Raw genomic sequence first — 286,325 nt, forward strand, 5'->3', positions numbered from 1 at the left:
TCTAAGATTTCATCTCACTCCAGTCAGAACGGCAGCTATTAAGAATACAAACAACAATAAGTGTTGGTAAAGATGGGGGGAAAGGCATACTATATACTGCTGGTGGGACTGCAAATTGGTGCAGCCAATATGGAAAGTACTATGGAGGTTCCTTGGAAAATGGGAATGGAACCACCATTTGACCCAGCTATTCCACTCCTTGGTCTATATCCAAAGGACTTAAAAACAGCATACTACAGGGACACAGCCACATCAATGTTTATAGCAGCACAATTCACAATATCTAAACTGTGGATCCAACCTAGATGCCCTTCAGTTGATGAATGGATAATGAAAATGTGGCATATATACAAAATAGAATACTATTCAGCATTAAAAGAGAATAAAATTATGGCATTTGCAGGTAAATGGATGGCACTGGAGAAGATAATGCTAAGTGAAGTTAGCCAATCCCCAAAAAAGTAAATACCAAATGTTTTCTCTGATATAAGAATGTGGATTCATAATGGGGTTGGGGGGTGGAGCATAGGTGGATTAGACGAACTCTAGATAGAGCAAAGGGGAGGGAGGAAGAGGGAGGGGTCATGGGGGTAGGAAACATGGTAGAATGAGATAGATATCATTACCCTAAGTACACGTATGAAGGCACAAATGGGGTGAGTATACTTTGTGTACAACCAGAGATATGAAAAATTGTGCTCTATATGTTTAATATGAATTGTGATGCATTCTCCTGTCATGTAAAACAAATTATTATTTAAAAATAACTAGAAAAAAAGAAGAAAATTTAAAACTCTATTCATGTAAAACTCTCATTACCTTTAACACATTGTCAATTTAATAAGAAAATAGCTGCTATCTTTTCTTAAGCAGTACAAGGCCATTTGATGACACAAAATACTGAACACATTGATGGAGCAAAGTACCCATGAGTCAATCCCTGTTTTGATCATTGGCCTCCAGTGAGGTTTATAGTCACAGCAATGCTTGAGGACATTGCCTGAACTTCAATAATGAACTTCCCTTTTCTCTCTGTCCCTTCAGTAGGCCACGTTGGGCAGTGGAGGCCTGTGGTGGAAGCCACGGGGATGTGAATGTAAAAGTTCCCCCTGGGACTAGATCCCTCTGGCTTACCTCTGAGGGGTGAGAAGAAAAAAGGAGGTAGTTTGCTTTTTACAGACTCAACACTCCTTAAAGCTCTTACCTTACCTGATGAAGAGTCAGGCTGATGACTGTCTCTGAGCTCACCTTCAATTTGCCCCGAAATAAATAGGAAAATAATGCCTCTTTTTTGCTCCTAAATAACTCAAGCTAAAGAAATAAATGATAAAGATACTCTAGAAAAGCACAGGTTTGGGAGGTAAAGAAATAGGAAGAGATAGATAAGGCTTTAAATGTGTGCGGAGTCTTTTCTCACCCATCCATTTTGGCTCTTCATCCCATAGTAACCAGAAACACATAATGTACTTCTGCTTATTAAGCCATTTTAGACCTTTGGTATTAATCCCTCTCTCAAGGCCTCGGGGCTCTCTTGGGTGACCAAAATAATCTGAGAAGAAAATTCACTTAAGGAACTGATTTATGACTGAGAGAAGTTTAAACAACACTGAAGGAATCAGCCTCAGAAATTAACCAGTCCAAATTAAGGAAAGAGAGAGGGAGTTCTGCAGGGGCAACTTCAGATATAGGTCCACTGGTCCACTCTGTGGAGATCTACTTTTCAAGCCACAAAGGGATACTGAGTCTGACCAAGGGGATTTTTATATATGTGAGGACAAAAGATAAAGTCCAATATATTATCTCACTTCAAACAGATTTGGAGGAGGTACAGATGGGGAAAATATAAGATAGCAAAAGGAAAAATAAATTACTTCTTGCCCCTTAAATGAAGCCACAAGACATCAGAGTCAAGTGATGTTACAGGGCTGTAAGACACTGTTCTGGAGTTAAAGGCCGTATGAACAGAGAAACATCTCTTTCTACATTTGTGCAATTATCCTCCATTCCATCTTGCCTAAGAAATGGAAAACTGTATTTAAAAAAATCACTGTCCCTGAAAATGTTTATTCCATCGTCATGATATTTCCAGAGGCCCCACAACTACCCCCACTAGACTAGCATCAAAGGTTGCACTAAAGCTCCTGAGTCTGAGGAGCACAAAATAACACCAGCAAGAGAAGAAAGGTAAAGGGGTAACAAAAGGTCAGGCATAAAGACTCCAAGTCTGGTTTGGCTGGGGAAATAGCTTAGTGATAGCATGCTTGCCTAGCAGTCCCAGCACTGAGGGGAAAAATTCAAGGCTGGAAAGGGGAGAAAAAAAAAAAAAAAGGAGAGAATTGGGAAAGGGAGGAAAAGAAGAAGGAAAAGGGACAAGATAATTTTTTAAAGCTATGAATTCCTTTCTCCAATTAAAAGTCACTATCTCAGTGTAAAATGGCACATATTATCCTTGACCACAGGCTCAATCCTAGCATACAGGCCACATTATAGCCAAGCTCCTCCACTGTTTTCAAAAGTCACAAACCAGTGTCAGTGTCACTTCTGTATAGTAACTTCTTTCATAACCACACAGCTATCACAAAGTCATCTAGGACTACAACTTGAAACAGAAACACAATACTACATAGCCCTACAATCCAAGTCCATACCCTGATCTCAGGGTTTCCGCAGTCCCTGACCCTGCTTTCCTTGTTAATTCTACAAGAAGATATTATAGAGACAGCACCAACCCTGAAGGGCTATTGAAAAGAAGCCACATGATTGGGAACTTGAAGATAGTTTAAGAACTGTCTAGTATGCCTCTACAATGAAGGCAACTTATTACATATCACCTTCAAAGCCAGCCTCACAGGAATTATTCATTTATTGTTCCTTTTTAAATGATTTTTAACTTTTGGGCTATACATTTTCAGCTACCCAAATTTTCTATGAGAGAAAATGAGGGGCTGGTGGCTCAGCAGTAGAGTACTTGCATAGCATATGTGAAGCCTTAGTCAGTCCCCAGTACTAAAAAAAATTAAAAAAAAAAAAAAGTTTCTTTATCAGCTAGGCATTTTATCACATGGCTATAATCCTAGCAGGTAGGTATGCTGAGGCAGGTGGATCATAAGTTCAAGGCCAGCCTCAGCAATTTAGTGAGACCAAAAATAAAATAATATAAAAAGGGCTGAGAGTGTGGCTCAAGTAGTAAAGCACTCCAAGTACAATCCCCAGTATCAAAAAAAAATAAAAAATAAAAGGAGAAAATTAATATTGAGGAGATAAGCAGCAGCAAACAGGTATCTAAACAAGGTCACAGTTAAGAAATAAATATTTTCACCTGTGAGTACCAAAGAAAAACTTCATTGTTCCATCAAACTACCTGCTACTTAAACAATAAAAATAAATTACAAGCAGAATCAATGAATCCTTTGGCTAAGGGCTTCTCTTATACAAGAACACCTGAGTCACTGCTCCCAGTGAACAGACACTTCATAGACCTGCCAGGAAGTTACTCAGCCACCACTACTAGGAGAGCCTGCAACACAAGCCAAATTCCTTGAGAGTTAAGGACATTGATTTTATCACCTATGTACTGGCAAGGATTTAGAAACTCAGGGATAGATGAAATCCAAGCATAAACATTTTATTTTTTGTCAGCATTATCATCTAAATCAAATGTTAGCCTAGACATAACCTACAAGGATATGTGTATTCCAGAAAATATGACAAATACCCAATGTGAGTTCCATCACAAAATACGTATTTGTTCTTGGTAAAAGTAAATTATAAAATCTGAGAGTAAAGAATAACAAAATTATAAATTAAATAACAACTGACTAAACAATAGCAAAAAAGTAAAAATAATAAAGTAGATATAAATTGAGTGATATCTATGTTAATAGAGCAAGAAAAAAGTTACAGAATCCAATACAGAATTCATGAAAAAAAAAGATAACAGAACAAAGATATTCTTTCAGAAATGTTTCAGAATGGACACAAAAACTATCTGATGAAAAAGTTGTACGAATCTCACAGATTCAAGACAACTATCTTGCAACTTCAATCTTTACTTAGTTGGTACAAGTTATAGGATTTTATTAATACAGGGAATAGCAATGAAATGACCATTTTACGACTGCTCCAGATGCACTGTTCTTCACTCTACGTAAAGATATTGGAAAGACTAACAGGCATATATTTGTTTACTACTATCAGTCTGGTGTAAATTTACTTGGATATGATTTCTTGGGAATTTAAGTGATTTTAAAAATAAAAACATATTTTGGAATGGAGAGGTCTATTTGACTTTATTTAAGATGCCAATACATTGTCAATCAATACCTGATTAGTTAGAGGTAGAAAGACATTTTAATTGTCTTCAGGAACACAAAGTTTCTTTGTGTTTGCTTGAACAAGTATACTTTGCAATCTGCCATAGTGGAATCAAACTGGACTTCTTGATTCCCCACTGCAAATTAGTTAACCATTCATTCAATCTATACATTCACCACTATATTCTGCTTCAGGACGGTTATTTTGTTTTACATTTTATATAAAATAAAAATATGATTGCAATTTGTTGCTATATGTATACATATACATATATATTGCAGAAATGCACCTTAACCAGCAAAATTCTGCTAAACAATCATAGAAAATTTCAATAGAATGTGTTTTTCAATATGATAGCTTTTTAATGGCAATGAAAATAACAACTTATGGATTTAAATGTCTATGTTTAACCTGATAGGAAAAATATAACAAACATAAATTCTGAACAGGGAAAATGAGGTGCATGCTGGTGCTTCTTAGTGCTTTAATACTTCATGTTTAAAAAGTAAACATAGTACCAATCATCATTTTGATTCCAGTCAATAAAAACTTAAAACTACATTAATCAATTTTGAAGTCTGAAACCAAAATGATCCCTTAACAGTATTGCCAAATGGCAAGTCTACTCTAAAAAGTTATTCACAATGAAAAATTTTGACCCAACTAAAGTGACTCTCTGTTACCACAGTACTAGAATCTACCTTTTTGTTGGGTTTCAATTTGTTATAACAACAAAAGACACGATGACATAAAAACAGAAGTAATACAAGGCTTAATAAAATTTAATATTGGGGATTATGCATTTTTAACCTCTGGATTAAAATCCCTTTTGTAACACAAATTCTACTGCATGATTTACCATGGCCTAAAAACTTTTTAGTAACAAAATTATATTCCAAAAATAGCATCACTCCTAGATTTTACATTCCCTGTAGGCATCACAATCACTTTAAGCCTTTTATTATCTTAGAAAAGTAAAACTTTTCCCTGAAAAACTGTAAATAGCGATCATATGTTCATCAGTTGTCCTGAACTACTTTCATCAAGAGAAAGTGACTACATTTTGTCACTTCTTTATTCTAGAGTAAAAAGGATGACAGTGGTTTCTGAAAATGAAGTTGAGGAACATGAATTAAATTAGTGATGAAAAACTTTTTAACAACTGCTGGAATTTTATGTTGTTTTAGTTGTAAAACATCTATTATTTAAGTGAAACAGTTGACAGGGTAAAACACCGCTAAACTTCGAAAAACTTTTGTTCCATAGGATTTTGATCCTTTCTAAAACAATGGCATACAAACTGAGTTATAAACAATTCAGCCTCTATAAATGACAACAAACACAATATATCTATAGGAGGTTTAAAAGATTTGTTTTTAAATATTTGTTTTTAAATATTCAAGTGTAATGCTATTGTAAAAGATTAAAACACATGTGTAAATTTTCATTTGTTCCTAACCTGCCATTAGTATGTAGGTTTACTGGGCTGCCAAACAGCCCTACTGGTCATGGAGAGAGATGGTGTTACTAGTTGAAAAAAGAGCATGGATACCACGACATTTACCCCAATGGTATAAAACCCATCTTTGCATCCCTGAAGTAAGAATGGCCACTTTTCTCCAATTACATTGCTCTATACTAAAGCAGCATTGTATATGGAGAATTCCTTCAAATCTATAATATTCTACTACTACAAATACCAATTCAAAACTTAAAAATAATCACAGACCAAATCCACGTACCCGTGATCCTTTGTAAATCCTAAAATGAGAAATATTCTTAGTTTAAACCAAGAATTATATTGGAATGAACTAAAGACTCTTTTAAGTAATTTTAAGTGTACTCTTGTTATTACATTTCTATATAGATAATTCAATATCATTTGTGGACATAATTTAATCAATAATATATCACAATGTCAATCACTACAGTGATCCAGAATCAGATTCTGGCTACAGAGGAAGCTTAATTATTAAGCAACACCTTCCTAAAAAGCTTCTGTATTTCTGATTGGTAAGAAAAACAAAACAAAACAAAAAAGCATCTCTCATTGAAATAACACTGAAGTTCGAGCTGGGCCCCCTTCTTTGTATTCAACATAATTAACTCTTCAGGATATAATGATGAAATATAGTCACATTAATAAATTATAGCCATCTTCATGAAAACTCTATCGGCAACTCCGGTTTTACAACTGTATATCTTGGATCCAATCTGGGGACAAAACCTTGAAAGTGTTTAGATGCACCAGTACCAAAAACATCCAGGGCTTTTCGATTCATGACAGCAAATCTGTAAAAAAGAAGAAACAATGAAGAAGTATTTAAGGAAGTTTATAAAATAAAACTATTTCCTTTATTTGACTTAGTTTTCATGGAATGGGAAAACAGAAAGGACTAACCAAGATTCACAGTCTAATATTTAAAGAGATAATCCTCCAATCTGAAACCATTCATATTACGTTATTTCAAACACTTCTCGACTTCTTTCCACTTTAAGTATGTCAAATAGAAAATTAGGTTCATTTTTCTGATGAATGAAATCAGAGGAAATTAAGAAAACAATGAATGAGCTAACATTTACCAATGAGACAAAAGTGTTAGATATAATTTCTCTCATAATTGAGAACATAATGTCCTATAAAAATACATCCAAAAATGAAAATATTAAATGACTAAAAAGCAAACAGCATCAGGCCTTCCAATTTCTAACAGATATAAAAGAATAAAATATACCTTCGTGTTATACATCACCTAACTTAAGAAATGCTTTTAAAAGACACATTTAACTAATGCACAGGATGGACTTTTTGTGTCTCAGTGTCTTTTCACAAGTTTTTCCTGCCTGAAGGAGATAGCAAAATGAAGTTAATTTTGAATCACTGGCCAGCATCAATATTTCAAGAGCCATTAAATGTGACTTTTACTTCTTTTCCAAAGTAAAGTAAGTTCCCTTCCAAAATAATTACTGGGTAAAATCTATTAATTTTCTAAAAACTAAGCACCAAAAAAAAAAATGTGATGAAACAATAATAGTATGAAAGATACATAATGTCATGGCTGAGAAGAGTTCTGAAGCCAGAATGTCTAGCTTATCCCCCAGCTCTTTTGCTTAATAGCTGTGTCACTCTATCTAACATTTCTGATTCTCAGTTTTCACAAATATAAAACTAGGGAGATGATAGCACTTATATCATTAAATTATTTTAAGGAATAAGTTTATATATGTGTTATATGTGTGTATCTTGAAACTATATCTGGGACATGGTATGTACTATATTAGCATTTGTTATATTAATCTTAATGATAGTAAAATTAATAGCAGCTATGATTTAGTGAGTGCCTAGTAAGTGCTAAGCACTACTATGAATATCTTAATTTTCCCACAACCATACAATGCATAGGGTATGCTTTGGATATGGTTTGCCCCCTAAAGGTTAGTGTGCTAGAAACTTAGTCTAAGTGTGGTGATGTTGAGGCAGTAGTAGAACCTTTAAGAGGTGTGGCCTAGTGAAGTATAATTAAGAGATGGGAACTCCACTCTCATGAATGGTTTAATGCTAGCCTTACTGAATGGGTTGGGTCCTGTAGGAGTGAATTAGTTTCCCCAAGAATAAGTTGTTATAAAGTAAGGCCAAATTACATGCTTGTCATGTCACCAGTTCCTTTCTGCTTCTCCACCACATTGTGATATAGCCTGATGACCCTTACCAAAATGCCAGCACCATGCTATTTGTACCTGTCAGCTACTAAAATCATGAGCCAAACAAACCTCTTTTCTACATATGTAATCCAGCACCAGGTATTGTTATAGTTACATAAAACAGATGAAGACAGTATGTGTAATTGCTTCATTACAAAGAGAAAGAACATTAGGTTGGTGAGGGCAAATAAATTTCCCACAGAAAAATGTTTAAAGGTACCAAAGCTGGAGTCACACTCAGGTCTCCAGGATTCCAAAGCTCATACTCTTCCTATTAGGTCCAGCTTTCTCCCAAAGAATCAAATTTAGATTAGGGAAAGAACAAGAACAAGAACTAGAAGGAGGAAGAGGAAAAGAAGGAGAAAAAAGGAAAGTAAACTTAAAATATCGGGCAATAGAAGATGGTTACTGAAACCAATTAATTATGTAGAGATGAACCCTTTTAATGAATCTGTTTAATATTTTTAATCAAAAAGAAGACATCATTATAGATTGGAAAAGGTAGGCTAAAGTATTTATGGAGCTACTAATTATCAGTCAGCAAAGCAACAGGATATTAATCCAGAACTTTTAAAATATCTAGAATATTATAAGAATAGAATAATGATCATTCAATATTTCTTATTAATTTGGTCATATTTGATTTATATATAAATACAAACTTCGCCAATGAAAGAATATTCCTTGAAGGAGACAAGAGATTGATAATCTTTTTATAGATTTTTTTTCTCCTTACCTGCCCTTGGTGAGCCTTAAAAGGAACTTCCAGTAAGATGGTCGCAAGGTCTGAACTTCCATGACAGCCTAAGATTATTCAATTTGAGATTTTTTTTAAAGTAAATACAAACATCTGAAGTCTTGAGCAATACTTTTTATCTCTTTATTGCTTGTTGTATTTTTTAAATGATAGTGATAAAAATAATAATAACATATTTAAGTCAATATCTTTGAAGAATATTTATTAATATGCCTTCAAATAGAAATGCTGCTTTGGAAATAATAATTGAGTAATTTATTATTATCAGGAAGCATTTACTGAGTACCCATTAGATAGCTATCTAGCTGACACTTCACTGATTTTAATGAGTTTATTAATATAGCAGCATTCCTATAATAAAGAGCAAATAAAATCTCTCCCTAAAATTTTGCAACAGCCCTTTAAACCATTAACATCCATAATAATAATAACAGACTTAAAAAGATGAAATAGTGCTTCTGCTAAACTAGTTCTTTCCCCCTCCCCATTCTCTGAGTAATGCTGGGGAAGTGCAATAATTCACATTTTACCCGTGGTATTTTTTTTCTTCAGGAAGGATAATTAAATTGGGGGCATTCTAACCTTGGTTCTGGAATAAGGATTTACCTATAGATTGCACACTATTTAAACCAAAAAATTTTTCTGTTCATAAAACGGTGTCTGGCCCATTAAGTTAACGTTTAATGATTTGAAACATACAAGCTATCTTGCTGAAAAAACAAAAAGTATAAAATGTAATGTTATGTTCTCAGGCTTTTATTTTTCCCCCTCTGGCTTAATGTAAATTAGAAACAGAAATTTCTATTTCTCATTTCAAAAGCTATACTTACTGCCTGGAAACAAATTGCTGTAGAGATGGAATAGATAATAGTATCTGCATGAGGAAAATAGGGAACCTTCCCTGCTTCAATGCCTTTGAAATACATTGTCTGCAAAATAAGCATAATGCAAGAGTTATATTAAAAAAGCATTAACAATATAGTTGAATGATATACGCCCTCTACCTACAGCTGTTTTCTATTTATCTGAATCCTAACTCTTTCAGAGCTCAAATCATGGTATATCTTCTGTGACAACAATAAGTGTCAGCCCTTCCCTTTCTTTCATTCCTCACTCTAAACTCTAGCTTCAAGCAGCAATAATTTTCTGCGAAATTCAATAGCACTTTATTGCTACTACTTTTATGTCACTTATTCTTCAATGCTTTTTATAAATAAGTCCTCCCTTCTTCATTAGATCTGTTCCTTCCTTCCTTTGTTCAGGCAGTAAACATTAATGGTGTCAAATGTATGCTGAACAAAATGCTAGGAACAAGGGATTTAGAAACGGACAAAACATAATGCATAAAATATCATTAATGCACTATGATGAGAGCTAGAAAAGAGTTATATATTACATATTATTTGGCTCCTCAAAGTAGGGAGCAACCACTCCTTCTGGGATAGAGGACCAAGAAGACTTATTAGAAAGACAAAATTTAAGTAATGTTCCCCTAACCATTTGCAGTGAATTTATAATTGCTATGGATTAATGGAATTTATGATATAATAAAATGACTTAATAGAAAAAATAAATTTTAGAACTACAGAATTGAACCATACTTGCACTCTGAGATTCAAAGACAACATTACTCTGTCAAATAGTTGTAAAAGTTCCCCAGTGTTGCCAAGCATGATGGTACATGCCTGTAATCCTAGACACTCAGGAGCTGAGGCAGGAGGATCACAAGTTGGAGGCTAGCCTGAGCAACTTAGCAAGATCTGATATCAAAAATAAAAACATAAAAATAAGGCTGTAGATACAGCTCGGTGGTAGCTCTCCCTTGAGTTCAATCCCCAGGACTGAAGGGAAAAAAAATGGCAGCGGCGGGGAGGGAGCTCTTCCAATGCCTACTCTGAATTACTATATTACTTTACTTACCTTGACATGCTTGTCACGGAGAGGTAATAAATGGTTGACAAACTAGCACTAGTCAGCATACAACACTTTTAATTGTATCATTTTAAAGATGCATGGGATCAACAATTAGATAAAAGAAAAAATGGCATGAATGTATATCTATGAAAGAGAGAGAGAGAAGGAGGGAGGAAGGGAGGGAGGGAGGGAGAGATCGAGAGAGCGAGAGAGCAAGAGAGAGAGAGACTCTGAGAGAGAGAACACTACCAGCAAATACACATGTCTAGAACAAGGGAAAATTCATAGAAAGGGCTTTCTAGTATATAAAAAAAGTTAAAGTAAAATAAGTGATGAAAATAATAAAGCAGCCCAATTTTTGTATTGGGCTGGCTTGAGTAAATATATGTAACGTATTAATAGGGGTTGGGATATATAAAAAGCATAGGATATGTTCAAAGTTACAATGTACTTAAGAAACAAGATAAGCAGTCATAATGCTGGCCATCATTTTGAAAGCTTTTAATATAAAATTTATTTCAATCATAGAAAAAAAATTGCCTATTACACCATTTTAACTAATTTCACAAAGAGCATAATAAACATAAATTTCTCATTTTCTTTTAAAAATTCCTCATCAGTACACTTTACATGACAGTTTGTTTTTCCAAGATAAGATATGCCTGATGACATAAGATACAAAGTGATACCATTGCTTGGCTTAAAAACTAGTCACTTAGGAAGCAGCTGTAAAACACCTATTACAAGCTGGATCTCAACACTGGCTTCCTCCTGTATCCAAGAATATAATTTGCTATCCAGGAGTTAGTTAATATTTCTTCCTTTTCTTCTCTTATTATAGAGAAGAAATAACAATTCTTATCATCTCTATTACCAAACAAACCATATCTGTGTACTTCTTTCTATCTCTACACCTTCTATTCTGAAATGAGCCAACATCTTCTGCAAAAGACTTTGTTCTCCAAGCCTTTACTCCAAAACTCTAGGCATGAAATGAAACAAACAGGGGTTTCAAGTCTGAATTTGAAGATGATACTCCTGGTTCTATCATTTGCCTCCCTTTAAAATACTCTCCATATAATATCCAGAGTGGTTATCTTAAAAATGTGAATTAAATCATGTCATTTCATGCTTAGACATGAACTGAGAAAACAACCAAATTCTTTACCCCAGGTTTTAAAATACTAGCTTCTGCCTGTCTCTCTAATTTCGTTATGTATACTTTCTCTCTTATTCTTCCCCTGTTGTTCTTCTTCTCCTTCTCTCCTTTCTTTCCTTTCTCTCTCCCTCTCCCCTATCCTGTGCATATCTGTGCCCCTCCACTTGCTCCTCATGAATGCACCCATACATGCACACTAACACACTTGGGAAAAGCAAATATGTATTTTTTTAATGTCATTAGGAGCACAGATTTTCAGTGTGAGATAAAACTTTATAAACATCTAACAAGTAAAATAAAATCTATAATCTTAAGTTTTACATGGAAATAGCAATAAACTCCAAACATATTTTCTCTCTCTCTAAAAAGAAAGAAGGAAGAAAAGATTCTCTAGGTGTGTTTACTGGAAAAAATCAAGAAACAATGATCAACCTGGGCAAAAAACACTAGTTTAAGCCTCTAAATATCTTTTCCCAATAAAAGAAATTAGGAACCATTGGGGGAAAAAGCTGATTCAATGTCTAAGACAGAAAATGTCTCAGATGAGCCTAAAATATCTTGTTAAAAAGATATTTTAAAAATCAAGAAAGGGATAAAAAATAATGGCATATGTCAAAACAAACAGGAGTCAACTTAAGGAGGCTCTTAAGGCCAAAGATTGGGACAACTTGAGCATAATGAATGTACTGGGTTAAAACAAATCAGATACACTAAATCCATGTTTTTATAATTATATTTAAAAATAAATACAACTCACTTAGGCAGAATGCTAAGGTACTAACTCATTCTGAACACTGATAAAGAAAAGTAAGCAAGCATTTTATCTTCATTTCCTGAACAAAATATTTCAGAGTAGCCAAATACTTAAAATGGGAAAGTATTTTTTTTTAATTTTTAGAAACATTCTTGCTAATGAATACAGTAGAAGTAACAACAGGTTATCACAATTTTGCAAAACTTAATGAAATAATGAACTCCAGTAATGATCATGTATGGCTGGTAAAACTATGAGGTGAAAGGCTATTGGAAATCTTACATAGGTTTTGTGTATAACTGATCCCATTAGTCAATTTAGTATCAACAGAAAGACAACCATACATTTTTGTAACTTTTAATGTGATACAATGAATGGGAAGTTTATCCACAAAGAACATGTAAAGTACTTCTGCCACTTACCCTCACTTCTAAAACTTAAACTTGAATTTGCTTAAGCCTCTAGATCTACTTAACACTTTATAGGAAATATTTGAGATAAACATAATAAATAACATCAGTGAGAATTCAATCAGTAAAATCCAAAATGTGGGAAATTCCATGAACTAATGATCTAGATCTTCAATAAATCAATGGCAAGAGATTAAACAAAATGGAAAAAGGAGGAAGAAAAAAATAACTATCATAAATTAAGAGACTGCATTTTGATTCAACTAAAGATATCGCATAAAAATACTTATAAGATAATCAGTGAAGAAGAAACTAATTAGATATATGATAATATTAAGATTTTTGAAATGTAAGATTATAGTATTGTGGTTCTACTTGCATGATAATGTTGATTCATTTTTAAGAAATCTATCCTGAGTTTTTTATAGGACAAAATGATACAATGTCTGGGATTTGTTTTAAGTTAATTCAGTACCTGAGAGTTGAGGAGTATAGATGAAAGGAGATTAGCCAAATGCTGATAATTGTTGATTTTGCATGATGGATACACAAAGGTTAATTATTACACTATTCTTTCTACATTTGTGTATATTTGAAAATACCACATGGAGAAAATGACTGTAAATACTTTTAAAGAATTAGAATTTGCTTTGGTAGTGAAGTTATATATTTGTGCTTAAAGCAGTCAGAAGTTTTTTTTAAAAAAAAGCTTTATACCCTTTGGAACTGTTCATGCATAAAATTTTTTGCTTACCTCTACCAGTTTGGAAGCTAAATACATGGAAATTGTTGTGCTTTTATAAAACATCATTGATATACCCGCCAAAAATCCTGAAAAAACAAATATGAAAAAACTGATAAGATTACAAAGTATTTCTTTGCTATTAAGTCATCAGAAATGTTAATTCATTTAAATAGTTCAGAATTCACTCACTCCAGCATTGCTTCTAGGTACAACACAATTAAGGACAATAATATACTTGATGACATTAACATGGAGTGAGTTCTTATCACATATTCTAGATTAAAGAAATTAAATTTCAGAATTAGGAACAAACAGTTCTGATTTATGTGTGACAACTACTGTTTAAAACAGTAGTCATTTTAGCAAATGCAACATTTTTAAAATAACTTTTTAAAGGTTATTGGTATCTCTGATCTTAAGTGGGAGTATTTATTCATCTATTTTCCTAGCAGCTCAAATTATTTTTGTGCCAGGGTCACACTTTTTCTATAGGGATGGGACGTGAAAATACTAATGGTAGGATTATTACTAATAAATATCTGAAAAATAATCTCACTTAAGAACTACATATATTTCAGTTTAGAAAATAATATCTATTTTTCATTTCTATAAAATGATTAAAGTTCCTTTCAAATATTATTAAAATATGTCATTTTCCATAGGCAAAAATAAAATTTAAAAAATCTACTTAAACTGCCATTAATCATTTATATAAGATTTTAAGTCTTTATGTTCTTTTCTGATACATTCTTTAAATTTCTAGCCTGTCATAGGCAGATCCAAGTCATTATATTGCAAGCAATATAGAACAATAGATGGCCAGAGTGGCGGATATGTTTAGCTCACAGACAAAATATTTGGGTGAGTGTCTTGGTAGGGATTCTATTACAACAGATAAAAGAAGATACATAAAAATTAGATGAATTTGGAAGCTATTTCCCATTTATTCTTATCACTGATTGATAACATTGTAATCATTCTCTTTTAATTATTGCTTTACCAGCTATAATAGCATGTAGTTCATCATCCAGGTTTCTGATCCAACGCAGAAAGCAACTAGTACCCTGTATTGAGGGGGGAAAAATATAATGACTTCAGTTATTTCTAAAAATAAAATTGCATGATTGCATGAAAACAACAACAATTAATGTGTTTCACTAGATGATTCATTAGATGACCCTGAAGACAAACTGGTGGTCTTATGTAAATTAAACTGACTACAAAGATTGGAAATATTATGAAAAACAATCTGTTATAAAGTCATAGTTCTAGATAGACTCTAATAAGAAATTACATATCATTTTTATTGAATTAATAAATGGTATGGCATCAAGTTAAAACACTTCTGCTTAGCAAAGGAAAAAAGAGTGGGAAGACAAGAGCTACAGAATGGGAAAAAAATCTTTGCTGGTCACTCTTCCCACAAGGGATTAATAACTGCAATATATAAAGAACTCAAAAATCTTAACACAGACACACAGACATACATTTACACACACAAAAATAAACTAATTAATAAATGGACAAATGAACTAAACAGTTCTCAAAATAAGAAATTCAATGCCCAACAAATATATGAAAAAATGGCCAATATTCTAGCAATCAGGGAAATGCAAATCAAAACTACATCAAGAATTCACCTCACTCCAATTTGAGTGGCTATAATCAAAAATACAAGTAATTATAAATGCTAGAAAGAATGTGGGAGAAAAAGAACTCTTGTATACCGCTGATGTGATTACAAATTAATACAACCACTGCAGAAATCAGTATGGAGGTTGCTCAAAAGACTAAGTATAGAATTACCATATGACCCAGCTATACCACTCATTGGGATTTTTTTTTAAAGAATTAGTCAGCATACTATAGTAATTTACAGCAACACATTTATAATAGCTAAGTAAGAAAGTAGTCCTGGTCTGTCAACAGATGGATGGATAAAGGGTCAGTTCACCAAAAAACAGCATTAAAAAGTTTATTATTTTATAATAGTTACAATATTATAGAGATTCTATTGGCATGAAAAACTTGTTTTTAAAACTCACATATGGCTTTAGAATACAATAAGTGAGTATATTCCATGAGATCTTTTGGTTCAGTTTTATTTTCTTTAGTTTAATGACTTTACTTTGTATTTACAAATAAGCAAATAAATAGTATAAGAAATGAAAATCAAAAAGCAAAATAAAACACAATGCACATTAAAATAGACTAGATGGGGGAGAATAATCAACCTAGCACTAAAAATGTTGTAAATAATACATGTGTAAACATTTATGAGTTTTTGTTAAGAATAAATACAAATACTATAACATGAGAAATTAAAAAGAATGTGAATATAAACATCTAATTTACCAGTAATTTATCCTTAACTCTTACATGCTCAAAGACATTAGTAATGCTTCCTAGTCAAACCATATTGAATATTCTTTAGTATTAGTTAAGATTTCATAACAAGTGATTATTTAGAGTTCATCTATGGTTGGTTACTCTTTTCCATTACAAAATACTTTTTTCCCACCTACCTTTTATGAGCAAACTTTTCCTTAAAATGATACATAACCATTTTATTTATAATAAATTAACTCAATTTCAATTTTCCCAGCATTAATTTTTTTCAAAGAAAAAATATATACATACATATATGTATAAATGAGTACTTAAATCATCTTTAACATACTTTATAATTTAGAATATATTCAGGTTTTGAATTTAAATTTTCGATATCTAATAAAATAGGTCAGTAATATGATTAATATATTAGTAATTCCCATTAACCAAAAGGCGATTCATTACTTAAAGCTGAAAGTACTATGTCAAGAATTATCTTTGTACATGGGTTTAGGTGTGGGTTTATATACCTTTGTGTACATTTATAGGAATATACAGAAAGAGGTAGAAGAATGTTAACTCTTGTAATTTGTGACAATAATAAGAAGAGTGAGTAGATACAGAGTGAAAATAAGATTGTTTATATGTTATAATAGAAAATCTTTAAGGATTCAATCAAGTATTGATATCTGCTAGAAGGGTCTGAAATATGTATAAATTAATAAAAGTAGTAAATGTAATTAAAAACCACAGACCAGCTATATAATCATTTTTGACACTGGAAATATAAAGAAATTCACATTGTCAATGCATTCAAAAAGAAAAAGGAGTCTTTGGTAACTGTAATATTATATGTAAATGAGAGTGTGTTCCCATATTGAAGCATGTTAAATATCATTCTAAAAGAAGATATTTCTAAATATACTGTTTATTTGGTGTCAATATATTTATGAATATGCTGATAATAAGTATTAAATAAAATGATAGTTGAATTAAAGCCATATTTCATTCTTAAAATAACCACGTTGTTTATTATCACATTTTTCTTTTCTCTTCTTAAAAATCTTACCTTGTATATACTAACAAAAGAACCAAGAAAAGCTCCAAGCTGGAAGTTTTCTTTATTGTAGAAGAGAGAAAGTAGCCGGGATGGCTTTGTAAACAGATGCCTAAATGCAGAGGGGATTCGCAGGCAACACTGGATCAAGTATCCCACGCTAAACATTCTGATGAAACCCTATAGAAAATTGGGAAGAAAACTAATTTACAACCAACTTTTGAAGTTTGATAAAATATTATTTTTACCATCTCAGAAGCAAAGTCAAACTCAAAAATTTAATATCACAGAAAATTTAAAAACAAAGCCTTAAACTCTCAAATAATAATTTTAAAACAAGTGTCTTAAAAATAAGAGTGAAATCTTGGAGTGAGTATATTTTATTTGATTTAAAAAGATTTTAAAAGTCTCATAAGCACTGGCCAAACTTGACTATGCACCAAAATTCCATTTCTTGACATTTTTCTGACAATAATCAGGATTTTAAATTTCTAAACCACAAATGAGTTTAAGAAACAAAAGCATTGGAATTAAAAAGAAATGTCTCACAAAACCAAATGCTTCTGGGAATTTTAACAGAAAATTGTTCTTAATCATTAGTACTAGTAAAGGATTCTCTTGATAAAAAATTTTTATTATTTCTTTAGACCTTTGGTACAAAATGTTTTCAATGATCAGATTAAAAGAATATCCTAGGGAATATATAATTGTATCTGTGTATTTTATTCCTGTTCTCATGTGCATCAGACTAAAATATCGCTAGGGAATGGATGGTCATTTTGAGATATCCTAAACTAAAGCCAGGCATAGTGGCACAAATTTGTCATCCCAGTCTGAAGCAGAAGGATTGCAAGTTGTAGGCTGGCCTTAGAAATTTGGGGAGACCCTGTCTCAAAATTAAAAAAAAAATTAAAAGGGCTGGGGATGTAGCTTAGTGGTAGATCATTCCTGGGTTCAATCCCCAGTACCCTTCCTCTCAAAAAGATATACTAAACTAAACTTGATAATACATTGTAGTATGGTCTTCCATCCTCTTCGCTTCTCACCCCAACTGGCAAGAGAACATATCTGAATTCCTAGCCTTGCTTCCATGCTAATTCCAAAAATCAGATTTGTATTTTCCAGATTGTAACTTTCTTTTCTAGAAAACATTGAATTAGTATGAAGAAGTAAAGGTTAATTTACTTGAGCCTACCTAATACCTGTTTCAAACATGGAAAGTAAATTAGTAGATCAATTACTGTGAATTATCATGCATTTCCTTAATTGAAAGGCCTAGTATTTGTTTAATGCATAAATGTTCATGCCTTTATTTTGTCATTGATAATCTTATAATGTTAACCTAGGGATTCAGGGATCACAATCACATGACAATCTTCTTATGCTATTTTCAAAAATTAAAATTAAAAAAAAATGAATTTTTTGAAAATCCACTCATCCACCCTTTTGTATATTCAGAAAATATTTGCTGAACATCTACTATATGCCAAGCATTACACTAGATGCTGAGGATACAGTGGCAAAAAAGATATAAACTTCTGACTTTCATGGAGTTTCTCATGCTTGCTACAAAAAGAGAAAATATGTAAGGAAACAAATGAGCATAAAATAACTATAGATTAGAATAAATGTTAGAAGGAAGTAACCAGGGCACAAGAGCAGTCTATTTTATATTAAGTAGTAAAGGAAGGCTACTGAGAATGAGACTCATTTAAGAGTCATTTAAGACCCCAAAGAGAAGAAGTAGTATGAGAAAAACATTTCAGACAGCCAAGCACAGAGGCATTAAAGAGTTTGTAAGTACCAAAAGTGTGAACCAACAAAGAAGAGGGTAAGAAGAGTATGGTGAATTGAGTAAAATATAGTTAATATGAATATTAATTAATTAATATTAATATTTACTCAGGGATATGATTTAATATGTTGTTTTACTATCTTTGTGGAACAATGAGGTTCACTCTCAAAAACTTTTACTGTATTCATGGTGTAAATGCCTCATCCACAAGTCTCCATATACTTCTATCAAATATTATAATATTGGTACACATTTGAAAGAATCACTGCTTGGTAATTGTCACTTATTTTCTCAAAAAAAAAATTTAATATCAACTTTCCCAACTCCAAATTTCTCAAAATACCTCTCTCTGATTTAATCAGAATGCTTCTCTCAGTTCCTCTCCTGAATTCTCCCCTTGAACTACGGTCATGCTTAGTTGGAAAGAATAACCTCCAGGATATGATAGCAGGTTCTGAGACTGCCAGTAATGCTATCTCATTTTTTTTCTTCACTTTATAAGTGTGGCAAGGAAATCTAATTTGTAAAGAGTGTATCAAAAACCACAGTGCACTGAAAATATATTCTACTGCTTTTACTCTTGGTCATATATTTTGGGATTCTGAAGGTAAGTATGGGCTCAGGTCAACAGCATTGTCAAGGATGGGCCAGAGGGCATTCATTCACATTCATAAGCACTGATGTGAGGCAGACAGTTTTTCTGCAGGAACCATAAGGAAGCTATCTTTTGGGGTGTTATGCAATTCAGCTCTTATCATCAGCAAATGGGTATTGAACCTTGCAATAAAGGACATCAACTTTTAAAAACATCAGAATTATTAAGAGCACCATGCAAAACTAAGGAACTTGCTGCAGGTGGTGTTCCCTGTGCCAAGCTAACTGCAATGGTAAGTAACTTTCTTCCAAGAGGTGGTAGTGATGGGAAAATGGAGGTGGCAAGTAGGGAGTAGTTTTAAACTATTACACAAGTATAGTAGGCAGTAGGGAATTAATTACACCAGTGGACATAGCTAACTTTCTTAATGTAGAGCAACTGAGGACATAATCCAATTAGCTTGATGCCTTTTAAAAATGTAATAGATTTATAAGTTCAAAACCAAATACCACTGTATCAGATAGTACACAGTGTACACAAACTGATCCAGATAGCAAATTATACAGTTCAAGGACCTGTTCTAGGATATACTTCTAATGAGTATATATTACCAAGTACACATTTTAATAATTTTTCTTTTTTCTTGTTATTTTTACATCATCATCTCTTTTACCTCATAAGTTTTAGATGAGTTAATTTTTTTTTTTTTTTTTTTTTTGCAGTGCTAGGGATCAAATTCAGGGACTCCCATATGCAAGTGCTCTACCACTGAGCTACAGCTCTAGCTCAAGATAAGCTAATTTTAAAATTGTTTAATTAAGGTAAGTAAATATTAAAATATTAAGTATCATTACCTATTCTCATATGTTTTTCTTACTTTCTAGTCAAATGCAAAGAATGTTAGTAATTATTAATGTCAGATTTTCCATTTACTTGGAAATTATTTCCTGAGTTATTTTTACATATATTACCCAATAAGAAAGTAGATATATTAATACACTTACTTTAATGCAATATGAGATACAATTATCTTCATAGTGTTTGCAACATCTATGCCTTGGTCCATGCTTGCATCTGAAATTAAATCAAGAAAAATAAAACTAAACTAATCATAATTAAAATATGTGTGTACACATGTGTATATTTGTAGATCTGCTTAAAATTTTCTAAGGAAAAAAAAGAAAAAAATATCTCCACTTTTTCTAAATGTATGCAAATTTTGTTCTTTTAGGACATACAGAAGGAAGGATAACAATATTTTGGTTTTTTGGTTGTTGTTTACCATTTGACACATGTATAAAATATGTGATTGCAGTCAAAATACTTAATGTGGAATACAAAAGTATTAGTATTTTTGACACATTATGAAAAATATGTAGAGATTATCTCTATACACTGCCAAATCTTTGGAAGCTTTAAATGGCTTAATGCATAGTATAACGGTCATAAATCATCCATGAAGCCAGTACTTGAGCAAAAATCATAATGAGAATGTGCTCAGTTTACAGAAATTTATACTTAATTATATTTGAGAGAAAACATATGGAAAAGAAATATGATACAGTATTAAAATCAAAATGTAGTTTCTTAAAAATATAGAAAAAAATAATGTGGGAATTCAAAAGTAGGTTATTTGTGATTTAACAAATAAATTACTTATCCCTCTAGTGCTTAATATAAACATTTTTGCTGAGAGAACTGTTCAGAACATACTTATTTTAATTATTTGATGTATTACTGTAGGATTATTTATTCACCTTTGGTGTAAAGAAGTAAGTAGACTAACATGGGTCAGCTATTTCCTTTTTCTCTAAAAGAGTCATGTTCCAAAAGAAGTAGTTTTTATCACTTCTTTCAGACTAGTTCATTATTTCCATGATTGAAACATATAAACACTTTCCCATTTATAATAAAAACTTACAGAATAAAGTTCTGGCTCTGCACCTTTCTAATCCCATTTAATAAATTGATTAGTGAGGTCTTTTCAGAAATCCAATTCTAGACTGCAGCTGGATTATATATTCAGCCTTTTCTAGTCAAGGGTGACAGCAATAGTTCATACTGACCTAAGCCCTTATGTTATTAGAATGATATGACCTATCTGGTCATGTGAAGTGTTGAGTGATTAAAGCTAAAGGTGTAAAAAGAAGTGAATTATAGAAGGACTGCCTCATGCAAACCATCACTCTTCATACTTCTAAGAGTTCTCTTCAAAGATATTTCAGTCTTTTCTACTAGAGCTGAACAGAAATGATTAACCTCTCTTTGCTAGTGAAGTTAAATCCTGATTTCTACTAAACTGTCATCCTTAACCACTTTTTTAAAAGGATTAAAGTCTGGACTGCTCCTCTCTTTTATTATTTGTTTTGCTTCTGTATTATTCTGTGTCTGATTTCACCCCAGAGGACCAATGAATCTACTATGACAAGTTCTGCCATGAGCTGATCAGTTCTGATACCCAAGGCATCATTCACTCATGAAACTCATCTTCCATTAAGGAGAATTCTCTCTTCCTTTTCTCCACTAACTTAATCAAACTCTAACTATGTTTTCTTTGGAAAATTTTAAATTTGTTTTAATTGGTTATACACAACAGTAGAATGCATTTATGTACTTTGATATATCATACATAATGGGGTTTAACTTGCTTTTAAATAAGTTCACTATAACGATTATTCCTGTCATCTACAATTTTCTTTACTCTTATCTTTTATGTATATGCTAAAATAAAGGCAAAATATTTAAATTCAGTAAAAATTTAACATCCACTCTGTGCTCCTATATTACATCAAGCAATTTCATATATTATTTTACTTAATGCTCACAACAATCTTTAATAGAGATTATTAACCCCAGTTAATAGATAAGGACTTTGAAATGCATAATAGTTAAATAAATCACTTGTCAAAAGTCACTAAGCTGGAAAAGGCAAAATGAGAGTCAAAGGTCAGTTTTCTGATTTCTTAAAGGGTTTCATCTTCCTATAATTGATCTCTTAACTTTCAATATTGCCTACTCATTTTTCCCTCTCTAAAACATCATTACCATGGATTGCTTTTATTGACTAATATTCCAATTTTAAATCATTAAATTATTTTATTAAATGTCTATACTGGAAATATAAATGAACATATAAAATATAAAGATGTTTTTTCTTTTGTATAACAGAAAAATAAAGATTCCTTATTTCAGTCTGAGAGCCCTTGTAAATTTTTGTTCTACAAAATATTCTTAATTCTTACTCCTTATTATTTCTGTATCTCTTGAATCTCTCTCAGGAACTTTTCTTTCTCTGTTCTATAGTTGGCATATTCAATTAGCATGTTTTAATCTGTTTCCTGAAGTTCCCCATCACAGCCTCCTGCTACTTAAAAATAGAATAGTATTTAATTCCACGCAAATCTATTTTAAAGGCCTATGATGGTCTACCCTATGAGAGAGAATGAATAACATTCACTTGCCATAATGAGCCTTTTGTAAAATTCTAAACAGTTTCTGGTGAAAAAAGAAAGTAACATTGTTACCTGAAGAGAAAACAAAAATAATTTGGCATGGTACAGATATTATATAGTGTGCTAAAATATCAAGATAAAGAACTCACATTAAATTCACAAGTTTCTTAACTAGAGAAATCATATTCATTCTTCTTGGTTTTTCCTCATGTTTCTCTCTCTTTTGTTCCACTTTTGCATATGCTGCCTCTGGTGAATAAGAATGTGTGGGAATTTCTTCCTTGCCTACAATAAACCTAAAGAAAAGAAAACAATGTGAGGCACTTTTCACTATTTTAAAAAAAAAAAAAATCGATAAGAAAAAAAATATTTTGTTTATCCATAAACACATTTTGGAGACTATCTTATTTAAAATAGTATTTTCACAATTAATATAATCTAGTTATCCTTAAAAGAAAAAAAGACTTTCAAATTTTAAATACTGAGAAATACTCAGAATTTTGAAGTCAGATTTAACATGCAGGTATTTTAAAATCAAATTAAGTAAAACATAGCACAACACTTCTATGAAGCAATCTTTAATTAGGACACCTTTGTTTTAAGTTATTACATGCCTTAAAGATTTTCAAAAGAAGCAGATAGTTTTATGTCTACTAGTCAAACAAAAAAATTATATTTTTCTCTAAATTCTACTAATATTTACAAGTGAACTAGGTTCTCTTTTAGAGTAAAACTAAATTTATACCTAATGTCACTTTGAGTTATAAACAGCTGCAGTGTAGTAGAAGGTCATTTATACACCTAGGAAAATAGAGGGAACTAAAGAATGAGAACAAGAGATCGTTAAGATTCCACATACCCTCATATTATTCCATTAGAAAAATCTTAAAACCTGATATTATTCCAACTTACTTATTTTTCTTCAGAAAAATATCAAACATCCAGAAAATGACACCATTCCTATTTCAACAAAACTGGACAATATTTTTCCAAAGACAATGCGGATGTTACTACCATTAGATAATATTTAAGAAGTATCCTCTCTCAGAGCTTATAAGCTCTAGGGACAGAGACTATATCTGATTCATTCACCAGTGTATTCCCAGGGCTTAATACAATTCCTGGGACAAAGTAAAAGCCTACTAAACTTAGAATGAATGACTGTTATCTGACTTTCACATGTTGAGTGCTTAAAAAAAGTGAGTGCTAAACTAAACTTAAAGCTGAATTTTCTAAATCTTTTCAAGCTATGTCTAATTGAGAAGTATTAAATAAAGTATGCTGTGAATATTTATTTTGTAAGTAAAGGATGGTTTTTCTCAGATGAAACCATGTGTTTTCGTGATAGAGTAATTACTTTAAGCCTGTTTGTGACTGTAACCATTTAAATTTGAGAATGGTGAGCATTCCCCAATATATCAGGCACTATATATATTTTCTTCATCAAACATTAATATTGCTAGGAAGTCATATTAAATTTGGCTACAGCAAGCATTTTTCTCAACTTTTTTGTAATTAATATTAAATATTGTGTTTTTAACATACTATAAATTTATAGCATATGTCTACAATAAAAATCAGTACAGCTAAAAATGCAAAGAGGTAGAATTAGAAAACCACATCAGAAAATACTATTTGTAAGACTATATATATTAGCCCACATCTTTTTTTTTTTTTTAATAATGAAACTTAACATTAAAAAGTATATTTGGCTTTTGGTACTATTCTGAGTATCAACTTTGTATCTCTGAGAACAATCAATTTGTAATGTGGAAAACTGGAAATAAAATCAAATCTGTTTAATGGAAGGAGATATACAATATAAATACAATAACAACACATAATAATTTTATCTATCTATCTATCTATCTATCTATCTATCTATGTATCTACTGGTACAGGGTATTGAACTTGGGGGCACTTAACCACACTGAAACACATCCGCAGCCCTTTTAATTTTTTATTTTGATACAGGGTCTCACTAAGTTGCTTAGGGTCTCACTAAAGTTGCTGAGGTGGCCTGGAACTTATGATCCTCTTGCCTCAGCCTCTATAGTTACTAGGATTACAGATGTGTCCCACCACATCCAGCTATTTTTATAATTTTTTTTTAACAATAAGAGTACTAGCAAGAATTAACTTTTTTTTTCCAGAATATTTTCCTATATTACAGAAAAAAATTAAATACAAATGGTTCAAATTAGCCCTTTATTACAAGTTGATTTGAAGAAGAGACACAAAAATATCTGATACATTTTGAATTTTTGCAAAGGAAAACAAGTTTTCTCTTTAGAGAAACCACCCTTTTGTTATCAGCTCTCAGTTAAAACAGAATGCTTTATAATCAATATAAGAACAACAGCAAATTAAAACAGTTATTTTGTAATAAGATTTTATATTTTAATTAGGAAATAAGGTTAAACATTTTTATTGTGTATTATAACTTACAAAGGTTTTGCTACCATAGCACTTCCCCCAACTAAAAATATTATTATTATTATTTTATTTATTTATTTTTTTAGCACTAAGGATTTAACTCAGGGCTTCATGTATGCTAGGCATGCGTCAAAAATATTCTTAAACACACTGTGGACTCAATTTTCTTCCTCATAAACCAATTTCTTTGAAATTCATATGATTTTCTGTTAATGATACCTTCTTTCAGGCATGTGGGTTTTAAATATTTTACTGAAATTAAGGAGTGGAGGAGAAGACAAAGAAACAAAATATCAGTTACAGGGTCTTCATTTTCTTACATTGCAAGCTATGTCTTTTGCTTTCTAGTGTACCCATATCCCAGTCCTTATTATTTCGTCTTTGTATCTTCTGTTTCTCTCTTTTTCAATATCCCAAATACTAGGGCAAGACTAATCTTTCTGAAGAACTGTTAACTACCCTGCTGAAAAATCTTTAGTGGCTCCCTACTGTCCCCTTAGCAAATCCAGATTTGTTGGGTTTTTTTTCCTTCTATGTCTTCCATAATCTGACTCAACTTTATCCACTAGAAAATATCTTTATATACTCAAATACAAATTTTTCTTACCAATTATGTTAATTTTCTCACTCTTGCCTCAGATTTCATGTTTATAATGTTCATCTTTTTGCTAATGTTATTCCCTTCCACTCTGATGTTCTTCCTCTTTGCTGTCAGTCATCTAAAGCTATCCTTTAACTACAGTTTAAGGCATGTATCATCTATCAGATTAATAGCAACAATAATATCTGACAGTTTTTGAGTACATCTTATTTGCCAGGCACTGTGCAAACACTCACTTGATCCTCAGCATAACTTCATGAAACAATACTACAAAAACTTCTCCTAGTACTAAAGCCTATCCTAAAGTTTCCTTTGAATATTTGTAGTAAATACCATGCTACTAATCTTCACTAAGTATCTACTACATGTATTTTGGAGAATGAAACAGGGAACATTTGTAAACAGGAAGAACATTGAGTGTGGTAGAGTCAGTACATTGATTTACTTATAAGATGTTAAATTAGTCAAACATTCTGACCCTGGTTTCTTCATCATGTCACATGAGCAAATACCAATTTCAGAAATGGATGCAAAATTTAAATAAATAAACTATGTGACAACTCACATTTATTGTGTGTGTGTTAGTGTGTGTACACACATACACATGTGCCAACTACTATGATAAGAGATGGACTATGAAGTAAAAGAAAAGACTCTAGCAATACTTAAAATCTAATAACTATTTGACAACACATAAGTCCTACTTATAATCCAGTACCATACAATTAAGTAACTTTTTTTGGTAATTGTTCATTGTTCATGTGGAGCTTTGTTTGTTAAAGCTCCTTGAAGAGAGTTTTTGTCTTTCTACCCTACAGTATAAATAAAACAATGGGTCCAAAAAGTAGGAGTCAATTAACTGATTTTTAGGGGGTGGGGGAATCTGATAAATTACTCTTTTAATGAACTACTCACAAAGGCGTGGATATACTATCATGACTTCTAAAACTGACATGACCTTAAAAATTTAGTCAATAAATATTTATGGCAGTTACATATAATATTTATCTTTTTTAAAAAGTTAACTTATATATTTGCTTTCAATATAAAGATAAATAAAATATTACTTACCTAAGTGCAGAAAATGTAAATCCTTTCAAACCATCTTTGCACCTGAAACAAAAATTTACAATCATAAAATAGCATGTTTTGGTATACAGAGTGGTATATTAAATAGCGATTAAATTTTTTTCTGTAAAGAATTATAGTATCATCTTAAAAATCATCTTAAAAACATTTAAAATATTTTTTAAACAGTGCAGCTTCATGTTTTAAAAGGTAAAATGCAGGGTTAATGACCTGAGCATTACAAATGGTCAAAAAAGCAATAAGCAATAAAGCAAATCATTTTACACAAAATGATTAATATGATGATACTTTTGTATGTCATATTAACATAACTTGCAACTCAATTCTCAGATCTGGTGGCTGAAGAAAGGCTAAAGTCATCTTCTAAGAGCTCCACCTGGTCTTAAAATAGGGATGGGAGCGGAGCATTCTTCATTCTACCTAGTCTCTGGGAGACTAATTTGCCATGAAGAAAAAGGCCACATACACTTGCATGGTGTTACATATAGGTCAATTTGAGGTCCTGACTTTTCTTATTAATTTGATGAATGTGAAACAACAGTGTTGGCATGCCCAGAAAGCATGGGGAGTGGGTGTAGGTGGAGGCAGGCAGAAAGGGAAAATTCCAAATAATATTTATTGAGTGTTTATTATTGCCAGGCACTGTTTTGGGCCCTTGATATGTGTTGTCTCATTTAAACACATCACAATTCTGTGAAAAGGTTTTCTTCTATTCCATATCTGCATGGGGTTCAAAATAATGCATTAACTTCCTAGAGAACAAAAAATTAATAGCAGAATTTATGGTGGAGGAAAAAGTTGATCTGACTTAAAACATGTTTTTCTCCTATCCATCCTATTAAAAAATTGTCTTTAATTGGGGAAGATACAAACTACATGGTAATTAAGGGAAAAAAGAGAGAGACACTCAGGTTTTCAAAAACTATTTAAACAATATCATAAAGCAGACACCTAATACTCTAAGACCCTTTATCTAAGGTGATTATACCTACAACTAAACCATGATATAATCACCTTAAAGGGCCACTGGGAATTTATAGTCAAAATTCCTTGAAAAAATCCATAGATTGGTGATAAAATAAAATTCTAATGAATATTAATATTAGACAGATATTTTGGATAAAAAGAACAACCTCAAATCAGGCAACTTTTTCTATGTGTCTTTTGAATGAAAAAGGCCACCAAAGAAATGCCCAACATAAAGGAAATCTATCTTCATTAAAATATATATATTATTATTGAAGATGATAAAGAATCTCAGAAAAAAATTTAATCAATGTGCACAGAGATGTTTAAAAACACTTTAGGATGCATTTCAATTAATGACATGATCTACTTTATGGTCAGGCTAATGATGAGAAATGTAACCAATGAATTTCAGTAACATACTACAGAATTATCCACCCTATACAGAATGGAAGAAAAGACAAAATAATTCATATGTTAAGCTAAAAATGTGCATGGGGAAATTATAGCATTAAAATTCTTAAACTTATCTATTTCCATCTGAAGAAAGTGTTTCACAGTAATTTAAAACCCATAATCTAGTGAAGTGGCGTGGTAAGGGAGTAGGCTAGAAGCCTATTGACTGCAAAAAAGAAAGCAGTAGATTGATTAAAAGATTATGTACATCTGGGAACAAATTTTGGCTTTGGTATGTTATTGTTGAAAGATAGCCATTTATCTTTGTGCAATGCTGAATAGATAAAAGATTCTGACAACTTGGTCTAGTCAGCATTGCATATTTGTGACCCTCAACAATAAATTTAATTGCAGACCAAAACATCAAAAAGTAGCTTTCAAGTATAAAAGGAGCATATACAAGTGAATTTGCAATTTCATTATGATGGAAGTTTGGTTCTTTCAGTAGAACCCTGTGGGAAGCACTTCATATTGATAAAGTCTTAACATGGATTCAAAAGGGGCTATTCTTCTTTCCATTCATGTGTATAAGGTTTGTTAATGTAATTGAGGGTCAGATGTCTATGTCAAAAGAACAAAAAAGTAATTATTCCCATAAAAAGAATCTTTAGATAGTAATATGGCTCAACACTATGACGTCAGGAATACCGTCTGAGCTTTAACCTAACTATGCAACACTATTGCAATCTGTATTATATGTAGAAAATGTGATATAAACATAAAGATTTAAACAAAGCATACCCTATTAGAAGGTTCCCTGTTTTTCTATGAACTTGGTTATTATAATGTAAATCAAATCACCTTCTCCACTTAAGTATTAATGCTCACTTATTTAACAAATATTAACTAAATGCCTACTGTGTTCAAGCACTGGTTTCTGTTCTATGTAACAGTGAACAAGACAGCATCACTGCTTTCATACAACTGACATAGTTGACATAGATATACAACAAAAAAAAGTAAGTCATATCATGAAAATGGCTATGAAAACAAACAAACAAACAACCCTGTAGGATGAGAGGGGAAATATTGATGGAGTCTGGCTTTCTTATTTTGCATTGTATAGACAAGAAGAATCTCTCTAAGAAAGTAAAATGTGATAATCTGATCAGAAACCTTAAGGAATTAAGGGAAGGCATTTCAGTTTGAAGCAATAGCAAGTACGTTTGTATCATGATGAGAAGTGGTATAAAATGAGGTTACAGTAACAGAAGTAGAGGGAAGAAGTGGTCTACAATGCATGTAGGCCCCTTTAGACATGGGAAGGCCTTTGGAAGCTTCTCAGGACAGAAGATGACAAGTTCTGCTTTAAATTTTAAGAAAATCATGTTGGCTGCTGAATGGAGAATATAGGAAGGCAAGATAAGAAGCAAGGAAAAAGTAATTATGGTTAGAGGTAGGTTGGAGATATGATAAGAATCCAAATGTATTTCAAAAATAAGAGCTGGCATAAATTCTAAATATTTTGAATGTGAGGTAAAAGAGAAAGATAATTTAGAAATTATTAACATGTCTTTGGTCTGAGTGAACAGAAGATTAAAATGATCATTGACTGAAGTTAGGAATAATGAATTCAAGAAGAAAATAAAAGTGTTAAATTTGAGATGTGTCTTAGTTACTTAAATGAGAATGTAAAGGAAGAAAACAGCTGGTTATACTCATCTGATTCAGTTATGCATAGTTCTTAAATCAATGAAACTAGATATAGTCATATAGGAAATCAATATAGATAAAGATTCAAAAAATGAATATATTATATTCCTCTATAACCTATGAAAACCTCTTCTCTAGAAGAAAAACAAAAATCCATTTCTCCTAATTAAATCACCCTTGACTATAAAGTCTCATTTTTATTTTCAAGTGTGCATGAAGATAATGCACTTTACTCATATACACAGACTTTTCTATTTAGTCTATGCAAATAACATAAAATAACTACTATAATTAAATCCATATTTACTGAATCTCTATTTCTACAAGGTTCTGTGCTAAGGAAAAATTTAACATAAAACAGAGCCAGGAAAGACAAGAAGGGTTTGCAGCATTACATCAAACAATCAATACACAGCTAATTATAGAAGTTCAAGTTGGAATTACATACCATGCACAGGAAAGGATAAAGAAACTTAATGTTATCATTATCAGAACACTTCTCTTGTAAAATTACAAATTGGAAGTGTAAATGACAATAAAAGAAAAAGTTCTGCCCATAGATTTTTTTCTTCCATGGTTAATTTCTTTGAAATTACTTCCATGAGCTTTCATCTTTATTACAACATTGTACCAGCAGATGTCGCTAGAAAACTATTTTTGGAAAACTGTAGTTCTGATGTGATTTTTATCTCCACACTTTTTTTTGCAAGTTTTCCTCTAAAAAATAGTTTATAAGGATTCAAAAATGTTATTAATCTTAATTAAATTATGTTTCTTCAAGTAAATATTATGATATTAGACTTAATGATGGCTGATGTTCTTGTTCCTGTAATCTATTATTCCACAGAGATGGCTAAGAATAACCTACTTATTTGGCACCAATATAAAATTTGATTATACAAATGTGCTGCTTCACTGTATATCTATAATTAGCAGAAAATATAAAAACAAACTATTTAAATTCCTAAAATTCTTTTGTCTACTCAGTTTTCATCCATTTGGTAAAACTAGTGGGTGTGAAAAATATACTCTATCAATCTCCTTTAAAATATTATTTCAGACACAGTGCATAGTGTAGTGGAGGAATCTTGGTGTTTACAAGGATATAGACACTAGTCATAATTTTTCTACCAACGTTGAAAAAAAATCAATTAATTCTAGAGTTCAACTTCTTGGTCTATTAAAAAGGGTCTGAAATATATGACCATCCTAATTGGTCCACTGAATGACTTCTTATTCTGAAATTTTATCATATTATTTGATAGGTTCATTAATAAAATCATAAGGGAAAAAATAGAATAAATTATTCTAAATTGTTTGTGATGTTTAAAAACAAAGATCTTGTCAACACCAAGAATAAAACAACAAAACCTTTTTGTTTTAAGATTACTGGTTGCTATTGGGATTGTTATACTTGCTTATCATTTCATAATATTTTGATGAAACTGTTTCCTACAAATGTTCTCTTTCTTGAGATTAAAAGGTCAACTACTGAAATAAATACACAGTACTATAGGAAGACCTATAAGAAACACTATTAAGAATCAATTCATTTTTATAGTCTCATTAGTGATAAAATATTACATTGCTGCTACATTTGGCATCCATGCTTAACAATTGATATTATGAATGGTAAAATATAAAATATTGCTCATCAGGTGTACATGGAATGTTAGAGAAAGTACTCTAAGCGGACACATAACCAATCTGTGGTTAGTGGGCTGTCCTACCTAGGATAGGTTAAGAAGCATGAGGAAAAAATAACTTTTTACTCTCTGTAGTGCTATATCATTTTGAATTTATATAGCACAAATTTATGTATTATTGTATAAATTGTTTAAAATCAATTCTTGAACATTTAAGAAAAGACTAAACAACATAAAAGTTATTCGTCTTTATTTCACTGAAACAAAGGCAAAGAATATAAAAAACTAGTCAAGTTTATTAACATTGTAGTAAGAGGTTTGCTAGGAAGACAAATAAATATGTTAACAAAAATAAATGTGGTTTTTTTTTCTGGAATTTTCTGAAATTGTGATCCCAAAGAACATGGATAATTAAATGACTGCAATGATTAAAATATATATATGAAGTACCAATTGGAACATTTCTATTTCTTTTGTCTTTTACTGACTGAATTGGTTGAAAGATAACTCATTGGTTAATATTATACAGTCTCCCTCTATTCACTCAACAATCATTTATAAAGTACCTAATACACAGAAGACACCCCAGGCCAGTCGGCCACTGTGCCACATTCCCAGCCCTATTTCATATTTTATTTAGAGACAGGGTCTCACTGAGTTGCTCAGCATCTTACCGTTGCTGAGGCTGGCTTTAAACTTTCGATTCTCCTGTCTCATGCTCCTGAGCAGCTGGGATTATAGCACCCTTTTAATTTTTTGTTTTCAGACAGAGTCTCACTAAATGGCTGAGGACCTCACTAAACTGCTGAGGCTGGCTTTGAACTTGCAATCCTCCTGCCTCAGCTTCCTGAATCTCCAGGATTAAAGGCACATGCCAATCAATTCAGTCAGTAAAAAGACAAAAGAAATAGATATGTCCCAATTGATACTTCAAAAATACTTTTTAATCATTGCAATCATTTAATTATCCATGTTTGTTGGGATCACAATTTCAGAAAATTCCAGGAAAAAAAAAACACATTTATCTTAGTCCAGCATTTTATATCATTTATCTCTTTAAATTATTTGATTTGAGAAAACTACTATATGCAAAACACAAAGATTGGCCCCCCCTCAAAAAAGTTTTAAATTGTTGTATACACTGGTAATTCTTAAAATATCTATTTTATTCTGATTGCATCAGTCATTACATCACTCAGTATAAAAAATAAGTTACAAGCCAGACTTAGTGGTGCACACCTGTAATCCCAATGGCTCGTGAGGCTAAAGCAGGAGGACTGCAAATTCAAGGCCAGCCTCAGCAATTTAGTAAGGCCTTGTCTCTAAATAAAAAATATAAAGGCCTGAGTATACAGCTCAGTGGTTAAGCATCCATGAGTTCAATACCAGGTATCAAAAAACAGTTACATTATTTTATGTGAATAAAATTATTTTAAAAAATGCTCAAAGTTCAAGTGTTCAATTTATCCTGGAGTTATGAAAAAATGACATGTGAATAGTTTCAGAAAATAACCGAATCTTCAAAATTTTTATTTATTTAATTACCATGTCATTGACGCTAAAAACATAAGTGTTTTTGGAGTGCATATAACTGAAAGTTTAATTTAAAAGAAATCAGAATGCCTATTTAAATGCCTTAAATTTTTGACACAGAATTATTTTACAGAAAACTCATGCAATTTTATGTATGTTGTTTTTAAGTTAAATTATTATTAGTTTTTTAAAACCCATATAAAAATTAAAACAGTACCTGTAATTACTTTCCCTAACCAATTTTCATGGGTAAAAACTTATCTTAATAGTGACTTATTATTTATCATTTGAGTTGGGTTCAATAATTACAGATTTTTTTCTTATATTTGTTTATCTAAGAATATCAAGATTGACACAGAACTAATTATTTATTTTTAAAATCTTCAATGTATTAATCATATGTGCATACTCCAGTAGATTAAAGCAATTATTGCAACTGTATGTGGTTAAAATACATTACATTGCCTATATATGCACTGCAGGTATTTCCCCTTATGTCTGCTACTACTTGAATAATAAAATAGATTGAGAAAGTTTGGTTTCAGTCTGCATATGGGCACTTAAGATGAGAATAAAAGAAGAACTAATGTTGTATTCCCATTTTAAGAAACTTTGCATACAAAAATCTCAATGTGAAACAACAAAAATAAATTTGGCAAAGATTATTTTGGTTGCTTCATGAACACTTATTATCTTCAAATATTTTCAACAGAATTATAACAAATAGTAAATGTGTCTAGTGCATTAAAATACTACTTTTGATTTTGATAAATATTTTATAGCACATTCATTTCATACCGAATGGAACACTGATCCTCAAAAAACCAGAGAAAGTTCTGAACCAGGCAGCAGTTATGGGTAATCAGTGATTGTAAGTCCCTAGATGATTATTGTGCACTTTTTTTCTGGTGCGTCCTCAAGATAAATTGGAAACAGTTGGACTCAAACTTACAGTAACAACTCCAATAGAATCATATTTCTCCTTAAACTTGCAAAAGCTGTAACTGTTTTTGCTTTAAAATCCAAACTAGGAAGGTCATGCTCCAAGCTGCCTTCAATTGCTAGGGAACCAAGAATCACCTTAAGAAAGAAATGTTAATTAGGATAAATTTCCCTCTCAGAATGAAAGAAATGTTAATTAGGATAAATTTCCTTCTCAGAATGAAGTGCTAACAGCAATACTAGTCAAACTATAAAACACTTATAAACAGAGTAGATTGTGGTTTCATTGGACCTAAACTGAAAGGCCTGCTTTCCTATCCCCAGCAAATGGCCTGTGTTTAGACTCCACAAACTCTAGGCAACAACCATGAAAGATCAAAATGGTGTTTTCATGTAAATCCAAGGAAAAACTCAGTAAGTGTCCTAATAATCATGGCACTTCTAGGAATAAAAACTATTTACATTAAACAAAATTATAACCATGATACTGAATCTATTTTTTAGAGACCACAAAACTGGCAAGTATTTCTTTTTCCTTTTTTCTTTTCCCTTTTCTCCTTTCATAATGGTTGTGAAAAAAAATGAAAATAAATGTTTTCAATTAAATGAAATCTTTGAATCGACATTAATTTGCTTTCAAATGCATATTGTTATCTATCTCACTAAAATAATATGATAATTTGTTTTCATATTGAACAAAATGAGCAGATATATTTGAGACATTAGGCTACACATTTTCCCAAATTTATGCTTATTTAATACTAAAGTTCAAATCCAAAATAAGTAAAATATGTATCTCTGATTAGTGCAGTGAAAATATTTTGCAAGCTTTGGAGATTACTATTTTCTGACCAACAGAGTATCAATGATCCTAAAAATATTCATCAAACATTCCAGCTCTCTTCTTCTCAAAGACTGAGAACTTGAATTTGTGGTATGAATGCAAATAATAGAACTAGGGAGAATTAACACATGGAATCTTGCTGGCCAAGAAAATGGTGTTAGAAAAAAACGGAATATTGCTACTAAAATAACCTGAGAGAATTTATGTTACAGATTAAGAAACCAAGGCCCAGATAGGTAAGTGATAGCTTCAAACAGTTTGACCCACATATATCCTCACACAACAGTAAATCCATCCCAATCAACAATCTGGGTCTGGTGAAATCTCATCTGTGAAGAAGAAATAACAGACAAGTAACTGGTATTATGCAGACTTTAGAAAAGACAAAAGTTATGGATAATTTTAAAAGAACCAATGTCTATTTCCTTACTTCCACATATTCTTTTATCTAGACATGATTTGCCTGAGAGAGTATTTTGGTCGAGACTCCACACTGCCTTTTCTTATGCACCTCACCTTTACAATAGGTATACTTCATATCAGAAAGATATGAAGTCCATCAATCAGTGTTTCAACAAAATCTCCATGATTCTGATGCCTGGTAAAGCATTAGAACCACTAGGCTAGGCTATGTTGCAGCAACAAAATCACATTGGTCTTTAACAAAAAGTCTGTTTCTTGCTTGTGGCGTATGTCAAACAAGGGCTGGCTATGGTGCAACTACATGTAATCTTTTTATGGAGAAATATCTATCTAAAACTACAATGAATTGTCATAGCAGAAGGGGAGAAAGAGAATATAGGAAACCAGATTCTGACTCAAAACTTTTGCTCACAAGTAAACATAAGTCACTTCTACTCTTAACTTCAGGCACAATGTCTCCAGGGAGCAGGAGTAAAAGCTCTTGAAAAATAACATAGTCCAACATCCAGACAAACACATAATTGTTGAAAAGCAATTGTATTTGTTTATAACAATTAAAAAATTCAAAGCCCTATTCCCCTGTTTTGCCTAAAATACTACCATATTTTTTTCACAGTAATATTAATCTCTCACTTTAAGTATGATACTGGAGATCTTTCTAGTACTGACTTCAGAAGTAGGCTTCTCTACAATTCATTAACATTTGCTATACACATGAATTAATATATACACACATACATATTTTTTTTAATATTTTTTTAAGTCATTTTTTTCACTGCCATGACTGAAAGACCCAATCATAACAACTGTAGAGGAGGAAAGGGTTATTTAGGAGCTCAGGGTTTCAGAGGTCTTAGCACATAAGTAGCTGGCTCCATTCCTCAGGATTCAAGGTGAGACAGAAAATCATGGTGGAAGAGTATGGCAGAGAAAAACAGCTTACATGATGATCAGAAAGGAGAGAGAGAGAGAGAGAGAGAGAGAGAGAGAGAGAGAGAGAGAGACTGACTGACTCCAATCCCCAGATACAAAAATATACTCTACAGCCATAGTCCCAATAAACTACTTCCTCCTGCCACACCCCACCTGTCTTCAGTCACCACCCAGTTAATTCCATCAGGGATTAATCCATGGATTAGGTTAAGGTTATAACCTGATTGCCTCTCCTCCAAACCTTTTTGCATCGTCTCACATGTGAGCTTCATTTAAACCATAACAATATATATTTTAAAATTCATTTCTTTTGAATTCCTAAAGCATTTATAAATTTCACATTGTTTGGTTATGCATCTCAATTGCCTAGAAGAGTACATAGGACATTAGTCACTGAGTAAATACATGTTGAAAGAAAAATTTTTATCTGTATATTAATTAAATCACTAAACAAAACATATATACATACACACACACACACGCCCCTGCATTTTAGAGTAATTAAATTACTGAGTGCCATATTTTTTCAATTCATTTAACAGTAATTCTAGATCTTTGTTTTTGTTTTGATTTTCAGTTTCTAAGGAAATTTATTTAAAACAAGCTACCTCAACACTCATTACAACTCCCAGGGATCATCCTTAATATAAAGTTCCATTACTTTCTTTATACTAATAATTTGGTATGAATTCACACTTGGACATAAACAGGCATATCTTAAAGAGGTCTCCAATCTTTTCTTAATTGCATACTATTTTTAATACCCCAAATGTAATATGAAACTATCAAGTACAAAAGGCAGGAATGGGGATGTTGCTGATAGCTGCATTCATCACTTTACTAGAAACAGTAACCCAGCAAAAAGATGAGACCATAAAGTTGTTTGTTGGGACATTATTTGCATTCCTTCATTTATCCACTCATTCATACAGTTATATATTTCACAAATATTTACTAACAGTTGCCAAGAGGGATAACAATTGTCCATGTCATACAAGACTTTATAATTCATAGAGGTACTCACATAAGTAAATAATGATGCTATATTATAGGAAGTGCTTTCATATAAAGTGCACAGTGCTCTAGGAGCACAAAGAAGGGAAGAGTCAACCTGGCTTTGGTGTTATGAAGATTGTCTAGAAAAAGAGATTCTTGAGGAGTTATGTAAAGGAAGTAGAGGAAGAACACAGTGGGGAGACTATATATGACTTGGAAGAAAAGACAACATTGGGCAGCCTGAGAACTGAAGAAGTTAAATATGACTAAGCACAGAGATAAGGAAGCTGAATGGAGAAAAAAATTAAGTTTGAATTGTACTTCTAAGGAAAAAGGCCGCACTCCTCAGGGGAATGACAGACCTGTATTTAACAAAGATAGTCCAAGTACAATTTTCATGACTATCCTACTGAATTTCATATTACTGTTCATTTTTTAAACTATCATCTCATTTAGTAATGTCTGTTTAAACTTTCTAAATGACAATCTACAAACTGAATTCTGTTGAAAGCAACAAATATAAAAGCCACCTAAAAACTTACATTGTTCTTTAACACAAAAGATGAAATCACCACACATCAAAAATAAGATTATCAAAAAGGTATTACTTAAAAAATACTAAAAATAATAACTCTCAAAATTATAACTAAATAAATAATCAAAATAAAATATAAAATTTAATAAAACTATAAAATGCTGGTAATTAATACTAGTTGTGACAAATCAAAAACTGTCAGTACCTAAACATAATAAAAGTCTGTTTTTTATTTAGCACTATATAATCAGGCATTCATCTAAGTTATCCATGATACAGAGAGTAACCTCGTTTTGGTCAACTATAATGTAATTCTAGATACTTCTCTGTGTGTATGTGAATAATATTCACACCATTTACTTACTGCAGGAATAGGGAAGGATGATGAAAACCAAGACTACCAATATCATGTGAAGTAGCTATACAGTTTTGTGTAATTAAAAGTATATTCAGAGAACTCTGAAGTAAATGTTATTCATCTATATAAACATTCATTTGTTAACAAGTAATTATTAAGTACTGAGTAGAGTTAAAAAGGGAAGGCTATAGATTCAGACAAGCAAGTTGTTTAAATTCTATACCTACTTTTCCATCTGTAAAATGCAAAAAATAGAATGTATTTCATATGGTTATCATATCAAATGTTCAACAAACGTTACTTAATATTATTTCTAGTTACTGCTGCTGCTGTCACCACAGAAGGCACAAATACAAAGAGGAAGAACGTATGGCAGTTGTTATCTTAAGCACTAGCGCTATAAGGAAAAATATCAATCTATACCATGCTGCAGTAAGAACTACTGAAATACTCAACAGAATAGATGAGAAAGAAAGAAAGAAAGAAAGAAAGAGAGAGAGAGAGAGAGAGGGAGGGAGGGAGGGAGGGAGGAAGAAAGGAGAGAGAGAGAAAGAAAAGAAAGAAAGAAAGAAAGAAAGAAAGAAAGAAAGAAAGAAAGAAAGAAAGAAAGAAAGAAAGAAAAACAGACATCTAGGTTGGTTCCACAGTCTAGCTATTGTGAAAATGACAAAATCATGGAATTTGCAGGGAAATGGATGGCATTAGAGCAGATTATGCTAAGTGAAGCTAGCCAATCCTTAAAAAACAAATGCCAAATGTCTTCTTTGATATAAGGAGAACAACTAAGAACAGAGCAGGGAGGAAGAGCATGAAAAGAAGATTAACATTAAACAGAGATGAGAGGTGGGAGGGAAAGGGAGAGAGAAGGGAAATTGTATGGAAGGAGACCCTCATTGTTATACAAAATTACATATAAAAGGAAGTGAGGGAAAAGGGAAAAAAACAAGGGGGAGAAATGAATTACAGTAGATGTGGTAGAGAGAGAAGATGCGAGGGGAGGGGAGGGGGGATAGTAGAGGACAGGAAAGGCAGCAGAATACAACAGACACTAGTATGGCAATAGGTAAAACAGTGGATGTGTAACCGATGTTATTCTGCAATCTGTATACGGGGTAAAAATGGGAGTTCATAACCCACTTGAATCAAATGTATGAAATATGATATGTCAAGAACTATGTAATGTTTTGAACAACTAATAAAAAAAAGAATATTAGAAAGGATTTATAGTAAGGGGAAGATACAGAGAACAGTTGCCTGAAGCCCTAGGCCTTTCTATGATGGTCTCATAAAATGCTTAAATTTTCTGACCCTTCATCATCACAACTCTCCTTCTGAGGATGTTTTTGGGAAAGATGGGCAAAGAGATTACAGGAATACCCAAAGAAGATTTGGAGAAAAGGAAAAGTTCTGTTTTTATTTAAGTATTATTAAAGGTGAAACTCTACAATAGGCAAAAAATCCGAATAAAAATGGTTATAATTCATAATGCTATTTGGGAAAACTTTAATACACACACACAAAATGCAAATAGGTTTATACACCATCTTATCTTGGGGAAAAAAACATCTGTACTTGACCTGTCTAAATGATGAATGGAGAATAAAAGGTCATCCAAAACTATAAGGCTCCTATGCTTTAAAGACATCCATTAGTGTTGCAAATAGGAAGTTGGGTAAACAAAGGCAAAGTAATCTGGAAGGTATTTCCTTGCTATCAATCATGTGCCACTGATAATTTAGAAATGTATTAGAAAGAAGAGACAGCTTGAATAATGTTTGATTGACTTTATCAAAGCCAAGAACTGCAATGATTTAGAATAGCCATGAATTTTAACAGAAATGACTGGTTCATCTGCAAATAGACCAGTAGGTAACTGTGACCTAATTGTAATACTCAGATACTTATTCTTTCCTTCTAATGAACAATCTTCTCCCATTTTAGACTCCATCATAGATTATTGTTAGAATCTAATATAAATCTGATTTTAATTCTGGTTCTTTCACTAAATAATTTTAAGAACTTCAAAATAAATTTATGTTTCTGACTCTTAGTTTACCATATAAAATGAAGAGATTGAATTGAATGGTCCTTAAGATTACTCCCAACTTAGCAACTACTCAAACTTAATATGGTCCCAATGATTTTAGGGACCAAATTAAAATATTATCATTGAATCAATTCTAAATATATATTAGATACACTGGAATATTCAATTTTAGGGAACACTGAAAATATCTCTTTATATATTATTCTAAGTAGAAAAAAATGTTGCATAACTATCTTTCTACCCATACAGGCCTTTTAATCCAAGTAAAGAAGATAAATAATCAAATATTCAAAATTATAATTTACTTTAAAGATATCAAAATCAGTCTACAATGTTTCTGTATGTGGAAATGATCTGGATTCTGTAGAATTAAGTATACCAAATAACAAGAGTATATTGTATACAATACTACTGCATACAGTACTATCTGTTTGATCCCAAGTTGAATTTCTGCAATATGCTCTTGCTTTGCCAGCTGCAAAAGGTAAAATATACACAAGCAATACATTCTATGGGAAAATATTATCTTGGAATTCTTACTGAACATACTAAGAAAATATCTTGGATCACATAATGGGACTACATCAAGAAATACTTTTAAATATTTTAAAGCAGCAAACAAGTGCTAGGGATATAGGTCAGTAGTAGAGCATGTGCTCAGCATGCACAAAGCCCTAGGTTCAATCCCTTGCACCACACACACATTCAAAAAAAGAAAAAGAAGGAAAGAAAGAAAGGAAGGAAGGAAGGAAGGAAGGAAGGAAGGAAGAAAAAAGGACCTAACAAATATGGTTATATATTTGTATGTGCTTCAATGTATGTGTACACATGTGTATATATTTACACACATATGCCTTTAGGATTAAAACTTTTTAAAGATGAAGTAAAGTTCGAGTATGGCACATTCTAAGTAATACTAATTATGTCTTAATTCCCTCCCCGAATACCATCCTAGTATCTATTCCTTATAATATTATATGTTCCTTTGCATATGTAAATGTAAAATGCTGAGTCAAAAGCAATACTATTATTTCAAAATATAGAAAATAATCTTTTCAGTGCTACATCATTAGGGATCCTTGGAGAGCTTGGGAGTAGGAGAAAGAGGGAGAAAAACTTTAAAATCCAAACTAGCTTGGCTTTCCTACTCTGAGACTTGGTGAAAAAAATATACTTTGTCTTCCAACAAATTTGCATGTGTGGGCTATATTTTACATTTTCAGTATCCTGCCAGACAAAAACTTAATATTCAGACTGATGTGGCTTTTATATTTTTTTTGCAACAGCATATCAAACTCAACATTCTTAAAGTTAGTCAAGTGCCCTGGCTTAGAACACAGCCAAGTGACAGGCAGGCTTTGGCTTCAAGAACCCTGTAATGGTTGCTAGCGCTTAAATATAGGAATTCACTTTTGACTTCTTGCCATGCCTTGTTCTGCTTCTCAGTTTCATAGAAAAAAAGGATGGGAGCACAAGGATCAGAGACAAGATTCCATGACAATAAAAAAAAAGAGTCAAGTGAAAATACAAAAGACAACCATACAGCAGAAAATGATTCTTGTATTTTTTTAATAAAAAGTGTAATAGTAACACTTACTGTGGGCATATTTTTTTAATAGAAAAATTATAGGGGCCTGAACATAGAGACAAGAAATGTTCATTGACTTAAATAAAACAAAAATAAAGAAGAAAAGCTTAAATGTTATTCACTCTAGAAATACAACAGATACATACTACAGCTCCTTAGGGAGCAAAAAGACTTCTCTAGAAGCTAGTTCATTTACAAATCATTAAGTATGTGCACATGGAATTGAAAATATAGTACTTATTTTTCAATAGTTTGTTAACTCCTTATTCTAAATTGAGTCGGTACAGAAATTTTTCCACAAGACTTTTAAAGAACAAGAAGATTATATAGCATATTTTGGCCTTTCTAAGAAAAATTAAGTCAGAAAATCAGAATGTAGAAAAATTCTGGTGAAACCTGAGAAAGACACGTCCATGCATGGAGCATTAGGGAGTTCATAAGCAAAAAAGCATAGACAGGGAAGAAAGCTTTGAGGAAAGTGGGCAGAAATTGTCAAAAGCAACATTTATGAGGATATTTTAAATAAATTTAGAGTTAGTTCTGAAAGTCACAGCACAATTAACAGACTTAAAATTATCACTTTAGCTATGCCTACCAAGAAAAGCAGCAGCTAGCAGAATAGCAAGAGTTGGGCCTAAGAAAATACAGAAAAGAAAAGCAGACATTGAGAAAGGTTTCATTTTTAGTGTTCAGCAGCTTTCAGATATGAAAGTTCTGACATTTTCAACTTGGGGAGGAGAGGCTTCCTGAACTACCCCATCGATTCACTCTAAAAACAAAGAGACCATGAAGAGAAAGGAGTGGGAAAAGGAAAATACTAGGAACGAAATTGGTCAAATTCTGTTATGTGCATATACAAATATATTACAAAGAATCCTACTATTATGTATGATTATAATTCACCAATAAAAAAATAAAATGTTTGGTCTGAAAATCTGTTTCTCAAAACTAAACAAAATGCATTTCACAAATTTCATATCTGGAATCCATATTTAAAAGCACTTAAATTTAATTAATTTTGCTAGAACACAAGGGACAAATTCTAACTATATAATTAGCACAGAACTCAAATGTTCAAAGTAAACAGTGTTTACCAAACAATGATGGGGAAGGAGGCAGATAAGCAATAATAAAGGACTCAAACTAAGAAATTACTCATATGCATAGTATTCAATAGCCTTCTTCATAAAATAGGGTATATGGTCTCCCTTAAAAGATCATGGTGAACATAAAACAAAATGAAGAAATACATAAATTATCTATCAAGAGCAACACTAGAAACATGACAGATATTCAATACGTGTGAAATATGCATCTTCCTTTCTCTTGGGTCTTTTTCACAACACTTGTAGTATTCTCCTTCCTCTCCTTTTGGCATTTGGGACTCTTCTGAATCTATTATCTCAGTTTTTAAAAGTTAGGTTCAAGTTTCAAATGATGATTATGATTTTGTGAGGCAGCCCCTAATTTAATGGTAGATGAATTTAAATTTTTCAGATTTACAATGTTATAAAAGTTATATATATTCAGTAGAAACCATAATTGAAATTGCCAATTTTGATCTTTCCCTGGACTAGTGACAGGCATTATGATATTCTCTTGATGTTGAGCAGTGGAAGTGAACAGCTATGAGATTATGAGACACAATAATCAACACTTACTGCATTGATAAGCTGTGATGCTCCACAGGTTCGGTGTAGTAAATGCATTTCTGACTTCAGATATTTTCAACACAACAAAGGGTTTATCCAAACATAACTCCATTATAAGTTGAAGAACATCTGAATAAAATGTTTGGTCAGTTTTTCTTTATAACCACATATTCACAAAGACTAAAGATTGATACAACCAAGAATGTCATGGATGAAGGAAAGAAAAGACTGAAAATTATAACAAGAATACACAGCAAGGAATAAAGAACACTAGGTAAGTATGATACTCTGAAGTCAAATACTGTCAGGAAGAAGACTGAAAAGGTCTCTGAATAAAACCATGGGTACCTCCTAATAACAATATCTGTATTTATTTTATTTAATTCTTCTAACATCCATTTTACAGATACAAAGATGGAGGCTTAGCAAGTAACTATTTGTCTGGGACTGTTCAAATAATAATAAGAGGAATCAGAATTAGAACCTAAGACTGCTGATCCTAAATACTATGTCCTTTCTACTATGCCATTCCAGCTCTAGTAAAGACAGAACCCAGACTACAGAAGAACAAAACCTTTGGATGGAATAAATGGAGTCATTGTGATAAAATTAGTAAGCTCTAGATTTCTAACAATAAAAGAACAAAGAAAGGTTGATAATAGTTGTATCAAGTAGAAAGGTCCAACTTCAAAATTGAGAAAATCTAGGCATAAGGAGAACCATAATGGCTAAGTTCTTTTACAGCAAAAGTAGTTTGATTCATGCTCTGGGACAAAGTAAGAATCTTCTGAAAGCTCTGAATTCCAATAGAATTCTGTTAAAAACTCTAAAATTCAACATCATAATAATCAAAAGTAAAATGGTAATTCCAGAATCAACCAGAACATCAATCAAAAACATTGCACTGCTGGGAGTGTATTCAGAGAGTATCTATATCTTCTAGAGCAATGCTATTCTACAAGTTATTATGTAATTTCAAATTTTCTAATATTTTTCAAAGAAAAAAAGAGGTAAAATTAATTTTAATAATGTATTTCACTTAACCCATTATAGGCAAGACATTGCCATGTCAACGAATAAACAATGGAAAAGAATTTTTAATGGCATATTTACATTCTTTTTGTATAAGGCTTTGAAATCCAGTATGCTTTCCACAGATAGCACTCTGAATGTGGGCTAGCCACATTTCAAACACTCAAGAGCCACAAGATAGTGGCTACCACTGGCAACCATTCTAGCCAATGTAGTTACAAAAGTAACTACAACCTACAGATGTCAAGTGTCTTTCTAAAAATTCAAGTTACTGTGGTTGGAATAGAATGTGTGAAAAATCTTCCTACTCTTCATTTATATTGAAAAATCTCATAAAATTTCATAAAAGTAAATGTGACCACAGTGTGGCTCTAGAGAGCTGGTTATTGCTCAAACTGAACAGCTCCTAGATTTAATAAGACTATGATTACAAATATTTTTGATGGTATATATAATTTTTCAACAGGACTTTTCATCTAAGGACTGTAGTCAAGAGGGAGCAATCACAATGGCCCTCCTAAAAAGTAAACTGATAACTAACCTGATACAGTACACTTCATGAGAACTATTTTATAATGAGAGTTTACATGAGAGAAATGAAACAAGGATTTTTATAGATGTTCCTTAGGTATATATTATTGAAACCTAAGGTGAATTGAGTTTTTTCTTTTTAAGAACTTGTAGTAGAAAGGAAACCAAAAATCTTTAACTTAAGAATAATGATGGCTGATACCTTACTAGAAAATGTTACTTCATATTTTATTTTAAATTTATGACATTGCAAAGCTTATAAAAATGAATTCTCATAGTGAAGAGGAAAAGTTTTGCTAAGTCATGTAATTCAAAACTATACATGAAACTGCTTACATTTTCATGACCAAAGTAAAAAAAAGCAATAATTCACGGAAATGACATGTCATCATCAATATTCTTATTTCCCTTCAGGATAGTGTGCTCTTACATATAGGAGAGCTAAGTAAAGCCTTATTCACTTTCAGGAGAGAAAGAAAATATGGCAAATCATATGGTGGGTATGAATAGGAAGAATTTCTAAATTAGAAGCATTAAAGAAACACTCTTTTTCTATATATTGTAGGACAATATTTTATAGATAGTCTACTGAATGCTACTGATTTGGTTGTCAAAATTTTAAAAGTATGCATAATTTTTAAAACATATAATCCTTCCTTAAAACATATAATCCTTCCTTAAAACTAGCCATTTTTAAAAGCAAATTTTGGAAACTATAATGCTATCTGTATAAAAAAATTAAGTATAAATTATGATTTTTAACATGAAAATCTAAATCTAATTTAAGTATAAATTATGATTTTTAACATGAAAAGAGTTTATGAATACAAAGAACTTAAACTATTTGAAGAGAAATAAACATACCATCTTAACCAGAACTGTCTTTTCATTCTTAATGCTATCTGAATCTTTGACTTCATAGAGAAAAACTGAAACTGCTAGAATCTAACTTGAATACAGAAAATAAATCATTTCTGACTGAAATCCATTCTCAAAAGCACTCATCAAGTTTCTATGAACAACAAAACAAATGAAACAAAGAACATTAACAACATTAGTAAAATGTACTTACCAATTGTATAGTAAAACAAAAATATACAATAGCAAGGAGGAGATAGAATAGAATTTTTGTTTTAAATCCATGATGATACATTCAATATCCTTGACTCTTAAGGTCAGAATTTGGTTCTAACACCTTCTTAAAATAAAGGTTAATAAAAGGTTGCCTCATTCTGGCTCAAAATTCTGAGTCATTCATAAGAAACTTAAGTTATCTAAAATATGATAGTTCATAGACAAAGAATGCACAATGAATAAGACGTAAATATTCATATTCAGACCATCTTTAGAAAAGGGAAGTTACTTCATCCTCCCTGAAAGAAAGTAAGATTTAACTTAGCTATGTACTCCGGAGCATAGTGTCAAAGGGAAATAAGAATAGTGATTATGACATTTAGTTTCAAATCTGTTGCTAAAATGTATATCATGCATAAAATTCTCAAATGACAATTTTTATATATCACCAAAACAATCATAAAATCTATATCATTAATAAAGAAATAAGTCTAACTATTTAAAGCTTACTGTTATTTTTCGGTAAAAAAAAATACTGGACTGTTTTTTTCTCTAAAACTCTTTTTTTTTCTCCTTTTTTATAAAATACTATCCCACAATCACATGAAATCAAATACAAAATGATTTTCATTTTTTAAAAGGAGGGTACACTAAAATGTTTGTCTTATATAAAAAAGGAAAAATTTCCTCTCCATGTTTGTTCAGGATTTTCAGTTCAACAATAATCTTTTTCTATATACATAAATAAATGAAACAAATAGATGAGAATTTTTCATCCATTCCCTTCCAATGCAGAAACTACAAGTACAACTTAACAATACTGCTTTTAATTAACTTATCAATAACATAACACATATTTTATGTGAATTATAATTAAACTTACTACTTTATGGCATAGTTTTACTCTAAAACCCTGAAGCCAATATAGCTACAGCAAATATGACTTATTCCTTCTCCAATTTGATTTCTGTAACCTCACTATAAGCCATAGGTGACAAGAAATACCATTTGAATGTTTTTCAATTCTTATCTTCATGTCAGTTATTTAAATTCTCAGTTCAAAATGTGCAAATATAAATCAGTTTTAAAGACCTGTGTGAAAAGATATGCATACCAATGATGGTATTCCATAGCTTTCTATATACTTACATATATTCTCTCTTTTCATTTTAGGAAGAAAAATCCAATCACTAGTTAGCATGCTGCTACCCAAAATAAAAGACATATTCTCAAATAGTATGGCCATGACTAGGTTCCAGTCGTAAGATGTGAGCAAAAACATTGTATAAAGCTTTGTTTAGGAAAAAAAAAAAAGAAACAGATGTACACAGTAGGAGCCCCCCCCCTTTATTTTACCTTTTTATTTATTTATTTTTGCCATTCTGGAGAGGAATAAATTTTTCTCATTTAAGCCACTGTTTTCTGGGTTTTTTTCAATTTTAAGCACTGAATTCAATCCTAAATAATCCATATGGATTGAGAAAATAAGAAATCAAATGGAAGGAAAGAAAAGTTTTATTTTTTATTGGTCTTATTCTTGAAGTCACATGAAGTAGTATAAGTAGCACTTGATTAAGAGCATGGTCTATGGAGCTAAACAGTAAGTTCAGAGCCTGGTGCTTCCATTTATCCAGCTGTGTGACCTTGGGGGAAGTTAGAGAAGTTTCTCTGTATCTCAGTTTACTCAACTATCAAAATGGAGTGGTAATAATGGCAGCTAAATCATAGGGTTGTTTTGAAAGTTAATTAACTTAAGTAAAATACTCACTTTTATTTTTGTGGTATAATATGACATATGTATTAGTTATCATGATTACTACTTATAACCTCTAATAATAATTAAGAGCATTCATTATATATTTCAATACTGAATGGATTTGAGGGAACTGCTCAATACAAGGAGATTATTCACGTATATACAGGCTCCAACACTGGAATATGATGCAGCTAAATACATCTGCTTGCTAAGAAGTAATTTACTCCACTTGGAAAGTTCAGAACAATATCAAGAAATCATTATTCCATAAGGAAATAATTCCTATTTAGTTTTGTCACTTAATATATTAAATAAATCATTATTTTAAAGAGAAAGCAATTTTATACTATTTCAGTAATTATAAAATGATCATAGGATCACTGAATCGAAGGATATAAAACTGAAAAAAGTTTCTCTAAGCAGCATCAGATATTTAAGTAAATGTAATTTGAAGATAATCAATCTGTCACAAAAATAGAATTATGTAGTCCTTAGCTAGCAAATGTTTTTATTTGACTTGAAAATTTTACACTGATTCCTCAGGTTTTGATTGTTTCTCTTATCCACACTGATACTCTTCACCTCATTCTGTTGATGCTGAGATTATTAAAACCCATTTGAGTATGTATCTTCCATTCTAAATACAAAAGCAAATGAACACCAAAAGGCATGTGGTCATGTTATTGTTTCAATTGATTTTTTTATTGCTAAAGAAACAAACAGCACTTAGTGAGTACCTATTGCCTGCTTGACCTTGATCTACATTCTCAACCTCACCAGAGAAATTTTCTTTCCTCTCTTTGAAACTAATGAAACTAGCTGTCCCACAAAAGACACATATGCATCACACTCATCTCAAATGAAACTGTATATCACATTGTTCTGTGCTTCCTATTTCCAGCTTCATAGCTATTTACAATTCTTTAGTAAAGACCCTGATCATGTGAGACTCATGCCCTTCAGTCACACCACCTTCTGCTTCCTCCGTTTCCCCTTATTCATGAGAGGGTTTGTAACTTAATCCACAGACTTTCTCCGAATCTCAAAGCCCTCCATTATTCTGGGTGACTTCACTACCTATATGTGGGATTCAGGTAGTCCTCTGGCCTTCTCCTTTCCCATGAGTAACTCCACTTCACTTCAGCTGTCTACTTTTACAGTTACTACCATAATATTGTCATCTTTTCTGAACTTCAAGAATTTATTTAAGCAGTTCATCTTTCAAATAACATTCTCTATTACTTCTAATTTTCTTGGTGAATTACAACCAACATGAAGATTCCTTGGCCATAAAGAGCTTACCAATACATTAGCTGTGCATTTCTTCCCATTAATCAATGTTTTCTAATTCAAGATCCTTCTTATCCAGCTTCAAATCCATGACCGTAAAAAATACTCTATTACTCTAAAACTCCCTTCTATTCAGTCCTTGCATCATCTATCTGGTGTAATTTGAATGCTGGATGAAATTGATTATCTCTGTGTGCCTATAATCATTTAGCAGTCATACACTGCTAGGGAAAAGCACACACAATATGATCATCATGTTTGACTGAACCTGGACCCATCCCCAGCAATGCTATCATTTTACTCTGAACTGCATAAAACATATATTTCAAGCCCTATGAATTGTGTTTAGGCCTTTGATACTGTATTCCTAGTTTTAGCAAAGACTCTCCTACTTTTATTGAGAAACATAGAAACTAACAAATAAGACCTTCTCATGGAAATTGCGGGGATCCATATCTGCTAGCTTCCACTTGACACCATTTTCTTTTTTTTTTTATTGGTTATTCAAAACATTACAAAACTCTTGACATATCATATTTCATACGTTCGATTCAAGTGGGTTATGAACTCCCATTTTTACCCCAAATACAGATTGCAGAATCACATCGATTACACATCCACATTTTTACATAATGCCATATTAGTAACTGTTGTATTCTGCTACCTTTCCTATCCTCTACTATCCCCTGTCCCCTCCCCTCCCATCTTCTCTCTCTACCCCATCTGTTGTAATTTAATTCTTTCCCTTGTTTTCTTTTTCCCTTCCCCCTCACAACGTCTTATATGTAATTTTGTATAACATTGAGGGTCTCCTTCCATTTCTTTTTTCTCTTCCTAATATATTAGGTAGTAAAGTTCTGAGTTTGGGGAAAACTGCTTACAAGGAGAATATATTAAGAGACAAAATTAGTTTAAAATCAATCCTTGAAGAATTCTAAAATTTGATGATGACTAAAGGAGAATGAAGCATCAATGAAACTTCAAAATTTCACTGAAAACAATTCATATATATTCTGCTGCGTGCCCAAACGTGTACACACACACACACACACACACACACACACACACACACAGTTTTAAACAAAAATATAATTCTAGTGTTTTCTAACAATATTAAACATCAGGCTTTGATTGATGAAATTTTGCAATGTTATTATTACTGGGGTCCAAAAAAGCCTTTCCCCTGTGGAAATAAAATAATCTACTTGACAGACTTTTACTAGCCAAGGGTGAGGGAAGAAGGGTGGAGAAGGTGAAATTATTACCCTTTGCAGACACAAAACTTTCTGGTTGGAACAAAGATAGCTCTGACTCATCAAGAGTATATGTATATTTAAGACCCTTAACTATAAACAGTAGGTTTCAGTTCTGGGTGGTCTGTGTTATGTCCAATAATACATAAATTGGCTGATCCTCAAAATAAATATTTCCTTTTTATTACTCTCAGTCATGAAATATATTCAAACTTTGTTCAAAAACAGAAGGTCCTCAATAAAACTTTTAGCTATCTCTATTTTCAAAAGATAATCCAGAATACTATTACTCATTAAATACATGTAAAGAGATTTTAAACAACTTTCTCAATATCTCAAGGTATGTTCTAAGTAAAATGGGAAGATGCCTAGTAACAAATAAATTGTCTCAATGTACATGATGATCACTGATATGACCTAAGAGATAAAATGAAATACAAGATAACCTGAACTCCATTTTTTATTTCAAAGATTATTTGTCATAAAAATTACCTAAAAACTATTTTAAACTTCAAATATCTTTCATTATCTTTATTATATCAAAATGGCAGACAATTAGGTTATGTATCTTTAAGAGAATATTTGAATATATACCCCAATTATTTACCAGAAGTCTTCCCATCCTTATTAAAATTATCTAAAGTAGTATTCAAGGAAAGGAATCAATGTGGAGGGCAGAAGGCAGAATAAAAATAAGAGAGAGAGAAAGCATTGAGGAGTAATACACTCTAACTTATATGCAATGTGGCAAAATGGCTCACTGAAACATACAAAAGATTGTGTTTTTTTTTTTTTTCAAGATAAAGAAGCCCAATAGTCCTCATAAATGATAGGAACTTGGTCTGACTTCAGGAAATTCTTCCATACCTGCTTAATGAGTTCGTCAGAAAATATTCCGAAGTCATAACAAAGACATATCATCATAGTATAACAATTCCAAAATCATTATGTCCAGATGTTAAAGATTAAAGACTAAAACTCTTGGCTTCTGACTAGATTTCTCACCATTGGTTTATAAAATGAGCATTAAATATCATTTGTTGTAGCTCTAAATTTCTTCTGTCCAAAAGAGCTGACCTAAGTGTGAAACACTCTATATGGAAAGTTAGTGAACAGCATAAGGAAATGTTTTAGCTGAAACTGGCTGTTTTCCATAGAGTACATATGGACTCAGATGCTCCCTTAACTCTTATACAATTCAATTCTCAGAACTTCAGTCAAGAGTATCAACAACACTTTTTTTCTATAAAAATAATATAATCTCTTTTATTTATTATCTAAATGATAGAAAAATTTAACTTAAATATTTTAAGTAATGCAATAGTTTTTCTAATAATTTAATAATTATAACAACATAGGCATTTTATGATAAATAAAATGTGTGGAGAGAAGCTATTCACTTTAATATTTAAGAAGATAAAATTTAACTTGAGTTTCCGTCTATACATTATAACTCAATAAAATTAATTAAGTGTAAATAAATAGAAATACAGAAAAAAACTATATAATTTTTTTCAAAATAAAAGACAAAGAGGGAAAAGAACCTGTCCTGTTTTTAAATTATTCTAGTTAAAATATAAAAATATAGTATTTAATTTTCTTCTCTATTGTAAGGCATTATTTATTACCAGAAGTTAAGACCATAAAATACAGAAAACCTTTCATGTACATGTAGTAAACTTTACAACTTTAAAGTTATAATTTAAACCCTAGTGATTGCTTAACAAAGCAAATGTATTATCAACCCTTGGATTTGCCCGTTTTGAATGAACATATGTTGAGTTATAAATTTGTTAAAATATGGCACTTTTCAATTCTATGTCACTCATACTTCTTTCTGTGTCTATTATACAAAATCCTTATATTTAATATATCATTAAAAAAACTTGATAATTACAAATTTGTCATATTTTTCCAAATAGAGCAAAATTCTGCTTTATATACTGTGAATTTTATATGCTAACTAAGGGTAGGTTTAATTACTCTGGAGCCCTAAATTCTGATTAAAAGACTGTCTGTTATGGTTTCGATGTGAGATGTCCCCAAAAGACTCATGTGTGAGACAATTTCAGAGAAGAAATGACTGGGTTGCTAGAGCCTTAATCCAATTAGTGAAATGATCACCTGATGGGATTAATTGGGTGATAACTGAAGGCGGTGGGGTGCGGCTAAAGGAGGTGGGGAATTGGGTGAATGGCATTGGGGTATACATTTGTATCTGGCAAGTAGAGAGATCTCTCTCTGCTTCCTGATGATCATGTGAGCTGCTTCCCCCTACCATACTCTTCCACCATGTTGTTCTGCCTCACCTTGAGCCCCAAGGAATGAAGCCTTCTGTTTATGGATACAGACCTCTGAAACCATGAGCCACCAAATAAACCTTTCCTCTTCTACAGTTGTTCTGGTAGGGTCCTTTCATCACAGAAGTGAAAAAGCTGACTAAAACACCATGTTACTCATACATAGTATGAAATCCAATACTCATATAGCATTAAATTCAAGAAAAATATTTAGGACTCTTCCAAAATAAATAAAAGTATTTCAAAGACTAAAATTTACTTTTAAAATCTTTATGTTGCCACAGATGTTTCAACAATGTATTACTAAATCTATAAATGTTGTCATTACTACAGAATCAATAAGGTATACAAAGTCTTTCACATAAATTAGAATAAATTTTCGATTGTGGGATATTTTTTAACCTCTACTGTAATTTCAGCTAGATACTGCCTATGCAACAATATTCAGAGAATTGTAAGCAAAGAAGTAAGACCTTTTCAAATATAAAACAACAGGAAAAATAGAATTCTATATAGAAAATAGGCTTCATTAACAAGAATTACCAGATAAGCATCAAACAGCCTTTTGTCTAGTTTATTTTCTTTAAGTTTTCTACCCTAAAACCTATCTATGAAGAGAAACATTACATATAAGAAATATTATACATAAATATTAAAGGTATAGTTTATATATGTAAATCTGAATATAATAATTATATTGCTGACGAAGAAATTCAATTTAATCTTCTATTTTTGGAAAGTCTATATTATAGAAGTTGGTAATGACCAATTATTCACATAAACTAACTAGCATGTCAGAATCAATAAACCATTTTGAAAGGAAATTAAATTGGTACCAACTTTTTTGGAGGATAATCTCACAATATCTAATAAAATAAAACATGGCTAGTTCATATGATTCAAAGAATCTATATATTTGGGTAATTTTTTAGCCTGCAGAAATACTGGAACATTGACGGATATTTTTTTAAAAAAATTCATTGCTGTATAGCTTATAATAGTGAAAAACTATAAACAGTACAACTGTCTGTTGAAAGGGTTTTAAAAATTATTCATAGACTTTTTGTAATCCCCAAAACAATGAAGTAGAAGTATATATACTGGTATATAAAGAAAATCCCGTCATACATTATTAAATAGAAAAACACTACAGAAAAATGTATAACATGTGATCTTATTTTTAAAATCAAACAAACTTTGGGCTAGGGATGTAGCTCAGTGTTAAAGCACTTGCCTCGCATGTGTGAGGCACTGGGTTCCATCCTCCGTACCACATAAAAATAAGTAAAGATACTATATGTTCATCTACAACTAAAAAAAATTTTAAAAATCAAACAAACTTAGATATTTAGGTATATTTAGAAAGAATTCTGGAAGGATGCATGCAAACTGTTAGGATAGTTTCAACTGAAAAGAGAAGAATGAAGAGGGAATTCAAGAGGTCATATAACTTTTTAAGAGATCTTAGTAATTTTTTATACAATTAACAAATTTCTTAAAAAAGAAACAGGAAACTTACTTCTATAATTCTTTTTTTTTCACAGACTGATTAATGATAAACTTTGAATCAGAAAGAATTCAATCAGTTCATCTACTAAATAATTCAATAACATGCTCATGATTTTTACATTACATATATGGAAACGTGTGTGTGTGTGTGTGTGTGTGTGAGTGTGTGTGTGTGTGTGTGTGTGTGTGTGTGTAAATGTTAAAGTAAGTTGATATTGAGAATAAATTAAAGGGGGAGGCCTAATAAGCTTTGAGCATCTGAAGCAATTAGAAATAGCTGTTTCTGTTTCAACTGAGAAAAGGACAATAGGGAAATTGATTCACTTTTTGTCACAGAGATTAAAGATGTTTGAAGAAAATGACTTGACTCTACTTGTTATTAACTATTTAAATGTGCTGCCAACAGAGGTAGTGGAATTAAATGCTTTTAGATTCTTTAAAATTACAGATTTTAAGGAAAATTAGATAATTGATTTATTAATATGACTTGCAGCTGAGCATGCAATCCCAGGACCAGGAGCACTGGCATCATCTGTGAATTTGCTATTTGTAGCAGTTTATTAATAAGTGGGTACTTGAGAATTAATAAAGAGAAATATCTCCTATGATAACAAAAGTCTTTGTTTAGCATTGTTATCAGTGCTATTTTATTTCAGTGCTTTTCTAAAGCAGAAAATTAAAAATTAACACCTTTTTTAAAAAAAAATTAGGCGAGACCGGAGCAGGAAGCCGCGACATCCGCCCAGCCAGACCGGAGCAGGAAGCCGCGACAGCCGCCCAGCCAGACCGGAGCAGGAAGCCGCGACAGCCGCCCAGCCAGACCGGAGCAGGAAGCCGCGACAGCCGCCCAGCCAGACCGGAGCAGGAAGCCGCGACAGCCGCCCCGCCAGACCGGAGCAGGAAGCCGCGACAGCCGCCCCGCCAGACCGGAGCAGGAAGCCGCGACAGCCGCCCAGCCAGACCGGAGCAGGAAGTCCGGTCCCGCCCAGAGCGCTAGTCTCCAGGAAGCCCATCAACCCTTAAAACCCATCAAAGTGGGTGTGGCTACCAGCACAGTTGCGGCTGATCCAGGTACCCGGTTTCCAACTCCCCCACCCTTAGCTGCGATAACTCAAAATATTTCCCACAAGCTTTTGGGGATTGTAGCTATCAACACAAAACAACAACTCTAGAGGCACCTGGTTTCTACCTCAGAGACTAGAGTAGGGAAGATACAGGTGGAAGCTCATTTCCCTTCACACTGGCTATACCCACCACCCTGAATACAGAGGCTCAAACTAGGAATAGACAACGCCACCTACTGGAAGCAAGGAAAACAGTGTTCTGAGAGACTTTTTTTTTTTCCTCTCTTTCTCTTTTCTTCTCTCTCTTCCACAACTTCAGCATATGTGAAACCAAGAACTGAGCATGAACAACTGAATTACCAAAGTAATATAATATAGAGGAATTGCATATACACCACCTCCCCCCATTTTTTTTCTGTATTTCTATCTTACTTCCCTTTCCCTTCTCTTATTTCTCTTTTCTTCCTTGTTATTTCTTTTCTTTTCTTTTTTTTTTTAATTCATATTCTCTCTATACCACTTTCAATCTCCTAACTTTTGCTATCTATACATAGGGTAACTATCTAAATAGGAGGTTGAGTCTATACATTCTTCCATAAACTACCAGTCGAGTGGTTAGAGTTCTCCAAAGGTGCTAAGTTAGTTTAACCTCATTCCCTCACTCCTTTCTCTTTAAGTATAACATCCTTCGTCTGAAATTAAGTTTTCTATATGCCACCAGATATGGTACGCCTTTTATGAAACTAAGGAATATATTCTTAAGTAATAATTAAATCCAACATCTATAGTCTTCGAATCTAACTATAAATGTATTAATAATGAAAACTTGTCCTTAGATAATGTACTGTTGATATTGGGATCTGTTAACATTGTCTTTCTCCGAAAAAGAGGGATATTGGAGCTATTCAAGAACAATACAAATATATAAGGGGAAAAACATTAACTCAACAGTTTCACAAAGCTAGAAAGAATCATGAGCAGTATGAAAAGACAAGGAAAGAAAGGACCACAAACAATACAGGTCAATTCAACATTAGATGAGGTAATATCTGCAGCTGATGGAATGTCAGACAAAGAGTTCAGGATATACATGCTTCAGATGATCTGGAGTCTCAAGGAAGACATTATTAATCAAATTCAGACAATGAAAAATCACTTGGACAATGAATTACATAAACAAATCCAAGAAGCAAAAGATCAACTCTATAGGGAGATAGAGGATATAAAAAACAAACAAACAGAAATCCTGGAAATGCAGGAAACAATAAACCAAATTAAAAACTCAAATGAGAGTATTACCAGCAGAGTAGAACACTTGGAAGATAGAACTTCAGACAACGAAGACAAAGTTTTTCAACTTGAAAAGAACATAGACAGCTCAGCGAGAATGTTAAGAAATCATGAGCAGAACATCCAAGAATTATGGGATAACATCAAGAAACCAAACCTAAGAGTTATTGGGATACAAGAGGGTACAGAGGTCCAAACCAAGGGAATGAATAATCTATTCAATGAAATAATACTAGAAAACTTCCCAGACTTAAAGAATGAAAAAGAAATCCAAATACTAGAAGCCTACAGGACACCGAATATACAAAATCATAAGAGATCCACACCAAGACATATAATAATGAAGATGCCCAACATACAGAATAAGGAGAGAATCTTAAAAGCCACAAGAGAGAGGAAGCAGTTTACATTTAAGGGTAAACCAATCAGGATAACTGCTGATCTTTCAACACAGACTCTGAAAGCTAGAAGATCCTGGAACAACATATTTCAAACGCTGAAAGAAAAAGGGTTCCAACCAAGAATCATGTATCCAGCGAAATTAAGCTTCAGGATTGAAGATGAAATAAAAATCTTCCACGATAAGCAAAAGTTAAAAGAATTTGCAGCTAGAAAACCAGCTCTTCAAAACATCCTTGGCAAAACATTACAGGAAGAGGAAATGAAAAATAACAATGAAAACCAACAACGGGAGGTAGTACAATAAAGGAAAAACTAAGCATAGAGGAAAAACTAATCATGTTAAGTATCATACATAACCAAATATGGCTGGAAATACAAACCATATCTCAATAGTAACCCTAAATGTTAATGGCTTAAATGCACCAATCAAAAGACATAGGCTAGTAGAATGGATTAAAAAAAAAGATCCAACAATATGCTGCCTACAGGAGACTCATCTGATAGGAAAAGACATACACAGACTGAAGGTGAAAGGTTGGGAAAAATCATATCACTCATACGGACCCCGGAAGCAAGCAGGGGTGTCCATACTTGTATCAAATAAAATAGACTTCAAGCCAAAGTTAATCAAAAGGGATAAACAAGGACAATACATACTGCTCAAGGGAACCATACACCAACAAGACTTGACGATCATTAATATATATGCCCCAAACAATGGTGCAGCTACGTTCATCAAACAAACTCTTCTCAAGTTCAAGAGTCTAATAGACCACAACACAATAATCATGGGAGATTTTAATACACCTCTCTCACCAATGGACAGATCTTCCAAACAAAAATTGAATAAAGAAACCATAGAGCTCAATAATACAATAAATAACTTAGACTTAATTGATATATACAGAATATACCACCCAACATCAAGCGGATACACTTTCTTCTCAGCAGCACATGGATCCTTCTCAAAAATAGACCATATATTATGTCACAGGGCAAAGCTTAGCAATTACAAAGGAGTTGAGATACTACCATGCATTTTATCTGATCATAATGGAATGAAATTGGAAATCAATAATAAAATGAGAAAGGAAAAACCCTACATCACATGGAGATTAAACAATATGCTACTGAATGAACAAAGGGTTACAGAAGACATCAAAGAGGAAATTAAAAAATTCTTAGAGGTAAACGAAAACTCAGAAACAACATATCGAAATCTTTGGGACACTATGAAAGCAGTACTAAGAGTAAAATTCATTTCATGGAGTTCATTCCTTAAAAGAAGGAAAAGCCAACAAATAAATGACCTCATACTACACCTCAAAGCCTTAGAAAAAGAAGAACAAATCAGCAGCAAATACAGTAGAAGGCAAGAAATAATTAAAATTAGAGCAGAAATCAATGAAATCGAAACAAAAGAAACAATCGAAAAAATTGACAAAACTAAAAGTTGGTTCTTTGAAAAATTAAATAAGATTGATAGACCACTAGCCACACTAACAAAGAGAAGAAGAGAGAGAACCCAAATTACTAGCTTACGGGATGAAAAAGGCAACATCACAACAGACAATTCAGAAATACAGACGATAATTAGAAATTATTTTGAAACCCTATACTCTAATAAAATAGAAGATAGTGAAGGCATAGATAAATTCCTTGAGACATATGAACTACCCAGATTGAATCAGGAAGATATAAACAACCTAAACAGATCAATATCAAGGGAGGAAATAGAAGAAGCCATCAAAAGACTACCAACCAAGAAAAGCCCAGGACCGGATGGATATACAGCAGAGTTTTACAAAACATTTAAAGAGAAACTAATACCAATACTCCATAATCTATTTCAGGAGATAGAAAAAGAGGGAGAACTCCCAAATTCATTCTATGAGGCCAATATCACCCTGATTCCCAAACCAGAGAAGGACACCTCAAAGAAAGAAAACTACAGACCAATATCCCTAATGAATTTAGATGCAAAAATCCTCAATAAAATTCTGGCAAATCGTATACAAAAACATATCAAAAAGATTGTGCACCATGATCAAATAGGATTCATCCCTGGGATGCAAGGCTGGTTCAATATACGGGAATCAATAAACGTTATTCACCACATCAATAGACTTAAAGATAAGAACCATATGATCATCTCAGTGGACGCAGAAAAAGCATTCGACAAAGTACAGCATCCCTTTATGTTCAAAACATTAGAAAAACTAGGGATAACAGGAACTTACCTCAAAATTATAAAAGCTATATATGCTAAGCCTCAGGCTAGCATCATTCTAAATGGAAAAAAACTGAAGGCATTCCCTCTAAAATCTGGAAAAAGACAGGGATGCCCTCTCTCACCACTTCTATTCAATATAGTTCTCGAAACACTGGCCAGAGCAATTAGACAGACAAAAGAAATTAAAGGCATTAAAATAGGAAAAGAAGAACTTAAATTATCACTGTTTGCGGATGATATGATCCTATACCTAGAAGACACAAAAGGGTCTACAAAGAAACTACTAGAGCTAATAAATGAATTCAGCAAAGTGGCTGGATATAAAATCAACACGCATAAATCAAAGGCATTCCTGTATATCAGTGACAAATCTTCTCAACTGGAAATGAGGACATCTACCCCATTCACAATATCCTCAAAAAAAATAAAATACTTGGGAATCAACCTAACAAAAGAGGTGAAAGATTTATACAATGAAAACTACAGAACCCTAAAGAGAGCAATAGAAGAAGATCTCAGAAGATGGAAAAATATACCCTGTTCATGGATAGGCAGAACTAACATCATCAAAATGGCAATATTACCAAAAGTTCTCTATAGGTTCAATGCAATGCCAATCAAAATCCCAACGGCATTTCTTGTAGAAATAGATAAAGCAATCATGAAATTCATATGGAAAAATAAAAGACCCAGAATAGCAAAAGCAATTCTAAGCAGGAAGTGTGAATCAGGAGGTGTAGCGATACCAGATTTCAAACTGTACTACAAAGCAATAGTAACAAAAACAGCATGGTACTGGTACCAAAACAGGCGGGTGGACCAATGGTATAGAATAGAGGACACAGAAACCAATCCACAAAATTACAACTATCTTATATTCGATAAAGGGGCTAAAAGCATGCAATGGAGGAAGGATAGCATCTTCAACAAATGGTGCTGGGAAAACTGGAAATCCATATGCAATAAAATGAAACTGAATCCCCTCCTCTCGCCATGCACAAAAGTTAACTCAAAATGGATCAAGGACCTTGATATCAAATCAGAGACTATGCGTCTGATAGATGAAAAGGTTGGCTCCGATCTACATATTGTGGGGTCGGGCTCCAAATTCCTTAATAGGACACCCATAGCACAAGAGTTAAAAACAAGAATCAACAAATGGGACCTACTTAAACTAAAAAGTTTTTTCTCAGCAAGAGAAACAATAAGAGAGGTAAATAGGGAGCCTACATCATGGGAACTAATTTTTACTCCTCACACTTCAGATAGAGCCCTAATATCCAGAGTATACAAAGAACTCAAAAAATTAAACAATAAGAAAACAAATAACCCAATCAACAAATGGGCCAAAGACCTGAACAGACACTTCTCAGAGGAGGACATACAATCAATCAACAAGTACATGAAAAAATGCTCACCATCTCTAGCAGTCAGAGAAATGCAAATCAAAACCACCCTAAGATACCATCTCACTCCAGTAAGATTGGCAGCCATTATGAAGTCGAACAATAACAAGTGCTGGAGAGGATGTGGGGAAAAGGGTACTCTTATACATTGCTGGTGGGACTGCAAAATGGTGAGGCCAATATGGAAAGCAGTATGGAGATTCCTGGGAAAGCTGGGAATGGAACCACCATTTGACCCAGCTATTGCCCTTCTCGGACTATTCCCTGAAGACCTCAAAAGAGCGTACTACAGGGATACTGCCACATCGATGTTCATAGCAGCACAATTCACTATAGCTAGACTGTGGAACCAACCCTGATGCCCCTCAATAGATGAATGGATAAAAAAAATGTGGCATTTATACACAATGGAGTACTACGCAGCACTAAGAAATGACAAAATCATGGAATTTGCAGGGAAATGGATGGCACTAGAGCAGATTATGCTAAGTGAAGCTAGCCAATCCCTAAAAAACAAATGCCAAATGTCTTCTTTGATATAATGAGAGCAACCAAGAACAGAGCAGGGAGGAAGAGCAGGAGGAAAAGATTAACATTAAGCAGAGTCATGAAGTGGGAGGGAAAGGGAGAGAAAAGGGAAATTGCTTGGAAATGGAAGGAGACCCTCATTGTTATACAGAATTACATATAAGAGTTTGTGAGGGGAATGGGAAAAAAATAAGAAGAGAAATGAATTACAGTAGATGGGGTAGAGAGAGAAGATGGGAGGGGAGGGGAGGGGGGATAGTAGAGGATAGGAAAGGTAGCAGAATACAACAGTTACTATTATGGTATTATGTAAAAATGTGGATGTGTAACCGATGTGATTCTGAAATCTTTGTAATGTTTTGAATTAAAAAAAAAAAAAATTAGGCCTACATTCTTTTAAGAAGGTGAAAGCTAAATCCAACTCACATTCATTCACACAGTTCTTCCTAGTCATTTAAATAGAATAGAAAACTATGAGGTAAAAGATAATCCAAAAGAAATAGACAGTAAATTCAGCAAAAAGTGATCAAAAACTTATCTTTAGTGATTATACAACTCTAAGAATTCCAATAACTTTACAAACTAAGCTTGCTATAATAAATTTTCCTTCATGTTTTATATCAGGAGAATTTGTGATGGTTTTCAAAAGTCAGGAAAAGAGTCTTGTCTTTCATTTAAAAACTTTCTGCAAGTATCTTAAAATGGCACTCGCAAGGACATATACCTGCAAAATTATAATTTGATATGAATTCAAAAAGCATTTTTTAACATTCAAGGAAGAAACAGAAGTTATGATAGCAATTGTGCTTCCAATATTAGAGCTTGAGGCTTTGGTGGCAGATTAAAGAAATCAAATCTGATAAGCTTAATTGCTTTCTGTCATCTGAATTTTAATATCATTCTTATTCTGAATGTACCTATGGAGCTCAAAACCACTAAGGGCTGAATATTCAACTTAGTGATCAGATCATTTCAGAAAGCATTCCAGAGCAGCCAAGATTCAGAGATTCTCAGCTGCTATGAGGCCTGAGAATCCAAACCTGTATTCTCCTCCTCCATTTATTTTTCATTTTAGAATAACAGGAACATGATAAATAGCCAGTATTTAGTCACCATCAAGGCTTGACCAGTACAAAAGTTTTGTGATTGACAAGGGAATATAAAAAAGTGAGGAGACCAACTTCTTCCTTCCTCTATGGAAGACTCCTAACAGAGAAGACTGAAATTTTAGAACTTAAAAGCTTCTCCCATTTCTACTACTCACCTTGCAGGTAAATACCTCCCTGGTTCAGTGACTCAATCATACATTGGAAACAAGAATTTTTCCTTAAAATTGATAATGATGGACAAAATACTGTTTTACTGTGGGATTCATCTGGGCTTTGATAGAGATGGTATAGGCCTAGACACTATATCAGGTTGAAAAATAAACCTCCAAATATGAATGTTTCATTTGCAGTTTGAAAGATAGGCACTGGAGTAAACTCAAATATTTCCAATTTTTGGCTGTAATACTTTTGGAAAATGTCTAGAGATTAGATGATGAAAGAGGAAAAGTACAATAAAATACAAATAATATTAGTATAATTTTCCTCTATACCTTTTTCTATTCGATTCAAAATTATCCATGGCAAGTAGGTTGAGACAGTGATTTTAAAATATCCTCTCCCCAAAATAAACAGAACATATAGTAAAATAAAATATTGAAACTTCAAAATAAAATTAATATGGATTTATAATCAAATAGAATCTATGAAATCTATGTTCAAAATAAAATCAAGTTATGAACTAGTAATATATATTTCAAAAAAACTGCAAGTTTAACTTTCATTCAAATTGAAAGGGAATGTATTATTAGCATGGAACTTCATAGGTACATTCTTGTATTGACAATTTGTATCTGACCATCTTTGACTTTTGAGTTTGAACAAAAATGCCCTAGACTTATATTTGAGAATATATTTGCAGCTTTATTCAGCTATAAATCACATATTAAACAACTCACTACTTAAACTGATTCAGCCAGTGGTTTTTAGAATATTCACACACTTGTAAATACAATAACCACAATTACTTCTGGATATTTTCATCCCTCCTAAAACAATAAACATTCCCAATAGTACTCATTCCTCATTTTCCCCAACAACCTTAGCCCTACACAATCTTCAATATAATTTCTATCTCAATAAATTTGCCTGTTTGGGACATGAAATATAAATAGAATCATCTATCATCTTTACATCTCATATTTAAATAATAAAATGACTAATGCATTTTGAGTACTTACTATGCAATAGGCATTTAATACTCACGCAACCTTCATTTAAAAGAAGAGCCATGAAGCACAGGGAGGCTAAGTAATTTACCCAAGATCTAAAATAAGTAAAATGAAGAAAGGATTTGAACCAAGATAGTTGAACCCCATATCCTTAAACATCTCTGCTATACTATACTCTGTCCTTTGATTATCTCTAAGAAAACTTGATCAGTTGAAAATAATAGAAAAAAAAAGTTAGGCTTGAAAAGGACATAGTGTATTATAGCATTCCTCATAAATGGTAAACAAGCAGTTAAATTTAACTGTTTCAAATTTGAGCTTCTGTAGCAGAAAAAAACTAGTCAAGAACATTCTGTAACTAGTAATGTTTTTCCATAAACATGAAGAAGATATCTTAGCACATGAAAGAAGATTCCAGAACTTGAAATTGTATGATGTTTGAAGTCATTCATTTAATCATATCTGTATTATCTTAATTATCAATAGTTTCTTAGTGAATACTGAAGATTGGGATAAGAATCCATACCAGTACTGTCATGAAGAACTATTGGAGTTTAAAGGAAATATTAGATTTAATTCAAAGACATTTATAATTTCGGTCTTCATTTGAAAAGATCCCTATTAAAGACACCTTTAAGAAAAAGGAAACTTACATGGAGACAGCAAGCAACCTACACCTTTAGATAACAAACAGGTCTTCAGGTCACATTTTTCAATAGATACCTGAAACACTAATGTATTCATTAGAAAGCTACAAAGTCCTTCCCAATTTTATAATTTACCAACCTGCTGATAATTAGTATATCTGGAAAAATAGTAAATTATAAGTACACTAAAGACCCAAAGAAGAGCTATTCTAGCTAAAAAGCAAACGTCTCCTCTGATACCTCTGCTTCAAATAATTGTTTACTCTAACCCATCCTCCCCACCTTTGCTCCATCCCCTACAGGCAGGAAATGAGACAGTCTGTTACATGGAAGAGGATCAAATGCTTGGCAGCTATTTGGCTATGAAAAGATGATGAAAAGGTGCTTGCACATACTTTTAAAGGGTCACCTGCAGCTTTATTTAGTTTTGATATAATAATGGTACAATATTATGCCTAAAAAATTAGATTATGAATGGGAAAAGATATCCTTTTTGGTTATATTCCTCACACATTTTAATCTTTCTAGATTTCTAAATTGACTTTTTGATGGGTAAACCAATATCTAGTTAAAAGTAAGGCTGACAAGAGAGAAGAGGATGGCAAAATCTTGCTGTTCTGCATTTCAGGCCAATACATTGCTCTCTGAACTGTCCTATTCCTGCCACGTCTCAAACAGCATGAATGTACCCTATACCTTCAATACCTCTTCTCCAGTCCCTTACTGTGCTGCCCCCAAATTCCTCTAGTCAAAATGGTATCAGGGTGGGGAGGAGATACACAAGAAGAAAGAAAAATATATAAATAGCCATGAAAGGGACAGTCCTGGTTTAAACCATAAACCCAAATCCTAGGTTCCAGAATTTGCAAGATTAGTCCTTTTTTTTAATCCATTCTCTTCCTAAAAGCTCTAATCCTATTCATCTATCCATTTATTTCCCATTCCCCATGCTCTGAACTCTTGTGTCTAACAAGATTTCTGTACAGTAACTCAGAAATAGATAATTCCCAATCATTGTGCTTTAGCTCTAGCATACTGGACATCAATGTATTTTCCCAAATAAATATTATCATAAATATTGTTTTTCTAGAAACAATACCACTTCACCATACTCCAAGTATGTTTTATAAATTCATTAATAGGTTAAATAACTTTTAAATATAGGTTTAGAAACATATATACTGTTAAAAGCCTTTATTTTCATTTGGGAATATATACTCTTAAGTTCTTACAGCCACATGAATTATTTCATGGGTGAGAACTTTAGAAAAGCCTTGATATTATTGAAAATAACAAATGAAATTCACATTCAGAAAATGGCCTAAACATATCATTTTGCTTCTATAAAAATGATGCTGCAGCAAGTCTTTGAAAATTAATTGATCACTTTTCACATGATATGTACGATTAAATCCTTACTTTAGACAGTTACAAGTTCAGCTCATACTACCCCATAAAGTTACATTCATTATAAAATTATGGAGTTTTTTCTTTATCTGGACACAGTTATCTTAAAACCTGACAGGCAAAACATAAAAATAGATTCACCATAATTTTCTTAGTCTTGGAACACACTCACCAAATGAGCAGACTAATTTTATGCAAAAAAAGTTCAAATTACACTTAAGTGACTTGGTAATAAGCTTTGTATTATCAGAGGAAATGATTTAAAACATTTATGGTCCTAAGTTTTCTCACCTCTTTCGTTTATTCTAAGAAAAGCAACAATCCTAACAATCTCTATATTTCTTTTTTCACAGGACAAATTTTAGTTTTTAGAAAACTTATAGGTTTATTGCCAAAAATAAAAGTGCATCTTTTCATCTGCTTTTATCTTCTGAGAAATACTGGTTTCACGTTTCCAAGTCTATTTTTATAAGTTATTTGCCTTTTAATAAAGACCAAATATTTAGGAAGCCAAAATATTATATTTTTCCACTTACTACCTCTTTTATCCATTAGTTCTGTTTCTCTTAAGTCACAGGCCTGAGGCTGCCAGGTTCAGCTTCCTCCTAATCATTTATCATTATGTCTTTCAGACAAGTCTAACAATCTACCCACATATGTTAATATTTTGGATCACATTTTTGACTTCTCTATTCTCTTTCCCCTTCTCCAACTGGTAAATCTATCCTGCTTATGGAACCTTTTACCCCCTTAAACTTTCTTATACTCTAGTCTTCTTATTCAAAGAGAGAGGAAAGAGAAGGGAGAGAGGAGAGATTGAGAGAAGAAAACAAAAGTAAAACCCTCAGTCTTCTAATAACTTCTCTCTCGTGCTCCTTCAGTTTACTAAACTCTTTCTGCTTCCTCATCACAGATTTATTTCTTAATTCACTATCCCAATTCAACTACAGAAATTTCTCTCATAGGTTACCTTTGACCATTAGGTTGCTAAAGTAAAAAAAAAAAAAAAAAATTTCTTAACCCTTACTATACTAGGCTTAATTATAGCATTGACACTACAGATTATGCCTTCATTCCTGATATTTTCTATTTTTTATTAAATTTTTCTCCTATTTTAAAACAACAGCTATCACTGGATTTGACAAAGGGAACAAAGGGAAGGGTGGGATATAGGAACAGGAGAGATAATAGAATGAATCAAACATAACTTCCCTTGTTCATAAATGAATACATGACTAGTGAAACTCTGCATAATGCACAACTGCAAGAATGGGATCCTAATTAGAATAAGTTATACTGCATGTATGTATAATATGTTAAAGTACACTCTACTGTCATGTATATCTAAAAAGAACAAATTTCAAAAAGTCATTCTCTTTTTCTTTTTTATTGGTACATTATTATATACATAATGGTGGAATGTTGTTACAATATTAGTACATGCATGCAATATAATATAAATTATATTAAGTAATATAATTTACTTAATATCCCTCACCAGTGCTTCCCCACTCCCTCCTTTCCTTTCACCTTCTGGTCTTCTTCCTCTATTCTACTGATCCTCCTTTGCTTTTCATGTGATCATACCTTGCCTTTCTTTTCCTTTTTCTTCTCTAGATTTCACATATGAGAGGAAACACATGACCCTTGACCTTTTGACTGTCTTATTTTGCTTATTTCAGTCCCTAGTTCCATCTATTTTCCTAAAAATGACATAATTTCGTTTTTCTTTATGGCTGAATAAAACTCCGATTGTATATATACCACATTTTCTTCATCCATCTACTAATAGACAATTAGGCTGGTTTTATATAGTTTGTCTAGTGTAAATTATGCTGCTATAAACATGGGTATGCATGTAGTATGAAGACTTTAATTCTTCAGGATAAATACCAAAGAGTGGCATACCTCGGTCATGGAATCATGCCTAGTCTTTTGAGGAACCTCCATACTGATTTCCAGAGTGGTTGTATTAATTTACACTCCTACCAACACTGTAAAAGTGTTTCTTTTTCTCCACATCCCCTCCAGCATTTATTATTTTTTGTATTCTTTTCTTTCCTCTTTTTTTAAAATTTTGTTTTAATTAGTTATACTTGACAGTAGAATGCATTTATGTACTTTGATATACATAGATGGAATATAATTTCTCATTTTTCTGAGTGTACATGTTCTAGAATTATATTGGTCATGCAGTCACACATATACATAAAGTAATAATGTCTGTTTCATTCTACTGTCTTTTCTATCCCCACATTCCTTCCCTTCCCCTCCTTTCGCTTCTCTCTGCCTAATCTAAGGTAATGCTATTCTTCTCTAGTGTCCCCCAACTTATTGTAAATTAGCATCTGCATATTAGAGAAAACATCTGGCCTTTGGTGTTTTAGGATTGGCTTATTTCGCTTATCATGACATTCCCCAACTCCATCCATTTACTGGCAAATACCCTAATTTCATTCTTCTTTAAAACTGAATAATATTCCATTGAAAAAAAAAAAAAAAATATATATATATATATATATATATATATATATATATATATATATCACATGTTCTTTATCTATTCATCTATTGAAGAAAACCTAGTTTGTTTCCATAGTTTAGTTATTGTGAATTGAGCTGCTATAAACATTGACATGGCTGCATTACTGTAGTATACTGATTTTAATTCCTTTGAGTATAAACCAAGGAGTGAGATAGCTGGGTCAAATGGTGGTTCCAGTCCAAGTTTTCTGAGGACTCTCCATACTGCTTTCAATAGTGGTTGCACCTATTTACAGTCACATCAGCAATGTATGTGTGTACCTTTTTCCCTACATCCTCATCAACATTTATTGTTGCCTGTATTCTTGATGATTGCCATTCTGACTGGAGTGTCATGAAATCTTAATGTAGTTTTGATTTACATTTCTCTAATTGCTAGATATGTCGAATACTTTTCATATATTTGTTGGTCAACTGTATTTCTTCTTCTGTGAAGTGTCTGTTCAGTTCCTTAGCCCATTTATTGATTGGGTTATTTGGGGGTTTTGGTATTAAATTTTTTTAGTTCTTTATATATCCTAGAGATTAATGCTTTATCAGAGGTACATGTGGTAGATTTTCTCCCAATCTGTAGGTTCTCTCCTCATATTATTGTTTGCTGAGAAGAAGCTTTTTAATTTGAATCCATCTTTTTAAGGAAGTCAGATGCTAGGCCAACATAGTGAAAATTTGGGCCTACTTTTTCTTCTCTGAGGTGCAGGGTCTCTGTTCTAGTGCCTAAGTTGATTTGATCGACTTTGAGTTGATTTTTGTGCAGGAGAGAAATAGATGTTTAATTTCATTTTACTACATATGGGTTTCCAGTTTTGCCATCACCATTTGTCGAATAGGCTATCTTTCCTTCAGTGAATGTTTTTGGCACCTTTGTCTAGTCTGACATAACCATATTCATGTGGTTTTGGCTCTGTGTCCTCAAGTCTATTTTGGTGCCAAAATCATGCCATTTTTGTTTCTATAGCTCTGTAGTATAGTTTAAGGTCTGGTATTATGATACCTCCTGCTTCACTCTTCTTGCTAAGGATTGCTTTATTCTGAATCTCTCATTTTTCCAAATAAAGTTTATGATTGCTTTTTCTATTTCTATTAAGAATGTTATTGTGATTTTAATAGGGATTACATTAAATCTGTGGAATGCTTTTGGTAGTATGGTCATTTTGACAATATTAATTCTGCATATCTAGGAGAACATGGGAGAACATTTCATCTTCTGAGATTTTCTTCAATTATTTTCTTTAGTACTCTGTAGTTTTCATTGTAGAGGTCTTTCACCTCTTTTGTTAGATTGATTCCCAGTTTTTTTAAAAAAAACTATTGTGAATGGAATACTTTTCCTGATTTCTTTTTCAGTGGATTCACCACTGATGTATAGAAATGTATTTAATGTATGGGTATTGATCTTACATCCTGCTATTTTGCTGAATTCACTTATTAGTTCTATAGTTTTCTGGTGGAATTTTTTGGATCTTCTAGATATAGAATCATGTCATCAGCAAATAGTGATAGTTTTTAGTTCATTTTTATCTATTTGTATCCCTTTAATTTTTTCTTTTGTGTAATTGCTCTGGTTAGAGTTTCAAGGATGATGTTGAATAGAAGTGGTGAATGAGGACATCCTTGTCTTGTTCCAGTTTTTAGCAGGAATGCTTTCAATTTTTCTCCATTTAGAATGATGCTGGCCTTGGGTTTAACATATATACCATTTACAATGTTGAGATATGTTCCTATTATCCAAGGTTTCCTAGTGTTTTGAACTTGTAGGTGTGATGTATTTTGTCAAATGCTTTTTCTGCATATACTGAGATCATAATATGATTCTTGTTTCTAAGTCTAGTAATATGATGAATTACATTAATTGATTTCCATATGTTGAATCAACCCTGCATTCCTGGGATGAACCCCACTTGATTGTGGTGCACTCTTTTTTATATTTTTATGCAATTTGACAGAATTTTATTGAAAACTTTTGCATCTATGCTCATCAGAGATATTGGTCTGAAGTTTTCTTTCCTTGATATGTCTTTGTCTGGTTTTGGTATCAGGGAATATTAGCCTAATAGAATGAGTTTGGTAGGGTTCCTTCCTTTTCTGTTTCATGGACTACATTTGAGGAGTATTGGTGATAATTCTTCTTTGAAAGTCTTGTAGAACTCAGCTGAGAATCCATGTGGTCCTGGGCTTTACTTGGTTGGTAGGCTTTTGATGAAATTTTCTATTTCATTACTTGAAATTGATCTGTTTAAATCATATATGACATCCTATTCAGTTTGAGTAGGTTATATGTCTCTAGAAATTTGTCGATGTCTTCAATATTTTCTATTTTATTGGAATAGAAATTTTCACAATAGTTTCTAATTATCTTCTGTATTTCAGACATGTCCATTATAATAATTCTTCTTCATCTTGGATTTTAGTAATTTGAGTTTTCTCGCTTTTTTTCTTCATTAGCATGGCTGGAGTTTATCTATATTATTTATTTTTTCAAAGAACACACTTTTTCTTTTGTCAATTTTTTCAATTGTTTCTTTTGTTTCTATTTCATTGATTTCAACTCTGGTTTTAATTATTTTCTGGCTTCTACTGTTTTTAGTGTTGATTTGTTCTTCTTTTTCTAGGGCTTTGAGATGTAGTGTTAAGGTATTTGTTTGTTCAGTTTTTATTCTTTTAATGAATGTACTGAATGCAATAAACTTTTCTCTTAGTACTGCCCTCATAGCCTCCTAGAGATTTTGATATGTTGTATCAGTGTTCTCATTTACCGCTAAGATTTTTTTAATTTCATTCTTGATTTATTCTACTATCCATCCTTACATATCCATTCAATAGTTTATAATTTAGTCTCCATTTGTTATAGTAGCTTGTATTTTTTATTTTATCATTGCTTTATAATTTCATTCCTTTGTAGTTTGATAGAATGCAGGGCATTATCTCTGTCTTTTTGTATTTACTAAGAGTTGGCATAAAATATTGTCCATTTTAGAGAGGGAGCCATGTGCTGCTGAGAAGAAAATATATTCGCTCATTGGTGGATGAAATATTTGGGTTATGTCTGTTAAGTCTGAATTATTGATTGTATTATTTAGTTCTATAGTTTCCTTATTTTTTGTTTGGAATATCTACCCAGTAGTGAGAGAGTTGTGTTAAAGTCACCCAGTATTATTGAGTTGTGGTCTATTTAACTCTTGAAATTGAGAAGGGCTTATTTGATGTGCATAGATGCTCCATTGTTTGGGGCATAAATATTTATAATTGTTATGTCCTGCTTATATACTTCCCTTATGAAGTATGAAATGTCCTTATCTGTATCTTCAGATTAACTTTGATTTGAAGTTCACTATATCTGAAAAATGAAACCCCTGCTAGTTTACGCAATCCATATGAGTGATAAGTTTTTTCCAATTTTTTCACCTTCAGCCTGTGGATGTCTTTGCCCATGAGGTGAGTCTCTTGAAGACCGCATATTGTTGGGTCTTGCTTTTTAATCCAATTTGCCATTCTATATCTTTGGATTCATGTTTAGGCCGTTAATATTCAAGCTTATTATTGAGATATGATTTGTATTCCCTGACATTTTGATTTATTTCTGGTTTTTAATTTGACTTAAGTTCCTTCTTTGGTTGACTATTCCTTTAGTGTTTTCACTTTTTATTTTCACTTCATCCTCATGGAATATTTTGTTGACAAAGTTCTGTAGTGTAGGCTTTCTAGTTGTGAATTCTGTTAATTTTTGTTTATCATGGAAGGTTTTAACTTCATCTTTAAATCTGAAACTTAACTTTGCTGGACATACAATTCTTGAATGGCATCCATTTTCTTTCAGAGCTTGAAATATATTATTCCAGAACCTCCTAACTTTGAGGGTCTGGGTTGAGAATTCAGCCAAGATCCAAAATGCTTTCCCCCATAGGTAATATGATTTTTTTCTCTCATGGCCTTTAAGATTTTATCTTTATTCTCTGTGTTAGTCATTCTCATTATAATGTTTTGTGGTGTGAGTCTGGTGTAATTTTGTACATTTGGGGTCCTGTAAGCCTCTTGTATTTGATTTTTCATTCCATTCTTTAGGTTTTGGAAATTTTCTGCTATTATATCATTGAAAAGAATGTGCATTCCTTTGGTTTGTATCTCTGCTCCTTTTCTTATTCTAATAACTCTTAAATTTGGACTTTTCATGTTATTCCATAATTCTTGGATGTTCTATTTATGGTTTTTTATCATTTTCTCTGCCTGGTCATTTCTACCTTCAAGAATATATACTTTGTCTTCATTGTAGTCTGTTGCTGATGCTTTCTATTGAATTTACAATTTGGCTTAGTGATTCCTTCATTTCGAGGACTTCTGCTTATTTTTATTTTCAAAATCTCTAACTCTTTATTGAAGTGATCTTTTACTTTCTATATCTTTTCTTTAATTTCACTCCTTATACTATCCTTTATTTCACAGATCAATTGAATTATGTACATTCTGAACTCCTTGGACATTTTTCTACTGTGTTGCTTCTGTTGTTGGTTTGTTTGGGGTGCTTTAATCCCTCATTTTTTCATGTTGTTCATGTGTTTTCTCATCTAGAAGTGTGGATCTAAGGCAGCACAAATCCTACCCTGTAGACCTATAGTATCCCTGAATGTTTTCAGTGCCTTGCCTATAACAGTGAGACCAATAAGAATAGCACCGGGTGTACAATATATAGAGACTTAATCCTAATAGCTCCCATTGAGACATCTACTGCTTTCTTACATTGAACCAAAAATGATGAGTTCAATAATTATCTATAGCATAAACAAAAAATTTGTTAAAACGGTTTACAATTTCAAATGGTGGATGAGAGAATAGAACTACCATAGCATAGGATGTTCACAAGGGAAGAAGAGAGAACCTAGAAGCAAAAATTCACAGGAAGAGTGAAAGAGGGGCCAACAGAGATTGGCTCTTGGTCGGGGAAAAGTTGGAAAGAAAAATCTTAAGAAAACAGACAAGAGTGAGCAAGAATACAAAGAAAAAAAATTTAAACATAAGAATACAATAAAAATGCAAAACACCATTCATATATCATTGTCCTCCACACATTGATGCATAAAAAACATCCTGTTATAAATATGGTAGAGATATTAGCAAATTGAAAAAAAAGATAAATCTCACTGGAGAGTCGACCTGTCTTCATCATTGTTCAAAGTTTCTCAGCCCTGTTTCTGATGTCTCTCGGGATCACCAGACCCAGATCAGCCCTTGAAGACCCATTCACCATCCCACCAAACTGGGTTCAGATACCTCAGGCTCAGCCATGCTGCAGTCCCAAGATCTTAATGTGCTCCTACTTGCAGAGAGACCACCAGGGATACACTCATGCAAAGGAGCAAACCCAAGATGCAGCAGCAAGACAAGGGTCACCAGCACTCCGAGCAGAAAGACCCCAAGCACCTATAAACATGCAGGCACTCCCACACTGGACCTGCATGTCCCAGCCAGAGTCCCCATATAGAGGCTCTTCTGGTGGTAAACCTGCTGGCACCCAGGCTCTGGCTGGTGTCCTAAAATGGATGCAGCCACATGCAATCTGGAGTCTCCCCCACAGCAGTCCTCTACACAGTGGTAGCAGTGGAAGTGGTGGTGATTGTTGGCAGCAGGAAGCAGGTCAGCAGCAGCGGTGGCAGTAGTGTTGCAGGCGGCAGCTGACTGGACAAGAGACCTCCATTCATCAGCGGAAGTGAACTCAGAGGTAGCCACAGAGGTAGCCCTGGCCCTGCTCAGAGAAAAGACCTCTGAGCATGGCAGGGGCATCTGTGTCAGTGGTGTCATTATTTGTATTCTTGATGACTGCCATTCTTAATCATGGGAGATAAAATCTCAGTGTAGTTTTGATTTGCATTTTCCTAATTGCTAATGATGTTAAATATTTTTTCATATATTTGTTGGCCATTTGTATCTCTTCTTTTGTGAAATATCTGTTTAATTCACATGTCCACTTATTAATTGGGTTATTTGTGAGTTTGGGTATAAAGTTTTTTGAGTTCTTTATGTATTCTAGATATTAATCCTCTGACAAAAGCGTAGCTAGCAAATATTTTCTCCCACCCTGTAGGTACTCTCTTCATATTCTTAATCATTTCCTTTGCTGTGCAGAAGCTTTTTTAAAAATATTTTTTTAGTTGTTGATAGACAACTGAGAATTGAACCCAGTGCCTCACATGGGCTAGGCAATCACTCTACTGCTAAGCAACAACTCTAGCCCTGTGCATAAGCTTTTTAATTTGATGCAATCCCATTTATTAACTCTTGGTATGATTACATGAGCTTTAGGGGTCACATTGACAAAGTTATTGCCTATGCCTGTATGCTGGAGTATTGACAGTATGTCTTCTTCTAAGAGTTGCATAGTTTCTGATCTAATTCTTAAATCTTTGATCCATTTTTATTTGATTTTTTATGCAGAGTGAGAGATAAGAGCCCAGTCTTATTCTTCTACACTTAGATAACCAGTTTTCCCAGCACCATTTGTTTAAGGCTATCTTTTCTCCAATATGTATTTTTGGCACTTTTGTCAAGGATCAGATGACTGTAGAAATGTGAGTTTGTCTCTGTGTCATCTATTCTGTACCACTGGTCTATATTTCTGTTTTTATGCCACTACCATGCCACTTTTGTTACTATAGCTGTCTGGTATAATTTGAAATCAGGTATTGGGATACCTCCAGCATTTACTTTTTGACTTGGAATTGCTTTTGCTGTTCTGGTTCTTTGATTTTTCCAAATGAATTATAGGACTGAAAAATAATTATCATTGTTCTTTACTTTTGCTAAGGTACCAATCACTGTGCTAGGTATTCATATGTATTAGCTATTTATTTTCACACTACTGGCTATTATTCTGTGAGCGCTTAAGTCAAAACAGCTTTGTAAAAAACAACAAAAAAAATAGAATGAAAAATATCCAAATATATCATATATATTAAGTATTATTTTAGGAAATATATATTTTCACACAAAATAACATATATCTTATTTTGGGCCACATCTAAAAACATTTTAAAGACATTATATCTTATTTAATCCTTACAATTCAAATCAACCCATGAGGTAGGTAGGCATAGGGGTGTGTGGGTGACTGTGTAATGGTACTAGGGATTAAACCCACAGGGGCACATTGCCACTGAGCTACATACCCAGCCCATTTTTTAAAAACAGCATCTCACTAAATTGCTGATACTGGCCTTGAACTTGTGAATACTCTGCCTCAGCCCCCAGAGTTCCCACAATTATAGGCATACACCATCATGCCCAGCTATACAGTTCATAATAAGGAAACGGAGGTTTAGAAAAATCATGTAATTTGTTCAAAGCCAAGTGGCTATATGACAGCCAAGAATAGCCTCTTATCTTTATAAGATAGTTATATTGCCTTTTGCTACTACTCTGCCTCTCTTTCACTGATTATTTTCCCATAGCCTAGATTTCAAAGAGTCTCCAGTCCATCTTTAAACCTATTTAATCTTTTAATCTCCAAATTCTCACTATGGAAACTACCTACCTATAACATGGCTCAAACTATTTTTTATGTGCCGGTAACTCCTAAATTTCTTTTTTTTTTTAGTCCAATCCCTTTTTAATTTTGGAATATTACAAGCATATTTTATAAAACATAATGAATTGTGGGCTATTATTTCATTGAATTATATTAATCATTAGATGATCAAGGAAGGGTTGACAGATTTAACAAATAAAAATACCAGATGCCCAGTTAATTTTGATTTTCAGACAAAAACCAAAATTACCTGGAACATACTTAAGTGAAAAGAATCATCAGAAATTTGAATTTAACTAGCTATACCTTACTGTATCTAGCAATCTTACCACAAGACCAGTTTCACGCTGGGTACACCTGTAATCCAACCACTCAGCAGGCTGACTTAAGAGGACAGCTTGAGCCTTGGAGTTTGGGGCCAGCCTGGGCAACATAGGGAGAACCCATCCCAAACACACAAAAGAACTATTTCACCCAAAATGTTGCCAATCTATGTGGCACATCAATACTTATAAAACAACCTGGCTTGCCCTTTGAAGAACAACTACTGTTAGACAGTTGTAACCATCTGGATATCAGCAAAGTACATGTTAAGAAAAACTAAGGCAGAGCAAAGGTTGACTATGTTGTGATTGCTCTCCAGAGTGCCACAATTTGCCACTCATTGTTCTTTATTCTGTTTTTGCAATAATATACCTTAATAGATTTGTTCAAAACATTACATAGCTCTTGACATATCATATTTCATACTTTAGATTCAAGTGGGTTATGAACACCCATTTTTGCCCCGTATACAGATTGCAGAATCACATCGGTTACACATCCACATTTGTACATAATGCCATATTAGTAACTGTTGTATTCTGCTACCTTTCCTATCCTCTACTATCCCCCTTCCCATGTGAATGGTATGATTTTTCCCAACCTTTCACCTTCAGCCTGTGTATGTCTTTTCCTATCATATGAGTCTCCTGAAGGCAGCATATTGTTTGGATTTTTTTAATCCAGGTTACTAGCCTATGTCTCTTGATTGGTGAATTTAAGCCATTAACGTTTAAGGTTACTATTGATATATGGTTTGTACTTCCAGTCATGCTTATTTATTTATTTATTTTAATTTGGCTAGTTTTTCCTTTTTGGTTATTTTTTTCTTCCCTTTACTGTAACTCCTAAATTTCCATGTCTGACTAAAATGTATTTCTTTAGCAGCAAACAACCAAATGATAGCTAAATTTCTCTATCTAAATGTATTAAAAGCATCACAATCTCACTAGTTGCAAATCCTGTACTCATTTCCATACATATTCTCTCTATTCTAATTTGATCACAAAAAAATTCTAGCATCTTTCATCTTCCTCATATCTTAAATACACTCTTCACAATATTACCACCATGACCTTCACTTGGGTTTGCATGTGATTTGTCCCCAAAGGTTCTTGTATTGGAAGCTTGGGCTCCAGTGTGACAAAGTGAGAGATAGTAAAACTTTTAGATAGTGGGATGCATTGGGGGGACTGCCTTCAAAAGGAATAAAACCAGTTAGTTTGTGGGAAACCCAGTTAGTTTTCATGAGAAGGTTGTTATAAAAGAGAAAAGACCCCTTTCCTGCTTTCTCCATTCCTGTTTCACCATATGATCTTTCCCTTTTAAATGTAGCTCCAGTGTGATACCATCAGTCATATCACGAACCCACACAAGGGGCCCTCACTAGAGACCAAATCAATGAGGCTAGCCAATCTTAGACTTTCACCTCCAAAACTGTGAGCTAAATAAACCCCTTTTCCTAATATATTACTCATCTTCAGATATTATGTTATAGCAACTGAAAACTGACTCAAAGAGAAGTAATCACACTTTCTCTAAAATATGATCTTCCTATGTCCTATCATGTGCTCCCTTCCAAATGCCCAAATCACTCTCAGCATATCAATTTTTTTTTTTTTGCAAATGATTTTTTAAATGAAATCTAATTATTTAGGGAAAATTCTCCCAAGAGTTCAAAGTTTTAAGCTCCAAATGTCATAAATATTTTAATGTTTTTAAAGAGGATTTTGGATATTTTAAAGCAATACTTTAAATAAAACTTACCTGATACTTAAATGATTTTCATTTAATTTAAATAAATGAGTAAAAGACCAAGATCTAAAGTTCTTTAGTTGTTGTTACAGTTTGTTCAAAGACACTAAGGTAAGCTTATACAAAGATATTCTATGACAATCACAAATGTCTTGAAATCAAAAAGCGCAGGTTTTCCAACCAATAAATAATAACTACAAAAACTAAACCTATACCTTAAGGCTAATGAAATAGTTTATTATTTGTGCTTTCACAAAGAGCTGATTAGAAACCATCAGGTAACAGAAAAACACTATTTCTAAATATGTTTAAAAATGACAATAAACTGTCATTTGCACTGGTTTCTGACTAAAAATGCTGTACCTTTCCATGTTAACATCAGATTATTTAAGATATGTCCATTGTGAAACAGTCCATTATGTATATAGATTAATGGCTATGACATGACTGAGCTTTTCAATCTATATTTTGAAACAAACTGTTGAAACTGTTGCCTTTGCAAAGGCTTTTGGGAAGAATGTCTAACTAGTAGTCATGAGGCTAGGATCAAAATTATTATATACTCTATGATACTATCTAGTTTAAACTAACAAAAAAATCATGCTGAATTACTTCCTTCCTCTAAAATATAGGTATTTTTCATACCTATAGTTGAAAACAAAACCAACAATGCTTAAAAGCACTGCTTTTCTTCTTTCTTTTGTCTTTCAGTGAACAGGATTAAGTATAATATTTTCTCTGTGCTTTTTGTTGATTCTTTGTTTTCTCACATAAAAGAGAAAAATGTTAGTGGTCAAAAGAAAATTTCTTTTTTCCCTCCTAATTAATCCTAATTCAAGAAATATAATGAATCCTTTGACACAAAAAATAGGCTATTTTACTCGTAAATACATATTTGAAAGTTTAAAAAACTGCTTCAAGTAGTACATGAGACAAGATTTTCTACCAAATTTTTATGATCCTACTTGGCCTGCATTGATCGTGATAGACAATACCCTAATGTACAGTCATGACAAAAGAATGCTTAATGATAAGATAACTTAACAAGGAGGCAGCAACACCCAAGAGAATGTTCACTGGGATGGTACAAAGAGCCTTCTTTCAAAGGGTCTTCAAAATATGTACATCCTGAGTTATACCCTAATTCCTAAAAGACTACAGCAAGTACTTTATGGCTATACTGCTTCAAGCCAGCTGGCTAAAAAGTGTAACAGAACTAGAGCTCTCTCTCACACACTACCTTTCCCCAGCTCAAGCCTGTGAGGTGATCTCAGAATTCCTTTTGCACAATCTTTTTTTTTTCTCATGTATGGATTAAAAGCTATTAAAAGCTATTCAAGAGTAAAAGATTTCATTTCACATTTGGTTAACCATAGTTTTCAACACCAAAAACATCGTGTTGCTTTTTAAATAAACTTGCAATATAACCACCATAGCCAAGGAACATACTCAGAAAATACTCAAGGAACTATTTCTTCCAGTTCTTTCTTTAAAAAAAAAAAAAATAAAACTGGTACATTTCTTCTGTTTTGAAAGGGGTCTCATTTCAATTTTTCCCATTTATATATATTTGGATAAAACCATAAATTGGCTCTTCAAACACACAATTTTTCTCTTATACTATTGCCAAAAAAGGTTACAATAAAAGGAGTCTTGAGGTCAATATCATGATATTTAAGTATTCAATTTTATGCAATTCAATTGAAAATAATTATTAACAATTGAATAAATGTGTCCACAAATATCTGTACTTTTAATTAAGAATAAAATATTCCAATGCATTTGGACTAGCTAAATGCTATTGTATAATGTTTGTTCATTCCAAACACAAGTTAGAGTTCAGAAAAACATATAACATTGTTTTGTTTGGTTATAGTACTTTGTAAATGGTTTTATTTTACCATTCATCAAACCTCTTTTGTTGAGTTATTCAAACTAACTTTTGCCAAGAACACTAAGAATTTGGTGATAGTGCTTCTTTTAGAAGAAAAACAACCCCTTTCCTCAGAAATTGAAAGTGTTTATCTTGGCACTTAAACCTTGCATTGAGCCTTCTGGAAAGTATTTTAAATTGTTGTTTTTAACCCAGACTTTATGACTGAAACAGGAAAAGGTTCTGTAGCTCTGCACCAAAACACATATTTATAGGATTGATTTTCTTTCTACACCAAAAATACGAGGTTGATGGCAGCAGCTTTCAAAATGTAATTTCCTAGAACCATGCTACAAATTGGTCATTTATCAGTGAATTCAACACATGATTTGTTTTCAAACCTCAAAACCATCTTATAACAAACAAATGCCAAATATTAAAGCATATATGTTGTCTTTCAGTGTCACTGTTTCATTTAAATGCCTGTTCTGGTACGTATTTTGACAAAAAGAAAATTTATTTGATGTTGTTCTTTCCTCCTGTGCATGTCAACAAGAGTCAAATTTCTAACTTTGCAATTCTTATAATTTCATTTTTCCCAGCAGGTATGCTATATCTTCAGACTATACAAATAAACATATAAAAATAAACTATGTAAACTTTCTATAACATTTCCCTATTAATACATGTGAATACAATCATAAATTGTTTGTAAACTGATGGAATAAAACAGTCATTGTTCCTAAACCTCCCAACCTACTCATAAGTTAAAAATATAAGAAAGGGACCATAGTCTGCATATGGTATAATAGTCCAGTGTAACAGTATAGCATATATAAAGATACAGTAAAAATAATAAACAGATTAGAACTTTTCCAGCTAGAGGTGGGAGAGCACCTGCCTAGCCTCCACAAGGCCCTACATTCACCGCAGCACTAAGGGGAAAAACATTCAGAGACAACCAGATAGCTCCAATAATTTTTTCAGTTACTAGTAACTGATATAAAATACTATGTATCCCATTACCAATCCTTTGCAAGTCAAATCCTCCCAACTTTGAATGTTTATACCTTTTCCTCTAACACACTGGCTGTCTCTTTACCAAAATAAAAACAACATCATCATCATTTTGTATTTACATAAAACATTTTCAAAATCAAAGTAATTTTGAATTATGTCATTGGGATTCATCAAATATATTAAGATGTTCTGGTAAGAAACCAGTGGTTGAAAAATGTTGGCAGGTTCAATATTTCATTATTTTTAAAGAAAAGATAAATATATCTACCAAATATATGATTAAAACCCATAACTGCCTTTGTCAATTAAGTATAAATTATAAACTTAAAAGCCTGGGGATTTTTGCTGTGGTTGAACACTGCATAGATCCAAGAAAATCAAAAAAGATTTATTTAAATAAGGGAGAGATAAATGGGAATTAACTGGTATCACTGAAGATGAAGGTTGTGATTAAGGAGTAGACTCACTCTAATCAAAAATTATATTTCATATTGCTATGGTTATACAAAGATGACAGATAGTCTTCTTATTAGCATTCATAACTTGAAACACTCTGACACTCCTCCCACAGTCCTAAGATTTCTAGTCCTCAGAGTTCCAATTAAAGTACAACTTTAAACTTAGAGACAAATTTAACATTTATAGAGTATGATTAATGTGTTAAGGTACCTTCGCAGAAGGCTTAGCTAGAACCCTACTGCCACTTTTTTCCCATTTAAATTTAAAATATTGATTGCTAGAACCCTACTGTCACTTTTTTCTCATTTAAATATAAAATATTGACTGTTTTTATAAGGAAAGTGAAGAATATCTAAAAGCAACAAAAATTCATTTATTGGGATTTAAGTACTAATTAATTGACATATTCTATTTTCTAAGATTAGCCTACATGGAGAATGGGAGGAAAAACAAAATCTTTCTTCCCCCGCTTGTCTTTTATCTAGTCAAAACGAAGTAGGTATTTGTCCATTACCAGCCCTGGGAAAAAAGGTCACTTGTGGGGGTCAATTTTTTAGGGACTATTTTGAGTTTCATGGTTGACAAAAACATTACAAAGGCATACTATTTTTGGTATTAAAATAAATAGATATAACACAACATACCTGAAAAAGAACATGTACATAGCTGCTGTTATGCAGAACAAAAGGACCTACAATAAGGAGAAAATAGATTAGTTGCAAAAAAACACTGACATCATCATTTGTGTGACTTAGAAAAAGAAAATATCCATTATTAAAATTTGTGCCTGAAACAATAAAATGATATATAAAACTAGTCATGCATGTGTTATACTCTCAATCTTTCAAATAAAATATATTAAGGCAATAATAAACTAATTATATAGATAATTATAAATATACACATTATGTACAATTGTCTCTCCATACCCTTAAGGGATTAGTTCTAAGCACAGCCCACCCATCACTAACTTTACCCCCACAAGGACCAAAATTTATGAATGCTTAAGTCCCTTATATGTATTGGCATATAATCTACACATATCATGTGCATACTTTAAATCATCTCTACATTACATATCACAATTAATACAACAATAGAAGTTAGGCTTTACTGTTTAAACCATAAGGAAAGAAAAATGTCTATTCATCTTTGGTACAGATGCAGGTTTTTTTCTAAGTATTTTCAATCAGTGGTTGCTTGAATCCACAGATACAAAACTCAACAATAGAAAAGGTAGACTGTGTATGTATGTGCATATGTATGTATGTATGTATGGTTCACACACAAATATAAACACACACACACACACACACACACACACACACACACACACATTATATTAACTGCACAGAAGTGTTAACAGGGTTCCAAAAATGAATGGGCATTTTTTTAACTTGTCTATTAAAATACTTGAAGAAGCAATTAACTTCAAAACTAGGATAATGGCTTTTATATATTCAAGTCAATGTATGTCAAAAAGTCTATTAACTTCTATATCAAGACAATCAAAAGTAAAATAAAGTTCAGCAGACAGCTAATTCTTATTAATAAGAAAACTTCGTTAAAATACAATCATCCTTGTAGTGTGCTGTTTTTAAGTCCTTTAGGTATAGACCAAGGAGTGGGATAGCTGGGTCAAATGGTGGCTCCATTCCCAGTTTTCCAAGGATTCTCCATACTGCTCTTCAGATTGGCTGTACCAATTTGGAGTACCACCAGCAATGTAAGAGTGTGCCTTTTCCCCCACATCCTTGCCAACACTTACTATTGTTTGTATTCTTAATATCTGCCATTCAGATTGGAGTGTGATGAAATCTTAGTTTTGATTTGCATTTCCCTAATTGCTAGAGATGTTGAACATTTTTCCATATATTTGCTGACTGATTGTAGATCTTCTAGGAAGTGTCTGTTCATTACTTGGCCCATTTATTAATTGGGTTATTTGGTTTTTTGGTGTTAAAATTTTTGAGTTCTTTATATATCCTAGAGATTAATGCTCTATCTGATGTGCATGTGGTAAAAATTTGTTCCCAATTAGTAGGCTCTCTGTTCACCTCTCTGATTCTTTCTTTTGCTGAAAAGAAGCTTTTTAGCTTGAATCCATCCCATTTATTGATTCTTGATATTAATTCTTATACTATAGAAGTCTTATTAAGCAAGTTTGGACCTAATCTGACACGATGGAGATTTGGGTCTACTTTTTTTTTTTTTCCCTAATAGACGCAGTGTCTCTGGTTTAATTCCTAGATCCTTGTCCACTTTGAGTTGAGTTTTGTGCATGATGAGAGATAGGTATTTGATTTCATTTTGTTGCATATGGATTTCCAGTTTTCCCAGCACCATTTGTTAAAGAGGCTATATTTTTCCCATTGTACATTTTTGGCACCTTTGTCAAATATAAAATAACTGTAATTATGTGGGTTAGTCTCTGTGTCCTCTATTCTGTACCATTGGTCTATAAGTTTTGTTGCGAACATCATGCTCTTTTTGTTACTATTGCTCTGTAGTATAGTTTAAGGTCTGGTATAGTGATGCCACCTGCTTCACTCTTCTTGCTAAGGATTGTTTTAGCTATTCTGGGTCTCTTATTTTTCCAGATGAATTTCATGACTGACTGCTTTTTCTATTTCTATGAGGAATGTCATTGGGATTTTGGTTGGAATTGCATTAAATCTGTATAGTGGTTTTGGTATTATGATCATTTTGACAATTTAATTCTGCCTATCCAAGAACAAAGTAGATCTTTCCATCTTCTAAGGTCTTCTGTAATTTCTTTCTTTAGTATTCTGCAGTTTTCATTGTAGAAGACTTTAACCTCTTTCATTAAGTTGATTCTCAAGTATTTTATTTATTTATTTATTTTGATGCTATTGTAAATGGCATAGTTTTCTTTGTTTCCCTTTCAGAGGATTTGTCACTGATATACAGAAATGCCTTTGATTTATGGGTGTTGATTTTGCATCCTACTACTTTGCTGAATTATTTTACTAGTTCTAGAAGTTTTCTGGTGAATTTTTTTGGTCTTCTAGGTATAAAATCATATCATTGGCAAACAGTGCTAATTTGAGTTCTTCTTTACCTATCCATATCCCTTTAATTTCTTTAGACTGTCTAGTTGCTCTGGCCAGTGTTTTAAGACAGTCACATCAATGTTTATAGCAGCACAATTCACAATAGCTAAACTGTGGAACCAATTAGATGTCCTTCAGTAGACAAATGGATAAAGAAAATGTAGTATATATACACAATGGAATATTGTTCAGCAATAAAAATGAATAAAATCATGGCATTTGCAAGAAAATGGATGGAGCTGGAGAATATACTGCTAAGTAAAATGAGCCAATCCCAAAAAAATCAAATGCCAAATGATTTAAGGATACTGATTCATAATATGCTGTATGTGAATTCTAGATTGGTCAAAGGGGAAAAGGAGAGGGAGAGGAAGAGAGGGTGTATAGGGGTAGGAAGATGGTAAAATGCATTGGTCATCATTACCCTAAGTACATATATGAAGACAGGAAGAATGTGACTCTACTTTGTGTATAATATATGGGATATATATAATATATATTATAAATTATATATAAAATCATCCCTTATAAAATACATATTACCTATTAAAAAATTCCATTCCTCTAAAAGCAAGTATATGAACAACAACAAACCTGGACTGAAGAAGCATTCCTCAGAATTGTCATACTACAACACACTAAAGTGATATATGGGAGGAATCCAGAACCCTAGTCTTACACCAACAAAATAGATCTCTACAAAACTGTCTTTAAGTCACAAAAGAATCATGAAGCTGTAAAATGCATTCTTACTTAAACAGTGTTAATTAATAGAAGGATTATCAATAGCTTCACATCATAGGCAAATAATAAATGAACAATAAAATGCTGACCACAATGACAGCAAAAATGAAAATGGTATCAAACAGTGTTTTGCTATTTCCAACACAAATAATCTCTATTCAACTTGAAGAAAGTGTAACAGTTTAGTTGTTGCAAATCAAGCTTGTCATGTTGCTATTTGCAACACAAATAATCTCTACTCAACTTGAAGAAAGTGTAAGAATTTAGCTATTACAAATCAAGCTTGTCAATTTGGCCATCTTAGCTTAAGATAAGCATTATAAATAGAACCTGCATGACTCAGAGATAATACACCCAGGCAAAAGAACATTGGTATTAATTAATACTTAAAAAAAGTATTTATATACCAATTATATACTATATATAAACTTTCTCTGATAAATGCAGATGCTCACTCTTCTATCTTCCCTTCTCCCTAAACTTTTTCTATCTCTTCCCATTATTTTAAAAACAACCTATTCATGATACCTAAAGATTATTATACTCTTTTAGAAACCACAGGCATATGAATTATTTTTGTTATTCATTAATCAATTATAATGTCACATCAAGTGAGTCTGTTTACTGGTTATGATTTACTGGCCTAAACCCAGATTATGAAACTCAATTTTTATTTCCTTTCATTCTATCCACTTTGGGTAATGCCAAACTACCCAGATGGTCAATGGTTTGTACTTTCCCTGCATCAGTCAATGTTGCCCTGAAATAACCCATTCAAAAGCTTCCCAATAATCTTCCCCAAATTATCTTCTCTAAAGAATATATTCAAAGTCTTCTTCCCTTGAATTGTCACTATGCTCTGTGCTTACATTAAACTGATAATTACCTTTACAAATGATATATTTGAAACTGGGTGAAAATGTGCAAGAACACAAACTCTGGTAATAGATTTGAATACTTTCTGTGTGACTCTGTATGTTTTCCATGATTTCTCAAAGCTTTAGATCCTTCTCTATAATTTGAGAATAATATCTCACTTTGTTATTGGAAATAATCAATGAGATGACACTTGTAAAAGTATCATCTATACAGTAAATTATTTTTGTTTTGTTACTGAACTGATCTAAAGTCCTCGCCCAAAGATATAATTCTTGAAGTAAATTATTTTCATATAGGCAGCCCTCTTGAAAATTATCAAATCTCTAATAATTGGAGTTCTTTTATATACATAGAAGAAAATCAAGACATAAAAAATTGTAGAAGCAAGGAATTAAATCTAAGATACATTAAAGTATAATTGATCAATTCATTCCATAAAATATTTATTGAATACCTACTATGTGCTAGGCAGTTATCAAAAACTTGCAACAGTATATAATACGAATTAAGTCCTTCCTCTTATGAAACTTATCTTCTATTCATACATGATAGGTTAGGAAGGGAAAAAAAGCAGTATGTTAGTATTGGAGGAAAATAAGATAAGATTAAAAAATAGAAGAATAAGAGAGTAAATAATGCTATTTTATACAAAGTAGCAAGGAAGCCAAGATGTGTTAATTGCTCACATCATGGGAATCAGGAAGCAAAGAGGGTGGGGGCAGTGGCTGCACTGTGTTCCACCTGTTAAAGTTTCCACCATCTCTCAATGGCATCACAGACTGACAACTAAGCCTTTTAATGCATGGGATTTTCAGGGACATTCTAGATTCAACCTATAGCACTAAGTAAGGTTTTTAAATTATTTTAATTCTGCTAGTATATTAATCATTGTGTCTCAACAAAGTATTTTTCCAAAATAAATGTAAAGCTGCAGTTAGAAATAAAAAAATATTTTGTTTTTCAAATTATAGAATTTTAGACCTAAAAGGAACCTTAAAATAAACCAGAACATCTCTTTTCAAATCAAAAAACTTAGATTCTAAGAAGGTAAGTGATATGTCCATGTCTAGCAGGCTACCCTCACCTTGAATTTTTTCATTAAATAAATATTTTAAAAGCAGTTACTGTGTATCTGTTAGATACAGAAAATATTTAAATATAATTCTAAAACATATATTCTAAATGGTTAAAACATATATACTAGTAATTTTAAGTCCATTTAAATACTTCCTAACAAAGACTCTTCTGTTTTTCTTTAACATAATAAGTTAAATGGTTTTTGTCCCTGATCCCAGTGCCTTTTACTATTCTTCCTGAACATATTCAAAAACAATGATGACCTTTGCTTCACCACTCATCAAACCCATATACCCCTTATATTCAGTGAGGTTCTATTCCTTCTACTACTGAAATAAATACTGAAACTTTCTCTTTTCTGGGAAAGAAGTGATAAATTTTTTCTTGCCACATATGTATTTCATTCATATTGTAGTCCTATATCCAGCCATTTGGCCAACAAAAATTGATCTGGTGTCATGTTTCTAATTCTTTATAACTCAGCACCTTAAAAGAGAGGTACAGAGGTTAGATCCAGATTATCAAGGGCTTTAATGATCTTGAAGTGAAACAGAATAGACAAGGAACCGCAAGTTTTCACACTCCTTTACTTTTTTATTCAATATCTGCTGTATTCCCTAGCATAATAGGAAAAACTAAATTACCTAATACTTGATTCCTATGCCCTTAGGAATTCTGTTTGGTGGGAAAGCAGGCATATTAACAAATCATTGCAATCCAGTATCTAGAACAAAAGCATCTGATTATATTGCTATTTTGATCATTCAGTGTATTTAATCAATGGTTTGGGAGTTTTCCATATGCTTTATGTATCTACCAAAACTTTCTTAAGTCCCAGAAGGCAGAGACTTTACTTAACTGCATACAGGGGTCAATTCTTAATATATTATATAAGGCTTTTAACAATGATGTTGGTTTCCACTTACAGCAGCATTTTTCAAGAAACTGAATAGTACTCCTATTCATAAACCTTTTTAAAAGCTGGACTTTTTTGACATTTAAAATTTTGTTGGTACATAAGAATTATGAATATCAGTGGAATTCATTATGACACATTTATACAACCACGTTGCATGATTTGGTCAATTTAATTCCTCAGTATCTTCCTTCCCGTTCCTTGTTCCCTTTTCTCTGATCCATTCCTCTGACCTACTGGTCTCCCTATTATTTTTGTGAGATTCCTTTTCTTTTTTTCTCTCTAGTTTCCACATATGAGAGATAGCACATGACCCTTAACTTTCTGAGTCAGTATAATTTTGCTTAACATGATGTTCTCCAGTTCCATTTTCTTGCAAATGACATAATTTCATTCTCTTTTCCATTAAATAAAATTATATTGTTTATCTACCACATTTTCTTTAACCATTCATTCATCTATTGCCAGATATCTAGGCTGATTTGATAACTTGACTACTATGAATTAGAAACTATATGCATGCATCTCTATAATATACTGACTTTAAGTCTTCTTGGTACGGACTGGGGGTGGTACAGCAGGGTTATATGGTGGTTCTACTTCCAGACTTTTGATATTCATATCCTATAGTGATTGTACTAATTTACTATCCCACCAACAGTATATAAGGGTTCCTTTGAGTTTCTTTACCCCTCTGCATCCACATCAGCATTATTATTTGTAATCTTACTGATTGTCATTCTAACTGGAGTAAGCTGAAATCTCAGTGTAATTCTGATTTGCATTTCCCTGTTTGCTACTGATGTTGAACATGTTTTCATGTATTTGTTGGACATGTGTACTTCTTCTTTTGAAAAATGTCTGCTTAGTTCATTTGTGCGTTTATGGATTAGATTATTTGTGTGTGTGTGTGTGTGTGTGTGTGTGTGTGTGTGTGTGTTAAGATTTTTGAGTTCTTTATTTATTCTGGGTATTAATCCCCTGTTGGAAGAGTAGCTGGAAAAGATTTACTCCCATTCTGTGAGTTTTCCGTTTGTGCTCTTGTTTCCTTTGCCATCCCATCTACTGATTCTTGGTATTATTTCCTGAGCTTTAGGAGTCCTGTTGAGCAAAGTATTGCCTGCACTTATATGTAGAAGTGTTGACCCTATCAGCTATAGTTACAAAACAAAACAAAACCAGGATGTCTATCCTTCAAAATTTCTGGTCTAATTCCTAGGTGTTTAATCTATTTGAGTAGATTTCTGTGCAGGGTGAGAGACAGGGATCTAGTTTATTCTTTTATATATAGATAGTTTTCCCAGTAACATTTGTTAAAAAGTTTGTCTTTTCTCCAGCATATGTTTTTGGTGCCTTCGTCAAGGACTGTATCTATGTGGGTTTGTCTCCATGTCTTCTATTCTATTCTACTACTTATGTGTCTGCTTTGATGCTGGTACCATGCTATTCTTGTGACTACAGCTATGTAATGTAATTTGAAATCAGGATTGTGAGGCTTCTAGTGTTGTGCTTTTTACTCAGAATTGTAAAAACCTAAACTTTTAATCTGCTAAGCATTTCCAACTTTTCTGAAAATAAAATTTGCATGGTCTTTTAGGAAGCAGCTCCTATTGGATGAATAAGTATTACAACTGTTAGTATGGGTTTAAAGTCAAATATACATATAATTATTATAATATTGATTTGCTTCAGATAATTCATAATTTTTAACAGCACTATTGTTAAAAATCTTTCTATACTTCAAATCACATATAACATAGGATCCATCTTTTTAGTCAATTCCTTTGTAAACTTGATAAACTATCTTCCATTCTTTAAGCCTTAACATTTTCATCTGTAAAAACATGTTAATCTCTAGGATCTTTATGAGCCAATGTTTTCAGTGTTCAACAAATGTATTTCAAAGCAAAATTCACTAATATATAATAAGGTAAATCTTAGAATTTGTTTATATCAAGCAAATTAAATTACTTGGATTGAATTATGTATGGGAAAATACAGTAAGAAAAGAAACTTTGGCCTCATCTCACCTTATACTGCTCACATTCTTGATTTATATCTTCAAGGTCAGCAAAGACAGTCTGGCAAATTATTAGCCTTGAAATTTCCCAGTTGTAGAAACATGGTGTCTGGAAAGCACTGCTTATATAATACCATGTCTTTTTGTGGTAAATAGGTAAGTTTATACTTCATCTGCTGTGAAAATTAAATAATGTAGTGTGTAACTAGAAATTTTCGATGTTTAGTAACTAATACAACCTGGAAATTACAGACCCTGTTACAACAAAACGCTAATTCTGCTGACTTTTTTTAAATAAATAGTTTAAAACAACTCACTAATTGAAGAATTATAGATAAAGATTTACATATGGAAAAATCTAACCTTGTTAAAATATTTTTTAAAAATTTCATAGTCAAGTAAAAAATCAAGATGAATATAGTCATTAAACTTTAAAATTAAAGTATACTCTCAGAGCTGAAAGTGTAAAAAACAATTATACATTTTTATCAAACATACACAACCTTTTGTTCACATCTCTTTTATAATCATGTAAAGGAAATACAGTTTGCTGGACATAGAATTTAGCTAACAATTCATATATAAAAGTATGATATTCAGGTGCTCCTCCCCCATAACAATTCCTCTATTTCATGGTAATTAATTGGTCATTATAAACCATTAAAATGCAAAACAAAAAAAGAAAAGAAAGAAATGCGAAAAGATTGAGGAGCCAAAAGGAATCATGAAAGAGAGATGGATAAAAATAAAAAAATAAAAGGGACCAGAGAACAAAGAGAAAAAGAAAATAGAGGAATAAAATAATGATAATAAACTACTATTTATTAACAGTACCGGACACTGGATATTTTTAAAATATTATCTCCAATCTTCAAAGTGGCTCTTTAAGTTATGGGTTAACTACTCCCCTTTTAGAGATGAGAAATTTGGACTCAAACGATAATTTACTCACCTAAAATTATTTAACATTTATGTAGCTGAATTAAAACTCAAAGCTAGTAGTGTCTGACTTCAAATTGAGGCTTTCAATTATATCACCCTGCCTCTGGTAAATATTTTATTCATATTAATGTTGGTTTAGTGCCTATCGTGCTTTCAAATAGAAATAATTCCCACAATGCCTCCAATATTTTTTGTAAGTAGGATAATAACAAAAATCCTCAGACATCAATATAAGTGTTATTAAAATGATAGTATACCAAAATAATTAATTGCCAATTTGTTGAATGATCACTCTCTCTCACATGTCACATTAAGTGCTTGACACACTGTTTTATGTAATCTTCAAAACAGTCCTATAATGCAGGGATTATTATCCCCACCTTGGAGATGAGGTTTAGAAGGATATACACAGCTATATGATAGACCCAGATTTTGAAACCACATGAAATCCCAAAGCCTAGAATCTGAAGCCTAGTCATGAATTCTCTCAAAGCCTTTTATATTCCATTAAATACTTAAAGCTTTTACAAATTTCATTCAACTTAATTATGGAACACCTACTATTTTCATGCACAGCCAATAAAACAGTAAGTTAAAATATGGTCTCTGTGTCAAGGAGTTCATTATTTACATAATGAATCAGATTTAAGAAAAGTGAAGGTGACAAGAAAATTCCATAATCTTCAAAACTTCTATAAAATATTTACTCTAGTGAAGGAAAGCAATCTAATATCTAATTTTTAAATTTCTGAAATAAGTAATACAAATATTACAAATTAAAGCTAAAAACTTCACTTGTTTACTTATGGAGTAAGATGAGAGGATAAATTGCAAGTGCCAGCTTTCCAATGTGTTCATGTAACTATATAAGAGACCATTCTTTAGTCTAAGCTGCCAAACATGCTACTTTTTTCAGTTTAGAGGGAAAAAAATTCACACGTCATTCAGCATATGGAGGAGGTAGAAGAGAAAGTTGGTATATGAACTCAGAGCTAGGTTGCAGCTGAAAAAATATTGTGTTTTCAGCAGGGCAAAGTAGACAGGTCACTCAAGTGAATCCTCCATGTTATAAACAGACAATGTAGTAATTTTGTTATTTTCATTCAAAGGATGGTATTCCAATCAACCTGAGATAGGAATAAGATACAGGCTAAGGGTGATTTGTTTCCTTCAGAGACTTTAAAATAAATAAATACATAAGACCTTGCAGATTACTTTAAAAGGTCACAGCAAGGTCATATACAAATAGTATATAACAGTATGGCAATTTTAATTTTTACCATTTCATTAAGGTAAGAAAGACTATTAGTGTCAAGATCATTGTTGCAGTCAGCAACATAGCACTCACCCACCATTTGATCAAACTATACTGTTTTATGTACAAAATTCCAACAGCTGCCCTACAGCTGAATTCCAAATTTTTAGGTGTCCATTGAGATCCCATTCAATCTCAATACATGATCCAAGAAAAGTCAGCAACTAACAATAAAGAGAAGGATATATAATCTCTTTAATGTTGCTTCAAAACACAGCATATGGTTATATTACTCATGTAATTTAAGTATAACGGAATGTAGCTTAGTTCTCCCAAATTGTGTGTCCTATGCCTACACTCAAGCCATCCACCAGTTCCTTAGGCATATTATACTCATTCCAGAATTCATGTAAGAAAATCTTTCCTTGATTAGGCATGGTATTGCTCATATCTGGTGTGGTTCTCAGCATTTATATCCATTTGCACATTTTTCTCTACATACTCAGTTCTCATTGATTGCCACTTCTTTAGTCAGGAAAGTCATGAACTAATGTTTTTCTCTAATGAACATTAAAAGAAGTATAAAAGCTCAATTAAATAAGTCAAAGTACACATTTATATTTTAAGTCAGATGAACCATAGAAATGCTTTTCAATTCAATTTATTGTGGAACCTAGACTTTTCAATAATTTCTCCCCTAAATTTGTCTATACATAAGATTTTTCCTTCAAGATTCCCATGCTTATTTAAGCAAGGAAACAACAGAACAAGGTTCTAAGCTGTGTTCTACAAGCTTAACAAACCTTCATTTTCTTTGACTTTTATTCCCTCTCTGATAAACAGCTTCTAGGTTAATCATTAGAAGATAATGATGTTGAATGGGGTTTTTCAAATGTATACTGAAGTATTTTAACAGTTTATAGAAAACAGTGATAAAATAAATCACTATGACATTTTCAAAAATTCAAAGTCAACTTTGTTCATATTTGAAAGTGTAAGGTAATAAGAAGAAAAAGAAGAAACTTAAATGCTTATCTTATTTCAACAGTAAAAATCAATTAAGAAAAAACAGAAAAATAAAAATAAAGTCCAACTATAAAACCAAGTTTATCTTACATCAGCCACCAGCTCTTAGTTATGGCTTCCAAAATGATTAATGATTAGGAAGAGGACTGGAGATGTGGCTTCATGGTAGAACACTTGCCTGGCATGCATGAGGCACCAGGTTCAATCAAAGCACCACAAAAAAAAAAAAAAAAAAAAGATAAGGAATATATTTATAAGCCAGAGTAACCTCTAACAGAAATTTTTCTTCCACTTTGTATTGTAGTTACATGTGGTCAAGACCTTTCATAAAATTTATGTACAGTCAGTTTCAAGAATAAATCTGACCTATATGACCTAAATGGCAACAAGGCAGTAAGTCCATCTCTGCCTAAAATAAAAAAAAATAATTTAAGATGCTAATATCTGTAAATGTTTGTACAAACTTATCACCACTAAAAACACATTACTTTAATTGTGACAATGTGAATATTTAGTATGTATGTACAAATAAACAGGAGTACCTGCACAATTCACCTTTAGAATCTTCTTAACAAAGCAAAGTGTTCCCTGAATCCTCTAAATGACTAAACATTCTCTAGATCTCCTAAAAAACTTAAAATAACATACCATCAAATCTAAGTAGCAGCTTTTCCAGAATTCCCCCATCTAAGAGAACTAAAAAGTTTTAGAATGAGAAATGTGATCCTCAGATAGTATTTTAGTCCTTTAATTATGTTCAGTCTAATAATCATCAACTCCAATAAAAATTATAAAAGGAAAAAATATGATTTTTTTTCTTCTAATTTTTTTTCTTCTCTACAAGAAAAAAAGACATGGAGTGGTGGGTGGGAAGGCAGCCCAGTGGTTGAACACTTAACTAGCATGCACAAGGTCCTGGGTTCAATCGCCAGCACTAGAAAGAGAGAGAGAGAGAGACAGAGAGAAGGGAAGAAGGAGGAGAAGGGGAATATCTTTGTATTGAACAGATTAGTTTCTGAACATACAAATAATTCTTCATTGCCAAGCACAGTGATGGAGGCCTGTAATCTCAGCAAATCCAGAGGCTAAGGCAAGAGGATCACAAGTTTAAGACCAGCCACAGCAACTTAAGGAGGTCCTGGGCAACTTAATGAGACCTTAGAAAAATAAAAAATTAAAAGGGCTAGGGAAGTTTCAAAGGGACCCTGGGTCTATTCCAAGTAAAAGAAAGGAGGAGGGGGAGGAAGAGAAAAAATGGAAAAGGGAAGGAAAGGGAAAGGAAGGGAGGGGAGAGGAAAGAGAAAAGGAAAGTGAAAGAGAGGAAAGACAGACAGTCATAGGAAGGGAGGCTGGGACTGTAGTTCAGTGATAGAGTTAGCATGCATGAGGCCCTGACATGGGGATGGGGTGGGGGAAGCATGAGAGGAATTAGACAAAGGTTTTTAATACTTTTCTCTTAATAACATTTGTAATGGTTCCATTTTATTTTTTGGTAGCAATTAGTATAGCTGCAGAGTTTTAGTTTGCTTCTTCTGAATTCTTTTATGAATATAACCATATTTATTTTTATTTTAAAATAGCATTAACATTAATGCATACTTGCTCTTGGTTATACTCCAAAAAAGTGTTTTGAAAATTCAGGCTATTAGACACAAGACATATTTGACATAAATTTCATGGTTAAGATCAAACATACATACTCATTTTAGCCTCTCATAATAATTATAGTTTTGTTATTTCTCTTATGTAGTTTTTTTAAGTGTTTACTTTTAAGGTATCTTATAGCATAGAAAGCTAAATTCTTCTCAAAACAAGAATTTACAAGTCTTAGCTTATAGAAGATTATCTGTGAAATATTTCTAAAATACCACATCTAAACATCATTATGTCCATGCACAAAGTTAGAATGAGATGAATAAACACTATCTCAGCAAAGCAGAACAACTCTGTATCATGCTGGAAAGATGATTAGAAGTAGAACAGAGAAATGTTCTCAAAATTGAGTCCTCACAACATCCAAAGCATTTAGAAATTGATATGATGGGCCCTTCCCAGTCTTCAAAATTTAATTGGTTATAATAAACCAGACTAATTGGGGGTGGAAACTGCAAAGTTCTGAAGAGTACTTCTAAATGTACTCTTGAGCATATTAAATATAGGGCATGGCAAAAATGAGGTATGGGTGCATGGTTAGCCAAACTTTCTCATGGAAACTCTGTCTTTAACAACAAATAGTGTGATTAATATTTTTAATAGAAAGTGCCCCTAAGGAAAGCAGGTGGTTCCTTGTACACACTGCCTCAGTGTCTAAACTACCCTAAGCATATATTTCCTTCATATTAATCAAGTTAGAAGCCAAAGTATAAATAGACATGAGGAAGCATGATTTCACTTAAAAAAAAGTTTAAAATGACCAGAATTTAATGAAAAGTAAACATTATAATATTGCTAATTACTCAACTTTAAAAAATTTCATTAGAACATAGACTTTTTCATGCATTGCTATATACCTGAGCAAAACTAAATCCTCCAATTTGATATACCAGATAATTAGTAGTAAGTAGCATCAATAACAAAGAGAAGTTTTCTCATTATCTATAATACAATGACACTTGAATTCTATTTCAGTTTGTTATGCCACTGAACTTATTTATGTCAACTAAGTTTCAACACAAAACAAGTGCCTATCTCATCTAAGTATCATATGTTTAAAACTGATAATCAGACTGATTTTGTTCTTTCCAAAAAAGTGTCTGTGAAAGTCCTACCCACATACCTACAATGTGACTATATTTAGAGATAGGATACTTAGGATCATTTAGGTTAAATGAATTAAATGAGGTCTTAAGGGTTTGGTCCTAATCCAACAACACTGGTGTCTTTATAAGAGGAAGAAACACCAAAGAGCTCTTGGACACTCTCTGGCTCTCTTTCCACATGCACAGAGGACAGCCCAAGTGAGGAAACAGCAATAAATCCTGCTATCTAAACCATTCAGTCTATAGCATTTTGTTATGCCAGTCCTAGTTGACTAATACAGATAACTTATCTTTACCCAAATGACTGTAAACCATTTTTAGTATAATTTCCAGTACTCAAAATGTTCCCATCAATATTTAATCTACCTCAGAGTTACTAGCACTTACCACCTATGTATAAATGCATACAAATATCTCTAATGTCTTGAAATTTTATTTAAATAATTTTGAATAGATATTACAGAATAATTACATTGTCTTGCCTTAATAAAGTATGTATGTAGATTTTTTTACAGTACATTTTCTAGACTTCTGAGTAGATAAGGGGAAATCTTGAGAAGCAGGGTCACTATGAATGACTGGGAGAGAAACTGAGAAACAGGCATTATCATCATAATAAAATAGTATTAAATCAACTATTTGTCAGTGTATTCATTTTGCAGATCATCTAGGTTATAAAGTAGATGTTGAAGAAACAGAGTACAAGGGTGCTAAGCCTAATAAGGCCAAGAGTCATTAGAGAGGATAGGACCAGTCATTAGAGAGGTGGTAAAATGGAATACATTACAGAACATAAGATCAATGAAATTCATGGTATTATAGGCATGGCGAGAATTTATTGAAAATAAGTGTTTCCTACTTCACATCTATGTCTAAGGCTGATATTATCTGACATAATAACTTCAGGCCTGGACCAGTTTTAAAGATTAAACAGATTACCATTTAAGTCACTTACTCTGTCAAATACCTTAAGCAAAGTTTTTCAACATCAGCACTAGTGACTTTTGAGGGTGAATAATTTCATACCACTTGGGGAAGGGGCATGTTCAGAACTATACCAGTTAACAACACTCCTTGGCTCTACCCACTAGATAACAACCCCTGCCACATATCCCCCAAAGATGAAAACCAAAACGTCTCCAAAAATTGCCAAGTATCTCTTGGAAGTGGTTGGAACCTAGAAGAATTAGACTTGGAACATACATACAATCTTAAGCACTGAAAAAGCCCTGAGAGCTATCTAATCTAACCCTTTTTCTGCTCAATGAATTCCTTTTCCAATGACCATAAGTAGATCTATGTCTAGATTTTGCTTAATCATTATTTGGAACAGAAAATTCTCAACTTTACCAAGTAACAAAAACCATTTTTAGATAGTTTTATTTGAAATCCATTTTTTATAATTTATCTGAAATTTGTCTTTCTATAAATTATATTCATTAATTCATGATTTTTATCCAAAATTAATCATTCTTCCATAAAACCTGCCCTTCAAATATAAAATAATAACCTCTATATCTTGATCCCTTAGAAGGTCAGAACTTCAAGAGACACATAAACTCAATTAGTGTTCTATAGACCCAGTTGTCAAGCCATACCTGGGGGCATACAGAAGTTGAACTATCTCCCAGCCCCAGCCAGATCCAGATCTCAATCATATACACATTAATAGCAACACACATGAACATTTTTTTGTATTTTTAGTTGTAGATGAACACAATATCTTTGTTTATTTATTTGTTTATTTATTTTTATGTGGTGCTGAGGATAGAACCCAGTACCTCACACATGCCAGGAAAGTGCTCAACCACTGAACTGAAACCCCAGTCCTGAACACTTCCTAAAATTTAAACTTATATCCTCAAAAATATACTCTATAATTATAACTTTTCAAATTATTTTTTCATCTAAATAGGTAGTTAGTGTAATGTCTGATAAAGGTTAATACATTTAATATTTTTAAAACAGCTACTCTTGGTAGACTAAATGATATGCCTCTTTCACTATACTGAAACCATTCTTATTTTGCTGTTTTGTTACAATGACAGCTTACTTAGATGTAAGTAAATCCTTAATTTTTATGTAATGTTATTTTTTGCATAACTGATTCTCTAAATTTAGGATTACTATGTTCTAGAATATATTTTTAAAGTATCATTTTTAAAGAAATATTTAAACATTTAAGATATATTTTAGAAATGTCTTTAAGGCAAAAAAATATTTGTAAAATGCCATAAATCATAAATTTTAACAGGATAATTAACCTAACATATCCAAAATTCAGCTAGCCAACAAATCCAATTACCTAAAATACTGGTTTTAAAGTCTTGTTTTGATTTAAAAAAAAAAAAAAAAGTTTTCAAGTCTTGTTAAAAAAAATTAGACCTGCAAAAACTAAGTAAAACTAAAAAATGAACACAGAAATGTTTTACTTTGTCTCCCATCTTATGCTACATTGTAGTTCTTGGTAGGCTCTGCAAAACTCTGGGAATATATTAAGAATATTTTGGAAAAAAAATCTTGGTACATAGTCAAAAAAGAGAGTAGAATAAACCCATGTGTCCTCCTCAATATATTCCTGTCTCCAAAAAAAAAAAAAAAAAATGAAATGAGAAAGAGAAATCCCACAACCATCATTTCTAGTAGAATTACCTCAGGACTATTCTCAAAGTAGGTCTGTTTTTGGTTTACGTATTAATTCGGCAATGGAGTAAACATTCTTCCAAAATATAATTATTAATTCAGCATTGAAGGGAAAAAGAACAAAAGACATGCTACGAAAGGCATAAAAAATAATAATGAAGTTAGAGTTGAGAAGGAGAAGCAAAAAAATTAGTAAAGATGATATATCATTTGCAAAATTAGACAGAACAATTTCTCCCATCCTTGTAGGCACACTCCCTTGTCATTTTACATGACTGCTCCACCCACAGAGATAAAGATTGGTTTTCCTCCTTTCATAGGTTAGCCATATGATTTGCTTTGATCAAAATAATGTGAAAATGTATAGCTTCCAACCCCAGGGCTCCCTTCTTTCTCTTGGAATCTTGAGATTATCATGCTAAGAAACCTGGCCCAGTCAATATAAGCATAACAGTGACAACAGAAACCAACAATGAGTTTAACATGTGATACAACTTAAGACCATGCAGCCCCAAGCAAAGCCTGAGAACTATGACTATAGCTGTATGAGTGATCCCAAGAGAGGTAAGAAGAACAACTAGATTAAGCCCTGATCAAATTGCTGATCTGTAGAATCACAAACTAACTTGTGGTTATTCTAAAGACACTAAACTTGAAGGTAGCTTATTATATAGCAATACATACTAATAAGAAAGTGAAATTAAAAATAAATGGTCATCTAGAGACCATTTAATATAGAAAAAAGAGCCCTGCTCAGCTTGATATGTCCTAAATGTATAAATAGTATATTTCACATTAATAATAATTAATAATAAAACATTCAAGTTGTTTAATACATCTGAAGAAAAACATGTGACATCTTTTAGAAACTTTAATATAAAATTATTGAAAATATTTTAATGACTCCAAAACTTATAACGAACTTGGATATTAGCATTACTGAATAACAATGAATTCTATTGGTATTATATCTACAATACAATAAAAATTATAATGGGTAATAAAATTTCCCAATACCATTCTTCATTATTATTTCCTCAGTATTGAACAGAAGGTTAGTTAAGGATATATAAACATAAACACACTTTTTAATGATCTTAATAAAGTTGCATATTTTGGCTGCTGACATATCTTTATCCTATACTTTATTAAAAAGTTTGGCTAGGGCTGGGGATGTGGCTCAAGCGGTAGCGCGCTCGCCTGGCATGCATGCGGCCCGGGTTCGATCCTCAGCACCACATACAAACAAAGATGTTGTGTCTGCCAAATACTAAAAAATAAATATTAAAAAGGTTCTCTCTCTGTCTCCCTCTCTCTCACTCTCTCTTTAAAAAAAAAAAAAAAGTTTGGCTAAAAAATATAACTAATCTCTTGTTATAACAGCTTCAGTCTTTCCTTCCCTTAACATTCCATAGTGATATGGCACAGGGGAGAAAAGTTTTAAATATCATTTAATTATTCTAACACTGTAATTACTAGTATATACTTTTTTTTTCTTTTGCCTCAAAACCTAGTGCTGTAGCCAAAAGAAAACACAGAAAAAGTGTGACAGATTCTGATCTACATGGGTAAAGAGTTTTCATTAAAGAAAATTTGTATTCTTTGTATGCTATAAATATTGTATAGCATATAAAGAAGTAACTTCCTAATACAGGAATGTCTTCTGTTCATAAGAATTTAGCACACCTAACAAGAATCCTACCATTCACTTCTCCTGTCCACTAAGAAAACTATACTGCACTGCTATAATAGTAAAGGACTGAGTACACAATTTAAAAACGGCTGTTTTTCATGGGCATGTGACCTAGAAAGATACATGGTGGTCCCAAAGGTCCTCAGTAATACTATATGACATTGATGATTCACCCCAAATCTAGTACAGGGATCCATCTCTTTGTGTTCTTCGAATATTTTGGAATAAAGAAATTAAGACCCAAAACAACATTAAAGTCAGTTGGTATGGTTTGGATCTTAAATGTCTCACCAAGACCATGTGTTAAAGGCTTGGTTGCAAGCCTATGATGCTATTGGGAGGCAGTGGAAATTTCAGGAACTGGGGCCAAGTGGAAAAAAGCTAGATCACTGGGGACATGCCCTTGAAGTGGTTTCTGGGATCTAGTCCCTCTTCTTACACACACACTCTCCGCTTTGCTTCCTGGACACCATAAAGCAACCAGTTTACTCCACTACATAATTCTGCCTTGGGCCCAAAAACAATGGGGCCAAAAAAACATGAACTGATACCCCTTAAACTATGAACCAAAATAAATCCTCTCTGATTTTAAGTTGTTTATCTCAGGTATTCTGTTATGACAATGAAAAGCTATTACAAAACTATTACTACTATAATACAACAAAATCTCCAGCTCCCAAAAAAAGCACTCATTCTTAATCAAATAGTCTCATTTTAAATATTTAAACTTTTCTTTTCCTACATACATCACCTGTGGAATATTAAGGGATGGAAAGACCAAAGTATGGTTCACTTAAATAGACTTTCTACTATTAAATTGAATAGTTATATGATTTTTTCAGACAATGTTTAGAAGAGGACAATAAATCTGCCAAATTATATATCTTTTATATTTATTTATCTATTAGAGCATCATAATTATAAATACTGATGGGTTTATTTTAACAAAATCATACATGCAAGAAATTTGACTTCAAACCCCAGTGGACCCTTTTCATCTCCTCATCCCTCTCCTATTCTCCCTCTTCTGTTCTATTAAACTTTCTTTCTTCTACATATACATAAAAGTGAATTTCCCTTTGGCATATTTTATATATGAGTATAACATGATTTGTTAAATTCATTCCATTTATCTTCCCCTTTGCCTTCTTGCATCCCTCTCATTCTATTACTTCTACTCCATCGATCTTCCCTATATCCTCATGATATCTGACTCCCACCCCCACTGCCTTCTTTCTTTTGTTTTGTTTTGTTTTTTTCTCCTCTACAAATCATGCATCTTTCTTAGGTCATTTAAAAGTGTGTACTAGGTTTTAAATACCCACAATGGACCTCCTATTAAACACTCATTGAATATTCATTCTATTCATTTATTCATTCTACAAAAATTAAATGACTACCTATTAATATGCTGGGGATGCAGCAGAAAACAAACCAGATATAATACCCACTTAATTTGAAAGCTTGAAAGTTGCTTTTTCAGAGGATCTCTGAGTATAAGTACATGTTGCCCTAATTGTGTTTCATCATTTACTTATTAAGGGGTTTTCTTAAATATCTTTGTTAAGACATAATTCACATACAATAAAATTCACCAATTTAAAATGTAAAGTTAAATAGTTTTAACATATTTATAATCTAAGTTCACTGCAATTACCAGAGATGAATGGTTTCACCATTCCTTTTTTTTTTCTTTTCTTTTTCTTTTTGGTATCAGGGATTAGACCTAGGGGCTCTCAACCACTGAGCCACATTCCCAACCCCCTTTGTTTTCTATTTTGAGACAGGGTCTCACTGTGTTGCTTAGGACCTAATTAAGTTACTGAGGCTGGCCTTGAACCTGTAATCCTCCTGCCTCAGACTCCGAGTTGCTGGGATTATGGATGTGTACCATCATGCCTGGCTCACCATTTACTCTTGAGGCAAAGTTATTAAATGTCACAGAAATCTTTCTTTGGTACTGACTTTTTATAACACTCTACATACCTCAGGTTACATCACTTTTCATCCAACTCTACTTTGCCATAAGAGAACTATATAACTGCAACAACAAAAGTTACATTTGTTACTGGTAGAGGAGCAAGCACCAGTTTGGTTATTTGCAGGCAAGCAGACAAAGCTCAATTCTTAGCATGCAACATACCATATTACAAATGCTTCCTGATATTAAGCCTTCAAAGATAGTATAAATTTTTGAATTACCAAAAATTAATACATAAATTTTTGAATTACCAAAAATTTATACTACAAAATTTAAATATCATATATTCTCGAATTCTCATCAATGAATACTGAATCCTGAGAAGCCAGATTCTTATGTGAAGAATTATTGGTGAACATGGGAGCCAAACAGATAAGTTAAAAGTTGAGTATTATATGGTGATGTCTCACAAGCAAAACCTACCATTTCTATTAAAACAGAATATTCTCTCTCTCTCTCTCTCTCTCTCTCTGTCTCTCTCTCGGTGTGTGTGCGTGTTATGTTGTGTTGTGTTGTTTGGGATACAATCATGTATTTATGGCAACCTCTTTACCAATAAGCTACACTCCAACCCCTAGAGTATTTATATTCACGGTTATATCAGTTCTGTATTAGCATTGCTAATCTTTGATCTGCAACTCCTTGCTCTCCCCCTTTCTTTTATGACCAATTTCCTCTGTAATTTACAAAGTTCTCCCTTAGAAGTACTAATATATTCAACTATATGTCAATCACTCTTTATTCTGATCTTGGAACAATTCTGACCCTTTAGAATAACTACATATCTCTCCTTTAATCCATTTTGTGCTTTTTTTACCAAAAGGGTAAGATATATTCACTTATTACCACTTACTGGCAAGAAAAAATGTAGAATAGCTAATCTTGGTAGAAAACTGAAAGAGGCTATACAAATTTGATTCAGAAACCAAAGATGAACTATACTACCTGGTAACATTCACTACCAGTTAATGTTTTCTATGTCTTATCCTTTATAAATGTACACACAGATGAATAATATCTCTTCTATGTGTTACCCTTTATAAATGTACACACAGATGAATAATATCTCTTCTAAGAGTAAATGGTGAGCCAGGCATGGTGGTACACATCTGTAATTTTACAAATTACGTAGAGTAGCTATTACTCTACCTTTTTGTGTTTGAAATATACTTTGAAAGTTTATAGACATGCTCAAGATCTCATAGCTATGAAGTCAATGAACCTTTTCTTAAACAATAAACAATCCTTCTAAACTGTCTTCAGAGAATTTCAATGCTCTTTTATTCCTAGCAATCTTTAAAAACAAGGGCTAAATATAAAGGAGTGGTTTAAAAACAGATGTTTAGCTGTTCTCTCTCTTTCTGCCTTCCTTCTACCAATCAAACTAATCTCTAAACAGAATAGAAAAAGAAAGACTTAACATACTAACTCAAGAGATTCAATGGGTTTAAATCACCAATTTCTACAATGGTCCATGTGGCCTCCTTAATTACATAGTATCTTCTAAAGTCCTGTTTTCTCTTCATGGTTCTAGCCAATATACATTTCACCCTATGGTTCTCACTAAGTCCATAATAACAGGATACCTAGAAATAAAGGCTAAGGATATAGGACTTTACAATAGCCATAACAGCTCTGCTTTTATTTTATGAACTAGGAATGCACAAAAAGCATACAGTTACAAACCTGCATATACCCCATAAAGAGAGCACATCCTCTAGTTAGGCTTCATTTAGAAACTGAACTAACTATGGAAATGTAGGTAAGGACTTTTCATCACCTCCAACTCAGTATTACAATGCTCACTTTTACACTGATTCATGTCTTTGGAGAAATAATTTTTGTGATATTATTAATACACTAAAAGAAGGATTAAAACTCTTCTTCCCCAGACACAGATTCATTAAAAAAGGGCTGGCTTAAAGACTGTAGGAGATACCTGGAAGGTAGGGCCTTCTGGATTCTGACTCAGACTTTAAAACTGGGGCTTTCAGGGTCGTGACTTGATATTTTCATTAATATGAAATAGGAATTTGGGTAGATTCTGTTAAGTGTTCTTATCACAATACTATCAATCAATAAGAAGCAGGAGGAAACTTGGTGGTAATGGATAGGATTCTAGCATGGATTATGACAATGGTTTCATGGGTATATATTTATCTCCAAACTTATCAGATTATATATATTGAATATGTACAGCTCTTTTAATATCAATCATACCTCAATACAGAAGTTAAGAAAAAAAATTTTTTAAGTATACAGTTATGTGATGGTAATAAAGAGGATATCTATACAAAACAACAAAATCCAAAATTTTAAAAAATTTCATTTTCCAGGAGATAGAATATTTTTCTGGGAAGTACTAACTAAGGCTCTAAAGTTCAAGTCCTCATTGTATATGACTTTGAGCAAAACAGGTAGACCTTCTGAGCCTGGTTTTAAATTTATAAAATGGAACTAAGAATGCATACCTATAGAACTGTCCTGAGGACTTAATGAAATAGTAAGCATATGTAATGAATTTAGCACATTACTTGGCACAATAAGGTTTAATAAATGGTAGCAATTATTATCCCAGCTTGGAAATTTTATGTTTTCAATAAAGTAAACAATAATACAAATTCACAAATTGTTAAACTGCAAACATGTGTACTGAATCCCATGAGGGATTCATGAGGTAAGAAGGTCACAGCAGAATTTCCAAAGGTAATACAAAATTTCAACAACTCAAGGCAAAACTTTTAAGTAAAGTTTATCCATGGTGATGCTTTCAGAATGCTTCCCAAGAGACCAAAGTCTAAAACAAATAACCCAAGACTCCAAACTGAAAGATAGCTGAGCTACATGTTCCAAAAATTTCTCTCCCTCCTTCTCCTTTGACTAGATATAACACATGTCTTCCTACTCATACCAGACTGAGGAGAGCAAATTTGGTTAATTTTACCTTTAAGGAGGTAATTCTAACCAATGCAGATTCTACCATACACATTAAAATAAAAGTAAATATTCCAATAAAGAATCCAGGCATGGAGATATTTTAAGTTTAAACAACAATCTTATACAATTACAAGTGTATATACAAGACTAAGTAAGGAGACTGAAAATAAATGCCCACAATAAAAGTTCCTACTGTAAGAGTTTAAAAACTATTAGTATTCTATCAAAATACCTTTAAATATTAAAGTTGTATAGACTAAACTTTTTATTTTGGTTAACTGCACTATGTGTATGTAATAAGTATTCTTAAAATAACACTAAATGTTAATATTCTTAACAGATGTTTCCGATTAGCTTCTTAACAACACTGCCACAGGCTATATTAAGGAGACTTTACAGAAATTTGCCTTCACTATGAGATTCCTTTTAACACCGTTTCATTAATAAATCTTCATCTCAGAACAATTATGTAAGTAATTTGCTCTATGTGACTTGAAGGGAAAATTTAAAATTTAAAAATTTCTGAATGAATTATATGTACTATTATTTGCCTTTCCACATCCCAAGGTAATGTGAGATTAATTATAATAAATTTTTGTAAAACTCAAATTCTATCAACTATACACAGACATGTATTACTAGCATTACAGAACACTAAATCATAGCATTTTACAAATTACTTATTATTCTCAGATGCAGTTTCTGAAGTCTTGCCAACAATCTGGAACAGAATATAGTCTTTTCAAACCAGATGCACATCATTTCCTCGCTTTATGAAATGTTACTACAAAATTGGGTTTCAATAAAAATATTAAAAAATGAATCACATTTTAAATAACAAGAACAGTAGTTCAAAACCACTAGTACAGATAAGCAGACAAACCTAGTGACATAGGGAAAACAAAGAAAATGTATTATAATTATTAAGAAAGTGAAACCCAATGTTCATCCTAGCTGCCAAAGAGGTGATCTCCGTGACCTTGGGGAGGGCTGACAATTACCAATGCCCCTACTATTGCTCCCAGTTCCCCCAATTCCCCATCTTTTGGCCAGCAGCTTATTGGGAAACAGAGGGCAGCTGAAGTATGTGGTACTGACTCAAGATGAGGGGATATAGAACAAGAACCAATTCCAACTTAAACTACTACATTCATCCATCCTTTATTTTAGGTTAGAAAAATATTAGGAGATTGTATTACTCACCTGGTATTTCTAGGGTTTACAGCACTAACTTCACAAATGTTCAGTAATATATCAATATTTTTTAAAATCCGGCTATAATATAGCTTGCTATCTCAAACTTTCAAAAAATATAAAAGTTTCGCATAAACTATGATGTTTAATTATATACCTATAGAAATGGCAATGCCTCCATCCCTACTCCATCCTCTTATCCCCCTTAACTATTTGTTTTGACGCTAGAATATCTATGTTACCCATGAATATCTAGATTATTATTACACAAGCATCTGCTAAGTAGGATTCTTAGTGCTCACTTTTCCCAATCTGTGACAAACTAATGCTAGACATGTCTCTAATATACCATTTTCATCACATTACTCTTACTCAAATATCTACTTTCTCCTTACTGAAAATCTATAGTTACTACTCAATCAATCTGATACCTATCCATTGTCATGTTATTTTATTCCATACAACAGCCTCATACTTCAAATATATTCCTCCCACTTATTTCAACTATCTTCACACCTCCATTATGTTCTATCTATTATAACTTCTCATTTCTTCCTGTAAAGCTAAACATTACTATTGCTTTTAGTAGTGTCTGACATTTGCTAAAGGCAAAAACTAAGCACAACTGACTTTAGAGAACATTTCATCTTAATAAAGTACAGCTTTTTGAAATACAGTAGAAGTTCACAGAATCAATAGTTCAGCCCACTTAGAATACAGCTCAGTGGTTGCTCACAAAACTAAACGTACTCTTACCATAAGAACCCACAAATTTGGAGTCTATTCAAAGTTGTTGAAAATTTTTTTCACACAAAAACTTGCACACAAATGTTTATTAGAAGCTCTATTAATTAACTGCCAGAACTTGATATGAACTAATATGTTTATTTAGCTCTAAATAGATATGAGATATAAAAGTAAAAAAAAACTATGAAAAGAAAGGAAACTGAAATGCACATTACTAAGTAAGTCTTAAAAGATTATATACTGTATTAGTAAAAGGCAAAACTACATAGAGAATAAAATGACTAGAGGATGTCAGGTGTTATGGGGGGAAAGTTAGATCATTAAAATGGAGCCCAACCTTGAAGGGAATACTGGAACCCAAGCTCTTTCTGCTTTCTCTCACTTTGCTTCCCAAATGCCAAGAGGTGAATAGACCTCCTTCATTCACCATGTGTCCCTGACACCATGATGTACTGTGCCACCACAGGTCCAAAGCAAGCAGGTCAAGTGACCATGGATTACAATTTCTGAGGCCTTGAAGTTCCTTTTAAGTTGATTCTCTTGGGTATTTTCTGTTACAACAGAAAATTAACACATTAAGTTCTTGCCAGAATTCATTTCCTTCTGATCCTACATCTAAGGGCCCCATATTTTTGCTTCCTGTCATCTGGTTACTGTTCCTTGTTCTTAGAGATCACTCTTAGGTGCTTGCCATGTGGTCCTCTCCACAGTAAGGCAGTTTGCTCCTTCAAGCATCTCTCTGACACATAATCATCTTTAAAAGCTCACCTTGTTAGACAGTCTCATACCCAATAATCTCTCTTTTGACTAATTCAAAGTCAGCTGATTAGTAACCTAATCATAGAAGTGATATCCCATCATATTCACTGGTACTGTCAAACTCATGCTTATGAAAGGAAGGGATTATAGAGGCCCCACATGCACATGTGCACACACAAATATATAAATAAACCTAGTGTATACTTACACACACTTACCTGATGGTATTTCAGTCAAATGTTAGCATAGGCAATGTAGTCCCATAGACTGCTATATTTATTAACATTGCAGACATCCTAGTTTATCTATGATGTTTGTACAACAGTGAAATTTCCTCTGAATATATCCCTGTAATTAGCTACATGTGACTGTGTACATGTGTATGTGTTGAATAGGATTGTATAAATTTGAGAAAGTTACATCCCTAATCCTCACTCTCCTCACTTATATATTTGAAATATTAATATGTGGCTACTAGGATTGTTTTGATGAGTGATTACATAAAGAATACTACGTAATGGGCTAGGGATGTGGCTCAAGGGGTAAACACACTCGCTTGGCATGTGTGGGGCGCTGGGTTCGATCCTCAGCACCACATAAAATAAAAAATAAAGATGTTGTGTCCACCGAAAACTGAAAACTAAATATTAAAAAATTCTCCCCCTCTCTCTTAAAAAAAAGATTATTATGTAATGATTTATATATACATAAATATTAACTATTTAGTCTTTTTATGAAGTTACAAAATAGTGACTATGTATGGTTCTATGTACAGGAATTATAAGCAAACTACCTACTGTGGTTCTAAAGATAATTTCCATTTCCTTCTGATAAGTTTGTTTTAATTCCTAAAGAGCACAGACCCCTTACTCAGCTTTTCCCAAGTAGAATGGCCCTGCTAGGGTTCCTTCTCTATACCAACCTATTGATTGTTATCTGTCGATTTTCTTTGTTAGTCACATACCTCATCACATCTGGGAATCTGGGTTTGTATTTGAACTCTCATTTTCTTTGTTTGCAATTACAGAGTCCATATTGATCTACAAAGACTTCAAGTGTATTTCTGTATTCCTCTTTATTCCAGATTTTCTTTCTTGCTCGCTCTCTTTTTTATACCAGAGATTGAACAGTGGCTCTCAATCACTGAGCTACATTCCCAGCCCTTTTATATTTTTATTTAGAAACTGAGGCTTGCTAAATTTCTTAGAGCCTCACTAAATTGCTGAGGTTGGCTTTGAATTTGCCATCCTCCTGCCTCAGCCTCCCAGTGGCTAGGATTACAGGCATTTGCCACCATGCTGGTGAAAATTTTCATTATGATAGAAGTATTCAGAGCAAGAAGGAGGTTTTCTCTGCTTTTAGTGAATTTTCAAAATTCCCTATCTACTATTTCAACTTCTAATCATTTTTAAGTATTAGTTTCTCATCTATAAAATGGAGAAAGTATCTATCTTATAAGACTATTGTCATGGTTGAAATTAATAAACATAAAACTTCAAAAGTACAAATAAAACAAAATGGATCACATAAGTTTTTAAGGCAGGACAAATAAGATGATATATGCTATTGTATCTGTATGATACTATAATAATAGATATATGTCATTACATATTTGTTGAAACCCATAGAATGTACAACATGAAGAGTGAACCCTAACATGAACTATGGACTTTGGGTAATGATATGTTAATGTAAGTTCATCAATTGTAATAAATATACCACTTTGTGGGAGATATTGATAAAGAAGAAGGTTTCACATACATGGGGGCAGGGAATATATGAGTAAACTCTGTACTTACTGATAAATTTTGCCACTAACCTAAAACTGCTAAATGAAAACAACAATGAAATATGTAAAAAATCACTTGCATTAACATTATAACAAATATATTTGCTCTGGAGTCAGCTGGCAACATATGATTTTGGGGAAAAAAATCTGCAAAGGTCCTTAATGTTTAAGCATGTCTTACAAGTAAGGCACTCATATTTTGTTCCATACAACCTTTCAAAGATATTTGTATCTAATGATATATTTATTAAAATTCTTATATTTATTAACATGAGCAACCTTGGAAAATATCCGAGGCAAAAAGGCAGGCATGCTTATTACCCATTAGAAAAGATTTTTTGAGTTTTCCAGCCTCAAACTTCTTACAATGTAACACAATGTAATATGGTTGCATATGTCACTTAGCCGCCTTCTATTTTTTTTTTTTTTATGAAAACTGGGGCTCAGGAAACTATCACAATATATTCTATCTAATTATACTGCTTTCAGTAATAAAATCGTTTGTCTCTAACAGCATCCATGAAACTACAGCACGCTTATTTGTTATCCTCAAAGTAGGGCAAAATCTCAAACTTTTTATAGTACTTGACAATGATTTCAATTTACCAAAAGAGTGTAATCATCTGGCATTTCATTATTTTGAAACCAGTTTCCCATAAAATAAAAATAACAGAGTTGATTTAATATGTTATCAATATTAAACTAGATTTAAAAATCCACATAAATAATTTAGTAAATTGTTTGATAAAAATCATCAATCAGCCGGGCACAGTGGTGCATGCCTTTAATCCTAGAGGCTTGGGAGGCTAAGGCAGGAGGATCATGAATTCAAAACCAGCCTCAGCAAAAGCAAGGTGTTAAGCCACTCAGTGAAGCCCTGTCTCTAAATAAAAATACAAAAAATAGGGTTGGGGAAGGGATTCCGTGGTAGAGTGCCTCTGAGTTCAATCCCTGGTACTCCCCCTAATCAATCATTATTAATTATAAAAAACATTACAAATACACTCATATACAACAAAAGTATATTCCATACATACAACACATACTTTGCCACTTACATCTCAACAGTTACTGAGGTTAATAGGTAATGATAGAAATCTTTTACATAATTTTCTTTAAAATAAAACCAAAAGTATATGCATATATGTATTTGTGTGTGTGTTTCAATCTCCTACTATGTCTAATAAAATGTAATCATATACAGATTTCATTACAGAATGATACAAATGAAATGTCTCTGTAAACTGTCATTCAATTCCTTCCTTGAAGGCTTAGTAGAGATTAGTATTGATATACTTCATCAAGACAACTAAAATTTTTCAATCTACTTATTACACATGATTTTTTTCAAGTATCAGGTTTTTGAGAACATGAAGAGAAAAATACACATGAATAAAATTTACTTTTCACATTTCCCAAAGCAAAAGTTTTCATCTTGTATGACTAACATTAGCTGTCATCATGTAATAAAATTAATTCCTCCAACTCAGGAGCATCTTCACAGTGACCTTAATGATTACTACATTACATTCACTGGCTGCATCAGAAATAACATAGATCACAAAATAATAGAAGCCATGAGTAACCTTATGCTCATGAAACTGAAACTCCATCAACTAAGATTCTAGTTAAAGCCTCAGTAAAATGTCAAAATACATTATATGGACTTATTTTCTTTTTCAAAGCAATTTATTTATTTTCCATGCCAAAAAAATAAAAAATATATATGTAGAAAGCCAATGAGAAGAGTAGCATATAAAACAGTCAGTCATTTTTGTGGAAATTAAGTGGTACTTAAATTACAACACATAAGATCTTATATGTTATAAATTCCTTCTCTAAAATAGGATGATGTACTAGAAACCTGATCTTCCAAAATTCAAATCTTAAATTTATAACTCCTAGCAATGTATTCTTGAAAAAGTTCTCCATACCTCTTCTTGCTCACAGGCAAAGAGAAATAAATGTACTTCACTTAGAAAAAAATTTTTTAAAGATTTTTTCAAAATAATTTCTTCAAATACAAACTTTCTTCACTTTGTAAAAACTGTGTGTGTGTGTGTGTGTGTGTGTGTGTGTGTACTTTTTTAAGCACTAAAAAGAAATGAGCTAATAAAAAGCAGGATAAGACATGGACGACCACATACTTAAGAATGTTATTTCATGACTTAAATGAATATTACTATGTGAAAGAAGCCAGTCTGAAAAGTCTACATACTGGATGACTGTATCTATAAGATATCCTGGAAAAGGCCAAACTATGTACATATTAAAACAATCTGTAGGCTGAGGTTGTGGTTCAGAGATAGAGGGCTCACCTAGCATGTGTGAGGCACTGGGTTAGATCCTCAGCATCACATAAAGTAAAATAAAGACATTGTGTCCACTTATAACTAAAAAAAATAAATATTTTTTAAAAAATCAGTGGTTCTCAGGAGTGTTTGTGTAAAGAGAGGTATGAATAGATAGAGCACAGACTTTTAGGGCAGTGAAATACTCTGTACAATACTATAATGGTAGATGTGTGTCCTTACACATTTGTCAAAACCCATAGAGAGCACAATACCAAGAACGTACCATAACATGGCCTAAGGACTTTGGTTGCCAATGATATATCAATGTGGGTTCTTTGACTGAAACAAATTTATCATTCTGGTGTGGGATGTTGGTCCTATAGAAGAAGTTGAGCATGCATGAGAGCAGAGGGTATAATGGGAACTTTCTATATTTTCTATTCAATTTTTCTATGAACATAAAATTTCTCTAAAAAATGAAAGTCTTTTAATTAAAAAAAAAAAAGACAAAAATAAAGACATTGTAAAATAACCTAAAAACTATTCAGAGAATTCATTATATACCTTTGGTCATCCGGATTCTAAGATCATAAAAATATTCAGATAATTCAAAAATCTAATTATGTTACTTTCCTATTAAATTTTTAATGTATTTAGACCAAGTCCAAAGCCCTGTGAATGCCCATGTTAAATACAAATATTTAGATGGATAAGCTATGTCCTATTAGAAATAAAAATTAAATATCTCATATTTAAAAACATCACTTCCTTAAGATAATAATTACTGAGCCAAAATTACTAATGATTACAAATTTTAATGAGTAATTTTGAAAGCCTATTAATGAAATTTAGAGCAGGAAACAAATTACATTGAGGATTAAAGTAAAATTCCATTATAAGCAAAAGGGCTTGGAAAAAAAGATTCAAAGGTTAATAATGCAAATTTTTCTCATAGCTTTACAAATCCAAGTTCTTTTATTCTCTTCTCATTTACTCAGACCTACTCTAGTTTCTTCAAATGCCTCAACCAGAAATCTGAAAGCATCTACCTCATACCCTATGAGCTCAGTAATTTTTAAATGCTACTACTGTATGCTCAATTGAGTAAATTATTGTTCATCCAAGTTCATAGTCAATAGTTCCAAAGTGGATGCTTGTACATGAAACAGAACTCTGAGTAAAGGTCACAGCTTTCTATGTTTATAGCTTCCCCACACAATTAATCTTGCAGCTGCACTTGATTAGTTTTTGACATGAATACACTGTCTCAAAGAGGTCAATGGAAGGAGGTTTCCATCCTTTTAACACTCCCTTTAACCTACCCTATTCAGAAACATTAAACCACTTGTAATAGCACTGCACAAGGACTTCCCAGTGTCTAGACTCTAGGAAATTTCTCTGTCTTCAGCGCTCCATTATTTAGACTGCAAAAGGTATTTTGAACATGTTCTCTTCTTTATGAATAGCTCTTTGAACAAACAATTAAAATGTTCATTATCAAGTAATAGCCCAAATTTCCAATGATGATGTTATGTTATTTCAGGAAAAACAGAGCTAAAAGAATAAAGATAATGACTAAAACCCTAGGATTTCAGGTTAAATACTTTTCCCTCAACATACAAACTAACAATTTGTCTTTACTAAAGTTGAAACTACAATAAAAGGTCATTTATTCCAACAATTATATTATGCTATTACAGCAAATATACTGATGAAAATTTAAAAAGGGATAAATGAACTTGAAGTACTTAAAGTACTGAATTATGAATTATTTTTTTAAAAATGTAATTTCCACAATTGTTCACAACTGTTTCTAAATATAGAAAACAAGAACAATTCAGTTCAACCTCACATTTTTTTTTTTTTTTTTTACACCATGACTGTGTGTGAACTGATAATGGTTTTACCTAAAGAAATATGGTGGCAAAAAAGTATCACATTACATAGTAATAGTTAACACGGTGGGGTGTTAAACATGTTTATTTACATAAAGGCAATAATATATAGAGAAAACATACATCATGTAAGATGTATTTCTCTGAAAAATGTATAGTTTGTAAAATGGCATAAGTGCACATTCATAAGTAAGACATGAATAATGGCAGAGAAAAGCTTATGTTTATGATTTAAAAACACTAGCTTAAATACCCTTCTACAGTTAAAAACAAACTGTTAACAAAGTCAATGTTGACATTTTCATGCCAAAGTCTCCATTTTTGTTTTCAAATATGGCATCAATTAAGTGATCCTAATTAATTGACAATATCCTTGTCAGGTGTCCTTAGCTCAATATCTATAAAAATTGCCATATGTCTTCCATTCCATTGGTGTAGGCTTTCAGTGGAAATTTAATCTGTTACGGGAGAACTTGACAGATTTTAACAATTGTTAACTAACATTCTTAGTTAATAGTTTAATATGGTGACACAGTTATAAGAACATCTATAAACCTCCTTATATCAGAGAAAACATTCAGCTAATTTCACTTAGCATCATCTATTCTGATATAAGGAGCTTGATTCATACTTGAGTAGGGAGGGGTCCATGGAAGGAACAGAGGAACTCTAGATAGGGCAGAGGGATGGGAGGGAATGAAAGGGTTAAAGGGTTAGAAACGATGGTGGAATGTGATAGACATTATTATCCAAAGTACATGTATGAAGACACAAATTGGTGTGAATATACTTTGTATCCAACCAGAGATGAGAAAAAAAAATGTGCTCTATATGTGCAATAAGAATTGTAATGCATTCTGCTGTCATATATAAATTTTAAAAATTAATAAAAAAGAAAAACCAACTCAATTCTGATTAATGTACTGGAAATAGATCCTCAGCCTTTCCGATAATATATCCCAAGAACAGGGGAGCACAAATAAAATAGTCTCTTTATGATGTGCTTCCCTGAATATATTAGTTTTAGGAATTAATTCCCTATTTTCCTTACGAATTCTGTTGTTTTATTTGAGAAGTATTCTAAAGAATTTTTTTGATATATCAACAACAAAAACAATAAAATAAGTCAACGTTTAAAAAGAACATCTAATACTGTTATTAACTTCAAAATTTGACTGTTGAAATGTAGGGTTGTGGGTAAAAAGAAATTATAACCATAAAATATTTTTAGAAGATATTGCTACTGTTCAAAAATTCTTAATACAGAAGGCCAAGCAATGAGTTTGTCTTCCACCCTTAAATATTAAGTGAGATATTCTTAATTTATTATGAAATAACCAAAATATTTAGCCCACCAAAAGCTTTCGGGCTAGAACAGGATTAATATATCACCAATTGAGTCTTGCATACTTCCTTTGTTCAAGTGTTATAAATTCTACCTAAAAAGATAATATATCTGTGTAATAAACAGTCACTTAGTCAAAGGTAGAATGTATATATTTAATATATTTTATAGGATACATTATATACTTAATAAAAGGGGAACTTTCTAAAAAAAGAATGCATCTTCACTATCTCCCTAAAGAGGAAATCAAAGTCTTCATTTTCAATTTTCTTCCCAAGTTGTGAACCTTTTGTCAAGGAAAATGGGTGACAACTAAAAAAAGACAAAAGGTTAGAAGATAAAATATATTCAAAGATGAGACTTTTTTGTAATAATCAGCATGAGTAACAATGGATGCAAATTTTAATGCCTGGCTAGGATTTACTTCTATTTCCCTTCCTAATTATGTCTTTAATTGAAGGGAGTTTCCTATTTTCTCAGTATTGAACACTCATGTCATATTTTTAAATGTTCTCATGAATAGTCCTATAGGAAGTTGTGTTTAGAAATGATTAGTAGCAAGAAATTAATGCCAATGTTAATTTCTTTTATTTTGAATACCTGCCCTTACTTACCCAAAGTGTTTGGAGAAAAAAAGCTAATGTTATTTGTTCTGGCATAAAAACAAAAAGCAGAATATCCAAAACTACATATATCAATCTACAAGAAATTATTGATAAGTAATTTAAGGCTGGAAAATAAAGTATCTTATATATCCTAGAGCAATTCATTATAATGCATAAATTTTTCATCAGTATTTATTTACTTCTTAGTGTCATTCCTTATAAATGACATGCCAAATGGAGTTTATTGTAAGGTATTTAAACATTTCCAAATTTTATTCACAATCATTAAATCTTACAATCTAATATACTCCTACATATCCTCTAATAACTCAAGATTAACTCAAGTTCTCAAAAGTGCTGTTCTTTTTCTATTACAAATTCCTCCATAGGACTAGAGAAAGCATGAAGTTTAGAATTAAAAAAGAATTAAATTTATCACTCCATTCTCAAAGGTTAGTATATTATTGTATAAATTAAGAGCTAAATTGTATTAGAATTTCTTACATAATTTTTGGTCTTTAAACTAGAACTGAGAGCCTAAGAGAATAGAGTAGTAAATTTTTGTATGTCCTATGAATTTTAATCAGTATTTTGTGCATTTAATGTTTTTTGTTAACATAACAACATCACAGCTCCTTTAACAATCAATTTTTCTATTACAAGGACATTTCTAAGAAAATCTTTTAAATCAATAGTCAAAAATTACGATCTGAAACTGGATGCTTTAAAACCTATTGTTCACACTCAAAATGAGAAATGGAGGGGTGCTGGATTTCTGAGACAGAGAAGGCTACGCTAAATAATAGTAATATAATTCATTTACAAATACCAATACTGATTCTTGATACCATAGAAGACAATTCAGTAATTATCATGATGACAGAAACCACGTCTTTTAATTAAGTGTGCACAAAATTTCACACAGAATAATACACACTTTGGTGCATTACCAAAATATAAGAACTTGAAAGACCAGAAAAAAGTTGAAATATATTCTGATTGTTAAATATTTAAATAATTTCAACATCTAAATCCATCCTTGGTATACTGATTTTATTTTGCTCTGACAAAGTAACTTTAAGGCTCAGTGTGCCAAAATGTATGCTCAAAATTTGTAGGTTCTAGCATAAACTTGATAAATGTTCAAAACATAAGAGGTGTCTATACTAAGCTTCCAAATCAGAGCAAAATATTTTTAAGATGCTTTTTTTCTTATATTCCCATGCTATTTTGTACATACTTCATTATAGCACTAAATAGATTTAAAATATAAGCCTCATGAAAGCAAGAAAATCCCTACTGCCTAACAAAATAAAAAAAGAGACATCACTGACATTAAACATTTATTCAATACATTTACAAAATTAAGAACACACTGAAATTATTCATCATTTCTAAGCATCATCTTTTTTTTTTCTTAAAGAGAGAGAGAGGGAGGGAGGGAGGGAGAGAGAGAGAGAGAGAGAGAGAGAGAGAGAGAGAGAGAGAGAATTTTTAATATTTATTTTTTAGTTTTCGGCGGACACAACATCTTTGTTTGTATGTGGTGTGGAGGTTCGAACCCGGGCCGCATGCATGCCAGGCGAGCGCGCCACCGCTTGAGCCACATCCCCAGCCCTCGTCTTTTTATTTTAATATTTTTTTTTTTAGTTTTTGGTGGACACAACATCATTGTTTGTATGTGGTGCTGAGGATTGAACCTGGGCCGCACGCATGCCAGGCGAACACACTACCGCTTGAGCCACATCCCCAGCCCCCTAAGCATCGTCTTGAACCATCATTTGTATTACATTTTTTTCCTCCCATTGGCACAATGCCTTCACAGGATGAATGTTCAATCATCAGGTGTTGTATTCATTGGGCAAAAAAGGAAAATAGGGAAAGAAAAGGTGGAGGAAAGAAGGGAGGAAACAGGGGGCTGAAGAAGAAAGGAATGAAGGGAAAGAATGAAAAGAAGGAAAAAACAAACAACAGAAACAAACTCAAATTTAAAAAGGACCCACATTATCTTGTTGTTATTGTTGTTTTTTTATTTATTTATTTTTGTTTTTCATTAGAATACTCCTATGGTTTTCAAGGGATTCCAATGTTCTGCTCAACTATGTCAACCTGCACTTCAAAAAAAATTAGATCTAAAAAGAGGGATCCTAAAATAAATGTATAATAAATTAAAAGTGGATTTTGAGGTGGATTTAATTTATGCTTCATTAATTGTTTTCACAATGTTTATTCACAATGTCCACTCTATGTTTATTCACAATGTCCATTCTCATCTCCAATAACATATAAATAAAAAGTTTAATAACTTTTCATTCCAATTAGCATCGAATTTATATGATACTCCTGATGAATAAAGTTTAAGAAATACCTCAAATAATACGAAATCAGAATTCAAACTTAGGTCTAGGCCAGCCTGATAGCTCAAATGACACTTTTTTGCCAACATATACATAAAAACACAAAGGCCATAAATAAACCATTAAAAAACTACCAATGTTAACAATACTGGAAAGTAAAACCATAAAAATATCTATATCCATATAAACAGCAGAAACTGAGCAAACTGTACTTTAGTAACTCCTAAGATAGGTTCTATATAATAACTGTATCCTAAAGCTTAAGGAAAAAAGTATATTTTGTTTTATGGGACAAAACAAAGTAATTTGTACTTTTCCTGTTATAGTACCTAATAAAATATCTAATAAGTATATATTAGTCTGTATGAGAATCTGATATATTTTCCCATTATGCTGAATTATAACTTCTTACATTAAACAATACAGACTCATACAGCTATTGCACATTCTGCTCATATAAGGAAACTTTTAAAAACAGTAAAATTTTGTTTGAAGATAAAAATAGCCTAATCATAAACAATACATTATTTCTTTTCCTTGGCCAATGTAAATAAGCTTTGTTAATTTTTTTTTAATTCAGAAAACTCTTAACTACATTTCATCAATATCCCTTCAATACTCCAAATTTCTCATGAAGAAACACAAGTAGTTAACCTTTGCTAATATACATTTTAAAATATGTATGTATTAATAAAAGAATTTAAATTCCTTCTTGGGCAAAATTTTTTTAAATCTTACTATTTTAAAATATTTACAGGACATACCTATTAAATCCTTCCAATAGGAGGATTATGTATCAAAGTCTAAAAGTTCATAATTCATTGAAAAGTTCACTCATTCGGGGCTTTGTTTTATCAAAAGTCAGGAAATACTGAATAAGTGGCTAGATTGTGCACAATTATATTTGTAGTCTACTTCCTGACAACTGAAAATATCTTCCTGTAAAACAGAACCTCAATTTCCCATCAAATTCCTTAAAAAATAATGGTCCCAAATATGCACAAAAGCAAATTAAAACATTGTACCAGCCAGGCATATAAGCATGATGCCTTCACAAATCACAATTTGTGGGACAGAGACTTGCATATACTAAAAAGCAAACTTACAGATTCTTATGACTAATGTTTTTTAAATTTTTATTTCTTCAGCAATTTTGCCAAATTGTTATCTACTTAGAAAAGAAAGACGTATATAGAAGATTATGAATGTCATTTTAATAACTTTCAGCTTTAAGGGTATCAAAAAGTATAATATAAATGTACCTGTAATATTTAATAAAATATGTAAGCTAAGAATTCAGATATTTCATGATTAACAAAGGTTGATAAAAGTTATAGATTACCTTTTAGAGCAAAATGCCAAAATATTTTTTAAAAGCTGCCACATATATTATTTTAACATGATTTTATTCTCCTACTAAAATTATGAAGAGAAATATATAAATTTATTTAACAATAATTCTAACTGAATGATATCATTCCATACAAACTGATAAGTACCATAAAAGAACCACCCAAATAGTGAAAGTCACTGTAATACTATTCAGCAAATGCCACATTTTTAAAAATGTCTCCAAATTTTACTCATTGATACTAATACTATGAAACACCAACTTGAAGAGAGAAGCACAATTTAAGCAATTGTAAGGGTGACAATAACAAACATGTTTACTTGTGAGCAAGTAAGGAAATGATTAAAATTTATCATTTGCAGCAATCAATGATTTCAGAAAATTTTGAAGGACTGACAGAGTATATGAAAGGCAAAATGAATAAGAAATCTTGCTTAATATAGTACAGTATGAATACCAAATTTAACCAGTGTACTTTGTGTATTTTATAATTACACTTCCACTGTACATAACTACATATATATGTATTAACATGTTTGTGTGTTATGTATATATATTTACACACACACACACACACACAAACACACACACACACACACACACACATATATTCGAAAGATGAAACAGAAGGATCACTTGAACCCAGGAGTTCAAAGCCAGCCTAGGCAACATAGCAAAACCCTATCTCAAGAATGAATGGATAGATGAATGAATGAATATTTAAAATTAAGGAAGCAGAGTTATAAAATGTAGAAGAAACTAAACTATAAAAATAAACAGAGGCAAAGACCTGACATACTCTTACAGGAAAGAATTTCAGAAGTGTTTGTCCACTAAAGGAGTTGAGAAATTATTGTTGTTGTTAATTTGCAGAACAGGATAAAGTTAGCTAGACTAAGAAAATACAGATTTAAACATCACGGATAGTACTTTGTATGTTCAACCCACAGCTGCCAGTGGTCTTGGGGCAGTATTTTGTTCATTTTAAAAATACGTGCAAGAAATAGCAGCTTTCCCAGTACCTCACTCAACAAAGATCTACCTTTACCTTTTATTTCTTTTTAATATGAACAAGAAAAACGTCCTTTTGTTTAAAGTCACAGTTCCCTTTTCATTAAATGAAATGTTAGTAAAAAAAAAAAAAAAAAAAAAACCTCTTAAAATGCTTAAATATTGGACAGAAGCAACTGCTTTTAGATATGTTTAGCTGATTAAAAAAATATTTTAGGGAGATTTTAAAGGAACACCATGACTATCATATTTTTTATACTATTTCATTAACATTCCCTGACAGTAATTAAAAAGGCAAAAGTAACAAGATTATATCTTACAACAAATATGTTTTATCATCTTACACAGTAATGCTTCAACACACACAAATTAAATAGTAATTTATTGGGTATCTACTGTGTCTGGGCTTGATCTTAGGCCCATTAAAAAGTTAAAACTAGTATCATATATTATAATTTTTTACAGTAGTGAACACTTAAGACTTACATTTGAAGAAACTAAAGAAAGCTAAGAGAAAACTGAGTGCCTAATTCTCGATTTTTGATTTAAAAAGAGACTACTGATACTCTTAATACATAGCCATCAAACTAAAAGCCTAATATTTATCCCCTGGGTAGTTAGTAGCAACCAATTAAAGCTTATTTCCTCCCGAAAAGGAATTTCTATCTTTATTACCAAACTAAAAGAGTGATATCTGGAATTTCATTAATATTTAGTTTTATGGAAAACTAAATGGGAAAATAAAATGGGAGAAACTAAAAAACTTGTGAAGATTAAAAAAGAAAATGAACAAAAATTAACAGAGGCTGAACTATTTAATAATCTACACCTTAATCTCAAGGAAAGCTCTAAACAATTATTTAATAATCTGTACCTTAATCTTAAGGAAAACTGTAAAGAAAATTATTCATGTAATTTACACAAATCTCCTAAATATTTATTAAATCAAATGTTACACCACTGTTCTAGATTAGAATCTACTAGATGCAAACTCCTCATGACCAAGTACCATGTTACTGCCACTATTATATAACACTCAATCATAACTTAATAATGTTATTTAATGAAAAATCAATGAATAAACAATGATAACCTGACAGACCAAGTGTTTCTTAAAAATAGCTTTCATGACTCATATACATTATCAAATTCTTATATGTAAATTGATTTTATAAAGGAATTCAATCTAAATTTTACAAAAGTGAATCTAAAAACAACAAAAACTCAAAATACTATATATCAAATTACATAGAAAAATGTATACTTCTCAATTGTAAGTAATATGATAACTGATATCTTCAAGGAACACCCATTACAAAAAAAGTGCCTGTAAAACATACATGGTTTTCTGAAAACTCTTCTATTCACTCCTATTTAACTGATTAGCAAAGATTTCAACTACAGGTTAAAAAATAAACATACATAAGGGAAGTTTGCTTAAAGAAATGATAAATTTATAATGTCTGAATAAAATATATAGACATGTATTTTTATTTTTATTTCCATTGACATATAGGCCCAAAACAAGAGATATGCTCTTCTGAATTGCAGTGGTTTAAAAATATATACCACAAATTTTTTATCCTCCTTCATTTCAAAGTTAGAACCTAATTTTTCCCCTTAAATATTAGTTCATCAAAGATTGGTGCTTTACATGTTGTTCCCTCTTACAACACTCAGTCTAGGAAGATAGCTGACATATCCTAATGACATTCAATTAAATCTATAGAGAGGACAACAAACTAAGGAAATGAGGCCTTCTACAACCAACTAGCAAGGAGTTAAGACTCTCTCTATAAGTAGCTATTTGAGTGAGTCATTCTGGAAGCATATCTTCCAACTCTGATCAAACCTTCAGATGTCATAGCATTAACCAACATCTTGACTACAATCTAAATGACTAATACAATGACCAAGTAGAGTTTATACAGTTGATTCAATGTTATGAAAGCTAATAACATAGTCCATTATATCAAGAGCTCTTAGGAGAAAAAAAAATCACATAAACATCTCTAGATTCAGAAAAGGAATTTGATAAAACCTATTGATAATTCTTGTTTTAAAAAAACATAATTATTAACAGAAACTTGCTTAATCTCTCTCCTCTCTCTCTCCCCCACACTCTCAAACACACACACACACACACACACACACACACACACACACCCCTCCCATACCCCAAAAGTCATAATCTTATTCAATGGTAAAATATTAAGGTCTTCCTGCTAACATGGGCAATAAAGCAACAAGTTAAATTTCAATTTAACTTTGTGTTATAATTCTTAGCCATATCAATTGAACAACAGAAAATGCAGGGAAACAATATTTTTTAAAGGAGGTAAAATTATCACTATTCACTGATGATCTATATCTAGAAACACAACAAGAATTTAAAAAAACTGGTATCTAGGGCTAGGATTGTAACTCAGTGGTGGAGTACTTGCCTAGCATGTGTGAAGCACTGGGTTCAATACTCAACACCACATAAAAATAAATAAATAAAATAAAGGTATTGTGTCCATCTACAGCTTAAAATAAAAGGTGGGGAAAACTGATATATAATAAAAAGAGAAATTAATAAGGGAAGAGGTTGTGAAGTCTACAGATAAATCAGTAGCCTTATTTGAATTTTTAAAAACTCAGTAAATATAATGGAAGAATTGATGATCCCTTTATGATAGCAAAAAATAATAAAACACTAGGGTAAACTTAAAAGATATGCCCAACACAAAAATTAAAAAAACAACAAAACATTCCTGAAAGACAATATAGTTCTGAGCTAATGCAAAAACATATCTGTTCTTAGATATCTTAAGATGTCAATCCTTCCCAAGTTAACTTTTAAGTTTAAATTGAAGTAAATTAAAAGGCTATAATGGCCGGGTGTGGTGGCACATGCCTGTAATCTCAGTGGCTCAAAAGGCTGAGGCAGAAGGATCACAATTTCGATGCCAGCCTCAGCAACAAATGAGGTCCTAAGCAACTTAGTGACAGCCTGTCTCAAAATAAAATTTTAAAAAGTTAACAAGGGGCTAGGGATGAGACTCAGTGGTTAAGTACCTTTGGGTTCAATCTCTAGTAACCTCACCCCAAAAAAAACTATAATTATGATATTTTCATGAAATTAGACAATTTGACAAGTTGATCATGAATTTCAAATAAGTCAAAATTGTTAACAAAACAATTTTATGAGGGCAGCTCTATCAAATATTAAAACATATAGATATCTATGTTAAATTAAATTTGATCTGAAGCAGATCTCCAACTTTGAGATTCTATGTAATTAACTGAAACCTAACTTAGGAATATACTTTTTCTAAAAGACATCCAAGTCTCAGCAAGTCTCAGCCAATCACAATAAGCCTAGCTTCAGTCAATAAAAGGCTATCAAGTGATCAGAAATTATTCAAAAAAGGCAAACACCTAGCTGTAACTAATCAAGCTATTCCTGTACTTTACTTCCATGTTTAGTCTATAAATACTCACTACATGAATTACAGAGAGAGCTCTCTTTTGGTTCTGGGTAATGCCCAATTGATGAATCATTCCTTGCTCAAATAAACTGTGTTAAATTTATTTTGTCTAAAGATTATTTTTAAGAGCTGCTGTAATTATAGCTTTTGGCAGGCAGACCAATGAAGAAAAAATTTTTAAAAAATCATGAAATAGACCAACTGAATGTGAAAATTTACAGTAATAATAATGATAATAATTAATAACAATGGCAGCATCTTGAAATCAGTGGGTAAATATGAACATTTCAATAAGTGGTTTAATAATAACTAATAATGAATTCATTCTTCAAAAATTACATCAATATAAATTCTAAATGTGCCAGAGGCTTAAATGAAAACAGGAGAAGACTAGTCCTTACTTGACTCCCAATCCAAACTACACACTAACACCCATAAAAATCTTTCTAAAAATAAAACCTAATCTGAATCTAATCAGGCCTCTAGAAATTTAAAGAAAAAGCAGGACATAGAAAGACATATTAAATAATACCACAAGGGTACAATTTGGCAAAATATACCTGTGGGAAACACTATAATACAAACAATCTGATTTCTTCATCAAAAAACAAACTGCTAAGAATAAACCATCAAATTTTAAAGATTTATTACCCAAATACAATGTCTGAATCCTCATCTGAATATATAAATTCTTAGTCAAACAAATTATGAAACAAATGCATAAAACATTTAAAAATATTTAAATTTTGACTGAATATTTGAATATTAAAGAATTATTTATATTTTAGGTATGATAATTATTTTATTGTCAAATTTTTGAAAAGCTTTTTTACCAATGAAATTATATAGTATCTGAGATTTGTTTGAAAATAAACTGGCAGGATAGAACAGATTTTTAAACAATGCTCAAGAACTAAAATTGTTGAATTTAAGTAACAGAAATATGGAAGTTCATTACACTGTTCTTTTTTATTTGGTATATGGTTTAAATTTTCAATAACAAAAAAATTAATCTGTGGTTGACAATAAACAAGCTTAAAACCATACATTCTCAAAATAAATTAGTTTTCTGAATTCATATTAACATAACCAGTCAAAATATGTTTCCAGTAATGTTACATGGTATTTTCACAGAAGCATTAAAGGGTATATAAGAAAATGCAATGCTATTTAACCGAATATAATAGAGTACACTAGTTATCAAAAAGCCCTCTCCACAGTAACTTATAGCAGAAAAGCATACAGATCTCTTTAGTTAATATACATTGTGGTATGAAAAGTAAAATGGAAAACATGTAAAAGCACTTCCATAAAGTGAAGTGATTATCAACACAGGAAGTTTCTATCTTTTCTAATTGAACATAATAATTTAAGATAGAAATAACACCCTACTACATTTTGATCTCATTTCAATGGTAGATGTACTGCATACATATTGTGAAACACTCATACTGTTAAAAAAAAATCTATTGTTCTATAACTCCCAAATCTATTAATGATAAGCATTAGTGAACTAAAAATCACACTTTGAACTATCTTACATTTTGGCATTTTGCAACAGAGATCTTAATTACGCCAAATAAGCAGTAAAATTATTGCTAAAAATAGCTTAAAACTGCAGAACTTTAAGACTTAAATCCAATCATGTTTGCATACGCAAATTAGGTCAGTTTTTTTTTAAGAGTTTCTTCTTCTGTCTTTTTTTTTTTTCTTCATGCCCCTTTTTGTGGCTAGAATGGTCCTTGCAAGGAGTAGGTCAGTTTTTAAACTGATGTAATATTCAACCAAATGCCCTTAATACTGAACGAATTTCATCCCTTACACTATTTGGTTTTACTGAATATAATATGATGATAGATATATATCTATACTCACTGTGGAAACTGATAATTTTTTTTAAGGAAAAGGTCCATATAATATAGAAGCAAGGACAGAAAGAAAATATTTGATATAACAAAACCTATTTTATTGGCAAATAACATACTGTCAGCCTGTTTTCAAATGAACTGATATGTCACCTATTTATACAGAACAAGAGAAGTAAAATTATTGAAGATTAGTAAAATTTTAGAGAGCCAGGATAATTTTTATTTAAAAACATTTGTTGTCTGGCCAAGAAAAAAAAAGTTTGTTTTTTAAATACTTATTACTGAGAGAGTAAAGAGCTCTTTTAACAGGCCATACTGTGATTTTAGATGGTATGTAAAAATTCAAAAAAGTATCATAAATCAGTGAAGTTTAGTATAATTAATCAAATTAAATTAAAATAATGGAGTTACATTAACATGTAAATGCATATTATCAACAACACAAATACATATTATCAGCAAACTCCTAATATACGAAATGAAGAAATGACTTCTATATAAGTTTTTCAATTTAAGTATGTATGAATAAAAAAATAAGATGAAATATCTATCACAAATATAATAAATAATTTGGATGTACAACCTATACCAAAAAAAAAAATCAAGGACATGTATCTGCTGCTACTTTTCTCAGATCATTCTCTAAAGATCTGTTCTGATTGTGGCATGCCTGTTACCTTCAGTAAACTCCTTAATGTTATCCTTCTTAAAGTTCATTCTAAATTGTTTACCTAGTTCTTCAACATTGTTGTTGCTGCTGCTTTAAGGTAAACCTGCCTTACAGTGATTTCAAAAAAAAAAAAAAAAAAGCCTACAAAGAGTTACCTTAAAAAAATTCTGAAAGATTTTCAAGTATTTTGGAAGTTTCAAACTTTCTAATTAGAAAACCATCATCAAAAAAGAAAAAACTAGAATCAATTTCATCAAATAAATTTCTGTGTATAGCAAGATCTTTGGGGTTTTTTTTCTCTTAATGTGGTAAAGAATGTTGATTTTTTTAATATATGCCATCCTTGATAACTAGAACAAATTCTACTTGATCATGAAAAAAAAGTAAAAGAAAAATATGTTAAAAAAAAAAAGTTTGCTTGGTTCTTATTAAAATTTCTCCCTCCTCACTATTACCACCACTTCTTCTTTTTTTTTTTTTTTTAGTAAAAAGATTGTCATTATTTTATTTTTTTTATTGGTTGTTCTAAACATCACCAAGCTCTTGACATATCATATTTCATACATTAGATTCAAGTGGGTTATGAACTCCCATTTTTACCCCGTATACAGATTGCAGAATCACATCGGTTACACATCCACATTTTTACATGATGCCATATTAGTGACTGTTGTATTCTGCTACCTTTCGTATACTCTATTATCCTCCCTCCCCTCCCCTCCCATCTTCTCTCTCTACCCCATCTACTACAATTCATTTCTCTCCTTGTTTTTTCCCCATTCCCCTCACAACCTCTTATATGTAATTTTGTATAACAATAAGGTTCTCCTTCTATTTCCATGCAATTTCCCTTTTCTCTCCCTTTCCCTCCCACCTCATGTCTCTGTTTAATGTTAGTCTTCTCCTCCTGCTCTTCCTCCCTGCTCTGTTCTTAGTTGCTCTCATTATATCAAAGAAGACATTTGCCATTTGTTCTTTAGGGATTGGCTAGCTTCACTTAGCATAATCTGCTCTAATGCCATCCATTTTCCTGCAAATTCCATGATTTTGTCATTTTTTAGTGCTGCATAATACTCCATTGTGTATAAATGCCACATTTTTTAATCCATTCATCTATTGAAGGGCATCTGGGTTGGTTCCACAGTCTAGCTATTGTGAATTGTGCTGCTATGAACATCGATGTGGCAGTATCCCGTAGTGCGCTCTTTTAAGGTCTTCAGGGAATACTCCGAGAAGGGCAATAGCTGGGTCAAATGGTGGTTCCATTCCCAGCTTTCCCAGGAATCTCCATACTGCTTTCCAAATTGGCCGCACCAATTTGCAGTCCCACCAGCAATGTATAAGAGTACACTTTTCCCCACATCCTAGCCAGCACTTGTTGTTGTTTGACTTCATAATGGCTGCCAATCTTACTGGAGTGAGATGGTATCTTAGGGTGGTTTTGATTTGCATTTCTCTGACTACCACTTCTACTTCTCTTTTCTTATTTTCATATGGTACTAGTATGCTATTTTCCATGGTAATAACTATAATATTCCTCACATATAACAGCTAAAGATAAACTAGAAGTAGGTGGACAGTACTTCACAAAGATGGTGATTATGTTTTTCAGAGACTAATGAAAGCTTTGAAATCTATAGCATATTTGTAAGCAAGAAAGAAAAAAATTGAGAAGCAAATCAACTTTGGTCCTATTTAATTAGATTATAAAATAAAGAGTTTGATGTTTTTGCACGACATTTCTCTTGAAAATCAGTAGATTCAAGACAGTAGCAGTGTCCTGTTCTGCACCTAATTTTTTAAAATGCTGATTTTGTTTCTGCTGCTCTTTCTTTAGCCTTTATAAATGATTTTTTAAAATCTATTTTACATGGAACCATCCTAGGGACTCCATGATATGTGAATTAAAATGCCTCCACCCTCTGGCTATCTAAAATGGTATATCTTCCCATAATTCCAAGTCTAAGAAAAAGACTTTAGTCATAATAATTCTAAATAGTATAACATATGTATGTGTAGCCTTTTGTGACTTACTGTGCAAACTCATCATAAAATTATTAGAGTCATTCAAAAAAATCTATTAAACAGCAGTTTCAGAATACATACTTCTTAGACCTAAAAATGTTTCTCAAACAAATGTTACAAGAGAGATGCTACCCATAACAAGATGTTGTGTCTGCCATCCTCATCACTGTACCACTCTTAATATATTTCTGATGATTACAAAATATCTGAAATTGCCTAGAATTTCTAGAATAGAAGTGTAAAGAAGGTCATGAGTACAAGCTGGAATATTAGAGGAAAGAGTGGACACCTATGATTTATTGGTTATGCCTTTTAAAAGCATAACCCAAGTCTAGGGCAAAGGCAGTGATCTAGACAGTTGTTTAGTTCCCAAGCCCTAAAGTAAGGGATGAATAAGTTCCATTTGTGCTCAACTCAGGAATGAGTCTGGTACTTTACAGATAGATTTAATTATCTTTTCTCTACCACCTTCCTCTCCACAATTTTTCCCATACTCTTTTTGTCTCCCAGACCCTTTTCTAGATTTTTTACCCATAAAACTGGCATTTTGAATCCTCATGCTATCCACAAATTTCCTGCAACTATATCTGCCTTAAGTGATGGGGGGAGAAAGAAAGTAAAAAGTAACAGATCATCTCCTCACATTCTTTCAACTACACAGATTCCCTTTTCCAGTTTCTCTGGTCAAAGTAAAAGACTACTTTTCAGATTTTTCGTTTTCTGCATTGCCACCACCACCACCACTGCAAGAGGACAACCCCATGATTAGTGTCCCACCAGAAGAATAAAACAAAGAAACAAAAATACAAAACAGAACAGTGATTCTCCATACAATCTCCTTCATATAGGGGCCCTTCTTTCTAGTCCTCTGACCATAAACAGAGAAAGAAAGAATTTCTCTTGGAGATTTTTCTCCTTGAATTCAATTTTGGAGACCAAGAACAAGGTATGACCTGGAATCCAAGCTAGGAGATAAAATAAGTAGGGAAGAGTGGTATGCCAGTACCAGTTGCCCCCACCCCCAGTATTCATCTCCCTCCTAATTCTCCAACTATAATTACTCAGATAGTAGTTATCTATCTAAAAATCACCAGGATTTTTGGTTGTAATCCAAAGAAGAGGAAGATGAACTATGCTTCCTCCATCTTCACAGGGTAAGAATCACAAAAATTCCATTTACAGTCAATTGTTTTTTGGCAAGGATACCAAGGCAATCCATGGGGCAATGAATAGGTTTTCAACAAATGCTGCTGGTACAACTGGATGTCTATGCACAAATAACAACAACAAAAGCATAATAATGAACTTGCACTTTTACTTCCCATCATATTCAAAACTAAATTCAAAATGGATCACAAACTAAATGAAAAACCAAATATTATAAAACTTTTAGAAAAAATATAGGAGAAAGTTTTTGTGATCTTGGATTAGATAAAATTTTGGATATGGTACCAAAAATATAGTCTATTTTTAGAAAATAAAGAATGGACCTTTCACCAAGATTTTAATTTTTTTTCTCTTTAAAAAGCACTATTTAGAAAATGGATATGCTACAAACTGAAGAAAATATTTTTGAATCTTTTATATAATAAAACACTGCATCTTGAGTTAAAAATAAAAACAAACAATTAATTCCAACAACTCAGGATAATGAATCCAATGAAAAAAAGTGAGTAAAACATCTTAAGAGGCATTTCATAAAATATATGTGAATGAAAAATAAGCACTATGAAAATAGACCAAACATCATTAGTCATTGGGAAGATGAAAATTATAAACCACAATGAAATCCCACTACAAATTTCTAGAATATTTATAATCAAAAAGATTGATCATACCAAATATTGGTAAGAATACTGACAGACTTGACTCCTCATATGTTGCCATTGGGTATATAAAATGGAACAGTTACTTTTTGTGTAAAACTTACTCAAATGACAATCATAAAATTCTATTCATAAATATCAACCTAAGAGAAATTAAAATATAGGTCAACACAAAGACTTCTTTACAAATTAGTACAGTAGTATTATTTATAATTGAAAACTAGAGGCTGCATATGTCCATTAACTGCTAAATAATAAACAAAATGTTCCATTCAAGTGTTTCCTGTTAAGGAAAGAAAATGACCATAATACAAATGGGATCACAAAAACCTCATATACTAAGGAAGGATGTCAGACACAAAAAGAAGGTCAGACACATATATTATATAATCCCATATATATGAAATTTTCAGGAAAAGCAAGGTCATAGATAAAAAAAATATATTTGGATTTTATCCCTGATTCCTTCCACAGAGCTTCAAAAACCCTTGGAATTTCCTAAATTTTTATTATGCTAATGGAATGCTTCATGGTGATGGTGACTCAGGATGACAGCCACCACATAGAAGGTCAGGTTCTTAAACTTGCAGAGTTTGATGCTATCTCTGGATAGTTACTGTTCCCCAAGGAGTGGAAATGGAACAATAAACAAAAAAGATTAGTATTTACCTGAGGTTAGGAGTAGAAATAGATAGTTTTTAGGATGATAGATATATTCTAAAACTGTACTTGATGATGGTTCTGCAATTCATAAGTATACTAAAAATATCACTGAGTCATACATTTTCAATGAGGGATTATGGTATGTAATATCTCAATGAAACTGTCTGAAGATCTAATCAGTAAGTTTTCAAGATTGTAGAATGTATTTTAAAAGTTATAATAATCATATATTTCCTCATTCTATACTCTATGAACAAATATTTATTAAACATTGCAATACTGAAAAACTGAATAGTTTCAATTGTCATGAGAGTATTCCTTTAAATACAGGGAAGAACTCTATCAAAATTAGCACTGTTACATGAGATTACAAATACCACACATATAGGATGAATTATATTCACATTTATAATTTATGAAAAATATCTTAAAAAGAAAGGGGGAATGATGACACAGTGATTTAACTTGGAGCAATCTAGGAGTGAGACAATGCCCTATATAGCCTGATTAGATTTAAGGACCTCAAAATCAATCGTGGTTCTTGTTTTAAATATTTTTTGAATTGATGGTCTTATAAACCATTATTGTAAATAATAACAAAATTACTATTATGTAGATTACATTAAAGCCAAATGAGCTTTCAATAATAGCTATGGGGACATTTAAAACCATAAAGAAAGAAAAGAAGGAAAGAAGAGAATTGTTGTTTGGGATCCTTTGTTTTATCACCTTGAGCTCTCCCTCTTATTATTGTCCCTTAATTTTTCTCTTACATTACTGACCTGAAAAAAGGGGAGTGAATGAAACCTATTCATCTTCATCACCCCCTCATCAACTTCCCAACCCATAATAATCTGACTTCAATTCTAACCATTATTGAAACCAATACAGCAAAAATCACTAAATGAGATCTTTTTTTCAAATGGCACTACTCTTCAAGCTACGTAGATAATGGTTCCCACAGGCTTCAGGCCTCTTCATTTCTAGGGTATGTGAAGATTTATATAATCTCCTGTTTGAAATTAATGACATCTCTTTATCATTAAATATAAATATTTTCCTTTCTCGCCTATCACATCCTTATTGAACCTCTTCACACAATATTTGTCACTATACAGCAAGCTTACCTCTTAAACACAGGCAAGAATCAATAAAAAAAATTAAGCTGATGTAAAAACAAAGTAGTAAAAACTGTATCTGGATATACAAATATGTTATAAAGTTAAATTTCTTTGATAATTCAAAGAGTTTAAATTACTTGGTGCTGAACTCACTCTAATGTTAAAGACAAAATTCTTTTGGTATGCTTTGTACAAAGAAATGTTTTCTATATATCCAAAGACTCAAATTTTTTAAAAAGGCCTGTACTTCCTAATGCATACGACCACATTTGGTTATGTAACCAATGTATGCAAGTGAAAATTTAGGGGAGGTAGTTGGAACTGGCCTAACCCATGTGGAAATGATTACTTTCCTGGCCTAAAGCTCTTTTTATTAGGATCAAAACAAACTGATATTATCTTAGAACCCTTCCAATTTTTGAAAAATAAAACCTAAGTGTTCTATAGTTAGGCAGATATTGTCCAGATATTGTTTGTTTTGTTTAAGGACAAAATCATGGGATACCTATTTTTGTATTTAAATCAAAAGCAGAGTTACTATTATAAAGGTATTTCAAATGATAGAGCTCAGCCTGGTGACTAGTCGATTTCTAGTTATAGCCCAGGAAGTTAAGGCAGGAGGACCACTGAGCCATGAATATCTAGGACAGCCTGGACAAAGTAGAAAAAACCCATATCAAAAATAAAATAAGTAAACAAACAAAAATGATAATTATTTAAGTACAGAAAGGCACAACGTTGATATAAACATGATCACCAAACTTAAACAGAACTTTTGATAGTCTTTAAAAATCTCAGTTTGGCCCTTGGCCTTCTGTGTCTACACTAAAAAAAAAAAAAATTTAATATTTAGCTTTTAGATTTAGGTGGACACCTAAATATCTTTATTTTATTTTTATGTGTGTTGAGGATCAAACCCAGTGCCTCATGCATGCTAGGCAAGCACTCTACCACTGAGCCACAACCCCAGCCCACTAAAAAATTTTTAAAATAAACTCTATTCATCAGCAGTACAAAAAAAATGATAAGCAATTTAGAGCCAATTTAGTGGTAAAGATAAAATATTCCTGCAAGAATAAAATACAAGTTCTAGAGTTCAATGTTTTATATGTAATTCTGAAATGGATTATAAAATTTTAACAAGGATTGTAAAAATTATAAATTTTAAAGTATCTGCCAAAATAAAATGTTGTTTTGATTCATAAAATTGAAGAACTGAATAAAATATCACCATGTAACTTAGGCCAGACTCTTGAGTTGGGCAGCTAAGTATCTATATTATGTAGATTGACAACTAAAAGAAATACTTCTTTTTTTTACAAGATAGCAAGCAATTGCACAACCTTCTTGAAACCTCTTCTAATGTTTCATCATCCACTGATAGCAAGCAGCTTCAGTTATCTCAAAGTTTATGTTCTCTTATCAAAACACATTTTATCCCTTCTGCATTACAGGCCAAGGTTTGGTACTTCTTTGCATATATATTGCTTGTTATAAATACTCCATAGACTTTAATATTTCTCATCTTTTCTATCAAGATCCTTCTCCGAATGTTATTCATTCTTTCCCATATCCTTTGGTTTAAAAAATTTGAGCTCCTCCTTGAAAGAAGGATGGAAGATATGGAAGGAAGATAATCAAGTTAACAAAGCATGCTTCAATGTCAATGGGCATATCTAAATTATCTTAATATTTTCTTCCTGTTAGATACAATAAACAAACCAAAGATCTAATTACAGAAAATTCTAAAGTGTGAATCTGAAACTGTGAGGAGTTAAATAAATGACCCTCAGACACAGCTGGGTAAAGCCGGGAAGAGAACCCAGATCTACTCACAGGCAGACTGGTATTCTTTCTACTATAACTAGGAGGTAGGTAGAGTATTAATTTTTGATTCTCCTCCTATAAGCTGAATACCCTAAGAATTAGTATAGAAAATTCTCCAAAAACAAAAATTGGATAAACACCACACTTTTTTAATGCATAAACTTTCCTTTCAAAAAACTAGCGATGAGTACTGAAACGGAAAGTTGTTTTTTTAATCAAATCTATTTTACTTGATACATAAAAATTATACATATTCATGGAGAACCATGTGATGTTTTAATACATGTATATGCTGAATCATTTATCATTTCTTTACTGTAAAAACTTTCAAAATACTTTCTTATAGATTTTTGAAATATAGAGTACATTCATGTGATCTACAGTCTCTCCCACTGTACAATGGCACCAAAGAATTTCTTATTCCTATCTAACTGTAATTTAGTACCCTTTGATCAATCTGTCCCTATTCTTCTCCCCAGCCTCTAGTGAACACCATTCTACTCTATTTCTATAAGATCAAATTTTTGAGATTCACATATAAATGAGATCATGTAGTACGTGAAAGCACTTGTCTTTCTATGCCTGCTTTATTTCACTTAATGATCTCCAGTTCTGTCCTTGCTGTCACAAATGACAAGATATCATTTTTATGGCTATACAGTATTTCTTTGTGTATATACGCCATATTTTCTTTATCCATTAATCACCTGGTAGGCACTTAGGTTGTTCCCATTTCTTGACTATTGTAAAAAGTGTTGCAATGAACATGGAAGTACAGATGTCTCTATGATTTCATTTCCTTTAGATATATATTCCATAGTGGAAATGCTAGAGCATATGGTGGTTTTATTTTTACTTAGTGAAAGAACTTCCAATACTATGTTCCATAATGGTTATGCTAACTTACATTCCCATCAATAGTGTAAACTCCCTGTTTTCTACATCCTCACCAGCACTTGTTATCTTCTGTCTTTTTGATAATAGCCATTCTGCTGGAGAAGGGTAATATCTCATTACAGTTTTGATCTGCATTCCCCTGATTATGAGTAATACTGAGCATTTTCTCATGTATTTATTATCCACTTGTGTGCTTTCTTTTGAGAAATGTCTATTGCTCATTCTTAGATCATGTTATTTGTGTTTTTTTGTTAAGTGTTTTATTTTTGCTAATGAGTTTGGGGGGGTTCCTTGTATATTCTTATGTTCTAAATATTAATCTCTTATCATAAATATAGTTTGCGAACATTTTCTCTCATTTTGTACATTGCTCCTTTGCTCAGATATTTCCATTGTTGTGTGAAAGTTTTTTAGTTTAATGTAATCCGATTCATTTTCTGTGCTTTGGGGATCTCTTCCAAAAATTCCTAACCCATTCAAATGACCTGAAGTATTCTCCCTATAATTGCACAGTTTCAGGACTAATATTTAAGTCTTTGGTCCATATTTAGTTGCATTTTGTAACTGGTGATGAATAGCACTCTAGTTCCATTCTTGTATATGTGGATACCCAATTATTCCAGCACCATTTACTGAAAAAAAAAAAAAAAATGCATGTTCTTAAACATCTTTGTCAAAAATCAGTTGGCTATAGATCTGTGAGTTAGCCTCTAGGATCTTTATTCTGTTCCACTGGTCTATGTGTCAGTTTTTACACAAATACCATGCTGTTTGATTACTACAGCTTTGTAGTATATTTTGGAGTCAGGTTGTGTAATCCCTCCTGCTCTGTTCCTTTTGCTCAAAACGACTTCAGCTACTCAGCGTCTTTTGGTTCCATCCAAATGTCATGGATTGCATTTTTTAGTTCTGTGAAGAATGTCCCTTGTATTTTGATTGGGATTGTCTTGGATAGCATGGAGATTTTAAGAATATTGGTTTCTGCAGACCATGAACATGAGATGTTTCTATTTTTGTGTGTGACCTCTTCAGTTTCTTCCATTAATATTTTAGCTGGGAAGGAGCGGTGGCTATAATCCCAGCAGCTCAGGAGACTGATATAGGAGGATCGACAGTTCAAAGCCAGCCCCAGCAACAGTGAGGGGCAACTCAGTGAGACCCTGTCTCTAAATAAAATACTAAAAATGGCTGGGGATGTGGCTCAGTTGTTGAGTGCCACTGAGTTCAATCCCCGGTACCCCCCCCCACAAAAAAAAAAAACACCATATTTTATAGACACAGTTGCTTTGATGTATAAATGAGGTAAATAATTACAATGTTCCTAGAATATACATAATAGGCCCTTACTTACCTTCAACCTAACACCCTCCTCCCATTTTCCTTTTTAACTCTACAATAAGAAAAGCTACTTCTCCCCAGTGCCCCTCCATAAATCTAACTATTCCCTTTTGCGTGTTGCTTCTCATAGCTGCCAGTGCTTTTTAAACTCTTCTTCCATAAGGCTCATCCATTGCTCAAGGCACAGTTTAAGAGGTATCTTCTTTGACAAATCTTCTGAACTAACAACCCTACTTTAAGAACTTCTTCCTTCCTTCATTATGTAAATTACTTGTACTTTTACAGCATATATTTGCTTATACCTTCTTTTAAAGCTTTGTAACTACAATTACTTCCTAATTGCTTTGAATGCTTTTGTTTTCTTCCCTAACTAGAAAGTAAGCTATTAACAGACTTCCCCAAGGTCAGTGATATTGGTTAGTTTCCTTTACTAACAGATGACAGGTACATAAAACAATGCCAGAAATGTAGAAGTGCTCAAAATGTACTTACTAAATAAAAAGAAGTTGTTTCTCCATCCATTCATGAATTGCTCTAAAATTCCAAATATAATCCCAAATATACACATATATAAACTAAATGTTTTTTGAGTAAATGAAAATTGTTATACCTGAAATTTTAAAAATTCAAAAAATTAATAGAGCCAAAGCAGATTAATCAACTCAGTTTCTACGGAATGGTACTTAACTTGTTCAAGATGAGAACATTTAAAAGAATCATTGTTAATTACTTAAATCTTGACGATTTTAACTATAATTTTCAATAGTCACACTAATGACAATTATATGGGACTAGGAACACAAAAAGGGGCATATTTGGAGTTATGGAGGGTCATTTGGGGACAAGTAACTTTTCTTATTGTAGAGTTATAAAGGAAAGTGGGAGGGGCGTGTTACATTGAAGATAAGTAACCTTTGTTGAGGCCTATAATATATATTCTAGGTATGCTATAGAACAACTTAGAAAATTCTTAAGTAAGTGAATTATGTGTAGGAAGACTATATTGTGGAATGAATGGATTTTGGATACTGGGATATGAATCCTAGCTCTCCTATTTCTTAGCTGGTTAACCATAAGCAAAATGTGTAACTTATAAGATGATCATTATTATTTCTCCCTTGCAGTTATCATATAGATTTTAAAAGATAATGTACCCACTCCTTCACTCAACACCTTAAACTTCCTATGATGAACTATAACTTTTATGGTAAGTTTCAAAGTCCTTCAAAAACTATCTTTTTACTTTCAAAGATGAGGAAAATGTTTTCTAGTCTCAAAAATTTTTTAACAACTAGTCAGAAATGCTCAATATGTAGATAAAAAGCAATGTTAAACACAGAACACAGAGAAGGATACACATACAAAGCTCATTATAATCATTCAGATAACAAATTTATTCAAAGTTGAATATACCAATCTTTATTCCCCCTAGCTAGTATTAGTATTATGAAATTACCTATTAATACTAGCTTAACAAATATTATCTTGCAATACTGGGAAAGCACAGTAGCAACCCAAAGACATATAAACTAATTATACTACTCTCCTCCCTTAGCATATTAAGAATTTTCCAATATGATAAATATAGTGATTTCTGTTTCAGTTTTATATAACATATTAAATTGTTAATCTTTAAGTGTATCCCCTCCTCTCATATGAATTCTCTATTTACTTGATGATAGAGTATAGCATACTCTAACTGAAACTGGAACTGGAACACTAGTTTCAGACTCAACCCAAACTTGAGTATGTTCACATTCTCCCAAATTCTTTGCTCACAATACAGGTTTATCAATGGAACTATTTTCCGCACCAGAGAGCATACTCCTATAAAGGCATAAATCATATCATCTATTCCATAGATCCTAGACCACCATTCCCAAAAACTTATGCCTCTTGTGTGTTTGTGTGTATCCAATGATATCCTTGTTCTGTTTTGTCTTAATTTTCTACTTCCCAAAGTCATATTATTAAATGAAAACTAATTAGTGGCCTACCCTAGTCACTGTACATTTTAAACTATATTATTTTATCAACCCTAAAATATTATACTTATTAGAAATCTTCCAATTTACAAGGTGTTAATATGTGAAATTTAGCAGATAGTGATAACACATTCAAGTTTCAGAGTGTTAAAACATAAGGAAAACTGCATACCTTACTCATTTTAGAAATTGAAGGTGAGAGAGAGCTTAAATACTTTTCCCAACATCAATACATGTATACCAGGTTGGTCACATGGAGCAACACCCAATAACAGGGGAAGAAATGGATCAAAAACCAATTACATTAACTATTTCCTCTCCACTCAACAAAATAAGGACATATCCAATATAATTATTTATAAAACTATATATATATTTAATCCCCAACGTTCTTACATATAACAGATGATGAGATTCAAAAGTTCACTGAACATCATACAGCAGTTAATAAAATCAAAGACTCATTATCCAACATTCTGGCCAGACAAATACATCTGACCTTATTACCAGGATACTTTTTTCCCTTGAAATAGTATCATACACTTTATTGAAAATAAGAAGGCATCAACTAAGTCTTTGTTAATGTACAAAATATAGTTAAAAATTATAACAAAGTGATTTGCCAATATAAAATTAAATACTTAAGGGAGTACTACTTTCCAAATGATGGCACATTTGTTGCTAATGAGCATATATGTTGACCAAATTTAAAATCATGTGGTAATATAATTCTACTTAACTCCCTAGATAGTCACTCACTTTCACTATTAAGTATTTAGGTTATTGAATAATAAATATTACATTAAGTAACAAAGAACTTAATTCCAAAATAGAAAGCAGTAAATTTTATCATTATGTATCCTCTAGCAGAATAAAAAGGAACATTGCAACATAATATAATATTAAACCTCAACCTAAATATGTCTTATGGAAGGAGCAAAAAAGTGAGAAGCTGGTAATAATTTTGGAACAGAAATTTATTTCAGGTGGTAGAAATTTTTTTGAATAATTAACAGGGGCATTTAGAAAAGTCACATAAATAGAATTTACAGCTTAACTGAGCCTCAATGATAAAAAGAAACAAATTTCTCTCTCACCTTTCTTCTCTCAGCCTATGATAAATGTCAACATTTCAAATCACTTTATCCTAAGAAATAAGTATCAGTTCTGTATAACACAAAATAGAAGGAATAACAAGGCAGGGGATTATTTTCATTAAAAACAAATATTTGTATAAGTTATTTCCTAGAAAGTGTCATTTTCTTTTAAGAGTAAAAACAATCAGTAACCAAAATTAAGAAAATCAGGAATTTATTTTCAACCTAAGATCTAGTTCCAATAAACTGTGAACTAAAATAGATTGATGTATTAAGTACTGCTGATATTATACAAATATTTCTCTACTTGTTACACAAAGCACCATAAAATTCACCATATTTTATATTCTAAAAAATTTAAACTGAATTAACTAATAATTATATATCAAATTTTTCATCTTACTTCTCCATTTCTTAATGTTGTGATGGCTCCTCTTGCCACACCCATTCTAAATAGTGTTTCTGTAGCCTGTGAATAGAAAAAAAAAAATCTAAAGTATATAATTTGTACACTACTATATACCCACCCCAAAAAGGAAAAAAAAAAACAATACTATTACATATTCAACAACTTGTATTAACACATTAGTAAGGAAAAATAAGAGACATCCTAAATTAAATACCAGAAATATCATGTCTATGATCTTTTACTGTTAAAAGAACTTGAACTGTTTCAAAATGTTATTTTGACAGGAGTAGGGATAGTTTTTTAAAAACATTATTTTGATATGCTGGCATTCATCCAGATATAGAGCTTTGACTTAGAAAATTAGTTCACTGTGATAAGCTTAACCTTAGTTTTAAAAACAAAAACTAAATTAAAATTTAATATTTGGCTTTTAATTCAGAAATGATCATTTATTCTGAATTTTGGTGGCCATTTGAATTCAGTTCAAATCACTTTTCTGCTACTAAAATACAGAATGAAGTGCTGGTACATATTAAATGACCTCACAAATAGTTCTGTAAGCTAATAAAAAGCAATCAGAAAAGAAAATTAAGAAAATAATTCCACGTACAATAGCATAAATATAAACTTAAGAAAAATCTTCCATGGAGGTAAAAAAAATAACTTGTCCACTGAAAACAACAAAACGTTGCTGAGCAAAATTAAACATATAAATAATAGAAAAACACTTTGTGCTCCTGATTTGGAAGACTTCTTATCAAGATGTCAATACTGTCTAAAGTGACCAAAATTCAATGCACAAAACCAACTAATATGAGGTCTTTTCTACCTGGCTTCTTTTACTAAAATAATGTTTTTCATACTCATCCATTGCTTTTTGTATATACAAACTCTTCCTTCTTATTACTGTAGGAGTCCATGGCATTGACATTCTATATTTTTTTTATCCATTCACCTATGTTAGACCTGTGGTTTGTTTCCAGTTTTTATCTACTTTAAGTAAAGTTTCTACAAATACCCTCAAAAAAATTCAATGCAATCCCTGATGTTTTTCACAGAAAAAGAAAGTCTATCCTAAAATTCACATAGAAATTTGTTATAATTATGGGCAAAATGTTAAAAAAAGTTATGTCATAGCTCAGCTATGAACTATATTGTTTGAATAGAATGTGGTAAACATTAAATACTATATTATCTAAAATTCATGTATTACCAAATTGTGAACATCCTCATCCTCATTCAGGGTGCAAGGAATATCAAATTCCCATCTTCTATATACAGTTTCAATAATGTGTAAAACTGAATCAAAAATACCAGTGTATGCAAGTTAATTTCAATATCAGTAAGTAAATAGCACAGAAATAAGTAAAAGGCTGTAGGTAGTGCCTTTGCATTATAGAATTCAGGCATTGGAAGAGGTAGAGAAGAAAACTTGTTTTACTAATATCTTTGTGGCTTACTACTTGATTATTGGAACTATATGTAAGCCTGTGATTAATATTTTTAAAAAAACAAAGAAATGATCAATAGTGTCCAATTTTGTAATGATGTTGAATACTCTACAAAGCTGTGCATAAGAGAATAAGTAGATAAAAAATCAAAAGTCATAAATAAACTCCTTTGAAAAGCTTTTACTAAAACATATAAAACTAGAAGTTGGATTTTTACTGAAGCATGTAAAACCAGATTTGAGTAAGCAATGAAAATGAGTTTCAGTTAGAAAGAGAATCAGAGTTGACGGAAAATTGGTAACAGGATATTCTTAGCATTAAAGATATTTAAATAAGTTTTAATGACAGAGTAGTGGTCAGTAAGATTGAAAAAATTATAGAAATATGAAGTGAACTTAATACTGAAGGAAAAGTTTCCTAAAGAACATAGGATCAAGAGCATGCATAGCAATCTATAAACTGTACTAGAAGGAAGAAGGTACAAACATAGCTAAACTGTCTCCTTCCTCCTCCAGCAAGTTCTTCTGGATCTCTTCCCAGTTCTTCTGCCCTTCCTATTCCTTTCCCTCTCCTTCTACCTCTCTAAATTAGGAAACAGAATAATCTTCTGAAAATAACAGAAACACTGACTTAAGGGAAAGGGTAGAGTATATAATAGATGCAAAAGAAAATTTTAAGGAAATGGAACATAGTACTTAAAATCTATCTAAAATTAAAAAAAAAATTTTTGTTGGTGCAAATCTAAAAAGCTAATGACATTAAAAACTAGAGGGCTTCCATTTGGGAACTGTCAAGGGAAAGTAAGCAAGGCTATAGAGGATATGGATGAAAAGGTAAATCCTCTATTTCAACTTCACTCTGTGTAATTTTTTTTTAAAAAATTTCTAACATTTTTTAAATGAGTGATTACAATCTTTAAAACATCCCAACACAAAATTTCACATAAAGGTGGGAACAGAAGAGGGTACATTAGTATCTATATGCTAGGTTAAAAAATAAGAAAAACTTTTAGGGAAAACTGCTGAAGTTTGTGAAGACCACACAATATAAATATAACTCCAATACATAACACTGAGAGATCACATACCCAAACATAAAACAAATTATAAATGAATGAATTTCTATGATAGATATTTACTAAAACATGTAAACTTATATGTCCAAAGAACTACTTAAAGAAATTTTAATTAAAGGGAAAAGTACTTCACTTTTAATGTATTTGCATTTATTCCAGTCTTAATGACTTATATATGTATATATAAAATTATATATTAGACCTTCTTGTTTCTTTTTAAACCCTACTTAAATTTAGTAATACAATTTTTAATAATATTCATCTAACCCAGGCCAGTCACTCTATATATCTGAGGAAGAAAGGGAGAAAGACACAGCAAGGACTTAGGATAAAATATGCAATAATTTTTCAAAACCAAATCAAATTATTTTCTTTTTTTATGTCTCAAAAAACAGAGGCAAATGAAAATCAAGTTCTTTTTCCATACCTTCTCCAGCAGAATAAAACGCTTTTGTTTCCAACTAAATTATTTCATCAGCTCTTCCCACCAACATTTTTAAGAATGTTTCAGTCTAGTAATACTATAGCCTAGTATTCTATCAATTCAGCTAAGCTGCCCTTTGTTTCTATAGGAAAGTACCAAACTGTGCAAATTTCTTTTGACCTCAATAAAGAGATTGCTTTTAATTAACTTGTACCTAAACTACTACTAACAATTAGAGTCAAAACAGTGAGATACTGTACTATCTCAGCATCTGTAAATTTAATAACAACAAATTTTTGATTGAAATATCCTCTCCTTTTTACTCCATCTAAGATGATAAATACTAAAATATTCCTTCAATATTCTCTATATCAGAGGCACAGGGAAAAATTGCCTACAGGTCTGTTTAAAAACAAGTTACTGGGGCTTGGGTATATAGCTCATGGGTAGAACATTTGCCTAGCATGTGCAAGGCCCCAAGCTCTATTCCCAATACTGAATAGGAAAAAAAAAAAAAAAAAAGTAATCAAAAGAAACTTCTCTTAAAAACAGTGTTAGAGAAAAGAGACCTAAGAGATATAAAACCTAGATTGTAATAAATATAAAGTTCTAAACTGGATGCTTGTGTATATGTTAAAAAAAAAAAAAAAGATCTGGAAAGATATATACCAAGATGAAAACAGTAACAATCTCTAAGATTTTCCTTTTGCTTTATTTTCTAGTGTTTCACAGTATACATTCAGTAGTATCCTTTTAGCCAAGACCCCCAGTAGATGCCTGAAACTGTGTACAATACCAAACCCTATATATACTATGTTTTCCTATGTATAAATACCTATGATAAAGTTTAATTTATAAATTACGCAAAGCAAGAGATTAATGACAATAATAGAATATAAGAATTATAATAAAATACTGTATAAAGTTACTTAAAATTTATGAATTGTTTATTTTTAGAATTTTTCATTTAATATTTTTGGACCCTGGTTGACAAACTTGAAACCACAGATAAAGGGAATTTACTCTAAGTCTTACTTGCTTGCCATTGTTTCTTCAATATTGTTTCTAATACTTTATTGTTTTTAATGTTTAGTTTTCTGTGGGAGGACTTCATAACCTCAAGGAAACCAGATATTTCTAATAAATTTTTCTTAAAAATGATAGAGGTACTACATGCACATGATAAACACTTAAGGAAAACAAAACAAAATACCCCTTATCCCAGATGCTTGGAAGCAGTGTTTGGGGGATTGTTTTAGTATGCTTTTGCATTACTATGACCAAAACCTCACAAAAGCAACTTAGAAGAGGAAAAGTCATTAGGGATTCACCATTTTAGAAGTCTCAGTGGGCGGATGACCAACTTCATTGTTCTGGGACCAAGATGAGGCAGCATATCATGTTAGAAGGGCCCAATGAAGAAAGGCTGCTCAGCTCCTGGTAGGGTCAGGAAGCAGAGAGCAGGGTGAAGAGGAAGAGGCAGCAGGAAGAACAACCCTTCCAGGGAACACCCTTATTGACCTACCTCCTTCAACCACACCCAAATCTGCAGTTATCATCCAATCTGTCTATTCAAACTAGGATGAACTGATTAGGTTATAGCCCTCACAATCTAATCACTTCACAAACCTGCATTAATACAGAAGCTTTTGGGAGACACACATATTCAAACAGGAGTTTTTTTTTCAGATTTTGGAGTATTTGCATATACATAATGAGTTATCTTGGGGATGTGACCCAAATCTAAACACAAAACTCATTTATGTTTCATATGAATTTTATATACATAGTCTAAAGTTAATTTTATGCAATATTCTTTGTGCACTTGTGTTTTGACTGTAACTTATCCCAGGAGACAGGTGTGGAATTTTTCACTTGTGACATTATGTTGGTACCCAAAAAGTTTTGAATTTAGGAGCATTTTGGATTTGGAAATTTTGGATTAGAGGTAATCAATGTATAGTAGGAAATCATCTACCAGAATTACCAATAGAGCTATAAGTTGTATTTGCTAAGTTATTGCTGGAAAAAAAATAAGTAAACAACAAGAAAAAAGTTCTACATATTTACAATGGATTATCTTGACAAATGCATACTAGTATTTACTGTATTGTGTATTTGCATTAAATTAAAGCAGTGGTCAGAGCACGTTCCTTTCCTAAAGTGTCACATAGTAAATATCTGACTATATGGCTATGCAAGCCATACAGTCTCTGTTTCAACCGTTTAATTCTACTTTTGTAGTTTGAAAGCAGCTACAGACAATAGGTAAGCAAATGAGAATGGTGGTGTGCCAATAATACTTTATTTATAAAAACAGGTAGCAAGCTAAAGTTAGCCTTAAATCTTAGCTTTTCTGATCTTTGATCCTGCCATTTCTTTTACAATGAATGTATGGCAATGTGAACTGCTGTCTCTCAGCATAAGGGATCGCTCCAAGTGTCAGTTTCTCATTTGTGATGAAGAAATTATAATTTTTTACTTTGAAATAAATATTCAAATCCATCTAACCATACTGGTCTATTATCTGCATAGTGTGTGTGTGCATGCACATACTGGATGCTTTCAATTTTTTCCTTGATATTTGGATTTAAGCATTTTTGATGATGTGTATGGATATGATTTTTCTTTGAGCATATCTAACTTGGGGGTTCACTAAATGTCTTGAATCAGGAAATATGTATTAGTCAGCCAAACCCGTAAAATTTTCAGTCATTATTTCTTCAAATGTTTTCCCTGTATTGACCTGTTTGGTTTTTTTTTTTTTTCTCTCTCTCTCTCTCTCTGCATCTCTAACAATACAAATATTAGATCTTTTGCTATTCCCCCCAAAGTCTCTGGGTCTCAGTTCTTTTTTTTTTTTTTTTTTTTTTGCAATCATTTTTTTTCTCTGTGTTAGGAAGAATGGATATTCTTCTTTTGTGTCCATTCTGCTATTGAGTCCATCCATTGAAAATTTTAATTTCAGATCATTTATTTTTTAGTTACAAAATTTCCATTTAAAAATAGTTTTCTATTTCTCTGCTATTTTATTTCCATTATTACGTAAACATGTTTACTTTATCTCATGAAATACACTTATAATAGGTGCTTCATTGCATACCTAATTCTTACTCTTAGCCACTTTTATTGTTTGTTCTTTGCAGATAGAGTGATTATAGAATTATTATGGACATTGTGGTATCATGTTGTGAGACTCTGTGTCCTGGTAAATTTTGATTTTTTTTTTTTTAAATAAGCAATCACCTGGTTAGTTTTGGTTTTCAAGTTCTGTCTGGCCTTCAGTGGGCAGCAGTTTCAGTGTCAGTTTTGTTTTCTGTTCTGCTTTGGGACTATTCCATGCCATTCTGAATCATTCTCAGAATGACTCATCGGTCATTCTGGGACTTAGGTGGTAGTTTAAATTGCAGTTTTGCTCTCAAAGCTGTTGCCTTAATGCTTGAATCTATCCCATGCACATGCCAATTAGAGATGAACCCTGTACTTGTACCAGTTCAAATAAGATTTAATTAGGAGATCTCTTTTTCTGGTTCTTCCTTTCTAGGATTATCCCCATATTATCTGGTTCACTGGACCTCTTTTTTCTGGTCCTCTGGACAGAAAGATAGGGTTTCTCCTAGAGTTTGATTGCTTTCCTTGCTGTCACAACTGCAGCCATTTCATGGGAACATATCTTTGAAACAAACTGATTAGAGAAAAGAGAAAGGGAAAAATAATGGGAATCCTTCTTTTCCTGTTAGAACCTCAGATGCCCTTTCCCATATTCCTTTGATTCAAAAAAAAAGTACAATTCATTTTCCAGTTTTAACTACCTGCACTGTAGTTGCTTCATATTGTAACTGGGTAAGAGGAAAAAGAAAGACAAAAACACCAGCCACAAGGGATTCATTCTGTCCATATTTTCTAGCTTGTATGGGCCCAGGCCCCTCTTCCCTAATTTCTCACTAGAAAAACAAATTTGTCTCAGAAGTGTTGCTACAGTTACTCTGAGGTTATGAAGAGGAATTAGGGAGATAGAAAACAGTTGGGCTGTAGACAGATTCCTGGAGGAAAAAAAGAGAGTGAAAATTGTTCAGAGACTTTACAAAGGTCTTGGTTGCTATGCTAATGAATTTGTGTATTCTAAAGGCATATTATTAGATTGGTTTCATGTATTACTACTTTTATGAGAAGCAGATAGCCTAATATTCAATTTCCTATTTTATATTTTTGTTACCATAAAGAAGGAAAACAGCTGGTACTTACAAATATCACTATTTAAATTATTTTCTCCTCTGGCCAAGATTAACAGCTGGGAAATAAAGTTTTGCATGATTTCTGAAGATCTTTGCTAAATTAATCTTCTTGAAATAATGTGTGTTTTCTAGTTTTCTGGTTGTCCTGTCAAGAATTTTGGCATAAAGCCATGCACAGTGGCCCATACCCAGCTACTCAGGAGGTTTAGGCAGAAGGATCACTTGAGCAAAAAACGATCTTTTAAAACTGTAAATGATATTAAGACAATTAAGATCAAGAAGTAACAAAAGAGTTCCATACAAAGAGGACTATTCTTCAGCAGGTACTTCCCAATACAGTTTCATCACACCTATCTGTGCCTTGAAGCCAAGCTTTTCTAAAGTAGCAGCTGCTTGTGACCAGTAGCAGGTACCTTGCATAATAGCTCTGCTGAATCCATAGGCCATGCCCTCTCACTTAATGGCAGATAACATAGTGGCTCCAACTGCTCCCCTGCTGTGCAAAGCTCTTGCAACACAGCAGGTATTTTCTGTTTTCTGCTCTAGCTCATCCATAATAGAGCAACATGGCATGGATTCACCAATGCCCTCTAGAAAGTTTTTCCTAAACCAACAAATCATTTGAGTACCAAACTCCCATTAAAGAAATCAAAAGCTAAGCCTGAGGGAGAAAAGGAAGATAACTCACTCTTAAATCTCTTTCCTTAACTGTCTCCTCTGTAATTTAGCATAGGTATAGTTCCTGCTACTTCAGACTCCCTTAGCTTCCCTTTTTACCCCTTTTAGTACCTATCAAACTTTTAATAGCTAATCATTTTGTATCAACCTTATTTCTATTTTTCCTTGTCAAATAATTAATGTGGTTTCTGTCTGCACAATAGACTTTAGACTTTCATATAGAATGAAACTTCTTCCACCTGATGACAAGCAATTATGAAAAAAGTACAACTACTATTGACTTAATGATGAAAGACATCTGGCATAAAATGAAGCATGAGATCAAGATGGCAACTCTCAGCCCTTCAAGCTGATAGCCTTCTGGATGCCTTATTCAGTGAGATAAGACATGAAAAAGATATAAAAGAATACATATTAGAAAGAAAGAAAATAATAATAATAAAATAGGAAGAAAGTAATAAAACTTTCCAAAATCACACAGGACATAACTGTGTATGTAGACAGAAAAATTCTAAAAAATGAATAAGAGAATTATCTAGTCTTAATAAGTTTAACAAAGCCATAAAAGGCATTGTCAATAATCAATCTTTTCCCTATCCTAAGCAAATAATTATTAAAAAACAAAAATTTTAAAAATATTTCTATCAGAATTAGACTCTAAATATATTAAACATTTAGAAATAAATTTAACAATAGATGTATAAGACTTGGACACTAAAAATTAAAAGGCAACAAAGTAAGAAATTAAAAACCTAAACTAACAGAGAAATATGCCATGTTTATAAACAGGAAGAACTGATATTTTCAAATCTCTCCAAATTGATCATAAAGTCAAAGCAATCCCAATAAAAATTGAGCAGGCATTCCTTTAGAAACTGACAACTTGACTATATGTCCTGAATTTCTGAAACGGTACCAAGGTAATTTAATGGAAAAAGCTAAAACAATTCAATTCCAAACAGAAATATATAAACCTGGCTGGGGATGTGGCTCAAACGGTAGCATGCTCGCCTGGCATGCGCGGGACACTGGGTTCAATCCTCAGCACCACATAAAAAAAAATTAAAAAATAAAGATGTAGTGTCCATGGAAAACTAAAAAATATATATATATATATATATTAAAAAAAGAAATATAAAAACCTCAATTCATACCTCTTACTGTACCCAAAAATGAACTCAAAGTGTACCATAGGCTTAAATGTTTGAGCTCAAATCATAAAACTTCTTGAAGAAAAACATTAGAGAAAAACTTTATGATCTAGATTTAGGCAAAGATATGTTACACTGAGGAAAGGCAAAATAAGACAAAACAAAAAGCCTCATGGCAGAGACCATACTGTCCAAAGACAGCCACATCAATATATAGCCTATCCCACATATGCTTATTAAAATATGGCCATAACTCTATTCCATATTTGCTAACTCTTCTTGAATTTGGGATATTTGAAGCTACTTTTATAACTATAAACTTAAAACATAAAAAGGCAGAAAAGTAATTCTTACAGAGATTAAGTCATAAAAAACAAAATGATTCTGCAGGATTTTCTCAAATTCTTTGACCATGTTTCTTTGGAGCCCTGAGGCACCATTTATGTCAAACTACCTTAAAGACATCTTACTCAAGAAAATACATAGAAATAGAAACAGTTTCCCCAGCTGTACCAAAATACAACTATTTGGGTACTCCAAATTCTGGTGCCAATCTTGTGAGTAAGTCTTCAGATCATTACAGCCTTATTTTTCAAATTGCAGCAGTCAATATCTAGTGGACCAGTAATGAGCTACCCTGGGGCAAGCCATTCCTAAACTGAAGATTAGTACAAAAAAACTGTTCTTATTTTTTAACACTAAACTTTTCAGTGTTTTGTTAAACAGCACCATACGATAAATAAAGTGAAAAAATGTGCTAATCAAAATTAGAAACTTTTTGGTATTCTAAATACTCATTTAAGAAAATGAAAAAACAAGCTATAGACTCAGAGAAAATATCTGCAAATATATACTTATGAAAAAGCACCTGCATTCATAATATATAAATAATTCTTACTACTAAAAAAAACAAGAGTGAATAACCAAAAATTAATAAAGATGTTCAGTGTCATTAGTTGTAAGGGAAACGCAAATTTAAACCAAAATTAGATACTACTACCATGCATCAGAAAGGCTATACATGAAACAAATGATAATACCAAGTGATGATATGATTATGATACTGCTGAAGTCTCATATATTACTGCCAGGAATTCAAAATGGTATTATCACTTTGGAAAACAGTCTGACAGTTCCTTATAAACTTAAACATATATTTACCATCACACCCAGCAATTCTATCCCTAGGTATTTACCTAAAAGAAAATATATGTCCAATTATATGAATATTAGAAAAGTCAAAATTATAATGAGAGAAAACAGATTATTGCTTGGGACTTGGGATTTACAGGCAAGGAACTGACCATAAAAGGGGAAAGAAATGTTTTAGAGAAGAGAGAAATATTTTTACATCTTTTTTAGGGGTAAGGATCAGGATTTGAACTAAGGGGCACTTTACCACTGAGCCAAATCCCCAGCCTTGCTTTATATTTATTCAGAGACAGGGTCTCAGTGATTTGCTTAGTACCCTGTTTTTCTGAGACTGGCTTTGGACTTGTGATACTCCTGTCTCAGCCTCCCAAGATGCTGGGATTACAGGCATGCACCACCACACTCCAACATAATTTTATATCTTGATTGTGAGTGCAGTCATATGCTAATACTCATCAAACTATAAACTTAAAATAGATGATGTTCGTTAAATAAAATGTTTAAAAAGAGTACACCTTTCTCCCCCACCTTATCCCACTGAAAAGTAGTCCTCAACTAACTGGCAACTTCATTCCCATCTATCATTAAAAACATCCTGCATTTTACTCTAATGAAATTTTTTAGACAAGCATATAAATATATGCTTTAGATATAGATTCAATCTTATGTTCATATAAACTTTAATTTATTTAAATTGGGAGCAGAGGTGGAAGGTGACCATAGTAGCACACAATTAGAAATACTAAAATCAATATTAAATATTAGAGATGACAAAATTTGCATGTCACAGTCATAGATAGACTGGGGACCCAAAAAAAAATAAATCATTATGAAAACCCTGCTTTCCATGCAAAATTCTACACATATCAAAGAAGAACCACTGCTTTAGTATATCCTTAATTCGATTACTAAGGAAAAATAAGTACTATATATAAAAACTGGGAAATTAAAAGCAAGCATCACAAATCTCACCTTCACTTACAGGTGTTTGCTCTTGTACCTGTGACCTGTGTACAGGTACACCCACCATTTGTCCAACCAGAAACTTTATTAAAGAATCATACCTAAATCCTCTTCTCCCTCAGTAACTAATAATATATAAAAAATATTTATTAACCTAAAATTTCTCACTGGACTATATGCTGATTCCACTTATCAATATACCTCTAGCACCTATACTTGAATAAATGCAAGATGTTAGTGATAATGAGTAAGAAGTTGTTTGAACTATGTCAAGGAAGGGCTCATGTATAGACTTTTATCAGATACATAAATAACCAAAGCGTGAATAAATAAGTCTCAACTGTATTATAGCAATTTCAAATGCTGAAAGTATAATCCATTAATGTTTCATGTTAATGAAACCAACATGATCTTTTTAGACATCATGAATATTATAATCTGTTTTCACTCAATACACAGGAAATATACATTACATATAAAGATAATGGAGCTTTGCAGTAGTTTAAGGATATCAAGAATGTTCCTTCTGTTTAAAGATGTGGGCTGGTAAGTTATCCAAGAATTTAAATGATAAGCAGATGGTCCATTTCCAAATTGAGAGCAGTCATCTGGCTCTAAAATGGAGTGTATTTTGGTAAATATACATTCTGTCATGTTCTATTCAATATGACATGATGTAATCATGTACTATGTTACGTTCTGTTTTTCTTCTTTTAACATAATAAAACTTAACAAAAGCAAAGGCTTAAATTTTTCCTCACAACGCCATCTTCTTACTTTTAGAGTCAAAATAAACAAAAGATAACAACAAACAAATTCTGACATTTCAACTCATACACTTCCAATTTTTTTTAAAGAAAATCAAGTTCAGTGGCTCTTCAGAGAAGGGAGTTTTCTCAACCATTAAATGGGGATAATATCAAACATTAAAGTAATTAGGAGTCTACTTATATTTTGAGAGAAAGGAATAAAGAATTATTCAAATTTGATCTTTCATACAAATCTCAAGAATTTTTTCTAATTTTTCTTTTATTTTGGTGCATTATAATTATACATAATTGTGAGATTCTTTATGCCATAGTTATACATGCATATAATATAACTGGACCAAACACATTCCCCAGTATCCTCCTTTCCTTCCTTTTGTTCCTCCCCCAGAATTATTTGCTGTACTCATTTTCCTTCTATTATTATTATTACTGCATTATAATTATATATAAGTAAGATTAGTTGTAGTATTTCATACATGGACATAGCATAATTTGATAGACTTTGATTTTTTTAAAATACCAAATTTTAGCATATATAGTGGATAACTGTACTACTTTCCTCCCTCTTGCCTCTATCATTGCCTCTATTCTAACAAAATGCTTGTTTTATTTCAATAACTCACTTTTTTTACAAGGATATTAGCCTAAATAAATCAATAATATTAACTCCATTCCTTCTCAGAAATATTTTTTAATTATAAGCATGCAAAAGTGCAGGTAAAAAGGTCATTTCATAATAATAAGGGAAAAAATTTAGAGGACATAACAAATAATGTTCATATGTCTAAGAATAGGACTTTAAAATACATAAATCAATAATGGAAACAATTGCATGGACAAATATGACAAATCCACAACTATAGTCTATATTCCTTTTACAATAACTGATAGAAACAGTAAAGAGAAATTTGGTAGAAATATGAGCCTGAAAGAACACTATCAATCATATTTACATGTTTATAAAGTACTACACTAAACCAAAGCAAAATAAATACTCTTTCCACAAAACATTTCCCCAAACAGACTATAATCTAGAAAAAAAAAAAAGAAGAAGAAAGAAATCACAAACTATTCTTATCATGAATGAAGTGACATCACTATAAATTCTTTAAAAATTAAAAGGATAATGAGGAAATATTATGAGAAATCTAATGTTTGACAACTTAAATGAAATGGACAAAGTGTTTGGAAGACACAAACTACCAAAGATCTTATGAGAAGAATAAGAAAGAAATAAATAATCCTCTGTCTGAAAATTTTTTTTCAAACAACAATTAAATACATTTTTTTACAACTCCTGGCTCTGTTAAATTTCCTGGTAGATTCTACCAAGGTTTTAAGGGAAAAAAAAAAAAGAAAAAAGCTTAATTCTACAAGAAAATTCTAGAAATTTGAAAAGAAGGGAACACTATTTTATTCTATGGAGGCAAAGTTGTCCTAACAGCAAAACCAAAGAAAATACAAAAAAATCTAAGACCAATATCTCCCATAAACACAGTTTTATTCTTCACAAATTTGAGCAAATTGAAAAGAATAATACATTAAGTCGGATTATTCTAGAATGCAAAATATTATTTTAGTTCACCAAAGCTAAAAAATTATTGGAAAAATTAAAGAAAATGTAAATATATGAAGAACTGTACCATGTTAGTGGATCAAAATACTCAATATTGTCTAGATACTCATTCAGTCAAAATTGATATAGAAATCAAACACAATTCTAATCAGTACTGAGGTTAAAGTTCACTGATAGAATGCATGCTTAACATGTACCAAACTTGAAGTCAATTCCCAGAACAAACAATAACCTCCATCATCATTACTACCATCAATTTCTCGGGAGACATTTTATGCAGAAGTTAAAGTTATTCTAAAATTTACATTGGATTGCAAAGGACCTAAAACAGCTAAACAACTTTGAAAAACAAGGATAAAGTTGGAAGACTAACATTATCTAATAGCTAGAATTATCACATACCTACTGTTATCAAGACAGTGTGGCTTAGGTTTATTTTTTTTTATTGGTTGTTCAAAACATTGCAAAGCTCATGATATATCATCTTTCATACATTTGACTCAATTGGGTTATGAACTCTCATTTTTACCCCAGATACAAATTGCAGAATCACATCGGTTACACACTCACATTTTTACATAATGGCATATTAGTGACTGTTGTATTCTGCTACCTTTCCTATCCCCTACCACCCCCCTTTCCCTCCCCTCCCATCTTCCCTCTCTATATCCAGAATATACAAAGAATTCAAAAAATTAAACAATAAGATAACAAATAACCCAATCAACAAATGGGCCAAGGACCTGAACAGACACTTCACAGAAGAGGACATACAATCAATCAACAAGTATATGAAAAAATGCTCACCATCTCTAGCAGTCAGAGAAATGCAAATCAAAACCACCCTAAGATATCATCGCACTCCAGTAAGATTGGCAGCCATTATGAAGTCAAACAACAATAAGTGTTGGGGAGGATGTGGGGAAAAGGGTACACTTGTACACTGCTGGTGGGACTGCAAATTGGTGAGGCCAATTTGGAAAGCAGTATGGAGATTCCTGGGAAAGCTGGGAATGGATCCACCATTTGACCCAGCTATCGCCCTTCTCGAACTATTCCCTGAGGATCCTAAAAGAGCGTACTATAGGGATACTGCCACATCAATGATCATAGCGGCACAATTCACAATAGCTAGACTGTGGAATCAACCTAGATGCCCTTCAATAGATAAATGGATTAAAAAAATGTGGCATCTATACACAATGGAGTATTACGCAGCACTAAAAATGACAAAATCATGGAATTTGCAGGAAAATGGATGGCATTAGAGCAGATTATGCTAAGCGAAGCTAGCCAATCCTTAAAAAACAAATGCCAAATGTCTTCTTTGATATAAAGAGAGCAACTAAGAACAGAACAGGGAGGAAGAGCATGAGGAAAAGATTAACATTAAACAAAGACGAGTGTGAGGAGAGAAAGGGAGAGAGAAGGGAAAGCATATGGAAATGGTAGGAGACCCTCAATGTTATACAAAATTACATATAAGAGGTTGTGAGGAGAAGGGGGGGGAACAAGGGAGAGAAGTGGCTTAGGTTTAAATACACAGAGACCAATAGATCAATGGAAGACAACAGAATCCAGAAATAGATCTACATGTATGTGGAAAACTTTTTTTCAACAATGGCACAAACACAATTCAATTTAAAAAGATGATCATTTCTACAAATAGTGCTGGAACATTTAGATAAGTAAATGCAAAAGCAATTAAATAAAATGAACTATAATTGATACTTCACACCATCTACAAAAGTTAACAGGCAAACTGGATCACAGAGCTAAATACAAAATCTGCTATTATAAAATAAGAAAATAGGAGAAACTCTTTGTGGCTTCACATTCAGCAAAATTTTCTTAGATATATATCAATAGTAAATAAATAAAGAGAAAATTTCATAAACTAGGTTCCATCAAAATTTAAACTTTCTCCTCTTCAAATGGCATTGTTTAGAGAATGAAACAATAACCTACAGAATGTATAAAAATATATGAAAACATAAATTTGACTAAGAACATCTATCTAGAATATATTGAGTTCTCAAAACACTATAACAAGCCCAAATTTAAAATGTACACTAGGTTTGAAAAGACAATTCACTAACGATCTGATGGTTAAATCATATTTAAAAGGTACTTAAAATCATTAATCATTAGGAAAATGAAAATTAAAGTCACCCCACGAAACTAAATTAAATATTCTGATCATTCCAAGTATTGGCATAGAAATGAAGCTACTAGAATTCTCATATGGCACCAGTATTTAAAATGATTTAATCACTTTGGAAAACATGTTGGTCATTTCTTAAAATAATAACTATGTGTCTAACATATAACCTGAATCACACCTCCCCCACCAAAAAAAATCATAAATTGAAGTCCTAACACCAAGTATCTTAGAATGTAAGTAAATCTGAACATATGATATTTGTGAGAAAACAAGTTTCACTATTTAAGACTACCTAGAAAACCAATATAATTCTCTCCAAGTTAAAACATATACCCATATGATGACCCATATTTGAATTCTATAGCAGCTTTGTCTCTAATAGTCAAAGCCTAGAAACAAGTCAGATGATAAACAGAAAAACAAACTGTGAAAGAGCAATGGAATACTATTCAACAACAGAAAGAAAATTTTGCTGAATGTAAAGCCACAAAGAGATTCTCCTGTTTTGTTACAACAAAACAGATGACTCTCCAAATAATTAGATTAAAAGAAAACAGATTTTTTTAAAAGTATGTATGTTATGATTTTATTTATATGAAACTCTAGAAAATGTGAACTAATCCATAGTGCTAAAGAGCAGATTGGTGTTTTGTTATTGTTGATTGGGTTTTGTTTTTTAAGAACAGAGGATGTTACTAATGGGAGAGACATCATGGGACACAAAGAAACTTGTAGGGTAATAAAAATGTTCAATATCTTAGTTGTAGTGATGGTGTCATGGATATACATACATGTCAAAACATACCAATATACTTTAAATATATATAGTTTTTATATATCCTTTAATACCTCAGTAAAGTGGTTTTTTAAAAGAAATATAAAGAGTGAAGTGCCTTTTTTAAAAAAGTTTACACAGTATATAATTCTGTTTAAATAAAATTCTAGAAAATACAAAATAATTTGCAGTAATAGAAAGCATCCAGTGGGCATTGGGATACACGGGTAAGGAGTGATTGCCAAGGGCCATGAAGGAAACTTTGAAGATGATGTTTATGTTAATTAGCTTAGATGGTTCACAGGTGTATAAATATGTCAAAGCTTATAAAACTGCACTTTTAAATAAGTGCATTTTTATTGTTTATTAAATCAAACTAAGTAAAGCTATTTTTGAAAAACTAAATACAAATGTATCTGCTCAGCATTACAAAGATCTTAAAGGACAATCATACAAGGAGAAGTTTACTCTTGATTATTCCCTTCATTGGGCATGTTAAAAGACAAAAATTTTACCTAAGAATCAAAGTTTTGTTAATATTATGCTATAATTAAATATTATCATGTAAATTAGTCAGTCACTAGCAATAATACCAAAGCCACATATAATTTTATATATTTATAGATCATTATATATCACTATTGACTCCTCAATTACAAAGGACTCTTCTGTTAATTCTCTTGTATAAGCGAGGCTAACCTATATAAGTCTATTTAAAGCCTTAAAATCTAAAAACCAAATGTTTTCTCTGATATTCGGTTGCTAATTCACAATGAGGGTGGGTAGGGAAGAATAGAGTTACTTTAGGTAGAGGGGAGGGAAGGATAGTAGAATAAATCAGACATTATTACCTCATGTACAAATATGACATATTACATACAAATATGACATATTACATATTACCCTATGTACATGTACCCTATGAACATATACATATATATATGTACGTATATGAGATGTACAATCAGTGTGATTCTACATTACATACAAACAGAATAATGAGAAATTATACTCCATTATATATAATGTATCACAGAGCATTCTACTGGCATGTATAACTAATTAAATTTTTTTAATTTTAAAAAATAGTATTGATAACTTTTAAAAACATAATCAATCCTTCTATTTGTCAATGAGTACTCAAGCAATTTTTAAGTACTATGTAGGAATCCTCTAATGAAAATTAAATAATATTTTTGGTAACTTGAGACACATAGTTGTTAATTTTTCCATTCACTAAACGCCAAGCAGTTTGTGTTAACTGTATGCCAAATATTAGGTATTGCAGATGTCGTAACATATATAACACATTCCCTATCCCCAGCAAATCATACTCCAGTGAAGCATAAAAGCCACAAAACAACTCTTACATTCTGAGAAAGGCAAAACTATAAAAACAGAAAATGATCATTGATTGCAAAGATTCGGGGGGTGGATAAATTAAGTGATATATGAGGACTTTTTGAGGCAGTGAAACAATTTTTTTATAATAGTGTAATAAAACTAGGTAACCCAAAGAATGTACCCTAATTTAAACTCTAGGCTATAATTAATAATTATGTATAAATATATGTTCATCAATTGTAACAAATGTACCACACTAATGCAAAATGTTAATAATGGGGGAGGGGAGGGTTTAATATGGGAACATTGTACTTCCTTCTCAAATTATCTATTAATCTACAACTGCTCTAAAAAATAAGTCCCATTTTTCAATGTACATATATACAACCAGAGAAGAAAATAGGTCATATAAAAAAAGCCAAAATCATACAATTTTAATAATATTAAACAAAAAAATCAAATTAGTACCTTTTATGTAACCAAATTAATTTAATAAATCCAGCAAAATGTGAAAATAGATCACTCCAACAATTTAGATTTACATCATTTTAAAACATCTAACAGCTACTCATTACATATTAGATTGGTGAGCGTCATTAATGATGATGATACCTAGATACACAGTCCAATCTCTACAAATTATACAAAAGGACAGTACAAAAGAAGGTGGGGGGTGATATTCTCTTTTCAAGGTATCAGTCATATGATTTCTAAAATACTATCAATAGTACACTGATTTCAAGGAGTCAAGTCCTAAGTTCTAGTCTGTTCATCCTGGTACCCTAAATGGCTTGGGGAGAAAAAAAAAGGAATTCTGTGTTCTTCACTACCACTGCTATCAGCATTATCATAAAATTTAGTGAAAAGTATAAAAGCAAAAGACAATAAACCAAACAGGGCACAGTAAAAATATGGCAATAGTCTAGGTCCTTGATGAGATCACTAAATCCTACAACTAGTATCCTCAAGATTCTTTGTAACATACTTTTTTAAAAAATGTACTTATAATTTAAATTATTTGTTCAGTATCCTGCTATTTGCATTCAAACAAATAAGCTATTAAAAAAGAAAAACTTTGCTCAAATAAAACCTGTATCAAAGAATAGAATCCTACATTATTTATCATTCCTTAAATATTCTCTGTCCTAGCTTCTGAAGAATTATGTACGTTTTCTAAATCATTATATTTTACTAATTAATGGCTCATTTTTTCCAAAACTAGAATATAAACACCAATTTTGCTATTCCTTATAACTACATACTCAAACCACTAATAAGTTTTTCTTATAAAAATAGAGGTTTTAAATTAAAAAAATAAAAACTAAGAGCACATAAAAGCCCTAAACATTCAGAATTAAGCTATAACTCTAAGTAAAATAAAATTAAAACTGCTCAATTTCCAAATAGGTAACTATGTGGGCATTTGAAATAAGCAATTCATTGGCATACCAACTATGTGGTATTCTATACCACATAGCATTCCAAGACATGAAAATGAAATTTACTTATTCATTCAATTTCTGATGGACCCTGGAGTTGAACTCAGTTTTCATCTTTATAAACACACTGCTCTAAATATTATTTTTGCTTTCGTCTGGTTTCCATACATGGGGAGAAATTTTTAAAAATGGATTAATGAGTTGCAGAACTTCTACATATTCAATTTTATTAAAATACCAAATTATTCTCCATTTGGTTGTACAACTGGCACTCCTACCAGCAACAGATAAAAAAAGAGTTATTTCCCAGTAATATTTTCCTTAGTTAACAAAAGAAAGTTCATCAGTATCCTGAAAGTATCCAGAGATACTTTAAAGTGCAATTACTAATAGTTTAACAAATATTTATTGACTACCTGCTTAATAGTACCTCAAATATGATAGTAACTCAGTAATCAAAACCATTTCCTTAACCTTCTCTTAGTGGCAAGAAAACCAACACACACTTCCTCTGGTGAAGATTCTCTTATTACAAGCAATAGAAACCTACAAGGAAAAAAGAGCATTCAGAGAGATGGAATAGTTGGAGTAATGTTCAGGAATCAGAGAAGTACAAACCAACAGATCTGAAGCAAGTATTTGCACATGCATACAATCATACATACTAACATACATGCATACACTGGCACTAGAAAAATGTATAATCAAAGTATACAGGAGCTATTTGGTTATTTTTTTTCAGTCTCTAATATTCTAGGATTTCATTTGGAGATGGTTGTTGATTTTGTTTTTATGGTTTTTTTGGTTTGGGCTCTAATTTTTTTTAGGGGGAGGGGGGCACCAGCGATTAAATCCAGGGGCACTTAACCACTGTTGGCTCTAATATTCTTAAAAGGAAATAAAGAAAAGTTTAAAACCAGGAGTTTTGCTAGACTATATACAGCAATTTCTCAATTATCTATATAATAAATTCAGAGAATAACACAATATGGCCAAAGTAACACTCTAGACCCAGAGTCATCAGATAGAACATTCATTTGTCTACTTTTGGACTCAAGAAAAGTTACAAATAACTCCCACCTCCAAAACAGATCTTCATTTCTTCTGAAAGTGGCTGAAACCATATTTATATTATTGTATTCTGTTGAATATTCAGAATTTTTTCACTAATTAACAAATATTTGTACTATCCCCACAGGAAATTTACAAGGACAGGCATCTAGGTAAAGGGGTAGGAAATTTATAAGGATAGGCATCTAGGTAACTAGGAAGAGAGATGCTGGGAAAAGTGGTAAAATAACAATCAAAAATTTGGCTACTTTACCATTTTACCAACATCTTTTCCTAACACAGGAGAAAACAAAGTTGCTGATGTTTTCATTGAATTCATAAGAGTTTTGTCTCCTGAAGGCTAATATACTAAAGTGGCATAAAGTTTGTTTGGATTTGTTTAGTTAATACCTTTCCAGTATACTGTACTAAATTATACCCATTTTTATAACTACATTAGGATATCATATGAGCAATGGGAAAAAGAACTAAGGCTAAAAACAGGGAAGCTCATGAAAAGAAAAGGTTAAGTTCCAGACATGAAAATGTCAGTGCCACAAAAGCTGGAGGTCATGAATTGATTAGTCCATAGAAAGGCTAGCTTATGGAGACTGTGTGACTGGCACCCATGGAGCAAGTAGCTTGGAATGAATGGAGTCCTTAGTATTTTATATTAATTGAAGTACGTTTACGAATCTGACACTTCAACTAGCTATTTTACACTAATTGAACACAATGCCAAATATTATCCTCAGACACCAAACTAAAATGTTTAACAACCTATAAACAATGCCTCAATATTGAAATCTTTGTTTTAAGTCAAAAAGAACCAGATTACGTTGTTACAGTTTTAACAAAGTAAACAGAAATTGGAAAGCATTCAAAAGTGTTCAAGCAATGTTGTTTTCTACCAGGCTGGGGTTGTTAATAAATATATTAGAAAAGTCTTTTTAATCTACATTTCTATGTGTATTCTTGAAAAGGATGTAATATATTCCAATTCTTAATCATTCCTCCTAATTCTACAATTTTTCACCATTTCCTGTACTAGTTGGCCTCTGCTCTTAACTTTTATTTCCATCATAAATTACTCTAACAAGAATTCAGAATCCAAACATAAATCTTATAAACACATATAGTGCATACACCTGCTTGGTAATTAAAACCAGCCTACTGTCAATGTAATGTTTCCTTCTAACACTTCCAAATATGCACAGGCTATCCTTTATGGACACTTTATTTTGTTAGCAATTTTAATACCAAAATATATATAGTGTTATGTGAAAAAAACAAAACCAAAAAGAAAATCCTTAACACTTCTATATCTATGCATTTCAGCAAAAACTAAATTTTTTTAAAAAGCAAAATATTAAATTTTTATGTAAAAAATCAATACATTAAATTTTTCACTGGAAAATTAAATAATGAAATTGTTTTATTTATGGTCATTTTTAAACTACCATTTTAAAATGAAAAGATGAATATCAATAACTTAAAAATTATATTTAATAAAAATGAAAAAAGATTTAAATATTTTAACAATACTTTACATATAAAAAGAGGCATATACTGCCAAGTGCAGTGGCACACACCTGTAATCCCAGCAACTTGGCAGGTTGAGGAATGAGGATCACAAGTTTGAGGCCAGTCTCAGCAATTCAGGGAAGCCCTAAGCAACTTAAGACCTGTCTCAAAATAAAAAACAAAAAGGGCTGGAGGTATGGAGATGTAGCTAGTGTAAAGTGCCCCTGGATTCAATCCCTAGTAAAAGGGGGGAAGGGGGGACAGGATGAGGACTCATTAATTATACCTAGACATAATAGTCCAGACTTCTAAAAAGATAGTTACAAAAATTAAGTTTTAAGAAACAATAAAGACAGAAATTATTTTTTTAAATGATCAATAAAGATTGATAATGAATTAAAATTCTTTAACATCACTTTCAGATAAATATCCGAATTTTAAAAAGTTAGACTGAAATAAAAAATAAAATGGTTAAAAAAGCAAACAAAATGGCTACTCTTCATCTAGAAAAGGGGTTCTCAACTGTTTTGCTTCATGACCCCTAAGAAGATTGGCCTAACATCCCCATGAGTGTTCCCAAAATTATGGGTAGTTAATGTCATGATAATTGTCATGCACCTTTTTGTTTCCAATCAATGAAGTACACTGGAATGTACTTCAGGACAAATTATGTTTGTAAAAAAGATATAAAGGGCATAGATTGTGGTACAGTGGTAGAGCACTTGCCTGGCATGTGTGAGGCACTGGGTTCTAGTCCCAGCACCACATAAACAAATTTAAAAAACAAAATAAAGGTATTGTGTCCATATACAACTAAAAAGTTTTTTTAAGAAGATAATTATAATATTTTCACTACTATGAGTAAAAGTGTACTGGAGCATGCTGTACTATATGTATCAATACAATAATTATTTTGATAACATTGTTGAAAATTAGAGAAAGGATGGGTGAAAATGGCCAGAAGAAAAAAGGAATATATTGCAGGTACTGACTATAAAATTGCTTTGTTAAAAAGAGTAAAACAAATTAGTGTCAATTTTAGAACTTAATCAAAATTTGTTTTTATTTAAATAAACTATCTGTACAGCATAATTAAGTAAACTTTAAGTCATTTATTTATAAATATTCTGAAGCTCTTAATAATTGGCTGCAATAGCTTTAGAACAACTGGTCCCCTGCTTCCAAAACTGCTACTCATCCTCCTTACAAGTACTCCTTTCCAAATTACTTGGAGTAACTGTTTTAATAAAAATCACACAACATTTTTGATTTTTTAAGTTTCCAATGTTTTTCTATTACACTGAAAGTTTAAACTCGTACCATGGCCATCAATGTCCTAAACATAATGTCTGTTTGTTGCCTACATTTCCAACTTTATTTCATAGAGATTCTTTGGCTATAAATCAAATGAACCAAACTTGTCCCCACCTCAGGTATTAGTTACTTACTAGTCACTTTCCCTGAGCACTCTTGCAGAAGATCTAGCTCTATCATTCAGGACCACAAGATGTCATCTCTTTTGGAGAGACCTTTCTGAACCAAAACAGCTTCATCTCCCTACTAGTCAGGCTGGGCCCATTATTTGCTTATATCTACCTTGCTCATACCACTTACGATATTTATATTTTTAATTTATCTACTTATCTGATTATTGTCCTGCTTTTCTTCTAGAATGTAAGCTCCCCAAAGACAGAGACATTAACTGTTTTATTTGTGCCTTGGCCACAACATCTAGAATAAAGTTGGGCATATAGCAAGCATTCGATAAATATTTGCAAAGTGAAAGAAGTATTGACATAAAATAAGCAAAATTAGTATTCTACCTAAGTAGGCTGTTTCAATCATTAGAAGGTAAGTATGACTAAAGTCTCAGATCTGTAAAAGCTTATCAGAATGATAAAAGGGAAGTGGAAGAGGAAGAAAGAAAGGGGGAACAAAGGAGAAAGGAAAGCAGGCAGAAAAGAAGGGAAGGAGGAGTAAAGGAAGGAAATTGCTACTACAGAATAAGGAACCAAGTGTCATGGGAAAACAGAAAAGAATACCATCTACTCAAGAAAAAAGATTTCTAAATGTACATTTGACACTGTTATAGGTACATGACCAGGAAATAGCAGATCATATATTAAATGGAGATTACTTCTTGTGATCCTCTGTACCAAGAAGAAATTTCATGCATGTGTATTACATAAAATGTCATGAGGTAATCTGACTTACTCTTTTATTCATGAAGAATTCAACAGAGGTCACATGCCCCCTTCTTTTGCTGTGTCCCACCTGCTATGATGCAGGGTAAGATTATACCCAAATTAGGACAATCAGACTCTCCCTTCAAAGGATTGAAATTTGAGGTTAAAGACCAATGGGAGGAAAGGGATGTTGGAACTGAGTCACTTTAATGTCAGTGTCATAGGAAAGGTCCTAGGGCTGAGTTCTTCATAGCTGCCTTTGTTTCCTGTCTTTTCTTAAGGCTTGACAGTTTAGCATGTCTCCCAATTCTGTCAGCCAGCTAAATGTTTCTTTCCTTAATTCTGACTTTTAAGGTATCTAAATTAGTTTCTATTTAAAAGTCAAAGAAACTATAACAGATATTTAAAACACTGTGGATTGAAATCATCCTAGTAAAAAGGTAAAATAACAGACCTATTTCAAAGAAGAACATGTCACTACATACATAGAAACTATAGTGACAGAGTAGCAAAAAGACAGAGTAGAAAACTGACATTACTGTCCAGCTTCAGATACAGATTCAAATCCTACATTCATTATCTGATAGCAATGTGATATGAGCTTGAATGAATAAATTTAGTAAATTCTGTTTGTTTCATAAGCTGCTGCTAACAATATCTGCCATAATTATAAGGTTGTTTGAAGATGAAAAATATCAAAGCACTCATCAAAATGTTTGGAAGATAATAAGGATTCAATAAATTTTAAATCTCACCTTGCTTCCCTATAAGGATAAAATATTTATTCAAAAAACAAATAGTCAACTTTGGCTAGAGCATCAGCTAATATAGTCCATGGCCAAATCTGCCCCATCACCTCAAACTAAGAATAATTTTTAATTTTTTTAAACAGTTGAATATTAGATTAGAAATTTTCCCCATGAAAGATAAGTATTATCTTAGCACATGTGAATGTGACCTTAATTGGAAAGAGGATCTTTACTAATATTATTTGGAAATAAGGTCCATGTAATCAAGTAAAAGAGAAATTAGAGAGAATATTTACACAAAGTCACACAGGCTTACAAAGAAGGCTATACAATGATAGAAGCAGAAATTAGATAATGCAGCAACAGGTCAAGAAATACCAAAATCTTGTGGAGCTACCTGAAGCTGAAAGAGACAAGGGACCCTTCCCAAGAGCCTTGAGAGAGAGCATGGTCCTGACACCTTGCTTTCAGGCTTCTAGCCTCCAAACTCGATGAAAGAATAAATGTTTATTTTAACACACTGTTTGTGGCCATGTGTTATGGCAGCCCTAGATAATAACACAAGTGGTATTTAAAAGTCAAAATAATACTATTATTAAGCATGTAAAACGTATGTAAAATCTGGGGGCAGGTTGTGGTTGTGGCTCTGTGGTGGAGCACTTGCCTAGGATGTATGATACAGTGGGTTTGAGTCTCAGCACCACATATAAATAAGTGAATAAAATAAAGGTCCATCAACAACTAATAAAAAATTTTTTAAGTATATAAAATCCAAGTTTTGGTATCCAGAAAGTTTTCCTGGAATGCAGTCATACTCATTTATTTACATATTTTTTATGGCTGTTTTCATCTACACTAGCAGAGTTTAGCAGTTGCTACACAGATCATATGACCCACACAGCCAAAAAATAATGTTTTTATTTTCTGTATCAAAGCTGAAAAAGCTTGCCAATTCCTGGGCTTGAGCTTTATTACCTAAGAGAGGAATTATTGCCTAAGAGAGGGTTCTAAACTAGATCTGCAGAGGGCCAAGTAGTAGCTGGGTAGATTATAAAACTAAATAAACACACAAACTTTAAAAAACTAGAGATTTTTTATCATGAGAAATGGATCAAGGTTTTTATAAATAAATCAAGATTTGGTGAAACATTAGCAAAACCTAAAGGTCAATAATTTGCTTGTTTTTGTGAAATAAATTAGATGACATTAGTCATCAGTTTTGAGTAGAAGGAAGTAGAATACAATGATTAATTTCCTTTACTATGTATAATTTAGGCAGAAACTATCTAGTACAGTACTCCTAAAAGCTGTATCAAGGTGAATTGAAAAAGTTATTTAAAAACTCATATGTAGATTGACACACTCTAGTCTCTTTCCTATCTATGTCAATTCTAAGCAATTAAAACTGTTTCTTGATTATACAATATAAAAACCTCTTAAATGACCATGTTATCAACTATGCCTATTATAATCCACCCTGAAGAATACTTTCAGAATGCTTTACTTAAAATGTTTGGTTGTAACGTAGAACTTCTATAATTTTTAACAAAGTATTATTTAAACAACTGCTTAAAATGCAATGCCTTTCAAAATTGGACCAAATCCCTTCCTTTCATACCATTTCAAAACACTCAATAGTCTAGAAGTTTCTCCTATATTTAGCATTGTTACATACACTTATAACAACTTATTCTTTTCCTTTTATAACATCTATTATAACTTTAATTATTTATTCTTCTACACTAGACTAAATGTTAAGATAGGAGCATGCCCATCAGGTTTGCTATGATATACATACACCCTGGTTGGTGGTATATAGGTGCACAGCAAATGTTGGTTGAATAAGAAAATGAATAAATGGCCAGAGAAAGAATGAAACTATGCCAGACAAACTCAGGACTCCATTCTGTGCACAAAATGCTCTCTTTGCTAAGAATTCCCTTTTCCCTGTTTACCTACCTGGAAAATTTTCCTCATGCTTCAAATGCAGCCTCCTCAGAAGTTTTCCTTACATATCCTGGCAGTTGTTCTCTTCTTTCTCCACCTTACTAAAATTACGTTTATCATATATTTTATAATGCATGCATTTACTGGTACCTACTCTTCATTGAACCTTGATTTTCTCAATTTGACATTATTTCCCCAAGGCTTAGCACAAGTATGGAACATGTGAAGAGTCCAAATTTGCTGAGTAAAAGAATTAAGACTATCTTGGAAATTGAATTCAAGACAATAAATAGTGTTCTAGATCATGGGACACATTATTTCAGCATTATTCATTCATGCAAGTTAATTTGTTTTTAACAATATATTGATGTATTTTAAGTTATTTTGATTATCTTAGGTCAAATAAAATTTGAAAAATTAATGGAATTTCATCTCATGCTACAAATTATTTTGTTATAGAAGTAACATAATCCCACTATATAAAAGTATATTTAGACTAAAATATGAAATCCTTTTTCTACCATCTTTCCTCAATGCAGATAAATTTAACTACAATTATTAAACAACTTAGTGTTTTCAAGTGTCTTTTCATTTGATACTACATACATATACATACATAAGTTGACTATATATGTATATATGCTGTGTACATATATGCCAAAATTTTAATAAATATTAACCATTAATTAACACCAATCCTATTAAGACAGTTCAAATTAATTTCATCCAAAATAAATGCCATAACTTAATTGTAATATTCTACTATCTGGAATCAATTAGGTTTAGGAAAGTTTTAAGAGGGCCACCCAGTAATAAACACAAAATAAATTGTGTCTGCTGTCCTGTTAGTGATAATTTTTTATTGCTACCTCAGTTTCAGATGTCAGAGTAATAACTTCCATATTCTGATTAAAATGCAAATTGAAGCCATATGTTAGAAAACACAGCCTTTTAATATCTCTGTTTTCTTATTTTAAGGACAATAAAATTGTGTCTATAAAAGCCAACAATTATCTAGATGAATTTAGGCCATCTTGAGTCTAGAAAATGTGAAATGTTATATATCAAACTATGACAATAGATGTACTTACACCATATAGGTAAATAGCTATTTCATGTATGTACATATCATTTTTTGGAGGGAAGTGAAAACTATGAAAATTGATCTTAGTTTTCTTTAAGAAACTAATATAACTGAAAAATGATTTTATTAATATATTTGTTAATATTTGTTTAGTAATTTCTAGGACTATGCTATAAATTTCCCTGGGCTCTTCTTGGATTGAGATCAAACTATTATTAATCCAATAATACATTTTTAAATATGATGGGCTATATCCTTTTCTATTTGTTACAAACTCAAAATACTATGTATATAAAATTTAATTTTCATTACAAAGGAAATCGTGAAGATAAATAAACTTCTATTATAAAGAAATGTTTCAAAAAAGCTGAATCATAGTTAAGAGTAAATATTTCTAAATTTTGTTATCTAATACCAGCTACATCCAAAAAATAATAGAAAAATCAATACGAATTAAATCATTAAATTACATAATTTATATACCTCAAAAGTAGTAAATACTGTTCAGTTGTAGAAGTATTATCAAATTATATGGTTTTATTGTGTGTATGTATGACTATGTAATGACAAATCCCATCATTATGTACAGCTATAATGCACCAATAACAAATGTGGAAAGAGAAAAAATATATCTATAAGAAAAAAAAGTGATTACAAATGTACTTACTTAAAAAGGGAGTGGAGTGATGTAAAGCAGGAATAAACCAAAGCTCCCAACCCAGATAAAATCATTTCACTCTACTTAAAAAAAAAAAATGTTTTACTTAAAATATGAAGATAGAAATCTTTAAAGAGTAAAGCCACTAAATTCATTTCTATTGTAGAAATAAATACTTATAAATTAAATGATTTAGAATTTAGATTTAGTTATTAAGATGGTACTAAAAATGTATGTTAAAGGCCTCAATCATTATGACAAAGTTTTTAACAAAAAATGGACGACATAGGGATTTTTCTTAAGGTCTGGCTATATTTATTTTTATATAAAATTAAACAAATTATTTAATATATGTTTAAACCTATACTATAAATTATATCATTAAATGCTTAAGCAGTCCCTGATTTAAATTAATTACTTATGTCATATAGTTCAATATTCAAACTTCCTCCAAAATTTTTCTCATATACTGCTTTCATTTGGGTTTAACAATGACAAATAATGGTAACTATTGATGAAAATTTGGAAATATGATCAGTAGTCTATTTTAGACTTGTGATTCCCTAGGTAATTGCAGGAATAGCTTGTTTGCCAAAGCTTATAAAAATAAAATAATATAATAATAATAAGCCATTACAAATACTGCCTCCTTGGCTGATTATGTACAATTACTTTCAAGTCCTGTATAGCTATGTCCTTCAGTTCCAATATTGTGGTTTTTTGTCTATCTTCTTTACAATAGACTTATCATGTTTACAAAAGCAGCTTAAAGTAATACTATAGCTCATTCTTTCAACATACACAATTCAATGAGTTAAAGATGCTCCAAATTACTACCAAAGAAAAAGGGCTTCACTTGCCTAGTAAGTATAAACTATAACTCATTGACATGTAGTAGAATCTATTCAAAAGCAATCTCAGCAGTGTAGACTAAGTCTAATATACTGACCGGCAGAATGATAATCCTTACTTTGTTTCCAAAGGTTCCCAAGCCATATTCTAAGTACATTTTGCCTTAACTTAAACCAAAACTTACAAAAGAATATAGAAGGTCTGCATTTTCTAAAATAATTAAAACTGAAAAAACATACACAAATTGAATTTTGGTCAAATTAGAACAAGACCTAATATTTCACAGTAAATAGTAAGCAAAGGGTTTAACTGGGATTTTAGCTTGAAAATAACAAACTACATTTGTGAAGTTTATTCAAGCTGTTAACTGCAAATGCTGCATTTGTTGATGATGCAATTTGTCCATAAATATGAATTCTAAAGGGATCTGTGAAAATGCTGTATCTTTTACAAGATCTGCAATTTCACTCGCCAGTGACTATAATGAATCTGCACTGACCTTTCAAATGTCTGCAACATGAAACATCATCTAGAGACTAACAAAGACACTGAAATGACAATGGTAAACTGAGAAAGATGTTCAAGTAAAAATTAGTGAATATTTGTGATAGAATAGTTTTGGCTATTCTATACACACTACAACCTGGACAAGAAACATAATAATAAAAGAGACAGAAATAAAATCAAATTAAATATTTAAAACCCCTTATTCAACTAGCAACCACGAACTTTGTTTAGAATTGTTTTTAGTTATTCAACTATATTATCATCATAACTCTGCATAATAAGTTTATATATTTACTTCTTGATTTATCAAATCATGCTATCTACAACCTACCCTGGCCCCCAATCCTTCTAATTTTTGTTAATTTATATCATTTTTCATTCTCTTGTGTTGTTTTTGTTGCTTTAATAACTTGAACATATTTCATCTCCAATTTCTTTGTCAACTTTGCTCATTTATTGACTCCCTTGTATGTAAAAGGAAATTATTTTACCTAAATTTTCTTTCATCTCTTCTCCTATGTCTCAGTTTTTATCAGATATAGTTGTTTTTATATTGTCATGTTTTGTATTTATAGACTGTTCTCTATAATTAAGTATGCTGAATTTTGATTATTGATCAATGCAAAAATTAAATGTTTAAAATTTACAGTGCTAAATATATAAAGTTTAGAATCAAAAACTGTAACAGAATTCATGTAATTGTATATCAAATGTAAAAATAAGAACTTAAAATGGTACTCCTCTACAGAATATCTTCCAAATGTCAAGATAAATTCTCCACCATTTGTTCAAAATCATGCCATGTTGTTTCATATTTAAATTGTTACTATATACAAAGCTTTTTGTTTTTCATGAAGTTACTAGTTGTTCTGCTCTTATTGTTAAAAGAAACTTGTTTTTATAACATCACTAAATTTTCCAATTCTTTAATCACATATTTTCAAATAACATAGACATTCTTCTAGGAGCCTCTAAATTCCTATTTAAACTTGGACAAATTCCTTTCAAGATCTGCTCGACAGCTGGTATTTTGAAATTTTGTTTCTTTGAATTCTTAGGTTATTTCCATGGTTTCTAGAGTCCATTATTTTTCCCTTTTTTGATTCCTTTACCTTTTGCTGGAGTGAATTCTCAAGTGATTTTTATTCCAAGTGAGAGACTAGATGAGAGGTAAACTTTTATTCATCATATCTCTGAAAATGTTATTTTTCCACCTTGCCTTAATTTGGATTTGGTTGGGTTATATATAGAATTCTGGGTTCAAAAAACTATAAAGACATTTCCCCATTGTATTCTGGTTTTCAGGACTGCCCATGCCAATTTTATTGTCTATGTTGTGGGTCACCTGCCTTCTCTGAAAGTTTCTAGAAACTTTTCTGTATCCTTGTAGTTCTAAAACTCTACCTGAACATGAATCTTTTTTCAGTCATCTTGCTCAACACTTAATGGGTTCTTTCCATGTGAAAACTAATATCTTTTTCCAGATCAAGAAAATTGTTTTCTATTATCTATTTAATATTCCCTTCCTTATTTTCTCTTAAAAACTAATTCAGAGTAGACTATCACATCTGTTAATTTACATTTCAGTGTTCTGCATCTGTGGCTTTTGTTCCAATTTCTGGACAATAACCTCTGCTTTATCTTTCTTTTGTCTTCCTGGCTTTTTAATCAATCTCTTTTTTTGCTAAGAACAACTTTTATTTCTGTAAATGACTCTTTTCCAAAGCATCCTATTACTGTTTTATAATTACTATATCTTCTCAATTTTATCGGAGGAATCTTTTTTATTTTCAGGTTGCTCCTATTCTTGAATTTTCTGTTTTCTCCAAGACCAAATGTTTATTCAGCATTAGCCTTCTATTTTATGCTATTCACACACACACACACACACACACACACACACACACATATACACACACACACACACACACACAGAGAACAGAAATGTCCACTGCAGTTGTGGTGCTGTTAGCTTTCTCTGGAATAATTGGACAACTATGAATTATAAACATGAACTAGGAATACTGACTGCAGACTTCACTTTAATTGAATGAGCAGAAAGCAGATAAGCAAGCCAGACATGGCAGACCTACCAAATGCTTAAAACTCTTCAATAAATTTCCTTACCCTGCATCAGATAACTCCTCCCTTTCAATTCCTAGGGGGAATGACTCACACTTCCAGCTAAATCCCATTAATTAATGACTCCTGCTCTTTATTGAGCTCCTAGATTCAGATCTCTCTTCAGAGTTCTATTGAGAAGAATGTTCCAGTCTCTTCTATAGAATTTAACTGTGACTATTAAACTATGTATTATCCTTTCCTGGATTTTTACTTATTAGATTCCAACTTCTAGATCTTCATTAAAATACCTAGTCTTTTCCAACATTTTTATAGACTTATTCCTTTTTCAATATGTTTACAATAATTTCTTTAGAATTTGAAGGTGAGGGTGGGAAAGAATAGTAAAATACTGTGACTAGTCCGCCATCTTGAATATTGTTGAATTTTTCCTTTTAAATATAGAACTTGTTGCCAGATGACATGTCTGTATTACAACCTATATTTTACATGAAGTCTTACCTAATTGCACATATAATCCATGTATTTCATCATTCTATCATTCTTTGATACCAAATGGTAGTTCATGTTTTTCATGTTTGTTTTATTGCACAGAGCAGAAAACCTCAATCACATGCTCAAGATAATTTCTGAACAAATTTTAAGATTTCTTATATTATCCATTGCCTAAGAAAAAGAATTTGCCAAGGCATTAAAAATATTTTATTACCAATTTCCAAATCCTATAGACATGAAAAAACTGTTAACTCCTCAATCCTGAATGTTTCTCCTCAGAAAATAATTAAAATGATGTCTAAATGTTAAAGTGTTTAGTTACATCTATACAATATTTTTAACTCCCTGTAGCAAAGACAACTAAATATAATTTGCTATACAATATCAGCAATGACCATATAATCATTTTTAACTTAAAAATACTAAAATCATACAAAAACAGAATACCAGCTGTTCTTTATCTAACCAATACTTTATGTACCTTTGGGGGCAGAAAGACAAAAGAGATGGAAAGTTAAAATAGATACTTTTAAGATACCTAAATTTAGTTGAATTTTCGATCCAGATGCTATCAAACCAGATTAATGTACCAAGATTTATTTCTAAGCTAAGGAAGCTTTATGTCTTCATAGTATGCAAGTTTTCTCAACATACATCTTTCCTGAAAACAGATAAAATTTTTTCCATGCTGTGAAGACTATACAGACATGATCATAATCATAGTCACAAGGACAAAACAATAAAAGCAAACAATGATTGAGATCCTCCTATGTGATAGTAAATCTTATATATTATTTAATTTCCAAATTCTTGCTGTATGAATTAGGTACTAGTATTATACCTTTCTCATAGCCAAGAAAAAGGACACTTAAAAGTAAATACTTTGAGCCAGGCATAGTGGTACATGCATGTAATCCCAATGGCTCAGGAGGCTGAGGCAAAAGGATTGCAAGTTTAAGGCCAGCCTCAGTAACTTAGCAAGACTCTAAGCAATTTAGCAAGACCCATTCTCAAATTCTTAATTTTTTTTTTTTTCAAAAAGGAGGCTGAGGATATGGTTTGGTGGTTAAGCACCCCTGGGTTTAATCCTCCATAGCAAAAAAGAAAAGAAAAAATAAATAAATGGTTTGACCAAGACCATCATACAAGTTAAGATTTTCCATTAGAACAAATCAACTATTAAAGTTATACCAAAAATATATAAGTTCCCAGGCTAGAAAACAGGGCTAAGGAGTTGAATTAAATGAACCCTAATTGGTATATAAACTGATAACAGAATTAAGGTCTTCAGATTCCATAAGAATTTACCTTCCAACCATTTATGTGTTTCTTATTTGACCTGTACCAGGTTACTGCTACACTTTCAGGTATAGAAAATCGATTTAATATTAGCTAATATAATAAACCTATCCTGTCACAAGGACTTTTGCTTTTAATAAAAAAAAAGGTTAAATTTTAAAAAAAGGTTAAATCTTTAAATGTCTTTATTAAACTATTATTTCCATTAATCATCTAATATCAAAAATAATTACAGAAGTAAAATAATACATACCAGATCTGAAAGATTAAGGCCCCTGTTGTGATAGTACATTTTTGTATAAACATGTTTTTCTTTCCTTTTCACTTTTTTTTCCACTTTTTTTTTGAAATACATAGTTGCACACAAATACATAATCAAGTTTCAAGCAAGGTAATTTCTGTCTGCCTCCTACAACTTTTAAGCAAAAATGGAAATTACAAAGTGAATTTCATCAAATGACATTTATAAACTGGGCCAGGACTTTTCATCTTCTACTTTGTTAATCACTATTGCAGATGTAAAAGGTACACCTTACAAAAGTATTCTAAATGAGCTATTATTCTTCTGCACATTAAAACCATTTATACCTCTTAAATTTCTTCATTGTACAGCTCACTTTATCAAGCCAATTACAGTATAACTAGTGCCCAAATGTAAAAAATTCCAAAATCTACACATCATAGATTCCATCCAAACAACTCCTCAGACAGTAAACCATTCCTGATAAATGGTATAATTAATTGTTAGTTTAAACTCATGTTATCTTCATGAAAAAGTCTGCTAAGAGGTACCACTAAATGATACAAGATAGTACTAGGAGTGGAGGGGAATAAAAGACCTATTATCACACACCATTCAGTAAGTGAGTCACATCATTTAACAAATGATGAAAAGTTAAATCAGGCTAGGAATCAGCCCTAGACACTTTCCTCCAAAAATTTTAAAATGTAATACATTGTTTAAAAATTAAAGTTCTTAAGCACTTAAGTAAATATTTTTACTACTTTCCTCTAAATTTTTCTGAATGGTAACTTTAGTATTGAAATAATTTTACATACAAGTTATAAAGATATTTTACCTTACATTTAAGCAATTAAGTATGTCTCATCCTAGCAATAAGCATAATAACTATTACACACACAAAAATCATTATTTGCTTCTGTTTTTTAAAAGTTATATTAAATCATAGCTATGGATATCAAAGAAGAAAGAACAGATCTCATAAAACCCCTTTGAAATACAGTAACAAGAGTTACAAAATATAGCAAATATAAAAGCTATTTTTAGGACTTTAATAGCTTGTTAAATGAGTATAAGTTAAATAAGCTATTTTTACTTTGGTTTTAAACATACAATTCTCTTAAATAATTTAATTCCTAGAAGTATAAGTAATGCTTAACTTCTAGATCTGACTGACATGAAATGATTTAACATGGAGGTATACTGCTATTGCCTGAAGCTGTCAGAGTGGTGCTAATTTTTTACAATTCAGATTCTCAGACTGGACCTTAATTAAAAGACCATAAATGAAATAATAAAATTCTATGCAGCAACTGTTGCCATATTGAAGTTTGTTTCTTGATATCATCCAACTAAAAAGTCTTAAGTTCTAAAAGGTTATTATTCAGTATTTAAATAGAATATAGTGGCCTAGAAAAAAGACTAAACCCAGCGTCAAAGCCTGAGTTTCCAATACTACCTTATATATTATCAGTATGTTTTCAGAGAAGTCATGTATGTCCCAATGTCAGTTTTCTTCATCTATACATGTGATAATAAAGAAGAACCCATAGGAAGTCATTCTGTTATTCACTCCAATAAGGGGAAAATAACCTGTTTGCCAGTCATGCCTATTTAACAGGATAGTTTTGACATGGGAAATGTATAGGAAAAACATGTTACAAAGTAATAAACAAACATGAGCTGTACTACCATGCAGGCATTATTTGATGCATACCAAGCATTCACGTTATTACTGCAGGAAATTACAAACAAAATTCAAAACTCTTAAGAATTCAGAGAAGAAAACAGAAAAACATATGGTAAATATTTAAAAACTTAAAATTTTTCTCTTTAAATCTATGAGTCAAAAAAAATATACCAAGAAAACAAATAGTGCATGGATTAATTAGAGAGAGCTAAATAAACTAAGCATTTCTTCAGCCTTCCTTGCTAAAGAGTCTTCTCAGTGTTGGTCTATACATTATTTTCTAAGCCCACATTTAGGGAACTATATGTTTAAGTTTATTAACAATGGCTTATTTAGTCTAGATTTAGTAAAAGAATGAAGAAGTAGAAATGTGAATGAACACCTATGATCAACTAACAGGTATCTAAGGCAGGTTCAAATCCTAGAACTTACTTTCATATCAGCTTCCAAGAAGCCATTTTGGAAAGCCAGTCACATGTTATGAATACAATGGTAGCAACGCTAATGACCCAAATATTATTTCCCCTTTGGTACAATATCTGTAATTTTAAAATGTATGTCATTTTTATTTATATTTAATTATTAATTTTATATTATATACATATTACTTTAAAAGCAGACAAAAATACAGTTTTGTATTAAAACATTTCTTTAAATTATTCATCTTTTCCTTCTTAGTGAAATGATTCATTATCACAGTACAGAATATATATATATATATATATATATATATATATATATATATATATATATATATATATGAAAGATGAGGAAACTTAGATTTGTGACTATAGTCACAAAGTTCATAAATGCTATGGAAGGATCCAAATTTAAATTGATCAGACTCCACAGCCCATGTTCTTAACTACTTCATTCTACTGTGTTTTTGTAATCTGAGCTAGAAACTACCTGAACTGTTATGGTATACCATCTAGAACAATAACACAAAGGACTCTCTTTTGCATGAGGAACTTTTTTCCTGCCACAGTCAGCAAGACTTCTACAGTAGGTTTCTGCCACCCAAGTCATAAATGATTTCTCTAGAAATATTAAGACCAGATTCACTCAGCTAGAAATCTGGAGTTAGATGGTCTTTCTACAAGGCCACATACCTACTATATGAAATGGAAAGCTAGGGTGGTCATTTTCCACACAAAATCTAGAGTGAACTATAAAAAATGAATAAATAAAAAGTCAACCAGTATAGAAAGAAGGACTCAAAGGAAGTAACTCTATATTTCACTCCAGTAAGGAAAAAAAAATAACTTATCAGTCAATAAAATTTGTTCATAAATTGTTTGTTTCTCTATCTCATTAACAAAGAGAATTTTAAATCCATTTGACATGAAGTATAGTAGCAGTGGATATAGAAAAGAATTGGTATTTAAAATTTAATTCAAAAAAATAACTTATCAGTCAATAAAATTTGTTCATAAATTGTTTGCTTCTCTATCTCATTAACAAAGAGAATTTTAAATCCATTTGACATGAAGTATAGTAGCAGTGGATATAGAAAAGAATTGGTATTTAAAATTTACTTCAAAATTGAATTAGCAAAATCTGATTGTATTTTAACTTACTGATAGAGCATAGAAAACTTTAGGATGTTTGAGGAGTTTTTGATGCTATAAAAATGATTTTTTTTATTTTTTAGTTGTAGATGAACACAAAGCCTTTATTTTGTCCATTTATTTTTATGCAGCATTTTTAACCCAGTGCCTCACATGTACTAGGCAAGTGCTCTACCACTGAACCACAAACCCAGCCCTATAAAAATGACTTTTAACATTTTTTTGAGGTAAAACTGACACAATAAACACCACACATTTAGGAGTACATCTGATAAGTTTTTACCCATGTATACAACCATAAACAGATCATCACACTCAAGATAATTAACACATCCATTACCTACATTTCCTTGTGCCACTTACCAATATGTAAAAAGACCTCTGCTTCCCTTCAACCCTGAGGGTATCAGTAGAGACTACTTAGAAAACAGGATTCCCATTCTTACCCAGGATTAATGAGGTACCACATCCCCTGAGTCCATTTTGTGCTTTTATAACAGAATACCCCACACTGGTAATTTATAATGAACAAAAAATTGACTCACAGTTCTGGCAACTGGGAAGTCCAATATCAAGTTACTGTCATTGGGCAAAGACATTCTTGCTGCATTATACATGGCAGAAGGCATCACATAGCAGAAGAGCAAAGAGAGAGAGAACAAGAAGAAGTAAACCCATTCCCATGATAAATAACCCATTCGTTAGTTCACTCCTGAAGGTGGACCCTCAAGACCTAAACCTCTTCCACCTCTTCATACCATTATAGTAGTATTTAAATTTCAACATGAGTTTTAGAAGGGACAAACATTCAAATATAGCATGCTAAGTGCTTAATAAGCTTTTAAAATTCATTTTGAATTTTTCCTTTCTTGCTATTATACTGCTTTGCTTTTCCCTCTTATTTATATCCCTTTATAAAATTCTGCCTCTTCACATTTTTATTTATGTTTTCTTAATTTTAATAATTTTCCTTAACATTCATCTTTTTTTAATTTTTTTAATGTATTCTAATGTTATCTTCTTGTGACAAATAGAAAACAAAAGCATATAAAGTCTTAATAATACATGTCCCCCACAAATATACCCATTTATTCTTGGTATGAGTGACCCTATAATAGTCTGTCAAGCAATTTATAACAGAGTATAAACTAATTTCAAAGTTGAATCTTCAGCCACAATATTCCTATATTGAATAATCAAATTATTCAGAAGCACAGATCAAAGAAGCAGAAGACAACACCTCTCCCAAAGTAACAACAGAATGACCTACTAAAATAACGTTTCCTCACATTCTAAAACATTATAACTTTCTACAGAAAATATACCACCTAAAACATCTTTCTTCTTAGCCTTTATTCATACACACTCAGAGAAACTCACAAAACAGATAAAAAGAGATTTTGTTATACTGAGGAATTGGAAGCAATCTATCACTCAGAAAATCAAGTAAAATGCAATGGAACAAATATACCAAAATTAAATTGTGATGAAGGTCACAAAATCCTGTGAAAAATGCCAAAAAACAATGGAATGTAAGCATTTAAATGGTAAATTTTCTAGTCTATGAATTATATCTCAAAACTGTTAGAAAGCATATAAATAAGGGAAAGATATTTTGGCACACTATGCAGTCTTCAGAGGCAATGCATTGAAGTATATAAAACACCCATAGGTCTTGAAAACAGGTGTAAAGTTCAAAGTGAACAAAATAATGTAGAGATACAGCTTTGAAACACAGTATTAAATTGTCCAATAAAGGAAAATAAGAAGAAATGTTACATGAACCAATGAAAATAGTTTTACCCCATACTCAATACTTCATATTTGGAAATAATAAATGAAACAAATAGTTGTCATCTTATATAGTAATTGTTTATTTGAGATATATCTGAACAGAATTTAACAAGACAAAGGAAACCTAAATTTTGACTTTGGAAAGACAAAATGTAACTTCATAATTTATTTTAAAATATTAACTTACCTTAATCCTTTCAATAAAGCCCCTTACAATAAGTCCTGTAAGAAATCTCTTTTATAATTTCTCTTATATAATCCTATTTTAAATAACTATTAACACATATGATGGATTTCTATCCTAAGGTATCTAAATTTTAAAAGAAAAAAAGTTGTGACTACCATCACAGAAACTGCCTCAAGTGAGTAAAACAAATGCAACTGAGTGTTAACAGCAGCATTCAAAGAAATGATGGTTATCCAATGGTTCTTAATATTGACCATTTTCATGCTCACAAGCTTAGCAATAATGTTCTGGAAAAAGGTAATGATCATGAATTAAAGAAGAGAGGTGAAGGGAAAATTCTTTAACTACAATAGAAGGTGACACTGGATCAAATATGAAGATATTACCCAAGAAAAATCTGGGGAAATAGCTTTCCAAATTTAAAAAAAAAAAAAAAGCAAGTACAGGTTTTAAATGTTTAAAGAAAGAAAGACAAAATGATGAATGAGAAGAAAGATTAGATGTAGACGAAGAGAGAGAGGTTTGGCATTCATCAAGAGTCTTGTGAAGCACATTAAGGCAAATGAATTTTAAAAGGATTGCAGTAGAAAAGTAAAGTTTTTCTGTTTTAAGATGAGGATCAACATGCTCTAATTTGTAACTCTAATAACTCTAACTGTACATAGAAGAAAGACTACATGAAGAGTGGCAAGGTGTAAACTAGTTGGCCTATTAAGATAGCTAAGATGAGATGTTAAGGCTTAAATTGTGATTAGAACAATGGAGACGGTTAGACATGGTAAAATTCAGATTGTATTTTAGAAGTAAAATAAAATTTCTTCATGGCTTAAATTAAGAGTATAAAGAGAAGAAAAGAATTAAAAATGCCTAAGTTTCCAGCCTAAGAAACTAGATGAATGATTGATGCCATTTGCTGCATGGGAAAGCTTAGGGAAGCAATTTGAAAAACTGTTTATAATTCTTTTCTTTTTAAGTTTAATACTACTATTTTATTTCTTTTGCATTCATCTGTCAAATTTTCCAACTCATTTACAATCTGTCTTGTATTTCTTTCCTATCCCCATGTGCCCAGCACAGCGCTGATATATATAATACCTGTTAAATTTCATTAAATTGAAGTGTCCTTATAAAAAAACACATGAATCAACATTTTCAACCTTATGTTTGAAAAATCAAATACAGATGTTTTAATCAAAGACACTGCATGTTTAACACTAACAAATAAATGCTATAGAGAAGCCTACTAGATGTATGTTTACAATTTTAAAATGCATACATTGTTAAATGTTTGGTGGCATAAATGAAATTATGAAGAAGTTTTCAAATGGACTTATACAGAAGGATTTTTATTTGTCTTAAATTATTTTTATTATAAGTAAATTAAACATAAAAGAATTACACTTGACATCCTATTTTAAATAACTGTTAACAGCATATGGTAGATTTTGAGAAACGAGAAACCCCAGTTATTGTCACAACCAACATAATAAAGAAAAAATCACATAAATGCAAATTTAGCTTATGTGTTCTCTTAAATTATACCATGGCAAAGCTGAATTCTAGCAGCTGGTGTTCATGTGGGTAATTGGTTGTGGCATATGAACCCGAGGAAAACTTTTTCATTATTTTACTACTATTATCTTGGCAGAAGCCAGAGAAAATATTTCTTTATTTTGTACATTTTCTATATCCCCTATATCCCTTTTACTTATTTTAACCTTTAACTACTAATTCACTATCAATTTCGAAGTCTAGGAAATAATGCTATTTTAAAAATTGTACAGTCTTCCTCTAAAACATGCTAAGCAACATATAACAAGGAACAATATTTTTAGACAGGTATTAAATCCATTGATATATGTCTTATTTTTTAAATGGTTGTTTATCATTAAATTATAAAAACTAGTAATCTAATAACTTCAACTTATTAGGACTTACTGGAAGATACCATGTGTAATGAAAGTAACTATAAGGGAAGACCTTTTTACAATGAAAGTATCAATAAAGTTGTCCCCTTTTTGAGAGTATACAGTTCTTTACATGTTCCCAACAGTGCCAAACCCAATCCACAATTAGCAAAATTTAGATTCCCAATTATACAGTACAAGCACTTTTACAATGTTGACTTGTATCAAAATGTCACATTACCTTATTGATATGTATAAGTTTTACTTTTATGTGCCAGTTAGAATAAATTTAATTTTCAAAAAATCTAAAAAACAGATATGAGGTTTATTTACTTTCCTTAGTTTACAAATTTCTCCCCCAGGAAAGTATGAGGTCTTGGTCTACTAATCATCTATTCATTTAAAATCCAGATGTTTACCTACCTTGTTCCCTCAATTAAATTAAGTATAAGAACAGCATAACCACTTATTTCATGTTCCAATACCCAGCAAATTGCTTTCTTAAAAAAAAAAAAAGTCCACTGATGAAAATAAAGACAAAGGTGAAAAAGATAATACAGAACTAGTTCTATATATTTTTCTATCAGAATTCATTCAAAGACATGACAGTATCTTTAAATCTTTTAATCAAAATAATTAAGGAATGGGTAAGTACCATAGCCAAAACTAACAAAATTACATTATAATTTACCAAGCAATTATTATTTCATTGTCTCCCAACAACTTGAGTGCCATTATATAATATAGATGTATGTATAAAACCAACCTAATATAATGAAGATATAACCAAGAATTTAAAAGAGTAAATCTTTCCAAAATAATTTAATCCTTACAAAAAAAAATTGTATGACACAGTAACAAAAGAAGTATATTATAAAACAATATGCCCTGAATTTAAAATATGGGCCTTCAACATGTACTTAGTGTGTGCACTTTGTTTATGTATTTAAAACACATTGAAGAAAAAGCAAAATAAAAAATAAACACAAAAATATCAGTAATTATTAAAGGGTAAAATTACAGATAAATTTTAATCTTTTCTTTGTGCTTTTCTATATTTTTCAAATCAGAAACATAGCAAAATACAATACATATTTTGTTTAAATAAACCTAACATTTACAAATTTGAAGTTAAAAGTTAATAATTTCATCTTAGTCTATCTTGTAACAATATAAACAAGTTATATCAGAAAATTATTTCTATAGATTAAATTCATTTTTCTCTGAAAATGTCAAAATCCTTCATCTATTTTGTTCGAACTCTCCTCTTAGTATGATAATAATAAATGATCATAAATTAATGGTTCTATTTAGATAACTGGACATGTTTTATTTTTATTTTTTAGTTGTATCCGGTTTTCATTCGCTTCCATAATATATCATGATCATTTGCAAATTCACTTTCCTTAGACAAAGTCAAAATCTACATGTAAAGACTTTGACTTCATTAAATTTTTTAAATACAAACCTTTTATAACTGCCTAACAAAAGATAAAAGACCAAGTCAAATTCTGCATTTTCCAAGAATCTTTTTTAAACTGCAACTTACTAATCCATTCACAAAAATTACAAATTTAAAAATAAAAAAAAAGACAAATATACGCCCACTCAAAAAAAAAAAAAAGGTTTTCAAATAAGAAAGAACTAGAGATGCAATGGTTTATTCTAGACTAGGAATACTACCAAAGTGGTATAGCCTTTACTCTAGAATATAATTTGATAGTTTCTTTAAAAACAAAACGCATAACCACCATCTAATCCAACAATTGGCCTGCTAGCATTTTTCCAGGCAAAAGTTCATACCCACACAAAAACTTGTGCATGAATGTTTACAGTAGCTTTACTCACAATAACCCAAAACTGGATATAAGCCAAATGTCCTCCAATGAATATATCCATAGCAAGCAATACTGCTCAGCAATAAAAAGGAATGAACAAGTGATACATACAACTTGAATGAATACCCAGAGAATTATGCTGAGTAAAATTAGCTAATTCCAAATGGTTATACACTATATGACTCCATTTATATAACTTTAAGATAACAAAATTACAGACAGATTAGTGGCTGTCAAGGGGTTAAGAAGACAGAAGAGGAATGCATGTATGGCTATAAAAAGGGCAGCATAAGGGATTCTTGGGGTGAAAGAAACATTCTTTATCTTATCTGTATCAGTTAAACACCAGGGCTTTGATATTATAGGTATTTCAAAATGTCACTACTAGAGGAAGCTGGGTAAAGAGGATATGAGTTCCCTGTATTATTTTTACAACTACATACAAACCTACAATTATTTCAAAATACAAGGTTTCTTTTTTTTAAAATAAGTACTATAAAAGCCCTCTATCCAACACAAATGATCAAAGTCAAAGACCTCTTCTCCTGGAATTTGTAAATTATACCAGACAATATACATAAGTTTTAGAAGTTTATTTTAAAATTACAGTGCATAAATATACACATTATTTGGGGTATTAAAGGATACAATATGTGCTATTACAGAAAGCATGTGAGTGGCTAAAAAAAAAACCTCAAATTCATCCTAATACCCAGGCATATAAAGGCATATTACATTTTAAAGCTTTTTTTTAAGTATAAGAAAGAAAAGCCAGGTGTTGGGGTGCCTCCTATAAATCCAGCTTCTTGGGAGACTGAGGTAGGAGGATCACAAGTTCAAGGCCAGCCTTCATAACTTAGTGAGGCCTTGTCTCAAAATAATAAAATAAAATAAAAAGGGCTGGGGCTGGGGTTGTGGTTCAGGTATAGAGCACTTGCCTAGCACATGCGAGGCCCTGGGTTCGATCCTCAGCACCACATAAAAATAATAAATAAAAATAAAGGTACTGTGTCTAACTATAACTAAAAAAATAAATATCTAAATAAATAAAAAGGGCTGAAGTACTGGGGAAAGAACTCAGTGATACAGCTTCCCTGGGTTCAACCTCTATTATCATTAAAAAAAATAAAAAATCTATAAAAATTCAAGGTTAGAAGACAGACAATAAGGGCTGGGGCTATGGCTCAATGGTAGAGTGCTTGACTAGCATGCATGAGGCACAGGATTCAATCCCCAGCACCATATAAACAAACTAAATAAACAAAATAAAGGTGTTGTGTCCATGTACAACTAAAAAATAAAAATAAAAAAAGAAGACGGACAATAAAATAATAACAATAACAACAAAAAAAGTCAAATGTTAAAAATACTTTAGGGGAAAAATATTAATCATGTGTTATGGGTAAAGAGTATGTGTGACATGGAAGGTGACTATTATTTTATGTGGGATAGACAAGGAAAACTACAAAACAGTGGCATTTCAGCAGAATCTCATTGAAATGATAAAGCAAGACATGTTATCTGAGGCTAAGAGTTCAAAATATTGAGAACAAAAACCAAGTTCTTCAAGAAGTATGCTTGTCATGCTCTCTGAACACCAGAGTGGGCAGTGGTGTTAAAGTAGAAAATGAGGAAGCAGAAAGTAAGAGAGAAGGCCAGAGTCATAGACTCCTAATTTTTACAGGCTCCTTCCAAGTCTTGAGAAAACCACTAAATAATCTGTTCAAATATCCACATAATGACAACATTTGCAAAACCAAGATATTTTAACCACAAATGATTAACAACACTATCACATTACTTTCTGATTTCTCTATCAGATTTCTTCTTGAAGTGAATAGTCACAGGCATTTTGGAATCCAGTTTATTAGTATTTCAAGTGAATAATTTAGTTTATCAATATATATTTATTAATTTGCTTTCCACCTGCTTCTAGGTTTAGAAAATTGATTTCTGGTAGTACATGAAGAGTGATTTCTAGCAATAATCTACCATTCACTGTGCCAATTTACCCTGTCATGACATTAAAGTGAAAGATCAGAGGACACACTTACAGACATGCCAACCCCTGGAAATATGTAGATAATGACAAAGAAATAGATTTGAAATGCCCAGAACCAGAAAATAGATTGCCAAAAGCTTTTTCAATCATCAAACATGTAAAGTAGTAACATCTTATCAAGGCCTACTTAAAATGAAAGCTTCTTCCTATTAAGAAAATGAAATAAATATTATTAATATTATTATTAATATACCAATACTTTTTGATTTTTTTTACTAATGGAAATTGAACTACAGGCAATTTTTTTAGAATTCCCATGTTTTAGAACTACTACCTAAAACAGAATTGAAGTCTGTATATTAAGTCACATGCTTTAACCATTTCAAATATGAATAATTTAGAAAACATTTATTATTTATTTCATAAATAACACAAGAGAAAAGACTGAATTATATTTTTTTCCTCTCTACAGAAAATGATATCATAAAGTCATCTTATAAAGAAACAAGCAGGTTACAACCAATAAATAATGGAAAAAAGTATTATAGAGATAGACGATTATTTTATAAAATATTTCTGGACTTGTTATGTCTGATATGTATCACCTTTATAAAATTAAAGCTACATAATTCAAATTAAATGTTTAACAGATAGGATAAACAAGGCCCTTGGTTCAATCCCTAACATGTACACACAACTTAGTTAACTTGAAGACAGGCCTGAAGAGACAGCCAGAATTAAGCAGAGATGAGAAAGTGGGAAAATGTTAACAGCAATAATAAAATCATGAAAAGGAAAATGCAGTTTGACATACATCTACAAGGAATTCCTGTTAAAATAACTCAATATAGAGCCCAGGAAGAAGCAAGATCAAAGAGAGAATGGATATAAATTAAATTCCAGATCTATTAGTCCTCAGACTGAAGAAGCAAACTAGGTCCTGATCAAACTAAATGAAAATTCTACATCCTAATGAATACAACTTGTCAAGATAAATTCTTCGAAAAGAAATCACAAAAACAATTGAGAGAAAAGACAAAATACCTATAAAATAAAACCAGACAGAGAACAGATTTCAAAAAGTATCTATGGAGAACAAAAATAAAGCATTATTATATTTAAATTACTGTCAACTTAGAATTGTAAAGCCAGAAAGATTATTATTAAATCAATAAAATATTAATCAAATCTCTACAACAAGCCAGACTATGATTAGGTACTTGTAGTACAATGAGAGATAAAATAGAAAAAGTTCCTGACTTCATATAATTTACATTTTTGTTAGATTTCTTTCATGAAGAATAAGACAAAAAAAGAAACACTTTGCTCTCCTGGTGTCTAGAAATGCCCATCTCACTTCAATTAAGAGCTTAGAATACTTAGTTTTCTACAGTATATATTTTAAAATAACTTATTTATAATGTACCCTTTACTTTCCTAATCTATGGTACATGAAACCTCTGAAACTATATAGAAATTTAAGTGTTTGTCTGTACAGGAGCAGTTCTCTATGAAGAATGTCCATCCTGTCATCAAAGTCTCTTAAAGAGATCTATGACTCAAAAAGATTAGAACCACTTTTCTCTGACCCAGCTCCTCTGAGGTGCTACAGTACCCTACCAGTCATCTTTTAGTCCTTTTTATCCATTATTATTTCTACTATAACTTCTCCATCAATGAAATGACTATCTCATGAGCCAGCATCTAGCATAGTAACTACTAACACATGGGTACTGAACAAAAATTATTTTACCACTGAAATGAATTGCTAAATATATCTCTGAAATATACTCCCTTATTATAGAATTTTAAAAACTATCTATCCTTAGGTAAATAAATTATCCCTGCTTAATTGAATTTTTAATGTTGCCTATCAATTCTATTAAGCAACTTTAAAAGATATTAATGTGAATATGTTCTTAAAATATGAACTTAATGGTAGAATTGAACGAATATATATATATATATTTATATACACACACATATACATATATATATTACATATATATGTATGTATATCAGAATATCAGACTAGATAATATTAAATAAAGAATATCAGACTAGATAATATTAACTTCATTTCTGTCAACTTAGAAATGTAGAAGCCTAACCAATTATATTATTAAACATACTCAGTCTTTGGAGATAGTACCATGGTGTTTTAATGTTTAAATAGGTATATCAAAAAAATTCATCCTTAAAACATTTTTCCTATAAGAAATTGCAGTAGAGGCAGAATATGAAATTCAACATACAGGGAGAGAACTAGATATACAGTAATATGAAAATGTAAGCTTAGAGAAAAAAAGTCATGAAGGGCACAGGACAATGAATCACTTTCCTACTAAAATAAGAGAAAGTCAGTCCTATAGGATAAAAACAAAGCAGATAGTACCAAGGTTCTTTTAAACATTTAAGTTTGTCCTTTAAAATAGAGATGGAAAAATATTCTCAAATTGAATTAGTTTTCTTTTTTTTAAGAAAATGAAATTTTTTAAAAATTAAAAAGTATACAGAAAAGTCAGTTAAAAAAAAAAAGAGAGCATTACTTACCAAGTTGGCCATATAAATTGTGAGCAGTCCTCTCCTGAAAATAATTTTAAAAAGAGAGTAAGATTAAACTTTAATTTGATTCAATGGTCATTTTATCTTTTTTTTAATAAATCCATCAAAATAATTTTCAGGAGTTGAAAAACATACTGGTATCTTAGAAAAATGGGTGCATGGTGCCAAACTAAGTTTTTACTGTCTTAATAGTTGGATCTAAATAGTTCTAAATCATTCTACTTAAAGGTTAGAGTATGTTTGTTAAAAGAATTTCTTTTTTTTTTTTCCATACAGGATTTCAATACATTGTCCAGATTGTACAGCCTGATCTCCAACTCCTGGGTTCAAGCATTCCCCCTTTTTTGACCTGCCAAACAATGGGACTGCAGGTGTAGGCCACCACACCCAGCTTATGCTACAGAATTCTAAACAAATTCATCCTGCCAAAAAGTCAAATCCATAAAAATTCTGAATAAATGCAAATTTATCCTCCAAAACTCAAGAATTCTATTTGTTTTATACATGATCATTTATAACATTCGATGTCATTACACATTATATGAAATCACCTTCGTTTTAATTTCATTGTGAAGTGAAAAATCAGGAATTTAGGAAGGTTTATCAAGCTAAAGCTTCCTAAGGATAAATGAAAGCTATAAACACTCCCTTTACATAAAAGCTGTATATTCATCAAGCTTATTTAATGAAAATTCAGACAGAAACTCAAGCTCTATTTTCTGCTTTTAAACAGTTTATTTAATTTATACAGTGTATAAGGAATGAATGAAATACATCTTATTCACTAGAATGTCTTTAACATACTTTAAGAGTTCAAATAATAAACTCCAAAAATTTCAAACACTTATTTGGGTTTGAATGTTGAACACTTTCAGTACTCAAAGAATAAAATACTTTAAGCTAGGAGCGGTGGCGTATGCCTCTAATTCCAGTGGCTAGGGAGGCTGAGGCAGGAGGATCTCAAGTTCAAAGCCAACCTCAGCAACTTAGCAAGGCCCCCCAGCTGTTTAGAGAGATCCTGTCTCTTAACAAAATACAAAAAAAAGGGATGGGGATGTGGCTCAGTGGTTACGTGCCCCTGGATTCAATACCTGGTATTAAAAAACTTTATATATGAAACCAATACCAATATCAAATTGTTCTCATTTAAATATTCCAGGTCTGCATATTAATATTGTCAATGAAATCTTCTTGTTATCAAATACATATATAACATTGATTGTTCATTATGTAAAATGGCATACTGATTTTAAATATTCCCAAAGACACATGGAGGCAATGTGATTTAACTGGAACGTGATAAAGTGAGGTTAGGAAATCAGGGGCTCTAGTTAAATTTATTTCTCTGGCACTCTGTCATCTTGAGTTAAAATGAAGGAACAGGACTTTACAGACATTTCTTAAACATGATTTTAAAAATAATTTACATGTAATCATCAAAATATAAAATATAATATTAAACTTACTTTAGTTGAAAAGTAAGAATGTACAGGTATCACTGTGCCAAACATGCTAGGGAATCTCCCTCCTCCATTGGTCTTAATGTACCTTAGAAAAACACCAGAATCCTATTGCCACTCCAAATAAGGACTTAAAATTTTATCAGTGGTAAGATGATTTCTCAGGTCACTTTTGTGTCTTGTTTTCTATATGTGGATTAAAATTTTCTTGCTAATTCTGTTCAACTTTGCCAGTTCTTACCAAATTATAAAGCAAAAATATTCCAATATTACTTATTTTTAATAAATTATAAAGAAAAATTAATATCCATAAGTTAAAGACATACACAGAAAAAAGTAAAATACTTCACAAGAGATACCTATTTTTATCAAAAGATGATTATGAATGAAGAAATAAATATTCTTTAGTTATAAATTCCCAAATAAAAATGTTTCTGTTCTTTCAGTGTCATTAACTGATAATATATTTCATTATGAAGAAATACTAAGAATGCATATGATGCTATTTTTAAAAGCAACTGTTCTACTAACTTTATTCTATAATACTGAATAGTAATGCAGCTACAGTTTCATCACTAACTTCCATCAACCTATATATAAAACTTTATCTTTAACCACAGGACAAAGATTGTAGTGCGTACCTTTCTATTTCCACAAACCAGCAATAGTAGCTGGCAATTCTAATTGTAGAATTACTAAACATATAACCATCAAAGTATTTCTAGGAAGTCAAGTCTTATAAAACATACAGACAAATATCTTAGACATATACCTGCACAGACTGGAAAGAGGGAAGACCAACTAATGATACTAATTCATTAGCAAGCAGAAATGATTATCCTTACTCTATTGAAGACCAAGAATCAAAGAAGTTCAGTGGTTTCCTTAAAAATGAATTAATAGCAAACACACAATGGAATTAGGAGTCAATTCATTTGCCTTCAGTTTCAGATTCTATCCCATGAATTGCTTCTCCAGCAGAAAATTTTTATAGTATCAACTTACTTCTTATGTCTGAAACTTACTGACTTATTTAAAATGCTTTCTTCATAGGTTTCTGTGCTTTGAGGATGAATAAAGACTTGACATGCTCTTACCATTGTAAAAAAGCAGAGGATGTATTTTAATTACCTCGTGGGCTATTCTGATCTCAAGTTTCAATTTATCCTTCTCCAAATCACCCCCTTCCTAACTTTGTTCCAACCTGGCAGTTAATATCGCAAGAATGACAGGTCAGTCTCTGTGAAAAGCATGATAGTTTGGATTATAGAGTTACATCCTTTTTGATAGAATTTCCTTGGTACAATGTCTTCATCCCTTATGCCAATGTCAACTTTGTAGTTTTACAATATCAAACAGATTACAATATCAAACAGATTTATTTAATCATTTCTCTAATTATGTTAGGTATCACATGAACCTGAGAAACTAGTCACCTAAATCTGAAGGAAACAGTGATGGGGAAGGAAAAGGTACCACTTAGAAAAGAGGGGACTGGGATCAAGAAGGACAATAAACTACTTATTAAACTTCACAGGAGATTTGAATGTACATATACTCCCACTCTACTGAAAATCACTAGGTTGATGAAGATGACCAAATAAACACTATTTCTTTAAACCATGGATAAGTTTGTGCATGCTCTCTCTCACTAGCGCGCGCGCGCGCGCGCTCTCTCTCTCTCTCTCTCTCTCTCTCTCTCTCTCTCTCGGAGGAAAGGAATAAATACCTTAAATTTTCATACAAAACTTTAGTTGAGTATTCATGTTCATATATAGAGGTATTATCTTTAAAAAAAACTAGTCAGACTATAAGCATTCCTATAGGAAACATTAAATTTTGTATAACATTTTAATAGTTGAAAATATCCTGGGCTGGGGATGTGGCTCAAGCGGTAGCGCGCTCGCCTGGCATGTGTGTGGCCTGGGTTCCATCCTCAGCACCACATACACACAAAGATGTTGTGTCCGCCAAAAAATAAATATAAAAAAATTATCTCTCTGCCTCTCTCCCTCTCTCTGCCTCTCTCCCTCTTTCTTAAAAAAAAAAAAAAGACAATATCCTTATATACTGCTTAAATTCTAAGCATTATCTTTTCATTATCATTTCTAAATTTATGACAATGCTTTTGAAACTTCAATGCAAAAAAAAAAGAACTTCAGTGCATATATTCTTTAGCTAACCTCAAAATTTTGAATAACATGTAACACATTTCAAAACTGAGGTCACTGGAGAGTATACTAGGAACAACATAACCCCTAAATTCTAAATATTTTATATCCTATATACATATAAAGTATAATATAGAAATATTTAATATTCTCTAAATTAGGAGAAATTAGAGATTAAAACAAAGACAAAGTGAAAGGTCATAAAAAATTGTAATTATATAAAGAAATACTATTTAATCATCACAAAGATCCTTGAAAATATAATAGATTTTCATCTGTCAAAATGTTTTAGAAGATTATAAAAATACTTCTTTAAGGAAAAGAAATAAACAAGACTAATTTCCACTCTGAAGCAATCATATATAGTATACAATCATATATAGTACATAACACAGAGTTGGCTTTTCAGAAGTCCTCAAGGTCTTGCCACTTAAACTTGAAGATAACCAAAAATTTATACACTAAATTCATGATTCTTTTATTCACACATTATATGCACTTCAATCATTTGGTCATATATGTTTAGGAGTTTCAAACCTACTATCGTGCAATTTAATAACTCAACCACTAAGTATGCTTGAAAGAAATATGCTATTTTTGATATTTTAATACATGTCCAAATTTCAGCATATTGCAGATTTTAAATTATCTAAACTAATACTAAATATCAAAGCAAATTCCATAGTAATTCTACAAAACGAAATCCATCAGAACAACTTCTTTCTAAACCACAAACAAAGCACTTCCTAAAAAAAAGAAAGCGAGGACTAGTCTTAACAGCCCTCCTAGGGATAAACTCCATGTTACCAATGCTTCCTGCTGAGTTACTATGATCACAGTTCTTTGTTGCACAAATTTTTTAAGCAACCCTGGAAACAACTTCAAAGCTTTCTCAGAACCCCACAATGATGTGATTAAGATTTAAGTAAGCCTCCCTCTTACTAGGTGTCAGGAAGTAGCTGGCAAAGCATGTTTACCTCTGTGAAAAGAGGAAAAGAAGGAGAGAAGGAGGAACTAATGGAGGGATGAAGGGATGGAAGGATGGAGGGATGAAGGGATAAATAGATTAGAGAAAGAAAAAAGGTATGGAGGAAAGAGTTAATCCAATATAGATGAAGACACATATATGGATATAGATAGATCTTCATCTGTGCATCTATATTTATATCCAAATAGGTAAACAGGTAGGTAGGCAGATAGAGATCTATAGTGTATATACTTACCTTATTAAATACTTTTTGGAAAAGTGATATACAACTGAATACAAAATGTATATAATAATGGAGTAAGATTTTCTTCATTAAGTAAAGCTTTAAAGGTTCAAAAAACTAGGACTTTCACTATTTACAATTTGGGAAGGGGGGCGAAGACTCCTAATCTTCCACAATGTATTTCTTCCACTCTGGTGACTGTTACCAAAAGACTGACTCAACTGCACACATTTCAATTAGCTCCTTAAATAGCTGTTTCCCAACTTTAAATCTCAGTCCTCTTCTTATTCTGGGCCTTACTACTCCAATATATCCCACAGCTACAACGACCACCTTTTAGAAGAAAAATTCCAAATTTTGTTAATTACCATCTTTCCCTAAATCTAGACACATTTCCAGCAACTTACTAGCCATCTCTATCAGCATATCATTGATTTTCTCTGTGAATTATAGATATAATTGTAAATTCCTTTTTCTTATAATAAAAACAATGCTAATGTGTTGCATTTTAAGATACACAAAACTTCAACCTTTGAAAATTATGAACTACTAGGGAATCTTGGCATTTAATGAAATCTCACTATAAATCTGGTAAGTATATTTTTTAGAGCACATTAGGCCACTACATTAACTCTTACAGACATACTATAAAAGAGCATGTAAAGATATAAACCAAAATGGTTAGTTTTTCTGTTTTAAAGTTTAACTAAAAAAAAAAAAAAAAAAAAAAAAAAAACTGCTTTGTAAAATTGTCACTAGCTTTTGAACAAACAACACTAAAAAGCTTTAAAAAAAAAAAAAAAGGCTAAAATTTAACAGTTTTCAACCAGACCCAACCAGGAGTTGTGGAAGATATGCATACTCATATATAGCTTTCAAGGTAAAGAACTACAGAGCTACTTCCCAGTATTGTTAACGTCATTAAACAACAGAACTAAAGCAACACACATCACAGAGTACAATTATATAACAATAAAATCAAGGAGAAAATCAACTTTTCTTCAGTAAGCATGTGATAGCAGTTATAAAGAAGTTAAAGTCAAACTTAATTTTTTTAATGTCTTTTAAACAATAAAAACTATTTCAATGAATATTTAGACTAGTTCATAACATATAATACCAGAAATGTTCTATAAACAAACAGTGTCTAACACATCGAACAATAATAAGTGAGGAAAACCTCACTTATGGGAAAATAAAAGGAAAAGGCTTTCTAAAAATTCACTTAACAAAAAAGAACATGAAGTAGGAAATAAACCAGCAACCCAAATCTATGTTATCCTCTTCCAGGAAACTACTCTTCATGCCCTAAGAGAAGTTATTGCTTTAGATATTAATTGTACACTTTTACATTGGTGTTACTGCACTTGAAATAATGATAGTACTCACTGAAACAGGAAAAACAATATTTAAATCCTATGGTAAGCAGTTGCTAGGATTGACCCAGAGAGATTTCTACATTTTGTGAAGAGGTAAAATATTAACACTAAGAAGTTCTGAATTTAAACATGTATATTGTAATCCATACAGAAAGTAATAAAAAAAGAAGATAACAAAATAATTAAAGTGGAATTATTTTTAAAAATTCAAATGAAGCAAAGGAAGGAGGAACAGAAAATGAAAAATAGAAAACAAATAATAAAATGCAGATCTACCCTAGCACTATCAATAAATAAAATGTTAATGAACCAAATACTCAATTAAAGGGCAAAACTAGGGCCACGGTTATAAGTTCAGTGCTAGAACACTTACCTAGTATGTGTGAGTCACTGGGTTTAATCTTCAGCACCACATAAATAAATAAATAATGAAGTTATGATGCCCATCTACAACTAAAAATGTTTTTAAATGGCAAAAACTAGCACAATCGATAACAAAAAAATCAGAAGACCCAATTACACACTATTTGTAAAAATATGTACTTTTACTATAAAGACACAGATGCTTGAAATTAATTAGAAAGAAAATGTAGATTATTCAAATAGTAAGCATGAGAAGGGTAGAGTATATTAATATCAAATAAAAATAGACTTTAGAACAAATAATATTATCCAAGCTAGAGAAGAACATTTCATATGGAATAAAAGAATCAACTGATCAAGAAGAAATGGTAATCAAAAGCAAAAAAAAAAAAGAAACACAGAAACTGACAGATTCAAAGAGAAATAAATAATTCTCAATTACAGTTGAAGATTTTATAACTTTCTCTCAGCAAACGATAAGCCTAGACCAAAGAAATTAGCAAAAAATACAGATCAGTAGTTCTCAGCAAAGACTGATTTCATCCTATGGGGTATCTAGCAATGGTTAAAGATATTTTTAGTTGTCTCAACTTCGAAAGAATGCAGAGTTATATATGGCATAAAGCATTAGACAGCCTTCTGATAAAAAATGATCCATATGTACTAAAAGGTGTCAATAGTGCCAAGGTTGGGAAACCCAGCTATAGATAACATTATCGACAAATCTGGCCTAAAAAGAAAAATGACATGACCATTTCAACTGATGCAGAAAAGACAATTAACAAAGTACTATACCTATTCATGATAAACATTCTCAGCAAATTAGAAATAAGTGTGAACTTTCTAAACCTGATAAGGCACACCTAAAAAAGTATCGAACAACTAACATTATGCTTAATAGTGAAAGACGGGGGCCGGGCAAGTGGTACATACCTGTGATCCCAGTGGGCCTGAAATCCTAGCAGCTCAAGAGGCTGAGACAGGAGGATTGTGAGTAAAAGATGGAGGGCCTTCCCCAATATCAAAAGCAAGACAAAAATGTAACAATACAATAAAGCAAGATAAAGAAATAAAGGACATATAGACTAGAAAAATAAAAATAAAAACTTTTCCATTCACAGGTAACATAACTGCCTATATAGAAAAATCTCAAAAAATGTACCAAAATCTCCCAACTAAGATCAGAGCTGGGGATGTAGCTCAGTGGTAGCACATTTGCATAACATATGGTAGGCCCTGGGTTCAATTCCAAGTACTAAGGAAAAACAGAAACAAAAACATAAGCTGAACAAGGTTGCAAGAATCAGGATAGACACATGAAAATTGTGGTGTCTATATATAGTAGCAACAAACATGTGGAAAATGAAATTTAAAGCATAATACTCCCCTACCACACATCATATGTAAAAATTCACTCAAATGGATGAAAGAACTACATCTAAAAGCTAAAACTATAAAACTTTTAAAAGAAAACAGGGAAAAAATCTTTTTATATTTGTAGTGGTTTGTTAAACATGACACCAAAAACAAAATAGACAAAAGAATAAAAAATAAACTGACTTTGCAAAAATTAAAACACTTTGAAGAACATTATCATGAAATTGAGAAGACAAACACACTTACCATGAAAAAACATTTGCAAATTATATATCCAGAAGGGACTATATGTAGAATATCTAAAGAACACTTACAAAAGCTGGGAATACAGCTCAGTAGTAGAGTGCATGCCTAGTATGCCCAAAGCCCTGAATTTGATTCCCAATATACAAAAGAAAAACAAAAAATAATCTTAATAATTAAAAGAAAACTCAATTTACAAATGAGCAGAAGATATGAACAGACACTTCTCCAAAGAAAACATGCAGATAGCCAAAAGGTGCAAGAAAATATGCTCAATACCTTTGGTCACCTGGAAATACAAATGAAAGCCATAATGAGAGAACACTTCACACTCACTTGGATGACTATAATTGGAAAACATATCCTACAAGTGCTGGTCAGGAAGTGGAGAAATTGGACACTTTATACACTGTTAGAAGAAATAAAAAATCTGTAATCACTTTAGTAAACACTTTGGCAGTTTCTCAAAAGGTTGTAGAGAATTACCATATAAGCCAGTAATTCCACAATTCAGTACCTCACAGAGAAATGAAAATACTATATCCACAAAAAATAGGTATATAAAAATATTCATAATAGCATTATTCATAACCAAGAAGTAGGAACAATCCAAATTTCCATCACTTACTAAACATATAAGTAAAATGTGGAATAGTCATATAATGGACTATTAGTTGGAATAAAAAGCAATGAAATAATGATTTATATAACATATTTGACTTTTAAAGTCATTATCCTAAGGAAGAGAAGCCAGTTGCCAATGATCACATACTATATGATTCCTTTTATATGAAAAAACTAGAATAGACAAACATATAAACACATAAAATTGATTAGTGATAGCCTAATGCTAGGTGGAAGTGAAAAATAAATGATGCTTAGGAGGTGACAGCTAAACAACTTTCTTTTTAGGGTGAAGAAAATTTCTAAAACTGTACTGATGGTTGAACAATTTTGTAACTCTATTAAAACAAATGAATTGTGTATATTTTTAAAAAAGAATGAATGAAATATGAATATGACTCGGTTAAGTTACTACAAAAATAATAATAATACCATTTGCAATTGTTCCCCAAAATGCTAACAAACATACAGAAGATATGTTCTACACATTATAAAGACAGATGAAAGAAATTAAGGATTTAAATAAATTAGGAAGTTGTAACATGTTCATGGATAAAACAGCCAAAAAATAAAATAAACAACACAGATGTCCCTAAAAGGGTAAATGTTTAAACAAATTCCAGTACACTCACATAATGGAATATTACTTTGCAATAAAAAGGAATAACTAATGATACAGTTAACACCTTAGATGGACACATGAAAATCCATGGTGTCTATATGTAGTAGCAAAAAATGTGGAAAATGAAATTTTTTCCCTACCACACATCCTATGTAAAAATTAACTCAAATGGATGAAAGAACTACATCTAAAAGCTAAAACTACAAACTTTAAAAAAAAAACAGGGGTGAATCTTTGTATTTATAGTGGTTTCTTAAAAATTACACCACAACATAATCAACAAAAGAATTAAAAAATAGATAAATATTTAAACAAATTCTAGTACACATGCGTGATGCTTAGTTTAAAAAAAGTTCTATGTAAACATGGTTATACTTTCCATACTTCATTTATATAACTTTCTAATTTCCTGAAAATAACATAAATATAGAAGTAGAAAGCAGGAATTGGAGAAAAGGGTTGAAATTCCAAAGGGTCAGAACAAGGGACATATTTTGTGATGATGAAACAGGTTTATCTACAGTCGTGATGGTAAAACAAATCATACATGAAGAGAAACTGCATAGAACTATACACATATACAAATGATATGAATGCATGTAAAAGTGGTGAATAATTAATAAAGACTATAGTACAGGATAGTAATGTCAACCTCATTTTATATTATACTATGGCAATGTAAGATGTGATCATTAAAAAGAATATGGGTAAAAAGTTCAAGTTCTATTGTATTACTTGTGCAACTCTGTATAAATGAATAGTCATTTCAAGATTAAAAGTTAAAAACAGACCACATAATGACATAGTAAAGATAATATATAATAATGTAACAAAACTAAAACCAAACATATTAGTTGTATCAGTGAATTATGTCAATGGTATTAGTAAATATACCCGGGCTTAGCTAAATATTTAAATAAAAAGATCTTCAGATTGTTTCACCAAATAAAACCCAACTTCATGATGTATGTGAAAGAAACAAAACAAATTCTTTCATAAACATAAAGGCATCCTAAGCAAATGCTAGCAAAAAGAAAGCAAGCGTTGTGATCTTGATAAAAAAAAATCATAAATTTTTGCTAAAAGGCATTAAATCAAAAACCTTTTTTTTTTTACTGCTAGAGATTCTATCACCAAATGAAGTATTGTGGTTTAGATATGAGGAGTTTCCCAAAAGCCCATGTGTAAGACAATGCAAGAATGTTCAGAAGTAAAATTATTAGATTATGAGAGCTATGACCTAGCTCTGATTAATTAATTAATTTACTCATACAGATTAATCTGATGATAAGTATAGATAGGTAGGTTGTGGCTAGAAAAAAGTAGGTCACTGAGGGCATGCCCTTGAGGTTTATGTTTTGTCCCTGGTGGAGCCAGAGCACTTTCTCTACTTCCTGGTTGCCCTGTCCTGAGCTGCTTTTCTCTGCCATACCCTTCTGCCATAATGTGCTGTCTCACCCCTGGCCCAGAGGGATGGAGTTAGTTGACCATGGACTGAACCTATGAAAACATAAGGCAAAATAATTTTTTCCTCCTCTAAGTTGATCTTGTCAGATATTTTGCTCACAGCAACAAACTAGCATGAAGATATGACCAAAATAACATAATAGTGTAGATCTTATGACAATTTTTTCAACTTTTGAACCCTAATAATAGACAATGCACTATTTTTCAAGCATTCATAAAACAGTCACAAAAACTGGGCATAAATTAAGCAACAAAGAAAACTTTATTATAAAGTTCCATAAAGAGAAAATATCATAAATAATATTCTCAGGTAAGAAGGCATTAAAACTAGAAATTGATAACAAAGAGGGCCTTTATCTTTTTTCACTTATTACAAAATGATTCTTATATCAAAGGAGAAATATAAACTAAAATTGTCAAATTTCCAGAAAATAGTGATAATGAATATTCTACATATAAAAATCTATGGGACACAATTAATTAAATACATCAGAAGAAAATTCAGAGCCTTAAATACTAATAGTAATATAACTTAAGAACTGAAAACAAATTCCTAGAAGAAAACATAAGGTCAACACTCCAGCATATACACACAGGCAACAACTTTCTTAGTATGAACCTTAAAGCTCAGGAAATAATGCCAAGAATTAATATATGAGACAGCATCAAATTAAAAAGATCTGCAATTGGAAACAACTGGGAATATGAAAAGACAACCTACAGAATGGAAGAAAATCTTTGTTAGCTACTCTTCTAATAGAGGATTAATATCTAGAATACAGAAAGAGTTCAAAAACCTTTATGCCAGAAAAAAACAAATAACCCAATTAATAAATGGACAAATGAATTAAACAGACGGTTCACAAAAGAAATACAAATGGCCAATAAATATATGAAAAAATGTTCAACATCATTAGTAATTAGGGAAATGCAAATCAAAACTATACTGAGATTTCATTTCATATCAGTCAGAATGGCAGTCATCAAGGATATAAATAATAATAAATGCTGAAGAGGATGTCAAGAAAAAGAAACACGTTTACACTGTTGGTGTAAATTAGTAAAATTACTATGGAAACCAGTATGGATGTTCCTCAAAGACTACACATGTAACCACCATTGACCCAACTATACCATACTTTGGTATTTATCATCAAGATTTAAAGTAATCACAATACAGTGATATATTCACACCCAGTGTTGATAGCACAATTCACAATAGCCAAACTATTGAATCAGCCTAGGTGTCCATCAACAGATGGATGGATGAAGAAAACGTGGTATATGTGTGTGTGTGTGTGTATGTATATACACACACATACATACATATATATGTATATATACATACACAATGGAATTTTATTCAGCAATTTAAAAAAAATGAAATTATGTCATTTGTAGGAAAATGGATTGAACTAGAGACCTTTATATTAAGCAAAATATACCAAACTCACAAGGTCAAGAGTCGTATGTTTTCTCTCATGCATGAAAGCTAGAGAGAAATTGGGAAGCTAGAGAGGAAAAAGGAAAAGAAAGGTGGGGGTGGATTCAAGGAAATCAAAGGAACCAAGAAGTGGGAAGTGTGGAGGGAGGGGGGATGCAGGGGAGTGACACTGGTCAAACTATACTCTCATATTATGTACAAGTACGAATATGTAACAACAAATTTCACCATTATGTACAACTGTAATACACAAATTTAAAAATGTGGAAAAAAATGAAACAAATAACAAATAGCATTATACTAAAAAAGTTATTAAAAAGCAAAACAGCAAAAATAAAGTAAAAGAAAAATACAATATAAACAAGAATTTAATTAGAACACAAAAGAGAGCTGGGGGTAGCTCAGTGGTAGAGCACTTGACTAGCAAGCATGAGGACCTGGATTTAATCCCCAGTTCAGGGGTTCAAACAAAAAAACCTAGAATTAATAAACAAAATAATTCACTGGGAAAGAGTATCAACAAATTACTGACTTAATAAAAATAAGAATGGCAGAATTATATAAAATAAGTTGAAAAAACATAGAAAAGAGATAATTCAGTCAAGTCATAACAGACTTTATTCAACTTCACGTAAATAAATATCAAAATCTTTTAAAATGAAAAATTTCTGAAAATTTAACATTTTTTTAAAAAATAGATAATTTTTTGGCTCTTGGAGAAAGTTGCTAAAGCCCTTTATTGTGTGAGGTGAAAGTTTAAACAGAACAATTTCCATAGAGGAAACTTATAACTTTTTCTAGGAACTACCACCTAAAAGAATCACCATGCCCAAGAGATTTAACAGAGGAACATTCAAAGGCCAGAAAATTTATTGCTACTTAAACTACTCCAGAACAAAGAAAGAGAAAGAAAATGATATATTTTATGAAGTAAATATAATACCCAAGCATGATAAACAATATGCACACACACACACAACTAGTAGCTGATCTCACAAATACTGATGTATTCCTGCAAATCCATGAATCTAATTCACCACAAATAATCAATGTATTGGAAATATGTGGTAATCACCACCTTCATCACATATTCAACTTAGAACCATGAATGAACCTTTTGATGACCTCAGCATCATCTACAAAGTATCTTATCAAGAATGTTTAATTTGAATCTAATCAAGGTTTTAGACCAAGTTTCAAGTTTACAGAAAATTCACTAAATAAATGAACCAATTATTCCATGAGAATACAACTCAGATGAAACTAAAAATGTATTATATACAATGAGTCAACTGCCTAATCACTTCAATAAATCAATTCTATGAAGAAAAATTAAGTAGAAAAAGTAGTTGAAAATATAACAATATACATAAATTTTGACTACAGTTAGATTCAAAGAAGAGCTATAAAAGCCATTTTAGGACAATATGAACTGTTTGGCATTAAGCAATAATTATTAATTTTCTTATGTGTGATAATGTTGTAATTATGCAAAATATCCTTGTTTTAGGAGACACACGCCAAAGTATTTAGGATTAAAGCAGGGTGATTCCTACAACATGTTTCTACATGTTGCACACACACACAAAAAAAAAAAAAAAAAAAAAAAAAAACCTACATACATAAACCTATATTCACATACAAATAAAGTGAAAATGGTCAAATGTTAACTGTTGACTCTAGTTAATGGTTACAAAGAGTTTCTGTTGAAAAGTAAGCACATAACTACAAAAGTGATCATTTAAGTACTAAAAGTAAATAAATCATAGCACACTTCATTTAAAGGATTTTTAAAGTTTGATATGAGTGACACAAATTTTTAGCATATATTTTCAAAACCAACATTCATGTTTTGAAATGATCAGGAAGTTACAACTACCAGAAGAACTCTTATTACTTAGAGGGGAACAAAATTATAATACTTAACACATATATAATACTTAACTAAGTGCAGGTACCATTCTAAGTGAAGTGTAAAACTACACATATTAACTCAATTATCTAAACAACCTAACAAATCCATTATCACTATTTCCATTTTTCAGGTAAGGAATAAGCCAAAGAGGTGACAAATTAGGTGGCACAGCCAGACTGCCAAAACCACACAGTACAGTTCCAGATCCACACTTTAGCTACCACCCTATACTGTCCTCTAAGATAAAGGATTTTTTTCCTGATGTTGCTGACTTGGTTTTTCAGAGGCTATAACATCCACCATCTCTTTGAACTTAGTAAATCTAACAAATCCATAAGTATTCTGATAAACCAGAGAACGGCAAAAATTTAGATAACATTACATTTACAAAAGTGCAGTAAGAATGCCTTTAGGTGATTTGAGTAAATATTTGGTTATCTGAGATCTATTCATATTCTTAAAATGGAATCAATGACTATAGTAACCATCTTTATAAACTAAAAAGTTTAAACACATGATCCCATTTGATTCCCTGGAACAAAGGTGGATAATTTCTCAACAATAAAATAATTACTCATGTGATGACAGTCTCTTCTACAAAAACTTTAATTTCAACTAAATGACTGAACAGATTATATAAGTTTGTAGCATTCAGTACAAATCTTATTAATTCACAAAGAAAATTCCAAGTTCATGAAAAATCAAAATACTTTTTCATGCCAGGATGCCTTAAAAAATAATAATAATTCATATAACAAAGATTATTCAATGATCCTAAAACAAAGTATAGATCTAGATGATAATAGAAAGCTATTATTAATTTTGTTAGGTGTAATAATGGTATTATAGCTATAGAAAAAAATCATTCATGAATTTGCATATACCATGTTTTAGGTAAGCTATATTACAGAAGCCTCTAATTTTTTAGTAAAAGAGAAGCAAATGAGTATTATTGCTCTAAATATCAAACTTTATATTTTATAAACTTATAATAAAAATAATACTATAAAATTAATTTTTATTCAAGTACCTGCAGAATTGAAAACATGTCTGAAAATATTGCTCATTCATGGACTATAATAAGATATAAGCAAAAAAATAATAACTCTAGTTGAAGTAGAGAATGGGTAACCAGTTCTATTAAATATGCAGTAGATATGTAGAATTTTACCTGCTTTTTCTTTCAATTAGAATGGCCACATAAGATGCTGGTAAAGCGGCACCAAAGCCAGGAGTCCATGAGTAGAATTTTCCAAGTATCTTCCTGAAATTCAAATTTGGAATTTTTGTATGAAATTCCTAGTTGGTCATTTCAGTCAAGTTTCCCTTCTCAGTCTACCCTCTATACTTCAAATCAGCATGTCCAAAACCAAACTCGTTGTCTCTCTTCCCTAACCCTGCAAACTTGTTCTTCCTCTTTTATTTTTCCAAGTGGCATCAACAATTAACCATGTGTTATGTTTGACACTTAGAGTCATTTTCAGCTCCCTATTTCCCTAACCCAATATACTAAATCATGCCCTTAAATTACTGCATATACAATTCATCTCTTAAATTTCTCTCTAACCTACAGTCCCTGTCTTGGTTAAGTCTTTCAACATCTTTTATAAAGGCCACTGCAATACCAAACTAATGGATTTGCTAGTCTTCTAACCTAATTTCCTTCTAATAATTTAGTCAATCATCTTTATTCAGGCATTCCTTCAATGTAAACCTACTGGCTATGAAAATCTTTTGGGTTTTTTATTTATCATGTAGGAATGATAATACTACCTATCTCATTACAGCTATTGTGAGGACTACATAAGATATTTCTCAGCATCACACAGGGCACACAGGAGGAACTCAAAGTATTAGAATAGTGCCCCGAACTTCATATATGACCATCAGCTGCTTGAGTTTTTAAAGAGGTTAAAAAAGAAAAAAAAAAAAAAACAGAAATCTGGAGACATTAGGAAGACTCTTCTTCCTTAAAAGCAATGTTTCTGGGCTGGGGATGTGGCTCAAGCGGTAGCACGCTCGCCTGGCATGCGTGTGGCCCAGGTTCGATCCTCAGCACCACATATAAACAAAGATGTTGTGTCCGCCGAAAACTAAAAAATAAATATTAAAATTCTCTCTCTCTCCCTCTCTCTCTCCCTCTCTCTAAAAAAATAAAATAAAATAATGTTTCTAAGAAAGGGAAAGTAATATGTACAAATTATCAGAAATTATCTGAACAAAGTGGACCAATTGATAAATGATGCATGATAGAAAAAAAAATAGATTAGGATTAAAAATGACGGACAAGGGCTATTGGCTGTAGTTCGGTGGCACAGCGCTTGACTAGTATGTGTGAGGCACTGGGTTTGATCCTTAGCACCATATAAAAATAAACAAATAAAATAAAGGCATTCTGTCCATCTACAACTACAAAAATAATTTAACAAAAAAACAACAGATGAAGCTCAGATCTTAAGGACTGGAAAAACTACCGTAAATACTTAACCTGGGTATTTCTGAAATGGACAACACAAACCTGCCTGAGAAAACTAGAGGTTGTTTTCCCTCCAATATAAAATCCACAAAGGACTTATTGAATATAAAATCTAAGGGAAAATTAAAATAAAATCATTGAATCAGTTATAGGAAGACCATGGATGTTACCTTTAATAGTTAATTATAATATATCACACAAATAATTATTAAGTATAAATATTTTATGATTCTATAACTTCACCAAACAGGTTCACAGAACATAAAGAAATATGCTGCAATAGCAACTTGGTGCAATTTTTTAAAATCTTATTATTTATAACTTTATTTTAGAGCTTTAACAAGTCTTTGAAACTTTACAGAGACCACATGATGAAGAAAATTCTTTACATAGATTTTCATGTCAATTTAAAGACATGATTTGCTTAACAGTATGAAAACACCACCAGTTATTTTCTTCATCATCTAAAAGTTTACAAATACTAATACAATGAGGAAAAGTCTATAAAAGATATTTGAAAATTAAATATTTAATTGCAGTTAAAATATATAGAACTACTTTGGGCAACAACTTGACAAATAAAAAATTAGTTTATTTTTAACAATCAGTGTGGTGGAAAAGATAAAAAGTAAGTATGTAATAAATATGTTAGGTTTGTCACAGCACTCAAAAGACTGAATTCTATCTGCATCTATAATGTATAAAGCATGAAGCACAGGTAATGCTACAAAATTGAATCAGAACCAAACGTTCCAGCAGTAGGCTATATCAAGAGTTAACTTTTTTTTTTTTTCATAAACACATGCATTTTGTATTCCTTTTGAAGTTTGTTCACTATAGATAGCCCTAACCTATATCACGGTCACTTTGAATTCATGATTTATGAAACTAAAGAGCTAACAAATTCCGATCAACAAATTGAAATTAAAACAGAACTCAGAAAATATATAATATACAAAAGTATTTTTGTTATTATAATCATGCTAATAATTTGACATGTATATAATATCTTGAGGCCAAGAAGCCAACAGTTCCTAGTTTTTTGGGTTTTGGTTTTTGGTTTTTGTTTTGGAATGGGGAGGGGGATACCAGAGATTGAACACAGGGGCACTCAACCACAGAGCCACATCCCAGACCTATTTTCTATTTTATTTAAAGATAGGGTCTCACTGAATTGCTTAGGACCTTAGGCCTTTGCTGAGGCTGCCTTTGAACTCGAAATTCTCCACCTCAGCCTCCAGAGCCTTAGGATTACAGGAAGCTCCACTGCGCCCAGCAGCTTCTGATTTTATAAACTATCTTTGAAACAAATGTCATTTCACAGGTTTAAAAAAATAGAAATAAAAGCAGTGACCTACACAATGGTTATATAAACATCTGTTTGTTTCCATTTCAACAACAGAATTTGTATTAATATCTAGTGGTGATTATGAGTACCAACCTTAAAGTGCAAAAGAAAGTTATATACAAGGCCCCATTAGCAGTCAGAAATGAAGCAGATTGTAGGATCTCAGGGAGTAGTTTGTACAAATAATAGTCTAATTTTCGTTTCCGGAGAATTGCTGCAATCTGGAAAGAGAAAGGCTTTTTTGTTTAATCCAAACAACTATTATTAGCTTAAATTAGCTCTTATGTGGAAGCTACTGAATAAAACATATATTTAAAAATAAAAGTAAAAACTATAGCATTGTACTTGCTCCTTTATAAAAATATAATTTCAAGGACAGAAAGGAGATACTTGAATTTACTAAGGATAAAATACACACCAAGAAATTACAACTTGGATCATGTAATGAATATATTTCATAAATTGAGAAGCATTAAAGACAGTTTTAAACTGAAAAATGAAGTACACCTTTAAATGGAAAAAAATAAATTAAAATTCTAATAAAATCTGATGCTATAACAAAACTACATTACAGATTTTATCAGCCTACCATTATTAGAGAATTTTAAGGATAGAAAACAGAAAAAGAAATTATTCTGTTATTCAAACATGACTATTATAAGGGAAAAAATGATAGAAATACAAATTAATAATTTCTGGCTTCCTGGAGCCCATGTAAAACGATCAAATAAACCATTACTAAGAATATAAGAATAACACAGGTAAGCACCACATACCCCTAGAATACAGAAAGAATAATACCTAGACAGAGAATTGCAGAAGATTATGACAGTAATCTTTTATTATACACCAAATACACCAAAGTGCTGGGGGAAGGAGGGAGGACGAAGAGGAGAAAACTTCATCTGAAATATATCTGAGCCCACAAACTCATGGTGTACTTCAAGTTACTTGTGCAGATAACTGCAAAATTAAACTCAATAAAATGAATGCAATCTCAAAAAAAATCAACCTCTCAGTCTTTATGACATAGCTTTTAAATTTAAATTGAAAACTTTGAATTTTAATAATTTAACTATTATTTATTTATTAATTATTTTAATGGCTAATTTCCCTAACAATATATCAAAATAAAAAGATGATATTTAGTTATTGATCACACTTTTAATGTTATAAAAAATAAAACAAAATAAATCACAATATGCTCAAAATGTGGATTATAGATATTTAAGAATGATTAAGTATTAGGAATATAATTCACAGGTACCATAGAAATTTAGCAAAGTGAATTTAATATAAAGTAGGCAGAAGTTTCATGGAAAAGGGGACATAAGCTGGATTTAGAAGAATAGAATTCTCACAAGTCATGAGAAGGAATACCTTTCTATCACAATGAAACAGTATATCAAAGGAATGAGTATTAGAACAGGATCAGAGAACGACGGAGGAGGTGTAAAAAAAAGGCAAAAATGACTGCAGCACAAGAAAACTCTCCATTCTCTCCCTATCTTTCTGGAGATAACACTTTCCCTAAGGTCAGTGATCAACAAATCTAATGGCCTCTTCTAAGTTTTTCTGATGACCCCCATGAAGTCTCTGAAACTGACCCCCTCCTATTTTAATTCAACATATAGAAAACAATGGTGAATAAGTCTTAATCCTGGTTTTCAAGGAATATAAAATTTTGATAGCAACAAAAACATATATAATAACCTAAAATATGGCAGTATGGGAAATGTTAGAAGAAGAGATATACGGGAGGAAGTTAGGAAGGGCAAGTGATAATGTCAGGAAGATTTAACTGGACTTTTAATATGAATCTTGACAGGTAGAATTTTAACAGGTGAGAAGTTTCTATGAAAGTGCATTCTTTTCATTTCTCAATTATCTACCTAAAGGCTATTCCTTCTTAGCAATTTGCCATCAAGATTCAATATGGTAAAAATGTCATAAATTATAAACTAATAAAAATATATAAATAAAATATAAACTAAATAATTAATAGGCAGATCTAACAATTCTTATCAGAATCCAAGGATTTCTATAGATACAGACAAGAGTATTCTAAAATTTATAAAGAAAAGCAAATGAATTAAAATAGCTTTGAAAAAAGTTTTTAAAAAGAAGAAATAAGTCTGATTTTAAGATATTGTTACATAGCTACAGTATCTAACCATGTAATATTGGCAGACATGGACAAATAGATGAATAGAACAGAACAGAGAACTCATAAATTCATGGAAATATATTCAGTTAATACAGTTAAATTTTTCCAAATGTACAAAAGCAAGTTCATGGGAGAAAGATAGTCTTTTTAACACATGGTGCTAGAGTAAGAGGGCATACATTAAAAAAAGAAAAGAAAAAGAAAAAAAGAGAACCTTAAGACTTACACTTTGTGCAAAAATTAATTCAAAATAAATCATAGACATAAATGTAAAATATAAAACCACAAAGCTTTTAGGGAAAAAAATGAAGACAACCTTATAGCCATAGGATAGGTAACAAGTTTTTAGACTTGACATTAAAATCATAATTCATAAAAGGAAAATTTGATTAACTGAACTTCATCAAAATTAAAACTTTTTCTCTCTGAAAGACCTATTAGGAGGACAAAAAGGCAAGCTACAGAATAGGAGAAAATACTTGCAAATCACATAGCTAATAAAGGTTAATATCTAGAATAAATATAGAAATCTTAAAACTCAACAATAAAAAACACAATCCATTTAGGAAACAGGCAAAAGATAATGAACAGACATTTCCCTAGACAAAAACATACAGATCGTATATAACCACAAAGTTTGGTATACACACCTATAATCCCAGCAACTCAGGAGGCTGAGGCAGGAGGATTGCAAATTTAAAACTATAATGAACTATCACTATAAAACTGTCAGAATGGCTAAAATAAAAAAACAGTGACAACACCAAATGCTGGCTAGCAGGACATTAGAGAACTAGTTCACCTCTTCATTGATGGTCCAAATGTGAAATGATAAAGCCATTCTGGAAAACAGTTTGGTAGTTTCTTGAAAAACTAACCAAGCAATTACCATATGACTTCTAATTGCAGTTCTGGGTACTATCTCTGAGAAATGAAAATTTATGTTTACACAAAAAGCTGTGCACAAATATTTATAGCACTTTTGTTCAGTTTTTTCCCAAAACTGGAAACAACTCATGTGCTCTTCAATAGGGGAACAGTTTAACAAACCATGATATAACCATTCCATGGAGTAAATAGTACTCAGCAATAAAAAGGCCCAATCTAGTGATATATCAAATGACCTTGATAAATTTCCAGAGAATTATGTTGAGTGAAAAAGCCAATCCCAAAGGAGACATACTGTATGATTCACTCCCATAATATTCTTGAAATGACAAAATTATAGAAATGCAAAATAACTCAGTAGTTAAGGGATTAAGGTGATATTGGTAAATAGAAGGGGAGTAAGTATGGCTATACAAGGACAAAACTAGGGATCCTTGCCATGATGGAAATATTCTGTCTTGACTATATACATGGTAATATTTTATTGTAATATTGTATTATTGTTTTGCAAGATGACAGCATTGGAAGAAGATCTCTATAATTTCTTTCAAATGCATGTGAATCACAGTTATCTCAAAATAATGATAAAAAGGTCAATTTATCTTTAAAAAACTGTTTATGCACATAGCCAACAGGTATATGAAATATTCTTAGCACCATTAGTCATCAGAGAAGTGCACAATGAAATACAACTACACACCCATCAGAACTTCTAAAATGAAAAGGATAGATAATGTACAGTGCAGGTGGGAATGAGAGGCACCGCAACTCTCACATATTTCTGGTGACATTCTGGTAAAATGGCTGTTACTTTGGAAAACTGACAGTATCTAATGAAAATAAGTGTTTATCTATCTATTGTAGGACCCAGCAATTGTATTTCTGGAAAAAATACCCAAAAGCAATAGTGCTTATTTCTTCCAAAAGACATATTCATAATACCATATTTAATTATAAATACTACAACAACCTAAATGTCTATTAACAGTAAAGTAGATAGATATTACATATTTACAATATTGTTAGGAAAAAGTTATAGTCTATTGCAAGATACAGGGAATATCTTATACAAAACATGATCACTGTGTTCTAACCCAGAGCTTACAATAAGGTTTACCAGTGGCTAAAAAACTGATCTTCTCAGCACTGTAAATTGCTAAGCCAAGATCGGGGTACAAAACAGGGTGATCACCACCTCAGTTTTCTCAGCATGCCACCCATTATTATAGTTTTCTAAGTATACCAGAGCATGCAAAAACGTGAAAAAGGTTCAGAAGCACTGATCTAACCATTCTAGTAATTGTGATAGCCAATAATAAAAGCCCAGGAAAGGGGCTTTATTTTATTTATTTATATACATGAGGAAACATGTATAAAAGCATAATCAGATAATCAGACATCTTCAGAAATATCACATTTTATATTAAAGACTTTGTAATGTTCATATGCTTTGACTAAATAATTCCATATTAATTCCTTATAATTTATTTAAACATACATATAAAGATTTAACTAAAAATAAGGTATACCATACAACTATAGGTAAAATACACACCCATGTTTATTTACTTACATTAATATAGTCTTGTTTTAGAAAACTATTTAATATCCTAGAAAAATAAAATCAAAATATATAATGTCAGAAGACAGACTACAAAACAATACTTTATAATGAACATATAGGACAAATATTAGGATGTTATGAATTATTTATCACTGAATGATGGAAAAAAGATTATTTTTTAATTTTCTGTGGGGGGCTGGAGGTTTACTGCTTTTGCTCTTGTTTTGTTTGTTTTGTTTTGTTGCCTTTTTACTTTGGATATATTCCATACTTCCTACAAAAAACGTATAGTTATGGTTTGGATATAACATGTCCCGCTAAAACTCCTGTGTTAATGCAGGAGGTAAAATGCTTAAGATTATGGGAGCTGTAACCTAATTAGTGGATTCATCCATTTTAAGAATTAATCATCTGAATGGATTCCTAGTTGATAGGCAGGTGGAATATGACTGGAAGAAGTACATCTTTGGAGACAGGACCTTGGGATTATACTATCCCTTAGCTCCTCCCTCTCTCTCTTCTTCTGGACAGGCATGATCTAAGGAGCTTTTCTCCACCAGGCCTTTTTGCCATGATGTTTTACCTTACCTCAGGCCCAGAGCAATTGAATTGATCAACCATAAATTGAACCTCTGAAACTGTGAGCCAAAATAAACTTTTCCTCCACTAAATTGTTCTTGTTAGATATTTTAGTCACATAAACAAAAAACTAGCCACATATGTTCTAATTTATAATATCAGGGAGAGAGGAATAAGTGTGTGAAAGTCATGATTATTATTATACAAAATAATGTGAATAGGGAATAAAATATCAGAAGGACATAATACAAAATAATTTGGAGATTTGATTTTTTATGGTGCTAGGAAAATATTTGATTTTTAACCTTAAATATTTTATTTTTAACCTCTTAACCTTTTTCTATGAAAAATCCTTGCTTAGATACTCTTGAGATTTCAATTTCCTCATTTCTTAACTAAAGAGGTTAAATTGAATCATACAAGGGGCTCCTTTACTACACTTCTAAAATTACACATTTAAAAAAAAAAAAGAAATGATACTGTAGGAATTAGATACCTGTATGGAAAAGTTAACTTTGTTCCGCGCCTCATATAACACACAAAAGTTAATCTGAGATAGATCTCAGGCCTATATTCCAAAATTATAAACATCAAAGTATCTAAAACATTAACAAATATTTTCACAGTGTTCCAAGCATGGGTCAAGAAACAGAGGCAGAGCTACTCATCCAACAGGGGATTAACATCCAGAATATATAAATAGAAAAACTTACCACCAAAAAAACAAATAACACAATCAATTAATGGACAAAAGAACTAAACATAAACTTCTCAAAAGAAGAAACACAAATGGCCAAAAAATATAAGAAAAAATATTCAACATCATTAGCAATTAGTGAAATGCAAATCAAAACTACACTGAGATTTCATCTCACTCCAGTCAGAATGACAATGATCAAGAACACAATAATAAATGCCAGCAAGGACGTAGGAGAAAAGGCACACTTTTACATTCTTAGTGGGACTGCAGACTACTACAACCACTCTGGAAAGGAGTAGTAGGTAGAGTCCTCAAAAAACTAGAAATGGAACTACCATATAACCCACCTATCCCACTCCTTTGTGTTTATCCAAAAGAACTAAAATCAGCATACTATAGCAATAGAGCCTCCATGTTTATAGCAGCACAATTCACAAAAGCTAAATTATTGGGTCAACAGATGAATGGATTAAGCAATTGTGATATTTTTACAAAATTGAGTTTTATTTACCCATAAATAATGAAATTACGGCATTTGCTAGTAAATGGATAGAAATGGAGACCATTCTGCTAAGAGAAATAAGGCAGTCAGAAAAATCAAAGATTGAATTTTTCTCTCATATGTGGGAAGCTAGAGTTAAATAAGGAAAAAAGGAGGGGAGGATGAGGATTGGTTACCATAAAGATATAGAAAATACCAGTAGTGAAGAAGGAGATCGAGAGGGAGAGAAGAGGGACAGGGATGAGGAAGAAATGCAGAGTGAATTATTAAAAATTATATTATGTGCATATATAAATATACCACAAGAAATTTCACCTTTATGTATAAGTAAAAAGAACTAATCGAAAACAAATAAATAGATAAGTGAAAGGAAGAACAGTAGAGGAAGGGGAAGGGAGATGAAAAGTAGGGGGACAACATGAAATTAAATTGTTGCATGTATGATTTCATCAGGATTAATCCAACTACTATGTATAATTATAATGGTCTCATTTAAAAAGAAAACACACAGAAACAGGCAGTATTAAGCATAGCTCATGACTGTCAAGTATGGATACCAATCTAATACAATGTCTACAGAATGATGACTGATACAAAATTATAAGGACAGACCCCCAATTTAAAAGTATCTCCCCCGCTTTAATGTGGGGGGACAACACAGGGTCTCACTATGGTGCCTAAACTGGCCATGAACTCCTGTTGTAAAGTGACCCTCCTGCCTCAGCCTCTGTAGAAGTCAGGACTACAGATGTACAACATTGCGCCTGGCTGAAAGTTTCCCTTTACAAGAATACCACTATTAAACATCTATAAGAAACATAAGCATTTCACCTTAGTCCTTTATACTCCATTGTTATTACCTTGTCTATTTCCCATGAGATTAATGCCACACATTTTCCATAGAGATAATTTCCTACTATTGAGATTGCTTGGCCATGGGCTAAAGCAAAGATAATTGGCCCTCAAAGGGGCTAACCTATTATCTTAGCCTTATTAGTATCAAACTGTAAACTAATAGTCAGAGTTTGATCATTAAACTCTTATAAAAGACTTCATTTCTAGAGAATCTAAAAATCTAGTTTCTGTGGAAATTAAAATAGCTCACAGAGTAGATTTTATGTTGTGCCTATTTAATTTTTTAAAGTAATCACTAGCAAATAATGATTTGCTTAAAGCAGGGTCTTTCAACCTCAGCATTACTGACATTTGAGACCAGATAATTTATTGTTTCAGGGAGAAGAGAGGAAGCGGTGCTATACATTAAAATATATTTAGCAACATCACTAGCCTCTAATTTCTAGATGTCAATAGCATCCCCATTATGACAACCAAAAAATGTCTCCCAGACGTTGCTAAACATCTCACAGAACGTAAACTGCCCCTTATTGAGTGAGATCAACTAGTTTAAGGAAAATAGCAAACTCAATTTGTGTATGTACTATAGTACATACATGTACTATATGTCTTAAATGTCCCCACAGAGACCGTGTTAAAAGCTTGGTCCCCAGTCCATAGCATTATTTAGCAGGTGGTGGAAAAAAAAAATTTTTTTACCCCATAGTACTAGGGATTGAACCCAGGGGCACTCTACCACTGAGCTACATCCCCAGCCCTTTTTATGCTATTTTGCTAAATTTCCCAGGCTGGCCTTGAACTTGCAATCTTCCTGCTTCAGCCTTCCAAGTCACTAAGATTACAGAGTCACTGGGAATATAAGCATGTACCACCATGCTCAGCAGGTGGTAGAAACTTTGAGAATTCAAGACTAGTTGAAGGTCTTAGATCATTAGGGGCATGCCCTTGAAGGAAATAGTAGGAATCAAGCCTCTTCCTATCTCCCTTTTTTTTTTTTTTTATTTCCTGGCTATCACAAAATGAGCAGCTTCTTCTGCCGCATGTTCCTACCATGATGTATAATCTTACCAAAGGTCCAAAAGCAACAGGGTCAACCTTCCAGGGTCAAACCCCCAGAATTGTAAGTCAAAACAAATCTTTCCTCTTTGTAAGCTGATTGTCTCAGAAATTTTGTTATAATAAAGCAAAGCTAATCTACACCAAAAAGTTGTGCCAAGAATTGGAATTGTTGCTGTAACTATACCTGAGATGATGTGGAGAAGTCTTTCAAATACATTTACAAGAGGAATTTGTAAAAGTTTGGAGGAGTGAGCTAGAGAAATCCTAGAATGCTAAACGTGAAGTTTAACAGATAATTCTGATGACAGATCAAAAGTCAGAGTGCTGATAGAAAAATGGACAATAAAAAAAAAATGTGGATGGTTTCAGAAAGAAATAAAAACTCAATTACAACAGACTCCAGAATGGCAATATGTAAATCAATGGTTGTGCAACTGAAGTGATTCTGCAATCTGTATATGGGGTAAAAATGGGAGTTCATATCCCACTTGAATCAAAGTGTGAAATATGATATATCAAGAACTATGTAATGTTTTGAACAACCTACAATAAAAATTAATTAAAAAAAAAAAAAAACTCAATTAGGAATTGGACTAAGGATATCCCTGTTACACCAGAGCCAATAAAATAAAATAAAACCGGGCTGGGGCTGTAGCTCAGTGGTAGAGCACCCACCTCGCATGTGTGAGGCACTGGGTTCAATCCTCAGCACCACATAAAAATAAATTTTAAAAAAATATGTCCATCTACAACTTTAAAAAAATTAAATTAAATTAAATGGTTGCATTATGCCCATACCCTGAAACTTTAAAAGAGAGGCTGAATTTAAGGGTGATCAACTATTTTTTCTCTAGAAGAGCAAATTTTAAGGCCACAGACTTTGGGTACCAGTATGGATACTGCTGGATGCTTTTAGTCAGATTTATAATAAGAATCAGGAACAAAAAGCAGAGTGGAAAGATTTGAAAAATTCACAGCTTAGTGAGAAAAGGAGTATATTTTAGGGTGCTACCAAGAAAGTACAGAAAGAGATTAGAACCATCAAAAGGAAACCAAGTACCTCACACAGGGGAAAATGGAAAAAATGCCTTGGGGGCATCTCAAGAATCACAAGATCCTACCCAGGGCAGAATCAAGGATGTAAATGTGCAAATGTTCTAACAACTTTAGAAGAGGTCCCTGATATACATTGCTATCCTGGGACTGACTTGGGACTCCTCCATGAGTAGCTGTCAAGGGAGGCAGAGGATGCTGCAGCTGTGGTTCAAGAACCAGTGGGTATAGGAACAGTCTGAGCTCATGGAAGACGCTGGTGGTAGATGATGATATAATTCACATGAGGCTGGTTTTATAGGCACAAAGAATGTAAGAGTTATGAGGTCATGGAGACTTCTAATGAGATTTCAAAGGAAGGAGCAAGACAGCATGCCTGTACATAGCACCTGACAGGATGATGCATAGAGCTGTGAAAATGAAGCCAAAGCTGCAGGAGACCAATAAAGAGATACCATGAATGTAGAATGCCTGCCATGAGTCGCTGTAAGCAGCATACAAAGTCAGCCAAGTGGGCCGTAGACAGCAAGGGCATAGGGGTGAGATTGCTCAAGCCCTTGGGAGTACATATCCCATCACAGTGTGCCCCAGATGCCAGACATGGAGAAAGGATTTAATGTTTGCCTATTGAGCTTTTGTCCTGCTTTAGTCTGTTCCCTACTTTCTATGCCCCTATTCCTCCCTTTCAGAATGGGAATGCTTACAATCATATCTTAGAAGAATGCAACATTTTTTACATTTATAAGGGTTCACAGCTAAATTTGCCTTGAGTCTCAGAGGAAATTTTGGACATGGACTTTTGAGCAATGCTAAAAATGTTAAGTCTTTGAGAACTCTTAAAGATGAACTGAATACATTTTGCATGGCGAGATGGTTATGAGCCTTTGGACGCCAGGAACAGAATAAGAGTTTGGATGTTAAATGTCCTCTAAAGGCCCATGTGTTAAAGGTTTGGTTCCCAACCGTTGGTGCCATTGGGAGGAAGAAGAAGCTTTAAGAGGTAGTGCCTAGTGGCAGAACATTAGGTCATTTGGGGCATGCCTTCAAAGGGAGTATTAAGGCCCTAGTCTCTCACTTCCTCTCTATTTGCTGGCTACCATGAGGTGAACAGTTTTCTCCAACACACACTCTCACCATGCTCTTTGTCAAATACCCAAAAACAAAAGAGCAAAGAAACCATAAACTGAGACCTGAAAAACTGGAAGCCAAACTAAATCCTTTCTTCTTCTAAGCTGGTTATCCCAGGTATTTTGTTACAGTAATACAAAGTTAACACAGAAAACTGGAAAGTTAGCTCATTGGGGTATGCTCTTGAAGGGAATATTGGGACCCCAGCCCTCCTCTTCCTTTCTCTTTTCCTTCCCAGACAAAATGAAGTGAACAGTTTGCTGCACCATGTACTCCACACCATAATGTCCTGCTCACCACAGGCCCAAAACAAAGGGCTTACCGGCCATGGACTGAAACCTCCAAATCTGTGAGCCAAAATAAACCTTTCTTCTTTTTTAATTTGGATTATCTCAGGTATTTTGTTAGAGTAAAACAAAGCTAACACAATGTTTTTAAGTATTTAATTACCAAACAATTTATATTTCATTTAAAAAACCTTACATAGCACTATTTGCCAGGCACTGTCCTAAATACCATACATGTCAACTCGCTTAATCTTCATAATATTCTATGAGATGAGGGCTGGGCATGTGGCTGAATGGTAAAGCACATGCCTGACATGCATGCGGACTTGGGTCCAATCCCCAGCACTGCAGGTAGAAAAAAAAAATTCTATGAGCATGATTATTATCTCCATTTTAGAGAAAGAAAATGGAGAGCAAAGAGATTAAGTTGCCCAACATTACTACAAAACTAATAAACAGCTGATCAGGGATTGAAGTCAAGCAAGTGGCTCTTATAAACTAAAACTTCATGCTGAAATCTTGTTTTTTCCTAAACAAGGAAAAATAGCCTTTTCCATAGTGCATAATTTCCATAAATTAATGTAATTTCTTAGCACCTACAAAAATTCAGGTTGCCTCCACTGAAAGAAAAACATAAAAATATAGGAAAAATACAACAAAGATTATGTAATAACTAATTATTCAGAAATGTATATATCTAACTCAATGAAGTAAACTGGAATACATTAAGTAAGGCACATGATGACTCCTGGGCTAAAAATTTTATTCCCAATCTATAAGAACTAAAAATGAAACAAGGAAACACAATGTTCACAGTGCGGAGTCAGCAAATAAAAAGAACAGATCCCAATAGAATAAAAACAATAAGCTGTGTATCTGTTAACTTTGCTCTTTCCTTCCTTCTCTAAGATCTTAGTACTTTTAAATAAGTGAGATAACAAAATATTTAGCAGCGTAACTAACACATAATAGACACTTATAAAATTCCTTCACCCTGCAATAATTACTCCCTACTGCAAATCCAATTCCTTTTTGTGTTGCATTCCTTTATTTATTAAGTGTTTAAAAGATTTCTGTCTTTGGTAATCAAAATGTCTGAAAAAAATAAACGGCAATTAGAAGAACTATAAGGGCTAGGGCTGTAGTTCAGTGGCAGAGCACTTGCCTAGCATGTGGAAGACACTGGGTTTGATCCTTGGCACCACATACAAATAAACAAATAAAATAAAGGCATTCTGTCCATCTACAACTACAAAAAAAATTTTAAAAGAACTATAAAAAACTCAATTATGCATTTATGTTTCCTCTCCATTTCTCTTATAAAAGAATTAATATAAATTAAAAGTGCTCATTATAACTCTTGTGGTTTGGAAAGACTAGTGCTCTAAAAACTCATTGTGAGACAATGTAGGAATGTTCAAAGGTGAAATGATTAGATCATGAGAGCTGTGATCTAATCAATGGATTAACCCATTTCATGGATTAAAAATTTGAAAGGACTTCTATACTAAGTGGTAACCGAAGCAGGCAGGGTATGGCTGAAGGAAGTAGGTCACTGGGGGCATGTTTTTGGGGTTTATATTTTGTCCCTGGTGACTAGATATCTCCCTCTCCCTCCCCTCTGGCCTCTCACTCTTTCCCTCCCTCCCCCCTTCTCTCTCCCTCCCTCCCCTCCTCTCTCTCTCCTTCCAGAGCAGTTTTCCTCTGCCATGCTCTTCCACCATGATGTTTTGCCTCATCTTGGCCAAGACCATGGGCTGAATCTCTGAAACTATGAGCCCAAATAAACTCTTCCTCCTCCAAGTTTTTCTCATCAGTTATTTAAGTCACATTGAGGCAGAGCTAAAAAATAACTTAATTGTTTTATGGTCAAGAAAAACATATAATGTTTTATTCAGAATAGTTCAATTGTCTTCATGAGAATCAAAACTAAGTCACATTTTTATAGCACCAACAGATTCAAAATAAAAACAGAACTTTAATAAAGAAAACTAAAAAAATATATATTTATCTATAGTCAGAAGATATCTGTATTTTTTTTAAGTAATATTTTTTTCCAGTATTAAGTATTGAATCCAGGGACACTCAACCTCTGAGCTATACTGTCTGCCCTTTTTTATTTTAAGACAGGGTCCCACTCAAGTTACCTAGTCTGGCCTCAAACTTGCAATTCTCCTGCTTCAGCCTCCCAAGGAACTAGAATTACAGGTATATACCTGCTAAAAATAAGATCTTGATTTAAAAAATATTAGCATAATAAAGGTAAAATTACTTTGTTTCCACAAATAACTATATACTGAAAGTGACAACTTGATTAATTAAAAAACTTAATTTTATGCATCAACTTGACTAGAACAAGGCCTGCCCAGACATTTGTTAAAACATTATTCTGAGTGTGTCTATGAGGGTATTTCTGGTGAAGATTAATATTTGAATTGATAGACTGAGGACAGGAGATTGCCCCTCCTTAATGTGGATGGGTCAATCCACTTAAGATCTGGGGGGGGGGGGGGGGGAGGTGGCGAGGGAACTCCTCTGGCCTGATTTCTTGAGTTGATTGGTCTTTTCTTCTTTAGAATTACTAAAACATCATTTGTTGGGCCTAGAGCCTCTGGCTTTCAGAGAAGCAATTACACCACTGGGTCTCCTGAGGCTTTCAGACTTGTACTAGAACTACACACCCTCATGTGTCTCCAGCTTGCCAAGTGCAGATGTAGGCCCTTCATAGCCTTCCTAATTATGAGCCCATTCCTTATTTTATATAGATAATACTCATCTTCTGTATTCATAGGGGATTGGATCCCGAACCACTCCCTGATATCAAAATCCACCACGCTTCCTATAAAATGGCATAATATTTGCATATAATCTATGTACATTCTCCTATATACTTTTAATAATCTCTAGATTAATAGACAATTATTCAATCAACTCTAGATTACATTCCCTACAGTATAAATACTATGTAAATAGCTATTATACTGTATTTTTAAGGGATTAGTACCAAGGAAAACAGGCTACATGTTCATCACTGAATATTTTTTTCCAATACAGCTATGTGTCACTTAATGATGGGAGTATGTTCTGAGATCTGTAACATTACATGATTCCCATCATTGCACAAACATCAGAGTATACATACAAAGTATACCTACACAAACCTAAATTGTACAGCCTACTACACACTTATGCTATATGAAATATACTTTCAGAATATAGATCTTTGTTGACCAAAATATCTTATGCAGCATATGGCTGTATTTTCAATCCACAGTTCATTGAATCCACAGATACAGAACCTGCAGATACAGAGTGTCAACGGTACACACACACACACACACACACACACACACCTGTTACTCTTCACTCAAGAACCCTAATATACTATACCTAAACTGCCCCTACATTTTTATGTTTCAAAGTATAAACTACAAAAGTCAAATTTATTATCTACAAGAAAATGACAGGAAACCAAGTATCATGGACTAGTATTTATATATGATTTTACAGTTTTCAAGGCTTTTACAGAGCTCTATCTAATGATTCCCACAGCAAATACGAGGTAGGTAAGACAAGACTAGCATCTATTTATAAAGAAAGGAACCATACTATATATCCCAGAGCAAAATAAAAACTTGGATCTAGGAATTAAAACCCAACGCACTACACCATGCTACCTCATCAGATACAAGCAGCCCGCTTATTTAAAAAAAAAAAAAACTAGGGCAGCTTGTTAATACTTTATGGAAGCACAAAGCAAATCTTCAAACACAAGCAAATCTTCAAAAGTTTTCATTCACTATTTACCATAAAGCCTCCCTATAATGAAAATCATACCACCAAGCTTTAATAATAATCATTAAGCTTACACCTTACCTATAATATCCTTACTCTCCTATACTTACAAATTTATATAAACGTTAAGGTTTAAAGTGAAACCTGAAAATGTACATAAGATACAATTTGAGACTAAATATCATTAAGAATAAGATTCAGAATGAGTTCTGCATACATTAAACCCATGTTCTAAACTGAATAATTCTATAATGTTTTGGGTAATGTAGGGACAATCTTGAAAACACATTCCTGTCACTTGAACTTTAGCAATGTAACTCAGTATAAATCTAACCAAAACATTCATTTTTACCCTGACATCTTCTGCATATGTAACTAAAAATATCATGGGCTCTTGTATGAAATACCTTAATTAATAAAAAAATTAATAATAAACTTTTTAATTGAAGAAATTCATTCAGATGAAAAATAGAAAGTATGCATGTTTATATACTAGTTTCTCCAATAAGAATACTGGGAATGATGAACTGATTAAATGAATGAACTGAATTCATAAAACAGAACTCAAGCTATCTTGATTTAAAAGTACCAACTATTTGTTGATATAACAAAAGACAAACCCTTCTCAAATTACACTTCAATTCACTCATACTGAAGTCTAATTATTAGTGTATCGACTAGTCAATAGATATCAAACTCAACTATTTTTGATAGTATAACACTGACCAACTACCTAAATCAGAAAAAAAAAAAAAAACTTGAACCATGAAAGTTAACCACAGAAAAAAAAGAGTACAGAAAAAGAAGTTTACAAAAGATGTTTAACTTCTTAAACCTTGATCTACCTTTAAATGAATACAGACAAAAAGAAATTATTCAAAGTAGTTTTCTAATACTTATAACTGAAATATTCTACTACAATTTAAAATATAAATTTCATTAGAAAGAAGCCTCCATTTGCGAAAACCAAATGTCAACCAAAAGTTAACAAAAAGTATTTGTTAACCAAATTATTTGTATGGATCTAGGATAATCTTTTCTTGCTGTCTTTGGCTTCAAGTATAAGGCAAGGCCAAATTTGAAGGGAAAGAAATCAAAATCTTGGCTAGGTATTGGATTTTAAAATTGTCACATGAACTTTATTTCTATAGTGTAATTTCTTCTTACTTCTCTCAAATTCCTTATGCTAAAAGATATATTTTGTGCCATAAATGTTTAGTATATATATATATATATATATATATATATATATATATATATATATTAAGTGAATATATATTCACTTAATATATATTCAGATAATCACTATGTCAGTTCCTTGGGAAAGGCTTCCCAAAGCCTCCACACTAGAATATGTCCTCTTATAACACACCTACTTACACCCTATACATCTCCTTTCTTACTAGCATTTTTCACAGTTGTATAATTTTTGTGTTTATTGTCTCCCATTAACTATAATTTCCATGTTCTCTCTAACCCTGTATTTCTGACTTATTGTAGGTAGTCTTTAATATTTGATAAATAAACTTAAAAAAGAAAGTGAAAAGAGATGAACATTACAATACACTCCCTGGCCTCCAAATGAAGCCATGGTACAGGCAGAACTTCAGGCTGGTCCTGATTAATTCAGCTCCTCCTGTGCTTGAGAGATCTAAGTTGAAAAAAAAAAAAAATGGTACCATGTCTTTTTTTTTTTTTTTTTTTTTTAAGAATCAAGGCTGATCAGGACAAACTTCCTTCATCACTGTTAAAAGATATATAATGTTTTAAGGAAGCCTCCAAATTCAAATCCCAAAGAGCTATCTAGAATCAAGAAACTAGAATAAACTGATAAATGTCATGAATCTTAAGACTTACTGGTAATAAATTAAAAGCAAAGAAAAGCTGGCATTCTTATAAAAGGAATCTGCTCAAATCTGATGATACCTGATCTAGCACTTATTCCCTGATACTTTTTTTTTTCCCTCACACAAAATTCTTTAAGGTCCATTTCACTGAATATTTGTCAATGGTCCTATAAGAAAAGTTAGTTCAAGTCTGAATTCCTTCATTTCAATTACTGAGTCTCTTAAGGTAAAATTATGAGGAAAGGAATTTATAAGATTTATAATATCAATTTATAATACTAATTTGATTTACTAATTAATTGGGCTTATAAAGAAATACTATATTCCTGTTTCATAAATCTAAGATGAAACAGATTCATTTCATATTGTATGAAGGAAAAAAATAACCATGAATCTTAATCTGAACACTCTTTTGGAGTATATCAATGAGGAGCAAGCAAGTCAAGATTAGTAATGAATCAAAAGGCAATTTAAAAGTTTGAACTAGGGTCAACTAGAATTCAAACAAATCTTTAATACATCCTAGAATATAGGACCCTTAATCATTAAAGCATCAACCTCTCATAAGTATGACCTTGTATTCAGTATAGTCCTTGGGGATATAAACATATTTCACACTCACTATACTGTACAAATTATTCAAGTAATAATACAGTCACTTTAATTAACTCCCCCTTCCCTAAATATTACCTAGCTCAACATTGAAAAATACTAAGGATGTGAAGTTCTTTTAAACTTTTTTAAATCAAACAAAAGTTTTAATGAAAATCTACTGATTCAGAAACATGCATAGTATTGGCACATAACTATTTAGAAACTATCTTCTAATGTGTTTTAGAACCTAACTTCAAATATATATTAATTTTTAGTTCCAACCTATGATAACTAAAGGGGCAAATAATGGTAAACCAGATTTGGCCATCTATTCTCAAAGCTAGTAGACAAAAGGGTGAATTGTCTTTACTACAGGTTGGGAAGGGAAGAGGGGACAGGTGGAATGTGATGGACATCATTATCCAAAGAACATATATGAAGACATGAATTGGTATGAACATACTTTATATACAAACAGAGATATGAAAAATTGTGCTCTATATGTGTAATAAGAATTGTAATGCATTCTGCTGTCATGTATTTAAAAAATAAAATCAATTAAAAAAAGTGTTTACTGCAATAGTAAACTCTCAGCTCTCAACTAGAAGTGATATGCTGGAACTTGTACTTTGTACTCAACAGAGAACACCCAAAGAATAACAAGAAGTCACATATAAAAAGTTCAACAAAGTCAAAAGGGCACATTAATGAATCAAATTCATCTTTTAATTTCTCATTTAAAAGAAAAAAGATCAAATGACTTTCTTCCATCTCTTATGGAATAATGACAAACCAAGTAAAAATCATTTGTTTATTGAAGACAGAGATAAAATGAGCCCTGATTTACACCCCTTAAACAAGGCCTCAAGCAAAATTAAAAGGAGATTAGACACAGATTTACAATTTCATTGACCAGTCAAAGGTCAGATAATCCAGACAGTTATTCTCAGAAGTTGGCATTGTTTAATGACTCTAGGGTTTCTTTTTTTTTTTTTAAGCAAAAAAAAAAAAAAAGCAAATGCCTATTAACAAAAAATTTTAAAAGTCTGTGTTAGCTTTGTGTTGCTGTGATAAAATACTTGAGAAAGACAACTTAGAGAAGGAAAGATTGAGTTTGGCTTATAGTTTTAGAAGGTCTAGTCCAAGGTCAACAGGTTACATTGCTTTGGGCTTGAGGTAAGACAAAAAGCATCATGGCTGGGAAGGTATGGTGGAGCAAAGCTGCTCATCTTCTGGTCACTGGGAAGTAAAGATGGAGAATGGGAATGGTGAGGGTGGGGGACAAGTTATAGTCCCCAAAAACATGCTCCCAAGGACTGGCTCATTTCAACTAGGTCCCACCTACTACAGTTTCTAGCACCTCCGAATCATCTATTCAAATTATTACTATATTAATGGATTGATCCACTGATGACATTAAAGCCCTCATGACTCAATCATTTCCTAATAGCCCCACTTCTGAACATAACTGCATTGGGAATCAAATCTTCAATACATGAGCATCTGGGGGACATTCCAGATCCAAATCAAAACAGTCTCATTGCTGCTCTTGTTTCTCTCTAGAAAACCTATTAACCACTACCTTAAAAAACTCAGTCCATATCATATGTGATTTCCTCAGTGGTTTTCAAATTTTCACAACTAACTAGGAATTCTAACTCTTGCTTAAATGTTTATTCAAGGCCTAGAGGTAATGAACTGATCCTTTATAATCTAACAGATTTGTTAAATTGTAACAACAGATTTGCAAGAGTATATGGCTCACAGGGAGTAGATATTGAGCAAATATTTTCATACTCTCAAGAAGAACATACACACCCAAAGGTGAATGAAAATACAAATGTTTAAATCGTCCTTTCCCAAAAATGCAAAAGAATCTCTGTACTTTGGATTCAGCTAAGAGTAAATGCTATTACCCTAATCTGGAAGTCCTAAAGAAAGCTACCTGGGAAAAAAATAATTAAGAAAGATCAACAACTACCTGGGAAATTAGTGAACAAGTTTTCCTTCTGAATAGGAAAGGCACCTAAGTGCCTTGAACAGCATAGAATTCACATGGGCAATTTTGCATTCTAAATTCCCTACAAAAAACAAGGGCACTACAGTTTAACAACTATTTCAAGTGTATGTATATGGTGAGGGGTACTACTTTCTTTGAACACGTGGCAATAACTAACATCCAAGAAATAAAATATACTTCCTAAATACATTTTTGGTATACTATGTTACAAAATATGTAGGAATCTTTTTTTAAAAAACTACAAGAGTGAATTGATGAATGAGGATTAATGTTTTTTACAAACTGTAAAAACACAAAATGTTCATTATTAAAAAGAAGAATACATCTACATTTTGAAATGTTGTAAGCAGACAGTAAATATCAAGAACAGTTGTAGATAAAAAAATGAAAATATAAGCATAAGAACAGATGCATAGAATAAGAGAGTAAATATGATAGAAATGAGAAGAATCCATGTAGTATAATACATAATATTTCAAATAATAAGCCGATAAGAGCCATTTTATAGGCTCCAGAAAAATCTTGCCCCAAACTAGCTTCCCTTCAGGACTTCTCTGTATCTATCAATGATAGCAAATGCACCAATCAGACCAACTTGAAATCCTAGAAATATTAAATATACTCATGTTGCCCCAGTGTCCTCAGTCTATATGTACTTTTCTTTCTTCCATGAAGTGCCTCTAGAACTGTTTCATCATTTGCTCTGGCCAACCTGCCCAGTGTCTCCTCAATTCTGCATTAGTCATGTATTCCTTCATTCATACCTGTGCCCACTCAGACACTTATCATGTACTTAACTGCAGTACTATGCTGGTTCTTAATAAAAACTAATTGTTCTAACAGGAGATGGAGACAGAGATAATGACTAATGCAATATTTCAAAAATAACACCATTTTATTAAGGCCCTCTACGTGTCAGCTATTCCTACACACTACTATCCCATTTAAGTCCCTATAAAAGCCTCAAAACATTAGTACAAGTATCTTCTTCAAAGCAAGGAAATTAAGATACAAAGACATGAAGTAATTTTCCTAAATTCACATTGATAATAAATTGCAAGGTGAGAGTCTACAGGACTCTTTCTACTACCTTGGTAATTACTGCATTAATTCCTCACTATCTTTCGAATCCACCTACCCAAATTCATCATCTCAAAGTACATTTGTACTTGTAATCCCTTGGCTCAAAAAAACTCTCAATATCTCCTTTTCTCTGACCTTCAGTCCGACTTTCAGTAAAAAAACAAGAACTGAATCCTGTCTCTTTTTTCCTTACTAGCTCTAAATGTTGTAAATCACTTAACTTCTCTAACTTTGTTTTTTTATCTATGAAATGAGGATAATAGATAATAAGAATGGGGTTATACAAGGATTAAATAAAATATATGAAGGACTAACCACTTAAGTGTTCAATAAATAGAAGTCATCAATCATAACTTCTGCACCCAAAGTTGTTTTAGACAATGGACATATTGCTGCTCTTACAAAAAATCCACTTAGATTTCTGCCTCAATTTGTGTTTTTACCTCTGTTCCATTAAGAATAAGCATTCCAAAAAGTTATGGTAGAACACGCCTGTAATCCCATCTACTCAGGAGGCTGAGATAGAGGATCAGAGGTTCCAGATCAGCATCAGCAACTTAGTAAGGCCCTCAACAACTTACTGAGACCCTGTCTCAAATTTTTTAAAAATTTTTAAAAAGAGCATGGAGACTTAGCTCAGTGGTAAAGTACCATGGGTCCAATTCCTGGAACCAAAAAATAAAAATGTAACTGAGTGGTAGAGTGTTCCTGGGTTCAGTCTCTAATAATTACAAAAAAAAAAAAAAAAAAAAAAAAAAAATTTAAAGGCACTCTAATATTTACTATATGAATCAATATCTGTCCACATTTAACTTAAAGGCCCAAGTTAAACTCCTCTTCCTCCAAGAAGGCTTCCTGAGCTAACCAGTGAAATTCACTCCTACATGACTATTCAGGATGTATTATAAATTAGAAAATATGCAGTACATCACCAGTGTTATTTCATTTCATTCTCACAAGAAATATAAAAGTAACAAGCACAGAATCAAACAGATGGTAACTGAAATTCAAATCCAGATATCCTTGATCCCTTTTAAAAGCCCAGTTTCTCCCCACCATATCACCTTGCATCTTGGCACATAGGGATACACATTTAATCAACAACTAACCCACACTTACAAAGGGCATACTATTGCTATATATTCTAAGTAGCTCTACCCATACAATACATATATAACTGAAACAAGTCTGTTATGAAATAACTTTAATACCAACAATGCACTCTAAAATTTTCTAATCTCTTCTATTTCATTTAAAGTAAAATGCTAGTAAATATCCACTAATTTTACTTCACAACCACTGATAAGTAAAAACCCAAAGTTAAATTACACTGTTTGAAATACACTGTAAAAGCTACAAGGCCACATGAGATGGAAAATTTATCGTCTAGAAATACTTAATCCAGTTGGAGATAATAGTAAAAACACAACTCTTTTCCCAATTCCTACCCACCCACCATACCTTGCTAGAAAGGGAGGCTATATTCCAGTTTCTCTCCCAAACTTTCCTATTACAGAATATAATCAATAAATTGTCTAGGCTAAAGATATTTTTAAAAATTGCTTGTTGAATGAATGAACAAACAAGGAAAGTAAGTGCTGGATTTACAGGGAGAAATTCCATAGCATAAACTCTCTTTCCACCTAGTTCACAATCTTCTGAGATCAGAAAGAGTCTTTTACGTGTGTGGTGTGGGGATGGAACTCAGGGTCTTGCACATGCTAGGCAAATGCTCTATCATTAAGCTACATCCCTAGCCCAAGAATAATCATTTTGTATAGTTGTATATATCTAGAACTCAATGTTTACAGATGTTCCACTAAAAAAAAAAAAAAAAAAACTGGGGCTATGGGTATAGCTTAGCAGTAGAACACCTGTCTAACATGAGCAAGGCCCTGGGTTCAATCCCCAACACCAAAAGAAAAAAAAAAATTGGAACCATAGACTGGCCACAATTCATATGGAAAGGCAGATAAGCATGAATCTTTGCCAAAGAAAATCAAGAAAGAAATTTCCCACTCCTAATAAGTTTATTATTGGCCCATACTTACTATTCAAAGTGTTCCCTCCAGTATCAACATTAGCTGGGAGCTCCTTAAAAATGCAGATTCCCTGGTCTCACCCAGACCTACTGACTAAGAGCCCCCATTTTAACATGATCCTTAGGGGATTCCTAATACATTAAAATTTGAGAAACACCAATCTACACCATAAAAATGAAACTGACTCCTTCAACTTCAGAGAAAGTCACCATCTTATCTTGTATTATCTCTGTAATACTAATCAGACTTTTCAAGTTATAATAAAAACAGAGCTGTGACACACTTTCAGGCACATTAGGGTATTCTGACTTCAGTGAGAAGTAAGAAATACTTGATCATCCGTTTAATATTGAATAAAACTTTTAGGAAACTTACAAAAAAAATCTCTGCCTTCTTAGGACACAGACTCTATAGGCAAGAAAATGAGACAATAAACTTCAGTGGACACAGTAATAAATCTTTAATACCAGGATGAAGTTATTGAAGTAAAGATGCTGGTAACATTTAAGAATAAAACATCTTTAACAATTCTCAGTGTTATGTACACATATTTCCAAATATTCTCTATTAACTGCCCTACGTATAAAATTGTATAATAAAATGACCTAGATGACAAAAATCAAATCTCCTAAGCATCTTCACTGACTCAAACGCTAGACTTTTTAAATCATCACACAAAATCTCAAACAAGGAGTCTTTTTTGTGAACTTGCAAATACACTTGCAAAACCCTCAAGTCACAATCCTGTCATCACAAACTGAGACAAGATCTGTGGCTACAGGGTCTTAAGGTGAAATATGCCCTCTTTCATTTAAAAAAAAAATAGATATATGAGGAAAGATTGCAGGCATTCTCATTGCCTCGCTGACCTACAAACACCTCTCCATCACAAGGCTAGAGAGAGGGAAAATAACGCAGGTCCCTGGATTCAGGATTTTAAATGTCCTACACTTAATCCTAAAAGTTGGGTGCCCATCGTCTTACCAGCAACAGGCATTTCGGTGACAGCTCAACCTCTAATTCCCCTCCCCCTTCTCCCGCGTAGAAGTTGAGACATCCGCCCGGTAGGACCTCCCCGCAGCCTTTCACCCACCCAAAGCTGTCAGACCTTTCCAAAAGAGAGAGCAACCGCAGGCGAGTCCCCCAGGGCCCCTCAGGGACGCCGACTGAAACCCCGGCCCATCCTCCACACTAAACTCCATCTGGGGGAGAGGCCGGCGGGTCTCACCAAGTACAGGGGGGCATAGATCTTCAGGGACTCCTCCAGGGCGCCCCAAGTGACCTGCAGGAAGGAGACCCGGCAGGAAGGGTGCCAAGTGTGGCCGATCTCGTAGCAGTTATGAGGGATGGACTTGCTGAGGGCCGCCATGACGAGGAGAAGCGCCGAGGGGCCGGGAGGGGGACAGCTGGGGCTCGGGACCGAGCGGCGCGGGCGCCCAACCGCCGCCCTCTCGCGGGGCGGGTAGCTAGAGGTGCGGAATGGAGGGTAAAGGTCACGCGAGCTGGGTTACTCTGGGCCAAAGTCCTCGGATGTTGGGCGATCGGCGTATAGCAGCTCGAGGGGGCGGGGCACGCACCCGGGAGGCGGGGAGAGGCGAAGCGTGCGCGCTCCCTGCGGCGGGCCTCCGCCAGGCCTCCGCCGGAGCGCGCTCTCGCTGCCGTGGCGTGAGCTGTCCCCGGAGCCCGGCGCTGCCCCGGGAGCGGGGGATGTGAGGGCCTTCCTCGGAGACCTCACGCTTCCTGTGCTGGGAGCTCTGTTGATAGACGCGCCAGCCTCCCTACCCCCTCGCTGGAGTGTAGCCGCGCTGGCGGGAGCATCTTAGTAGGTTAATTGATTAAATCCTACTCAGTCTCTGTCCTCTCAGAGCCCGGCCAAGTTACGCTGAGGGTAGTGAAACAAAGGGATTACATGACTTTGTTGGGAGTTGGTAGAGAGATTTGCCAGAGGAACACCTGGGATAAACATCCTCTGCAAAACTGCCAGTTCCCTCCAGACAGTGCCAGGTAATAATTGCTAAGACTGCCTGCTGGGCTTTCTAAGTTCACAGGTGCATGGGAAGGCTTGAAAAATCTGTTTGCAATGTTCCTACACCTACCTGTGGGGAAAAGGCAATAGGTCATCCTCTGCAAATCCTAAGCCACCAAGCAATCCTATCTACAGCATCTTTGATGGGTGCTTATCAATAAATAGTAGAGATGTGTTAGAACTCATCTGGATAGACAGCTTGAAAAACAACGGATTGACATGACAAGGGACCTGTGTGGCCTAAGAGTCACATCAGTTTCCTCATCTGTAATAACTTCCAGTTTCTTTAGAATTCTAAATTCTACAGTTTCTTAAGCAGGAACTTACTACCTTTAGAGCAGTCCCTTCTAATCTAATCTTCATTCATTCTACAAATATTTCCTAAGCCTTTACTATTTCTAAACACTATTCCAAATCCTGGAGAGACAGATGTAAACAAGATGAAACCTTTATTCTAAAGGAAGAAGTAAGACAATATGCAAGAAAACTAAACCAGATAAGATAAAATAAGTTGTTTGAAGGAAATAAAAGAGGAAAAATCAGATGAAAAGCCCCAAGTAATGGCAAAAAGATAAAAGTGTCTCTCTCAGGTAAACATAGGTGGTGCTGGCTGAGATGGTGGCTCCACAGCCATCAGGAATCCCAAACTCTTTCCAACAAGTTGCTCTACCAACTGTAACTTGTGATTTCCACCCTGACTTATAAAATGGCCACATCACCTGGCATGACATCTAAATGCTAGCCAGAAAGATCAGAGAAAAGGGAAAAGACAAACTTCTTTTTAAGAAAATTCTCAGTATATCCAAACATCCCATGGCCAAAGTTTAGTAACATAACCACCTTCGTTGGAAGAGATGCTAGGAAATTTGGTAGTTTTTATTGATGAAACAAATGCACAACTAACATTTTGGGGTTTGTTACTGAGCAAAATGGAGATATTCTGGCAACCAGCAGAGTCTGCCATAGTTCTATGGCTCCAACTACCCAAACATCTAAGCACATCATTCTTCTCACCAATAAGCATACTTTCCCTTCCCATGAGAGGCAGCCTTAAGAACCATGCAGTTATCACCTCCTCTTCAAAGTCCATATCTTCCTGAGGACCAGATGCAACAATAAACCCAATATACAATGGCAGAATATGAACAAGAGAATTCATTTATTTTAAAGATTTCCAATTCAAAAATTGAGAGGATTAAAAGCATACAGCATGAACTTATCCTAGGAATTACAGGAATAGCAATGAAGTTTTATGTTACTTAACTTTGATAATCAATTCAATAATGCATTTCTGAAAACCTGATGGTCCATAAGAAAATGATAAATAATATCCTACATTTAAATTAGAAGAAATAAAATGTACTACACATCATCTCCAAGACTCATGACAGGCATTTAAAGTAAAATATCAAATACAAGCAATGTTGGGATGTTCAGTACTATAAAAATAGTATTTTAGGTATAGGGGTAGGGTCTCAGTAGCAGAGAGCTTGCCTGAAGCCCTGGGTTCAATTCTCAGGACTGAAAATATGAGTATAGCAAATATACACCAATAATTAAGGAAATTTTAAAATTATAATTAAAAGCAGGAGTTTTCTTTTAATAAAGTGTTAAATGGAGACTAAAAATTTAATCTGAAAAGAGCAGAATTATTGTTGTCAATGATGCCAAAGATGGCAGTGCTGATAAATTGAGTAGCAAAGAGTCAATTTCAGGAAAACTCTAAGGATCCTTCCCAGAGCAGGAAAATAGAGCAGTTTTCAGTAAACCAGTAGTTTACATTTGTGAATTTATTTTTATGATATATAATATAATACATAATATCAAGCTATTTTTCAAAAGAAAGACATCTCATCATGCCACCATTAAGTTTAAGGGTAACATTCAACATTCATCTACATAGCCCACTTATTCTTTAATACTGGCTATGACAGTGGATTCACTAGATACTGTCTTGGACCTTCATTGTTTCTTCTTTAAATTAAGAAAAAAAAGTCTTAGAGTTCATCAACAAGGTGAATAAAAGGGTTTCTCCAAAGATGTACAGTGAGAGAAAGAAACAAATCTGTCAATGTGTGGTGGATTTGAAGTTTGAAGAGATGCTAAGCAAAAATTTGTTGCTCTTGTAAGATTCTGGCTTTGAAGATATCATTGAAAAAGAATGAAGAGATCTTAAGATCATCGGCAGAAGATTTCATAACACTGTATTTGTTCAGATCTACATGCAACCATTGTAGAAATTTGTACCAGTTACAAGCACAGTAAGAAACTATTACTCATGCTTCAGTATAACACTTAATCCCACTAACATTCAACATATTCCCTTTGTTGAAAATAGACAAGCTTTTCAAAATAGCTACATATGAGACTCTTTTTGTTACAATATAACTTTAGGGTTTTTTCACACCTCATCTCATTTAAAACATTCTATTCAGTTTTTAAGATGTAAACATAAATGTTTATCACATAAACATTGAAAGCTGGTGTACTAAAAGATATGCCCTTCCAATCCAAACAGGCAGTACCTCTGCTGATACAATTCTCTTTAAAACTTAGGGACTTCTTATACATCAAATTATAATATACATCATTAGAAAGCAGACACACCCATAAATCTCTGAGACATACATTTTCTATTTTTGGTTTAGAGCCAAGAGTCTTATGAAAATGCCTTTGATATACTCAGAAAGCCTCTTGTGTGACTAAAGGTTCTAGGAAGAACAGTTTTAAATTTTTCAAGTCTTAACAAAGGGTCTTAGAGCTATATCCTGGATTTAAATTTGTCCTTAAAGTAATGCATTAATTTCAGAATCTTTTACAATATAGAGGCTGGGAATAAAAATTAGTAATTTTTTAACCCAAAGATCCTAAATTCTTGATATTTTATCCAAATTATGCTTTAAAAGTGAATGGTTTCTTTTGTATCATTTCTCTATATTTAATCATACAAATATTTTAAAAATCAGTTGGCATTTTCAATATTGTACCTGGAAATTTCCTTAACCAAATGTGCCAGTTTCTTAGATATGTTTTCTTTTCCACATTTCAGCAGGCAACAGTGTTAGCAAACTCTTTTCTACTACATTACAAAGATCCCTTTTTCTCTAGCCTCTGATAATAATTTCTTCACTTCAAGCCTTCAAGGGTTGCACAAAATCATCTCAAACAATCTTATAAAATATTCAAGTATACTTCATAGAATTTTCAGTGTCTTTATTTGATGTTCTTGATTATTATTTTAGAGGAAAAAAATTAAAATCAAAATAGGTAAGAGGAGATGTATAAAAAGAGTGCCTCAGAAGCCAGCTACATCCGTCTAAAAAGTCAGACTTTTTCAATAACCTGTCTAAAGAAGAAAAATGTGCTGAAGGAATTATAATCAAGAAAAGAAGAAGAAGAAAGAGAAGGAGAAGAAGAAGAAGAAGGAGGAGGAGGAGGAGGAGGAAGAAGAAGGAAGAACCACTGGGACAATTCAGGCAAGACTTCGGAGTGAGAACTATCACCCAAGGACCTCCATATTCTAGACTTACTGACTATCACCATTATGTAACAGAGTTTGGGGCTTTCTTGGAAGGATGTCCTTAAAACTTTTTTTTTTTTAGTACTGGGGATTGAACCCAGGGGAAATTAACCACATTCTCAACTCTTCTTTGTATTTTTATTTAGAGACAGGGTCTCCCTGAGTTGCTTAGGTCTCACTAAATTGCTGAGGCTGGCTTTAAACTTGTGATCTTCCTGCCTCAGCCTCCCTTATCTGGGATTACAGGCATGTGCCACCACGCCCAGCTAAACATTTGACGAATCTAATACTCTGAGATCAGGTGCATTAAACAGATTTTCCTTATGGTTTGACTTCCCAGGCTGGTCTGTCTGAAGTGGGAAAGGGGAACTAGATCATGGTACCAGATACTCAAGTTTATGAGAATTGTGGGTTTTTTCCCTCCTTGTCACTTACTGAATTGACATTGCGATTTAGGCATTCATTATATATTTGTTTTTTGTGTCACTTAGTCTGTGAGAGATAGTCTCCCTTGATGTACTGCCAAAACCAGCCCTGACAGATTGTAGAATACGAACAGAATATTAGCCAAGAAAGGTTAGGCTGTGCTAAGATACTAAATGCACCCTAAATCTCAGAGAGCTTAAGATAAGAAAGGATTATTTTTTTATTTACATTAAGTCCAAAGAAGTTTGGTCAGCTCTTCTAGGCAACTTTCCTCTAAATAGTGATTCCAGTATAAGGCCTCCATCTTTATTGACCTTTAATGGGTCACTCTTTTTTTTTTCCTTGCTTGATCTTTTTGTGTGCATGCATAATTTTTTAGTTGTTGTGCACAGTAGCATACACAAAATGTAAGTGTACAGACTGATTTTTTCATTTCCTTTCATTTCCTAAAACTACTATTCAAATAGAAACAGAGACTTTTCATCAGCCCTGAAGTTTCTCTTTTGCACATGCCCAGATTATACAACCATTATTTTGTCTTCTAAACCATTGCTTCATTTTGCCTGTTTTTATAATTTATATTAATGGAAGCATAAACTGAATTTTTTGTGTATCTAGCTTCCTTCACACAAAATTTATGTATGTTATTGTATGCCGCTATCAGTCATTTGTTTTTATTGCTGTGTAAAATTCTATTGTACGAATCCAGCCCAATTTTTACATTTTAGGACATTTGAGTTGTTTCAGGTTTGGGGCTATTATGAATAAACCAGCAATGATCTTTAGTCTTTTGTAGGTGAAAAAATAGAAAATGTATCTATCTTGTTTGTCTTGTGCATACATCTAAGAATGGAGTTTTTAGTTCATGGCACAACCATAGGTTTAACTTTAATAGGTATTGATAATTGTTTTTACTTTTAAAGGTCAGTCTTGAAGTGGTATGTACATTACTTCTGCTTGATATCTCATTCCAGAACCTAGTCACTTAACCTCAATCTATCTTTAAAGAAAACCAGGAAATGTAGTCTTTCTCTGCACCCTTAAATGGAAGATGAAATGAGATTTAGCACTGTCTCAGCCACAAACATCAATTCCCACCATCAGCCTACCTGTAACACAACCAACTAATCTTCTCAACTGATTCTTTTTCACCCTTTTGGACTGTGTTATCTTCCTGTTTAAAGTGACTAAATATGCAACTTTATAGCCTGTTACGAATGAACTAATATAAGCTGATTATCATCACATAACTTTGTATTTTTAATAAACTTTTCTCTTATCATAAGTTCACTGAAGGCAAGATATAATCTGATTCATCCTCATTACCTTCTGTACCACATACCACAGTTCTTGTACATAGAACACATTTAATATTTAAAAAATAAATAAATGAAAGCCTTTATGGAGAAAAAATATAAAACATTATACTCTTTAAAAAGCAAGACTCAAGAATATTTACAACTTAAATTTTCTTATTTATTTGCTATTTTTTTGTTTTACTTTCTGAACTATCTCAGGTCTTCTCATGAAGAAGACTATTCTCATATTCCTATTTCTCATCATTTTATTTTCCCTCAGCACCTAGCACACAAGTGTATTTTGAGGGCACAAATTAATGCCTCCAGTATAGAATTTTTAATTTATCACCCCAGTCTATAGTTTCTAGCAATGATCTTTTATTCTTTTTCGGGGGGTCCATATTATGGCAATATTATCCTAACCTCAAGTTTCTGTCCTCTCAAACTGTCCAGGAACAGAAACTATCCATAAACCCTAGAGTTCCACAATATCTGCAAGTTCTTATAGTTCTATGATATATAACTGATATAATTTACTTGGGCCTGGACCCTTGAATTCATGGAAAATAGATAAATTCTGATTATCTTCTCATCCACTTTGGGTTTCAATTATCCTTAATGTTATTATTTCTAATAAATTATAATTATTTTTGTAGATAATACATAATATGTTCTGCCTGTTGCCCTTTTAAATTGCATTGTTTGAATCCGCTCACAGTTGTAGCTATAATGTGCTACTTGTTGACCATATTGTAATTCTTAAACATTTCTGGGAGTTAGCTATGTCTTCTCTGTTCTTATTGCTACACCTCTGTGACCTTCTTTGATCAGATGCCTCATTTTTCTAACATTTCACATTTACTTTGGGAAACCATGAATGACATATATGTAGAACAGGCATGTTTATATTCTTTGTGAGGGTTCTACTGCTTTCATTCAACATTTTTTAGAACTCTGGTAATTTAAAAAAGCTGCTTTGAAGGTAAAAGATACTTTGAAGGCAGAGAGCATCTCTTGCATTTTTTTTTATGTGTGTGTGTGGCAGATGGTTCTCATACTATATTGTCAATTTTAAAATAAATGCTATTGTTTGTCTCTACAATTTACACTATCCATTTGCAAAATGGATATATATTTTTGCTTAAAGTATTTTAGAGAACTGATATACATGCAAATCATTAACTTCTTCAAAACTACAGTTTCCTCCAAAATCAATGCAATGTTTTTAGTGCCTAGCCCAGTATTTACTATATAGGCATACTCAAGTATTTGCAAAAAATTTGAAAATGTACCTTTGTAATTAACCCTCTATAGTTATATTTTCATTTGAAGATTCAAATAATGAATGCTTTATATTTTTTCTAAAATTTTCAATGTTTTCACAACATCTTAAATACATGCCTAAACATGCTCATTTTCATGACTGCATATTACAAATTCTAAGATGATGCAGATACTTTTATCAAGGATATTTTCAATTTCATGGTATGAATCAGTGTTGCATTATGGTTAGAATCAAGTACAAAGGTAGAAGTATTTCTCATTAAGATAATCTTGTAAAGATAAAATTATCTGAAGAATTTATTTGATAATCTGATTTTAACAGAATAAGACCTAACTGAACAAGACTTCCTTGCATATTAAATCTCTTAGGATTAATATGTAATCTTTTGGAGAAACTATCTTCCACATGGTCTGGAGGACAAAGCCATCTGTCTTATGTACTCAAAATAATGGAAATTTTCTCTCTTTCTTAAAAAAAAAAAAAAAAAAAAACTTGACCAAATTCTGTGTCTATTCTCATGTGTGGAGAGTTCCTTCTTTGAAATACTGCATATTATATTCTTTGAGTCTACCTGTAATTTCTCAATATTATTAGAATTATGTTGGCAGGATCTATCAATATTTTAAAGGTACATATCCTATGATCCAGTAATCCTAATTCTAGGTCACTGTTCTACAGAAATGAAGACAAAAAAATTTACCAAGCATTGTTTTGTTTCCAAGCATTTTTATAAGATAAAAAAAATGTAAAAATCTAAATGTCCATAGTAAATGGACATATATAAATTATGATACATTCATGTTATGGAATACAGATATTAGAAATAGTAAGGTATGCCAGTATTGAAGGTGTTCATGATGTTATATTGAAAGGGGAAAAGAGCACAAGCTCTTTTATACAGAGCAAATTTTTGCTTAAATAATAAAAGGTATTGCATGTGTATGTAATTGTGTACTTGTTTACATAATCATTGAAAAAGCTATGTGGGAATACACAACAAAGGGATGAAGCAGAGCCCCTTCACCTTTCACCTTTCACTTTATATACTACTATGCTACATAATTTTTTCCAGCTAGGATATATTATACTGGCATTCTAACATTTCCTTCTATACTAATTTTTTTTCTCACTAGAATTTATTTTTAGTTCTTAAGTGCTAATTGTTATGTATCTAAATGTCCAAAAATATTATTTTACTCTCACTTTATTTAAACTAAAGATAAATTTGGTTATCTGTAGACTTATAGATTCAAAGTAAATTTTCCCTCAGCATTTTAAAAGTATTTATTGTTTTCTTGCATATAATTTGCTAATTAGATATCTAATGTTTCTCATTTTTCTTCTTTTGTACATTATCTGTCTTCCTACTTGTCTGGTTTTTAGGATTTTCTCTTTATCTCTAATATTCTAACGTCTTACTCTATGTTTCAAGGTATATTTCTTTCTTTTTTTATTTGCTAGTATTAAGTGAACTTTTAAAATTTGAAGCAGGATATCTAATCTCAGTTTTGAAAAGTCGAAAATTGCATCTCATCTGTTCTTGGGTAATTTTCCAGAAATTCTGTTAGACCAGAGTTTTTTTAACCTATGAGACTATGAATAGAATTTAAGAGAATCTATGAACTTGGACAATCACAATTTTATTTTCACTAACATTACAGTTACATTTTAGTTTTCACTAACCCTCTAATTGATATATTTTCCACAATCCGGATATAGACAACAAACCACAGTAGTACTGGCAGTGCCTGTGACATTTTCACCAATGGAAACTATAAATATTTTCATATTATATTATAATTGTGGCAGATCTCAAAAATAATGTAAAGCAGCAGTCAGCTCTTAACTTACTAGTCTGCTATTGCATCACAATATTTTAACATTTTGATAACTGTATTTCAATATAATTGATTGATTTTATAATATTATGTATTTTATTTTATACATTTAAGTGTAGTATATATTGAGAAGGGATCTATAGTCGTCCCTCTATTGCCAATGAGATCTGTGACCCAAAAGCATTTTTTAGATGCCTGCATTAAATTAATGATAAAGTCTCTATAATCTCCTTTCTGCCTATCTTTTCATTCAAATTTATCTTCCTGTCTACCTCTTTTGCTAGAGAGACCAAGGCCCCACCTAAGGGCTACTCAAGACCAAGAGCAACAGCCACAGGTCATTGATCTGGTTTCTCATTTAATCAGTTTCTGATCCAAGGGGAGTTCGTTTCCTGAACATTTTAAATATCTTTTGTCAGTGTTACAATTCTGATGAAGTGATTGTATGGATGAAGTCTGCCAACTTAAAGCTGAGATGCAAGTATTAATTTCGAATTTAGAAAAATAAGAAAAAAATCAGTGCAATATTTTTCTCTTCTATTAGTCCTCTCTCCCTCCCCCCTCATTCTTTCCTTTTTTCTTGCAACAGTATACCCTTAAAAGACTATTTTATAAGCAAGGAAACTAAGGGTATATAGACTAAACATTTATTTAAAGCCATGTAGCTAGTTAATAACAGGGCTGGAACTAGAATGCAGGTCTTCTGGTTTCTCTACAAGGCCTGTCCTTTTTAAGTTCTTTTAAGATGTATTTCTTTCCTTTGTAGAAGCTAATAGGACAAAGATTATAAGCCACAGTCAGGAAAAATAATTGTGTTATTTTGTTATTGTATATGTGCTTCTTTTCACCTGAAATACCATTCAATCTGTTGGTTAACAAGTATTTTAAAATACCTGATGAGTTCCAACTGCTGAGCTGGATGTCAGGAATAGGGAACTGAGCAAGACCCATTTTCTATCTATGCAAGACTTGCAGTTGATCTGGTAGGAAGACAAACATCAGATAAATGCTTAATTCCTCTCCCCTTCTTTTCATGACCTTCTATTCACCTTTGAAGGTCCACTTCAAATGCAGCTTCTCTTAGAAGCCTTGTGGGTAGAGTTAGTTGCTCTTCTGTGTGCTTCCACCATACATGGTCCATACTTCTGCTATCATCTGAGAAGAGTCTTTTTTTTTTAAGAGAGAGAGAGAGAGAGAGAGAGAAGAGAGAGAATTTTTTAATATTTATTTTTCAGTTTTTCGGCGGACACAATATCTTTATTTTTAAGTGGTGCTGAGGATGGAACCCAGCGCTTCGCGCATGCCAGGCGAGCGCATTACCACTTGAGCCACATCCCCAGCCCCCTGAGAAGTCTTTTTATAATAATATTTTAGTGAACAGTTTCCTGCCTCCTCCCTCATCTCCATCTATCCTGGCCAGGTGACAAAGACATGTAGGAGAGGCAGGACTGAGACTAGAGAAACTAGAGCTTTCATCTTGTTAGCAACTGCAGGACTCAGCATAGTTCCTGGCACATAGAAGTCAATAAATACTTGAACGAATAGAACTGGAGGCAAGAAAAGAAAACAGAAATTTATCTTTGCCTCCTTTCTGTATACTATATATCCAATTGTATTTTAAGAATTGAAATGTCATTCCCCATTGGTAATTTTTAAATTTATGATAGGCAAAAATGTATTTTTATTGTTTGGGCTAATGGCCAATTTAAATGGAAATAAACATGTGAGCACATGCCAGCTGTGGTTAATTGTAACATTCTAAAGTCTATTCAGAAATGTATTGAGAAAAATCCAATTTTTGTTTCAATTTATCAGAATTGACAGTCTCCACAACCTACACCCTCTAAAATATACACCTCCAAATTCATTTAAATCTGCATGACCTATGACTACAGAAATTGAGTCCCTAAAGAATCACAATTTCACAATTTAGCTAACAATTCTTTAACCTTTTAAAAGTCTTTTTGAATTATTGTTAACAAGCCAGGTTTCTATAGTTCAACAAAAAGAAATCAAAATTAGTTCCATATTTATGTGGTAGGGAAAAGGTTATGTCCTCTAGGAAGAAGTCCACAATTTTCCTTCTGTCCTTATCTTAGAGGTTAGACTTACCCTTAAGAAAAACAGAGAGTGCTAGGGTAGATAGTCATACAATGCTTCTAACTAGAACCCTGGCTGAAAATGGGCCTGAGATTTTTGAAGTTTGGGCTGAGAACTGTGGCTCAAAGTTGTAATTTTAGTAGTTTTTGCATGAGATGGAAATTTTATTCATCTTGAAGCAGATTTATAATTGGTTTAGGGAAATTATCTAAGTGAGCCAAGTTAGTTACGCACGTTTGACAGCTACATCTCCAAAGAGGTAAACTTCTCTGCATAATAACATTAAAAATTGTATTTATTTTGGTCATAGATACATCCTACAGCTACTTTGCCTTTGGAGAAATGTTGCCAGTGTGTATGTAGACTACCCCAGCCTGTACAGTATTATTTATTTTAGAGGAAATGTTTGTGGCTCCTGTTGAAATACCTTCTTACAGGAGATTGGAGGTGAAGACTTTAGGACTATTAGGGAAACTACAGTTCTGATTTTGAGTTCATGCTGGATGAATTGCTGGACGAGGCCTCCTTGTGCAAAAAAGATGGCCTACTATTATCTCACATGTAGTAATACTCAAATGCAGACTTTGGAGAACATGCCCCATTGGAAATGTTGTTTTAATGTTGCAGTCCCTCAGAAGCCGCAGAGACAGGGCAGACCCCACGAATGAGGGAAGACTGGAGTTACCCCAGAGGAAGTAGGCAGGAAATGAGAATAGGAGAGGCAGGACTGAGATTAGAGAAACTAGAGAGAAAAATGTGGCTTCTCCTGGGGCTACTGGAGAGTTGGACCTTTTAGTAGAGTGAACTAACTCACTGGAGGTCACCCCCAAAGGGAGAAGAAAGCAAACCCTGCCAGGAAACCTATTCTTGGGAACTAGGCAGAGAGGCACCCTCCAAGATCTTATGATAGCCTGTGACTTGGCCTGGGGACTGAAGCATTCAGAATTAGAAGTCATTTTTAAATTTGTCAGTTTTATAACTTCCTTTCTTATATCCTTACATGTTCTGTAAAATTTTGCTAAATATTATAGCCTGGACCTCATTATGCTGTGGGAAATTAAAGGAAGGGTCTGTATATACCCTTGAGAACATCTAGTAAAAAGAAGAAAAGCCTTTCCTTTTCCCCTGAGACCATGACAGCTTGATGAAATCAACCCTGGGTTCGAAGGAGGTGAGGAGTGATAGTAGTTGAGCTCTAATGAGCAATCTAGAACCACGGGGGTGGGTGGCTACAGCAGTATGGATTTGTGGAACATGTGAATGACCAGGAGGAGGAAAGACCTACTTATACAGAGAAGCCTCATAAAAGACATGACTTCCTGTTCTCAGATGAGATGAAGTTTAAATGATAGTAATTTGGGCATTCAATATAAACCTGTCCTCATCTTTGATCATGGTCTGGTGGGGTGCAGGTAGATTGGCAGCATGTATCTAGAATATACTATAAAATGTAGTCTTTCTACTTTAATAACCTGTTTATATGCCCTAAAGAATATAAAAGGAGGACTAAGTAGGTTCCCAACCCAATTTGTAGAAACCATATTGATCACACTTTATTTTTTAATTTTATTTTTATTGATTTTTTTCAACAAATGACAGCAGAATGTATTACAATTCCTATTACACATATAGAGCACAATTTTTCATTTCTCTGGTTGTATACAAAGTATATTCACACCAATTCGTGCCTTCATACGTATACTTTGGATAATGATGTCCATCACATTCCACCATCATCGCTCATATTGATCACTTTATAGTCCCATCACACCATATCCCAAGCAATATGGGAGAAACCAAAGCACTTCTGTTGAAGCTATGATGTAAGCTATGATGATATATTCAGTTTTTCTAATTAAATGAAAAATGTCTTGTCTCTTCATATTAGATTAGTGGAGAATCTGGTGACACTCTCTTGAGATCCCTTTCTCTTCTAAGTTTCTTAAGTATCCTGAGAACACTAAAGGGGGAACACTATTCAATTTGGAGGTCCATTTGACTTTTACTTCAAGCTCAGTTCTGGTAGCATCCACTGCTATTCCTTGATGCAGTGTAATGTTGCTGTTGGAAGTTGCCCTCCCACTGCCAGCCTGGCCCTGTAGCTGCTGCAGAGTGCTCACTGCACTGGCTAATAGTTACTTTGATGGAGGGTGGCTTCACGAGAGACCATTCTCTTAATGCCATAATCGACTGAAAATGCCCTTGCTGGATCTTAGCGTCTGTAGCATTTAGCACTCAGTGCTTTCTATCACATACAACCATTCAAGCTCAAGCTCTGCCTTCAGTTCTGGGATGCTGCACTCAGACCAGTAAGGTGTTGGCCCTTTACAAACCTCAAAACTAGAGGCCAGCCCACTCTGTATTTCATCCATAAAATACAAAAGTGCTATTTTCATTCCTCTCCCAGACAATAGGTCCTTTTATGCCCTCAGCTAAAATGACTACCAAAAGAAGTTCTGTCTTGACCCTTAGACACCAAAGGTCCTTCCTTGGCAACAGGATTAGAAAGTCTGCCGTAGATCCCAAACTCCATATCCCAGGATTTCTGCCTGCCATCTCTTAAGAGACTATAGCTTTTGTCTCTTAATAACACATTTTCAAGGTCTCTCCAAGCAGAAATAAAAGTGTAAGTTAATCCCTTGCATGGTATTCTTTTACCAAAGGTTAAAATAGTCAATCCTTGCCTTTGTCATTTCTCCTGTGTAATGGGAAAGACAAATAAGGAAATTTAAATAAAAGTGATATGTAAGATGCACGGATACATAAAGGCAGAGACTGTGCCTAAATTTTCTTTGGGTTCTGGAGGAATAAGCCAAGATAGATTGAAAGGACTTGAAATAAGTCTTTAAGAAGTGTGGCTGGGGTTGTAGCTTAGCAGTACAGTGCTTACCTTGCATGTGTGAGGCACTGGGTTTGATCCTCAGCACTCTCTAAAATAAATAAACAAGTTGTCCATCTATGACTAAAATAATTTTTTAAAAAAGTAGTAGAAGTTTATCTGATGAATAAAGGATTTATATACATTCTGGGTGTGCATTCATTCCTTATCCATTTGAGAAGTATCTGCTGAGTTTTTGCAATGTGAGCCTATTCTAGCTGTTGTGGGCATCTAGAGCAAGGCAAATAACTTTCCTGCTCTCTTGGAGGCAGAACAAAGAGCTGTGGAACAGCAATGTGTTGCTTGTGTCCCTCATGTAGCCAGGTCACATGGCCCCTTCCAGTGCTATCTCTCATGGCTAACTATACCGAACACAACAATCGTCATCCTAGACATATTTCATGGAAGTAAAGTGGGGCAACATTTATTGAGCATTTAATTCTCACACCACCCTGTAAAGATAGCATATAACTATCACTATTTTAATAATGAGGAAAATGTGGGCACTCATAAACAAGATACTTGCCCAGGCTCAAAGGTGAGCAGGGATGTGATATTAATCTCAGCATTTTGATTTTAGACTCTGGGTTCTCAACCACTTTGCACAGTCCCACCAACAATCAATCACCTATTGCCTCTTAATTATACTAGTTTCCCTTTGTTTTAGTCATCCTTTTCACTGCTTTGACTAAAAGACCTGACAAGAACAATTTTAGAGGAGGAAAAGTTTATTTGGGGGCTCACAGTTTCAGAGGTCTTAGTCCATAGACAACTGGCTCCATTCCTAATGGCTGGAGGTAAGACAGAATATTATGGTGGAAGAGTGCAGTGGAGGGAAGCAGCTCATGTGATGATCATAAAGCAGAGACAGAGCAAGATTCCACTTGCCAGATACAAAATATATACTGCCAAAGGCACACCCCAATGACCCACCTCCTCCAGCCACACCCTACTTACCTTAAGTTACCACTCAATTAATCTCCATTAAGGAATTACTTCACTGATTTTGTTAAGGCTCTCATAATCTAATAATTTCCCCACTAAACCCTCTTGCATTGTCTCAAACATGAACTTTTGGGGAACACCTCACATCCAAACCATAACACCCTTTCTTCACTCCACAGCAGCCTCTGTTTCCAGTGCCTCATCCCAATCTTTACTTACATGTCTCCTTCCATGTCCTATACTCACTTGCCATCTCAGTGGAGGTCAGTCAGCCAGAGAGTCAGGCAAGTCCTTGTTTCTGATTCTCAGAAATGAAGGAACTACCTGTAATCCCAGTGACTCAGGAGACTGCAGCAGTAAAATTGCAAGTTCGAGGCCAGCCTCAGCAACTTAGTGAGACCCTAAGCAACTTAGCAAAACCTCTCTCAAAATAAAAAAAGGACTGGGGATATGGCTCAGTAGTAAAGTGCCTCTGGGTTCAATGCCCCTACCAAAAAAAAAAAAAAAAAAGAAAGAAAAGAGGACTCTTTTACTTCAAATGACAGTTTCCTATCAAAACACCATAACTAGTAAAGGGGTGAGACACACCCCACCCCACATCCTGTCACCAAAGAGAATGAAAGGTTGTTTGCAAATCTCGAAGCATGTACTTAACCAATACCTACTCTAACATTCCTGCCAGATGATGAGCTCTTAGGAGTCTGTATTTCAAAAATCATATTTGCATCCCAGGTAAAGACAAAATCCAGGTAGATGCCAGGCATGAAATAGTACTTTTTTTCTTGTAAAATAAAAAGTATAATTAAATTTTTAGGGCTAAAAATTATGGCTCAGTGGTATAGTGCTCGCCTAGCAAGCATGAGGCACTGGGTTTGATCCTCAGCACCACATAAATATAAAATAAAGATATTGTGTCCACCTAAAAAAAACTAAAAAATAAATATTTTTAAAAAATTTTAAATTAGTATTATTTAGATGTTTATGTCTTTACATTATTGGTTATTAGTAGTTTAGGAGAGTTGATAATAGAAGAAGACAATGCATTTGGAAGGGGGTTGGGAAAGGAGAAGTAACAGGAAAAGGTAAGAAGAATTGCCAATTGCATAAAGAATAATGACAGCAGCAAAAGTACCAATAATAATTGCTATTTGTTGAATTAAATATTGTTTTAAGTGTTTATGTCTGTTATTAACATTCACCTATAATCCTCACAACAGATTTTTTAAAAAATTTTTTTAGTGGTAGATGACCTAATACCTTTATTTTATTTATTTATTTTTATGTGGTGCTGAGGATTGAACCCAGTGCCTCATATGTGCCAGGCAAGTGCTTTACCACTGAGCTATTATCCCAGTCCCTCATTACAGATCATTTTATGAATTAAAAAAAAAAAAATTGGGGACTAGGATGGCTTAAGAATCTTAACCAAGAATCTGGCATACTAGTACACACCTGTTATCCCAGTGACTCAGGAGGCTAAGGCAGGAGGCAAGTTCAAGGCCAGCCTCAGCAACTTATCAGGACCCTCAGCAACTTAGTGTGAGACCCCCATATCAAAATAAAATTTTAAAAAGGTATGAGGTTGTGGTTAAGCTAGACTGAATCCCTAATACAACACACACACACACACACACACACACACACACATACTTTAACCAAGAAAAACAGCAGTTGTTTATTTCCATATAAAATGAATAACTGAAAATTTGCTAATCACACCTTAAAATGGTTTACACACATTTTGGTTTATGTCCCATAGAGCTGCCAGACACATGAGTGAAAATTCAGCATTACGTAGGATGCAGAGTAATCTGGGCCTTCAGAGCCAAGCAAGGAATACAAGCCTGTGCTAGCCAGAAGGGCTGGCAGTCAAGTCGTGAAGCTTGCACAAACTTTGTGGCAAGCTGAGATGGCCTCTCAAATCTAATTAGCTTCACCAAACTTCCTCTGCCTAAAACCCTGCTGGTTCCAGCCTGAGTGCATAGGACAGAGACCTTCCCAGCTTCCACAAGGAGCCAGGAAACTGCAGACCATCTGCAGATGGTGTCTAACTGCTCTGTCAACTAATATTCTTCAATGCACAAATTTAATTCCCTAGTTTCTTTTCTTCACCCACTGCTTACATGCTTTGGACAAAAGGTTCAGTTACCTCCATAATGAATTGTGGTGTTTCCCAAACTTCTCTGATCCCAAGAACTACTTATTCTTTTTTAATATATTTTTTAGTTAGAGGTGGACACAATGTCATTATTTTGTTTTATGTGGTGCTGAGGATCGAACCCAGTGCCTCGCACATGCTAGGCGAAAGTTCTACCTCTGAGCCACAACCCCAGGCCACTAAGAACTATATATATATGGAGAGAGAGAGAAAGAGAGAGAGAGAATTTTTTTAATATTCGGCTGACACAACATCTTTGTATGTAGTGCTGATGATCGAACCCTGGCCGCACGCATGCCAGGCGAGCATGCTACCGCATGCGTGCTACCGCTTGAGCCACATCCCCAGCCCCAAGAACTACTTATTATAAATAAAAATATACATGCTTTACCTCTGGAGATTCTGATTCAGTGAATTTCAGGTTAGGTCAAGGAATTCATGTTTTTCTAAACACTTCATATGATGAAAGAATTAATATGTAGAGAGAAAACCCAAGTTAATAAATAAGGATACATTCACATTGTTAAAACCTAGTAGTTTTCAAGCCTGAGTTATTGGAATAATCTGAAGAACTTTTAAGTCCCACAGATGCCTTGAAATTTTATTTTATTTTATTTTATTTTACTTTTTATTTTGAAATAAAACTTTCAGAAAAGTTGTAAGTAACATTTTTTTTCCTGAACATTTAAGTGTTGGTTGTTGGCATGGTACCCTAACATTTTCAAATAGTGTATTTCCTATAAATAAGAATATTCCCTTACGTAGCAACAATAACAAACCATCTGACCTAGGAAAATTAACATCAACACTTCATTACTCTTTACTCCTCAGACTCAATTCAAGTTTTATAAATTGATCCCTCAATATCCTTTATAGTAAAAGCAGAGTAAAGAATCATATGTTGTATTTATGCCATGTCTCGTTAGTCTCTTTCACTCTGAAAACAGTTCCTCAATTTTTCACTGATTTTCATGACATTGACATTTTAAAATTATAGTCCTTCAAATTATTTGTCAAAAATTTCCTCACCCTAGATTCTGATTATGTATCTCTGAAAAGAATAACGTAGAAGTAATGCCATTGCATCCTATCAGATGGCACACAATTTTGATTTGTCTCATTGCTAGTTATGGGTACTCTGGCTACTTGGTAAATGGCGTCTGTCAGGCTTCTCCATTATTAAGTCACTCCTTTTCCCTGTGTAATTAATATGTTTTTAATGGGAAAGAACCTTAAGACTATGGAAACACATTGTTCGTCATCAAACTTTCAACTCGTTTATATTAGAATGCCCACATGGATTCCTATTTTATTTAATGGGTTATAGTACATTAATATCATTACTCATTTTGATGCTCAAATTATCCCAACTCTGACTACTGGAAGCTCTTTTAAGCTACTGTTTGTGAACTTTAGACATACCCCTATTATTCTTTGAACAGCCTGGCTTTTGGCACAAGGTGTCCAAGTTCTTTCTTTGCTTTCACTGTCGCAGCACTAGAATCCACTAATTCTTCAGAGAACTCAGGTTCCTTTTCATGAAATATATAGAAATCAAGATAGTAGATGCTAGGTGTGCCCCATGTTATAGAGGTGCTGTTGTTTCAGCAACCTTTCAAGTATACAATGCTATATATATATATATATATATATATATATATATATATATATATATATATATATATATTTGCTACTCTAGATAGCTAGAGATATAGATATGCAGATTTATATATACATGCATCTTTATCTATATTTACTTCTGTATCTTTCTATATTGAAAACCCTATAAGCCTCCCATTCTATTCCAAGATCAGAAGAGTCATCCTAGTTTTCTCCTTCTCCACATTTGTAACTTTCCAACAGTAAGGAAATGCTCATCAATAAATTATTTACTAATCTTATCTCACTTGTTCCCCAATATCCATGAAGATATCCTTCTTACCAGCTTGGGACTTTAGCATCATATTCAAGCAGAATGTTGCTGCATAGAAATACCCTCATCTTGTTTGAACTACCTCATCCTTATAAATCCATCAGGCTCTGAAACCATTGTGGTTCTCAGGCCACCCCTGCATCACTTTCTGTATGAATGCCCTCCTTAGTCTACACAGGCTCTGACTTCCATCCTCTATACCTTTCCCACCCATAACCTCCTCACCTAGCTTAGGCTTTGTCACCCCATGCTGAGTCTCCTTCCCCACCATCATATAGATGCCTACCTTGTTCAGGTCCAGCTAATGACTTTGGATTGAATTGCTCATAATGGAAAATTAAGAAAAGGTAAGAGAGAAGATGAAGAGAAAAAAATCATTTGGAGATTTGTATTGCAAATAGCTAGAGAGGAGTATCAGCATCTGTGTTTTTATATACCTCTTCAGGTGATATCGATAGTAGCCATGTTTGGAGTTCATTAGATCTTAAACTTGTATTTTAGGAAAGGCTGGAGAAACAAACATTTCAATTGAACAACTTTTTCTTTCCCTCTAGTGCTGGGGATCAAACCAGGTCCTCACACACAGTAGGCAAATGCTCTACCACTGAGCTACATTCCAGCCCCTTAATTGAACATCTTCTAAGTGCTGTTCATTATATTAAATTCTGAGGCAGTGTATTAGTCAGCTTTTCATTGCTGTGTCCAAAATATTGACAAGAACAACTCAGAGGAGGACAAGTTTTTTTTTTTTTTTTTTTTATTCATGGTTTCAGATGCTCATTCCACAGAAAACTGGCTCCATTGATCTGGGCTAAGGCGAAGCAGAACATCATGGCAGAAGAGTGTGGCAGAAGGAAGCTGCTCAGCTCATGGCAACCTAAAAGCAAAGAGAGAGAGAGAGAGAACCAGGGGCAAAATATAATCCCTACAGGCACACACAAGTGACCTACTTCCTCTAGATATGCTCCACCTAATACAGTCACCACCCAGTAATCCATTTCAATTGTTAGTCCATCAAATGGATCCATCCATTCATGAGGCAATAAGTCTCATAATCTAATCATTTCTTCTCTGAAATTTACTACATTGTCTCATGAGCTTCTTGGGGACACCTCATATTCAAACCATAGCAGGCAGACACAGAAAAAGTAAGATATTATCCCCACCCTGTGTAACCCACAATTCAAAAGAGGAGACATGTTAAAAAAAAGGAACTAAAATACATGAAGTAACTTGTAGAAATATAAGTATGTTACAACTGTTGGAGGAACAATATGGAAATTAATAATACTTTCTATGGATTTGGGAAAAGCGAATGACTAAGGTAGTATTGAGGGATTAATAGGAATTTCATCAGAGAAGAAAAGAAAGAAGGAAATTTGCAGCAGAAGAAAATTCTTGTTTAAGGAAGGCACAGCTGTGAAAGCTGGAATCTTTATTAAACATGAGACCCTTCCATGAACATTATTATTTGGGATGAGGTAAGATCTCAGTCAGTCAGCATGGTGTTATGTTTTAAAGGATATTGGTTCACTAAAACTACTCAGGCTTGTGAAAGCAATATCAAATAAACAAGGACATAATACTGTCAGACAATTAATTTGGTGGGAAAATCAAATATACCAATATGAATTATTCAAATATAATAGGGACTATACAATACAAAAAGTTAAAATTCCACTTAATTTCATCCCCCAGAAATAACTAGTTATAACTTCTTGTATATTATTCATGTATATTATGCATGTACCATTAATTGTGTATGGAAGTATTTACATTTTCCACCAAAACTGAACTTAGGATGTCACTTTAAACTTGCTAATATTAACTTGCTATTTCTTGGGTAGCTTTCTGTATTACTACATAGAATTCTATATAATTCTTAAAAATGTTTTTCATTTATTTTGATCATATTATGTTTAACTACCCACATTACACATATACATTTTCAATGTAAAAAAATTTTATATGGTTCAAGAGATTACATTTATCCCCATTTAATTTTACTTCCTTTCCCAGAGGTAATTTTTAATATGCCCTCTTACTTTTCCTCTATGCGTTCTCTCTCTCACACACACACACACACACACACACACACACACATTGGGGTTACTCTGTCATAAATGAGATGATGGACAACACTGAGTTCAGACTTTATCAGATTTCAAAACCTGAAAGAATACCCATGAAGAACCTCGTCCTGTCCGTAGTTCCAGGCCTTTTTTCTCAAGGCCCTTTAATCTCATTTGTATTGTGGCCCCTGCAAACTCATAGTCACTAGGAATTCAGCCACCTTTAAAAAAGAGGTATATCAATAAGATCTTCCCTAAGACAAATGACCCTGTGGTTCTCTCCTCCTGAGGCTTTAGAATTGCAAAACCAAGCTGGGAAGAAAAGGATGGAAGAGGAGAGTAAGGGAGGAATCTATGGGCTTTGAGGGATGTAGGGTGCTGAGCCTTTAGGGTTTAGATATCTATCATTCTCTCTAGGGATCTGGACTGTTTTGTCTGTTATAGCCAGAAGGACGGAGTTTAAATCATGTTAAGATCTTGGAAAAAGTACAACTGAGCAAGGTCTAATCATCAGTGATTGGAAGAGAAATGTTCAATTAGAGCCAAGTGGGAGTTAACTCAAAGACATTTTGAAAGTTTGCTTCACTGAATTAGAATTGCAGCCTTTTGTCCCGAATTTCCCAACAAAGACACTATAGGAAAATTTTAACCCCTGGAGTCCTTAACTAATGTTACTTAAGGCAATTTTGTGTGTCTATTTGCACAGATTATTTGCTAACTTTTGAGCAAGAAATGATCTCAAAATACCCTTGTGTCTACTGATATTTCAAGGTAAGGGAATGCTCTGGAATGCTTCCCATTTTCCAAATGTAATATTTTCCAAAATAAATGTTGGAGTCTGCATGGTTGATAGCATGTGAACATTTTAATTCACACAATAATATTGTGGATTTTATGGAAGCTTGGCCCTTTTCCAAGAAGTTTGGAAATCCAAAAGCTGGCTGTTTCTTTTCTGTGGGAGAAAGAGGGAACATGTGAATCAGAATTGGTAAATTGGAGAGGAGGTCACAAACTGTATAGAGTTAAGTAAGGAAAAGTGAAGTGCAATCTGCAATGGGAAAAAAAAAAACAGTTGTATGGAGGGGAAGGACTGGTTACCATTAAAGTCTTCAAAATTAAGGCCTCAGAGGAGAAATGAATGGGGAAAGCTAATGACCCCTTGCCCCTCCCTCTCCCCCTCCCTCTTCCTCTCTCCTTCTTTCTCTTCCAGAGGATGGGGCTGGTGTAATGAAAACCAGGTGCAACTCTGATATATCAGGGATACCCACCCTGGTCTGCTCAGAAGCCCCTCAGTCCTTCAATGTAGTTGACATGTCACCTCTTCCAAGAAGCTTGCCCTAATGGCCTGATTGCAGTCATCAAATCACACTGTGGAGGCAATCTGTTTCCTTGTCCTTTACTCCATGGTCTGTGAGATTCCTGAGACCAGGACATAGAAGGCACAAAATCATTAAGTGTTGAATGTTGATTAAATGAGCCTCTTTGGTTAGATATAACCCCTCTTTCCTCAGAGCTCTCTTGGTGCACTGCACTTCCCTCACTCATGTAATCTTTGTTAAATTATACCTTGTAGCGAAATTTATGTCCATTTTAACTCCACTATTAGACTCACAATTCTTCTACAAGACAGATAAGTTAATGTATGTAAAGTATTAGTACCATATCTGCTGAGTAAAAGATAGCTATCATTATTTGTGTAATGGGGTATCTAGAGGACCAGAAAAATATTTTTTAAAAAATAATTAAAGAATCAAGCTTCAGAAAATCACATGGGAGTGAATCTTTATTTTGCAAGAGTCACGAGTGAATTATGCAATTCTAAGAGACCTACTTTCTTGGAATGAGAGAATAATGGGATGGACTATTTGAAAGATCTGTTCTTTTCCATTCCCCTTGGGTAAAAAGCTGGCCTTGAGGGCTAGGTGGGGGAGTCAATGCTGGGTTGCCCAGATCCAGAGTGCATCATTTGTATTGTAATCTATTGTGCTGGATGTATCCTGAGGGGCTCAATGTGGATGATATCTCTGGAGCTGTGCAAGAAGGCAGCCCTGGGGAGGGAAAAAGAAAAGAGAGTCTGATCCTTTCTCTTTGAGGTTCTAAGTTATTGGATCTCAAGTGGATTGGGATGGTATTCACTGAGATCTATCAACAGGAAAGAACAAGGGCTCCAGAGGACACTTGCCATAGGCAAGGGCTATCTACAGAGTATACTGAGGGACCTGAGAAGCTGAACATTGAAGACAAAGCCTACTGATTCCTGTAGCCAAGAATAGCAATAGAATCACTTCAGCAGAAAACAAATCCAGTAGACTATGAAGACCCACTGGGGACTGGTGTGACAGGAGCAGAACAAAGAAGTCTTTGGATTGATTAGCTCACTGGTCTTCTCTGAACCTGGCTTTTGGAAGTGGGCCATAACCTATGGTCTGAGGAAATGTTTTGATTTCTTTTTTTAAATTCATTTATTTGTTATAATCAGTTACACATGACAGCAGAATGCTCTTCAATTCATTGTACACAAATGGAGCACAGTTTTTCACTTCTCTGGTTGTACAAGAAGTAGGCTCACACCATTCGAGCAATCATACATGTACTTAGGGTAATGATGTCTGCCTCATTCCATCATCTTTCCTAACCCCATGTCTCCTCCCCCCCTTTCCCTCCCCTTTAGCCAATCCAAAGTTCCTCCACTCACCCCATCCCCGCCCCCATTATGGATTAGCATTCACTTATCAGAGAAAACATTTGGGCTTTGTTTTTTGGGGATTGGCTTACTTAGCTTAGCATAATATTCTCTAACTCCATCCATTTACCCTCAAATGCCATAATTTTATTCTCTTAATTGAGGGGAGAAAGACGCTGGACTTTCTGCTAGTGATGGCATTGCAATTAATTGAAGAAATTAAAGAAATGTGATTACATTTGCATTCTCAGATGCAAGTGAGGTCATAATGGTTTTATCTTCAAAATCATTATTGGCCAGCTCTCAGAAAATCTGGCACACAGCTGGCACATGATGGGTGCAACCTTGGGAAGTCCTCTCTTGTAATAAAAATGAAAAATTAGAGCTTTCCAGGTAGAATCTGAAGAAAATGCTGAGTCCCAATGTGAAACAGTCTCTCAGGCCCACTCAGGAATAGACCTGAATCACCAGAGGGCTCTGTAACCAAAATACTTTTCTGGGCTCCCTCCAGTGCAGGTCAGAACACCAAGGTGAATCTGGAACTGTCCCCTCCATATTTGGCTGGCTGCTCTTCCTGGAGGGTCAGGAAGTTAGCACTGGTGTTTTTAGTTCTACTTCAAGTTCACCATCCTGTACAGTGTGTGCTCAGCACATGTTAATGACTGACCAGCTAGTTGGCTGAGTGCAAAGTCTTCGTATTGAAGAAGTGGAGTCATTCATTACCAATTGATTCCAGATATGAGATTAAAATGGCCATTCAAAGAAAATAGTCTCTTATGATTTTGTTTGTGCATATAATTTTCATTATCAATAATTAAATCTGTCATTCATAAAAAGCATTCATTTTATAATTTTATAACCTTGTAACTGGCCCCATCTTTTCCTCTAGGCCCAGTGAGGTGGTCAAGATTGTGTTTGAGTCAGTTAGCACTGGATATGAATCATATTTTGTAGCTTATTAATTATGTGATCTTCTGAACCTCTCTAAATTTCCAAAGTGTATTTCTGGTGGATAAAAAATGATAATAATTGTACATAGTGTAGAAAATTAAATAAGATGTTATATGTCAGGCACTATACCTAACACAAACCAATACTTAACAAATGTCAGACTCCTCTCTGCATCTCTTTACTCTTCCCGTTATATTGACCCTTGAATCCACTGCAATCCAATGCTCATTCTCCACAGACTTTAATATTTTTTCTCTTTTTTATTTTTTGCATTTTTAATAGTTGTTCCTCTTTAGATATATTTAAGGCATACATCATGATATTTTGACACACACACGTAAGGAAATGATTGCTACAGTTAAGTAAATTAACATATCAATCTCTTCACCTAGTTTCCTTTTTTTGGAAAAAAATTTCCAGCTTTGTTGATGTAAAGTTGACAAATAAGTGTATAGATTTGTAGATTTAAGGTGTGCAATGTGATAATTTGATAGAAGTAAACATTGTGAAATGATTACAATTAATTAATACAGCTATCATTTTATCTGTTGTCTTTTTTATAATAGACATCCAAGGAGGTATGTGGTAATATTTATTATGATTTTGATTAGTCATCTTGAACACCTTTTCATGTACTTGTGGGCCATTTTTATATCTTGGGAAAATACAGGTCTCAGTTCAGATCTTTATATATACATATTTTAGTTGTAGTTGGACACAATACCTTTATTTTACTTATTTATTTTTATGTGGTGCTGAGGATTGAACCCACTGCTTTGCACATGCAAGACGAACGCTTTACCACTGAGTCACAACCTGAGCCTCTTAATTCAGGTCTTTTGTCCATTTTTACTTTAAAATTTTTGGTTATTAATACTTATTTTTCATGGATATTGACCTCTCATCAGATATATGGTTTAAAATTATTTTCTCTAATTCCACAGGTTGTCTTTCCATTTTGTTGATTGTTCTCTTTGTTTGAGCAGCTTTTCAGTTTGCTGTAGTCCCACTTATTTATTTTTGCTTTTGCTGCTTGTGCATTTTGATGTTCTTTTAAAGGTCTTCAATAACTCTCTTGTTGTCAAGGTCAACAATACTTTTCGTTGTTCCTCCTACTTTCTTTTTTTATTGATTTAAAAAAATAAATGACAGTGGAATGCATTACAATTCTTATTACATGTATACAGCATAATTTTTCATATCTCTGTTTGTATATAAAGTATGTTGATACCAATTTGTGTCTTCATACATGTATTTTGGATGATGATGTCTATCACATTCCAACCTTGCTAATCCCCTGCCCCCTTCCTCTCCCTCCCACCCCTCTTGCTTTCTGTGGTGCATTTTTTTTTATTGGTTGTTCAAAACATTACAAAGCTCATGACATATCATCTTTCATACATTTGATTCAAGTGGGTTATGAACTCCCATTTTTACCCCAAATACAATTTAATTGATTTTATTATTTTTTTAAATATGACAATAGTGGATTATATTATAATCCTTATTACACCTATAGAGCACAATTTTTCGTATCTATGTATATAAAGTATGTTCACGTCAATTTATTCCATTATACATGTACTTTTTGCTTTACAATTCTTAATACACATATATAACACAATTTTCATATAGCTGTTTGTATATAAGGTATGTTGACACCAAGTTCAAATCTTCATACATGTACTTTGTATAATGATAACTGCTGGGAGCCACAGCCAATTAATATGATGCATGGCATTTTTGATTGAAAGGTGATGCCAGCTAGCCATTGAGATGATATGATTATGTTAAAAATTACATTCATATGGATACCGGACTCCTGCTGCGGGACTCCTGGAGAGTTCCCATTGGTTGGGAAAGTGCAGTAGGAGGGAATTCCGGGGAGGCGCTTGCGCTAGAGTTCCGGGAAGGAACCGGCAGAACGCCGCGTGGGTGGATCGGGAAGCTTCCCGGGCACGGGCGTGCTATTGGCGGTTTTTTCAAATAAAGTTTGTTCCTGTTTGAGTGGCTCGTGATCTTGTGCCCAGCCAGACAGCGGCAACTGGTGGCCCTGTACGGGGAGCGCCTGAAGCTTGGAGGTGAGTAAAATTGCTCGCCCCTGAGGGAAGGCGACAGAATGGGTGACCATTTCAAAAAACAATGTGTTCTTCTTTTGATTTATTTTGTTTTTGTTTCAAGCTGCCTATCCCTAGAATTTTCTCAGGCAAACTGGGAAAAATGGTTGGCTCAAGGCTTGAAGTTGTTTGGCCCGGAGAAAGAGAAAATTGATACAACTATTCTTTGCTCCGTTTTTGTTTCATTCTGTTTCGGCTTTGTTTTATGCTACCTTACTGGGTTGCGTTACCTTTATAGTAGATTAGAAACTAGTAAAAAACAAACCGAAAAACTGTTAAGTAAATTGTTAGAGGTCCAAACTGTGGTAGAAAACATGTCAGGTCAAGCAAAAGAGAAGGTCTCTCCAGCTAGTCAGACAGAGGAAAATTTGAAGAAAGAAAGCTTAGAGGAAAAACGACCATCAGTTGGGGAGTTACAACAGGAGGCTGCTACTAACTCCGTTCTATCACCAGAGGGCGTAATTCAACCAACAGCTCCATCTGCAGCTGAGCGGCCCTCAATTCCTGTAGTTAATACACAAAATCCTAAGGCAAGATCCCAAAGACTAGCATGCCCTGTACTTGAGCAGGCAGGAGGGCAACAAATTCACCGCGCTCTAGATTTCAAAACAGTAAAGCAATTAAAGGAGGCTGTAACAACCTATGGCCCGCAAGCACCCTTCACCATAAGCATGGTCGAATCTATTACCAACTTAGACATGACACCAACAGATTGGGCTAACATGTGTCGATCTGTGCTAAATGGAGGACAATATTTGTTATGGAAGGTTGCCAATGAAGAATTCTGCATGAAGACAGCTAGGCGAAATACAGCAGCCGGTTACCCTCAAAGAAATCTGGAGATGTTGTTAGGAAAGGGACCTTATGAGGGTCAACGGCAACAAATTGAATATGATCCTGGTGTATACGCACAAATTGCTGCAGATGCAGTTAGGGCATGGAAAACTTTACAGGGGCATGGAGATTTACAAGGACAGTTATCTAAGGTAATACAAGGAACTAACAAACCTTACGCTGAATTTGTAGATAGGCTTATTCAGACAGCTTCTAGAATATTTGGAGATGTAGAACAAGCAATGCCATTTATAAAACAACTGGCTTATGACCAAGCAAATCGTTGCTGCAGAGAGGTCATTAGACCATGGAAACATGAAGATTTAAACACATATATTAAATTATGTAGAGACATTAATGAACAAGGACAAGTCTTAGCAGCAGTACAACAGGCTTTAGATGCCAGGCCAAAAACATGCTACAATTGTGATCAGACAGGACATTTTAAAAGGAATTGCCCCATAGGAGGAGAGTTTAACAAAGCTAGGTATCAAAGGAATAGAATACCAGGTATTTGCCCACGATGCCGTAGAGGGAGACATTGGGCTAATGAATGCCGTTCTCAAACTACCATAGAGGGCACTCCGTTATCAAAAAACGGACAAGGATCAAGTGTTTACCCACGATATCGTGGAGAAAGGCATCAGGCTCCATTGCCAAAAAACGGACTGGAGGGCCCAATGCTCCGGGGCCCAAAACCACAAATATACGGGGCAATGGAGGAACCCAGCAGCACCATCAAGGTAGTGCCCAGGACACATTATCCATTAAATCCCTCATCAGACAAACTAGAGGGAGCGCAGGGCTGGACATCTGCGCCTCCGCAAGAGCAGTACTAACTCCAGAGATGGGAATTCAAATCATTCCCACAGGAGTAAAAGGACCTCTTCCCCAAGGAACGGTAGGCTTATTATTGGGACGCAGTTCTTCCACACTAAAAGGACTTATGATAAGTCCCGGGGTAATTGATCCCGATTATGAAGGTGAAATAAAAATTATAGCTAGTTCTCCAAGAGGCATATCAGTTATCTCACCAGGGGATAGAATAGCACAGTTACTAATAATACCCAGCCTACATGATAAATTTTCTAGTCGTACTGTAGAAAGAGGTACCAGGGGATTGGGCTCCACAGGTGTAGATTGGGCTATGCTGTCTTTAAATTTAGATTCTCGCCCCATGCTAAAACTAAATATTCAAGGATACGACTTTAATGGGCTACTGGACACAGGTGCAGACCTTAGCATCATATCTAGTCAGGAATGGCCAAAACATTGGCCATTACAACAAGCCACTCAAACGCTTCGAGGCCTAGGAGTGGCTACTAATCCCCATAGAAGTGCAATGGTATTAGATTGGAAGGATCCTGAAGGATGTGAGGGAACTATACAGCCATATGTATTGGATCATCTTCCTATAAATTTATGGGGACGAGATGTCCTAGATCAATTGGGTTTAACGTTAACAAATAACATCAATCCTAATGCGCCCACTACTAGGGCTAAACAAGGTTTTAAAAAAGAAAAAAGATTAGGAAAACAAGGACAAAATATAGCAGCACCAATTCAAATAGATCAAGGAACAGACAGACATGGGTTGGATTTTCAGAAAGGGCCACTGAGACAATAAAAATTACTTGGAAATCAGAAAGACCAGTGTGGGTTCCTCAGTGGCCCCTGACTAAAGAAAAGATACAAGTAGCCCATGATCTGGTTAAACAACAATTAGCGAAAGGACATATACAACCTTCCATATCTCCCCATAATACTCCCATTTTTGTTATTAAAAAGAAATCTGGTAAATGGAGATTATTACAAGATTTAAGAGCCATTAATAATGAGATGGTTATTATGGGACCTGCTCAATCAGGGATTCCCCAATTGTCTGCTTTACCAAAAACCTGGTATGTTTTAGCTATAGATATTAAAGATTGTTTTTTTTCAATTCCTATTCATCCTGAGGATAGTCCACATTTTGCATTTACTATCCCTGCACTAAATCATGAAGGTCCTGATCAGAGATATGAATGGAAAGTACTCCCTCAGGGGATGGCTAATAGTCCAACTATGTGTCAAATTTATGTTAACAAAGCAATCCAACCACTTAGAAATCAAAATCCTGAACTACAAATATTTCACTATATGGATGATATGTTATTGGCACATAAAGATAAAAACACACTGCTAGAATGTTATGCCACACTTACAAATTTATTAAAAGGTTATAATCTAGAGATAGCAATAGATAAAGTACAATTAAATCTTCCAATTAATTATCTAGGAGTTCTGTTATCCTCAACCATGGTCCGTCCACCAAAAATTCAAATACGAGTAGATCAACTCAAATCACTTAATGACTTTCAAAAGTTATTGGGAGACATAAATTGGATAAGGCCTTATCTAGGCATACCAACAGGAGAGCTAGGACCTTTATTTGATATCCTAAAAGGTCCATCAGATCCAAATTCACCCCGCATGTTAACGCCTGAAGCAAGAAAGGCATTAAAAATCATTGAAACATATATGGAAAATATGCACTTGGATAGAATTGATATAAGTTTGCCTTTATTATTTATTGTACTACCAACAAAAAATATTCCTACAGGAGTATTTTGGCAAGAAGGTCCATTATTGTGGATACATTTATCTTATTCTCCTAATACTATTCTTACTAGATATCCTGAGGCTGTAGGACAATTAATACTCAAAGGAATAAAAGCAGCAAAGGGAGTGTTTGGGATTTCTCCCAATAAAATTATTACTCCATATACTATGGATCAAATTGATGAGTTAGCCAATGAGTTAAATACTTGGGCAATAATCATGTGTAAATCTAATGTTTCATTTGATAATCACTTGCCATCTAATCCTTTGTTGTCTTTTTGGTCTAAGCATCCTGTAGTTTTTCCAAAAATGACAAGAAAGACCCCTATCATGAATGCTCCAAATATATTCACTGATGGGTCAAATAATGGTACAGCAGCAGTAGTTACCCCTGATCAAACTTTTACATTTTTAGTACCCAAACAATCAGCTCAAAAGGTAGAGCTTAATGCAGTATTACAAGCTTTTATGATGTTTAAAGATTCCGTATTTAATTTATTTTCTGATAGTCAATATGTAGTTAATGCTATAGTATCCCTTGAAGATGCAGGTAGGATTTCCCCTTCTTCTACTGTTTTCTCTTTGTTTTCCACTATACAAAGTCTAATCTGGGACAGAAAAGATCCATTCTTTATAGGACATATCAGGGCACATACAGGATTGCCTGGAGCCCTTAGTTTGGGCAATGATTTAGCAGATAAATCTACACATGACATACATATTTTCTCCACAATAGAAGAAGCTATAAATTTTCATAAAAGGTTTCATGTCAATGCTAATACTTTACAAAAACGTTTTAAAATAACTAAAGAACAAGCCAGACATATAATAAAACAATGTCAAAATTGTGTGACATTTTTACCACAAGTTAATCTTGGAGTCAATCCTAGAGGACTGATACCTAACCATATTTGGCAGATGGACGTCACACACTTGCCAGAATTTGGAAAATTAAAATATTTGCATGTTACAGTTGATACTTCTTCTGGATTTTTGATGGGCTCCCTTCATGCCGGAGAAAAAACTAAAGATGTTATAGCTCATTGCTTACAAAATTTTGCCACTGTGGGCGTTCCAAAACAGTTAAAAACAGATAACGGTCCCGGTTATGCTTCTACCTCTTTTAAACAATTCTGCTCATCATTTGGCATTACTCACATAACAGGAATTCCATACAATCCACAGGGACAAGGCATAGTTGAAAGAGCTCATCAAACTATTAAAATGTACTTATTAAAACAAAAGGAGGGAATTGGAAAGGGGTATATATCCCCCAAAGATAAACTTAAAATAACCCTCTTTACTCTAAACTTTTTAAATTTGGATTCATCAGGACTTAGTGCTGCGGAAAGGCATATGTATCCAAAAAATGTGCATAAGCCTAAAGTTCTTTGGAAAGATATTCTAACAGGACAATGGAAAGGTCCTGATCCAGTGATTGTCTGGAGTCGGGGCTCTGTCTGTGTGTTTCCACAGGGAGAACAGCAACCGATTTGGATTCCAGAAAGACTAACTAAAACGATTTCTACAGATCAAAAAGAAGATGATTTGACTCAAATCCATAACAGCTGATATCCAGAACTCCAGCTTGGCCATTCTTACATCTGCGACTGATTAACCAGGATGCTTTTTTCAATATCTATTTTATTATTGCATTTTTCCATATCATAAGGTTCTATTTTATTTTTGAGCTCATACAGACCTAGGTTGATGTTTTTCTGATCAGTTTTATTTTTTGACTGTGGAGTTTTTAACATTGCAATGGAGATTTCACCTAGGTGAAACTACAAGGCCTTTACTATTGTCTTATGTGTTGTATGTTATATGTGCACACTTCTGTTTTGTGTTATGTGTCTATATGTGCGTATGTCCATAGATCATATATGAGGAGTGCTCATAAAAAAAAATGGATCCAAGTACTTTTTATTATTCACGTAATTTTAATGGTTTAATTTAAATTGGGTAAACAGCTGTTAAAAATTATTTTAATATGTGTACAAATAAGCAGGTTAACAAATCTGTTTGTTTATTTTCATCTTTCCTTTTCATTATATTTAATAATTCTGTTCAAGATAATGTAAATTGTTCTAAAAAAAAAAAATGTTTTCTTAGTACCTGTTAAAATGTTACATTTTTTTTCTTTCTCTCTTTAACATCATTGTCAGAATTCCTATTTTTCATCCCAGTGCCGGTGAAGACAAAGATAAAACCAAACTACAACTTCTTCGATAATTATCACAACAAACTGTATAAACTGATACATCAATGATCTTGGGAGGAAATGGACATATTGATAGATTCCTCCACTTTGAACTGCTTACAAAACTTGCCTGGACTATGTATCACTTGTATGCACTGTGATCTATCTGTTGATACAACAAATTATGGTAATGCTGGCTTATCTTTGCTGATGTGTCACCAGTGATGCAATTTTCCCTAGGAGTCGTCAGTTGATGTGGTGTTGTGGCATTTCTGTATCCTCCTCCCTTCTACTAGTGATGGTCTAATTTTGGGGGCCAACAGAGGTGAGGCAAAGAACCTCACCCCCCCACTGGCACCAAGGCCAAATCTGGGGGCCAACAGAGGTGAGAACGCCAAGGTCGCGGGTTCGATCCCCGTACGGGCCACCAGTTGCCGCTGTCTGGCTGGGCACAAGATCACGAGCCACTCAAACAGGAACAAACTTTATTTGAAAAAACCGCCAATAGCACGCCCGTGCCCGGGAAGCTTCCCGATCCACCCACGCGGCGTTCTGCCGGTTCCTTCCCGGAACTCTAGCGCAAGCGCCTCCCCGGAATTCCCTCCTACTGCACTTTCCCAACCAATGGGAACTCTCCAGGAGTCCCGCAGCAGGAGTCCGGTATCCATATGAATGTAATTTTTAACATAATCATATCATCTCAATGGCTAGCTGGCATCACCTTTCAATCAAAAATGCCATGCATCATATTAATTGGCTGTGGCTCCCAGCAGATAACTATCACATTCTACCATCCTTACTAATCCCCTCTCCCGTCCCTTTCCCTACCACCCCTCTTCCCTATCTAGAATTAATCTAATCCTCCCATGCTCTCCCTCCCTATCCGACTATGAGTCACCCCCCTTATATCAGAGAAAACATTCAGCACTTGTTTTTTGGGGATTGTCTGACTTCACTTAGCATTATCTTCTCTAATGCTATCCATTAAACTGCAAATGCCATGATTTTGTTCTTTTTTAATGCTGAGTAATATTTTATTGTGTGTAAATCCATTCATCCACTGAATGTGGTGGCTCCACAGTTTAGCTATTGTGAATTGTGCTGCTATAAACATTGATGTGGCTGTGTCCCTGTAGTATGTGGTTTTTAAGTCCTTTGGGTATAGTATGAGAAGAGGAATAGCTGGGTCAAATGGTAGTTCCATTACCAGATTTCCAAGTAATCTCCATACTGCTTTCCAAATTGGCTGCACCAATTTGCAGTCCCACCAGCAATGTATGAGTGTACTTTTTTTCCCCACATCCTCGCCAACATTTGTTGTTGTTTGTCTTCATAATACCTGCCATTCTGACTGGAACTGTTAGACCATGGTACAGAATAGAGGACACAGAGACTAACCCACAAAATTACAATTATCTTATATTAGACAAAGGTGCCAAAAACATGCACTGGAGAAAAGATAGCATCTTCAATAAATGGTGCTGGGAAAACTGGAAATCCATATGCAACAAAATGAAATTGAACCCCTATCTCTGACTATGCACAAAACTTAACTCAAATGGATCAAGGACCTAAGAATTAAACCAGAGATTCTGCGTCTAATAGAAGAAAAAGTAGGCCCTAATCTTCATCATGTGGGATTAGGCCTCAACTTCCTTAATAAGACTCCTATAGCATAAGAAATAAAAACAAGAATCAATAAATGGAATGGACTCAAATTAAAAAGTTTTTTCTCAGCAAAAGAAACAATCTGTGAGGTGAACAAAGAGCCTACATCCTGGGAGCAATTTTTTACCCCTCACACATCAGATAGAGCACAAACCTCTAGGGTATATAAAGAACTCAAGCAGCTAAGCACCAAAAAAATAACCCAATCAATAAGTGGGCCAAGGACCTGAACAGACACTTCCCAGAAGAGGATATAAAATCAATCAACAAATATGAAAACATGCTCATCATCTCTAGCAATCAGAGAAATGCAAATCAAAACTACTCTAAGATATCATCTCACTTCTTTGGTAAATTTTATATCACCAAACATTCTCCTCTTTTTGGAATTCTCTCCTCCGTTTGTTTCCATGACAATCCATTCTCCTGATTCTCCTGATGAACCTCAATGTCTCTCCTCTCAATTTTCGTATTTGACTTCTTTCTTCATTGGTCAGTTCTTACATTTTACTACTCTCAGACTTAATTCTTCACCTTTCTTTTCTTTCCACTTTGCACACTATTATCATGACTTTAATTATTATTCACAATCCAATTAATTTTAAACATACATTGATACTTCCGTCTTACTCTCCAGACCTGTATTTTTGACATTTTACTTGACATTTCCACCAGAATTTCTCTTGTGAACCTCAAACTCAGAGTATATAAAGTAAAATGTGTCTTCTCCTATCCCAAACCAGCTCTCAATCCTATAGTTCTTTCTTTTTTCTATTAGTGGTATTACTATGTCTCCATGCATTTGAACAACAACTTTTTCTTTCTTGCCACTCTCTCCCACCAGCAATATGCATTAATTTTATTAATTCTACTGCTAAACATCTCTCAATTTTTTTCTTCTCCATTTTTCCTGTCATACCTTGATTTAGGCCATAACTTTCTCCTTACCAAATATCATAGTAATAGTCTACATAGCTGTCATTTTATATTTTACGATTACAGATATAATCATGTCATTCACATGATAAAATCCTTTCCAGATCTCACCTTCAAAACTGAATAGAGGCAGAGTGGGCCTGCTAGAAAATAAGAGTAATCCACTTTTTAAAAATTTAGAACAAATTCAAGGGTATCTCTATAGCAACCTTGTACTCTCTTGTATTCTTACAGACTTTCTTAAGTGGAAAAGAAAGAAATACAGCTGGAGGTAACACAGTGGGAACTCACATCAGCCTGAAGCTCTTCAGTGGTATTCATGTGAATACCATTTACTATGAATGTTGTAGACTAAAGGCTGAAAACTAATGGCTTGTGTCTCAGTGATCTCCAACTTTCAAGAGCTCTCCCTCTGCTTTGCCAATTCATCATTTTGTGGTGGTTAGTGCCCAAGAATGATAGGAGACTGCTGGCCTGGTACATGATAAGTAAAATGCATATGATACTAAAAATAGACACCACAGTGCTTATTTAACAATTGTCAATAAAAACTGTCAAATAGATTAGAATACTAACACTACTATATATTGAGGGACACTTGTTCCTTGTTATTAAGGCACATAGAAAACCTAACTATAGTCACACCATAACTTTGTGGGCCTGGCTAAGATATTCTATTATGTCATTGTCATAATAACGATGGTTGTATTAATGGGACTAAAATTGATAATTCCCTGTATTTATCTCATATTAGGGACAGTTTGTCTTAGACCTGGAAATACTTCAAATCCTACCTCCAGTGAGGAAATTTCACCCCTTGGAACAATGCTAGGATGTGAATTGCTCACTTTTGCTTCTCAGACTGTTTTTCTGTGCTTTAGAACTAAACAAGTTTTCTTAGAGTTGTAAATTTTTTCTTTCACTCAAATCACAGTAAAATCATATAAGGTTGGGAACTTTTTCCTGACTGCTCTGAATCATTTTTCATTGTCATTAGAATTTCTCTAATACACAGGTGGCTTATTGCATAGGTTTATGACTTCTTGAACTTACTGTAGACCTCCAAGTATAAAAAACAAACAAACAAACAAACAAAAAACCAATTGGTAATGACAAGAAAAATGGAGGACTTTCTGAGAAATTCAGAATTCTCAACTGAGAGCTTCATAGAGGTGACATTTGAGGTAATTCTTAAAGGATAAGTAGGGGTTTTGCAGGAAAAGTGACTGATACCGATTTCCAAAGGCAAAAAGGCTTACAAAATAATGTTTTGTTCTGGAAGCAGTAAGAAATGTGGTATTCTTGTGTTGATAGACGGCAGAAAGAGGTAGAAGTTCCTGGGAAAATGGGTCAGGGTCAGATTGTAGACAGCCTCTTATGCCATGATAGATAATGGGTATTTAGCATTGTCATTCCTAGTAAAAAGTAGATCCCTAATGCCATTCCAACCCCAATAAAAGAAAAAGAATTCCTTTCCTTTATCTTTTGCATAGTGAGCAGCATAAGTGAACATACTTATGCACAGACAGGTTTTTAAGAGGAAGAAGACAATATGTTTATTTTCTGTGGTAGAACCAACCTTACCACAGAATAAGTTCCTGGCATATTGTAGACATATAGCCTTTGGATGGATGGATGAACAGATGGAAGATGTCTTTATAATGGAGATAAAATCATTCTCACTAGAATTGGTAGTGGGAATTTCAACTTCATGTATTCCCAAGTCTGCTGTGATTTGAGAACAAACAAGTTACAAATCAGAAATGTGGATGTTAGTCTCATATCAGCTCAGTGCTGCCTTTACTTTGTCCTCTTGGGCTCCCTGGCAGGAAACTTGGTAATGCTACTTCTACTACAGTCCATAGAGCCCATGTTCACATTGCAAAAACTTCATCACTACCTAATTTCAACTTAATTTTACCTCTGGTTTCAAGACTAGCTCCTCTCCTAAAAAAAATTTATGATTCTTTTCCCCCACATTAATGATCCCTTATTAAGAAATTCTCTGTTAAATGACAACTAAAGTCCAAGAAAACATTTTTCACACAATCATTGTTTAATCCAATCAATGTTTGATTTAACATTTATTCTTGTTGCCATCTAACTTTCCTTAAATGCAGAGTCAAGAATTACACACGTACAGTAATGCTATAGAATTTTGTATTTGATCTTTTCATTTGACATTAATGCTAATGCCTCTTGTTCCATATTGTTTTCTTACTTTTCTTTGTGTCCATTTCTTTCCTACCTGCTTTCAAATTTTAACACCCTGATGTACCATAATTCCATTCAGTTCTCATAAAACCATAGAAATACATATAGATATACACACATACACCATATAAATGTATATATATATGCTAATTTTTTGAAAAAATGAATCACACTCCACATTGTTCTCTGCTGTTTGTTTTTCTTATTTAATGATAAACCATAGATAAAGCTTGAGGTCAATAGATTTTGATACAATTTATTCAAGATATAACGATCAAATATAATTGCATTACTGTTAATTTAAGCTTTATTATTGATAAAGACTCAGGATTTTTCATTCTCTACTAATAATGTAGCAATAAACATTCTTTTGCGCAAATCCTTCAATATGTGTCAATTACTTCTATAGAATATTTTCCTAGATAAAGTTAAAGGTAAATGTAATTTAAATTTCAATAGCTGTCAAAAGATGCCTTTCCCAAAAGGACACATTCCTACATCCCCACAAGCTTATCGATTTATCTGTGGAAATATTCTAAGAAGTAAAGCACAATGGTTAAGAACAGAAGCTCTGGGGCAATACTATCTGGTGTGAATCCTAGCTCTTCCATTACAACTGATATGACCTTGAATGAAAGATAATTTTGCTGTATCTCAGTTCTATATCTGTAAAACCTTTTACAGATACTACCTTTTACATATATGTATAAAATGCTTGGAAGAATGTTTTGCATGTGATAATTTTTCAGGAAGAATCAGCTACAATTACAGTTGTGATGAATCGGAATATTAATATGACCGATTCATTATATCCTCTAGTGGGTTTTCTTCCCCCCACAAAAATAGGCAGATTATTCCTACCTTTTTGCTGGGAAACAGCCAACTCAGCAGTTATTAATTCAAGAAAATCAAGATTACCCAGATGTTCATAGCTATGACACGTTGTTCAACATTGTTCCTCAGTGTGTTCTTTTTTTTTTATTGGTTGTTCAAAACATTACAAAGCTCTTGACATATCATATTTCATACATTAGACTCAAGTGGGTTATGAACTCCCATTTTTACCCCAAATACAGATTGCAGAATCACATCGGTTACACATCCACATTTTTACATAATGCCATATTAGTAACTGTTGAAAGTATTTCTGTCTATCTTTCTGGCTTAATGGATCCAGCACAAAAGAACAATGTTCCTAAATAGTACACAACAACAATAGCTCACAGCCATTTTGGTACAGAATTGCTAAGGAGTTTTTTTTTTATAGTAAGAAACAGAAAACTGTCCTATTTCTTTACCCCTTTTTTACTTGAGAAAATGCCAGTAGCTTTCTGTGAAAGGAATCAAACTCCAAAGAAAAACCGGTTTTTTACAAACAAAGAATGTAAAGTAAACATTTCATTTTGCTGAGCCACTGATTCAAAAGTAATCCACTCTGCATCTTTCAATCTGTTTTGTTAGAGCATGCAATGAACATTCCAAGTACATATTTACACTAAGTTTCAGTTTAACGTGAATTCAAACAAACAGAAAGATCAAATATTTGGAACCCCTTCTGCAGATTACCTTTGTGATTAAGAGACAAAAGTAGCAGTCAGCAAGCTTACGGACAGGAGACTTTTCTAAAGCAACTTTAGGGAATGTTGTGGAATCAGCCCACATTCAATCCTATAAAATCCATCAGGCATTTTCTGAGTACTTGCTATATACAAGACAGTATCCTAAGCATTGGTAGGAATGGACGTAAAGAAAAATATGGCAGGATTGGGCACTCTGGTTAATATTCTATTGAGAGAGAAAATACCATTCAGGCAGTGATAAGCCATGCATTAGGTCTCTTTTTGTATCCAGTGAAAGAAAACTTCTTTTAAACTGACTTAAACAAATAAAAATTATTAGCTCATGCAATGAAAGGTACCGGGGTGTTGGTCTCAAATGGTGGTTGATCCAAGGGCTGAAATGAGAGTACTGGGATCCCAAACCTCTCCATGTTCTGGATCTGCTTTCCTAAGTGTAGACTTCACTCTCAGATTCTATGAAATGGAAGGATAGTTTACTATAGTTCCAGGTCTATATCCTCCACAATTTAAAATAAATCTAAGAGAAAATAGGACTTCTTTTTCATGATAATATGATACAAGTCTTGAATGTGACTCACAGTACCCTAAATTGGATTGCAAGTTTATCCCTAAAATTATCACAGTGACCAGAAGTTATGCCATGTTCTCACTGGTCAAGACTGAATGACAGGTGAGGTCAGCACTTATCAAACAAGTGGATAGAGTTTGAGAGAGTGGGAAGTAAATTCAAAACCAAAATAGAGTAATAAACTGTGTAAGGAGAAGACAGCTCAAGCCATATTCTGGCTTTAAGAATCTAAGAAGAAACCACTGATGTAGAACTAAAACGAAGAGTTCAAATCCCTTCCCATTCTGAGACTCTGATTCTCAGGATTTCACTAAGTTAACACAGTAATTGTAAACATTAGCAGTGTAATTAGTGCTAAAGAGTTCTTTCTAACTCTGATGTCAGACAAGTCTGTGTGAGAGATATAGATCTACTTCTTACATGACCTTGGATCTTAGTCTGTTTCCTTATCTGTAAAATGCGGGTAATAATGGTCCTTCCCTCATAAGGCTTTACAAGGTTTGAATATGATGTTTTACAAAACACCTACCTGTTGAGACTAAGTCTTGAGATAGCATATGTCTTTTTATCATCATCTCCCATTTCCTTTTTAGCACACTGATATTGAGGTTCTTCCTTACACTAAATACATGAATGACTTCTTAAGAGCTATAGATTGATGATTCTCAACCTTTGATGGATTTGACTTTTGTCTAATACTAATATTCTTCATAATTCCTTATTTCTTAAAATTCTTTAGTCCATGTTTTGATATTATTTTCCTTTTGGTTTTTCTTTCTGTCCATGTTACCCTTCCTTCTCTGTATTTTTCTCCAGATCCTCTTCCTCTGTTTACCCTAAGATTTTGGATTTTCTAGAATAGAAACGTAGTAGGTAGTAGTCATCTGATTTATAATCATGACCACCCATTGTATTTTGAATGAGTTTCCTATGTTAGGGAAAATTCCCACATTTAAGTAATAAGTTTTCCAATGTAGTCAGAACTAAATTCCAAGTGTCTTTATGTTAAGGAAGCAGAGACATAATTTTAGCACCAGCAATACCATAAAATCATATGAGACCTAATTAGAAATCCTATATTCTTTAGTTATCACTCCCTATTCATTCTATCTTTTTAAGCTCTAATCAATCATCAACCTACTTTCTGTCTATAGATTTGTCTTTTCTGTACACTTCAAATAAATAAAATAATATGTGGTATTTGGTGACTTGTTTCTTTCACTTAGCATAATTTCTCAAGGTTTATCCATGCTGTAGCATATGTAATACTACATTCCCTTTTATGTACAAATAATATTTCTTGTATAGACATACCATATTTTGTTTATTCATTCATAAGTTGATGAACATTTGGATTGTTGCAGGTACTATTATTAATACTTTTATTTTAGAAATAAGAAAACTGAATCTAAAAGAAATAACTTGACAGCTAGAAAGTGGTAAAGTTGAAAAGACAGCAGAGCCACATGCATTTGATGCTCTAATTTTTACTCTTAACCACTATACCACTGCTTCTTATTATGCTGTACACCCTTGTAAAATCAACATGAAAAGAGACAGGAGTGGTCTAGTGGGTTGAAGGCATGTTGGAAATCTCTGGGTTAGATCCCCAGCACTGGGGAGAGATGAGGGGGACAGTAAGGAAAACCATTAAAATTCTTATTGAAGTCTTTTTAGGAGCATGATTCAAATCTCATCCTGAAAAACATGTAGGTGAAACTATTCCAAATATTTGAAACATAGGAAAATAAAGCTTAGCTCTAAAAGATATTAGAACAATATAAATCTATAATTATTAAATATTAGTAGCCAATACTTACATAGCACTTACTTTAAGCTTCTAAGATGAGATAATCAAGGCACTGGGTGTTTAACTAACCTGTCCTGCATTATAGAACTGGTGGGTAGTAGAACTGGTACTGAATTAGAACTGGTACTGAATCCTGGCCTTCTGACTACAAATTTTAGGTTCTTCATCACTACTGTCATTAGCCAAACAAACAAATATAAACAATGTAAACAACCAAGCAAAAAGAACAGTAATCAAATCTCCAGGAGGAAGACCATTAAGTTTAAAAGTAACAGGAAATAACACAATGTTATAAAGCAATGCATTGAAGTACAAAAGGTTTTTTAAACTTTTGTGCCTCAGACAAAACAAAATCAAATGGAAAGCAGCAAACTGGAAAAAAGTATTTGAGACATATATATAGAAGATAAGAGTTAATTCACATGAAAATTAACAAGAAAAATATTAAAGGGCCAAATACAAGGGTAGAAAAAGGACGTGAATAGAATATGCAAAGAAAAGCCATTAAACCTGTGCTAATTTTTTTTTTCTATCAAGTAAAAAAAAATATACAAACTTGAAGGAGATTATCTAGTCTTGACTGGTGTATAATAGACTGGAATTCTCAAACATTGTTGGTAGAAGCTTAAATTTTTGGAATCTTTCTGTCAAATTTTTTTGCAATATGTACTAAGAACCTAAAATAGTCATATTATTTTCTCTCCTAGGAATTTAGTTTAAGAAAATAAGGATGAATTTAGAAAAACTTAATGTTCAATAACATTCATAACAATTAAGAAGAAAAATACAGGAAGCCACCTAAATATCTAACAATGAGGAAGTGGTTAAATAACTTTTTCTGTATATAAACAATTATGCATCCATTAAAATGATGTTTACCCAATAATGTAAAATTGGGATAATGTTCCAATTATATTTTACATCTTAAAAAGCCAGTACAGGGCTGGGATTGTGGCTCAGAGGTAGAGCGCTCACCTAGCATGTGTGAGGCACTGGATTCGATTCTCAGCACCACATAAATATAAAATAAAGGTATTGTTTCCACCTATAACTATAACTAAAAAAAATCTTTAAAAAAACAGTACACAATTTAGGTGTATTTTGAAATCTATATAACCATAAGTATTAAAAGAAATAGTGTAGTAAAAACTAAAGAGAAATACATAAAATATATTGAATTGTTAAGAAATTTTTTTATTTCTGACTATTGTCATTTGTCAATTTGTTCTATAATAAGCACTGATTACTTCTGCAATGGAGAAAAATAAAATAAACTATGCTTTGTTTAAAAAAAGTTAATGGGTTGTGTTATATGTGTTAACACAGCATATCTAACCCAGGGGAGTGGTGTGCACATATCTCTTTGAAGAACCAGCTCTAGAGATAAGGCCTCAGTTGATCTATGGGTCTGCTGATTTGCCAGCAATGCCAGATAAAGAATTTTAAACACAGAGGGAAACTACAGAGCCACTGACTGGTCCACATCAGTGGAGCCCAATCAGTCCAGTTTTTGTTTCTTCTGGTCAGTGGCCCTGAAAGAAGGCAAGATTACACTGTAGCTTTTGCACTGTGTCCAGGATGACAGTCTCCACCACTTACAGAACAGAGGTGGATGAGGAATGCCTGGCTGGGGAGATAGAGGAAAATGACACCCTGTGGTGGAGCACCCAGATAAGATCTCCAAACAGAGACACTCTTTCTGGTTAACAGTTTCCACAGTCTGAGGAGCAAATAAACCCTGCAGGGAGCAGTAGAGAATCAAACTGAGTAGGAAATCCCTGGCCTGACCCATTGGAAGGGTTAGGGACCCTATGAATTTTCACAGCTCTTCCACATTGTTTCCCCTGCAGTTATTTGTTGAATAAATAGGATAAACTGGATGTGGCTCCTCACAGACTGCTTATAGACTCATACAAGAGACAAACAGGCAGGCAGACTGATAATTAGATCCAGGTAAAAAATGCTATAGCTGTGATATTAGGGTAACCTTCAACTACCAAGGAAAGTTTTTTTGGAGGAAGCTGATTCTAAAGTAAAATCTTCGAAGAGGAAGCCTGGCAATGTAGTGGGGTTGGGAAAGAAGAAACATCTTCCAGGCTGAGGAAAGGGCTAAGATCTACAGACAAGAGAGATGGAGAGCATTTAAGGAAGCTACCAAAATTTAGAACAAAAAACAGGAAGAGGGATAATGACTTTTCCCTAGGCCCCCTTAGATGGAGTTATGGGAAAAGATGAGGAAAAAAAAAAAAGAAAAAGAAAAAGTAGATTTTCTAAAGCCATTTTCATCATCTTTACCTTTTTCCTTTGTCCGACGTCTGCATAGATCATGCTGCTACAATAAAAGATGGGACTGACCAGCCAAGTCAAAGATGAGTGACCAATCGCATTACCTTTAAACACAGCAACTGCCACTATTTTTGTTTCCAAGGGGCCAATGGTAGGAGTTTGGGGATGTCATTCTGTCATTTTGCATATGTTGAATCCAGAGTATCCACTGATGTAATTCACAGCCTCATTGCAAAACTAATACATGCAAAGGTGAGTGATGTGTCTTTACTTGATATAACAATAGTGGAATGAGGGTACAACTAATGTTATTGAGTCTATTGTGTGTTAGTTGCATGAGCAGTGCTGGAGAAAAACAAATGGAGAGAAAAAAAAAAACCTATCCTAAAGTAGCTCAGGGTCTAATAGCCAGTGTATATATGTAAGGGAAAGAAAACAAAATGGGAAAGGAGCACTAAAATGCAGTTTTAAAGTAAGTGTTTAAATATCTCCTGAACCTATCTAGATTAGCTCTCTGTCCTTATGTACAACTCATTTAGAGGCTAAGTTGAATAACAGGTGTGTGTTTCACATCTCCTTCACAGATGAGAAAACTTCCCCAAATACTACATGGTCAAAAGGACATAAGGTCAGAGAGCCCTGAATTTGAATGTAGGACTGCATTCATTCCATTTATGTCCTTGGGTAGCTTATGTAACCTTTCTGAGCCTTTGTTCTTCATCAAAAACAAAGGCAACCACAGCTGAGTGTGGCAGATGTTAGTGGCCTACAGTGACAGTGTTCCCTTCTTTTTGCTATCAGAAACTCTCCCAGTTTTATTTGGAGGAGGAAAATGCCTAGCCTAGGTGATGGTTTGTAAGTAGAATAAAATAGGGGCTGCTAAGCTTTTTCATAAAGGGCCACATAGTAAATATTTTAAATTTTGAAATTTTTCACAACTCTACCCTGTATTGTGAGGACAGCCATAGATAAGCAAATAAATATGTGTGGCTATGTTGCAATAAAGCTTTGTTTTAAAAACAGGCAGTAATCCAGATTTGGTTGTTCTTTGTATACATCTAGTCTAAGGCATTCTTGACAATCCTGTTCTCTACTTTTTTTCCTGCTTTGCAAGTAAGGGTATCCACATGAACCAATTGTGGCCAATAATGTCTATGTAGAAGTCTGATGGTGGGGGATGGGAAAAGTTCCTGCTTTTTCTAATTTGCTGTTCCCATCCTTTTTTTTTTAAATCAGTTTATCCATATAATATCTAGAGCTGATGTAGCCATCTTGCAATCATGAAATGATAGATGAAGACTAAATGCTAATGTGCTAAAGGTAGTAATACACAAAGAGGCTACTACCTTGGTCATCACTGAAAAGCTGAATCAATGTCAGCAGCACCTATTGGAGTACTAAGCCCATAATTTTTAATCCACTGTGATCAGAGTTTCATCACTTTTCAGCCAGATCTATTCCTAAATAATTTCAACATATCACAAGATTATTGTGATAATAGATGAGATTAATTTACAAATCACATGGTATATAGCAGATGCTCAGTAAATGATGGTTCTGTTCACATTTCATTTCAAAGAAAATTGATAGCAACTTTTTGTAATCAGTATTAACATTTTTGCAAACTCCTTTTAAAAAGAAGCTCCCCACTATGGAATATTTTTCAGGGTCATTTGTAATTTCACTCTGATTTTAAATTTCCAAGGCCTCAGAAATATAGGAAAGGGAAGGACTAGGAAGAATATCTGGTTTAGCAGGAGTGTGATTATGAAAAGCTTTCAGGTGATTGTTAGACAAATTGGAGGTACTCCCTCTTCCTAATAACTGTTAGTGAAAGTCTCCTGCAGTTCCCTTGTAGGCTGCTGCCAAGAGTCCTCATTCTGGCCTGCATCTGACTTCAGGGTGAAGATAGGAAGCATGTAGGGTACTTGCATGGTTCATGGCTCATGGATACCCTCAGTATATACTATTCTATTTCCCTTTCTTTTCTTTTCCTTGCTTGCGTTCTCACAGTCCCAATTTATTAAACAATCAGACTCATTGGGGAAAAGAGTTCCATGAAGAAGACATTTTTGGCCTGAAAAAAAGGATGAGAGGCTGGAGAATGATTTGCCCAAAGATTGGGAACAACAAGGAACAAAAATATAGAATTGTAAAAAAAAAAAAAAAATATATATATATATATATATATATATATATATATATAGAATTGTTCAGAGTCAAGAAATTCATCCAGTTTTTCTCTCTGTGTTTCTCCTCTCTCAATAGTGGTATGTGTGTGCAAGCCTCATGTGAATGCCTGCAGCTCAGCTTACAGTATCCATACAGAGACCTACAGTATTGAATAAATATGTGAAAGCATGGACCAATGGGTGAATGAATAGATGGATGGGTCATTAGAAATAGGAATGGATAATATGAACAATGAATAGCAGTAATACAGCTTCTCTTGTCGAGGCCTCTGAGAATTTTTTAAATTCTCTTCTGCAACTACTCAAATCTACTGCTATACTGTGGGAAAAAAAAGCAACCATAGACAAGAGGTAAAGGAATGCACGTGGATGTTTCCCCATAAAACCTAGTTATAAAATCAACCAGTGATCCGGATTTGGCCCATTTGTCACAGTTTGCCTATCCTTGCCTGGGAGTATGTCCACATCTGAGAGTGCCTCTTGGAACCGCAGTGATCATTTTTTCTACCAGTCTGAGGATGGACAGAGATAGGTACAGATAAAGGAGAAAACTTTTTCCTTAATAGGAACATCTCATCCTGGTAAACCTAGATGAGAGATAGGTACAGATAAAGAAGAAAACTTTTTCCTTAATAGGAACATCTCCTCCTGATAAACTTACATGAGAGATAGGTATAGATAAAGAAGAAAACTGTCTCCTCAATAGGAACAGATAAACCCTCACTCTGCATGTCTTATCTTGTGGGATATGAGATTTTCTCTTCACTTATATCTGAATTGGCTTTTCTCTTACTACCAACCTAAAACATCCTAGATGCTGTGTTTCTTTAAGAGAAAATTCTACATCTTGTCTGTTTCTGGAACAGTAAATGTATTAAAGGCTGGTAGCAGTATATAAAGAAAGGAAAAAAAAAATATGTCTCCTTACTGCAGACCTCTCAGGGTAAGGATTCAATTTAATTTAGTAAACTTTAAAAGGAATTGCTATACTGTTAAACCCTCTGAACTATCAGTGACCTGTTACTGTACTGTTTAAACAAGTTTGGAGATGATTGGGATAAAGCTTGTTTCCTTATTTAGTGGACTAACTCCACTAAATTAGTCATCTATACTGTCTTTTATTTGTCTCTTATGTTTCATGTGTGCAAATTTTATCTCCAAAAATTTATATATACAGTCACTATAGTCTCTTGTTCTAGATCTCACATAACTGGAGATTTAGGTACTGCATGTACATGCTTAATTGAATTTTTAAAGGAGTATTTTCATGAACATGTATGGAAATGTTCTATATATGTTCATAATATATGTTACATATATACATATATAAATATGGTGTGTGTGTGTGTATGTGTGAGAGAGAGAGACAGAGAGAGAGAGAGACTGACTCTGACTGGGAAATGTTTTTTAAATACAACTAGTGTTTGAACCCTTGATTTATTCTTTCTGTAAGGGAAATATTTTCCTGCACCAAAACCTATGAACTTGTTCCACAGGCACAATCTGCAGGCATTATCCCACAACACACAGCTTTTCTATGCTTTTACTGAAATAGGCAACACATTTAGTATGTTTGAATATCAGAGACTGGCCTCTTTCCTTGGGGAAGTTTTTAAACACAGTTGTGAAAAATACACAAGAGTGGTAGAGAAGCAGATAAAACTAGATTATGACAAAAAGGAAAAAAGAGAGAGAGAAAAAAGATTAGACTAGTTTAGACTTGCCTTAATTATAGCCTATATGCAATGAAATGTGGTAATTTGATACTAGTTCATTTAAGGGTATAATCCCTTTTTTTGCACTAGTAAATAGCCCCAAATTGCCTTTCGTATGAATTATGTTACAAGAAATGTGTAATTCTATCACACAGATTGCTTACACAAAAGGGGGTGGAATTTTTAAAAAGGCTTAAAAATGGGGGTATTTTCCCTTTTTAAATGGAGATTCCTACAGACTCTTAAGTACCTCTTTTAACAAATTACAAATATATTTTCCTGGCTATTAATTTAATTACATATAAAATATGTAATTACTATAGAAAGAACAAAGAAAAAACTAAAATTGGTGCATAAGCTCAGAATCCAAAGCTAATCATTGAAAAAGTTCTGGGGCAGTTTCTCTCTCTCTCTCTCTCTCTCTCTCTCTCTCTCTGTCTCTCTCCCCCCACCCCGACCCCTTTCTCTCCCTCTCTTCTCGCCTGTTTTTTTTTTTTTAAATAGATCTATTTTAAGATCTATGGCTAAGATCATATTATACATCATAAACAATTCCCTAGATCATTAAGAATGATTCATCAAACTTTTCTTATTATCTTATATTTTAATTATTTTTTGGTACACTCTATCCTCCTCTATTTTAGTTTAGAAGATAAACTCATCAAGTAGAAATTATTCACAATATTATTATTTTAGTATTATTATTTCCATTTTACCTACTCTTTATAGAGCTGAGACTGTTTGTATTTTATTATACAATAGATATATCTCAATTTGACCATGAAACCCTTGTGTCAGAGAAAGCACCTTGGTAATGGCTCTTGAAATGTGGACCGAGGCCTACCAGCAGCAGCAACATCTTCTCTTAAGAATTTATTAGAAATGCAAATTCTCAAGTTCCTACTGAATCAGAAACCATGGAGAGAGCAGGGGAACAGTGTGTGTGCATGTGTGTGTGTGTGTGTGTGTGTGTGTGTGTACGTGTGTGTGTGTGTGTGTGTGTGTGTTTTCACAAGCCCTCCAAGCAATTATGAAGCATACTAAAGTTTAAGAACCACTGTCTTCTTGGATAAATATAGATCAACCTTTGCAAAATTGCTTTTCTCAGCAGTCTATATTTTCTAGAAGGTTATAGACACAAACTGTTGTTCCCTCTATTTGCTCAAGGACAGAATAGAGATATTAGCTACCTTTCAAGATAAGGATTATATACATGAATTAAAGTGTTTTGTAAACTATTAAGTGGTGAAGTGGTATAAAGATATTAGTTATTGTTATGGTGACCCTGAGTTGAAGCTGAAAGATTTATATTACTAAGCTCTAGGGAAAACCAATTGGAATGTGGACACAGATGGTTCTTAACTTTCACATATTCAACTTTTATACAACCCAATTTTCACACATCACACATGCCACCCCTAGAATGCCTTTCCCACACCAAATCTGGAATTTCATATACTTGCAGTTTAATGAGCAATTTGAGGTATCCCACGGCTGCACCACCTGCCAGCCCACAGCTCTGCTTTGGCAGGATCACATCTTTTTCTGTTCTGCAATTCTTGTGCATATTTTATTGCATCTTGCCATTTTTGTTTACAAAGAAAAGAAGAGAAAAACTGTACTCAGCCATATTTAGCTTCTATTGCATTTTGGGGGGATAAACAGGCTATTATTGTTCCTATTTTTGTTTTATGGATGCAATGGCCTCTCAAATACCTTCTAGTTCACAAATCAGTCGTTCTTTCAAGTTCTTCCATTTCCTGAGTTACCTCTGCTTCTTCTAGTTGGTTTTTTCTTCTTTTTCCTTCTCAGTTTTGATGCCTGGTAATCCTAGTTGTCTGTTTCTGTTTTTATGATTTTATATAACTGGCATGACTTCCCTCTGCAGCTGCTCAGGCTTGATTCTTCAACCAATCTCTCCCCTAAAAGAAAGAGTGGCTGTGGTCTACATATAAGTGGATAAGGACTTGCTCAAGAGACATCATTTTAGAAAGGTGTGGGCAAACAGGCAAGATGAAGATCCCTTGTCCTTCCCATCTTCCCTTCATCCCCTCATTGCCAGGATAAATAGGACTCAGAAGATTTCAATGAATGTTTTTTTCATAAGCAAAAATAACACACTTTTTACTCCTTCTCAGTCCATTTTGGAAGTTTCTATATATTTCCCTCAACCCTCTACCTCCATACATCACCTCCCAAATAGGATGTTCACATTACTTGAAGGGATATTTTCCCAAGGTTTTAAGACTGCTGCTCTAGCTGGCTATGCAGCAGTGATGATGATGGATGTTAGGGACATAACTGACTTTGCTGTTTTGAATGCAGGTCTGCAATGAATCATCCTAATGCTTGTCTAAGGGACCTCTCTGCTTTGGACTTGCACCCTGACCTGGGAGTTTCTTTGAATCTTCTTTATCTTTATTTCAGATCCAATCTACTTTCCATATAGTACTCTCAAAGCAGTTCTTCAAGTATAGTTCCAGAACCAGTAGCATCAGCAACAGCTTGGATATTGTTAGAAACGAAAATTGTTTGTCCAAAGTACAGCTGATGAATATTTGGTTATTTCTAGAGTTTTGACTACTAGAAGTAAAGCTGATGGGAACATTTTTATAAAGGTATTTTATGGATTATCTTTTCATTTCTAAGGGCAAATATCTAGAAATAGAATTGCAGGAGAGATTCAATTGTATCCAATCAAAAAAGTCTTCATGACTATGATCCAAAATGGCAGAGTGCTATGGATTTATTCTTTTATTTTTTCCTTTTCTTTCTTTTTTTTTTCTCCCTGTGCTGGGGATCAAACCCAGATTCTCAAGCATGCTGAGTACACACTCTACCACTGAATTATACACCCAGTCCTGAATTTATTCTTTTATGGTAACAAGATAAAATACAGTCTTTCTAAAATATTGTATTTGAGACACACTTATACTAAAAGATTACTCATTGTTGATCTAAAGTCCAAAGTTAATTTCATGTGTCCTCTATTTTTTTTTTTTTTTTTTGGCGGGAGGAGCTAGAGCTGTCAACCCTAGTTCCTTTTTTTGAGTGCATACATTAATTAAAGGGCTTTAGTGGATAGGTGAAGCAAGGCTGACTTGTGGATCATTCCACCATCTTGATAAAAAAAAATTAGATGAAAGGCTGATAAACCACTTCAGCTAGAATCATAATCTACTGATTCTGCTCATTCCATTGCAAAGTCCCTGCCCAAGTCAGTAAAAATTCACCATCAGAAAGTCCTTCTTCCTAACATTAAATCAGTATTTTGTGTCTACAAAATGTTGTTTCAAGAGCCAAGTTTGAGTAGAATATTACATAATCACATATAATATTCTTGTTTCTATTTTTAATCATATATATATGAATTTTTTAATTTTTTGCTCTTGGGAATAAAATTCCTCATATAACAGGTTAAGCTATTGCTTCACTTTTATATATTATACTTTTCATATAAATTTTCAGGAACTCATTAAACACAAAACCAGGGCTGCTTCCAAAAAGATGTAATGAGTAGAAAAATATTTAGAAGTAGCCATTAAGCCCTTGGGCTAAAAAAACAAATATATAGGTATTTTATTAGCTTTCTAGCAAGCTTATACCAATCTTATTAGCTGCCGTCATATTTACTGCATAATCTGTCCCAGTGTAATTAGTTTTCTCTTAACAGTTATACACGTTACAAGACATATTCTGCCTAGGAGTATTTCAGACTTCCATTTCTTTATTCTGTAATTTTTAAAATGTGGGCTCCAATCCCACTGTTTGGGTACAATCTCTGTGCTGAGTTGGTAGAAGGACACCACCCTGGCTTTGAGGCTTCTGGCAGAACATTCTGGTGGGGCTGTGGTTGCTCCTGAGTGATTAAAGAGGAATTGTGTCCAAGGCCTACCCTGAGTTTGGGTTTTGCCTATGCATTAAACACTGTTAGTAGTTTTATTCCCTCTATTGTTCCCATTTGAATAGAACGAAACTTTTGTGAAACAGGATTTCCAAAGGTGTTAGGGAAAGATCTAGGTCTAGTAAAGCCCAGGTTGCTTTGCACAGATTGCATTAATTTCTGTTCCATTAGGCCATTGGCAAGAGAATTTCTACATTTTAGACAGTTTTCCACATCTGGTAAAACATTAATGGTAATAATAATCATCAGCATTTACCATGCATCAGGTTAAGTACTCATCTAAGTATTTAATATGTGTTTCTTGCTTGATATGAGTCATAATCATACCGTATAATTTATCAAATCCCATCTATCAGGTAGGTGCTTTACACATATTATTCAGTCTTCATAACTTTTTGGAAAAAGTGTTTAGAGACCAGGAAATTGAGGCACTGACAAGTTAAGAAATAATGCTCAAGAATATAAAGGTAGTAAGTAATATTTGGAGAACTTAAACCCAGATTTACAAGTTTTTTTCATGTAACACAGTTAAATCAATTTTCATATTAAAAAAAAAACACTTGGTTATTCTTCATTTTACTTTCTGTGAGAAGTAAAGAAAATACTGTATTTCTATTAAAGGTTAAGGAAAATCAGATCCCAAGAAGTGAAATGGCTTGTCTAACTTTACATATTAATGGCAGCGCTAGTCTGGAGTCCCCACTTTCTATTAATGAAATACCTATTCTGTCTTTTATGCACCCCATGACTAGAGAAAGTCATGTTAAGAGACAATAGGTTTAAATCCTTCAGCTCAAAGCAAATCTTCCTTGAATTCTTAGTTCCCACATCAGTTGTTGTTTATACCTGGCCTAATTATGGCAAGGAAAGAGGCAGTTGTTAAATTTTGAGGAACCCAGAAATCCTCAATGGGTGCCAGCATTCAGATAGCAGATATCTTCAAAAATACTGTTCTCAACCATACTTCTAACCATACTTCTAAACCATACTTCCCAGTAAAAGCAATCCTTCGCAGAATTTCCCAAAGTAAGCCTAGGCCTGGAGATCCCAGTCCACAGGTTCTAGTGGGCAGCATCACTCACAACCCATGGAAAGTTGGATGAGCTGCTTAAGATCCCTGTCTGTCTGCTGGCAGTACAGGCTTCTCTGGGTACGAGGTGACCTTCTGCTCATGTTTACACGGCTGTTATTTTCTTTTAACCTTCCTCTCTACTTCACTAGTTTCCTGCACAAATGCCACTCTTTGCCAACAAGATACATTGATTCAAATGATCTGATAAATTTGCTAGTTTTTTTTTTTCTTGACAAATCAATCTCATGTCACTTAAGGTCTCTACAGACTTTCTTTCAATTACTTGATGGTCCTATCCATTTACAATCAAAGTTCTTAAAACCCAGATTAGGTTGAGCCCAGATTCTAATTTCAAATCTCTGTTGGCTCACACTTGGGATGTGTTCTGTCTTCCATCTCCAGCTGGCCCACTATCGTGCCCTTTCCTCTGGAATGGAGACTTCCTCACATTCATCTCCACATTCCTCACACTTAGACTAGTGGAATTTATAGCTTGCTAACTCAGCCTTGCCCCAGAGAGCAAGCAAAAGGGAACTGAGAGCAGGATCTGTCTACAGGATAATGAATAGGCAAAGCTTCAGCTTTTGACCTTTTCTTCCATTTTTTCCTTTTTGCCCTCCACTCCCATTTTAAAGACTTGCCTTCTAGAGGTCTCTGTTTAACTATCTCAGCATACAGAACTTGATTACTGCCTGCCTGTAGTTCATAAAAAAAAAAAAAAAGACCCAAAGGAAGCTTTTGAAATCAAATTATTTCCCTGCTCCACACTGCTCTCCAAGTTCAATAGGAAGGGTATTTTCAAAAGCTGCATTCACTTTCAGATCACTAAGGTGGCTGGAAATTGGGTAAATTTCAACTCCACTTCACTAAATGGTAGGAGTTTATGTAATTTTTAAGAGTCCTAGAAAGAAAAACGAAGATAGGGCCCTACCAAGTCAATTTTCCTGTTTTACTGAAAGCAGAGGAAGCCTTAACTCATTTACTCACTCATTCAACAGAAATTTGTTGAGTCCTTGCTCTGGGCCACACGTGAGTTAGGTGCCAATGGTATAGCAGATGAACACAAAATAACAAAATTCCCTGCCACAGAGCCCTAGAGCTTGAGGAAGGAATTCAAGCCTCAGTTTATGGTGGCTTAATCTTTCCTAACCCCACTACCTGAGGCAAGAAAAGCAATGCCTCTTCTCTCATTTAGTCCATGCCCTCTTTCCCCCATAGTAATGTGGTAGAAACAGACAACAGACTAGGTGCAAATACTCCTTCCCTTCTTGTGTTCATCAGTTCTTAGCCTCTAGTCATCTCAGTTTCCTCATCCGTAAACTAACAGGTGATATTTAATATCTCTTTTGTGGAATTGCTGAGATGATTAATAATAATGTAGGCACAGTGCCTGCCACAAAATTGACTGATAAATAATGATAGCTAGTTTAACAAGAAATGGAAATACAGCAGTTGTCCAACAAATAGTAAGTATTAATATGGCAGTTCTTCAATCCAAAACTCAAATGTATCAAGACGAGTGGGGGTTAATGGATATGAAGGGTTATTTTCCCTGCTTCTTTCTCATCCTCTATTATGTGAGCCCTGTGTGTATGAGCCTTCCTAGTCTATCTTAAGGAGCATGGGGTGTGTCTATTCGGGCTGGCCAGGTTCTACCTGCTGAAGTTTCCTGTGCAGCTAGGGGTCAAGCAGTTGGCAGAGTCAAGCCAGCCAGCTGCTGTGAAGTGATACTTTTGAAGGAAATCCTGGATGGGTCCTGCAAGGGAGCTGCAAACTGCAGCTGGGATTAACCCAGGCTGTTTATCAGCAGCCTCAGCTGCTTGTCCACTCTCTTCTGGGCAGCTGGGTGAGAACTCCAGGGCTGCCACTCCCCACTCCCCAGAATGGCCAAGGGGAACAGTAGGGATTCCTAATGAGTACATGCCCTCTTTCCCAGAAAAGGAATTAAGTGTTCTGTGACAGAGTTTACTCTTCCATCCATTCTTTCTTGGAGACTGAAAGAAAATGAGAAATAGTCCTTTCCTCACCCTCTTCAAAATCCTTTTAACTTCGTTCTTCCATCAAATGTGGTATCTGAGCAAGCGATCTACTGGCATTAAACATATCTGTGTTCCTGGAAAAATGAGGATAATAAAGCCAACCTCAGGGTTGTCAGATGTGAAAGCACTTACTAAATTGCCTGGCATATGGTAGGTGCACGACACCTGTTAACTTTCCCTCTTCTTAGTAACTATGTGCAGTAGTATTGCAAAGTGTGAGGAAAGTAAGCCCTTGATTCTTTATCAGAACTCTATTACAGATAATGTAACCTAACTCAGACTGGATTGGAAAAACAAAACAAAAGGAAAAACCCTGAACAACAACAACAAAGAGGGATGCACTAGCTTGTGGAACTAATAAGCATCGCTAGATCTAGAAGGTCACATGAAGTTTTCAGGACTTGGGTTCCCTCGCTCTGTCTCTTAGCTGACTGCTTGGCACTGATTCTTTCTGTTGCTGGCCTCATTCTGTTTTGCCACAGACAGGATCTTTCCATTTGGGAAGGAAGGTGCCAATGGGAATCATGGTTCAGAAGGAAGAAACACACAATATCCACTTATTAAAACTCATGGCAGGACTTTGGTCATTTGTGGATCACATGTCCATCCCTGAGATCAGAAGTCAATACACTATGACCCACAGACCTAGTCTAGCCTGCTGCCACTGTCTTCTTCTTCTTCTTTTGACTGTAAAGAAAAAAAAATGTCATTTTTAAAATGATGAATATTTTGTAATACTTAATTATATGAAATCAAGTTTCAGTTTTATTGGAACACAATATACTCATTTATTGATTTATTGTCTATGACTTCTTTCCCAATAAAACAGAATAGTCAAGTAGTGGTAACAGAGAATATGTAGCCCACAAAGCCTAAAATATTTGCTATCTGCTCTTTATAGAAAAATTTTGTTGACCTTGCCCTAGACAAACCATGGTAATATAGAAATATTTTGTTGACCTTGCCCTAGACAAACCCTGGTAAAAAGATAGGACACCACAATTGACCACATCTAAGTTATGCACCCACCCCTGTAGCTGGGAGATGTCTAGGTAAAAAGAATAAGAATGCTTCATACTTGCTGGGCACTTTCTATGTATCAGACACTGCTGTAAGCACTGCATTTGTATTAGCTTATTTAATCTTTAAAAGAACCTAAGGGACAAGGACTGTTAACATTCCCATTCAATAAATGAAGAAACTAAGGTACAGAAAGGTTAGGAAATTGGCCAAAAGTTATGTAACGAACAAGTGGTATAGCTGAGATTTGAAACAGATCATCTGGTTCCAGAATTGATTTTTGACCCCTGTGGAGTCTGTGATGGCAAAATGAAATGGGATGAAGGGTGGAGTGTAGGATGTTTTCCCTGGGTAAAGCAGAGTACTGGGGAAAAGAAACACAACAGTCTCAGATCATTATGGGTTTGAAAATCTTTTACTTAACTTCTTAGAACTGTACATTTTTCATCCAAATGTGAAGTAGATAAGACCTGCCCTTTGGGGTAGTTGTAACTCTGTTGGCTAACATTCACTGAACATTTATTCAAGTAATATTAAGTACTTTACGTATGTTGTCTCACTGAGGAAACAAATATTAGAAAGGTTACATAGGTTTTCCAAAGTCACATGGTCAGACAGCATGATGTTTCTGATGAAAAGTCAAGTCTGTCTGACCAAGTCTGTCTGACCTAAGTGTATGGGCACAGACCATAACACAGCACTGCCTCCCATACCAGAAGATGAAGGGACCTAGCAGTAGTATCAAGTAGACCTAGCAGAGGGCCTTTCACATTATAGGCACTCAGTTAGGATTAGTTTTCTTTCCTGGCTTTTCTCATTCACATTTTAGAGGTTGTATATGAATAAAGAATCCTTGTGTACTCTAGAAGAGTCTTACTGCCTCTCTATCTTTTATGTAAAAATTAAAGCAAGCAGACAAATTCCTTTTAATCAGTCTTGGGTCAAAAAAGCAGAGCAAAAATAGCAAAGGCTCAGAAAAGGATAGTGATCATTTTCAGCACACACGGAAGAAGAGCATGCCATGTAAAACGAAATTCCAAACTTCGGGATCATTTCATTTGGAAAGGAAAGCTCACAGAGGCATGATGTTTACAGTATAATAGGCTGATGACAGGTATAGGAAAGTCTAATTAGGTCCTGGTATTTACTTTCCCCCAAAAATATGAGAACCAGACTGTTTAACGCATTGTATAATAGCCGTGTCACCTTCCACTTTGGAACACTATCAAAGTGAGTTTACCCTCCCTTCCTACTGATGGTGGTGCCAAGCCACACCTCCAGTCCCAATCAGTACACAAGACACTACACTCTACACGTACTCTTCAGGATCTGGAGATTTCTAGCTACAAGGTGTTCTGGGGCAGAGCATTTTGGCCCCTTAGGTGTAGATGAAACTGAAAACTAATGAGGTGAAATGATTTGTCTGAATATGCATGATGAGCTCTAGCACATCTGCATTTAGCTTTTGCCTTGGGGTCATAGGGACTAGGTTGGGGTCCTGGCTAGCTTAAATGAACTGAGAGTCAGTATCCCCATTTTTAACATGGTTGGAAGGTCAAATCCTGATTACAGAAATGCTTAGCAAATGGTAAATTATTGTTGCCCAATTCTCAGCTCAGTGCCTTTTCTTCTAAATCATCCTGCTGCTTAGAACAGGCTGTCATAGGAAAAGAGTGCAATATTGCACTGCTGGGAAAAAAACTGAAAGATGTAGCACCCCTCCTCCTTTACTTCCCTTCATCAACAATAAAGCACAAACTTCAAAAGAAGCAAACTTGAAAATGGTGAATGCTGGACTAGGAGACCTTTCCCCGGGTGGAACCCTGTGGTCAGATATTGGCGAGGGCAATCCTTGAACGACTTGGTTGACGTCCAGGTCTGTTTTCAGTGGGGAATAAAGTTCATGTTTTGGAGGCAGTATCCTTGACTTTTTTATCCTGTTATTCAAATATTTCCTAATAATCCTCGGCATTTATACACTCAACAGACCTTGAAGGAAAAGGATGCAGGGCTCCAGTCTTTTTTCCTTCCTTTTGCTAATGAATAGATGTTTTCTTTCTGAATTCACTGGCCCTATCACCCTATTTTTTTTTTTTTCACACTCA

The 286,325-nt window shown here is 32.9% G+C and overlaps 1 protein-coding gene across 10 annotated transcripts; it reads right to left on the reverse strand.

The window, feature by feature from the left end:
• Window positions 1-4,262: 4,262 nt before the first annotated feature.
• Window positions 4,263-228,858, reverse strand: Tmem135 (transmembrane protein 135). 10 transcript variants are annotated; one of them, XM_076846545.2, is made up of 19 exons: window positions 228,580-228,653; window positions 221,326-221,416; window positions 209,817-209,853; window positions 205,282-205,409; window positions 202,536-202,628; window positions 187,077-187,110; window positions 139,658-139,723; window positions 81,816-81,862; window positions 63,664-63,724; window positions 34,318-34,445; window positions 27,094-27,135; window positions 23,135-23,281; window positions 20,538-20,607; window positions 17,156-17,323; window positions 14,756-14,819; window positions 13,765-13,841; window positions 9,604-9,702; window positions 8,753-8,820; window positions 4,263-6,606 (listed from the first exon to the last, which is right to left on the reverse strand). In XM_076846545.2, exons 6-19 carry the CDS (start codon window positions 187,086-187,088, stop codon window positions 6,474-6,476), a joined length of 1,182 nt encoding a protein of 393 aa, XP_076702660.1. In that variant the 5' UTR covers window positions 187,089-187,110; window positions 202,536-202,628; window positions 205,282-205,409; window positions 209,817-209,853; window positions 221,326-221,416; window positions 228,580-228,653; the 3' UTR covers window positions 4,263-6,473. The 10 variants fall into 10 exon arrangements, with proteins under 10 accessions (XP_076702660.1, XP_076702652.1, XP_076702654.1 ...); XM_076846537.2 differs by lacking the exon at window positions 228,580-228,653 and adding an exon at window positions 228,336-228,390; XM_076846539.2 differs by lacking the exon at window positions 221,326-221,416 and having other exon boundaries at window positions 228,580-228,692.
• Between the last annotated feature and the right edge of the window lie 57,467 nt (window positions 228,859-286,325).

This window comes from Callospermophilus lateralis, chromosome 2, assembly GCF_048772815.1.
Source record: "Callospermophilus lateralis isolate mCalLat2 chromosome 2, mCalLat2.hap1, whole genome shotgun sequence".
In the NCBI taxonomy this organism is placed as follows: Eukaryota; Metazoa; Chordata; class Mammalia; order Rodentia; family Sciuridae; genus Callospermophilus; species Callospermophilus lateralis.

Coding starts and splice junctions, on each gene's coding strand:
- Tmem135 (XM_076846536.2), bottom strand. CDS start 228,720: ATGGCGGCCCTCAGCAAGTCCATCCCTCATAACTGCTACGAGATCGGC. Junction 81,863..139,657: donor CAACATTAAGAAATGGAGAA/GTAAGATGAAAA, acceptor TCCTTATTGTAG/GTCCTTTTGTTCTGCATAAC. Junction 27,136..34,317: donor ATTCTATTGGAGTTGTTACT/GTAAGTTTGAGT, acceptor TTTTTGTTTCAG/GTGCAAAGATGGTTTGAAAG.